The following is a 288,358-nucleotide window of genomic DNA, read 5'->3' as shown; positions in this document are numbered from 1 at the left end:
TGTGGTGATTACACAGATTTCAAACTGCCACCAGTGTCCGGCGCCAAAGGTAGATATCATTCAAACTTCTTCTCAATACCAAACATATGCTGTTATCATCAATGACAACATTGCCATGATCCTGATCAGTGTGATCAGTATGTATGATATTATAATTTACTACATATGGATTCAGATCAGTCTTATATTTTTGGTATAAGACTGATCATCTGGACACTGTCCTTTGCTGGTCAGTTTACTTACCACAGAAAAGAGATACTATCTATTTAAATACCAAAGGTCTGTACAATAGTTTTTAGTTCTAAGCCAAATGCAAGAAAAGTAACTATCTTTTATATATTAGGGATCTCCTAGAAGCAGTAAAAGGGTTGTCCAGCGATTAGTATGACACCTCCCACCATTTGTTTCAATCGTTATTCCTAGGTAATCAGATTTATCCGTAACCCGTATTTTTGTATCACCCACGGATCAAGTATTCTTTTCTCCAATTTAACTTTGTTACACTTTGTTACAAGTAGAACTCGTAGTAGTTTTTTTTCAGGGGAATCGGCAATTAGAACTAAGTCTTTGGCAAACAACAAATGACAATTGTTGAAACCATTGATTGTTATATTATTACCATCAGATTTGATACAATGTTTTCAAGATCATTGAGCAATATATTAAATAATGTGGGAGTGAAATTGCATCCTTGTCTTACCCCGATGTTGGATTAAGAGAATTGTGAAATGCCAGTTTTCACTTTATAAGAGATATCATTATATGTGACCCATCATGAGAAAAGGGTACTTATGGGTGCTAAGACTGTAAACAACTATCGTATTTTCTCTCTCGTTAGTTCGCAATGTAATAAACACTATATTCTTTTATGTAATGCGGTGATCACTATTTAAGACATCATTACACAGTTTAACCAGCTAGTCAAGGTCTAGCAATGTACAAGAAATTGATTTCCCAAGTAGCTGCTTGGTGCAATACCTCTGTAGTTGTTAGGGTCAGTCTTATCACCCTTCTCATGTAATGCGGTGATAACCGAACTTGTTCAGCTCCGTAGGAACTGATCACTCTTTGAGACTTCATTTAACAGTTTAACCAACTGGCCAAGGTCTATCAATGTACAAGATATTGATTTTAAAAGGTCATTACAGATGCTTTCTTCGCCTGGACTTTTTTCTCTTTTATATTGTGCATGTAAACACCGCCTCACAAGCAGCTTAGGCTGTGTACGAACCACGGAGATGAGACTGCGATTTGAATTCACACTGGCGATAGCGCCATGTACTTCAAACATACACCTTGTATATCATATTTATTTTTTGTCACGTCCATACATACAGTATCATGATATGATAGTGGCCTTACATCAAGGGAAGTGTAGGACCTTCCAGTGCTCACGCAGACTATACCATGGTTGAAATAACAATATTTCTTTTGATGAATACTATCAAACGTTTGAAATAACAATAAATCTTGCACACTATCAGATGGTTTGAAAAACAATCTTTGTACATTACAGCTCCGCGTCTTTCACTCGACTTGTTCCTTGTGCTGTTTCTGCTCGGACAAGGTGGCAGCATGGGGTAACTGATGAAGTGACCATCACCGGCACCGTCACCTGCACCGTCACCTGCACCGTCACCGTCACCGCCACCGTCACCGTCACCGCCACCGTCACAGTCAGATGGGTACAGATTAGTTATCACTTTTTGTTAATGTCAAATGTGTTGTGTCATTATACAATGCACATAAACGATCAACATTTTACTGAAAAATGTCACATCTGAAAACGAACTAGGAGCTGTTTAGTTTTCGTTTATTTGATATTTGTACATATTTTACACATCTTTATATATTCCATTATAGTTACCTACATGAACATTGAGGTACCAAGTGTATATACTCACAAGTTATTATATCTCAACACATATTGAGGCACATTGGAGTTGGAAATAGAACTCCCCAAATCCCATACGGTAACAAACTATATACCTATCTGGAGACAAGAATAGTCCTGCTAGACAGAGGTAAAATGATCTACAACGAAGCATCGTTACAACAGTATATTCAAGAAGTTGTTATCCATACATTTTGTCGACTTATTTTGCAAATCAAGTGCATTGTTCTAAATACATGTAAATGTACATTCCAAAATGGTCCCTGAATAAGTTTTACGAGGTTCAACGGTCATGTCACGTGACGTTATTGTAATTGAACGTTCGTTATAGATTTGAAATACATGTTCCCACAGATGATAGCGATAGAAACTTATCCAGCCCAACTGGTCTTACCAGTTGTGCAGGTAGATTGTTTTCAGCAGTGCATGTATTTGCTTATATGTAGAGAAGGGATACGCTTCGCTGATTATCACGCAATGCACAGGCCTGAACAAGATTGAGGTCAACAAAAGTAAGGCTGTTTGTATTTGTGCCAGTGGCAGCAGCGTGGTGACCTGGGCCCACTTGCACAAAGAGATCTTAGCGCTAAGGCTATTGTAAGCCAATGTTAAAGTATGGGAGTTACGATCATCTTAGCACTGAGGTCTCTTTGTGCAAGTGGGCGCTGGTTAATTGTGTGCCATTGTATCCTGGTTGCGTGGGACTTCGCTCGTGGTATTAAGGAACAAACAACTGAAACACAATCAGTTTGGCGTACTTACATTTCTTTCATCACTTTTGGAATAAATACTAACAATCAGTATTATGGTTTGTTATCAGTATAGACTGAGGCAATGCTGCAGATAAGTGATGATAACGATTGTCCTTATCAAAGACTGTATTCATCAATGTATTCTACTTACACAGTGACGGGGATACTGACCTGCAAAAAAAGCCTTTCTGGGTAAAACAATAACTCGGTAAAAGTTAAAGCAGTCCATTTAACCATTAAAATTAATCCATTATATCAATATCCATAACATACGGTTAGCAGTATGTTATAATCAAATTACCTGTATCTGAGATTTTTCTATCAAGGATATGATACAAGATATGTTTTGAGACTCAAATATCCTTCCAAATATGAAACTTACGCTGACCCAAAAGGCCATTGGAGTATGTTTTTCCATATTTTTATATTTCACTTACTTTTATCGTTACCTTTTACAAATTAACACAAATATGTGATAAATCATGTGTAAAGAAGATATTGAATCGCTGAAAAGTGAAACGAAAATGTCAAAAACTAAAATGAAAATGTCAAAAACAAAATGGAAAATGTCAAAAACTAAATTGAAAATACAGAAAACTTTTTCCACCGCGGTGATAATATTAACTTACATGAATATGATCCCCGCGGTGGAAATAGTTTTCTGTGGTTTCATTTTAGTTTTTGATATTTTCGCTTTTGTTTTTGACAATTTCTTTTTGGTTTTTTACATTTCCATTTTAGTTTTTGACATTTCGGCTTCATATTTCAGCGACTCAATAGCTACTTGAAAGTACATTTTCCATGTTTTCGGTTGTTTTTATACATGATTTATCACATATGTGTATGACAAGTTGTGTTAATTTGCAAAAGGTTACGATAAAAGTAAGTGAAACATCAAAATATTGAAAGACAGACTCCATGTCCCTTATGGGCCACCGTAAAACTTAGTGTAAATTATAAGTTCTCCTTATCAATGAAAATGAATTCTTTAAGGCAGATGTATTGACGACATTCCCTTGTTGTATAGTTGAGCCATTGACATGCCTTTGCGTGTGTTTGTGACATGTGCAACCGCTGTGTTAGGATCGCTAACACCTCGTATCAACACTATTTGATAATGGTTCATAGCGACATGCTTCTTTTATAGTTGGAATCGTGCAATGTGCTCTTGTGGATTTCTTATGACTATGGAAAGAGTTGTGTGACCTTTATTTACACAAGGAGACACATTGACATTTACGTGTGTTGCGTCTCTTACAAAACATGATTCATGACACGCAGGGTAAATACGAGCCACAAAAAACATCCCTGATCATATTCTGCATCCAGGACGTCAGACAGGGAACCCAACACCTGCCTATACCCGACAGATAGAGAGCCCATTAATGAACGCGGGCAGTCTGACTCATCGACAGTAAGCACTGTAGAAAACAGCCTGCACTTGTTAACCAGCACGCGGGACGCTATCAGACATGGGACATAATACCCGGTACAGCCGTTTGCAACACGCCGACGTCAACTCTGGCAGTCCGACCAATCGTTAAAGTCGTTAAGACAACCAGTTAACAAAGCCATAACGGGTCAGATGCGGTACGACTGGCTTTCAGTTAATACACACAGACGTGTTACATTCTTAAGAAGCAGACCGCCTCCGTGGTCTAGTGGTATAGCGTCCGCCCGGACAGCGGAAGATTCGACATGTTCGATCCCCGGCCGCGTCATACCAAAAGACGCTAAAATGTGGTACTTGTTGTTACCCTGTCTGGCACTCGGCATTAAGGGGCTAAAACAAGGACTGGTCGGCTCGGAGTCAGTATACTGTGTCTGAGTGCGGCATGGTATCCCAGTGGGCTAGCACTATAAATCGGCATCAGTCCGGACTAGTACAAGCGGCCACACACACACACACACACACACACACACACACACACACACACACACACACACACACACACACACACACACACACACACACACACACACACACACACACACTCACTCACACACACACTCACACACACACACACACACACACGTCGCTACAAAAGTGCAATAATCTTGGACGCAACGTTTAACCAAATTTCCACCGCGCATTGCTAACGCTTAAAAAACCGGTCATGAACCACTCATTTTGAATGTTTTCTTTGATTTACGTATGTCACTATACTAATATTCAATATCTTAATAACCTCTTCATCAAAACAAACCGAGACATGTGAACCTCTTGACATACATAATAAATGCTTTTCGTACCAAGCTCTAAAAAAACTCACTCAATCAATATCTCATAACAAAACATTCTCAGGTAAACCCTCCATTTTATGAAATAAAACCTCTTTTCACGATATCTGTGAATTGATAGATAGAGGCTATCACGCGAGTGTGTTTGTGGATGGTAAATATCCTGCATTAGGAATAAACATTGTATTTAGCGAGCCTTGGCGAGCTAAATACATAGTGTTTATTCCTAATACAGGATATTTACCATCCCCAAACACACAAGCGTGATAACCTCTTTATCATATAATGTCATTCTTTAATTCTGTGCTTCAAAATTGCTTTCCCTCTCTCACAAACATTACCGAAACATTGCGAGTTTTCCTGGAATGCGTGCATTAATATATATTACGTCATAGGGTAAGTGATGTGTCAGTCGGACAGTGACAGTAGCTAATATAGTTCCAACTGAAATCTGTTTCTTATACAGTGGCGAAGGAACATATACGCAAAACAACAATTGTTTTATTTGCCTTTCGCGGCAATCCATCGGTCTGTCCGCTAGAGTAACTGCCCTTTTTCAAAGGGAAGCTACTCTAGATCTAACCCTAGTCTATGAGACGTCACGGCCAAGGTCAGACGTTGTTGACCGTCGGTCTGTCATAACGTTAAGAAGTGTAGTCAGATGTACACACAGCGACAAAACGAAACAAGGTAACAATTCAAACATATTTGGTTCCAAATCCAACTATTTTAATTTGTGGAGAAGGTTTCAAGCCGCAGAGGTCTACAAGCACAGATATGCCTACTGATCCCGCTTGGCTAGGCCTCGTGCCCTCGCAAAATTGTTTCGAAATTTATATCTCCAAAGTTGCCAAAACTTATAAAATGCCTTAGCTACGTCACAGTTAGACACTGATTTTCAGTATATAAGACTGTTCTTTTGATAATGATAGCAATTATCCCTGTAGTTTATCCAGATTCCCGATGGTTAATTCTGACTCGTACGCCAAATGACGAGGGCGACGCCATGTTTGTTTATAAACAGTGAAAGTAGTCCCTACTTGACCTTGGATATTTGCATCTCTATCCGCATATGACCCCAACGGATATCGTTTTTATCCGTTGGCTTTATCCTGCCGAGAAACCTACTCATATGATAAGGGTAATTTACCGCTACAAGAGCACTTTGCCCTGACCTGAATCTGCAAAGTTTTTAGCAAATGCTCCATAAGATCTTCGCGCCGTGTTTGATACCATCCTCCGTGTGTGCACCTATGACCTCTGGAACGCAACAGGGTTCAGTATTAGGTCCCCTTCTCTTTAACATTTACATCTAGCCTACTGGAGATAATGTATTCCGAAACATGATGTACACTTCCATCTCTATGCCGACAAAAGCCAGATCCCCTGAACCATCGAAGGATCACGCAATTATTCAGCAGATCGGGACAAGCAGCAAGGATTAAGAGACTAAGAAATAGGTGACATCTAGACTGAACTACTGCAACTCGTTCTTCTTTAACATTTCATTATCCTTACTGTCAATACTGCAACGGAATCAATTTGCAGCTGCAGCAGTAAGGGTTGTTACTCGAACCTTAAATTTCACTATTTAAACAACAGATTGGATGTGACAGGGGTGGGTGATTTAGCCTTCTCAGTCGCAGTCCATAACCCCTAGAACAATCTCCCTCTATCTCCTCGGACAGCAGTGGGCAATGGAGCCTTCTCAGTCGCAGCCCATAACTTCTCGAACAATCTCCCTCCCTGACCCATTGACAGCAGTGGGCGATGGAGCCTTCTCAGTCGCAGCCCATAACCTCTCGAACAATCTCCCTCTATCTCCTCGGACAGCAGTGGGCAATGGAGCCTTCTCAGTCGCAGTCCATAACCCCTAGAACAATCTCCCTCTATCTCCTCGGACAGCAGTGGGCAATGGAGCCTTCTCAGTCGCAGTCCATAACCTCTCGAACAATCTCCCTCTACCACCCCGTACAGCAGTGGCTGATTGAGCCTTCTCAGTCGCAGCATTTATCAACTGACTATGACTTTTATCAACGCCACTAAGCACCTCATGATGAATAGCACCATACAAATTTATTTACATGTAAATTTATTGAGTGATTTTACAGATTAAAATATAAAAATGCAGCAAAGAGGGTTAGGATGATATTTGCACAGTCAGACTGGGTAGGCTCATAATCAACTCAGGTCCCTTGCTGCCTCCACACGAAGTCTGGATAGGTCTGAGGCTGTATACGGGCATATTCCTAAGAATTTTGTATTTACCGTTTTTCCACGAGGCCCTCCACATAGTCTGTGTCGTACCATGGATCCAAACCACAAGCATGGCAAACATGGTAATAAAAGGATCCAGCCATGCCCTCATGTCACTTAAGACACTTTGTTCAATGCATAATCTACATTTCATATTTACATTTTGATGCAAAATCACATGTTGACGGTTTCGAGGATTGACTTGTCCTGAGCAGCAAACAGAAGGCCTCCTGTTTCAGTTTTAAGCTTACCAGGTTCACGGCGCATGTACAGGTACAGTCACCGGAGCCTGTCACGAATATTAGCCCTACCTGGTAGTGTACATTTTATCCATGTTGGAAATGGAACTCGTGTCTTGGAGTGACGAACAATCGCTTTCGCTACAAGGCTACCCTATCGCTTCCCATCCTGACTACAAACGCAGACTGGGGTCTCGATAAGCCATCGTCCATGATGATATGTCAGATTATTAACAAATCAACCATGTTGTCATCCAATCAGAAAACCTTTGTGGGTCTTGATAATTCATGTCACAATTGCTATTTACTGAAATCGTCTACCAGTGGTATCTTGACAATAAGGAAAGTGGAAAATCAAGATAGATTATGGGCCATAAAGACATGCAAAAGTGACAAAAGTGCAGCGGTATCAATGACTTTTATAGGTAGACTTCAAGTGGACGTCAAGGTTGAGGTTAAATCTAACAATGAAGCTACACATGTGGCAGTGTATTATTTCCCAAGTCTGTATCCAAAACCCTTGAGAATAAGTAAAGAAACGAACCCAACTCAAGTCTGGAATGATTTGGTAAGTCTAGAATGCCTCACCTCTAAGCATTGTTCTGTGATCATTTGGATGGGTTTTTTTTAACATTTTGTAGATATTGTTATATGGCAGTGTATTGTATTGTTACACAATGATCGTCACATTGTTACATTGTAGTTGAGATTCGGTAGAAGCTCATTGCATTGTATTTGGACAATGATTAGTTGTCAGGAACGCTGTACTGTTTAATGTAAGCAGTGGTGAGGAAGTTACTATGTTTAGATGATAGTGTGATATATAAACTTCCGGAATACCGATGACTAGTGTGGAGCCTTAGGTGAGATTCTGAAAGCTAGTTAGATTGTGTTTGAGGGGACAAGAGTGTGTCTCTTGCATCTCTCACATATCATCTCACATTTTACATCCAGACCAACTTTCAGGTGACGATCACTCATCACCCCGGATTCCCAGCCTAGGCATGTGTCGGAAGGTTGACCACTGTCGCTGCTGAGTGAATATATTATTATAACAGAATTTTGCTATCACCACTGTTTTTGTATTTGATACTGACCACTGCTATCATATGATATATTGCCACTGAATATTGCACTACCACTCTGTTGTGTACTGCCATTGTAATTGCTGTGCAGTGATTTGTATTGTTTTGTAATATTGTGAATTATGTAATACATTGGTTGATTGTACACCATTTGTTGTTTGTTGGTTGGTTTCCTACCAGGTTCTTTTACGTACAGATTTCTTGGTTAACATATTGTTTCAATTTGGGAATCGACACGTCACAATATATATTCTTAAAGGAGACAAATTTCTGTGACTAATATATATCCTTAAATGAGATTAATTTATGGGACTAAATGTTAGTCTAGGGTTACCATTTCGGACTTTTCACAAAGCATTTACAAAAGACTGCGCATGTCAAGGACAGTAAACTGGAGATGACTGACTGGGAGTGAAAGTCCAACGTTTCACCTGAGTGACTCATCTTAACATACCTTGTCAAACAATGCCTTCTGGGGTTACTGTGTCAACAATGGGTAGGCTGTTTCAACCAGGAAGGTGACTGTGAATTGATACTTTATATTACAGCTATTAGCGTTAACAACACATATACAAAGATACGTATAAATAATCCAGTCCTGTATATCTTGTGCAACGATCACACCATCGGTAATGTTGACACGCACTAACAGGTCACCGCGCCCGACCACCTTGTCTACGCCGCTCTTTCAAAACATATTGAATACTCTAGACCCTTTCTTCCTCAGAATCTGCACGGAGCTTGACTTCCACAACAATAATGAATGTCATCTCTCTCAGTGATAGCTTTAGTTTCACAAACACATGACGAACGTGTTTGTTATTGATATCGAACAACACTTGTAAACACGTTAAAATGCCGCATTAATAATTCGTTATTAAATAAATATAGTACCAAAGCACCACAATTACCTTTCCTGGGTATCATTGAAGTGGCAAATATCTACCGACTCACTCATGGTTGAGTATGTAGAAGTCAATTTTTTCCACTCATTACATTTTGATGTGCACAAATAATGAATCCTACATAAACCGCTTTCATCCTTTAAAATTGACACGCTTGCAAATGTAAGCTATCCGTATCGTTTACAATGACTAAGAGGATCAGCTTCTCACACACGACTGGCTGTGATCGCCGCTGTTAGAGAAGCTGGAATAGGGCTTACTTCGGCGTTAAACAACTTGTACTCCCTCTTCTTAAGTGGCCATTACTATGTGTGATGTCTAAACGGAACATTCACATGTAGGGCATAACGTCGCTATAAATGGGGACATGGGTTGGATACCGCCTGTTGTCAGACAGTGGAAAAGCGTAGCAAGACAATGGTTTCGCCTTAAGAATATGTCTAGTAGGTTAAACAAACACGTGTTTAACAGGGCTGATAGATACGCTGTAAATGGTTGTAAAAATTGGAATGGTAGGGTAAGAAAGAAGTTTACTAATATGGATTTAGGACATCTATTAAACGCTACAGGTTTTATTGATAACTTTTCTGTTTGTACACAGGTGGAACAGTGGTGTATGAATGAATATGTTACCCGTTGGAGTGATATGTTAAGAAAGGAAGAGGGGCGAAATGGGCTTAATAAATTGAGAATGTACCGATGTTACAAACAAGTATATGGGACAGAATACTATGTTTCAAATAAGATGCCCAGAAACTAAAGATCGGCACTAGCCAAGTTTAGATGTGGCGTGGCTCCTATTCGAGTGAAAACCGGTCGGTACGAAGGTGTACCTGTCAACAATAGAAAAGGTTTTCACTGTAATGACAGCGTAGAAGACGAGGTCCATGTTTTGTTTCACTGCGCATTATATGACGATATCAGGGCAACTCTTTTTAATGAATGTATTGCTAAATCTTATAATGTTTTAGATATACCTGATATCGACAAACTTTGTTTAATTTTCAGTGACTCCAGTGTGTGTTTTATACTTGCCAAAGTCTGCTTTTTAATTCTTAATCGTAGAAAACATCTTTTATATGGATAACTTTTTACTTTATCATCTTTATATCATTTATGTATAAATTCTGTGATAATTTGTCTCTCATAATTCTATTGAATGGTTCTGTACATTCTATTTATGTCAAGTTGTACAACGCTGTTTTATGTATGTACAGAAGTGAGACGTTAATAAACAGTTGTCTGTCTGTCTGTAGATCCCGGCATCGGGCACACATCCCTTCTCATGATAAACTTCTGAAAGTTCTCTTTGACATAAAACTTACGGGATGGGGGCGAGTGGTATAAATCCACCGAGGGACGCTTTAAGCCACATCTACCGTCATGTCTTAATATGACATTGTAAAGAATTAAAACAAATTCTAAATTAATAGAAAACATCTGTTTGATTGAGCTGAGGTTAACTTATGCAATGTCACCTGACATTCATTTCTCTGAAAAAGCGTGCGTTTTTTTCGCCTCGAAGCGAGGAATAAGGGATTTATTCTCCTTCTCAGACATCCACGTGCAGCCTGTCTTGTTAGTGGCGGGGTATAAGGGTTTTATTCTCCCTCCAAGTCGGGATACTTTGTATTTTATCAAGATGACGTGAACCAATAAGATCTCATCATTTTGACACGGAGGTATGATAAAGCCCGTTGTATTATTGTTTAATCAACAATATCAAGAGTAACAATGGAAACTAATGCAACACCCGAACACTAGGCTGTTATCAAGAATTGGTGCAGACATGTGATGGATCGTAAAACCTATACCGTGATAACATTAGAAACCCCATATCTTGCAGATAGATGTAGTGCGGCTAACGCTTACTCACTGGTAGAACGTAGAAACTAATGCTGATACAAATTTTATTTATCTGTATGTTAATACTGATGATAAACGTATTAAATTTCAGAGGCCCGTGAAGATCCGGGTAGAATAGATCTTCAGCTACCAATACTTGCCATAAAACTCGACTAACGGGATCGGGAGGTCAGGCTCGCTTGGTTGATGTTTGTCATCGTATCACAACTGTGTGGGTCGATGCTTATGGTGTCTATCACTGGATTGTCTTGTCCAGACTCGATTATTTACGGACCGCCGTCATATAGCGGTAATATTGCTGGGTGCGGCGTTACAACAAAAATCAGTAAAGATTTACACATATACGCAATTATTCGTAACATTCATCAAAATAACCTTGTTTTCATATATACATGTGGCATATAGGCTATACGTGCATCCCTCACCGATCACCCGACCTGTCTACTTTGTCATACAGACCCTTTAAAAATGATGAATGAAAACATATGTAAGTCTGTAAGGGTTTATCAAGTATATATGTCTTCAGTTTAAAAGAGATTTTCTTTATCATTTTCCTTTCAGAGATACAAGTTAAATCTACCTCCTGGCGTTTAAGCTACTATGCTTTGATAACCAGATACACGTTGCTGACCCATATGACGCAACCATCGACTAGCCTACTACTCTTTCTTACTCAAAGGAAAAAGAGTTTATAGAGGATTTGCATATGATCATTAATGTGTGTGTGTGCGTGCGCGCGCGCGCGCGTGCGTGCCTGCGTGCGTGCGTGCCTGCGTGCGTGTGTGTGTGTGTTTGTGTGTGTGAAGTTCTCGACATTAACTGGTAACATGTGTGTAGTAGTAGTAGTAGTAGTAGTAGTAGTAGCAGTGTAAGTAGTAGTAGTAGTTATAGAAGTAGTAGTAGTAGTAGTGGTAGTAGCAGTAGTAGTGGTAGTAGAAGTAGTGGTAGTAGGAGTAGTAGTGGTAGTAGTAGTTGTAGTAGTAGTAGTAGTAGAAGTAGTAGTAGTAGTAGTGGTAGTAGTAGTAGTGGTAGTAGTAGTAGTAGTAGTAGTAGTGGTAGTAGTAGTAGTATTGGTAGTAGTAGCAGTAGTAGTAGTGGTAGTAGTAGTAGTAGTAGTAGTAGTGGTAGTAGTAGTAGTAGTAGTAGTAGTATTGGTAGTAGTAGTAGTAGTAGAAGTAGTAGTAGTAGTAGTAGTAGTAGTGGTAGTAGTAGTAGGAGGAGGAGTGGTAGTAGTAGTAGTAGCGGTAGTAATAGAAGTAGTAGTAGTAGTAGTGGTAGTGGTAGTGGTAGTAGTAGTAGTAGTAGTAGTAGTAGTAGTAGTAGTAGTAGAAGTAGTGGTAGTGGTAGTAGTAGTAGTAGTAGTAGTAGTCATGGTTGTTGATTATTGTTTGTTGTGTAGAAGATGTTACCTTTGTTGTAGTATCAGTATAGTATTGTCGCTGTAGTAGTACTACTGCTAGTAGTAGTACCCATTGTGAATCAGGCGCAGTACGAATCCAGACGGTCTCTATGACAACATGACACTAATTAATATAAGTAACATTACCACTACCATCGGTCAGTAGATGGCGCTCCAGTTACATTCCCTTATAACAAGGTCAGGTAGGCGGATTAAGCATCTAAGGGTACCTCATTGGGACCTCGTGCGAAAAATTTGGGTCGACTTGTCGACGTCCTGCAAATACCCCAGCTAAATGCCAGCCATTAATGTCCCTCTATTTATCAGTACATATTACTTTTAACTGAACCAACCATCCCTAGACATAGCAATTAAAAACTGAACATTAATTTGTATAGAAATAAATTTTAAGGTACATCAAACAAACATTGTTTTGACAATCTGGCATCTTTTACATAACATGAGTTTATGTTCCCTAATCTTTCCGTGTTGACATCTGATTGAATTCTACTAACACAATCGTGACAGTGGCCAGAAGGTTAGTACAGTTTGTGTGTTTGTTTTTGTTTGTTTAACGCCGCACTCAGCAAGATTCCAGCAATATGACGGCGATCTGTAAATTATCGAGTCTGGACAAGACAATCCATTATTGACATCATGAGCATCGATCCACGCGGTTGAGATACGATGACATGCATCAACCAAGTCAGCGAGTCACCCGATCTCGTTATTAGTCGCCTCTTAGGTAGTAACGACAAGCATAGTCGCCTTTTACGGCAAGCATTGGTTGCTATTCTAACCCGGATCTTCAAGGTTAGTAACGAGCGAATGTACTATCCTGCCTGGTAGATTGCACATGGCTTTGATAAATCAGTGGAAGGGAACTGGGTTTTTTTAACGACCCAATACAATCAAGGCTGAAATTCAAATTCACATGGATAACAAAAAACACTGATTTATCAAAGCCACGCTTTTCATATTTCGGACCAACAGTCGGTCACTCGCAACGCCGGGATCCTAGCTGTGCACTCAAAATGGATCAGTTTTATTGATCTATCAGTTCAATCATAACCTGTCCGTTCCATTAGAGAATTAGAGTGCTCGCCAAAGATGTTTAAGTAAGTTCTAGGACCCTATACTGAAGAAGTGAAAATCAGCAAACTCGAGTGAGCTTGTTTGTCATTGACAGCTTAAAACAAATGAGTGACTGAGTTAAAATATGACGTCGCATCAGCATTATTTTAGCCATATAGCGACGCTTGAAACGAAGAGCATGGTCTCCCTTAGAGTACGAAAAGACAACTGTGGTCAACGCGCAGGCGTTTTTACACTAGAGATCAATATAGAGTTTTCGAATGATTTGTGTCGGGACTGATCTGATCATGTAGTCGCGTGCGTTCATTCATAAACAAACAACTTCGGAAAAAATGCCACAAAATACGCTTCGAGTTGGACACAAATTAAGCCGAGCATCAAATGTTGGTCTCGACATCTGTCCAGATAGTTTAGACTAACTTCATGTCACCACGCTTTACATTAATTCAAATTGAAAGTTGCGAAATTGTTCGGGTGTGTCACGCTCTGTCGGACATGGCAAATTGACAGTTTGATTATATAATGTATATATAGATGTATGCATACCTGAGGTAGAACGCAAAGCGAGTTTGATGTCTATTTGGTTGAATATAGGTTTTAGTCAATGAGATACCTTCTGTTCTGTGTCGGAGGAGTAAAAGGTTTCGTAATATCGAATGACGTCTCGTGATTTTGTATGAATTAAAAGAATAGTTGCCAGAGGTCACGAATAAAACGACCCACGTGTGACGTACGGATTTAGTAGCTCACCATCCCTATCTTCACCCCGTGGGAGTGAGTGAGTGAGTTTGGTTTTACGCCGCTTTTAGCAATATTCCAGCAATATCACGGCGGGGGACACCAGAAATGGGCTTCACACATTGTACCCATGTCTCACCCCGTGGGAAGTAAAGTCGGAATATCATTGTATCATTAATGTCATCATTTCTCAGTGATTTCTACGCTAATGTTTACCACTACTTTGCCATTAAAGTCTGTTTCGGAGATGGTTATTCTGGCGTTGGCTTATTACATATTATGAGTATTGAATGGTTTAGTCGCTTTTATTTAATGACCTAAAACTACAACAATCTAAATTTCTCACTAACTACCAACATATCAGGGAATATTAATGAATCAATGGTCTCATATGAAGTCTTTGTTATGGTAGCTTTCAGAACCAGCCATTGAGCAGACTTATTTTGGTGTGTGTTTAGCATAAGCATACCAGCAGCCAACATATGCCAATCACATTTATAATCATTTCGGATCAATTTAGTATCGTATTCGTGTGTTATCCTCCAGCGCATTCACTTTATGAAACTTTTAAACAAGCGGCCATCTTCTGAAAAAAATTGAAGTTGGAATGTCCTGCATCTTCATCACATCTACATTCAGTCCAGTTCACTACTAAAAACATGACTAAACACTTTGCAATACAGAGACAATTTTGAAGACATTTGGCTCAGAGTTACGCCCCATGGACGTCAGGATCCGCTAGCGCTTGGTTCGAATCTCTTGACACAACAGGTGATATGAAGAACAGTAGGTAAGATGCAATTGATAGGTTTATGAAACACCTAGAATTCTAATCTCGTGAATGTCAAAGAAATAAAAAAAAATCATTAGAAAACGAATGAATGTACAATGGAAATATATGTTATGAATGCATAATGACTTTAACCATTGTTTCCACCACAACCTCCACCGATGGATACCACAGCTGAAAAACATGAATGTCAAACATAAATTTTGTGAAAGAAATAATTTTCTTGAGCTAAAAACATAATTTCCTTGAATAAATAAATATTGTTATCGTACTCAATAATTTAGCTGCATTTATGATTCTGATTGACTTGGAATATTGCTGTTTGTCTTTCACCAATGTTTTGATGTTTACATCAATCAAATCCATCTCCTTGTCTTAATATATCGCATCCCTAGGACATTGACGTTGCTATAGGAAGATTGCGCTGATTGGAAAACAGTCTACAATACATTCTATGACAACCGTGTAGAAGCTTTGCACTATCTTTTCATGAATTAAGAGGTTCGGAACAATACTGAGTGCATAAACTATTCAAGTGACTCACATCAAGACAAAACAAAATGAATCAAGCTGCACGGGCGGATAACGAGGTCTTCCTAGAACGGACTAGAAGCAATACTGAATCAATATCCCAATCTGCGACGATTAAAATAAGAATCGGCTTCCATCTGTACTATCTGTGGTTAGTGGACACAGCAAAAATGGAGGAAGTCGGTCTCGTTCTGTTTTGGACAATTCTTGTGGCATATTCCCCAGATTCCGTACAAACAGGTGAGAACAGGTGCATGAGTTTTAAATATGTTATTGTACTTTAAGGACCATTTTTCTATTCTTAGTTGTAGAGTTGTTGAAAAGATATAAATTAATGTTCGTACCCAAGCTTTATTCGGTCTCACGCTTAACTAATGAATACTTCATATATAATTAAATGAATTTTGAATTTATGTGAAATTAACGTGTCAAAAATTAAATCCTTTATTACTTTTTCAACGGGAAATATTAAGGTGATGTAGAGTTTATTCCTTCTGCCATCTAGGACGAACCACAAGATTATATTTATTTAAAAATCCCCAAATAAGGGGATAATACAACCTTCTTTCAGGGCTCACCTAAACCTATGTCACATTGATTGTAAATTGTTGGATGAGTGATGCATAACCTGGATTATAGCTCAAACATAACAAAAGTGATATACCCATTAAAACAAGGAAAAACCGATCTGCCATCTGACAGACAGTTATAGGGGATATTCGAAATTCACAAACAATTACAGAAATACAAAGCAGTGATGGTAATGGATGAATTATAAACGAAAGGACTTGGTGTAATATGATAATCAACAGGGCATATTGGCAGTGTATTGTAAGGGTGCAGGCAATCAAGAAAGACGTCTAAAAGTTAACGTTTGAGATGACTCGTGGAATGATCCGACTCAGTTTGACAACATTTCAAAGAAGTGTCAAAATCAGGACCCCCTTTCCCACGTGCAAGGACGAATTGCATGGTCTGCGTGAGGTTTTGGTTCCGAAACCGTTCTGTCTTTAGCAGTCATTTTTCAAAGCTCATCTTTTGTCTGACGACCGGTCATACCAGTTATATTTCATAATTGAATAATTCTTTAGAGAGTTGATTTGAAAAGAAACTCAACAAATGTCACTATAACGTCACATCGCTTACTCACAGCCAAACACAGGTTAAACACGTTCGTTACGGTGATATTTGCAAATCAGCTGGGAAAGTAGCATTTTCACATTCTGACCTGTCGACCCATTTCTTTGACCATAAGCTGCAAGAAACATTAAACTAGCAATTATTGCTGTAACATCTTGTTTCGTAGCCACACACAGAGGAACCTCGTTCACCGAACCGATGCTACCCGGGGAGGAGGGACCATTTCCTGGCGAACTTCTCATCTCAATCACCAGAAAACAACAAGACGCTGGCACCATACACCATCATGCAGGAACTACATCAACGCCATTTAACGTCACCAGACAACGTGGTTACCGATGGACTGTAACTCAAGAAAATCCACTGTCTAGACATGCACGTTCGACTAACAGCCTCTCTGTTACAACAGGACAGTTTGTTACTGTCATGGCTGTCAGCTCGTCACTTGGACCAACAGACGGTTACCTGGCCATCGCTGTTAACAAATGGGGCAAGGAGTACTATGTCATCACTCACGACGAAGGTCGTAGTCAAGTGGCCATCACTGCATCTGAAGCCGTGACCAGTGTGTTGGTCACTTTACCGCCTGGATGTGTACTGGTCATGGATGAAGTCGAAGTGATGGCTCCAGAATATGTCAACGTCACCTTGGATCAATTTGAAGTCCTTCTTCTCCAAGCTGATACAGACCTCACTGGAACCTACATTCAAGCAGATAAACCTGTTGGCGTGGTCAGTGGGAATAGATTCATTGGGGAGAGAACGCATCTGGTTGAACAGCCTTTGCCAATCAAAACATGGGGGAGGAATTTTGTGTCTGCACCGAATTTCGACAGCCACTGGGGTCCGGTTGATACCTATAGGATCATCTCCAGTTTGTCTGATACAAACATACTTGTTGGAAACAGAAGTTATAATATAGAAGTATCTGGGGCATGGCTTGATGTAAACATTGGCACGCTTGTGAAAATCGTGTCAGACAAACCTGTGATGGTGATGAAATTCAGCAGTAGCAGCATCAGCGGGACTCCGACATGCATGGCAGTTCTTGTTCCCGAGGAACAGTGGCGCTCTCGATACACGTTTATTACACCTTTAAACTTCAATAAACACTGGGTCACTATCGTCGCTCACACTGATAAAGTACAATTAATAACATTGGACGCAAACCCTATACAGGTCCAATGGTCCTCTGTTCCAGGAACCAACATTTCTGTTGGCGTGAGAGAAGTATCTGAAGGAACCCACTATCTGGATGGGTCTGGCAACCACGCTGTCTATCTGTCAGGTGCTGGGAATGGTTCAGCCTCATATTGCTATCCAGCGGGTATGGGTGTGGATACCATCAATAGTGTAAGTCTTCAAAATGAGTAAGTGAGCTTGGATGTAAGTCAGACGAATGATCCCTCCTTTAATATATCCGATCAAGTAACCATATACCTCGTACATTGTGTATGTCAGTATAACTGCCATAAAGAGAACATAAATATGCCAGTTAGGAGCAACACCCATCTCAAGCATGCGTCATTTAAAATAGACAGTGAGTGAGTGAGTTGTGTTTAACGCCGCTTTTAACAGTATTCCAGTCATATCACGGCGTGTCAGCTTAATGTGGGAGGAAAGCCCGAAGTGATGCAGGTCTCCGACGTTTAATACTTCGGTGAAACCCACGAGCACGGGTATGGTGCTGACAAACCTAGAAACATAATTTGGGCGAACCGAGATTCGAACCCACAATCATAGGTTTCCGGCGTACCCAAGGGACGTAACTCTGCACAGCAAATTGCGGCGCCTTAAACGACTGGGCCACCCGTGCCCCTTCAGTTATTGGGAGTGTTTGGTGATTTCATGTAAGCGTTGTATGACATGCATGAACATCGAAACACTGTAAACTACTGTCACAATTCGTCCAAACTGAATATTTGCATTCCATCTGGTACCGCACTACGATAGCCTAATCCAAGGATGACATTGTTATCGAGCTCAAGATAAGCGGATCCTGGCACACCTAAGAGATGAATCAATACACATTGAATTGTGGCACAGTAAAGACTCCTTCTTAAATGTTACAAAATTCGTACTGTGTTATGACATTCTCATAGGGTTCACTGAATTTAGTACCGCTTAGTACCAAAGCGTCAGTGTAATACACTAAAAATTTAGTCTTTACGTGCATGTGGATGCGTGTGTGTTTGTATATGTACTTAAGCGTATGTACTAAAGAAAGCAGTTTTAAGAATATTATATATTATTCTTCAGAACTGGACATATCTGGCACCGAAGGTCAATGAAGTACCATGCAGGCTGGATAGTTCCCATTACTTACAGGAACCTACTTCAAGTACGATGTTGCCAGCAAACCCAACCATGGGCCCTGGGCTTTTGACCATCCAACCATCTTTTTCATCTGAAATTGAGATGTATGCGCCTTCAACTTCCCAACTGTCTTCAAGTCAAGACCTCTCACTTTTAATACCCCCTACCGCGTCTCACAAAACAACAGATTTAGAAATATCTAGTTTTGACAGAGCCATTGTGGAAGAAAGCCAAAGTGTTCAGCATTCCAATTTCCTCAGCGAGGATTCTATGAGTATCAAATCACTCAAACCAAATTTCACTCAAGATCAACTAAAGGACATGATTGATCACATCCGATTTAATCTGCTTCTCAACCAGAAGAATCTGTCGACCTACAAGAGAAAGCACACCAGTGCCCCTGATGCGCGCGTGTCAGCACGAGCTCTGGGGACCTTCGGTGTTGTGATTATCATCTCTGCTGTTTGTATCCTGATAGCCATAGACCTGCCAGTACTGTGCCATGACGTCATCAACCTGGCGCCGTCGAAACGGCCCAGAATGGACAGAAGGATTCGTTAGGATTTTCAGGGCTTCTGATGTCAATGACGTCAGTCTCCAGCAGCAATGGAATTTGAAATTTTTATTTAAGAACTTTCAAAACAACACTTTCCTTCTAATTGGTGCGCTTACCCTCCTATCCGACTATTTTGCTCTCTATTTAATACTTAAATTTACCCCGTGAAGATCCGGGTGCAAATTGGACTTCAACAAGAGTCTTTTGTAAGATTCCGACTATATCATGAGCATGTGTTAATTAATCCCTATCAAAAAGTGATTTATACCAGGCATTCGCGATACGTTAACTTTGGAAATGTCTGCCATAAAACCTCTTGAAAGCTTTGCTGAGTCCTTGAATGTTGTAACCGTGATGACAAAGTAACTTCTGAGCAAAAATAATGAAATTATGGTGAAAAGAACATGACCGACTGTATCTCAAAAATTGTGAAATATGAACACCAAAGACTGGCGCTTCTTAAATATTGCTCGACATAAAGGGAAAGTTGACTATTGGAAAGTTGAAGTCATCCCAATTGTCATACAGTCTTGTAGAGAATGTTTTGGCCTTCTGAATCTTTATGCACAGATCTAAATATGAAACAGATGAGGCGATCTCACTGGTCTAATTTATTTCTACTTAAGGTTGGTAAATCAGTGGAAGGGAATTGAATATTTGATGGTTATTGAACTATATCAGATCATCAATATACCTGAAGCATACGTTAAACTTCTTGGCCAAATTATTTTGTTTTGACTCAGCCAATCCGAGCAGAAATTCCGATTCATGTGAATAAATGAACAGATCCACAAGAAAGGAGCACAATTGGTGCCCATGGGGATGGCTTCTTGCCTAAATGTCTTACCCCGAAATTGTTCATAGATGTAACTATCCGTGAAGATTCGGGGTAGAATAGATCTTCAGCAACCCATGCTTGCCGTAAAAGGCGACAATGCTTGTCGTAAGAGGTGCTAACGGGTCGGCTCGTCAGGCACGCTGACTTCGTTTGATACATGTCGTCGTATCCCAATTGCGATGATCGATGCTCATTATGTCAATCACTGGATTGTCTGGTCCACACTCGAATATTTACAGACGGCAGTCATATAGCTGAAAAATTGCTGAGTGCGGCGTTAAACAACACATAAACAAACAAAAACATGTTATCATTGAGGACTTCAGTTGGATGGCATTTTATTTCATTTTTGACAAATTGTCCTGAACCTCTGAATATAGATATGTAACTGTATCTGTAGTCGCCACGTTATGTAGCTAAAGCCCCATGAATCAAGGAATGAAGTTTTTTTCTGAAGTTTGTCATCTGGGATGGTGTACTAAGTTGAAAATGTTTTGGTTATTTCTGAGACTGCAGAAAGTCAAGCAATTCCTTTGTGCTTTTGAAAAGCCACATGTTATTTATTCCACTTTACTCAAATATACAGAAAGTTATTTCCACATTGTATTAAGGATTATGGTCAGTCTTTAAGGTTCTAAGGATTTGGTGTACTTTTGCTGGAGCGAGCAATATATTTCTCGTTGTCCGGATTTTTATGGAGCTTTGGAATCCAGTAGCGGAATGGACATGTCTTCAGGTTTTAGAGTCAAATCAAAAGTTCTGATGCATGGTTTTGGCAGACTTCATCCTCAGCTAACACACGGGCCTTATAAATGGCATTATTTGATGCAACCAATGCTTGTCGTAAGAGGCGACTAATTATGTAAAGGGATTGGGGGGTCGGGTTCGCTAGATGCATGTCATTATATCCCAGGCCAGTTCCGTCGGTCGATGCTCATGATGTTAACAATGGATTGTCTGGTCCAGACTCGTTTGTTTACAAATTGCCGTCATATGTCTGGTATATTGCTAACAAAACTAAAACTGAACCTCTTCTAAAATGATAACATTTTTTTCATGCCTACATGAAGCAATTAATGACATGTAATGATTATCATGTTGTCTTAGCTTGTCCCTTGTATTGCATTATGAATAACGTAATCCTCCACCTGCTTATTGGGTAAAATCCATCTTTCCAACTTCTTTGCTCTCAATTAAATATGTTATAGTGCAAACCACTAAAATGGATAGAAGTGTCATATAAATGCCTGTATGTTATCAGAAATCTGTGGGAATCTCTAACTTGATAGGGGGGGACGGGTGGCCCAGTCGTCTAAGGCGCCGCGATTCGCTGTGCAGAGTTGCGTCCCTTGGGCACGCCAGAAACCTGTGATTGTGGGTTCGAATCCCGGTTCGCCCCAATTATGTTTCTAGGTTTGTCAGCACCATACCCGTGCTCGTGGGTTTCACCGAAGTGGAAAACGTCTTAGACCTGCACCACTTCGGGCTTTCCTCCCACATTAAGCTGACACGCCGTGATATAACTGGAATAAAGTTAAAAGCTGCGTTAAACCTAACTCACTCATTCACTCTAACTTGATAGCAGTCCGCTTTGCCTAACAACGGACTGCCATTTATTCTATTGCGATGTGGCGTCACTGGTGTCACGTTTCTTGTTTGTGACGTCATCCTATATTATGTTCTCTGACGTTGCTATTTGTACATAAGTGACCGTTGAGAGTTTTTCTTCTCCATAATTTTTATCAATAATGTCTCGATCGTAGTTTTTTTAATGTAATGTCTTTGCATATCACACTTAATTATATTAATGATAAACAAAAAACAGTGTAGAAAAACGGATTTATGTACCAGAATCTTCACATGAAATATGTGAGGTGGGTGTTGGAAAATCCACGATGGCTGTCACTGACGGTATACGGTCTCATATTGGGTTAGTAGTCCTGCTCTCTGATTGGTTAATCTCACTTTCTAGGCATAATGAATAAACATATAAATATATATATTTGACTGCTACAATAATTGCTTGTTGGTCTTAATTATTACCTGTGACGACAGAGTGTTATAACTGGCACAATGTTGACCGCGGTATATGGCACCGCAATTAGACGTGCCAGGATCTGAATATCGTTGGTTTGAATGTCAGAATCGCCTTTTGACCGTGGGTACCCTGAGTTGTTTGTAAGCGTTTGCCTTCTTCTCCCACCCGTTCCCTGATTGAAATACACAACACTTATTTCACACACAGTCTGTCATTAATCATCATTTACGTACAAGCGTGTCTCTGTTTAAACATCAAAGCTCCCGGCTGCTGCTGAGCAAATCAATGTGTTTTCAATTAACCCCATTTTCTAAACTATTATGTTTTTGAATGCTGGCTTACCCTTACAATAAGATAATTCAATCGAAGTGTGTGGTTATGAACAGTCCCAGTGATGATTTATTCAGATGTTCAGTACAAACGTTTGTGTACTGAAAACATATTTGTATTGTTTGTGGCAATGAATTCGATTGTTATTTTTCTTTTAAAATTTACAAGAACTACCTCAAATAAATATTGGTAAGCAAAATATGTTGATAACAGGGATAATGTTTTTGCAGCCAAGCGATGTTTATTTATTTATATCAGTGCGAAATGACAGATTGATGTTCTTAGGATTGCTTGTCTCAGCCGTAGACCTGGCACTTAACAGTCAGAATGGAAATGAGAGATCAGCGTGGGATATTGTTATATCTTTCTCCTGTATCAGTCTGTTTATGTACAGAAATTGACAGATTTGAAAAAGGGGTTACATTTTTCATAGCGTCTTCGAATCCAGATATGAAAAATAAATATCACAATATTTCTACAATGACAATGGCAGTGTGTTCCAAAATAGAGTAGTGCTCATGTTGTGCAGAAAACATTCTTGTTTGTTTAGAAACCTCCCATTTTCCTGACCCACTTCTTGGGCAGATCATATTATGTTATGTGTTATTCATCTCGAGTCCTAGCTTCAGCAGGAGCCACTGGGCGTGGCAAAATGACAAACAGAAACTGAAACAAGCCCTGATCAGTTGTTTTGCTGCTTGTTTTAGTTAAGTTTAAAATGAAGTGTGATGGGGGAGACCGTTCAACATAGGATCGTTATTGTGTTGTATTAAAAGTGCAGAGATAACAGTAGCGAATGTTCAGAACTCAAAAGACAAAAGAGCTGAGAGAAGGATGGCACAAAACAAAGCAATAAACAGTTACCTCCCCTCTTCGAATAAACTCACAATACCATACAGCGTAGTTGGTTTCTTTAAACGGGAAACTCGTCAATGTTTTGTTTTTTTAATGCGGGATGAGATAAAAAATCCAAGCGGGCGAGTAGCTTGATTTAAAACATTTGTTCAGGGGAATGATAATTTTGGACCAGTGTGATATGAGGAACACACAAAATGCTACAGTTACAGTTAGAGAGTCATCTCCGTGGGAACTTATGATGTCAAGGTACTCAAAAAGGTCAGTTATGGGAACCGTCCAACCTCATTCTTAGAAATCATCAAAATCGTTAATTGTCAGCCGCGTATCAGTGTTCAGATGGGTTCTAAATCCACAGGAGCATCCTACTGGTGAAACACGTTTCAGCAACTCTGTCTCCATTACAGCAAATATGTTCTTCACTGTCATGGCTGTCAGGTCGTCACTTGGATCATCCAACGAATACTTGGCTCTCCACTAATGGATTACTATGCATGGGGCAAGGAGTTCTATGTCATAACTCATAATGAAGGTCGTAGTCAGCGGGCGTTACTGCGTCTGAAACCATGACCAGTGTGATGGTTAGTCAACGGCCTGGTTGTGTATTGGTTGTGGCTCAAGTAGACGTTAGGGCTCCAGAATATGTCAATGCCACCTTGAATCAGTTTGAAGTCCTTCTTCTCCAAGCTGATACAGATCTTACTGGGACCTACATTCGAGCAGATAAGCTGTTGGCATGGTCAGTAGAAATACTGTGCAAAGCAGTTTGGAAGTTTACAAACATATTGTTGAACAGCTTCCTCTGGTAAGAGTACGGGGGACATCATTGGTGTCGATCAGTCCTGAAAGTGACACACAGAGTGATAACATGTCCGTCCAAAACAAGCCTAATAATAAACCACAACACTTACAGAATAGAAGAACAAGGCGCTTGGACAGAGGAGGACATCAGTGGAAAGCACGTCAGACAAGCATGTGATGGTTGTGAAGGTTACTGATTCTATAGGATAAGCATTTCAAACATGCACGGGGGTATGTTCCTGGAACCTGAGTGGCAGTGGTGCCAGACACATAACAGACGGCACACACAGCATGGATGGACCTGAAGACTCCGTTGTCCACCTGAGTGGCAGTGGTGCCAGACATAACAGACGGCACACACAGCATGGATGGACCTGAAGACTCCGTTGTCCACCTGAGTGGCAGTGGTGCCAGACATAACAGACGGCACACACAGCATGGGTGGACCTGAAGACTTCGTTGTCCACCTGAGTGGCAGTGGTGCCAGACATAACAGACGGCACACACAGCATGGGTGGACCTGAAGACTCCGTTGTCCACCTGAGTGGCAGTGGTGCCAGACATAACAGACGGCACACACAGCATGGATGGACCTGAAGCCTTCGTTGTCCACCTGAGTGGCAGTGGTGCCAGACATAACAGACGGCACACACAGCATGGATGGACCTGAAGACTTCGTTGTCCACCTGAGTGGCAGTGGTGCCAGACATAACAGACGGCACACACAGCATGGGTGGACCTGAAGACTTCGTTGTCCACCTGAGTGGCAGTGGTGCCAGACATAACAGACGGCACACACAGCATGGATGGACCTGAAGCCTTCGTTGTCCACCTGAGTGGCAGTGGTGCCAGACATAACAGACGGCACACACAGCATGGGTGGACCTGAAGACTCCGTTGTCCACCTGAGTGGCAGTGGTGCCAGACATAACAGACGGCACACACAGCATGGGTGGACCTGAAGACTTCGTTGTCCACCTGAGTGGCAGTGGTGCTAGACATAACAGACGGCACACACAGCATGGGTGGACCTGAAGACTCCGTTGTCCACCTGAGTGGCAGTGGTGCCAGACATAACAGACGGCACACACAGCACGGGTGGACCTGAAGACTTCGTTGTCCACCTGAGTGGCAGTGGTGCCAGACATAACAGACGGCACACACAGCATGGATGGACCTGAAGATTTCGTTGTCCACCTGAGTGGCAGTGGTGCCAGACATAACAGACGGCACACACAGCATGGGTGGACCTGAAGACTCCGTTGTCCACCAGAGTGGCAGTGGTGCCAGACATAACAGACGGCACACACAGCATGGGTGGACCTGAAGACTTCGTTGTCCACCTGAGTGGCAGTGGTGCCAGACATAACAGACGGCACACACAGCATGGATGGACCTGAAGACTTCGTTGTCCACCTGAGTGGCAGTGGTGCCAGACATAACAGACGGCACACACAGCATGGATGGACCTGAAGACTTCGTTGTCCACCTGAGTGGCAGTGGTGCCAGACACATAACAGACGGCATACACAGCATGGATGGACCTGAAGACTTCGTTGTCCACCAGAGTGGCAGTGGTGCCAGACATAACAGACGGCACACACAGCACGGGTGGACCTGAAGACTTCGTTGTCCACCTGAGGGGCAGTGGTGCCAGACACATAACAGACGGCACACACAGCATGGATGGACCTGAAGACTTCGTTGTCCACCTGAGTGGCAGTGGTGCCAGACATAACAGACGGCACACACAGCATGGGTGGACCTGAAGACTTCGTTGTCCACCTGAGTGGCAGTGGTGCCAGACATAACAGACGGCACACACAGCATGGGTGGACCTGAAGACTTCGTTGTCCACCTGAGTGGCAGTGGTGCCGACGTAGCCTCCTACTCTACCCAGCCGGAATTAAGTTGGACGACATCGACAGTGTAGTTGGTCCCAGAAATATTTCACGTACTTGTGTTATCTCTTTTGACGGTCGGTAACAAATAAACAACCTCAGGAAAATCCTGTCGTTTGGCTGAAAAGGACGGTTTATTCAAAGGTAGACTCTTCAACATCACGCTCTACATGTATCTATTTCAGTGAGGGATATGTATTATCTCGATGCTGCTTGATAGTTTGTATTGAAACGTAAACATAGGTTTTCTGGTTGCTGTAATTTCTTTGTTGTAGTCATAAATAAGGAAGTTGAAGCAGTAGGTTCAATTACTGTTACCCTTTCCCATAACGGATACTCTCGCTTATGTCACTATTGTGGTTATTAGTCCGTTGGTTCATAAATAAAATGCCACTCAGGGTCTACCTTATTAGATTCTACATCACTTTCTAAATGTATCTATTTCAGTGAGCATGTATTTTTTCTCGATGCTGCTTGATAGTTTGTATTGAAACGTAGACAGGTTTTCTGGCAGCGGGCATTTGTTTTGTCACAATAAATTAGGAATCTAAAACTTCAATACCATCATCCTTTCCCATGATGTACACCCTTGTCCCCATCCTTCTTTAGTCCGTTGGTTGAAAGACAGTGCCCTCAATGGTTGAAAGATAATGCCCTCAATGGTTGAAAGACAATGCCCTCAATGGTTGAAAGACAATCCCTCAATGGTTGAAAGACAATGCCCTCAATGGTTGAAAGATAATGCCCTCAATGGTTGAAAGGTAATGCCCTCAGTGGTTGACAGACAATGCCCTCAATAGTTGAAAGACAATGCCCTCAGTGGTTAAAAGATAATGCCCTCAATGGTTGAAAGATAATGCCCTCAATGGTTGAAAGACAATGTCCTCAGTGGTTGAAAGATAATGCCCTCAATGGTTGAAAAATAATGCCCTCAATGGTTGAAAGACAATGCCCTCAATGGTTTAAAGATAATGCCCTCAATGGTTGAAAAATGATGCCCTCAGTGGTTGAAAGATAATGCCCCCAGTGGTTGAAAGATAATGCCCTCAATTGTTGAAAAATAATGCCCTCAGTGGTTGAAAGATAATGCCCTCAATGGTTGAAAGATAATGCCCTCAATGGTTGAAAGACAATGCCCTCAATGGTTGAAAGATAATGCCCTCAATAGTTGAAAGACAATCCCTCAATGGTTGAAAGACAATCCCTCAATGGTTGAAAGACAATGCCCTCAATGGTTGAAAGATAATTCCCTCAATGGTTGAAAGACAATGCCCTCAGTGGTTGAAAGATAATGCCCTCAATGGTTGAAAAATAATGCCCTCAATGGTTGAAAGACAATGCCCTCAGTGGTTGAAAGATAATGCCCTCAATGGTTGAAAAATAATGCCCTCAGTGGTTGAAAGATAATGCCCCCAATGGTTGAAAGATAATGCCCTCAATTGTTGAAAAATAATGCCCTCAGTGGTTTAAAGATAATGCCCTCAATGGTTGAAAGATAATGCCCTCAATGGTTGAAAGATAATGCCCTCAATGGTTGAAAAATAATGCCGCTCAGTGTCTACCTCACAAGCTTGATTTCAGAATTGGAAATTTCAATTCTAACAACCAGAAATTTCAAAGAATGCATGGTAGTCCTGTTGTTGGAGCAAATTTCTTTGTAACATCTACTGACATGTATCCAAGAGCTCATGATAAAGTTGGAATTGTACAATCGACTCTGGTTTGTGAAGAGATGTATGATGAATATAAAACAGGGTTTGTCGACTTTTTATATTCCTGATGATGGTACACCTTTACTTCCTTTTATAAGAATCCACTACGCGAATCATACAGTTTGTACATGGGTTTTTCGTTTCATACCTCAATGAACCGAAAAACAAATACACAGTCAATCTTTCAGTAAAATGATAACAAAACGTTGAATGAAACAATTATGTTTTATGCATGCTTACCTGAGTTTTACTCAATCAAGCAATTTGAAATAATACATGACCCTAATTCAAACCTGGCTAATGTTGTTCTTCATAAATGTCGTTGGTATAACTGGAATATTACAGAGAGTGACGTAAAACAACTACCAAGAAACAAAATAGTTGTGGTAGCCGTGTTGAACAGTGCGAGAGTAAAAGATTAACATAATATTTGTCCTATAAATATTTTAAGCAGTCAGACTGGAACAGGATTATATACTGAACAACAAAAGTTCCTGTGACATTGCCAACATTGCCATAAACACCAAATGGTGTTTCTGTGGACGTTAAATTGTCTTGCAACATCACATTGACTCGATCCTGCTTCAAGCATACATGGCTCGCAGACGCTCATTTTCGGACAGGCGTGGCATTTCGTAATGTTGAATAATTACGTAATTTTATTGTTTCTCTGAGTGGTTGTTGTCAGCACGATGCTAAACATTGCATATGGAATCCCGTTAACGCACATGTTTTTATACCCATTCTTGGGTAGTGAAATGCATTGGGCTTGCATAAAAGTCAACTTTTGCATGGAATGCATGCTTTTCTGTAACAGTTGCGTTTTTGTGACTTGATTCCATACATGTACTACAATATTGAAAACCATACTTTACTTGTTTGAAAAATACACTAAAATATTGGCATCACAGGAACTTTTGTCGTTGAGTATATTTTTTTCAAATGTATCAAGAGCTGTTGACACACAAAATGAGAGGAGAAATATGTACTTCATAGCATGTACTATGAAAAAAACCCAGTAACTCCTGAAATGGATCATGTCATGTTATCATAAATATATAGATTAAAAAACCCACAAAAGTTGCATGACTTGCATTTTGTTATGTGTGGAAAATTCCGCCCCAGCGAGTGCTGCACACCACCTGTGCACATGCCGCGGTCTAAGGGAAATAACTCATGGGTTTCACGTTGACAAATATCCATTACATGTACATGTTGGCGATCAAGCAGTAGCTGTTTACCATAATGATCATACAATGTTTTCACTTTTCACGTGGGTGGGGTGGGGGATGGGGGTCTATAGATTAGTATTATATCTACCTATATACCACTTTATAATGTCACAGTACATCGCAATGAAAGGAAACTGATCGGTTAAAGTCAAACACTTTTACTGTATTTTCTTTAAAAAATATCTGTCAGAAGTGTTCGGTCCGACTTGGCCCCGGCTGTCAAAATCAACTTTAAACACACAGATGTATCATCAAATGTATTTACATGAAATTAGCATTATTTACTTAGATATAGTACTAACCGATAAATGTGAACGCAAAACCGACAGATTGAAATTTGTATCACAATAGCTAGAAGTATTTGATACGTTTCAAATTCTATTTCGTTTAACGATTGCTTACACAAAGCTCCACTTTCTGGTTTTCAAGCGTTTTACTCCGAATCACTTTATTATTTTTCACGTTTTTTGGTTGGGGATTGTGCATTAATGTCACGTGTGTATGTTGCATCGATAAGATACAGATACTGTAAGTCGGTCTAAATTACACCCGATTGTGTTTTTGGATTACATCGCCTCCCTTTTTGACACAATAATGCTCCTATTGCATTTCTGAAAATAATCTTTTCCGAGGCAGTAAAGAAATGAATTGGCATTACATACTAATATATGTAGATGACTTAATATTTTCTAAAACGTTTTTGGAACATTTGAGTCCCCTTGATGCTGTATTCCAAAAGATCAAAGAAGCAGGACTCTAAAACCAAGCAAATGTAAATTTGCGACAAAGCAAATCACCTAATTAGGGCATATTTTCAGCAAAGGAGGCATCCATTTCGATATACTTCAAAACTAGATTCAGTCACACAGATCCCTCCCTCTAAAAATGTCCATGATGTGTGTCATGTCTTAGATTTGGTCTCGTATTATCACAAATTTGTAGCAAACCGTTCTGGTATTGCCTCCACTCTAAACAGCCTAAAATGGTCCAACAATTGTCAAAGGGCATTCGAAAAGTAAAGCAAGCCCTTACAACAGTCCCCATCTTTGCATATCCAAACCAAAACAAAGCCTTCAACCTCACACTTGATTCATCCCAAACTGCAATAGGATACATTTTAAGCCATCATGATTCTCATGGCTTTACTTTGAATGACGTTGTTAATTCATGTCTTTTGACCATACAAGTAAATTATTTTCCTGTTCTGTTTTTAGGAACAAACAATTCATTGGTAACGTTTCATTTGCTCGTCAGTTTTCAAGTAAGGGTATATGATGCTTAATGGTCATTTGCCATCACAGTCAACAACTGCAATGGCCTCTTGAAATGGAAGATATGAAATGATTATTAAGGGTTACAGGCATACTGTATGTCTGTCAAAGATTATGGCTTTGCTCAGAAAATATTTTGTATTGATGAGGATGGCCATATTGTGGTCGAGACTTTTTATTGAGGCTGTTTTTTAAGCAGATGGAGGATGAGTTTTTTATTTCCACAAATTTGTGAGCTGTGGTTTTTTCCTCCAAAAATCCGGGTTAGAACTGATCTCTGCAACCAGTGTGTCGTGAGAGGCGACTAACTGGATCGGGTGGCCAGGCTGAAACACAATTGTAGTATTGTGGCCAATGATTGTAAAACAACAAACAAACAAACACAATTGTAGTATTGTGGCCAATGATTGTAAAACAACAAACAAACAAACACAAATGTAGTCGTGCGGGTAATGGTTGTTAAACAACAAACAAACACAATTGTAGTAGTTTTGGCTAATGGTTGTTAAACAACAAACAAACAAACACAATTGTAGTGGTCTCGCTAATGACTGTTAAACAACAAACAAACAAACAATATTGCAGTGGTGCGGCTACTGACTGTTAAACAAAAAAAACACACCATTGTAGTAGTGTGGCTAATGAATTTTAAACAACAAACAAACAAACCGAATTGTAGTTGAGCTACAAATGATTGTTAAACAACAAACAATTGTAGTTGTGTGGCTAATGATTGGTTGACAACAAACAACCAAACACAATTGTAGCAGTTTGGCAACTGGTTGTTAGACAACAAACAAACAAACAAACACAATTGTAGTGGTGCGACGAATGATTGTTAAAAAACAAACAAACACAATTGTAGCTGTAGAAGTGTGGTGAATGATTGTTAAACAACAAACAAACACAACTGTGATGATGCGGCTAATGATTTGTAACAACAAACAAACACAACTATTGTGGTGCGGCTGATAATTAAAACCTCGGCCGGTGCCATATGTTGTGTCTCACGACTGTGGTACTTAAGTTGTAATTCGATCTCGTTCTGTGATAAGACGACCTGAGTTGTGGACCGCATGTGTGTCACATTGTGTCCTGACAGCATGACCAGCACCGCGGTATGGGCGCTGATCAGCTGCATTGTGGGTGTAGCCCGGGGGCAGGTAGGTGTCCGAAATATTCTATACAGACCACCAACAACAGATATAGCCACGTCGTACATGCAGTGAGGGATAGTGTTGAAAAATTGTGAAATGCGTTACAAGCATGTCATTTGGTACAATGATTGCTCAATCTGTAAGAAGTTATTTTATATGGACCCAAGCTAAATTATCCCCCCTGGTGGCCATGTGACCTACAAAGCCAATATGGCCGCCATCGTTTACATATTCGGTAACATTCCGCTCCCAAATGACGTAGTATCTTGAGACCTGATCAGTCCTACTTCCCATTGATAGATAGGGTCTCTTATATACTCCACTACTACCAATATACATATACACCATATCTCCCCAACTGTCGGTGTCCTGGTCCTAGAGTACACACAGCATATCTCCCTAACTGTCGGTGTACTGGTCCTAGGGTACACACAACACATCTTCCCAACTGTCGGTGTACTGGTCCTAGAGTACACACAGCATATCTCCCCAACTGTCGGTGTCCTGGTCCTAGGGTACACACAACACATCTTCCCAACTATCGTTGAACTGGTCCTAGAGTACACACAACATATCTTCCCAACTGTCGGTGTACTGGTCCTAGAGTACACACAGCATATCTCCCCAACTGTCGGTGTCCTGGTCCTAGAGTACACACAACATATCTTCCCAACTGTCGGTGTACTGGTCCTAGAGTACACACAACATATCTCCCCAACTGTCGGTGTACTGGTCCAAGAGTACACACAGCATATCTTCCCAACTGACTGTGTACTAGTCCTAGAGTACACACAACATATCTTTCCAACTGTCGGTGTACTGGTCCTGAAGTACACACAACATATATCCCCAACTGTCGGTGTCCTGGCCCTTGAGTACACACAACATATCTCCCAAACTGTCGGTGTACTGGTCCTAGAGTACACACAACATATCTCCCCAACTGTCGGTGTCCTGGTCCTAGAGTACACACAGCATATCTCCCCAACTGTCGGTGTACTGGTCCTAGAGTACACACAACACATCTTCCCAACTGTCGGTGTACTGGTCCTAGAGTACACACAGCATATCTCCCCAACTGTCGGTGTACTGGTCCTAGAGAACACACAGCATATCTCCCCAACTGTCGGTGTACTGGTCCTAGAGTACACACAGCATATCTCCCCAACTGTCGGTGTACTGGTCCTAGGGTACACACAGCATATCTCCCCAACTGTCGGTGTACTGGTCCTAGGGTACACACAACACATCTTCCCAACTATCGTTGAACTGGTCCTAGAGTACACACGGCATATCTTCCCACCTGTCGGTGTCCTGGTCCTAGAGTACACACGGCATATCTTCCCACCTGTCGGTGTACTAGTCCTAGAGTACACACGGCATATCTTCCCTACTGTCGTTGTCCTGGTCCTAGAGTACACACAGCATATCTTCCCACCTGTCGGTGTACTGGTCCTAGGGTACACACAACACATCTTCCCAACTGTCGGTGTACTGGTCCTAGAGTACACACAACATATCTTCCCAACTGTCGGTGTACTGGTCCTAGGGTACACACAGCATATCTTCCCAACTGTCGGTGTACTGGTCCTAGGGTACACACAGCATATCTCCCCAACTGTCGGTGTACTGGTCCTAGAGTACACACAACACATCTTCCCAACTGTCGGTGTACTGGTCCTAGAGTACACACAGCATATCTTCCAAACTGTCGGTGTACTGGTCCTAGAGTACACACAGCATATCTCCCCAACTGTCGGTGTACTGGTCCTAGAGTACACACAGCATATCTCCCCAACTGTCGGTGTACTGGTCCTAGAGTACACACAGCACATCTTCCCAACTGTCGGTGTACTGGTCCTAGAGTACACACAGCATATCTCCCCAACTGTCGGTGTACTGGTCCTAGAGTACACACAGCATATCTTCCCAAATGTCGGTGTACTGGTCCTAGAGTACACACAGCATATCTTCCCAAATGTCGGTGTACTGGTCCTAGAGTACACACAGCATATCTTCCCAAATGTCGGTGTACTGGTCCTAGGGTACACACAACACATCTTCCCAACTATCGTTGAACTGGTCCTAGAGTACACACAGCACATCTTCCCAACTGTCGGTGTACTGGTCCTAGGGTACACACAACACATCTTCCCAACTATCGTTGAACTGGTCCTAGAGTACACACAACATATCTTCCCAACTGTCGGTGTACTGGTCCTAGGGTACACACAACACATCTTCCCAACTATCGTTGAACTGGTCCTAGAGTACACACAACATATCTTCCCAACTGTCGGTGTACTGGTCCTAGAGTACACACAACATATCTTCCCAACTGTCGGTGTACTGGTCCTAGGGTACACACAACACATCTTCCCAACTATCGTTGAACTGGTCCAAGAGTACACACAGCACATCTTCCCAACTGTCGGTGTACTGGTCCTAGGGTACACACAACACATCTTCCCAACTATCGTTGAACTGGTCCTAGAGTACACACAACATATCTTCCCAACTGTCGGTGTACTGGTCCTAGAGTACACACAACATATCTTCCCAACTGTCGGTGTACTGGTCCTAGGGTACACACAACACATCTTCCCAACTATCGTTGAACTGGTCCTAGAGTACACACAGCACATCTTTCCAACTGTCGGTGTACTGGTCCTAGGGTACACACAACACATCTTCCCAACTATCGTTGAACTGGTCCTAGAGTACACACAACATATCTTCCCAACTGTCGGTGTACTGGTCCTAGAGTACACACAACATATCTTCCCAACTGTCGGTGTACTGGTCCTAGGGTACACACAACACATCTTCCCAACTATCGTTGAACTGGTCCTAGAGTACACACAACACATCTTCCCAGCTATCGTTGAACTGGTCCTAGGGTACACACAACACATCTTCCCAACTATCGTTGAACTGGTCCTAGAGTACACACAACATATCTTCCCAACTGTCGGTGTACTGGTCCTAGAGTACACACAACATATCTTCCCAACTGTCGGTGTCCTGGTCCTAGAGTACAAACAGCATAACTTCCCAACTGTCAGTGTACTGGTCCAAGAGTACACACAGCATATCTTCCCAACTGTCGGTGTACTAGTCCTAGAGAACACACAGCATATCTTCCCAACTGTTGGTGTCCTGGTCCTAGAGTACACACAGCATATCTTCCCAACTGTCGGTGTACTGGTCCTAGTGTACACACAGCATATCTTCCCAACTATTGGTGTCCTGGTCCTAAAGTACACACAGCATATCTTCCCAACTGTCGGTGTCCTGGCCCTAGAGTACACACGGCATATCTTCCCAACTGTCGGTGTCCTGGTCCTAGAGTACACACAGCATATCTTCCCAACTGTCGGTGTCCTGGCCCTAGAGTACACACGGCATATCTTCCCAACTGTCTGTGTCATGGTCCTAGAGTACACACAACATATCTTCCCAACTGTCGGTGTACTAGTCCTAGAGTACACACAGCATATCTTCCCAACTGTCGGTGTACTGGTCCTAGTGTACACACGGCATATCTTTCCAACTATTGGTGTCCTGGTCCTAGAGTACACACAGCATATCTACCCAACTGTCGGTGTCCTGGTCCTAGAGTACACACGGCATATCTTCCCAACTGTCGGTGTCCTGGTCCTAGAGTACACACGGCATATCTTCCCAACTGTCGGTGTACTGGTCCTAGAGTACACACAACATATCTCCCCAACTGTCTGTGTCATGGTCCTAGAGTACACACAACATATCTTCCCAACTGTCGGTGTACTAGTCCTAGAGTACACACAGCATATCTTCCCAACTATCGGTGTACTGGTCCTAGAGTACACACGGCATATCTTCCCAACTGTCGGTGTACTAGTCCAAGAGTACACACAGCATATCTCCCCAACTGTCGGTGTCCTGGTTCTTAGAGTACACACAACATATCTTCCCAACTGTCGGTGTCCTGGTCCTAGAGTACACACAGCATATCTTCCCAACTGTCGGTGTCCTGGTCCTAGAGTACACACGGCATATCTTCCCAACTATTGGTGTCCTGGTCCTAGAGTACACACAGCATATCTTCCCAACTATTGGTGTCCTGGTCCTAGAGTACACACGCATATCTTCCCAACTATTGGTGTCCAGGTCCTAGAGTACACACAGCATATCTTCCCAACCGTCGGTGTCCTGGTCCTAGAGTACACACGGCATATCTTCCCAACTATTGGTGTCCTGGTCCTAGAGTACACACAACATATCTCCCCAACTGTCGATGTACTGGTCCTGGAGTACACACGGCATATCTCCTCAACTGTCGGTGTCCTGGTCCTAGAGTACACACAACATATCTTCCCAACTATTGGTGTCATGTTCCTAGAGTAAACACAGCATATCTTCCCAACTGTCGATGTACTTGTCCTAGAGTACACACAACACATCATCACAACTATAGGTGTCCTGGTCCTAGAGTACACACGGCATATCTCCTCAACTGTCAGTGTACTGGTCCTAGAGTACACACAGCATATCTCCCCAACTGTCGGTGTCCTGGTCCTAGAGTACACACAACACATCTTCCCAACTATCGGTGTCCTGGTCCTAGCGTACACACACCATATCTTCCCAACTGTCGGTGTACTGGTCCTAGAGTACACACAACATATCTTCCCAACTATCGGTGTCCTGGTCCTAGAGTACACACAACATATCTTACCCACATGTCGGTGTCCTGGTCCTAGTGTACACACAGCATATCCCCCCAACTGCCGTTGTCCTGGTCCTAGAGTACACACGGCATATCTTCCCTACTGTCGGTGTCCTGGTCCTAGAGTACACACGGCATATCTTCCAAACTGTCGGTGTCCTGGTCCTAGAGTACACACAACATATCTTACCCACATGTCGGTGTCCTGGTCCTTGTGTACACACAGCATATCCCCCCAACTGCCGTTGTCCTGGTCCTAGAGTACACACGGCATATCTTCCCTACTCTCGGTGTCCTGGTCCTAGAGTACACACGGCATATCTTCCCAACTGTCGGTGTACTGGTCCTAGAGTACACACAACATATCTCCCCAACTGTCTGTGTCATGGTCCTAGAGTACACACAACATATCTTCCCAACTGTCGGTGTACTAGTCCTAGAGTACACACAGCATATCTTCCCAACTATCGGTGTACTGGTCCTAGAGTACACACGGCATATCTTCCCAACTGTCGGTGTACTAGTCCTAGAGTACACACGGCATATCTCCCCAACTGTCGGTGTCCTGGTTCTTAGAGTACACACAACATATCTTCCCAACTGTCGGTGTCCTGGTCCTAGAGTACACACAGCATATCTTCCCAACTGTCGGTGTCCTGGTCCTAGAGTACACACAGCATATCTTCCCAACTATTGGTGTCCTGGTCCTAGAGTACACACAGCATATCTTCCCAACTATTGGTGTCCTGGTCCTAGAGTACACACGCATATCTTCCCAACTATTGGTGTCCAGGTCCTAGAGTACACACAGCATATCTTCCCAACCGTCGGTGTCCTGGTCCTAGAGTACACACGGCATATCTTCCCAACTATTGGTGTCCTGGTCCTAGAGTACACACAACATATCTCCCCAACTGTCGATGTACTGGTCCTGGGTTACACACGGCATATCTCCTCAACTGTCGGTGTCCTGGTCCTAGAGTACACACAACATATCTTCCCAACTATTGGTGTCATGTTCCTAGAGTAAACACAGCATATCTTCCCAACTGTCGATGTACTTGTCCTAGAGTACACACAACACATCATCACAACTATAGGTGTCCTGGTCCTAGAGTACACACAACATATCTCCTCAACTGTCAGTGTACTGGTCCTAGAGTACACACAGCATATCTCCCCAACTGTCGGTGTCCTGGTCCTAGAGTACACACAACACATCTTCCCAACTATCGGTGTCCTGGTCCTAGCGTACACACACCATATCTTCCCAACTGTCGGTGTACTGGTCCTAGAGTACACACAACATATCTTCCCAACTATCGGTGTCCTGGTCCTAGAGTACACACAACATATCTTACCCACATGTCGGTGTCCTGGTCCTTGTGTACACACAGCATATCCCCCCAACTGCCGTTGTCCTGGTCCTAGAGTACACACGGCATATCTTCCCTACTGTCGGTGTCCTGGTCCTAGAGTACACACGGCATATCTTCCAAACTGTCGGTGTCCTGGTCCTAGAGTACACACAACATATCTTACCCACATGTCGGTGTCCTGGTCCTTGTGTACACACAGCATATCCCCCCAACTGCCGTTGTCCTGGTCCTAGAGTACACACGGCATATCTTCCCTACTCTCGGTGTCCTGGTCCTAGAGTACACACGGCATATTTTCCAAACTGTCGGTGTACTGGTCCAAGAGTACACACAGCATATCTTCCCTACTGTCGGTGTCCTGGCCCTAGAGTACACGAGGCATATCTTCCCAACTATTGGTGTCCTGGTCCTAGAGTACACACAACATATCTCCCCAACTGTCGATGTACTGGTCCTGGAGTACACACGGCATATCTCCTCAACTGTCGGTGTCCTGGTCCTAGAGTACACACAACATATCTTCCCAACTATTGGTGTCATGGTCCTAGAGTAAACACAGCATATCTTCCCAACTGTCGATGTACTTGTCCTAGAGTACACACAACACATCATCACAACTATAGGTGTCCTGGTCCTAGAGTACACACAACATATCTCCTCAACTGTCAGTGTACTGGTCCTAGAGTACACACAGCATATCTCCCCAACTGTCGGTGTCCTGGTCCTAGAGTACACACAACATATCTTCCCAACTATCGGTGTCCTGGTCCTAGAGTACACACAAAATATCTTACCCACATGTCGGTGTCCTGGTCCTTGTGTACACACAGCATATCCCCCCAACTGCCGTTGTCCTGGTCCTAGAGTACACACGGCATATCTTCCCTACTGTCGGTGTCCTGGTCCTAGAGTACACACGGCATATCTTCCAAACTGTCGGTGTACTGGTCCAAGAGTACACACAGCATATCTTCTCTACTGTCGGTGTCCTGGCCCTAGAGTACACACGGCATATCTTCCCTACTGTCGGTGTCCTGGTCCTAGAGTACACACAGCATATCTTCCCAACTGTCGGTGTACTGGTCCAAGAGTACACACAGCATATCTTCCAAACTGTCGGTGTACTAGTCTTAGAGTACACACAACACATCTTTCCAACTGTCGGTGTCCTGCTCCTAGAGTACACACAGCATATCTTCCCCAGCTGACGGTGTGTGGGTCCTAGAGTACACACAACATATCTTCCCAACTTTCGGTGTCCTGGTCCTAGAGTACACACAGCATATCTCCCCAACTGTCGGTGTACTGGTCCTAGAGTACACACAACATATCTTCCCAACTGTCGGTGTACTAGTCCTAGAGTACACACACCATATCTTCCCAACTGTCGGTGTACTGGTCCTAGAGTACACACAGCATATCTTCCCAATTGTCGGTGTACTGGTCCAAGAGTACACACAACACATCTTCCCAACTGTCGGTGTACTGGTCCAAGAGTACACACAACACATCTTCCCAACTGTCGGTGTACTGGTCCTAGAGTACACACAGCATATCTCCCCAACTGTCGGTGTACTGGTCCTAGAGTACACACAGAGCACACGGGTTGGTTAGGACAACCCAGAAGGACCTGCTAGTGTTTTACTGTGTATTTACGCAAAAGTGAGATATATTCTATCATGTAATTTACATACCCGTCGTAAATTATCCTGAAACTACTTCCTGATACATTTGTGTGTATATGTTTCTCAGTATGCTTTTGTCTACATACTCCCTGGTACTTATTTTGTTTACAGTTACTGGTATGTTATTGTGTGTGTACTCCCTGTATATACTGGTATATATACGCACACACATAAGCACCCTGGAATATTATTATGTGTATTGTACCTTTTATGTTATTATGTATATATTCTCTGGTATGTTAATTTGTATGTATAGTCTCCTCTGTATGCTATGTATGTTTTCCTTGGTTTGTTATGTATATATTCCCTGGTGTGTAACTATATATACACCCTGGTATGTCATTGTGTACACACCCTGGTATGTTTTCTTGTATACACACGCTATTGTGTTATTATATCTGCCAGCGGGTATGCACGCCATATATGATAATCCTAGGTGCCTTCTAAGCATGTATACTGTGGCTTAACAATTATGTCGAAGACAGATCACATTGAAATTGAAAAAAACGCTGTGGCCAGGTAGGGTAGCCTAGTGTTAAAGCGCTCGCTCGTCACGCCGAAGACCCGGTTCAATTCCCCACATGGGAACAATGTGTGAAGCCAATTTGTGGTGACAAACGTCGAAACAAGATCAGGGCGAACCGGGATTCAAACATAGGTTTCTGGCGTGCCGAACGGACGCAACTCTGCACAGCGCATTGCGGCGCCTTTGATTACTTGGCCACACGTGTCCCCTATTTCCCACCAAGAACATTCATTCATTCATTCATTCATTCAAACTAGTTATCATGATATGTTATCATGTTTCCACAATGTTTACACAAGCTGGTCACTTGATTGTCTGGTTTGTTGACAGGCCGCCGTCGCATGGTAGGAGTACTGCTGTGCAGCGTCACGCAGTGCATACTTACTTTCTCATGCAAATTGTGTGAATAGCGTGTGCTACCTACCAGGACATTCTTTCTTGAACACCTGGTGCCACTGGTTTTCAGTGGTCCATTCATATAGTTTTCACAGCTATTTGTCCTTCACGCCAAGTGGAATCTGTGTCGACTGAAAATCTAGGCTGGTTATTCTCTTGCATTGACGTTATATCTTAATCGTGTTTACACAGCCTGGTATGTTTTCATGTTTACACAACCTGGTATGTAATCATGTTTACACAACCTGGTATGTTATCATGTTTACACAACCTGGTATGTTATCATGTATACACAACCTGGTATGTTATCATGTTTACACAACCTGGTATGTTATCATGTTTACACAACCTGGTATGTTATCATGTTTACACAACCTGGTATGTTATCATGTTTACACAAGCTGGTATATTATCATGTTTACACAGCCTGGTATGTTATCATGTTTACACAACCTGGTATCTTATCATGTTTACACAACCTGGTATGTTATGACGTTTACACAACTTCGTATGTTATCATATTTACACAACCTGGTATGTTATCATGTTTACATAACTTGATATGTTTTCCTGTCTACACAAACTGGTATGTTATCATATTTACACAACCTGGTATGTTATCATGTTTACACAACCTGGTACGTTATCATATTTACACAACCTGGTATGTTATCATGTTTACACAACCTGGTATGTTATCCTGTTTACACAACGTGATATGTTTTCCTGTTTACATAACCTGGTATGTTATCATATTTACACAACCTGGTATGTTACCATATTTACACAACGTGATATGTTTTCCTGTTTACACAACCTGGTATGTTACCATATTTACACAACCTGGTATGTTACCATATTTACACAACGTGATATGTTTTCCTGTTTACATAACCTGGTATGTTATCATATTTACACAACCTGGTATGTTACCATATTTACACAACTTGATATGTTTTCCTGTTTACACAACCTGGTATGTTACCATATTTACACAACCTGGTATGTTACCATATTTACACAACGTGATATGTTTTCCTGTTTACATAACCTGGGATGTTATCATATTTACACAACCTGGTATGTTACCATATTTACACAACTTGATATGTTTTCCTGTTTACACAACCTGGTATGTTACCATATTTACACAACGTGATATGTTTTCCTGTTTACATAACCTGGTATGTTATCATATTTACACAACCTGGTATGTTACCATATTTACACAACTTGATATGTTTTCCTGTTTACATAACCTGGTATGTTATCATATTTACACAACCTGGTATGTTACCATATTTACACAACTTGATATGTTTTCCTGTTTACACAACCTGGTATGTTATCATGTTTACACAACCTGGTATGTTACCATATTTACACAACTTGATATGTTTTCCTGTTTACATAACCTGGTATGTTATCATATTTACACAACCTGGTATGTTACCATATTTACACAACTTGATATGTTTTCCTGTTTACATAACCTGGTATGGTATCGTGTCTACGCAACCTGGTATGTTATCATGTTTACACAACTTGATATGTTTTCCTGTTTACACAACCTGGTATGTTATCATATTTACACAACCTGGTATGTTATCATATTTACACAACTTGAAATGTTTTCCTGTTTACACAACCTGGTATGTTATCATGTTTACACAACCTGGTATGTTATCATGTTTACACAAGCTGGTATGTTATGACGTTTACACAACTTGGTATGTTTTTATGTTTACACAACCTGATATGTTATCATGTTTACACAACTTGGTATGTTATGTTTTACACAAGCTGGTATGTTATCATGTTTACACAACCTGGTATGTTATCATGTTTACACAACCTGGTATGTTATGACGTTTACACAACTTCGTATGTTTTTTATGTTTACACAACCTGATATGTTATCATGTTTACACAACTTGGTATGTTATGTTTTACACAAGCTGGTATGTTATCATGTTTACACAGCTAGTATATTATCAAGTTTACACAACTTGGTATGTTATAATGTTTACACAAGCTGGTATGTTATCATGTTCACACAATCTGGTATGTTATCATGTTTACACAAGCTGGTATTTTATCATGTTTACACAAGATGGTATGCTATGTTTTACAAAACCTAGTATGTTATCATGTTTATACAACCTGGTATGTTATGTTTTACACAACCTGATATGTTATCATGTTTACACAAGCTGGTATGTTATGTTTTACACAAGCTGGTATGTTATCATGTTCACACAAGCTGGTATGTTATCATGTTTACACATCCTGTTGTGTTATCATGTTTACACAAGCTGGTATTTTATCATGTTTACACAAGCTGGTTTGTTATCATGTTTTACAAAACCTGATATGTTATCATGTTTACACAAGCTGGTATGCTATGTTTTACACAACCTGGTATGTTATCATGTTTACACAACCTGGTATGTTATGTTTTACACAAGCTGATATGTTATCATGTTTACACAAGCTGGTATGTTATCATGTTCACACAATCTGGTATGTTATCATGCTTACACAAGCTGGTATGTTATCATGTTTACACTACCTGTTGTGTTATCAGACAGATGGGGACGTCCGTCTCGCAGGAGAGAGCTCCAGGAACAGGGGGAGGTTAGAAGTCTTCTACAACAGCAGGTAACAGTTGTCATGACGACTCTGTATAGTTTCTAGTGCAGTGACAACTTTTATCAGCTCGAGTATAGCTTCAAGAGCAGTGACAATTTTTATCAGCTCGAGTATAGCTTCAAAAGCAGTGACAATTTTTATCAGCTCGAGCATAGCTTCAAGAGCAGTGACAACTTTTATCAGCTCGGATATAGCTTCTTGAACAGTGACAACTTTTATCAGCTCGAGTATAGCTTCTAGAGCAGTGACAACTTTTACCAGCTCGGATATAGCTTCTTGAACAGTGACAACTTTTATCAGCTCGAGTATAGCTTCTAGAGCAGTGACAACTTTTACCAGCTCGAGTATAGCTTATAGAGTAGTGGCAGCTTTTACCAGCTCGAGTATAGCTTATAGAGTAGTGACAACTTTTACCAGCTCGAGTATAGCTTATAAAGCAGTGACAACTTTTATCAGCTCGGGTATAGTTTCTAGAGCAGTGACAACTTTTATCAGCTCGAGTACAGAGCAGTGACAACTTTTACCAGCTCCTGTATAGCTTCTAGAGCAGTGACAACTTTTATCAGCTCGAGTATAGCTTATAGAGTAGTGACAACTTTTATCCGATAAAGTAAAGTCTCCAGAGAATTGCCAACATTTCCCAGCTAGAGTACAGTTTCCGTGGAGAGAACAGATCTGTAACAGTGTAAATCGTTAGTCCACTTCTGTGTCTGACACAACATGAATCAGATTATGAAGGAAGACTACAGTGACACTGGAGTCCTAACATGTCTTTATCCCCTGACAGATGGGGATCCGTCTGTGACGACAGCTTCGACGTGGACGCTGCCATCGTCGTGTGTCGTCAGCTGGGGCTGCCCACGTCACGCCCCAATATCGAAATTAAAAGACCCGGTCCAAGTTTCTATAATCTGGATGACGTCAGATGCACGGGCAACGAGGAGGCGTTGGGAGATTGTCAACACAGAACTTGGGGCACCTCAGACTGCTCAGCTGAAGAACACGTACTCGTTGCATGTGCAGGTGAAATTGGAATCCTGATTTTATTATTCAAAAAGGAAAGGGCAAAAGAAATTATGTGGATAAGGTATATGTCATGCAATACGGCGTCCATGCACAGGTCAGAAGGTCCAGCACACCACTTTTAAAAGAATCAAGTAATGTTCAAGATTCGGTAACGGGCATGCCCATTGAAGGCAAGTCGTGATATGGCTGAAATACTGCCGATGTGACTTTAAACTGTAACTCACTCACTCTCATTGAAGCAACATTAGATAGCCAGCAACGGCAACACCCAGGGAAACCAGCAACAGCAACATTTAGGAACCATCCACAACAACATTAGGCAGCCAGCAACAGTAACATTCAGGCAAAGCAGCAAAAGCAACATTTAGGAACCATCCACAACAACATTAGGCAGCCAGCAACAGTAACATTCAGGCAAAGCAGCAAAAGCAACAGTCAGGCAACCACCAACAGCATCACTCAGGGAAACCAGCAACAGCAACCTTTAGGAACCATCCACAACAACATTAGGCAGCCAGCAACAGTAACATTCAGGCAAAGCAGCAAAAGCAACAGTCAGGCAACCACCAACAGCAACACTCAGGGAAACCAGCAACAGCAACCTTTAGGAACCATCCACAACAACATTAGGCAGCCAGCAACAGTAACATTCAGGCAAAGCAGCAAAAGCTACATTCAGGCAACCATCAACAGCAACAGTCAGGCAACCATCAACAGCAACAATCAGGCAACCATCAACAGCAACATTCAGGCAAACCAGCAAGAACAACATTCAGGCAACGAGAAACAGCAACATTCGGGCAACCATCAACAGCAACATTCAAGCAACCATTAGCAGCAACATTAGATAGCCAGCAACAGCAACATTCAGGCAAAGCAGCGACAGCAACATTTAGGCAACCATCAACATTAGGCAGCCAGCAATAGTAATATACAGGCAAACCAGCAACAGCAACATTCAGGCAGCCATCAACAGCAACATTCAGGCAAAGCAGCAAAAGCAACATTCAGGCAACCATCAACAGCAATATTCAGGCAGCCATCAACAGCGACATTCAGGCAACCATCAACAGCAACATTCAGTCAGCCATCAACAGCGACATTCAGGCAACCATCAACAGCAACATAAGACAGCCAGTAACAGCAACATTCGTACAACCATCCACAGGATCATTCAGACAAAGGGTGGGCTATTACACCTTGGTGTGCTAGAGACACGATAAGAGATGATATCATCCCTCAACACCGGTCATGGCACCTCGTCTGATGACCATGAAATCGGTTCAACTGACGAAAACCAGACCCTCTCCATCAAGTTTTCACCTCCACAAGGATCATGTGGCTCAATGGTATCGCCTTGCCTTCTTCCCCTAGACACGTGTCCTGCAATGGTTGCGGACAGAATCTGTGCCTCTTCCGTTTTGCAAATGATTTGGTTTTGCCAGCGGAGGTGGTCAGTCAGTGGAGAGCCTCACCAGATCTCGGGAGGGCAAGCCCATCCGCATGAAGTCTGTCACGAACTACCGCCTCCGTGGTCTAGTGGTAGAGCGTCCGCCCGAAGAACGAAAGGTCCGGATACCAAAAGACGTTAAAAAATGTACTTGTTGTTACCCTGCCTGGCGTTCGGCATCAAGAGGCCAAAACAAGGACTGGTCGGCTCGGAGTCTGTATACAGTGTGGGGTATTCATGTTAAACTGCGGCATGGTATCTCAGTGGGCTATTCCTATAAATCGGCATCAGTCCGGACTAGTACAAGCAGCCACACACACACACGTCGCTATATAAGTGCAATAATATTGGACGCGACTTTAAACCCCATTTCACCTCGCCTGACCTGTCATGAACCAAGTAGACATCATGAACCCTGGTAAACAGTAGACCAAAAAGTGCAGACCTAAATCATCTGTATTATCGTAGCCAGCATTTGTAAACGGACAAATGAAAATAACAATACTATTTGACACGCATCACAGTGTCTTTAAGCACGAGCATTTTACCAGCTCTGCAAATTACTTTGACTGTGCAGAACGTAGTATTTGTCAACTACCATATAAACATGTTTTGCTTGATTTCTTCCCAGCTGACCCGTGTAAAGCTGACTCCTGTGCTGTGGGCGGCGTGTGTCGACATGTGATGGACAGCAACTACATATGTGACTGTATACCCGGGTACACGGGCACCCGATGTCAGACGGGTGGGTTATCTTATTTTCTTTCACATCTGATAAAAAAATTAATCTAATAATCAATAAGTAATATACGATGTCTTAATGATCACGTGTCCATCCTATGTCTGCAAAACGAGTCTTTCGGATATTAATGTTTGTGAATTTGGAAAAGAATGGGAACAAATAAGTGAGATTAAAATGTGTTGACTCTTGTTGTTAGACGTGGACGAGTGTGTGAGCGCCACCAACGGGTGCAGCCACTCCTGCGTCAATACCCCCGGGGCCTACCACTGTCAGTGCCCGGATGAGCTGCAGCTTGGAGCGGACAACCACACGTGCTATTGTAGGTGACTTCTCTTGTTTCAAAATATTTTGTTTCGGTGAATCCAAACTGACAATGTTACATTATTCTTTGTGTGCATGTCTTGTTCATCTGCAGGGCGGTCGGTTGGCCTAGTGGTTAAAGCGTTCGCTCGTCACGCCGAAGAGCCGGGTTCGAATTTAGACATGGGTACAATGTGTGAAGCCCAATTCTGGTGTCCCCCGCCGGGATATTGCTAGAATATTGCTATATTTCCATGATGGCAGTGTGAACAGAAGACGTCGTCAGTTACGATACATAACGGTTTATTCATTGTAACCAGTTAATACATTGTAACCGGTTCATACACTGTAACCAGTTAATCCATTGTAACCGGTTCATACATTGTAACCGGTTCATACATTGTAACCAGTTAATACATTGTAACCGGTTCATACATTGTAACCAGTTAATACATTGTAACCCGTTCATACAATGTAAACCGGTTCATACATTGTAACCAGTTAATACATTGTAACTGGTTCATACATTGTAACCAGTTAATACATTGTAACCCGTTCATACAATGTAACCGGTTCATACATTGTAACCAGTCAATACATTGTAACCGGTTCATACATTGTAACCGGTTCATACATTGTAACCGGTTCATAAATTGTAACCAGTTAATACATTGTAACCGGTTCATACATTGTAACCAGTGTAAGCGTGGGTTGCTGAAGACATATTCTACCCGGGTCCTCACGGTTCTTACTCTCGTATACCAGCTGTGAATACACACATGTACCTTCTGAAGATACTCTGATGTACCAGCTGTGAAGCCGTGTCTTGTGTTGTGTCCATTTGCTTGTAGTCTCTTGTGTTTGAACGTGTGCGTGTGTCTGTCCCTAGCTGAAGGTGTGCACGTGTCCTGCACGTCCCAGAATATGCAGGTGGAGTTGGACAAACGACATCTCCTTGGTCTACATGGACGGTACTTGACGTTGTGGGACAGGACATGTTCTGCCACGGACACGCCCACCCACGTGTATGTCACAGTGCCGCTGGAGGGGTGTGGCACTCGGGTCACGGTAAGGTTTTTCTTGTCTTTTTTTTGTTGTTTTTTTTACAAAAAAACCATCACCATTAGCGACGTCGTTATCATCATCATTATCGCCGTCATCTGAGTGCTCCTTTGGATTAGGCAGCAGTCATCTTTAACCTCATTATCTTACAATTAAAGTTTTCAAAGAAAATATTGACGATATCATTTCGGGGAATATTATACCGGAATTGTAGGTGTGAATTGCCAAGTTGAGGCCGTTGTAATCATTCAAGTTAGTGTAACACGGTAGTATATATCGTTTCAATGTAGTAAATAGTGTGACTACGTATTATGTTGTGTGACGAGTGAGTGAATTCGGTGTAACAACGAGGAAAGCACGAATTGATGCAGGTCTTAGACGTTTACCACTTCGGTGAAACCCACGAGCAGGGATATGGTGCTGACAAAGCTAGAAACGTAATCAGGGCGAACCTGGATTCGAACCCACAATCATAGGTTTTTGGTGTAGCCAAGGGACGCAACTCTGGACAGCGAATTGCAGTGCCTTAGACGACTGGGCCATCTTGCCTCCAGAGTGACAATGTAGTATAAAGCGTGACAATGTTATACATTTATCGTGAAAATGTAGTGCACATTATGCCAACGTCTATAGCGTGACAATATAGCATGTAGCGTGACAACGTAGTATATAGTGTGACAATGTAGTATATAGTGTGACAATGTAGCTTGTAGCGTGAAAATGTAGCATGTAGCGTAACAATTTAGTATATAGCGTGACAATGTAGCATGAAGCGTTACAATGTAGCATGAAGCGTGACAATGTAGCATGTAGCGTGACAATGTAGTATATAGCGTGACAATGTAGCATGTAGCGTGACAATGTATTATATAGTGTGACAATGTAGCTTGTAGCGTGAAAATGTAGCATGTAGCGTGACAATGTAGCATGTAGCGTGACAATGTAGCATGTAGCATGAAAATGTAGCATATAGCGTGAAAATGTAGCATGTAGCGTGACAATGTAGTATATAGCGTGACAATGTAGCATGTAGCGTGACAATGTATTATATAGTGTGACAATGTAGTATATAGTGTGACAATGTAGCATGTAGCGTGACAATGTAGTATATAGCGTGACAATGTAGCATGTAGCGTGAAAATGTAGCATGTAGCGTGACAATGTATTATATAGTGTGACAATGTAGTATATAGTGTGACAATGTAGCATGTAGCGTGACAATGTAGTATATAGCGTGACAATGTAGCATGTAGCGTGACAATGTAGTATATAGTGTGACAATGTAGTATATAGTGTGACAATGTAGCATGTAGTGTGGAAATGTAGCATGTAGCGTGACAATGTAGCATGTAGCGTGACAATATAGCATGTAGCGTGACAATGTAGCATGTAGCGTGACAATGTAGTATGTAGTGTGAAAATGTAGCATGTAGCGTGACAATGTAGTATACAGCGAAGAAGTTCTCAGGTCAGATGTTTCCATGGTTACACCCGATCTCTCTCTACTGTCTGATGCTGTAACAAAACCAAGGATTCATCATCCATCCTCCCTTGAATGTTTGCAATCTCAATATGTGTAATAATACAGAAAATAATGAGATGGTCCCTGTTTTATTTTGTCATCTCACCTCTTATTTGTCCGACAGCAAGACGGCGATGCATTTGTCTACGAGAACCAGGTGCAGTCGCACACCGTACCGGTGCAGGGATTGGTGACGAGGGTGAGGGACGTCAACATCACGGTCCGCTGCTACTACGGCAGCAACATCACAGCAGGGAACTTCTACGTTGTCGACACCGGCGAACTGCACTTCACCGACCACGAACAAGGCGTCTACCAGATCAGGTGCGGAGGTTGCATATACAGATCTAGTATAGGTTTGGACATTTTCAAACATGTCAAACAAATCAACCAATACTCAATACTCATCAATCCATTAATTAATCCATCAACAAGTCAATCCATCCATAATCATCAATCCATGCAACCATTAATAATCACCAATCCATCAATCAATCAATCCATCCATAATAATATTCAATCATCCATTCATCAATAATCATCAATCAATCCATTAATAATCAATAATCAAATCCATCATCATAATAATATTTTTATATTTTAAGGTCAATATGAACATAGTGATAGAGAAAGAATCGACTCAACAATGCTGTCAAGAAAAACAATTTATAATTGCATAACTGAAATGTGTAGATACACGCTAGTTCCTAAAATGTCAATATCGTTAGGTGGGAGCTCCCATCTCAGCTACCCCCAAAATTGTACAGTTGTTTCACTCTTTCTATAAGTAGGGGCGGCGGGGATGTGGAGCGGTTAAAGCGTTCGCTTGTCACGGTGAAGACACAGGTTCGATTCCCCAATATTTGCTTAAAGCGGCGTAAAAACATACTCACTCACACACCAGAAGTATATCAACCATCCTAATGTAATATTAAATACACTATGCCATTTAGAAAACGTTGTTGTTCGTTCACATAAGTGACTTAGCCGTGTGAATATGTCCTGTGCCCTTGTAGTGATACAGGATCTGGTAAGGCCACGTGATGTCCAGTGTGTGTGATAACGGTTCCACAGTCTTGTAATGGTGCTTGGAACTATGTGAAAAACCTGCCGAAGATTATTCTTCTGTTTGCTGGCGGCCGATGGCGTTGTTGCGTTGGACGTCCGTCATGATTCATTGTACACTTTAAAATTGATGTAAGATTGTGATGGCATGCGAATGAAATCCCAACGTTTTCAGAGCTCAACATGCTCGTGCATGTCATGTTGGTGTGTTTCGGCGCTTGGCTCTCAAGTGGTGGTTTTCTTTGCGATTTTTTCACCAAATTTAGGCTGTACCTCATTCTTTCCACATAAATGCAGAAATGACCAATTCATTTTTTATATTAATGTCTCACTTGTGTTTTTTTATATCGCTGATCAGGTAAATATGTTAGGGAGAGGGCTATCTAAGTTGTAAAAAATTGTGCCTGATCCAATTCCTTGTGAATGAAATATGCTTTAAACAAGTTGTTTATTCCAGCATGGATTTAATTCACAACGGCGTGAAGTACCGACCCAACAACACCGACCCTCTGACCGTGGAGCCTGGCGAGAAGCTGTCAATCAAACTGTCTCTCCATAGCAACGACTCGCACCTTCAGGTGTTCGCAAGGAACTGCAAGGCCACGCCCACTGATACAACACACACTACAGAACAGTACCTTGTGGTAGACAATGGGTAGGTGAATACTCCTTCTGTAGACTGTGTTAGACAATGGGTAGGTGAATACTCCTTCCGTAGACTGTGTTAGACAATGGTTAGGTGAATACTCCTTCCGTAGACAGTGGTAGAAAATGGGTAGGTGAATACTCCTTCCGTAGACAGTGGTAGACAATGGGTAGGTGAATACTCCTTCCGTTAACTGTGGTAGACAATGGGTAGGTGAATACTCCTTCCGTTAACCGTGGTAGACAATGGGTAGGTGAATACTCCTTCTGTAGACTGTGTTAGACAATAGGTGGGTGAATACTCCTTCTGTAGACTGTGGTAGACAATGGGTAGGTGAATACTCCTTCCGCAGACAGTGGTAGACAATGGGTAGGTGAATACTCCTTCTGTAGACTGTGTTAGACAATGGGTTGGTGAATACTCCTTCTGTAGACTGTGGTAGACAATGGGTAGGTGAATACTCCTTCCGTAGACAGTGGTAGAAAATGGGTAGGTGAATACTCCTTCTGTAGACTGTGTTAGACAATGGGTAGGTGAATACTCCTTCTGTAGACTGTGTTAGACAATGGGTAGGTGAATACTCCTTCTGTAGACTGTGGTAGACAATGGGTAGGTGAATACTCCTTCCGTAGACTGTGGTAGACAATGGGTAGGTGAATACTCCTTCCGTAGACAGTGGTAGAAAATGGGTAGGTGAATACTCCTTCTGTAGACTGTGTTAGACAATGGGTAGGTGAATACTCCTTCTGTAGACTGTGGTAGACAATGGGTAGGTGAATACTCCTTCCGTAGACAGTGGTAGAAAATGGGTAGGTGAATACTCCTTCTGTAGACTGTGTTAGACAATGGGTAGGTGAATACTCCTTCTGTAGACTGTGTTAGACAATGGGTAGGTGAATACTCCTTCTGTAGACTGTGTTAGACAATGGGTAGGTGAATACTCCTTCTGTAGACTGTGTTAGACAATAGTTAGGTGAATACGTCTCCTATAGACTGTGGTAGACAATGGATAGGTGAATACTCCTTCTGTAGACTGTGTTAGACAATGGGTAGGTGAATACTCCTTCCGTAGACAGTCGTAGACAATGGGTAGGGGAATATTCCTTCCGTTGACTGTGTTAGACAATGGGTAGGTGAATACTCCTTCCGCAGACAGTGGTAGACCATGGGTAGGTGAATACTCCTTCCGTTAACTGTGGTAGACAATGGGTAGGTGAATACTCCTTCCGTTAACTGTGGTAGACAATGGGTAGGTGAATACTCCTTCCGTTTACTGTGGTAGACAATGGATAGGTGAATACTCCTTCCGTTTACTGTGGTAGACAATGGGTAGGTGAATACTCCTTCCGTAGACAGTGGTAGACAATGGGTAGGTGAATACGTCTCCTGTAGACAGTGATAGACAATAGGTAGGTGAATACGTCTCCTGTAGACTGTGGTAGACAATGGATAGGTGAATACTCCTTCCGTAGACTGTGGTAGACAATGGGTAGGTAAATACTCCTTCCGTTGACTGTGTTAGACAATGGGTAGGTGAATACTCCTTCCGTAGACAGTGGTAGACAATGGGTAGGTGAATACTCCTTCCGTAGACAGTGGTAGACAATGGGTAGGTGAATACGTCTCCTATAGACAGTGGTAGACAATAGTTAGGTGATTACGTCTCCTGTAGAATGTGGTAGACAATGGATAGGTGAATACGTTTTCTGTAGACTGTCGTAAATAATGGGTAGGTACAATATACAGTTTTACCTACAAATTTCACTGACCCTTATGGGAAATATGAGGGTCCTGTAAAGTAATGAAATGGTGTCGTAAGATTTAATGATTACTTCAATTACAGAATCTGGATATTTCTTGTAAAGAATTTGGTATTATGATTATTATTCTTGTTGTGCGTCCCGTAAATGGTACTGAAGCGGGAGTCTGGCGTGTTTAACAGTTGTCTGATGCGCTCGTAAAATATATCAAGTCCCTGTAGTTTTCAAGTCACGTAGCCAACTTTTTCTATCTTCTTCTTGATAAGAATAAATACGCGGATACTTCCCAGATCGGTACTCGGTACATGTTAAACTTCATGTTTAACAAAATAGCAATAATTAACACGAATGAGGGCGTTGCGTAACTGCTGGCATTACAAGTAAACGAACCCTGTTAAGATCCGGGGTAGTACAGGTGTTCACCAACCCAAGAATGTCGTAAAGGGCGACTCTGCTTGTCGTTAGAGGCGACTAACGGGATCGGATGCACGTGGTCACGCTTGGTTGATGCATGTCATCGTATACCAATTGCGTAGATCTATGCTAACGATGCCTTTCACTTGATTGTCTGGTCCAGATTCGGGTATTTACAGACCGATGTCAATTTAGGTGGAAGGTGAAATATTGCTGAGTGCGGCGATAAACTCAAAAACTAAAACCCACAAAATACATTTAGATGTCACGTGTCCTGACTAACACACCGGTGTGGTGTGTGTCCCAGCTAAGTTGTAAAGACGGTAACTGTGCCTGTCTACCTAAACGAGTAGACAGGCGGTGGTCGATGTCTCCTAGACTGCGATTGGGTGACAGTAAATATAGAATTCATTTGTCTTCGGTATCGAATGAAAACCAACGTAGGACTACGTGATGTTTTGCAAATATTATATCTGGGATCACACTTTCTCGGTAAAGTACAAATTCTAGTACTTTTGGGGTTGAGTCCCATCCGGGATTCGAACTCACACTCTCAGATTCTGAAATCTAAACTCCAGCACACAAAGTCAGCGATTTAACCCACTCAGCTACCAAGGCTTCAACAAAATAAAAGTCAACAACTGGTAGTCTAGATCACGTACTTTGTGTACTAGATTTTTTAATTTACCAAAAGAGTGTTGTCCCAAATATAATATTTCTTACATTTGACCACTTTCTAAAAGGCGCTGTGTCTTTATAGCTGTCGGCCGTGGGAGCCGTGCCCAGATGGGGCTCAACCCCCAAAAGTTCTAAAATTTGTACTTTACCATGAAAATGTAATTCCCAATATAAGATTTGTTACATTTGACCGCTTTCTAAATGACATTGTGTTTTCATACGTGATGTAAAAGCCAAAAATAAACATCACCAGAACAGCTGGTCATAAAATATTGTTGTGTCGCAACCAATTTTCCAGGTGTAGACATGTCCCCGTGTTTGGTTTTAATTCGTATTTAAGGAGGCTACGCATGGCGTGGACTTGTACCACGTGTTTGGTCTTTGACTTGAAGCGCTGAGCTTGCTGTACAAAGTGAAAGTGGAACAATCTTAACAAAACGCGGTCTGTACATTGTCGTGTCTGGAACAGTGTACGGTGGCCCATAAGGGACATGGAGTCTATTTTTCAATATTTTGATATTTCACTTACTTTTATCGTAACCTTTTGCAAATTAACACGATTTGTCTTACAAATATGTGATAAATCATGTATAAAGAAGATACTGAATCGCTGAAAAGTGAAGCGAAAATGTCACAAACTAAAATGAAAATACAGAAAAATATTTCCACCACGGTGATAATACTCAAATATAGTTTTCTGTATTTTCATATTAGTTTTTGACATTTTCGCTTTTGTTTTTGACATTTTCGTTTTTGTTTTTGACATTTTCATTTTAGTTTTTGACTTTTTCTTTTTTGTTTTTGACATTTCCATTTTAGTTTTTGACATTTTCGCTTCACAGTTCAGCGATTCAATAGCTGCTTGAAAGTACATTTTCCATGTTTTCGGTTGCTTTTATAATGATTTATCACATATTTGTATGACAAATTGTGTTAATTTGCAAAAGGTTATGATAAAAGTAAGTGAAAAATCAAAATATTGAAAAACAGACTCCATGTCCCTTATGGGCCACCGTACCAGTGATTGACTTGAACATCGATATAAGGAACGGGAAATATGACCTTTTTAACATCACAGTGCCCATAACAATAAAAAAAATGGCTTTCACCAGGAACAATGAGTGAGTATACGTTTACCCCGCTTTTACGGCGGGGACACCAGAACTGGGCATCACACATTGTACCCATGTAGGAAATCAAACCCGAGTCTTTGGCTTACAGAGCGAACGCTTCAACCGCCAGGCTATCTCACCGTCCCTCCACCAGGAAATATCATGTGATTAACGCTATCGCGGGAACATGTCACGATACTTAATACTTGTATGACTCTAAGATGACCATTGCGATAATGGTGATAAGGTTATGCCAACTGAGATTATTATCAGATCCTGTTTAATAGTTAGGTAACTTATGATGATTCTTATTTGAAACTTTATTTAAATATTATGCGCACAGATGTTCTACTGATTCCACGTTGACCTTCAAGAACGTCAGTGACGTCACACAAGAGACCTTGACCCTGGAAACGTTCAAGTTCGACAACTCAAGCTCGATGTATTTCCACTGCGAGGTTCTGGTTTGCAATGTCACGGATCCAGACTCCAGGTGCCACCACGGTTGTCTCACCCCCGGTAGGGGGAGGAGGGATGTGGGGAGGGGGGAGGACGGCCAAGATGTGTACCTGGCGTCGCATGAGCTGGCGGTGGGGCCGGTGGAGCTGCAGAGTGGAGCTGGCAGCTCAGTGCGCATGAAGAAATCGGGTATGTCAGCGAAATGACGGGTGACGAGTTCAAATTCATTTTTAAAAGCAGCGTTGATATCGCTCCACCAAGGTCACCCAAGTTGGTACTGTGTTATCCTTTAAATCTGAATAGGTAATTAAGGTTTTATGTCGCATTAAGCGATATTCTAACAATAATACAGCGTGGGGAATCAAAAATGGTTTCGCGAACATTTGGTGTCATCACTGATTTCCAGTGATCTATTCATAGAATTTTCACCCATTTTGCCCGCAAAAATAGAATCCACGTAAAATCGAGGCTGGTTAATCTCAGGCAATGACGTTTCCGAGCACTGTAACTATATACACCTAACCCGTCTTCCTCGTCGTGACGTGGTTCCAACCATAAGGCAACTCTATGTTTGTCGTAAGATGACGGAATCGGGTGGTCAGGCTCGCTGATTTGGTTAATATGAGTCATCGTATCCAAATTGTGTGGATCGATGTTCATGATATCAATCACTGGATTGTCAGGTCCAGACTCGATTATCTACAAAGCGCCGTCATATAGCTGATATATTGCTGAGTGCGGCGTTAAAACAACAAATAAACAAACAGACAATAATAATCGATCAACGTGGAGGTATGTGAAGGAATGTTCTCAACAAGGTCTCGTTACCACTAAACAAAAGAGTTATGTACCAACTGAATTTTTCACATTACTTTAGTTAATATGACATGCCAGATTAACTCTTTCCTATGGCAAAGAGCCAGTCTTTGACCTTTTTGGGGTAGTGTACAGTGTCAGCTGGCACCTTTTCAAACGAGGTGTTTGTTTCAGACCTACCAGCAAACACCCCCTCAGACCCCGAGACGGGGAGGGCGGCGCTGACGGCAGGGCTAGCTCTCCTGGGCGTGGCACTCATCATGATCACGGTCGCTCTCTCCATCATCTTCAAGAATGACGAGGAAGGCGATGTGAAGGTCAAGGACGACGCAGAGGAAAGACTAATCAACGGAGATAAATGAAATAAAATCTTCTCTTTTTTAAAATGTTTGCAATTTCTTCCTTCTCATGTAACGGTTAAGAGCAATAATGTCAAGCTACCCTTATGAGACAGTTGAATCATGGCCCTAGTCTAGACGGTCATCCCACTCATGTGCCAAAATGCAACGGACTATGAAAATAAACAAGCAAACATACCACACAGTAGGCACGTGTCATTGTTTTAATGTTGAACTTTAGTTGATCCAGGTTGCTACGTTGAAAAACATTGTATCCCCACAGTTTCAACATGGACATTTCAATATTTGAAAATATGTTGAAATCTGAAAAGAAATCTAAAATTCAACATCTCCTAAAAACAAATTCAGGAATTCTTTAATGAAAATAAAATATATGTCATTTGAAGCAATATATTTATAGACTCTAGATTCTTTTATACCAAAAGATAATGATTTAAAGATTTAAATCCTTTTCTGAGCTACGGGAACTAATATTGACAGAAAAAATATTTTATCGAAATTGCAAGGGGACCGCGCATTTTACCTGAACATTCCAAGTGCGTATTTGGCCATTATGACCTCGGATAACGGCCGAGTGATGACGAATAAACAGACATGCGCATTGTGTGAGCGCGCTATTCTCACGCGACATGCGTGACAGGCCAATAGTGACACTGGACTCCCACGTGTGGAACGGTTCTCCAGTGTGAAGAAATGGACCTCAGTCAGCGCCCTCTAGTATCCAGCATGGTGCACCTCTGACTAGAGTTTGACCTGATTATATAGTGCTATAGAACTGTATTAATTTTGTGGGGTCTTTTGTGTGTTTGCTGATTAACGCCTCATTCAGCAATATTCAAGCTATATGACAGCGGTCTGTAAATAATCGAGTCTGGACCAGACAATCCAGTGATTGACATCATGAGCATCGATCCCCGCAATTTGGATACAATGACATGTATCAACCAAGTCAGCGAGCCTGACCACCCGACTCCGTTAGTCGCCTCTTACGACAAGCATAGTCGCCTTTTACGGCGTGTATTAATGCAATCAATATGTAACCAATATCCAACCAACAACCATCCACAATTCAACATTGTTTCAACATTGATATCTGGTGTTTATTCAACATCATTTCAACCTTGAAATCCAAACACAAATCAATGTCATTTCAACGTTTAAGCACGCCTCATTCAACGATATTCCAGCTATATGACAGCGGTCTGTAAATAATTGAGTCTGGACCAGACAATGCAGTGATTGACATCATGAGCATCGATCCACGCAATTTGGATACAATGACATGAACCAACACGTGCCTGACCACCCGATCCCGTTTAGTCGCCTCTTACGACAAGCATAGTCGCCTTTTCCGGCGTGTATTAATGCAACCAATATTCAACCAATATCCAACGAACACCTATCCACAATTCAACATTGTTTCAACATTGATATCTGGTGTTTATTCAACATCGACATTTCAACATCATTTCAACCTTGAAATCCAAACAAAAATCAATGTCATTTCAAAGTCTAAGCACGATTCAACATTGATTTAACATTAATTCAACATTGTTATGCCCGCTTGGTAAAGTCTGGAACTATAACTATAACTTATGGAACACTTAGAACAGTGTGTTCAGAAAATTATCAGACAGGTTTCATGACTGACTACAAGCCTCTCTCTGTCCGATGCAAAGCTGGACTGCTATGATGCTGTTATGCCTAATTTGAGTAACAAAAGAACTATAGACCCTCCTTACTGCGTGGGAAGGAACACGCATTTACTGCACATCTAAATACAAGATGACTGGTGGCAGTACACACGGGAACACAGCGAACACGTAACAATATGAAGACCCGGGATATTAACGGTAAAGACAAAGATCAGGGTCATGATAACTCAAGATGTTGTGTGTCCACCATTAGCTGCACCCGCTGCCTGACACTTCCTGCACATGAGGGGTGGAGAAATAGGGTATAAATGTCGCTTCCAAGATTATTGTATTTATATAGCGATGTACATGTACACGTATGTGTGTGTGGCCGCTTGTACTAGTCGATTTATAGTGCTAGCCCACTGCGATACCATGCCGCAGTTTAACATGAATATCCTACTGAATATGAATATACTGAGCCGACAAGTCCTTGTGTTAGCCCCTTTATGACGAGCGCCAGACAGGGTAACAACAAGTGCCATCTTTTAACGTCTTTTGGTATGACGCGACCGGGGATCGAACCCCGGGCCCGTCCCTTTCGCTCTCCGGGCGGATGCTGTACCACTAGACCACGGAGGCGGTCTCCTGCCCATGAAAGTACAGATCCCTCATTGTACAAAGTTCGCACACTCGACTGTGATTCAGGACGGAGCTGTTATACTCGGTGATCCAACTCCTCTAATCGGTTTCATTCTGACGATTTAGAGGCCTGCGGAAAACCTGCGACAAAAGCATTATCGCGTTGAGAGACAGCTACAGCTGCTCAGAAACCCATGTGGCGTTGCTACCCGTGAAGATCTGGGGTAGAATAGGTCTTCAGCAACCCATGTTTGCCGTAAATCTATGCTGAGTCAAGAAATATTTGAACCGTGACATTAAAACTGCCCCTACTGAGCTGCAAAACGAATATATTTCTTAAACTTTTTTTTACTGATAAACAGCAGAATCTCTGCACTTGTACACAGCTGACGTAAATCCAAATTAACATATAGTTTCAACAGAAATCAGTAAAAGCATTATCGTGTCACTGGATTGTCTGGTTCATCGATCACTTGATTGTCTGGTTTGTTTACAGGCTACCGTCGTATGACAGGAGTACTGCTCTGCAGAGTCAGGCAATAAATACTTACCTTTAGATACAAATTGTGTGAACAGCGGTGCCACCGGTAGGCCAGGACATGTTTACCCATCTTACGAATTCCTGGTGTCATCACTGATATTCAGTGGTCCATTCATATGATTTTCAAAGCTTTTTTTTGCCATTTTCGCCAAATGGAATCAGTTTCGGCGGATAATCTAGACTGGTTATTCTCTGGCATTGACAATTTATATTATATAAGAACCACTTTGACATTCTCTTCATTTATTGTCAGAACGACCTCCAACCTCTCTTTATCTAAGATCAGAAACACCTCTTCCAACTCTTTATTGATTAGAAGAACCACTTCCGCCCATTCTTTATCTAATATCAGAACTGTCTCCACCCTCACTTTATCTAATATCAGAACGACCTACACCCTCTCTTTATCTAAGGTCAGAAACACCTCTTCCAACTCTTTATTTAAAAGTAGAAACACTATCGCCAACTCTTTATCTAATATCAGAACTATCTCCACTCTCTCAAAAGAAAGGGTACAACTTCTTCCAGAATTTCCTGAAGTTTAACATATGGTTTAAACAATATATATTTTCGAAAGAAATTGGTGAACAGGCATATACCGGCCTATATAAGGACCTCTTCCCCGCACAATCAAAGACAGACAAGACAAGACAGAACAGCAATCCTAGAGATAGGGGAAATTTACATAAATAGAAATTTGTAACAACATGTTACTAACATTTATTACAATGTATTAAATTAGCCTATGAAAATCTGTTTGTGAGGGTCATAGTTATGTACAGATTAAATAATGTTTGATATTAATATCATCTTTGAGATTAATATTTCCAAAAACAACACGGTCTTGATATTAAATCCCTTGACATAAAAATAACATGTTGATCTAATAGCACAACGATTTAAACATTGGAATAAATACTAAAGACTGTCTCCGTTACGATGACCACATCTGCAAGTAGGATGCATACATCTGTAAAACCCGTGTTCGTTTAAATGGCTACAGTCCAATGTTAATATACAGTGAATAATTGGACTCAATCTATTACCAAATGATTTAAAAATGTGTGCACATTACATTCAGCAAACGTTCGTGATTTTCTAAATTTAATGAAAAATTCTGTACAAAGATATTGATGATCCAACCTATTCCAGTCAAAAAAAACAGAAGGCAAAACTGCTTTTTGGGGGATAAACATAAGGTAAAGAGGGTTCTGGAGTATGTTGGATGATCTAGTTTCATATGTGGAAGTGGTAGATAGATTCGGGGAACTAGATCTCATAGACATGATGGCGTTTACTTAACATTTTGTCCAAAAGACACATTTTGTATCTAAATTAATATTACCTGGTTTTCTGTGTGTATTAACTTACATTTTCGCGTTCCTGCTGTTACTAATATTGGAATTATAAACATATATGTATCTTACATGAGTTCAGCACATGAAAATAATAAGACTAAATATACGTCCTACCTTTATATACCGTGTCTTATCAGTCACGTGATTGTCTCTGCGAATTACACCAGAAGAAAAGAAACCAACGTTAGATAAAATTCTATCTCGTCAATATAAAGGCTGCACTGGATCAGTCCTGATAGTCACTCCTGCAGAATGAAGTCCCTTCTCCTCATCTTAGTGGCGGCCACGGTGCTCGGGGTGGTGATGTCTCTTCCCTTCCGGCGAGAAAAACTGGAGCAACTCATCCCTCTTGCCCGCAATCTGGGGGCGACGAAGTTCGCCCACTTCGTCCATGAAGCCAACCTGATAGCGAACTTCACAAGGAAGGGTACGTCAATGCATGTTTGTGAGCAGGTTATTACTACCTGACAGCTAACTTCACAAGGAAGGGTACGTCAATGCATGGTTGTGGGCAGGTTATTACAGAGTGGTTCAGTTGGGATGACCTCTCCATTCTTGCAGCTGACCATTGTAGTTACTTTTGTCAACGCGACGTAGACGATAAAATACTGACAACCATACGGTCTGAATTAGATGTAGGGGATAGGACACTGAGGCAAGAATTAGGAATCCCCATGGACACTAATTGTTAGGATGCCAACCCTCTCCCGAACATCATCTAATGTTTTACTCTGATTCTCATTGCTCACGTCGAATCCCGAATACTGCTTAACACAAATCCTTTTAGCACTTTATATGCTTTAGCAAAGTGCATGCGTCGAGATCTAACGACAAATACAACATACTTCACTTCCTAAGGCACTAACTTTCAAATACGAGTATTTTTACCTATCCAGTTGGAAACCGGACCGGAACAGACTTCTTATCCGTCATTACGCTAGGCGATGACGGCTAAAGAAATTCGTACCCTCTCGATGACTAGAATCCGATAAGTACACTGAATGTTGCATGATCGAAAATCATCTCAATGTAGCTAAAAGTTGATATCAAAGTCGTCAAAAGGGAGCAACACAGAGATGTACAGAAGCCCAATGGTGCCACTTTGGCAGGAAGATAATATTTGTTTTTTAAATCGATTTTTTTAATGAATTATTTATATACTTTGCTATTTATGTATTTCCATTATATTTTCGTTATTGAGGTTCTTTCTCGTTATCTAGATTATTCTTCCGTAATTTTCGATTATTTTCTCGTTTTATCAAGTATATTTAAAAAACTCGAAATTTTGTATTATTTACTTGCTTTTTCAATTATTAAATATTTTGCAAATATCGAGAAAAATACGAAATTTCGACTTTTTGAAATAACGAGAAAATAATCTAAATTACGAGAGAATAATTGGAGTACCCCCAACATTTCATAAGTTTGGCTTAGTTCTGAAAATAAAGTTCTAAAACTGGGCCGAATTTTTAAATAAATAGCTAAGCTTCATTCGATTGACTCAGTGGGCCCACATTTGTAATTAGTTTGCAGGAATATATTGTCATATTGATGGGAAACGTATTTATGTACTATTTAGTTTGACAGTACCTCCGCGATAGGTATACACATTCTATGAAGCTGACGTCACTAGCTGATCACTCTTAGTTTTGCAAAAATAGTTTCAAAGCAAGAAACTTACTTCAAATTATATGTCGAGATGTTTTTGCACCTCACACGTTTCCATATTATTAATATGACTATTAATGAGCCCACAATCTAGTTATGCGAGTTCTGCTGTAGTTTCTTCTGTCAATATACATATAGCCTGATTATAGGCATTGACCGTAACACATAGATTCAGAGTGATAAAAAACCTCCCACAAGACTGTAGGACGAGAGCGATGACTTCAACTACATTTCGCAACTTTAGAGGTACAATGCTCTTTCTCCTTAGATTTTAAAGAGGGTCACACAAATCTTGCTCAAAAGTTGTTTGATCATGGTCTCAGTTACTCTCTCAAAACGATTTATGCATGTGGATAACATCTGTAAGAAAATGTCTGATGCAATTCCCTATTTAGGTCATATGTTACCTGCTGTTGTAAGGTGAACAATTGACTTGTGTTTGCACGTATTTGGGACGGATGCACCGGTGGGGCAGGATTCGCTCACCTTTCTCAAACACCTGGTATCATTTTTATTTGATAGTGATTCGTAACAAATGCGTATGACATAAAGAGAATCGGACACGGGCGATTTCTGTGATTACGGAAAGCTGTATGGATGTTTATTTTCTTGGAGAACAAAAGCCAGTTTATATGGGAACCTTGGACAAGATACTCTAAGCAGTTACGTCTTGTTTCAGCCGGGAACTTCACCCTGTTCGTGCCGGACAACGCGGCCTTCGAGGGTCTGCCTGAAAACATCGCACGCAACAAGACTCTGCTGGCACAGCTCGTCCTCTTCCACTCAGTCAGCGGAACCTACAACAGATCCGAGTTGATCCGGAACAAGAACCTAACGACGCTGTCGGGGGGATTCCTCTACTTTAACGAGACTAAGAAAAAGGTAGGCATGAACTGTACTTATACCACACTAAGACCGAGGTAAACAAGAACGACAGACGCTGTCGTGTAAATGACTGTACTTTAACCACACCAAGGCCGAGGGAGACAAGAACGACAGACGCTGTCGTGTAGATTTGCTTTACTTAAACTTAGGGCAGGATAGCATCAGCCCACCACTGAGTGGACTGTTTCTTGACTGACTGCTTTTTAAGACACATGCCCATCTCGACACTTTGACCTCACTTCGGAGGTGTTGAGTTTCTGCGACCCGTTCTGGGCTCGGCTCCGGATTCTTGGGCTCAAAACGGTCGTAGGGGTCCAAGCCAATGTCTGTCCCTCTGAAGCCTTTTGACAGTTTGTCTGCAATTTACATTAGAAACACTTGCACAGAGCCCCTGATCGAGCATATATATGTGCATCCAACATATTCCTGACAGGACAGGGTGCAGGGGAAGGTATATGCTCGATAGTACATACACCTGACAGGACAGGGTGCAGGGGAAGGTATATGCTAGATAGCACATACACCTGACAAGACAGGGTGCAGGGGAAGGTATATGCTAGATAGGACATACACCTGACAGGACAGGGTGCAGGGGAAGGTATATGCTAGAAAGTACATACAACTGACAGGACAGGGTGCAGGGGAAGGTATATGCTAGATAGCACATACACCTGACAGGACAGGGTGCAGGGGAAGGTATATGCTAGATAGCACATACACCTGACAGGACAGGGTGCAGGGGAAGGTATATGCTAGATAGCACATACACCTGACAGGACAGGGTGCAGGGGAAGGTATATGCTAGATAGTACATACACCTGACAGGACAGGGTGCAGGGGAAGGTATATGCTAGATAGTAAATACAACTGACAGGACAGGGTGCAGGGGAAGGTATATGCTAGATAGGACATACACCTGACAGGACAGGGTGCAGGGGAAGGTATATGCTAGATAGGACATACACCTGACAAGACAGGGTGCAGGGGAAGGTATATGCTAGATAGTACATACACCTGACAGGACAGGGTGCAGGGGAAGGTATATGCTAGATAGTACATACACCTGACAGGACAGGGTGCAGGGGAAGGTATATGCTAGATAGTACATACACCTGACAGGACAGGGGGCAGGGGAAGGAATATGCTAGATAGTACATACACCTGACAGGACAGGGTGCAGGGGAAGGTATATGCTAGATAGAAGATACACCTGACAGGACAGGGTGCAGGGGAAGGTCAATGCTAGATAGAAGATACACCTGACAGGACAGGGTGCAGGGGAAGGTATATGCTAGATAGAAGATACACCTGACAGGACAGGGTACAGGGGAAGGTATATGCTAGATAGTACATACACCTGACAGGACAGAGTGCAGGGGGAGGTATATGCTAGATAGTACATACACCTGACAGGACAGGGTGTATACCGCCTAGCATGTATGTCCTTTTTATCTTCATGCAGGTAGTGCTTGTAAACAACGTCACTATCACTGGATTCAACAAGCGAGCCTCGAACGGGTTCATCTTCTTTGTAAGCAAGGTCATACTGGAGGGATCAGGACTGGTGAACAAAACTAACAACAAGAAGTCTGGACAAGTCCGCCGTCAAGCATATGTCTTGTGTCGTAATGGCACATGGGGTGTCAACTGTACTCTCCATGGCAACGGTACACATGGAAACGACACACATGGAAACGGCACATTATGCGACAACGGGTTCTGGGGTGTCAACTGTACTCTCCATGGTAACGGTACCCACGGCAATGGTACCCAAGGCAACGGCACATTATGCGGCAAAGGGTTCTGGGGTGTCAACTGTACTCTCCATGTAAATGGTACGAATGGCAACAGTACCCATGGAAACGGCACATTATGCGGCAACGGGTTCTGGGGTATCAACTGTACTCTCCATGGCAACGGTACCCACGGCAATGGTACCAATGGCAACGGCACATTATGCGGCAACGGGTTCTGGGGTGTCAACTGTGCCCTCCATGTAAACGGTACCCAAGGCAACGGCACATTATGCGGCAAAGGGTTCTGGGGTGTCAACTGTACTCTCCATGTAAACGGTACCAATGGCAACAGTACCAATGGAAACGGCACATTCTGCGGCAAAGGGTTCTGGGGTGTCAACTGTACTCTCCATGTAAATGGTACCAATGGCAACAGTACCAATGGAAACGGCACATTATGCGGCAACGGGTTCTCGGGTAACAACTGTACTCTCCATGGCAACGGTACCCACGGCAATGGTACCCAAGGCAACGGCACATTATGCGGCAACGGGTTCTGGGGTGTCAACTGTACTCTCCATGTAAACGGTACGCATGGTAATGGCACACATGGAAACGGCACATTATGCGGCAACGGGTTCTTTGGTGTCAACTGTACTCTCCATGTAAACGGTACGCATGGCAATGGTACCCATGGAAACGGCACATTATGCGGCAAAGGGTTCTGGGGTGTCAACTGTACTCTCAATGTAAACGGTACGCATGGCAATGGCACACATGGAAACGGCACATTATGCGGCAACGGGTTCTTGGGTATCAACTGTACTCTCCATGGCAACAGTACCCATGGCAATCGTACACAAGGCAACGGCACATTATGCGGAAACGGGTTCTGGGGTGTCAACTGTAGTCTCCACGGCAACGGTACCCATGGCAATGGTACCCAAGGCAACGGCACATTATGCGGAAACGGGTTCTTGGGTATCAACTGTACTCTCCATGGCAACGGTACCCATGGCAATCGTACACAAGGCAACGGCACATTATGCGGCAACGGGTTCTGGGGTGTCAACTGTAGTCTCCACGGCAACGGTACCCATGGCAATCGTACCCAAGGCAACGGCACATTATGCGGAAACGGGTTCTGGGGTGTCAACTGTACTTTCCATGGCAACGGTACCTATGGCTATGGTACCCATGGCAATGATACCCAAGGCAATGGCACATTATGCGGCAAAGGGTTCCGGGGTGTCAACTGTACTCTCCATGTAAACAGTACGCATGGCAATGGTACCAATGGCAACGGCACATTATGCGGCAACGGGTTCTGGGGTGTCAACTGTAGTCTCCACGGCAACGGTACACATGGCAATGATACCCAAGGCAACGGCACATTATGCGGCAACGGGTTCTGGGGTGTCAACTGTACTCTCCATGTAAACGGTACGCATGGCAATGGTACCCATGGAAACGGCACCTTATGCGGCAAATGGTTCTGGGGTGTCAACTGTAGTCTCCACGGCAACGGTACACATGGCAATGGTACCCAAGGCAACGGCACATTATGCGGCAACGGGTTCTGGGGTGTCAACTGTACTCTCAATGTAAACGGTACGCATGGCAATGGTACCCATGGAAACGGCACATTTTGCGGCAACGGGTTCTTGGGTATCAACTGTACTCTCCATGGCAACGGTACCCATGGCAATCGTACACAAGGCAACGGCACATTATGCGGCAACGGGTTCTGGGGTGTCAACTGTACTCTCCATGGCAACGGTACCCACGGCAATGGTACCCAAGGCAACGGTACATTATGCGGCAAAGGGTTCTGGGGTGTCAACTGTACTCTCCATGTAAACGGTACGCATGGCAATGGTACCCATGGAAACGGCACATTATGCGACAAAGGGTTCTGGGGTATCAACTGTACTCTCCATGTAAACGGTACCCATGGCAATGGTAAATACGGCAACGGCACATTATGTGGCAAAGGGTTCTGGGGTGTCAACTGTACCCTCCATGTAAACGGTACCCATGGCAACGGCACATTATGTGGCAAAGGGTTCTGGGGTGTCAACTGTTCTCTCCATGTAAACGGTACCCATGGCAACGGCACATTATGTGGCAAAGGGTTCTGGGGTGTCAACTGTTCTCTCCATGTAAACGGTACCCATGGCAATGGTACCAATGGCAACGGCACATTATGCGACAACGGGTTCTGGGGTGTCAATTGTACTCAACATGGAAACGGTACCCATGGCAACGGTACCCATCCGAACGGCATATTGTGCCCAAACGGGACCTTGGGTATCAACTGCAATCGCCTTGGAAACGGTACCCATGGCAACGGTACCCATGGCAACATGACGCATGGCAGCATCACTCATATTCTAAGCAAGGGCTATGATCAGTACAGTACCTTGATTGCTGACTTGATGAAATCTGGTGTCTGGAGCGAGCTCGAGAGTAAGTAACACAATTACTTCTTTCAGACATTGTGTCACTGTCTTGAATGGCTTTCTCATCAACATGTACTATAAACCTTGAGTTTTCTCCAGTCCTTGATCCTAGTGAATGAATATGTAATCATTGGCATAAGCCACGTTAATATAACACATTGTTTTTATTGATGAAACTAAAATATTAACTTGACGAAGAAGAGGTTTGTCACACAACCCTTATCCTTGTGTGGAGATGCGGCCATGTTTAGATACAGTGATGAAACACGTATTCCTGACCTTGTCTCTTCCTGTAGGGCCTCAAGTGACCCTCCTCGCGCCAACCAATGCAGCGTTCAGCAAGCTCCCGACAGCCTACAGAAACAACCTGGACAATGACGCCAAATTCCTGGAGAGTACGGGCACCTTTTTATTTGGCATTGCACATCATCCACGCATGACTTAATAATAACTGGATGTTTCTTGCAATGATATTTACCTCCAGCAAAGGTCCAGCTGTATTGAAAGACCAATGACAATATCGTACACAGTGGTGATGTGTGCAACGTTTGGTATTTTTAGGTACCATGATGTACCACGTCCTGGACGGAATCCACGCCCCCGCCTCTCTGCACCAGAACGACATGCTCACCTCCCTAGAGGGACATCGTATCCACGTCTCCATGCAGAACGGTGAGACTCATATCATGGTAGACACAGGACTGTATACATGGTAGTCACAAGGACTGTACATGTCGAAGAAACAAGTCAGTAGACATAGAAGCCACAATCAGTACACATAGAAGCCACAAGCCAGTACACATAGAAGCCACAAGTCATTAGACATAGAAGCCACAAGTCAGTACACATAGAAGCCACAAGCCAGTACACATTGAAGCCACAAGTCAGTAGACATAGAAGCCACAAGTCAGTAGACATAGAAGCCACAAGCCAGTACACATAGAAGCCACAAGTCAGTAGACATAGAAGCCACAAACCAGTACACATAGAAGCCACAAGTCAGTACACATAGAAGCCACAAGCCAGTACACATTGAAGCCACAAGTCAGTAGACATAGAAGCCACAAGCCAGTACACATAGAAGCCACAAGTCAGTAGACATAGAAGCCACAAGTCAGTACACATAGAAACCACAAGTCAGTACACATAGAAGCCACAAGCCAGTACACATTGAAGACACAAGCCAGTATGACTGCACACTTACTATGACTTACTAAACAAACTTATACCTGTCTCTTCCTGACGCTCCAACCGTTATGATTTGCTATTGTACAGACTAGAAAATCATTCCGTTGTGAATACATTGCAGGTTACGTTCAGCAGTTCAACCAGGCCAGCATCATGAACGAGATTCACGCCACCAACGGCATCATCTACGTCCTGGACGTCGTCCTTCACTTGCCAAGCAACCCTATTGTGTGATGGAGATGTAGAGGTACCCCTGTACACGTGATGCAATACTACTTGATGTAGAATATTGCAATAAAATGTTACTGCATCGGCTGTATGCTTTCTCCTTTAACTTATTACACATGCCGCAACACTTATTGTTTAACACAAACCCCGACACTAAATGTCTGCCACTTCAAATTTTTACACGTCACAACGCTACATGTCTGCTATTTCAAATTATTACACCTGCCACAACGCAACATGTGTGCTACTTCAAATTATTTCACGCCACAACGCTACATGTGTGCTACTTCAAATTATTTCACGCCACAGCGCTACATGTCTGCTACTTCAAAATATTACACCTGCCACAACGCTACATGTGTGCTACTTCAAATTATTTCACGCCACAACGCTACATGTGTGCTACTTCAAATTATTTCACGCCACAGCGCTACATGTCTGCTACTTCAAATTATTACACCTGCCACAACGCTACATGTGTGCTGCTTCAAATTATTACACGTCACAGCGCTACATGTCTGCTACTTCAAATTATTACACCTGCCACAACGCTACATGTCTGCTACTTCAAATTATTTCACGCCACAACGCTACATGTGTGCTACTTCAAATTATTTCACGCCACAGCGCTACATGTCTGCTACTTCAAATTATTACACCTGCCACAACGCTACATGTGTGCTGCTTCAAATTATTACACGTCACAGCGCTACATGTCTGCTACTTCAAATTATTACACCTGCCACAACGCTACATGTCTGCTACTTCAAATTATTTCACGCCACAACGCTACATGTATGCTACTTCAAATTATTACACGTCACAACGCTACATGTCTGCTACTTCAAATTATTACACATCACAACGCTACATGTCTGCTACTTCAAATTATTACACATCACAACGCTAGATCTGCTACTTCAAATTATTACACATGCCACAACGCTACATGTCTGCCACTTCAAATTATTACACCTGCCACAACGCTACATGTGTGCTACTTCAAATTATTACACGTCACAGCGCTACATGTCTGCTATTTCAAATTATTACACCTGCCACAACGCTACATGTGTGCTACTTCAAATTATTTCACGCCACAACGCTACATGTATGCTACTTCAAATTATTACACGTCACAACGCTACATGTGTGCTACTTCAAATTATTACACGCCACAGCGCTACATGTCTGCTACTTCAAATTATTACACATCACAACGCTACATGTCTGCTACTTCAAATTATTACACATCACAACGCTAGATCTGCTACTTCAAATTATTACACATGCCACAACGCTACATGTCTGCTACTTCACAGGGTTCACAGAAGGAATCAGAATAAACGGCAGAACAAAGGCTATCCCGTACTATCCCTCAGCAATCGTGTGGCACTCAGGCGGGAATTGCCTAAAAGTCGTGCCGGGCCGGGCCAAGACGGGCCAAAGTTGTATTGGCTAATTACTCCATTATCGACGACCATACCAACATATTATTGATGCAAAAAACACACATGACATTAATGAACAATCCCAAACCAAATCCGTCCACCATAATTACGTGATTGGGAGTAAATCGGTTGAAAATCAGAAAATCTAGCTGTGTGTGAGCGTCGCTGAGCTAGGTAACATGTAAAAGAGCAACCCCTAAACGAAATGGGATTTGGAACGTATCAAATACTTCAAGCTATCGTTTTTCCGTCTGTTGGCATAGCGTTAACATTTTTAGGATAGTACTATATCTAAGTAAATACCACTTTCTAATGCCACTGTTCACCGTATTAAAAGCAGACACGTTCGTTAAAGTTGAACTTTCTTCCCCATCTCCTCAACAGTCTAAAAAGTGTCCGGGCCGACTTGGTCCGGGCTGTCAAAATCAACTTAAACTTCGTGGTATTTAAAGAAAACACGGTGGTCAAAGTGAAGCACTTTTCCTTCTGCATTCTCGACATAGTCTCTGTCAGAAGTGTTTAGTATGTGTTGGGTCCGACTTGGCCCGGGCGGTCAAAATCAACTTTAAATTCACAGGACTGATTGTTCTGTCTGACATCAATGCGGAAAAGACCTTTGAAGATATTCAGTTATGCCCATGAACGTCATTGTAATTGTTCTTGTCATGAAATGGGCATGGAAATATAAGCAACAAAACCCTTTCCATGTTCATGAGAAATCTAATGAGTCGATTGTACGGTTCCGAGTGTATCACGAACATGTGTTTATGAGTCACTGATGAGTCATTGTCATTGTTTGTTTGTTTTTTAATCACATTTGTTTTACACTTTAATGAAACCCACTACATTGCTCATTCTTGTTTGAGTTTGCTCTTTATGCAATTGAAAATTCAAAGAGCTGTTGTTAAATATGATCACGTCTATTTCACAATCACTCATTCCTGAAACAGTTTGTAAAACGTAATCTGTGGCTTGTTAGTTTTGAGTAAATTGTAGTTGGTTCAATGAAGACTGAGGTAAGAAATAAATATGCAACCACATGGCGCCTACCATGTTTAAAATGTTGTAAACTTGTGTCGAAAAAAGCAAACATTGTACAAAAGCAAAGATAAGATGCCCAAAGTACCCATCAACTTTTGTGTTTTAGGCTAAACATTTGTTTCATTTCTTTTAAGGTTTTAAATTAAAGTATTCTTTGAGTGCTGAGTAAGCGCCAGCACAGTTCATGTTTTGGATATAGTGTCGCTAGTTTAAGATAGTTTCAATCAACCATACAGTAAACTACGGTTATAACGAACTTAAAGGGACTGCTAATTTTAGTTCGTTATAACCGTAGTTCGTTAGCATATATACAACATAACTACAGCAAAAAATCGGGACCAAAAAAGTAAGTTCGTTATATCCGTCAGTTCGTTATAAGCGTGTTCGTTATAACCGTAGTTAACTGTATGATAAAATCAACAGAGAGGTATAGTTTCTTTTGTTTCTCAGTTTACACTGTTGAAGTCTTGTTTATACTTCATTATGTTTGGATTGGCATCTTATATCACAGTGAGCAACTGTTTCAGTAATATTACTGCCGGACAAGTGCAGTTAAAAACCCTTTCCAAGGATACAACACAGTGATTTGCATGATATGCCCTCTGGAAATGGAAGATTTGAAATGATTATAAATATACAAGTGTAACAGGCATACTGTCTCCCAAGCTCATGTCTCTTTGTAAGATTATGGCTTTGGTCATGAAAAACTCTGTATTGATGAGGATGGTAATATTGAAGTAGAGATTTTTTATTGAATTCTTTTTCAAGCAGATGAAGGCTGAGCTTTTTTCACACAGAATTATGAACGTGTGGCCCCTACCCACCCCTAGAAATCAAATGGTCCACCTAATAATAGAAAAGTAGTTCTTTATCAGTCATTGTCGGTGGGTATCTTAACATAATTATATGTACATTATAGGTTACCAAATGCCGAGTTGCGGTTACCACAATATTCAAAGGAAGTGTAACAATAAATGGGAAATCGACTTAGAGTGTGTATTTCATGTTTCAACAGAGAGCTGGATTTTTTCTGAAGACTGTGACCTTAAACCTTTTGCCTCACAATGAGCTCTGTGACGTCATAATAGTGACGCGCTGTACGACTAAACCTTGCAAGGCTTGCTTCATTTTCTTTGGGGGGATGCCAACTTTAGGTTGGCTTACGAAATAACTGTGGTACACACGTTCAGTGCCTGTCATTTATGCGAGTAAAGAATAATGATGTGAAAAAGTAATGTTTGAGCACTGTCACGTGTTGATTCACAAATGGAAAGGAGAAGGCTTACCCAGAAATCAGTACTACAGAACTAAATTGTGAAATTATTAAATATCCTCACAAGATCAATGTAAGTCTACAATTGGACGACACTTGTGTCCTCTGTTGCTCAGCAGGACGTGTTGGATGCTTTCCTTGTTTGAAGCAGGCAGTGACGAATTGTAGCTGAGATGTTTTTGTGCTAGTAATGTAATTAGTTCCATTTATTACACTGCAAGAAGTGTACGATGCTAATGATAGTTTGAAAGTTACAAATCAGCAGTCAGTGACAAGCTTTTAGCGGATATGTTTTATGCGCTAGTGATGCATTAGTTACGTTTATTACACTACTCTGCTGTTTACTGTGATGTTGGATGTAACCTATATAACCGATATTGCCCCACTACATAAGAAGGGTCATGTTAAATAGCCATCTTACTGCAGAGGTATTATTTACTGAGTGTGTTAAGTAAGGTGCATATCGGAGTCTTCATAGAAGGTTACAGTTTTGCACAGAGACGATTGATGAAAGTGTGGAGTCCATAGCTGGCTTCTGCCATTGTTACTCAACTGCGGATTTTCTGTAGACTGTGATGTAAATATAGAATACTAAACGAGCTCCCGTGTAATACCAGTTTTATGAAACGAGTGAATAGTTGTGGTATCTGACGAGCGAAAGCGAGTCAGATACCACAACTATTCACGAGTTTCATAAAATTGGTTTTACACGGGAGCGAGTTTAGTATTTTATTTATTACTTGCCATTTATAACGTTTTTTAATTATACTGTTGAGTATGAATAGGTTGACACGATCCACGACATAGTCCAATTGAGTTTAACAGAATAATACTTCAAAAACGTCAAAAGTTGAAACGTATGAATTTCATACCATACAACGGTCCACCTTTAGAATTCACAAAGCTAAGCTAAGGCTATCGCATCTCACATATTTTAACTTAGACTAACGACTGTCGTTGCGCTACAATACGATAGCCTTGTGGAACGGGCCTTGCATCTCAAAGTTTTCAGTAACGTCACAATACCCGATGACGTAATTTGTGGAATTTTGTTGCAAGATCCATCGGCGAAACAATGCCATGTGACGTCAGCCTAGCAACAAGGTTGCTGGGGTCATCGCGTGTGCATAAGCTCCTCTCAGTGATCTATCAACTCCACACGCAATGTCGTTGAATACGCCAAAGGATGTTGAGAGCTTTCAATATTTGTTCGTGAAACGTGTTCCGAGAGTACATAAGCACGCGTTTTGGTATTACACAATGTGTAATAAAGCTGTATGTTTATTAAACGGGTGATCTCTTCACGGGCAAGTAATAATACCTTTTTCCTCACAATCTATGTGACGTCATAATAGTGACGCCCTGTGTAAGACTGAACCTTGCAAGGCTTGATTCATTTTCCTTTAGGGGGTTGCAATAATTAATAACATATTTATTTTGCAGTCAGTTTTAAAACGACATTTGTCTGAAAAGAGAGAATGTCTCGCCGAGGTGTAGCACAGAGTGCATATGTTGCAACCCAATACCTTTCAAATACGTTTGTGACAAAGACCATTTGTCATTTGATTCTTAAAAATAGGAGGAATTCAAGGATGTATTATCGCAGCAGATTGTAAAATATATATGATGTAATACGCAGCCTCATTACCGGCATACGTGAAACGTGATTTTGTAAACACTATCCAATATGGCGGAACGTTCATTTCGGCGTTTATGTTTGCTTATTTTCCAAAACATTCAAAACGATTCTAGGGCTATCGGTGACGTTTTGGAATAATCATTGGTGATTTGATGAAAGACAGATACCCGTGATCACTAATATGCATTTCTTGAAAGTCTATTCTCCGAGTAAATAGACGTATTTGGATGTCAAAACATACTGTAAACACCGCTGTGATTGGTGATTCAGTAATGTGTCACAGGTCATTTTCAGTAATTTTGCTTTGCCTAAAATTACAGTGGATGATATCACAGAACAGGGAATTTCCCACATTATTCAATACTGTGAAGAGTATTTGTGTGCCAATTTTGTTCGACTTCAAATTGAGGGTTGGAGAGGAGGAATATATGTGTCCCTCTTAAACTGAAGTCCATAACGTTGGGTACTTGTCAGGAACTTCTTTCTTAGCCATTCTTCGGTTGGTCCGCTCTAACTGGTAAGGCACTGGGTCCTCTTCAACTGGATACAGCACAGACAGTGTAGAAGTAGCACACACGCACTCGTAATAAGGCGAACCGGAACTACAACATGAACCGTTTTCGGTTTCGGGTTGGGGAATATGGACTCGGCAGCCTTTCAGGGTACCAGACATTCAAATTGTGGCTAGGGTACATTTCTATTAACAGAAATGTACCTGGGATCACAAGTTCCATATAGTGTGAAGTCAATATTTAAAACCTGGGCCCACTTGCACAAAGCGATCTTAGTGCTACGACTTTTGTAAGCCTATGTTAAAGTATGGTAGCGCTAAGATCCCTTTGTGCAAGTGGGCCCTGGTGAGGGGTAACTGTGATTGACAGTGCATCTAGCATCAATATTCTGCCAATCAATTTCTAAAACGGTTTCCCCTAATCATGTGTGCATAATTAATAACAAATGGTACTAGTTCTGTTTAGTAATATATCCAGTTTTAGTTTCAAGATGAAATGGATGTTCAGAACCTGGTTATACGAAATTACCTGACTGAATGTTACACTCCAGAAGAAATATTTGCATGCTGCAGTTTTAAACATTTACCTTTCATTTCTTAAAAGAAAGAAAACGACACGATATTTGTCAACTGTTTTATGTATACAATATTCAAACAGACATTATAAGACACAATATTTTTCAATTTCTTACATAAACAACGGTCCAATTTACATTAGATTAGTATTTTGTGGCCTATATCTGATATGATATTGAACAGTAGATCTACTAACTTCTTTGAGAGGTATTTAGAGGTTAGAGTTCTAAGTAAGGATAAGATATATAGATGAACAACTTCTTTATTACTTTATTACAGATGTAGTTACAATGGAATGGAGAAGCCTGTTATGTACACAAAAAGGTAGTAAACATTTTGATCGACGAAGTGAGATATACTCTACTGTATAAACATTGCCTCCTACCTGTATACATACTTGTCAACCATACTCTGTATATCACTTGCTTGATAACGGTGTTAGAACCTACACCGAAACGTAGCTCCTAATTGTAATAAAGAAGTTGTTCATCCATAAATTTTATCCTTATTTAGTAGATCTAGTAAAAGTATATTTCCAAAATTTGAAATGTAATCAGATTCTACATCATGATGAAAACAGTGAACTGAATAACTGTGTGTGAAGTTCCATTCGACCTTCACCTCTAAGAAACTGTCAAATATGTAGAACAATGTTGACCTACGTATGACATCACTATCGGTGACCTCTTTTCACGTATCTGTTATATACACATAAAGGAATCAAGTAAGTAATAAGGATGAATTGACAATCTGCTGTTGTTTTGTACGGGCTGTTACACCTTGCATCACAACCCAAAGACTTGGTGGAAAATGCAGATAAATATTGTCGACGTTGTGCGCGAGTTTGCGTCAGTCATGGCGTCACGCGAAACTTAATTTTCACTTTATTTTGTATTTACCATATTGTAATGTATGCATTTTTAATTCCCTAATTCTTCTCACAGAAGAAATCCCATGCATATTCTTAGATGACCCAATTATGCGACGAATAGAATGAATGGATATCTCACAATAGTAGAAATCTAAAGATTCTAAAATCTAAAATCTGGATTTGGCTTTGTTTACATTTTCAAACAGGGACGATTTTCAGAGCACATTAGGGCTGGGACGAGTTTAAATTTACTACCCCGGTACCCACCCCCTTATAACCAGACCCTACCGGGTACCCGCTGTGGGTCTCAAGAGACAGGTACAAAATATCCGTCCGATTGGGAATAGTATTGACCGTAGCCTTGGCAAAATGTATTTAGATACCCGTATAAAACGGTCTGGTCATACAGACACTGAGGTTGACTGAAGTTTTATCTTTACTCAAATGAATAAAGTCAGAAAAAATGCGTGTATTGTCTGAAAGCAATGCGAACATTGGTGACTTATAGTGTAACCATGGAGTTCTACATTTTTCATATTTTTTTATTTATTTATTTTTAAACAATATATCACGTGACAAACCACGGGTCCGGGTAGGCCTGTGGGTACCCGGGTCCTACTAACTACCCACCAAACCAATGTGCACGAGTTAACCGTGCGGGCCCTAGAGCACATCTTTCGTTTTCTGCACCTGCTTTATTTCGCTTGATTTCATCTAGACCATCAGTGATAGTTTGTCATTTGAGTTTAAAACGTACGAAGAATTTTGGAATGTATGTATCGCAACTAAGAGTGAAATATTTACAATCGGCCTACGCGAAACGGGATTTTGTCGACTCTCTCACTTCGGCGTTCGTGCTTTATTCTCTCGAGTATATACTTACTGCAGTAACGATTTTAATGTTGCAGGCGAAGTTTCAGAATGGTTATTGGTGTCTTGTTAAATCACAGATATCCGTGATCACTGACATGGTGCTTTTGTAACTGAATTCTCTGAGAAAGTATCAGCTATTCTGAATTTAAAAAATACATGAATTTACACCGCGAATGATGGTTTAATATTTCATGTAAACAATAGCGATATTTACTCTAGAGGCCTACTTAACTTTCAGAAGTCGTTTACAGTCATTTTGTTTTGCGTAGAATGACTGCATATCACAGAACAGAGATTGTCACGAAGAATTTACAACTGTGCACTGGATTAGAGTACGTGATGTATTTTGAAAACTTCAAAGACAGCGTTAGGGCTGAAGGGGACATATAGCTTCCACAATCCAGGGGTTTATTAATTAAAAATGCAAATAAACATAGAGACATGCGCTCACCTCAAAAAAATGTTTTGAGTGAAAATAGTTCCAACACACTGCTCTGCTAATGTTAATTTTGTCGGTGGCACTTTTACCTCGCAAACAAACTTCACGTAGCCATTTGTTTTCGATACCGAGGACCAATTAACGCTATGTTTAATGTCGTCCAATCGCAGCCTACGATAAGTCGGCCGCCGTCTGTCTAGTTGAGGTAGACAGGAACCCAGTCTAACATTGATCGGGAACCAAACCGGAAGGGACAGGTTGGACGGTCGCTTATGTCATTTCAAAAGAAGAGTTATTGCCCTTTGGAACAAAATGATCGCCCATTGTGGTTGTTGTGGTTTTGCCACACTGGTATTTCCTGTCTCTTTCAGTGCGTGTGACTGGATACAGGCGGTGGCGTAGCCTAGTGGTTAAAGACAGGGTTCGATAACCCATATTGGTACAATGTGTGAAATCAATTTTGGTGTCTCCCTCCGTTGGTAAAAGCGGCGTAAAACCATACTCACTCTCCGTGTCTTTCAATCTTTGCTATCAATATGCCAGATATTGAAAACACAAATCACATATTGGCAAAAGGCCTTCACTACATAGCTTAATAACGGACACAGTGGTAATACATTTGATGAGGAAAATGAGTTGTGACAGAGTGAGTGAGTTATTGAGGGAAGGACCAAGCTGGGTGTAACGCCCCATTAACGGTATTTCAGCTATAATCCGTGTCAGCTTTATTTGGGTGATTGGTCGTAGTTAGGGTTAATGATGCCAGCTGTCACCCTGTCCTCTTCCGTGCCCGGGGGTGAAGCTGTTGCATACTTGGGAAGTTCCGTGCCTGATGTATAGTCCTCGGGGCTCTCTACCCGATCTCGTCCGTATGTATGTTTCCGTCGAGCCCGAAGCCAGTGGCACGACCGCCGTCTCGAGTATCTGGAAAATAAGTCATTTACTAAAAGATAGTCTCAGTGAATGCATGATGTTTGACGGCGCAGTAGGCAATATTCCAGCAATATCACAGAGGCCTTTAACCTATTGAGCACACCGTCGGGGTTCGAACAATCTCGCCACAATCAGATCTGTTACCCCGACAACACACATTCTGCGTTAAGATGTGAGCACCTCCACAGTTCGCGTTTGGTGAACCCTGATCGAACTTTGACTGTCCAATTTAAATGAAGGATGCGTTGGTTCTTGAGCCAATCAGATTTCAGCTTTCTGAAACGATTTGGCTTCATTTCCTCATCGCCTCGGTTCGATACAAATGAAAACCTACGTAGAACTCAAATACTTATTTGATGGTACTTCGTTTTGGAAGCACATGCAAGGGCCCTCAGATGCGACAGGGTGCATAACAATATACTATATAATGTTATGGCTCGGTCTTATTCATCTACATTCGGAACTTGTCGTTTGTTACTACATCCTGGAGTGGACATGTCTACCTGAGGAAGATGAACGAGTGTAGCACGATGCACAGGACGAGAACACACGAGACTATAATGCCGGCCAAGGTACCTGGAACAGAATACAGGACGAGTAACACAACATGCATGTGAATATAGAGAGTAGCACATCGTGTGAATACAGGAAATTATCAAAACTTGTGAATAGAAGACCATAAACGCATACAGTGGATATAGGGAATTACATAACATGTGAATACGGTGTGGAACTGACAATCTACATTTTTCCACATTTTAAAAAAAAAACGCGTATTGCCCCCAAAATAAAATACTCGGGATTATTTTGATCGAAATACCAATGAGGAGGAGAATTTATAGATGTAAACTACTTTATTATGAGGAAACTCAACGTTTCGGAGTGTATACTTACTCCTTCATCAGGTTTGTTTGTTTGTTGTTTAAAGCCGGACTCAACAATATCCCAGCTATATGACGACGGTCTGTAAATAATCGAGTCTGGACCAGACAATCCAGTGATTGACATCATAAGCATGGTTCCACGAAATTGGGACACGATGACATGCATCAACCAAATCGCGAGCCTGACCACCTTATCGCCTCTCACGGCAAGCATGGGTTGCTGAAGACCTCTTCTACTCCGGATCTTTACGGGTTTCATGTGACAATAGATTCGCATCTTAAACACTGGAATGTATGTTTAAGTAATATTGACATTATTGCCTTGAACCCAACCTATGATATCAACTTACTTCAAGTATGACCAGGAATACTGCATGTGTTTACAGTTCCATAATGGGGAACACTTCTGGGACCAGTTTCCTTGACAGTGGCACGGAGCAGTGTACTTAGAACAGGCTTTGCGCAAGACCCATCACAGGTGAAGTGTATCAATGTAAAATGTAAAACAGATTCTGCTTGGCGTAAAGGGCAAGTAGTAGCGGCTGGGTCGCTGAAAGTCAGTGATAACACCAGGTGTTCGCTAAAATGGGTAACCATGTCCTGCTCTACTCGTACCACCCACCATTCACACAATTTGCATATAATATTACGTGTTTGTTTGTTGCCTGATGCACGGCAGTACTCCTGCCTCAGAACGGCTGCTTGTAAACAATCAGGCCTTGGCAAGACAATAAAGTGATGGACCAGACAATCAAGTGATGGACCAGACAATCAAGTGATGGACCAGACAATCAAGTGACGCGACAGCGCATTTACTGTTCTTGTTAGAACTAAAAACGATATGTTAATTTTGAATAACGTCTGCTGCGTACACAAGCAGAAATTCTGCCGCTAACAAGTAGATTATAATCTATAAATGCTGCTGAGCGTAGGATGAACCTCGGGTGCCTACAGTCGACCCAGTTCAAGGAAATTTAAAACGTCAATGACAGATTCTAGACAGCAATTCCAATTTTCCCTGAAACAGCATGTTGTGCCTGACCAAGGGTTGTGGACTTTGGTAGCCACGTATTACTGCTTGTCCTATCGACCCGTGAGAATCGGGGTAGACTAGGTCTTCAGCAACCCATGCTTGCCGTAAAAGGCGACTATGCTTGTCGTAAGAGGCGACTTACTGGATAGTCTGGTTCAGACTCGATTATTTACAGACCGCCGTCATATAGCTGGAATATTGCTACGTGGGCGTTAAACAACAAACGAAACAAATCAAATCAAAACAAACAACGTAACATGGGAAATGATGTTTTAGTGCTGGTCCAGTATCTGAATCAAATGCCATGAAACGCATCTTTGTCTTGACTGTGGCCTCTCAGATCCGGAATGTCGGACAAGATTTGATTCGTTTGTTTTGTTGTGTGTACGGTTACAGAATTGACCAAGTTTGTGCAGTCTTATACGAGTCATAGATTCCGCAGATCTGTCACATGGAAGATAGGCCTTGCTTCAAATGAATGCATTTTAGTACCAAAACTAAAACTTTGTGATAAGTATGTAGTTGAAAGTCAACGCAAAACACGCAAGACGTACTTTGGGGCGACATTAAACCCCCTCTGAGTTCCTGAAGACTTATATATTATTATGGGTACTGGTATCATAAAACACGACCCCGGGTAACTGCTGTGCAAGAGCTATAATGAATTAATCATTGGTTAACTAACCTCTGAGGATGCATTTTTTACATGTATTACGGTTCAAATTTTGTTCCTGAGTCAGTATTAAAGGTAAAACCTTATGTTTGCCTGCTACGAGACTTTTGCTCCCGGACTGTAGGTTTGCGTACCTTCTGAGAGCCCTTGAGTTGAGGGTTGGTCTGTGCCATGCTGGGTGTTGCCATGAGACGTCGTGCGATGGCCATGGGGCGTCTGGTTGTGTTGCCTCGCTTTGGTAGTATGTGGTGGTGTTGTGGGTGTTGTGGATGTAGCCGATGATGACGTTGATGATGCCGTTGTCGATGCCGTTGTCGGTGTCGGTGTCAGTGTCGGTGTCGGTCGCTTCCCTGTTGGGTGAATATGGCGGATATACTAGCGGAAAAAAATCTTGTGCACAACAACAAAAACACATCAAATGAAAATTGTCTTGAATTTTTCAGAATCACGTATGATAATCACATGTACAAACATTTTTCATAATTACCCATAACGACCCGGAAATCGCACGTGCATCCCGGCCATTGCGGGCATAAAATCCCAAGTGTAAGAAATTCGTCACACATTCACAGTACACATGGGACAGCCAATTCAAACACAGATAAAATCGTTGAAGTGTTTTAATGGTGACAAGGAACTTTTGCTGACGGCCAAGCCTCCAATCTCATTCAATTCAGAGCTAACTTCTCGCAACCACTAAACAAAGATCTGAGGACATCCCATTACAGGTCACGTCAGAACGACGGTTCGCAAACTTTGACCGACCAATGAAATGACTAACAAGAAATCGACATTAGCCAATCAGAAAGCCGCTTTCTCGAGCTATACAAGCACCAGTTTCAAACTGGCGACTATTCCAGAGTACGAAATATATTTTGACAAAGTTCTCGATTCAAAATTTGAAAAATGAACAAAACACATTCTGGAATGTCTAATAGATGGTCGAGGATGTACAGCAGTACTTCCCACGGGTCATGCGAAGTCTCTGCAGTTGGTTATCCCATTGAAGCTCATTGAAGCGAGAGATAGACAATGATTTTGACGGAATCAGTCTCACCGCCCGAAACTGCCGTTCGGAATACTCCGTGTTAACCTTTTCTAGGTTGCTTGATCAGAAAACATATTCCTACTGTCACTTTCCTGATCTGGCAACTCTTTATTGAGTGAGTGAGTATGGTTTTACGCAGCTTTTAGCAATATTCAAGCAATATCACGACGGGGGACACCAGAATCGAACCAGGGTCTTTGGCGTGACGAGTGAACGCTTTAACCACTGGGCTACCCGACCGCCCAACTCTTTATTAAATACCTTATATAAATGCTCTAACGAGAATGATATGGAAGCCCTTCGGTTCGTGATGTAAGTTCCATTTAGTTCAAAACTTGTCAAAGTTATGCTTCATGTGCTTGGGTTGAAATCACATTGTTTACAGTTCAGCGAGAAATGGCAGTTGCTTCCTGCCAACTTCCGGTTTGGCATGAACGGCGCATACCGCCTGTGAATATATTCCCTACAAGAAAATTCAACAAATAACAATATAAATAAAGACATTACACCAAGCCTCAGCACATGTTTGCGTGTTTCACTAGTTGAGCTAACAGTAGACACCAACTTGTCAGACAGTCATATCCTACACCAGACACCGACCCGTGAAGATCCGGTGTAGAATAGGTCTTCAGCAACCCATCTTGCTGCAAAAGGCGACTATGCTTGTCGTAAGAGGCGACTAACGGGATCGTGTGGTCAGGCTCGCTGACTTGGTTGATGCATGTCATCGTATTCCAATAACGTGGATCGATGCTCATGATGTCAATGACTGGATTGTCTGGTTCACACTCGATTATATACAGACTGCTGTCATATGGCTGGAATATTGCTGAGTGCGGCATTAAACAACAAACAAACAAACACCGGACACCTACTTGTCACACAGTCATATCCGGTCCACCCCGGCTCACACCCGGCGTCACATTGGCCAGTCAGAGCATCACACGTGTCGTCCACACAGTGGCCGCACGTTTCATTGCAGTGGAGGGAGTAGAAGCCTGCGGCGCAACCTGGAGCCAGACATTCGGTTTATTTACACAAGTAGAGGTTGCTGCAGAGTATCAATTGTTCCGCGCCATAAAATGCCATATGCAGAGGAAGGAAGCGTCAGCAATGGGAGGAGAGGATTGGCGTAAAGTACAAATTGGTTGTTGTTAATGTAGTTATCTTTTTGAAAGTACAATAAAAGAAACAGTGTCTTTAAATGATCAGCTAGAAACCTGGGCCTGTCAGGCAGAACTTGATATGTACCCACTATTAGTACCAGTTATATATAAAATAATTGATTACAAGTCCTATATAGATGTCATTCTTAAACATGCTTTGGCAGCAAATATCAATATTTCTGGTCAAAATGTTGGCTGGGTTAAATAAATCAGAATTTTGAAAAAGTAAATACAAATAAATGACATGAATCCACCAAAAATAAACTTCATTCTAAACGTAAAAATATGTTCCGCATTCATTAAGGGATTCCCATTTATCTAACAGCAAGTTAAGAACACACAGGTTGGTAAAGTCTTCTATAAATATTGAGAATTATCTTACATATTGTAAACGCAAAGCTCACATGTCACATTTCTCAAAACTTCGTTTAAGTAATCACAAACTAAAAACTGAAACTGGTAGATATACAAAATTACCAACCCCATTGGAACAACGTCTCTGTGATACAACCAAGAAAGAGAATCACAAATAATCCTTAACCATGATAAAGAATTTGGTACACTCTGTTAAAAGGAACAGTTCTTCAATTTTACCAATAGTTATCCAGAAACAACTTCCAAGATCCGTTATCATATCAACAATTATGGACAAATTCCTTGTATAATATTATACATTACCATAGTTTTGCTCATTTTTTATATTGTTTCCATATCATTATAATACTCTTGTTTAAGAAAAAAATTGTTATCATGTACCTACTTTGTATGTTGAATGTACCTGTCTTTTAATTGTCACTTATTGTGCTAGATCTTGTAGTTTGTGATAGTGTTATATTGCCACTGTTTCTTCATGGAATGTTACGCAATACATAATATATCTCATCAAAAAACATCTTTGTTGTATGATAGTTTCTTACAGTTGTGTACGGGAGCACGGTTGGCCCAATCGCCTAAGGCGCTGCAATTCGTTGTGTCCCTTTGGCACGCCAGAAAACCTATGTCAGTGTGTTTAAATCCCGCTTCGCCCTAATAATGTTTTCAGCACTATACCCGTGCTCATGGGTTTCACCAAAGTGGTGAACGTCTAAGACCTACATCGCATTGGGCTTTCCCCCCACATCAAGCCGTGATATAAGTCACTGTGGAATACTATTCAAAGCGGCGTTAAACCCAACTCACTCACTCACTCCTGCGTACGGTTCCGTTTGGTTAACTGGGTTTGTGTTGTGATTACTTCCGGTTTGGACTTGAATTTATTTAGAAAAATGTTATTGTGTTCAACCCAAACATATGAATATATCATGCAACCGTATTATGTTAAGTAATTGCAAACTACAGACCAACCTGTTGATTTCCTACGTATCCAGACACAAAGAACATATACGGGTGTAAAATCTCTGGCGGAAGTTAATAAAAACTGTCAAAGCAATAAACCATGCAGAACCGTAAACAGCCGCATGAAACGGTATGAATCATACATTACATACAGTGAACTTCTTGGAAGAATACTGTACTCAACTATGCACAGCAAGCACCAAGACAACTAATTACAAATTTCTCATATCAAACCCGTTGTTTTACATACGTTGTTAAACGTTGTAGAAGCCTGGTATTTAATCGAGTTGAACAATAAGTTGCAATAGCAGTGTGAAGGGAGAAAGCTTGAGTGCACGTTACAGGGTTGACCTGAATTCCTCCCTGGAACCTTTCTCACTAGCTGCCTGAATAACATATGATACATTGCGAAGGAACCAGATTGAGAACCAGCTACGTACTGTCACATAAATCTCCACCCCAGCCAGGAGCACATTCGTCCAGACAGATGCCGGTCAGCTTGTCACAGGGGGCGGGGTCCACGCAGTGTCCACACACTTGGCTGCAGTCCATGCCGAACCGGCCGTCAGCACACTCTGGGACAGGGACAGTGAGGTAGTCAGGTGCGCTAACTCTCATACCGAAACTAAAAGGCGTATTAAAGTTCTGAAGCCTCATTAACAACCTACTCCGATACCTCTTTTGATTCATCTTCCCTAATCTAGGGATTTAACTGACTGTAAAAGTCCAGTTTCCACCCTTGCGAACTAGGACGGGATATTGGAGTTATATTTTGGCTGGCCAATCGAGTCTAGTCCAATCAAAATAGCGTAACGAAATCGACATCCTGTTCGAAACTGCTGTGCAGATTTCAGTTGATTGCAGGATTTGCAAAGCATGTGTACCGTCTACTGGTCGTCGACAGATATTTTCCAAATCTTTCCATGTTGTCAATCAAGGTGCTCACATGATTTAATGCACTTCGCGAAAGTAAGACCCGTTTTATTACAATATAGATCTTTATTATCGATCAGAGGCGACGCCAATTTTTTTGAAGCAAATGCCAGAAATATGAGAGGTGGAATCTGATTGGTAAATAGTATGAACATAGAAGGGACAAAACTTGTAATAGCCACCTGTGGCGCTACGATCGAGCCCAGAAATTCGAGCCGAGTTCGGCAAGGATGGAGACTGAGCTTTTACAGTCAGTTAACTCCCTTTCCTCGGGAAGATGATTTTGATTATTTACTCTACGGTATTGTGGGGTACTTGGGTGCCTCTGAATAAACAACTAAATTAACAAGAGTGAATATCGTCAGACTTTTATTGGAATTGATGTCTCGTCAGTGTCAAACTGTTTTTGACATCCTGTTCTTTGAACTTGTTGACACAGCGCCCCCAGTGTACTACTTACCTTGTTGGCACAGCGCCCCCTGGTGTACTTCCTTCCTTGTTGACACAGCGCCCCCTGGTGAACATCCTACCTTGTTGACACAAGGCCCCCTGGTGTTCTTTTGGACTTGTTGACACAGCGCCCCCTGGTGTACCTCTTACCTTGTTGGCACAGCGCCCCCTGGTGTACTTTACGACTTGTTGACACAGCGCCCCCTGGTGTACATCTTATCTTATTGATACAGCGCCCCCTGGTGTTCTTTTTGACTTGTTGACACAGCGCCCCCTTGTGTACCTCTTAACTTGTTGTCACAGCGCCCCCTGGTGTACTTTTCGACTTATTGACACAGCGCCCCCTGGTGTACTTCCTCCCTTGTTGACACAGTGCCCCCTTGTGTACTTCTCACCTTGTTGACACAGTGCCCCCTGGTGTACTTCCTACCTCGATGACACAGCGCCCCCTGGTGTACCTCTCACAGCGCCCCCTGGTGTACTTTTCGACTTATTGACACGGCGCCCCCTGGTGTACTTCCTCCCTTGTTGACACAGTGCCCCCTGGTGTACTTCTCACCTTGTTGACACAGTGCCCCCTGGTGTACTTCCTACCTTGATGACACAGCGCCCCCTGGTGTACCTCTCACCTTGTTGACACAGCGCCCCCTGGTGTACTTCCTTGTTGACACAGCGCCCCCTGGTGTACTTCCTACCTTGTTGACACAGCGCCCCCTGGTGTACTTCCTACCTTGATGACACAGCGCCCCCTGGTGTACTTCCTACCTTGTTGACACAGCGCCCCCTGGTGAACTTCTCACCCTGTTGACACAGCGCCCCCTGGTGAAGTTCTCACCTTGTTGACACAGCGCCCCCTGGTGTACCTCTTACCTTGTTGACACAGCGCCCCCTGGTGTACCTCTAACCTTGTTGACACAGCGCCCCCTGGTGTACCTCTCACCTTGTTGACACAGCGCCCCCTGGTGTACCTCTCACCTTATTGACACAGCGCCCCCTGGTGTACCTCTTACCTTGTTGTCACAACGCCCCCTGGTGTACCTCTTACCTTGTTGACACAGCGCCCCCTGGTGTACCTCTAACTTTGATGACACAGCGCCCCCTAGTGTACCTCTCACCTTGTTGACACAGCGCCCCCTGGTGTACCTCTCACCTTATTGACACAGCGCCCCCTGGTGTACCTCTAACCTTGTTGACACAGCGCCCCCTGGTGTACCTCTCACCTTGTTGGCACAGCGCCCCCTGTTGTACTTCTCACCTTGTTGACACAGCGCCCCCTGCCACCCAGAGTCGCAGCCATTCGGGCAGCGTCCGGTCGTTTTGTTGCAGGGACCGTCGTTTCGACACTCTCCACAGTGAAACTCACACTTGGAGCCGTACCAGTCGTCATGACAACCTGACAAGTAAAGGAGCCTACGTGACACATTCACGCTTTGGTAGTGATAATATTCACATCTGCCTAACTGGTCCCATCAGCCTAACTGGCACAATCGCTCAGTTGCAGTTCGGACTCGAAACGATCAACACCTCATTGCCTGAAAGCCAGCCCGCGAGACACACCCACGGGATCATTATATTATTCTTTCACCTCACTCTAAACTCTAATCCCTCACCATCATACTAAAAACTTCTCATTCTCAATCCTTTAATTATATAGTAGTAGTAGTAGTAGTAGTAGTAGTAGTAGTAGTAGTAGTAGTAGTAGCAAAATTTTAAGTATATCGCCCAAGAGCAATAACAGTTAAATGTATTTTTGATAATTTTGTAAAAGAACTCAAGGATCTCAACTCAACTATCTTGTGAATGATAGAAAAACAGTCCCCAGCTCATTATACACACACGCACGCACGCATGCGCACAAACAAATTTAAAGTCTAAGGCATCTTCCTAATTAAACTGGCCTAGTTGGCCGTATATAATCACACACACAAAATCACCACTAATCTTAAACCCAAACCATCACAATTAAATCAAAAATAAAATCAATCACACTACCCCTACTATCTCTTCCTCCCTCCAACCCTGGTAAAATTCCAAATTCTCCAAAATCTAAATATGCATCCCTAACGCCCCTTCCTTCCACGGTTGCTCCATTTTTTCAAACCAACACAAAATTGCCTGGCGGCCAATATGCGAAATAACCATAGTGTCGGGAAGCGCACGTAAAATCTCCAAATATCATCATCATCATCATCATCATCATCGCTCTCTTAGTACAGTGTGTGCCTACATTCAGGATCGGAGGAGATTATTTTTTATAGTCCCCCGAAAGCAACTTGTGTATTTGCAGAAAGTTCGCTTTTCAGCTGGAAGACATAGCTAGGGAAAAGGTGTTTGTGGGAATAGTCCACAATGTATACGTTGTAAAGTTTTAAGGAAGAGAATTATTTTATTTATGTCAACGTCTTTATTATGTGGAACACAACATATCGGGGTATATACTTACTGCTTCATAGACCTGATTTGATTTGTTTGTTGTTTAACGCCGCACTCAGCAATATTGCAGCTATATGGACCAGACAATCCAGTGACTTGACATCATGAGCATCGATCCACGCAATTGGGATACGATGATATGCATCAAATCAAGTCAGCGATCCTTGACCACAGGATCCCATTAGACGTAGACATAATGGCAATACTGAGATAGTGAGTATTGTTTTCACGCCACTTTTAGCAATATTCCAGCAATATCACGGCGGGGGACACCAGAAATGGGCTTCACTCATTCTGCCTATGTCGGGAATCGAACGTGGGCCTTCGACTTGACGAGCGAACGCTTCAACCACTAGGCTACCAGATCGCCCCTCATGGCAATACTGATTGTCCTGTCACGAGACGCGTACGTCCACGGGGGGGGGGGGGGGGGGGCGTTCCGGCCAGTACCTGGTGTGACCAGCGTGTGATGTTATCACTGATCTACACCTCCTTGGCTTGGCACAGACTGAATAAGTCTAAGGATTCTGTCCTGTGGAATTCTTCTCCATTCTCCCTGCAACACTTTGGCCAGTCGTGAAAACGTCTGTGGCGTACACTTCTATCGAGTTCATCTCACAGATCGTCACGGACGGTGTTTTCTTTGGGTTTCAGATTAAATCAACCACATGTTGCTTCATGCGAGATTTCTGTACGGTAACCTCTTCTCATTCGACTGATTGGAAAACAACCAATGTGTGCCTTACACCATTAACATGCCTTATTTACACGCCCTAGTTAATTATCACGTGTACGCATGGCATATTTACATATACACACGTATGTATAGTCCATGTGCAATATCACGGACGTGAGTAAATGGTGTGCATGTGAGCGGGGATAGTAGATGATGTATTGGTTTACGTAGTTAGATGTTTACACTGAATTTGGAATCTAAGTACATGGTCTATGAGACTATGCTGGTATAACATATTTTCATTATTGCAGGGCTAGATTGCTGATAGATTGGGGTTACACGCAGTTAGCACCAACTGTAAGACACAGGCTAATGTGAAACACTCGAGGCATCAAATGTATGCATGTATAGGAGTTTACATTGCAACAAGGCACTGCATACACGGAGAAGACAATTGTATAGGAACTAATGCTGATGTATTTTGGTCTACTTTGATATGACAAAATATTCCCGTGTCCTGTTCTAACTTCAAAACGTCAATTAAAGCTTCGATGTCCATGTTTCCTGTCCTACCAATTTCTAAATATCAATTTAGGACTTCGAGATATCCATGTTTTCTGTTTCCAAACTTCTAAATATCAATTAAAGACTTCGAGATATCCATGTTTCCTGTTTCCCAACTTCTTAATATCAATTAAAGACTTCGAGATATCCATGTTTCTTGTTCTACCAAATTCTAGGTATCAATTTAAGATACGCATGGTCACAGTTGGTTCCAGCGTGGTGTGCGGGGTAGGGTGTAGAACAGGTGCCGTTGTTGCGGTCGCAGGAACCGTTTCCAGGGCAACTAGGACATGACTGATCACAGTTTATGCCGTACAAGCCAGTCAGACATTCTGCCAGACAAGAAAATAGCTGTTAGGTATTGGTTAAAAGTTGTCTTCACATTTACCTTGCTATTTCTGATATTGATAATATTTGATCCAAATGCACCAGGAAGTCTGGATATGCTCCGGTCACGTCTAAGACCTGCATCACTTCAGGCTTTCCTCCCACATCAAGCCGTGATATAAGTGGAATGCTATTCAAAGCGGCGTTAAACTCCCTCACTCACTCCTGTGTACGGTTCCGTTTGGTTAACTGGGTTTGTGTTGTGATTACTTCCGGTTTGGATTTGAATTTATTTAGAAAAATGTTATTGTGTTCAACCCAAACATCGTGAATATATCATGCAGCCGTATTATGTTAAGTAATTGCAAACTACAGACCAACCTGTTGATTTCCTACGTATCTAGATACAAAGAACATATACGGGTGTATAATCTCTGGCGGAAGTTAAAAAAAACTGTCAAAGCAATAAACCATGCAGAACCGTAAACAGCCGCATGAAACGGTATGAATCATGCATTACATACAGTGAACTACTTGGAAGAATACTGTACTCAACTATGTACAGCAAGCACCAAACAAGTGATTGTGAAAACAACTTATTACAAATTTCTCATATCAAACCCGTTGTTTTACATACGTTGTTTATTGAACAAAGTCATACTTAACAGAAGCCTGGTATTTAATCGAGTTGAACAACTAGTTGCAATAGCAGTGTGAAGGGAGAAAGCTTGAGTGCACGTTACAGGGTTGACCTGAATTCCTCCCTGGAACCTTTCTCACTAGCTGCCTGAATAACATATGATACATTGCGAAGGAAGTGCGCAATAGTGCTATTTGGGTAAGGGAGATAATCCCTCACGCTTTAGTGATACAGCTTGAATACATACGATGTACAGCATTGTAAGGTCATTGAGTGATAAAGCTCTGTGCTACGCCTGAATTTAAAGAAGATAATCGCTCAATGCGCAATAGTTTATTCTTACAAAATATAGACCGGTTAACTTTAGCGAAATGAGATATATATTTCCCCTAAACATTTTTATACTCTTTTAAAAACAAAATAAACAAATGGCAAGGATTATCTACATTACAAAACGTGACTTAGTCTCAGAATGTGACAGGCGTTTGGTTAAAACATGTCCAGATTAAGTCACTCTCATTTCATTTTAATCTCCAAATGTTTCAGAGAAACCAAAATGGCGCTCTCTTTCAGTCAAACCTAAAGTAATCCTAAACAGTGTCAATCTGTGTCACATGCTTCTCGACGTTCTCCCCATTCCTAAAAAGCCTGTCATCACGAGCCCTGTGTTACAGGACTGTCAGCAGTGTGTGTACACGTGCAGAAGCCAGAACCTGGTAAGCGTTGTAAAATGTCCAACGGGGTGTGGGTATAGGGTGGGTGTGGGGTGGGCGTGGGATGGGCGTGGTTGTGGGTGGTCCGTGTTGGGGTGTGGGTTTCAGCGGTGGAGTGGGGAAGGTGTGTGTGTTGGTGTGTGTGGAAAATAATGTTGATTGAGAACCAGCTTCGTACTGTCACATAAATCTCCACCCCAGCCAGGAGCACATTCGTCCAGACAGATGCCGGTCAGCTTGTCACAGGGGGCGGGGTCCACGCAGTGTCCACACACTTGGCTGCAGTCCATGCCGAACCGGCCGTCAGCACACTCTGGGACAGGGACAGTGAGGTAGTCAGGTGCGCTAACTCTCATACCGAAACTAAAAGGCGTATTAAAGTTCTGAAGCCTTATTAACAACCTACTCCGATGCCTCTTTTGATTCATCTTCCCGAATCAAGGGAACTGACTGTAAAAGTCTAGTTTCCACCCTTGCGAACTAGGGCGGAATTATGGAGTTGTATTTTGGCTGGCTAATCGGGTCTAGTCAAATCAAACTCGCGTAACGAAATCGACATCCGGTTCGTAAACTGCCGTGCAGATTTCAGTTGATTGCAGGATTTGCAAAACATGTGTACCGTCTACTTGGCGTCGACAGATATTTTCCAAATCTTTCCATGTTTTCAATCAAGGTGCTCATGTCATTTGATGCACTTCGCGAAGTGAGACCCGTTTGATTACAATATAGATCTTTATTATCGATCAGATCGTCTTCACTTGGCGCCGCCTTTTTATTTGAAGCAAATGCCAGAAATATGAGAGGTGGAATCTGATTGGTAAAGTATGGACATAATAGGGACAAAACTTGTAATAGCCACCGGTGGCGCCATACGATCGAGCCCAGAAAGTCCAGTCGAGTTCGGCAAGGATGGAAACTGGGCTTTTGCAGTTAGTTAACTCCCTTGCCTCGAGAATATTCTTCTGATTATTTACTCTGCGGTATTGCGTGGTACTTGGGTGCCTCTGAATAAACAACTAAATTAACAAGAGTGAATATCGTCAGACTTTTATTGGAAGTGATGTCTCGTCAGTGTCAAACTGTTTTTGACATCCTGTTCTTTGAACTTGTTGACACAGCGCCCCCAGTGTACTACTTACCTTGTTGGCACAGCGCCCCCTGGTGTACTTCCTACCTTGTTGACACAGCGCCCCCTGGTGTACTTCATACCTTGTTGACACAGCGCCTCCTGGTGTACTTCATACTTTGTTGACACAGCGCCCCCTGGAGTACTTCATACCTTGTTGACACAGCGCCCCCTGGTGTACTTTTCGACTTGTTGGCACAGAGCCCCTTGGAGTACTTCCTACCTTATTGACACAGCGCCCCCTGGTGTACTTCCTACCTTGTTGACACAGCGCCCCCTGGTGTACTTCTCATCTTGTTGACACAGCGCCCCCTGGTGTACTTCTCACCTTGTTGACACAGCGCCCCCTGGTGTACCTCTTACCTTATTGACACAGCGCCCCCTGGTGTACCTCTCACCTTGTTGACACAGCGCCCCCTGCCACCCAGAGTCGCAGCCATTCGGGCAGCGTCCGGTCGTTTTGTTGCAGGGACCGTCGTTTCGACACTCTCCACAGTGAAACTCACACTTGGAGCCGTACCAGTCGTCATGACAACCTGACAAGTAAAGGAGCCTACGTGACACATTCACGCTTTGGTAGTGATGATATTCACATCTGCCTAACTGGCCCCATCAGCCCATTGGCTCAGTTGCAGTTCGGACTCGAAACGATCAACACCTCATTGCCTGAAAGCCAGCCCGCGAGACACACCCACGGGATCATTATATTATTCTTTCACCTCACTCTAAACTCTAATCTCTCACCATCATACTAAAAACTTCTCATTCTCAATCCTTTAATTATATATTATTATTAGCAAACTTTTAAGTATATCGCTCTAGAGTAATGACAGTTAAATGTATTTTTGATAATTTTGTAAAAGAACTCAAGGATCTCAAATCAACTATCTTGTGAATGATAAAAAAAAAACAGTCCACAGCCCATTATACACGCACGCACGCGCGCGCACACACATTTCAAGTCTTAGGCATCTTCCTAATTAAACTGGCTTAGTTGGACGTATATAATCACACACAAAAAATCACCACTAATCTAAAACCCAAACCATCACAATTAAATAAAAAATAAAATCAATCTCACTACATCTACTATCTCTTCCTCCCTCCACCTCTGGCAAAATTCAAAATTCTTCAAAATCTAAATATGCAACACTAACGTCCCTTCTTCCACGGATGCTCCATTTTTTCAAACCAACACAAAATTGCCTGGCGGGCCAGTATGCGAAATAACCATCGTGTCGGAAAGCGCACGTAAAATCTCCAAATAACATCAACATCATCATCATCCTCATCGTCATCATCATCGCTCTCTTAGTACAGTGTGTGCCTACATTCAGGATCGGAGGAGATTATTTTTTATAGTCCCACGAAAGCAACTTGTGTATTTGCAGAAAGTTCGCTTTTCAGCTGGAAGACATAGATAGGGAAAAGGTGTCTGTGGGAATAGTCCACAATGTATACGTTGTAAAGTTTTAAGGAAGAGACTTATTTTATTTATGTCAACGTCTTTATTATATGGAACACAACATTTCGGGGTATATACTTAATGCTTCATAGACCAGATTTGATTTGATTTGTTTGTTGTTTAACGCCGCACTCAGCAACATTGCAGCTTTATGACGGCGGTCTGTAAATAATCCAGTCTGGACCAGACAATCCAGTGACTTGACATCATGAGCATCGATCCACGCAATTGGGATAAGATGACATACATCAGCCAAGTCAGCGAGCCTGACCACCCGATCCCGTTAGACGTAGACATAATGGCAATACTGAGTTAGTGAGTATTGTTTTCACGCCACTTTTAGCAATATTCCAGCAATTTCACGGCGAGGGACACGAGAAATGGGTTTCACTCATTGTACCCATGTCGGGAATCGAACCCGGGTCTTCGGCGTGACGAGGGAACACTTTAACCACTAGGCTACCAGATCGCCCCTCATGGCAATACTGATTGTCCTGTCACAAGACGCGTACGTCCACGAGGGGGCGTTCCGGCCAGTACCTGGTGTGACCAGCGTGTGCTGTTATCACTTCTCTACACCTCCTTGGCTTGGCACGGACTGAATAAGTCGACGGATTGTGTCCTGTAGAATTCTTCTCCATTCTCCCTGCAACACTTTGGCCAGTCGTGAAAGTGTCTGCGGCGTAAGCTGACGTTGACGTACACGTCTATCGAGTTCATCTCACAGATCGTCACGGACGGTGTTTTCTTTGGGTTTCAGATTAAATCAACCACATGTTGCTTCATGCGAGATTTCTGTACGGTAACCTCTTCTCATTCGACTGATTGGAAAACAACCAGCGTGTGCCTTACACTATTTACATGCCTTATTTACACACCTTAGTTAATTATCACGTGTACGCATGGTATATTTACATATACACACGTATGTATAGTCCATGTGCAATATCACGGACGTGAGTAAATGGTGTGCATGTGAGCGGGGATAGTAGATGATGTATTGGTTTACGTAGTTAGATGTTTACACTGAATTTGGTATCTGAGTACATGGTCTATGAGACTATGCTGGTATTACATATTTTCATTATTGCAGGGCTAAATTGCTGATAGATTGGGGTTACACGCAGTTTGCATCCAACTGTGAGAAACAGGCTAATGTGAAACACTCAAATGTATGCATGTATAGGAGTTTACATTGACACAATGAGCTGCATACACGGAGAAGACAATTGTGTAGGAACTAATGCTGATGTATTTTGGTCTACTTTGATATGACAAAATATTCCCGTGTCCTGTTCTCCTAACTTCAAAACGTCAATTTAAGTCTTCGATGTCAATGTTTTCTGTCCTACCAATTTCTAAATATCAATTTAGGACTTCGAGATATCCATGTTTCCTGTTTTCCCAACTTCTAAATATCAATTATAGACTTAAAGATATCCACGCTTCCTGTTCTACCAACTCTTGAATATCAATTAAAGACTTCGAGATTCATGTACTGTCCTACCAACTTGTAAATGTCGATTAAAGACTTCGAGATATCCATGTTTCCTTTTCTACCAAATTCTAGGTATCAATTTAAGATACGCACGGTCACAGTTGGTTCCAGTGTGGTGTGCGGGACAGGGCGAAGAACAGGTGCCGTTCTGGCGGTCGCAGGAACCGTTTCCAGGGCAACTAGGACATGACTGATCACAGTTTATGCCATACAAGCCAGTGAGACATTCTGCCAGACAAGAAAATAGCTGTTAGGTATTGGTTAAAACATGTCTTCACATTTACCTTGCTATTTCGGATATTGATAATATTTGATCCAAATGCACCGGAAAGTCTGCAGGCGTCTCTGGCAACCTACCACTGCAGTCCTTGGCGACAAAGCCAGCCGCACAGGATCCTGGACATGCTCCGGTCACGTGATCACAGACGGCGTTGTTCGCACACTTGCCGCAGCTGTAGGAACAGTTGAGTCCATGAGTGGAGCGGGGACACGCTGGGGAGAGAGGAGTGTCGAGATGAGACTAGAGCTTCTCTAATATTGAACCATATACGAGGGTAGCTCCCTTAACAGTTTGCTTGTATTTGGTACAATATACTCCCTGCTTAGGGAGCAACCATTTGATATTCTGAGGATGGGTGGGACTTTATCGAAAAAAAGTAATTCGTCAGCAAATAATCAAGAAAAGACTGTTTGAGAAAATGGAAATGCCTGCTACAAAAATAATGTTTTTGCAAGGCGTTTTTCCTAAAAGCAAATTCAAATTCATAGTTAAAACTACAAAAAATGTCTGGTTTTGCCGCGGTAGCTGAAAACATATCTAATCTCCTAACCAATCTTTCGCAGAATCATCAACGCATTAAATCACAGTTACGCTTAGGATTGACCAGCCTTCCCTCGTATCCTGTCACTCTGCCCCGCCACATTGTCGCTCTCACCCGCCACCTTGTTGCTCTCTCCCCGTCACCTTGTCACTCCCCCCCCCCCCCCCCCCCCCCCCCACCCCACATTGTTGCTCTCCCCCGTTACCTTGTCCCTCTCACCCATCACCTTGTCCCTCTCACCCATCACCTTGTCACTCTCCCCCGTCACCTTGTCACTCTCCCCCGTCACCTTGTCACTCTCTCTCGTCACCTTGTCACTCTCTCTCGTCACCTTGTCACTCTCCCCCGTCAACTTGTCACTCTCACCCGTCACCTTGTCACTCTCACCCGTCACCTTGTCACTCTCACCCGTCACCTTGTCACTCTCACCCGTCACCTTGTCACTCTCCCTCGTCACCTTGTCACTCTCTCTCGTCACCTTGTCACTCTCCCCCGTCAACTTGTCACTCTCCCCCGCCACCTTGTCACTCTCCCTCGCCACCTTGTCACTCTCCCTCGTCACCTTGTCACTCTCCCCGTCACCTTGTCACTCTCCCTCGTCACCTTGTCACTCTCCCTCGTCACCTTGTCACTCTCCCTCGTCACCTTCCCTCGTCACCCGACACCTTGTCCCTCTCACCCAACACCTTGTCCCTCTCACCCAACACCTTGTCCCTCTCACCCAACACCTTGTCACTCTCCCCCGTCACCTTGTCACTCTCCCCGTCACCTTGTCACTCTCCCTCGCCACCTTGTCACTCTCCCTCGTCACCTTGTCACTCTCCCCCGTCACCTTGTCACTCTCCCCCGCCACCTTGTCACTCTCCATCGTCACCTTGTCACTCTCCCTCGTCACCTTTTCACTCTCCCTCGTCACCTTGTCACCCTCCCTCGTCACCTTGTCACTCTCCCTCGTCACCTTGTCCCTCTCACCCATCACCTTGTCACTCTCCCCCGCCACCTTGTCGCTTTCCCCCGACCCCTTGTCGCTCTCCCCCGCCACCCCAATCACCCGGCGCTACAGCCACTTCGAGGACACTCCCTCGTCATCTTGTCACACTCACCTGACAGCCTGGCCCCATCCACCCGGCGCTACAGCCACTTCGAGGACACTCCCCCGTCATCTTGTCACACTCACCTGACTGACAGCCTGACCCCATCCACCCGGCGCTACAGCCACTTCGAGGACACTCCCCTGTCATCTTGTCACAGATCTCCGACGTGTTTTGACATCTGCACAGCCGGCTACAGTTACTGCCGAACCAGAAGTCATCACACTCTGCAACGATTCAACCATGCATAGGTTGTAGCCAGTACCTGTGTTCTGTAAGCCTTACAGCCTTCACTGCCTCTCTTCCGATCTTTCATTTTTAATCCACAACACAGACCCTCCAGCAAGTCCAGTGATCAAGTTTATTTGAAAATATGATCTACGGACAATTTCTTTTTCAACAATTTTTTTAATAAATCCCGCAAACCATTTCCAAGTCCATTTCCATGCACGCGCGTATTGGATATATAGACGATGACGTCAAACTTTGTAAGGAACTTAGAAACCTATTATGTGGGTATCGCCATTATGAAAAGATGTGTTTTCTGCCAATGGTAAAACCTGGGAAGAGGTTTTACATTTTTACCAAAACCCCGGGATGAGGTTTTTGTAAATTTAGTAAAACCTCATCCCAGGGTCTTTGTAAAAAGGTAAGACCTCCATACCAGGTCTCGCCACTGAAAAAAATACATTCCCGATACACACTGATTTTTCATCACAGGGTCTTACTTAAAGGCACATACCCGGACTTCTGCTCAAAGACAACAGAAAACAACAGCCAGTAACATCCTTTAATGAAAGTTAAATGTAAAGTAGAGAGACCCTTTTGGGGATAGACCTTCCAGACGTGCCTCAGTCGTTGAGTCTACAGAGGTACCTGACGAAGTACCTGCAGAAGTAGCTGTCTCAGTTGCGGAAGTAGTTGTCTCAGTCACTGAAGTTGGTGTCGCACAAGACACTGTCTCCGCCTTTTTAGGAATCTTCCTTCCGATAATGTCTGAAGCCTTGGACTTTAGATCGTCGCTTGTGCGTTTGTAGATGCGGACAGCACTACTCCGGTGCCCTAAAAAATATTTGTTATAGTTAATTACAACAAAGTATACAACCGTATGTTCTAAACATCTATAAAGCATTAAGCCACTTTAGAAAATATGGCTACATCAAAATACATTTTTATAGTAAAAATTAACCATTTCTATACGCTTGTTAAGGGTGTTTCATTTTATTCACAGATAATATTCGAAACAGTGATAATCATAAAATATTGGTAAAGGACTGTCCTATACATTGAACTAAACTTACCAGTTTGTTCGCAAATCTGCTGCTCGCTTACTTCCGCCACCTTCTAAATACGCCAACGGCCCAGTCGTTCTTGTATTCGGTCTTTTGGGGAACACATACGTCCAGTTTCTTCTGAAGTTCTTCTTCAGACAATGGAGATGCAAAACGAAAGTGAAAATCATCTGCGTCTTCACTGACATCCTTAGTTTCCACAAACTTACTTTGAGTTAGAAATAGGTCCCCGCCTTCCTCCTCGCTCGACATCTCAAACTCAACTGAGAAAGACAACCACGTGTTCTAACCGCATGTATCGCACGTGCACGGCTCGGGTTCTTTCTATATGCTTTTCCTGGCAATAGCGAGGTAGTAAATCCCCGTTATAGTGCCCTAAATGGGATACAATTAAATTTGCAGTAATTCTAAACGTTTAACGGTTTCTAAGCCGGATAAAACACTCCTCCTCCGAGGGTTTACATTCTCTACCAAAACCTCTGAGCCGTGTTTTCTCCATAACATAATCTCCCTATAAACCTCATCACCACCAGCACGTGGGTAACGGTAACCAGTGCTCTTTGGTACGTCAGCTTATATTGACATTTACTCATACACTACCGGATTGTTTTTACGTATGGAACAATTTGACCAGTCACCGCTGAGATTTCCCTCGCTACACGCACTCGATTGTGAAAACGTTATGTTGACATATGATAGTCAGACTGCAACATATAGGACTTTTAACGAGTCACAGTATGGCATTTATGATAAATGTATCCATTCTCTGGCAACTAAGGTTCGTTTCAAGGCGTCGATAGCAGTAATCTGACCGTGGTTGCTGGAAATAACGGCGAGTCGGTGCAGGATTTCTCCGACATTAATTTAAACAATATTGATTTGAATTTTTAATAAAATAAAAATATTTTACAATCATCAGTCCAGATTTAATTACAATGAATAGTTTTTATAACCAAATAATGAAATGGTGGGATTAAATTGTGTAATTCAGTTCAGATTTTTTTACTGGTACTTCCGGTCTCAGGAACTCTCGGCAACCAACCGGTAATGTCTTTGCGTTGAGGGAACGTCAATATACAACTTAGAAATTATTAAAAATGTACGTAAATGTCATGTAATTGCTTAGGTTGAAACATTTCAGTGATATTTTTGTGAAGCAAACAAGCATTACATCGATATATCGTGACAATGCCGCTAAAAGCCTAATGTCAGGTTGACAGTACCATTATGGGTCTTTGGGAAAAAAGACACAAGTAACGCTACAGCATGGCTTGTATTACATATTCCATTTTGCATATCTCGCTGTGATAAAGAACCGACGAGTTCAAGCGAAAAACACTCTATTTAATTTATTTTTTCGGAAATATAGTGACCGCGAATAACGAATTCATTCATTGGGTCCTTGGTTGGTTAGAATCTTTTTAGTGCAATATGCTCTCAGCTTATCGGCGGGATAAAAAAATAGAGGCAAATTCTGGAGAGAAAAAAATCCATTTCAACCAAATTTACTTTCGGTGGATATGTAAAGAAAGTAAAAAGAGTCTGGCCTAACTAATTTTGATTGATTAAACGCGATACACTCTTCCAAGAGTGAGTGAGTGAGTATGGTTTTACGCCTCTGTTAGCAATATTCCAGCAATATCACGGCGGGGACACCAGAAAAGGGCTTCACACATTGTACCCATGTTGGGAATCGAACCCGGGCTTTTGCCTTGACGAGCGAACGCTTTAACCACTCAGGTACGCTACGTCCACTCCAAGAAAGGGAGAGTGATGTTTAGTTCCGTGACAAAGTATCTCAAATGATTTGTTATCTGCAAGGTCGGCCTTGACATTTAATTAACTGTAGGCGTATGATATACTTCATTGCAGTTGTTTTCTCGGTGTCTTCACCGCGTCACGTTTTGATTTATTGCGGTCGAAAGGAAATTGTTATCGTTGACGTAGTTAATAATTGTATAGTGTAAGATTTCTCCTCACCATAAATCTCGACTTCGCAGAGAGCGAGGGTTCTGTCTGTCGGGGAGCCAGTCACCCCCGGGCTTGTCGGGAGAGGGGGCAAATTGATGGACACGAACACGCCCATCAGAGGCTGGCGGCAATTGATGTTGGCGACGTCGGTGAGAGAGGTGTTGGTGACGTAGCACACGGCGCCGTCCACTGTCACTTGTAACCCCGTGGTGGGGTATATATCTGCAAGCGCATGAGAAACCCCAGAACGACGTTTTATCAAGCTCGCCGTACATTTGTAAGACACATAGTAATATCGGTATAGAGGCTCTGTGTTCCACCGTCTCGAGACAATGACAGTTTGTAGTGTGGGTGAAAGTGATTTTCCGCGTCCTTAAGATAATCGTTATTTGCTAGAGTGAGTGAGTATGGTTTTACGCCGCTTTTAGCAATTTTCCAGCAATATCACGGCGGGGGACACCAAAAATGGTCTTCACACATTGTACCCATGTGGGAAATCGAACCCGTGTCTTCGGCGTAAAGAGCGAACGCTTTAACCACTAGGCGACCCAGCCGCCCCTAATACAATTTGCGTTTGCAGACAAGTGAAATGTGTTTCAACAACTTGCGTTAGGTTACTTAGACGTGTCAGTTTGGCCGGTTGAGATACTGGTACCCCTTCAGATCGCTCGAATATAGGCAGTCCAAGAGGTATTGAGAGCTGAATAATATCATTGGGATCTCTTAAAGCATACTATTGTATTCACGTGTCTGAAATAGACGGACCGGCAAAAGAAAGCATACCGAGTTTTTTATATATTAAAGAGAGAATTTTGAAAGAACTCTGAATTTAACCATCACTCTTTCCTGCTACAGTTTGTAAAATGTATTCGGTGGCTTGGTAATTTTGTGTATTGGTTCAATGAAGACTGAGGTTAGAAATGAATCTGCAACCATGTTGGAAATGTTGGAAATGTTGGAAATGTTTGCCGAAAAAGCAAATTTATTAATTTTCAGAGATAAGATGTCTCATCAGTTATATAAAATAATTTTTCCTAATTTCCAAGAAAATGAAACCAAATCAATTTTTTTTTAAAATAAAAACGTGCAGAAGTATTCTTTGAGTGCTGATTAAGCCCAGTAGTTTTAGCAACATTCCAACAATATCACGACGGGGGACACCAGAAATGGACTTCACACATTGTACCCATGTGGGGAATCGAACCCGTGTCTTCGACGTGACGAGCCAATGCTTTAACCACAAGGCTACCCCTCGCCCATTTTACTTACTTGAAGCCACTTCGGGAATGATCACAAAAGGTGAATTATGTCGAAGTTATCACTAATACTTCACACTTAATTCCATTATTATATAATGTGAAGGAACCTTTTTGAGGAAAATATATCTTCATCCTGTAGATCTGATGCAGACTCCCCAAATTAAGGCTCCAGGAAGTGATGGTTCGCCCAAGTGCAGTCTGGGAACAGGATCCGTGCCGGAAGTTTTGATCAGTGCTGCCATCTACCGCCAGTGTCGCCGGCCTGGGGCCGCAGTAGACGGTTGAGGACGTCGAGCAGTTGTCGGCGTCGCTCCATGTGCCGTCCTGGTAGGCGGACTGATGCAAGGCCATGTTGTCTAGACAGGGTAGACACAAGCACACGTTTTGTCATACCATGTTCAGAGAGCGGAAGGTCCGGGGTTCGAACCCCGGCCGCGTCATACCAAAAGACGTTAAAATATGGTACTTGTTGTTACCCTGTCTGGCGCTCGGCATTAAGGGGTTAAAGCAAGTACTGGTCGGCTCGGAGTCAGTATACTGTGTCTGAGTGGGGTATTCATGTTAAACTGCGGCATGGTATCTCAGTGGGCTAGCACTATAAATCGGCATCAGTCCGGACAAGTACAAGCAGCCACACACACACACACGTGCATGCACGTCGCTATATAAGTGCAATAATCTTGGACGCGACGTTAAACCCAATTTCACCTCACCTCACCTCATACCATGTTCACGAGTGAGTGTGTGAGTTCTACTCGCCGCTTCTACCAATATTCAAACCGTATCTCGGTCCAACAAAATCATGTAAACGCCTTTGGTTCAACTCCTTTAACATTAAAGCGACAAAAATAGTTGACTAAATGCAGAGTTCATTGTACGATTCCAACTGTATCATAAGCATGTGTTTATGTTTGTTTGTTTGTTTGTTTGTTTGTTTGTTTGTTGCTATACTAACGGACTCGCTCAGCGGACCCCAAGCAATCAAGAAAAAAATACCAAAAAAACCCCGACAATTACACTATTAAACTAAATATTGAAAAGCACACAACAATTAAATAAACTGGCAAACAAGTAGAGTTTCATCGGATCCCTGTTGGTTTGTTTGTTTGCTTGTTGTTTAACGCCGCACTTAGCAATATTCAAGCTATGTGATGGCGGTCTGTAAAAATAAACGAGTTTGGGCCAGACAATCCAGTTATTGATATCATGAGCATCGACCCACGCAATTGGGATAAGATGATATGCATCAGCCAAGTCAGCGAGTCGAACTAACTGATCCCGTAAGTCGTCTCTTACAACAAGCATAGTCACCTTTTACGGCAAGCATGGGTTGCTGAAGACCTATTCTAACAAGCTCTTCACGGGTGAGCATGACATTGTGTTTATAAATCACTATCGAAATTCATAGTGCCAGGTATCCTCACCGAACGGTATCCTGGAACGCATGTTGGTGCCCCTATTGTTAAACAGTTAATCGCGTTGCTAGGCCTCTACATACCAATTCTAAAGCTGTCGTTGTCTGATGGAACATTTAGCTACTTACGGTCCTGGCAGCTCGCGCCGGTCCAGGCTGCGGCACACTGACTTGCGCATGCGCCCGAGGTTTTATCGCATGCCTCGAGGGTATGATTACAGTGACATTTGTACTGACACTTGCTGCCGAACCAGAAATCACTGCACCCTGAAATACAACGGAAGAAGCCAATGACTACTTCAGTTTGTAAATCAATATATAAGATAGCTATGAGATGAATCGCAAAGAACAATGAAGAACGAAGCGTGGTTTATTTCACGATAAAACTGTGTCCCATCATGACGTCATTTCTGGAGATTCGAGCATGCGCTCGCAACTTGATGACGTCGTAAATTGGTCGACGTTAGTTTTGAGAGGGAAGTGTCTTGTGAGTTGTTCCCCATAGGTCTAGCTGGGGAATGCAGATAAACGCAGTGGCCGAACGATCGCATTCAAAAGTGGGGGAGATATGACAATCGGTATTAGGAGAAAGGATACAAGTAATCGACGTCAGGATGGTGAGAGTATGCGGGAAACACCCACCTGTGCATAAAATAGACTTGTCTGACATTGCCGAGGTTGGATTCCATTGGGGGAGTCATCATTATTTAAATACGGGAAAATATTTTAAACGTTTGTACATTTTATCATCATCCTTAAAGCGGCTGTTCAAAATAGTTAATTCTCCCTGCAGTGTTTTATTGTACGATAAACAACTCCCACTCGTCGTTTATTTCTTATATATGCTACTCAAAGGAATTAAAAGAACTCCGGATTTTTTCACATGACTGGTGGGTATTGAAACACACAGTCTGTTCTTTACTTATTTTGAGTGGTATACATCCTTAAAGCGGCTGTTCAAAATAGTTAATTCTCCCTGCAGTGTTTTATTGTACGATAAACAACTCCCACTCGTCGTTTATTTCTTATATATGCTACTCAAAGGAATTAAAAGAACTCCGGATTTTTTCACATGACTGGTGGGTATTGAAACACACAGTCTGTTCTTTACTTATTTTGAGTGGTATACATTTATTAATGGCGACCAGCGCGTCGCAAGTGGTTTCATGTCGGGTACGGATATTCTATATATCGTCTAATACTCACGGAATATTTTGACTTCGCACAACGTCAGGGACGGAGCAGTGTCGACAGGAGACGTTCGCAACGTCAGCGTGGAGCCCGACAACGTCTGATGACACATGACATTAATGATCGTGCTGCTGATGTCGCTCCCAGTGACGTTGTAACATTCCTGTCCGTCCACAAACACCTCGATATAAGGCGGCACCAGAGGAGCTGGAAGAGATGAAGTAGTGAGTGAGTGGGTGAGTGAGTTGGGTTTAATGTCGCTTTTAACAGTATTCCAGTTACATCAAGGCGTGTCAGCTTGATGTGGGAGGAAAGCCGTTTACCCTTTCAATGAAACCCACATGCACAGGTATGGGGCTGAACCTAGAAACATAATCAGGGCGAACCGGGATTCGAACCCACAATCATAGGTTTCTGGCGTGCCCAAGGGACGCAACTCTGGATAGTTAGACGACTGCCCCCAGAAATGAAGTATGACAGTGGATCAGCAACATGTGCGCCCTCCACAACACAGCCATCTACAGTATCCATCTGATAGTTAGGTCTGACTACAAGCTAGCCGCGTGAAGATCCGGGTTAGAATAGTTATTCAGCAACCCACGCTTGTCGCAGGTGGCGACTAACGGGATCGGATGGTCAGGCTCGCTCACGTGGTTGATGCATGTCATCGTGTCCCTGTTGCGAGGATCGATGACCATGATATCAATCACTGGATTGTTTGGTCCAGATTATTTACAGACCGTCATCATATAGCTGGATAGCTGAGTGCGGCGTTGAACAACAAACAAACATACAAACAAACAAGCTAGCCAACAGAGACGGTCGGCGTCGTTGAAAATATTGAAAATTAGATATAGCATGCAGACACCATCGGTATTCTTCCTGGCGGTAACAGATGGACCTTGAGGTCATGGACATGACCACCGTCGTCGTTAGGGACGTGACCACCGTCGTCGTTAGGGACATGACCTCAGTCGTGGTTAGGGACATGACCACCATCGTCGTTAGGGACATGACCTCAGTCGTTGTTAGGGACATGACCTCAGTCGTTGTTAGGGACATGACCTCAGTCGTTATAAAGGACATGACAACAGTCGTTGTTAGGGACATGACCTCAGTCGTTGTTAGCTACATGACCTCAGCCGTTGTTAGGGACATGATGGCAGTAGTTAGTGACACGACCTCAGTCGTTAGGGACATGACCTCAGTCGTTGTTAGGGACATGACCTCAGCCGTTGTTAGGGACATGACCTTAGTCGTGGTTAGGGACATGACCTCAGTCGTGGTTAGGGACATGGCCACAGTGATCTATCTGCAGATCACTGTGTCATACATACCATGGTTAGCTTAATATATCTACATCCAGCTGGCGTCATACATACCATGGTTAGCTTGATATATCTACATCCAGCTTGCGTCATACATACCATGGTTAGCTTGATATATCTACATCCAGCTGGCGTCATACATACCATGGTTAGCTTGATATATCTACATCCAGCTTGCGTCATACATACCATGGTTAGCTTGATATATCTACATCCAGCTGGCGTCATACATACCATGGTTAGCTTGATATATCTACATCCAGCTGGCGTCATACATACCATGGTTAGCTTGATATATCTACATCCAGCTTGCGTCATACATACCATGGTTAGCTTGATATATCTACATCCAGCTGGCGTCATACATACCATGGTTAGCTTGATATATCTACATCCAGCTGGCGTCATACATACCATGGTTAGCTTGATATATCTACTTCCAGCTGGCGTCATACATACCATGGTTAGCTTGATATATCTACATCCAGCTGGCGTCATACATACCATGGTTAGCTTGATATATCTACATCCAGCTGGCGCCATACATACCATGGTTAGCTTGATATATCTACATCCAGCTGGCGTCATACATACCATGGTTAGCTTGATATATCTACATCCAGCTTGCGTCATACATACCATGGTTAGCTTGATATATCTGCAGGTCGCTGTGTCATACACACCATGGTAACCTTGATATATATACATCCAGCTGGCGTCTTAATACCATGGTCAGCTTGATATATCTGCAGTTGGCTGTGTCCTACATACCATGGTTAGCTTGATATATCTGCAGTTGGCTGTGTCCTACATACCATGTTTAGCTTGATATATCTACATCCAGCTTGCGCCATACATACCATGGTTAGCTTGATATATCTACATCCAGCTGGCGTCATACATACCATGGTTAGCTTGATATATCTGCAGGTAGCTGTGCTATACATACCATGGTTAGCTTGATATATCTGCTACCATGGTTAGCTTGATATATCTGCAGTTGGCTTTGTCGGACATACCATGGTTAGCTTGATATATCTGCAGGTCGCTGTGTCTTACATACCATGGTTAGATTGATATATCTGCAGGCTGCTGATGTTATATGTGGCGCCGAGATCCAGTCTCCACCAAGCTGACTGATTACTTGTGTCCGTGACTGCGCATGATCCATGCCAGTAGTCTGTGTCGTCATTTCCGTCCACGGCGAGCTGCGCCCCATGCGCGCCGCAGAACGTCTGTACATCCGGGGTATCAGGGACACAGTCCGAGGTGTCGACGTACACCCCGCTCTGACTCGCCGACTTGTTGTAGGCTACGTTCTCTTTAAACACGGAGAAATAGTCAATTTAATTCCTGGAGCAAAATCACATTTCCATAGTCACCAATATCATACCTGTATCACATCGTAGTCATCAATATAACAGCTATATATCACACCTTAGTCATCAATATGACAGCTGTATATCACACCTTAGTCATCAATATGACAGCTTTATATCACACCTTAGTCATCAATATGACAGCTGTATATCACACCTTAGCCATCAATATAACAGCTGTATATCACACCTTAGTCATCAATATAACAGCTGTATATCACACCTTAGTCATCAATATGACAGCTATATATCACACCTTAGTCATCAGTATAACAGCTGTATATCACACCTTAGTCATCAATATAACAGCTGTGAATACCACAACGTATTCGCCTGAATTGTAGTTGTGTGTATTGAATATGTACATCACAACGAATGTGTTACAGATATGTATCACAGCTTGTGTATTGAAGGTAAATACCACAGCTTGTGTATTGCAGGTAAATATCACAGCTTGTGTATTGCAGGTTTATATCAAAGCTTGTGTATTGCAGGCATATATCACAGCTTGTGTATTGCAGGTATGTATCACAGCTTGTGTATTGCAGGTATATATCACAGCTTGTGTATTGCAGGTATATATTACAGCTTGTGTATTGCAGGTATATATCACAGCTTGTGTATTGCAGGTATATATCACAGCTTGTGTATTGCAGGTATATATTACAGCTTGTATATTGCAGGTATATATCACAGCTCGTGTATTGCAGGTATATATCACAGCTTGTATATTGCAGGTATATATCACAGCTGGTATATTGGAGGCATATATCACAGCTTGTGTATTGCAGGTTTATATCACAGCTTGTGTATTGCAGGTTTATATCACAGCTTGTGTATTACAGATATATATCATAGCGTGTGTATTGCAGGCATATATCACAGCTTGTGTATTGCAGGTATGTATCACAGCTTGTGTATTACAGGTATATATCACAGCTTGTGTATTGCAGGTATATATTACAGCTTGTGTATTGCAGGTATATATCACAGCTTGTGTATTGCAGGTATATATCACAGCTTGTGTATTGCAGGTATATATTACAGCTTGTGTATTGCAGGTATATATCACAGCTCGTGTATTGCAGGTATATATCACGGCTTGTGTATTGCAGGTATATATCACAGCTGGTATATTGGAGGCATATATCACAGCTTGTGTATTGCAGGTTTATATCACAGCTTGTGTATTGCAGGTTTATATCACAGCTTGTGTATTACAGATATATATCATAGCGTGTGTATTGCAGGCATATATCACAGCTCGTGTATTGCAGGTTTATATTACAGCTTATGTATTGCAGGTTTATATCACAGCTCGTGTATTGCAGGCATATATCGAAGCTTGTTATTGCAGGTATATATCACAGCTTGTGTGTTGCAGGTATATATCACAGGTTGTGTATTGCAGGTATATATCACAGCTTGTGTGTTGCAGGTATATATCACAGGTTGTGTATTGTAGGTAAATATCACAGCTTGTGTATTGCAGGTTTATACCACAGCTTGTGTATTGCAGGTAAATATCACAGCTTGTGTATTGCAGATATATATCACAGCTTGTGTATTGCAGGTATATATCACAGCTTGTGTATTGCAGGTATATATCACAGCTTGTGTATTGCAGGTATATATCACTGCTTGTGTATTGCAGGTATATATCACAGCTTGTTATTGCAGGTATATATCACAGCTTGTGTGTTGCAGGTAAATATCACAACGCATGTATTACAGATATATATCACAGCTTGTGTATTGCAGGTATATCGCTATATGTCTCCACCATTAGAGGTAGAAGGAGTGTTGGTACTCACGGCGCTGACAGAAGGGACCGTCCCACCCCGACTGACACCCGGATGAACACGGCGTCGGGGACGGGAAACACTCCTCATCAACGGCAGCACAGTGGCAGTCAAAGGTTCCTGGAACATGTGGGAGACTTCAGGGGGTCCTCGCTTATCTCAATTCATGTTGTTTAAGAATGATTTCAATATGTTTTTGGCGTTTATGGAGTTATAAACGTTTACTCCGGAGTGCACACTGTGTAAATCTGCTACTCGGTTTAAGCGAGTTTTACGTGTGGACACCGGCCGCGGCCAATTCCTATATATAAATACGTCAACAATAATAACTTCAGAGACAGATTTTTAGAAAACGTGGATAGCAATACGAAAATCAGTGACATCGTCCAGCGCAATAATGTAACACAAGCCCCGTCCATACCATAATTATTGAACCAGGAAACCGTAGTCTGTTAGGGGGCGTGGTCTACGACTTTTAGGTTTATGGAAACATGAACTAAAATCTGGGACCAAATAAAATCGATTTTGGGACGCAGATTAAACATTTTTTTAAATTAATTGTGCACGTAAATGTTTCCTAGATGTATCCTGTTTCTTCAGTAATTTAACTTGAGATTTGTGTAAAGTACTTTTTGGGATGCAGGGGTTTGCAAGTGAGACTCGCAGTGAAAGTGAGATAGTATTCGGGATGCTCCAGGGAATCCCACTGCTGCAGCACAGTTGGAGAGTTGCGTCCCTTGAATCTATCCCGGGTGAGTCGTGTGCAGACGTGTCCAAAGATCACAGATGCTATGTCTTGACTCTACCCGGGGTGGGAAGTGTACAGACGAGCCTAGAGACCTCAGATGGCTTGTCGTGACTCTACCCGGGGTGAGATGTGAACAGTAGTGTCTGGAGCACCCATATTGCTTGTCTTGACTCTACCCGGGTAGGGATGTGTACAGTGATGTCTAGAGCACCCGGGTGGCTTGTCTTGACTCTACCCGGGCTGAGTCGTGTACAGACGAGCCTAGATACCTCAGATGGCTTGTCGTGACTCTACCCGGGGTGGGAAGTGTATAGAAGTGTCTAGAGCACCAAGATGGCTTGTCTTGACTCTACCCGGGTAGGGATGTGTACAGTGATGTCTAGAGCACCCAGATGGCTTGTCTTGACTCTACCCGGGGTGGGATATGTACAGTGATGTCTAGAGCACCCAGATGGCTTGTCTTGACTCTACCCGGGGTGGGATGTGTACAGTGATGTCTAGTGCACCAAGATGGCTTGTCTTGACCCTACCCGGGGTGGGATGTGTACAGTGATGTCTGGTGCACCAAGATGGCTTGCCTTGACTCTACCTGGGGTGGGATATGTACAGTGATGACTAGAGCACCCACATGGCTTGTCTTGACCCTACCCGGGATGGGATGTGTACAGTGATGTCTAGTGCACCCAGATGGCTTCTCTTGACCCTACACGGGGTGGGATGTGTACAGTGATGTCTAATGCACCCAGATGGCTTCTCTTGACCCTACCTGGGGTGGGATGTGTACAGTGATGTCTAGTGCACCCATACTGCTTGTCTCGACTCTACCCGGGGTGGGATGTGTACAGTGATGTCTAGTGCACCCATACTGCTTGTCTCGACTCTACCCGGGGTGGGATGTGTACAGTGATGTCTAGTGCACCCATACTGCTTGTTTCGACTCTACCCGGGATGGGATGTGTACAGTGATGTCTAGCGCACCCATACTGCTTGTCTCGACTCTACCCGGGTGGGATGTGTACAGTGATGTCTAGTGCACCCATGCTGCTTGTTTCGACTCTACCCGGGGTGGGATGTGTACAGTGATGTCTAGTGCACCCATACTGCTTGTCTCGACTCTACCCGGGATGGGATGTGTACAGTGATGTCTAGCGCACCCATATTGCTTGTCTTGACTCTACCCGGGTAGGGATGTGTACAGTGATGTCTAGAGCACCCGGGTGGCTTGTCTTGACTCTACCCGGGCTGAGTCGTGTACAGACGAGCCTAGAGACCTCAGATGGCTTGTCGTGACTCTACCCGGGGTGGGAAGTGTATAGAAGTGTCTAGAGCACCAAGATGGCTTGTCTTGACTCTACCCGGGTAGGGATGTGTACAGTGATGTCTATAGCACCCAGATGGCTTGTCTTGACTCTACCCGGGGTGGGATATGTACAGTGATGTCTAGAGCACACAGATGGCTTATCTTGACTCTACCCGGGGTGGGATGTGTACAGTGATGTCTAGTGCACCAAGATGGCTTGTCTTGACCCTACCCGGGGTGGGATGTGTACAGTGATGTCTAGTGCACCCAGATGGCTTGTCTTGACTCTACCTGGGGTGGGATATGTACAGTGATGACTAGAGCACCCACATGGCTTGTCTTGACCCTACCCGGGATGGGATGTGTACAGTGATGTCTAGTGCACCCAGATGGCCTGTCTTGACCCTACACGGGGTGGGATGTGTACAGTGATGTCTAATGCACCCAGATGGCTTCTCTTGACCCTACCTGGGGTGGGATGTGTACAGTGATGTCTAGTGCACCCATACTGCTTGTCTCGACTCTACCCGGGGTGGGATGTGTACAGTGATGTCTAGTGCACCCATACTGCTTGTCTCGACTCTACCCGGGGTGGGATGTGTACAGTGATGTCTAGTGCACCCATACTGCTTGTTTCGACTCTACCCGGGATGGGATGTGTACAGTGATGTCTAGCGCACCCATACTGCTTGTCTCGACTCTACCCGGGTGGGATGTGTACAGTGATGTCTAGTGCACCCATGCTGCTTGTTTCGACTCTACCCGGGGTGGGATGTGTACAGTGATGTCTAGTGCACCCATACTGCTTGTCTCGACTCTACCCGGGATGGGATGTGTACAGTGATGTCTAGTGCACCCATACTGCTTGTCTCGACTCTATGCGGGTTGATTCGTGTACAGGCGTCTCTAGAGACCCCAGATGGCTTGTCTTGAATCTACCCGGACACTCTACCCGGTAGTGTCTAGAGCACCCATATTGCTTGTCTTGACTCTATCCGGGTGGGATATGTACAGTGATGTCTAGTGCACCCAGATGGCTTGTCTTGACCCTACCCGGGATGGGATGTGTACAGTGATGTCTAGTGCACCCAGATGGCTTCTCTTGACCCTACCCGGGCTGGGATGTGTACAGTGATGTCTCGACACCCCTGTGGCTTGTCTTGGCCCTACCCGGGTTTGGATGTGTACAGTGATGTCTCGAACACGCCTGTGGCCTGTCTTGGTCCTACCCGGGGTGGAATGTGTACAGTGTTGTCTCGAACACCCCCGTGGCCTGTCTTGGCCCTACCCGGGTTTGGATGTGTACAGTGATGTCTCGACACCCCTGTGGCTTGTCTTGGCCCTACCCGGGTTTGGATGTGTACAGTGATGTCTCGAACACGCCTGTGGCCTGTCTTGGTCCTACCCGGGTTTGGATGTGTACAGTGATGTCTCGAACACCCCTGTGGCCTGTCTTGGCCCTACCCGGGGTGGGATGTGTACAGTGATGTCTCGAACACCCCTGTGGCCTGTCTTGGCCCTACCCGGGGTGGGATGTGTACAGTGATGTCTAGAACACGCCTGTGGCCTGTCTTGGCCCTACCCGGGGTGGAATGTGTACAGTGTTGTCTCGAACACCCCCGTGGCCTGTCTTGGCCCTACCCGGGTTTGGATGTGTACAGTGATGTCTAGAACACGCCTGTGGCCTGTCTTGGTCCTACCCGGGGTGGAATGTGTACAGTGTTGTCTCGAACACCCCTGTGGCCTGTCTTGGCCCTACCCGGGTTTGGATGTGTACAGTGATGTCTCGAACACCCCTGTGGCCTGTCTTGGCCCTACCCGGGGTGGGACGTGTACAGTGATGTCTCGAACACCCCTGTGGCCTGTCTTGGCCCTACCCGGGGTGGGATGTGTACAGTGATGTCTCGAACACCCCCGTGGCCTGTCTTCGCCCTACCCGGGGTGGAATGTGTACAGTGTTGTCTCGAACACCCCTGTGGCCTGTCTTGGCCCTACCCGGGGTGGGACGTGTACAGTGATGTCTCGAACACCCCTGTGGCCTGTCTTCGCCCTACCCGGGGTGGGATGTGTACAGTGATGTCTCGAACACGGCTGTGGCCTGTCTTGGTCCTACCCGGGGTGGAATGTGTACAGTTTTGTCTAGAACACCCCTGTGGCCTGTCTTGGCCCTACCCGGGTTTGGATGTGTACAGTGATGTCTCGACAACCCTTTGGCCTGTCTTGGCCCTACCCGGGTTTGGATGTGTACAGTGATGTCTCGACACCACTGTGGCTTGTCTTGGCCCTACCCGGGTTTGGATGTGTACAGTGATGTCTCGAACACCCCTGTGGCTTGTCTTGGTCCTACCCGGGCTGGGACGTGTACAGTGATGTCTAGAACACCCCTGTGGCCTGTCTTGGCCCTACCCGGGGTGGCCATGGGACGTACACAGTGATACGAAGACTTACCCTGACTTTGTCCGAGGCTGGGTGTGAAGGCGATGACAACTAATAGGTAGAGAGTATGTGACTTCATTCCCTGGACTTGGCCACTGTGGCGTAGCTGCGTGTATGTGTGATAACAGATGTTTACAACAGGGAGATAACACGGATATACCCCAACAGCTGATAACGCCCTGACACTGCACTGATGTGTCCTGATATGCCCTGATAATGCCTTGTGTGCAGTAGAAATAGGCTCAACGTTCGTAAACGTGCTGAGTTGTAACTGTGTGCAAACAACCACCTCTGTGAAAGAGTAATCATCAGTTATTAAGATGTTCACGTGTAATTTAAGTTAAGTTAAGTTAAGTGTCCCTCTAGATGTCACATGATACACCAACAGGTACATCCCTAGGAATACCATGCTTGGATACACGCCTAGTGGTGGTGGTAGAATAGTACTATTGGTAGTAGTAGTAGTGGTGGTATTTGTAGTGGTAGTAGTGGTAGTGGTAGTGGTAGGGGTATTGGCGGTGGTAGTGGTAGTAGGAGTATTAGTGGTGGTAGAAGTAGTAGTAGTAGTAGTAGTAGTAGTAGTAGTAGTAGTAGAAGTAGTAGTAGTAGTAGTAGTAGTAGTAGTAGTAGTAGTAGTAGTAGCAGTAGTAATAGTAGTAGTGTTTCTCTCATCTCGTGACGGGGAAAATCACGTGTGAATCCCTCATAAAAAAAATCAGTAAAACTACGAAGTTGGCCTTTTGTTCATGTTATAAAGTAAAAGCGAAGTTACGGTCTCGCTAATTCTATTATAGGCATGGAAATTTAATATATATTAAGATAACTAAAGGGAACTTAAATTATTAAGTCATGAATTGTAATATGTATTTAGATAATTAAAGGGAAGTAAAATTATTAAGTCATGAATTGTAATATGTATTTAGAATATTAAAGGGAAGTAAAATTATTAAGTCATGAATTGTAATATGTATTTAGATAATTAAGGGAACTTAAATCATTAAGTCATGCATTGTAATATGTATTTAGATAATTAAAGGGAACTTACATTATTAAGTCATGAATTGTAATATGTATTTAGATAATTAAAGGGAACTTAAATTATTAAGTCATGCATTGTAAAATGTATTTAGATAATTAAAGGGAAGTTAAATTATTAAGTCATGAATTGTAATATGTATTTAGATAATTAAAGGGAAGTTAAATTATCAAGTCATGAATTGTAAAATGTATTTATATAATTTAAGGGAAGTTATATCAGTAGGTCAAAGAAATAAGAGGGAATATATATCAGATATTATGTCAAGAATTGGCAACATTCTTGAGTATGTATAATCCTTGAGGTGAGAGCAGCATTAGGCCACGAGGGCAAAGGGGTCTATCAGGTATCATGGTAAGGGTCATAAGGTTAGGTATAACATCAAAGCTACCTGAAACAGAGCAATAATAATAAGAGACCGACTAACAGATAAAGGATATATGGTATTAGGGAAGAGCGTTCATTATCCTGGAAATCGGGGAGTTCGTCTTACGAAAGACCTGATAAGGATTTTGGTAAAGAACTACGGGTAGGTTGGAATTGTCTATTAAAGGGGGAAGAGGTTGCCGACCAATGATAAACGAAAAAAAATGAGAACTGTTGTGACGTAAGAATCGGGTTTTAGGAGAAAGTCAGACCCCAAGTCGCAGGCTGGTGGGCGCCCGAACTTGCCTTACAGTGAGTGAGTTGGGTTAAACGCCGCTTTTAACAGTATTACAGTTATATCACGGCGTGTCAGCTTAATGTGGGAGGAAAGCCCGAAGTGATGCAGGCCTCAGACGTTTACCACTTCGGTGAAACCCACGAGCACGGTTATGGTGCTGACAAACCTAGAAACATAATCGGGGCGAACCGGGATTCGAACCCAAAATTTTAGGTTTCTGACGTGCGAAGGGGCGCAACGCGCCTTAGACGACTGGACCACCAGTGCTCCCTTGCCTTACTGTCACTAAACTCGTACTCGGAAACAATCTTTAGACACCAGCATTTTGACCGAGACTGACGTAATGCGGCCGAAGTCTCTTAATTGAGTGGGTTGACCGGCAACACAACGTTTGAATAAATGCTGTTAAAAGAAGAACTCCTTTTGTGATCGCTGGGTGAACTACGGTAATAAAGGTCCAAGGTCCCTCGGGTACTGACATTGTACCTCTCGCTAATCCCCAAGTTGTCAGGACCAGGTACGAGGGCTTACCGTAGTTCAGGTAAAGGTACTCAAAGTCGCCTTCCAATTACGATTAATTAACACACAAAAACACCTTGGACAATTGACCCCAAATTGCCATCGACCAGATCCCGCATCACACTTCGCAGTAACTTGCAACGTTGTGACACCGGAAAACTCTGATTCATCACTTCAGATGGCCCTTTTAATCAGTCAGATCAAACAATATCCCAATAATTTGATTAAGCATGGAACTTGTACTGAATGGGTTGGATGGGATGGGGGCACCAGGCGTTAACAGATCAGTGGATGTGGGGCGACCGCCATCACGGCTCGGGATCAATCAGCGTAATGGTCTGTGCCGACTTAATTAACCGATGTTAACGTTGAAACGTGTGTACGTTACATTGTCAAACAGACTTGATTGATGGGACAACATTTAGTTTAGCAAGGTGGCAAAGCGTTACGAAAACAGCAGTTCCAGAAGCAGCCACTCCCCCCCCAGCTGATGAAACGCACCATGTATTGTTACCTTGTGGCCGCCATTGCAGGACTGGTGACAGGTAAGTACATGCACGCTTCATGTCATAGAGGACCGCCAACCTGGTCTTATGGTAGAGCGGCCGCCCGGAGGTTCGATCCCCGGCCGCGTCATGACGACGTTAAAAGATGGTACTTGTTGCTTACCCTGTCGGGGTAAAACAATGACTTGTCGGCTCGGAGTAATTATACTGTGTCTGAGTTGGGTATTCGTGTTAAACAGCGGCATGGTATCTCAGTGGGCTGGCACTTTAAATTCGGCATTAGTCCGGACCAGTACGGCACACACACACACACACACACACACACACACACACACACACACGCACGCACGCACGCACGCACGCACGCACGCACGCACACACACGCACGCACACACACGCACGCACACACACACACACACACACGTCGCTATATAAGTGCAACAATCTTGGACGCGACGTTAAACACCATTTCATCTAACCTCATGTCATAGTTAAACCTCATCTATGTTAAACTGTTCACTGCTAAATTCCCAACCAAGTCGCCTATATGATCTCGTGTGCTACAAGGGGGGGCCATAAATCGCATTGCTGTCGAAGGTGAGGTGAGGTGAGGTGAGGTGAGGTGAGGTGAGGTGAGGTGAGGTAAAATGGGGTCTAAGTCACGTTCAAGATTATTTAGGTTAGTGAGTCATGTTTAACGCCGCTTTAACAGTATTCCAGTTCTATCACGGCGTTCAAGATTATTCATGCGACGTGCAGGAACGTGTGTGTGTGCGTCTGCTTGTATTTGACGGGCCTTTAGCCGGTGTTAAAGTGGTAGCCCACTGAGATACCAGTTAAACATAAATATCCCACTGAGACACAGTATAATGACGCCATGCTGGCCAGTCTCTTTATGCAGAGCATAATCAAGTATAACCTTATAACGTATTTTGGTGTGACGCGGCAAGGTGATCGAACACCGACCTTCCGCTCTCCGAGTAGACGCTATGTCCACTCGAATCGTACTCTATTTATTAATGTATGTACTTTCAGAATGAAATATGGAAACGCTACGATCCCTTACTATTTCCCTATTGTGCGTCTGTGCATGAAATATGTAAACGCTACGATCCCTTACTATTTCCCTAATGTGCGTCTATGTATGAAATATGGAAACGCTACGATCCCTTACTATTTCCCTATTGTCCGTCTATGTATGAAATATGGAAACGCTACGATCCCTTACTATTTCCCTATTGTGCGTCTGTGCATGAAATATGGAAACACTACGATCCCTTACTATTTCCCTAATGTGCGTCTGTGCATGATCACACATCACTGTCCACAGCCAAGCACTGTTTGCTCGAGAGTTAAACTATATTAGACTAACACATGCCTTGTCAGTTGCCAATGTTTACCAATCATTATGGGAGGACGTGGTTTGATTAACGTTGGGGCTCTTCATGATTGAATTGTTTTGTGCACTTTTGCACATATTAATTTGTCTGATGATCCTCTTGTGAAGCCTGGCAAGACTCGTGATGAAAACAAGGCATTCCACAGTTAACTTAAACGATCCAAGGGTGTGGGACATAATCTCAATACCAGTGTTGATTTTGTTGATGGTTCTGAACTGCTGGACGGTACAGAAATGAGTGTCAACCAAGCGAAGTGCCGCATTTTCCAAAGAGAGGCTATCTGAACGACCACTGCATCGAGTTTATGTGCTGTGTGTAAGGACAGGTCGGCTGGCTTGAAAGGTGAAACCGACGGCTTTCTGTTTGCTGCTCAGGACCAGTCACTTCGCACTCGAAACCGTCAATGTGTGATCTTGCATCAAAATGTAAATATGAAATGTAGATTATGTAATGAATTTAATGAGACTGTCCAACACATTGTCAGTGGATGCCCTGCTTTGGCACAAACACAGTATGTTAAGCGATATGGAGTGGCTCGATCATTTTATTACCGTCTTCGCCATGCTTATGGTTTTGACACAGAGGTCCATGCATGGTACGACCCAAGATATGTAGAGGGCGTCATGGAAAATGATAAATACAAAGATTCTGTGGAATAGGCCCGTATACAGCCTCAGACGTATCCAGGCCAACAAACCTGATCGTGTCCTTTTTGTTAAATCCAATGATATCATTTATATTGACAAGATTGAGGAAAACATGGCAAATATGCGGACCTCGCTTTCAAAATGTCACGCTTGCATCCCAAGCAACAAGTTGTCCGCCTCCCGGGTTTTGCTACCAGGAATACAGCCCTTCTGACAATCCTGATAATGCAGAAGGCTGCAGTGTTGGGGAGTCTTCACATTATGGTAATTGGATATTTTAGTTTGTGCAACAACAACAGTACTTACACGTTCATATTTAATATACCAATTACAGGTCAATCACCTCATTACGTTTATATTCAACACGATTTCTGAACTCTGTCGCCCGAACGTGTTGTTTATGCCGTCTGGATCATGTTACAGTAATTACATCCCACAATGCACTTCTAAACAGTCTGCGCATGCCCAGTAAGACGGACATGACGTCACAGTGTTTACCTTTATTAACCCTGCAGCCCCGCACGAGGCTACTTTCTACATTGTCGCAAGCCACTCAACTGCGTTAAATTTCATCTGCTTCGGTGCTAAATCACGAGTCCAGTCAAGCCATCCGATCTCAGGTTTTGCGATACTCAGCTAACCAAGATTAATAATGGCGGAGCGGAGACATAGACGAACCAGAAGTCAAAGCAATCGGGTTAATGTTCTCGACTCCGCACAGCCTGAAGAAAATCCGGATAGCCTCGAACCCCGCGCCATTGCTGCCAGTGCCAGTCGTACTACAGGGAGAATCAGCAGTCAACCGTATCTGACCGTGGCCCAGCTACGCAAACAACTGGCAGAGCGGGGCGTGAGGGTCCCAAATAATTGGCCTAGGAAAAGCTTGTTGCAGCTGTTCCAAGAAAACCAGCAACAACGGCCAGCAGCAGCAACGGTGACCTCGTCGGACAGTTATGACCCGAGTGCCATTTCGTCTCCGGCGGCCACACTCCCGGGGGTGGTCGAAGCCAGCATACAGCACAGGAACCCAGATGCCCTCGTTAGCGGGACCACGCTACCCTACAGTGTTGTTTCGGACTTCGGGGACGATGTTACCAATTCCGTGTCACCTGTTAGTGTTGCCAGTCTACAACGCGAACTTGCAGAGCTGAAACACATGATAGCCAACATGACCAGCCATAACGCAGTGACCACCGAGTACCCAGCTACAAGCCAACCGGATCAACTCAGCCATGACGTGCCGTCGGACTCGTTGCCCCACATCCACACAGTCGCGCCGGCGCTCAAGAAGAAGATTAAAGACGGCAAGTACTGTAACCTGGCATTGCTATTGATACCTAATCAAGACACGCTAGACGCTAGAATGGCCGAGTACGATGGCAATGTGTATCATTTAAAGGAGGATGCTAGGCTAAATCGCACTCTTACACTAGCAGAATTTATACAGGCCTTTGGCATTTACAAGGACATTCTGTGTGACATCAATAACGCCAAACGGAAACAATTGGATGGACACGAGCAAACTGTCATCGAACTGGCTACGTTGTATGGGGGCTCTGCGCACTACGACTACCACAAGTTATTTGCTGCCAGAGTGGCGTCCTACGCAGAACAAGGTTGCAGCATTCGCTGGGATATGAGGGACACACGTCTGTACGGGCTGTGTTCTTCGGGGCGCCGTTCCAGATCGTGTGCGATTTGCCACAGCATCACCCATGGTACAGACTTGTGTCCTGAGCGACATACTGATACAGCTAGGCCTACCCTGTTCTCGGACCGACGTGGCAGCTCCGACAGGATGGGGGCGACGGACAACAACGACACCAGGGGACGACCTAGAGTTAGGTCAAATGGAAGGGAGGTCTGCAATAATTTCAATCACCAGGGCTGTGTGAGAGTGAACTGTGCATACCTTCATGTATGTCTCAATTGTCATGCCCCAAACCACGGACAGGCAACTTGCGCCAAGGCTCCCAAATCGAGACGGGACAACCAAGCTTGACTAACTTTCCCGGATATAACCAGAGAGGAGGACGCAGGCACCTTAACAGTCCAACTCACTCCCATCAATGTTCAGGCTATACAGGCAGAACTCGACTCTCATCCCCATCCTCCATTTGCTACATATCTCGTCAACGGCTTGCAACATGGATTCGACCCCTTAATGTCGGAGGTTCCACAGTCAACAACGGAATGTAACAACAATCGTAGCGCTACATTGGATCCAATAGTTGTGACTAAGGCAGTGCAAACAGAAGTCGATAAAGGATACGTTATCGGACCTTTCCAGCGAGCTCCATACCCTGTGTACAGAATTAACCCCTTAGGAGTTGCCACGGGCAAGTACTCGGGCAAGAAGAGGCTAATCCTTGATCTGTCAGCCCCTCATAACTTGGAACATACCGCAAGTATTAATGACCTCATTAGTAAAGAATCTGCTTCACTCTCGTATGTGACCATAGACTATGCTATTTCAGTGATTAAGCAACTGGGACATGGTGCACAAATGTGTAAGGTGGACATCACCGACGCATTCAAACAGATCCCGCTGCACCCCAGGTACTGGCCGTTCTTTGGTTTCCGATGGGACGATAGGTACTACTTCTACACTAGATTGGCGTTCGGGTGCAGATCCAGTCCAAAGATTTTCGATACCCTATCACAAGCCGTGTGCTGGATATTGCAATACAACTACGGCGTTAAAAACATTCTGCATCTGTTAGATGATTTCCTGACTATCGATCCTCCCGGTTATGAAGCTAGCACAACTATGGACGCCATCTTAACCCTGTTCGACAAACTACAAATTCCACTCGCTGTGCACAAGACTGAAGGACCTGTAACTTGTTTAGAATACCTGGGCATCATCTTGGACTCAGTCTCGATGACAGCGAGGTTACCAGAGAACAAGTTGACAAGGATAGCGGATATGTTAACATCATTTTCTACTCGGACTAAGTGTACGAAAAGAGAGTTGCTGTCTTTGTTAGGGCATTTAAACTATGCTTGTCGAGTGGTAGTACCAGGCAGATCCTTCCTATTTTACCTGATTCGACTGTCGACCACTGTGGTCAAGTTGCATCATCATATCAGAATATCTAAGCAATGTCGGATAGAGATGCACATGTGGAAAAAAATTCTGAACCAGTGGAATGGCATCTCGTTTTTCCATGACGACCATATCACATCAGCTCCGGATCTCAATCTGTATACGGATGCAGCCGGAAGTGTAGGACACGGGGGATATTTCGATGGGGCATGGTTCGCCCAGGCGTGGCCGCAGGACGTTATAAACAGTCGAGACTCAGCACAATCAATTGCTTGGTTGGAACTTTATCCTATTGTGGTGTCAGCCATTCTCTGGGGACGACATTGGACACGGAAGAGAGTACTGTTTAATGTGACAATATAGCTACTTTCAGGAAATTCCGAGCCCTGGCGCCCCACGCAGACCTCCATCCAACGCCTTGCCCACCCAGCTCACAAGTGACGTGGACCTGAATCGTCACCTCGACACCCTGTGGTCAGCGGCGATCAGTCGACAAACAAGAACAGCATATTCTACAGGATTCCAGTGCTACCTAAAGTTCATGTTAAAGTTCAGTTTGTTCACCACACTGGGTGCCAGCAGCGGCCTGCCACCAGTTAACGATGCCTACCTTCAGTACTTCCTTGCACATTGCTTCGGCATCCTCAAACTCTCACATGACACCGTGAAGACCTATCTGGCGGGAATCAGATTTACGTACCTACAAGCGGGCATCAGGACACTGTTTGACGATGTCTCCACAGGTGCCCTAAATCGGATTCAAACTCTACTCAGAGGATACAAACGGGCCCACACACCAGAGCGGAGGAAGAGACTCCCCATCACTTACCATGTGCTACGTAACATCATCAAGCGGCTCAGGGATGGCGTGTTCGGTCCTTTCAACGATTTGGTAATGGAATGTATGTGTCTTGCAGCGTTCTTCGGATTCTTGAGATGCGGTGAACTCACATGTTCAGCCAACTTTGATCCCAGTAGGAACATAACTATGAGCGACATTAGTTTTGTACATCATAAAAGAACATGTGTTATAACCTTAAAAGTGTCTAAGACTGATCCCTTCCGACTAGGCGTTCGCATTGCCTTATTCGCTACTGACACTATGACATGTCCCTACTCGGCCTTGTCAAAACTGTATTCCATTAGAACGCAGTGCAGGGCTGCATACCAGGATCCGCTGTTCGTCAGTCGGGACTATCTACCAATATCCAGGACTGTGTTTTTGTCATGGTTAGATAGGGTCCTCACGTTGACTGGCTACAACTCTGCCGACTACTCCGGGCACTCATTCCGGATAGGAGCAGCTACCACGGCGGCCACCGTGCACATCGAGGATCACCTAATTAAGACTATGGGCAGGTGGACGTCGGACTGTTACGCCAAGTATATCAAGACGTCCGACTCCACCTTAGGGCAAGCCCACAAGGCTATGTGTCACCATCACTAAGTACCATATTCATGTTATTTACCTATATTAATTCTTTGGGGGCTCTCGGTTGCTAACCTCGTTTGGGCGTCATAAGCCACTCCATACTCAGAGCATGGAAGGCTTGTGGCCCCCAAAGAACTTACGCTATTTCGGTACTGTCCGGTCAGCACGACCAGTACTAGCTTACTCTAGGGATCGTCCGGGTCATCGGACCCCAGGACCGGCATATCCCTCTCACAGCTACACAGTCCGGGTCCATAAGACCCCAGGACGTTGTTATCTTACCCGGGTCTCCACGACCCCAGGGTGTCAACCCGGGTCACTTCGACCCCAGGGTCTCTTAGGCAACCGAGGCAGCCCCCATGTTGTGCCAAATGTTTATGTAAATGTTTATATAAATATCTGTATATAATAAAACTTCCTGCTATGTAATACATTTCATGTTGTTTGTGGCACAAAATGGTAATTGGATATTTTAGTTTGTGCAACAACAACAGTACTTACACGTTCATATTTAATATACCAATTACAGGTCAATCACCTCATTACGTTTATATTCAACACGATTTCTGAACTCTGTCGCCCGAACGTGTTGTTTATGCCGTCTGGATCATGTTACAGTAATTACATCCCACAATGCACTTCTAAACAGTCTGCGCATGCCCAGTAAGACGGACATGACGTCACAGTGTTTACCTTTATTAACCCTGCAGCCCCGCACGAGGCTACTTTCTACATTGTCGCAAGCCACTCAACTGCGTTACCCTCCAGCCACCCCTTAGCTCCTCCTGTCGTTCATGGCCTAATGTATTCACGAGCATCACGAACGTGGTTCTTTGTACATTCGCTAGTACTCATGTATTGGCGTCCATTCCACGGCTGTTTATCAGGCTACCTATATATATATATATATATATTGCGTAGATACCTTATCTCCTGGGGCTGCCTCGGGCGTCATAAGCCACTCCATACTCAGAGCATGGAAGGCTTGTGGCCCCCAAAGAACTTACGCTATTTCGGTACTGTCCGGTCAACACGACCAGTACTAGCTTACGTCATATCCCTCTCACAGCTACACAGTCCGGGTCCATAAGACCCCAGGACGTTGTTATCTTACCCGGGTCTCCACGACCCCAGGGTGTCAACCCGGGTCACTTCGACCCCAGGGTCTCTTAGGCAACCGAGGCAGCCCCCATGTTGTGCCAAATGTTTATGTAAATGTTTATATAAATATCTGTATATAATAAAACTTCCTGCTATGTAATACATTTCATGTTGTTTGTGGCACAAACTCTGAAAAGTCGGGTTTGACGAGGCAGCGCTTTCTGGGAGAAGTCCCATTCGCTGTCTGGGCTGTGTGTAGAGGGGGCAAGGGCCTTGAGCTGATGATGAGCCTAACCAGCCTGACTGTGACAGGATCACCCAAACCCTCTTTGCTGCATATTTTAACAACAACAACAATAATAACAACAATAAACGAACGAACGAACGAACGAACGAACAAGCAAATAAATAAATAAATAAAGCAACAAAACCCTGTCAATGTTCATAAGAAATCACTGCCAAGAACAGTATCCTGTCCAACCGGCGGCACCCGTGACAAACACACGCAAAGGCATGTCAACTGTTTACCTGAAACAAAACCACGGGAACATTTGGTACAGATGAATATGGTATTGCATCGGACATAGGTTTTATCACTGATGCGTCATATTAGATATTATCTTCCACATGTTTTCCAGAAAAGAAAATTAAAATCTCTTGAATGTAGAGGTCTAAGCTATGGTGAATATATTAACTTTTGGCTATATGTTCTCTATTTTGGTGTTTTGTGCGCAATCAGGGTATATTCACTGTCATTTTGAGCATATTCACTATCAGGGTTGGTATGGTCGTTATCATTTCCAAATTCATGGTAGAATAGTCGTTATCACGTCGGAATGTTCACTGTCAGGGTTGATATATTCATTATCACAGTGGGAATATTCAATGACGAGGTTGGTATAGTCGTTATCACAGGGGGAATATTCAATGACGAGGTTGGTATAGTCGTTATCACGTGTTGCGAGGGGTCATGTTTATTTTTCATTTTTAGGGGATGAGCTTTTTCACTTCTTCATAAAAGAGAGCTCAGATTTGTTTTCATTTCAGATTCAACCTATGGAAAGAATGTTATATATGTATTACTATTCACTCAAACATAATGGCTGTTTATGAATATATTTTATATTATATCTGTGTCAGAGTCAATTTATAAAGGAAATATCACTGTATAGCGTTACATTGACCAAGATCTCCGCCCTGTTTTGCTTCCGTTCTTGCAACAGAATCCCCGGAAGTTATTTCACCAACACAAGGCTTCATTCAACGTCTTCCCTTGGTCAGCACGATCACCAGATTTATCTCCTGCAGAACACTTGTAGGATCACCTTAACCGTCATATTATTGATAGAATAGCGTTACAAGCATACTGTATGTGATACTCATGTCCATTGTCAAAGATAATGATTTAGTCTCAAAATACCAAATGTTTCTTTTTTGATGAGCATGGCCATAGTGAAGTCGAGATTTTATATTTAGGCTGGGATAAAAAAAAGGGAGATGAAGGCTGTGTTTTAAAAAACAAAAGATAGGAGCTTCTTTTTTTCAAAGGTCCCCGCCCCTCATTAAAACTCAAATGGGTCGCCGCTTATTATTATTTAAGATCGGTACATTCTCAGTAGGGACCGGTATATTCTCTAACAATGTCCATCAATTGGATTTCAGGAACTACGTTCATATCATCCGTGGAAGAAGGTATCCTCAAGGCTGTCCCTTCGGTCACGTCTCAGCTGCTGAAAGACCCCACCCCCCTCCTTGACATCGCCCCCGCCAGTGACATCGTGACCTTCTTCTCAGGACCCTGCGTCTACGGCTACAAGCCGTCCCCGCCATGGTGGGTCTTCGACCTTGGGGAGGAAATGAAGGTCATGAGCATCAGCGTCAAGAACACCGGGAGCTGCTGCGGTCAGTGCACGTCTACTGGTGTCCCCCATCTTCACGAGGCTAGAGCGTTAACTGACCACAAAAGTCCATTTCCCACCCTTGCCGAACTAGGCTGGAATTATGTAGTTTTGTATTTTGGCTGGACTAACGAGTCTGTGCATACAGCAATCAAAATCGCGTAACGCAATCAACATGTTGTGCAGATTTCGGTCGATTGCAGGATTCCCAAAGGATGTCTCCCGTCAACTTAGAGTCAAAAGATATTTTCCAAATCTTTTCCAGTTTTTTAATCAAGGTGCTAACGTAATTTGCTACACTTATTTGATGCACAATTTATTACAATATCGATACTGATTGTCTCCACTGGACGCCGCCATTTTGTTGGAAGCAAATGCAAGTGACATTAGAGGTGGAATCTTATTGGTCAATAGTAGGGACATAGAAGGGACATAACTCGTAATAGCCACTGGTGGCACTACGATTGAACCCGGAAATTCCGGCATAGTTCTGCAAGGGTGGAAACGTCTCCCAACGTCTCACTCCACATAGTAAATGGTTCTTATTCTCGTGTTTATCAAGGGGGCGGTGGGGTAGCCCATTTCAGGTGTCCCCTGCCGTGATAGCTGGAATATTGCGAAAAGCGTCGTAAAACCATACTCATTCAGGTCAACGTAGTAGTATAGCCCAAGTTACCTCCCCTACTGTTGTATTTAATTAATGGTATTTTTTATGATTATAAAATCATATTCGGGACTTGTAAGACCTGGAAAGAAATTGTTTGCTTTTCAGATCCTTGGCTTGGCAACTTCACTGTGGAGGTTGGGAACCGGCTGTCAGCCGACAACGAGATGTACGGAAGCGAGGTCTGTGTGAAGCAGAGCGGCAAGGTGCCCCCTAACGTTACAGTCTCACATCCGTGCGTCACGCCTGTCCGGGGCCAATATGTCAAGCTGACCTCCAAGTGCGTAGACCTCTTCGGGAGCGTCCTGTCCTGTGACCTTCACGTCCACGCCGTGCCCTCGCTGACCCCTGGGCGCAAGTCTGCGGGTAAGATCTTATAATCGTGGGTTCGAATTTGAGACTAACCCAGATTATGGTTTTAGGTTTGTCAGCACCATACCCATTGTAAAATCACTTCGGGCATTCGCCTCACATTAAGTTGACATACCAGAATACAACTTAAATATTTTTAAAAGCGGCGTTAAACCAAACTCACTAACTTTAATTCCACAGCAATGTGGCAGGTGCCTCTATGTGAACAACATCCTTCAGTTTGTTTGTTTCTGTTGTTGTGTTTTGTTTTTTTGTTGTTTAACGCGGCACTCAGCAATATTCCAGCTATATGACTGCGGTCTGTAAATAATCGAATCTGGAGCAGACAATCCAGTGAGTGACATCATGAGCATCGATCTACGCAATTCGGATACGATGACATGCATCAGACCACACGACCCCCTTAGTTGCCTCTTTCAACAAGCATGGGTTGCTGATGAAGGCACACAAGAAACCTATGATTGTGGGTTCGTATCCCGGATCGCCACGATTATGTTTCAAGGTTTGTCAGCACCATACCCGTGTTCGTGGGTTTCACCGAAGTAGTAAACGTCGACCAGCATCATTTCGGGCTTTCCTCCAACGCCATGATATAACTGGAATATTGTTAAAAGCGGTGTCAAGCCCAACTCACTCACTCACTCAAGTGATTACCAGATTTTCTTCTAAATGCAGTGTTTACACAGTACCAGAAGTCCGCACCAGAAGGAGGCTATGACCTTGGCTGTGCCCGCCAGTGTATGGGTGAAGATACGTGTGTCAGGTTCAGCGTGAGCAGCTCAGGGCAATGTGTGCTGTATGACCGCCAGCAGAACGCAGCCGATGAAGGCTACTCCTTGTCTCACATCAGCCTGTGACACGATCATATCGGTCTGAGACGTTGATCATATCTGTTTGAGACATGGATCATATCGGTCTGAAACGTGGATCATATCGGTCTGAAACGTTGATCATATCGGTTTGAGACATGGATCATATCGGTCTGAAACGTGTATCATATCGGTCTGAGACGTTGATCATATCGGTTTGAAACGTGGATCATATCGGTTTGAAACGTGGATCGTATCGACCTTAGACGTTGATCATATCGGTTTGAGACACTGATCGTATAGATCTCATATACTGAACAACAAAAGTTCCTGTGACATTGAATGCAAAGTTATGTTTTTTACCAAATCTGAAAAAAATTCGGTTTGCAACAGATAAAAAGACTCAAATGGTTCCATTTGCCATACTGACTTCAGAAAATGCGTGATTTCATTTTAAAAAAACATGAACATGCCAAAATGTCAATTTAAAAATCAATAGCGTGTGTGTCTACTTGAGCATGTTTCGAAGTTCCTTGAGTGTCTTTGGAACACGTGGTTGACGTCGAAGGCGCCGATCCATCTCATCCCACATCTACCACTATCAAACGGGTCCTCTGTCTTGCTGTAATCTCACCCCATACCATAACGCTGCCGCCCGCAAACCGATCTTCTTCCATGACACAATGATTGACGTAACGTTCACCTCGACGTGGGTACACTCGAATCCGTTTATCGCTCTGGCTGAGGTGAAAACGAGACTCGTCAGTGAATAGAACTTGTTCCCCACTGCATGGCCGTCCAGCATAGACGCTGTCTGCACCACTGTAGACGTGTTTGACGGTGGTTTCCTGTCAAAATGGGACGTCTGGCGGGTCTTCTGGCGACAATCCCTGCACATCTGAGGCGACGACGTACGGTTTGTGAAGATATTCGTCGAAGGCCAGGGATGCTTCTTGCAGTCACTGTTGCTGGCTGGAATCGATTTCGTAGGTGTGTTGTTCGAATCCACTTGTCTTGTCGATTATTGGTTACGCGTGGCCTGCCACTCCGAGGATGGTCTCTGACTGCATTCGTCTGTTGCCAACGTTGCCATAAACACCAAATGGTGTACGTTAAATTGTCTTGCAACATCACGTTGAGTCGATCCTGCTTCAAGCATACAAGACGCGCATTTCGTAATGTTTAATAATTGCGTAATTTTGTTGTTTTTCTGAGTGGTTGTTGTCAAGCACAATGCTAAACAATGCATATGGAATCCCGTTAACGCACGTGTTTTATACCCATTCTTTGGTAGTGAAATGCATGGGGCTTGCATAAAAGTCATCTTTTGCATGGAATGCATGCTTTTCTGTAGCAGTTGCGTTTTTGTGACTTGATTCCATACATGTACTACAATATTGAAAACCAAACTTTGACCGTTTGAAGAATACAATAAAATATTGGTGTCGCAGGAACTTTTGTTGTTGAGTATATTAACAAAACTTTGACCGATTTTTTTCATTGTTACATTATTATTACAATTGAACAGTTTTTGCACATTAAACGTGTTTTGAGCTTAAGTAGTAATTAACATATCGTTTTTTGTTTCAACAAAATCAGTAAACGGGCTATCGTGTCACTGGATTATCTGGTCCAGACTCGATTGTTCACACGCCGCCGTCGGATGTCAGTACTGTTGTGCGGTGTTAGGCAACATACATATTTTATTTTCCTGCAAATTCTGTGAGTGACGCGTGCTGTCGGTAGAGGACAAGCATACATGGTGTCATCACTGATTTTCAAGACCCATCGCATTTTGGGTCGCCTTTTGGTCCACTGGAAAGTGTCTCGGCGGATAATCGAGATTGATTTTACTCTGGCGTTGATGTTTTAAGTTTAATTTTCCAACAGTCACAACTATTTCATCTTCAACTTATCGTGATTAATAGTCACAACAAAGTTGATATCCTTGCACGTTTGTTATTGTGTTTGTTTAACGCCGCACTCAGCAATATTCCAGCTATATAACATATAATCACTGCATAGTCTGGTCCAGACCGCCGAGTGCGGCGTGAAACAAACAATCAAATTCGTGAATATCTTGTCAAACGACCGAACTGTTATGCTCAGGCCGACGCGCCTTGTGGGTGGACTTCATCGATCTGACGATGAAGCTTAATGCAAGAGGAAATGGCAACATAAATAACTATAATCAATATGAATAACTATCTGCTATAACTGACACCACTTTTATGCCAAATAAAAATATGTATAATTACTGACACTCTCAGAATAGCAGTAAACCGGTAGTTTAGACACGCGGAGGCAGCAGTAGTTAGCCACCTGTAGACAGCAGTAGTTAGCCACGTGTAGACATCGGTAGTAAGCCACGTGTAGACATCAGTAGTTAGACACATGTGCCGAAATAGGCGTCAAGTCCCGACTTGCCATTTGGTTGGCAGGTGAGGCCTGGGTGGCAGTCGCACCACTCCCCGGGGTTCCGCACAAGACATTTGCCCCCGGACGTCGGGACCGTCTTGCACATGGTCGTTATTGCGGGGTGGGTGTTCTGCAGCAGGGAGGAGTCAATGGGCTGCAGCACCTGTCGGCGCCCGTGGACGGGGGTGTAGAAGTGGACACAGCACTGACCGGCGCCACATGTCGGGGTGCACGTGAACGTCTGAGGCTGACCGAGAAGCTGCTTCAGACTGGACAGGTCAGTCACAGAGGCGCTCTGCAGGGATGAGTGATTGAATGGTTGAACGTGTAACACATATATAAATGCTTCGTTTAAATTTGTATGGAACAAGAGAGATGCGAAGACTTCATAGGAAATTATCATTAGATGATGTAGTAGAATTATTATTAAAAACAGTAGATGCAGCACTTTCTAGTGTTAATGATAGTGTGCAACACGTTGCTGAAGCTTTATGTATAGCTGCTGAGAATATGAAGAAAAGGTCCAGCAGCACTAACTACAACACAGCAAATCCAAATACATTGTAATAATGGCATCCAGCTTCACCCCGAAAGTAGTAAAGATATTTCTCCTTTATTTGCCGATGATATAGTAATGTTTTCAAGCACAATACCTGGTCCACAAAAACAAATTAATGAATTGGAAAATTATTGTCAAAACTGGGGTTTGTCGGTAAACCACAATAAAACAAAATATATAGTTTTCAAGAAAGGTGGCACTTTATCTAAGAGAGAAAGATGGTATTACCAAGGAAATGAACTAGAATGTGTATCTAGGTGTGTATTTTACAGGCTGTCATGGACTTTGTATGCACATACTTCTCCAGCACAAGCAGAACAGATTTTAATTGGAATTCTTCAAAATATTAAAATACTTGCGGATATTTCGTACACCACATTTTTTAAATACTCGTTTCACAAATAAGTACAATTTTACGAGATGGAGCCGAGATTTGGCGTATGGAATTATACGATTCAGTGGAGAAACTACATCTCTGCGCGTGCACGCGATTCCTTCGTGTTAAACCTAGCACCCCAAGTTTAATGGTGCATGGTGAAAGAGGACGATATCCCTTACATATGTTTGCAAAGATTAAAGTATTTAAGTATTAATACATATGTCATTTGAAAGGTACCCGAAGAAATGTAATAATATGATGCTACATTTTGACGCACAGGGTTTTAATTGCGTAACTAACGTTTGAAACCTCTTTTGGCTACGGAAACATAGGGTTAAATCACCATAATGGCATATCACCAAACTTTATTAATAATTTCGCAAACCTTGAAGGACATGTACGTTCAGAATTGGCATGCGTCTGTTTCATTTTCGAGTAAAATAACGTGCTGTTCTTTGTTTAAGAAACGTTTTGTTACTGAGCAATATTTATTGATTGTAAACGTTAGTAAATTTAGAGTACAACTGGCAAGATTGCGTTGTAGCTCACATCAGTTAATTATTGACACTGGAAGATAAGCAGGTAAAAACGTGAAAACAGGGATTTGTCAGTGTTCCAACTTGGAAAAAGTAGAAGACGAATACCATTTTGTTTTTGTTTGCCCTACATACTGGGAGCTACGACGTAAGTATATTAATGTTTAGAAATTCTCCTACTCTATTAAACTTAAGTATACTCCTGTCAACTGAAAATGTTATACATTTGCGGAACTTATCAATGTACGTATTCACGCTATGAACTTTAGACAATCTGTTGGATACAATTTTGTTCGTAATGCAAGACACTCACTACTGAAAAAAATGTGATGTTCTATAGGCCTGTGAAATAAAAATTGATAAAGAATGGTTGAATGTTGAATGGTTGAGTGACGAGTTGATTATTTTCTCATTTTGGCTAAATCCATGAGTGAGTGAGTGAGTTAGTGAGTGAGCGAGTGTCTGTCATCACGGCGTATCAGATTACTGTGGAAGAAACATTCAGACGCAGCTTAGCGCCGGCTCCACTCAAACCCAAGAACACGTGAAGGGATCATAGTTAGATTCGAACCAAAGATCAGTGGATCCTGTCACGCCTAAGAGACGCAACCCCGGAACCACAGGCGATTGCGCCACCCGTGCTGCCCTTTCCTAATAAAGTCAATTTACAAATACCTGAACGCCGACGACAAGCAGACACAGACAGACGACAGACGTGTAGATGGTCCCAGCTGCCTCCAACTCAATGGGAGCGAGCACACCGTGGAACGTCGCGAGATAAGAGAGCGGCATTCGTGACCCACTCGTGTTATTCCAGGACAAGCCGCATTCGTGACCAACTCGTGTTATTCTGGGACAAGCCGGGTGGCGACCATCATGGCTATTTTTGCGACCTGGTTCCGTCTTAGCGCAAGCGGGCATACCTAAAACAATTGTCAACTCGTTGCGTAATGGTTCACATATATATCCCCATAAATTATATAAATTTCAGATGCAATTTAAAGCATATCTAGACAAGCGGAATTATACAGCATGATTGAACACATTTTACTGTGTCTTGGGTATATTTTTAGATGCAAGACATCAAAAATCAAAAAAATATTTCCGAGGGATTCCTTGACGAAGAACTTGAGATCATGCGCGCATTCTGACTGGTTTGTCGTATTTTCGCACATAACATTCATCGATAGGGGGACGAGTCTTCTTGCAGGTTACGGAAAGGGGCGAGTGGTGGCGAATGAAGAGATCGGGAATCAGCAGGTGCTCCAAGTTTTTTATTTAGACGAAGGTGCAGGTGGTCGATTGGAATATCATAAGGACAGTGCTAAACGCCAGTCAGGACAAACGTATGGTTGTGTCTGGTGACGCAAATCAGTTATGTATATTGTATGAATAGATCACTAGAAATCTGATGATATTAGGTGTCCCACCAACTAACACAGTAAACAGCCCCGTACAAAACTAAAGGTATCTGAATGCCCTACCTGTGTCCGCACTCTACACACAGTAAACAGCAACACAGATACTGTGAGGTATCTGAATGCCCTACCTGTGTCCGCACTCTACACACAGTAAACAGCCACACAGATACTGTGGGGTATCTGAATGCCCTACCTGTGTCCGCACTCTACACACAGTTAGCAGCCACACAGATAACTGTGAGGTATCTGAATGTCCAACCTGTGTCCACACTCTACACACAGTAAACAGCAACACAGATACTGTGAGGTATCTGAATGTCCTACCTGTGTCCACACTCTACACACAGTAAACAGCCACACAGACAACTGTGAGGTATCTGAATGTCCTACCTGTGTCCACACTCTACACACAGTAAACAGCCACACAGATACTGTGAGGTATCTGAATGTCCTACCTGTGTCCACACTCTACACACAGTAAACAGCCACACAGATACTGTGAGGTATCTGAATGCCCTACCTGTGTCCGCACTCTACACACAGTAAACAGCAACACAGATACTGTGAGGTATCTGAATGTCCAACCTGTGTCCACACTCTGCACACAGTAAACAGCCACACAGATACTGTGAGGTATCTGAATGTCCAACCTGTTTCCAGACCCTGCACACAGTAAACAGCAACACAGATACTGTGAGGTATCTGAATGTCCTACCTGTGTCCGCACTCTACACACAGTAAACAGCCACACAGATAACTTTTGGGTATCTGAATGTCCAACCTGTGTCCAGACTCTGCACACAGTAAACAGCCACACAGACAACTGTGAGGTATCTGAATGTCCTACCTGTCTCCGCACTCTGCACACAGTAAACAGCCACACAGATACTGTGGGGTATCTGAATGCCCTACCTGTGTCCACACTCTACACACAGTAAACAGCAGCACAGATACTGTGAGGTATCTGAATGTCCTACCTGTGTCCGCACTCTACACACAGTAAACAGCCACACAGATACTGTGAGGTATCTGAATGCCCTACCTGTGTCCGCACTCTACACACAGTAAACAGCAACACAGATACTGTGAGGTATCTGAATGTCCTACCTGTGTCCACACTCTACACACAGTAAACAGCCACACAGACAACTGTGAGGTATCTGAATGTCCTACCTGTGTCCACACTCTACACACAGTAAACAGCAACACAGACAACTGTGAGGTATCTGAATGTCCTACCTGTGTCCACACTCTACACACAGTAAACAGCCACACAGACAACTGTGAGGTATCTGAATGCCCTACCTGTGTCCGCACTCTACACACAGTAAACAGCAACACAGATACTGTGAGGTATCTGAATGTCCTACCTGTGTCCACACTCTACACACAGTAAACAGCAACACAGATACTGTGAGGTATCTGAATGTCCAACCTGTTTCCAGACCCTGCACACAGTAAACAGCCACACAGACAACTGTGAGGTATCTGAATGTCCTACCTGTGTCCGCACTCTACACACAGTAAACAGCCACACAGATACTGTGAGGTATCTGAATGTCCTACCTGTGTCCACACTCTACACACAGTAAACAGCCACACAGACAACTGTGAGGTATCTGAATGTCCTACCTGTCTCCGCACTCTGCACACAGTAAACAGCCACACAGATACTGTGGGGTATCTGAATGTCCTACCTGTGTCCGCACTCTACACACAGTAAACAGCCACACAGACAACTGTGAGGTATCTGAATGTCCTACCTGTCTCCGCACTCTGCACACAGTAAACAGCCACACAGATACTGTGGGGTATCTGAATGTCCTACCTGTGTCCGCACTCTACACACAGTAAACAGCCACACAGATAACTTTTGGGTATCTGAACGTCCAACCTGTGTCCAGACTCTGCACACAGTAAACAGCCACACAGATACTGTGGGGTATCTGAATGTCCTACCTGTGTCCACACTCTACACACAGTAAACAGCAGCACAGATACTGTGAGGTATCTGAATGCCCTACCTGTGTCCGCACTCTACACACAGTAAACAGCAACACAGATACTGTGAGGTATCTGAATGTCCTACCTGTGTCCACACTCTACACACAGTAAACAGCCACACATATACTGTGAGGTATCTGAATGCCCTACCTGTGTCCGCACTCTACACACAGTAAACAGCAACACAGATACTGTGAGGTATCTAAATGTCCTACCTGTGTCCACACTCTACACACAGTAAACAGCCACACAGATACTGTGAGGTATCTGAATGTCCTACCTGTGTCCACACTCTACACCCAGTTAGCAGCCACACAGATAACTGTGGGGTATCTGAATGTCCTACCTGTGTCCACACTCTACACACAGTAAACAGCCACACAGACAACTGTGAGGTATCTGAATGTACTACCTGTGTCCACACTCTACACCCAGTTAGCAGCCACACAGATAACTGTGGGGTATCTGAATGTGCTACCTGTCTCCGCACTCTACACACAGTAAACACCCACACAGACAACTGTGAGGTATCTGAATGTCCTACCTGTGTCCACACTCTGCACACAGTAATATAGACGATATACTGCATCTGTAAAGCCATGGCTAGTTGACATAGAACAACGTACAATCCATGGCCGGGTGTATACTGCATCTGTAAAGTCATGGCTAGATGGCATACAACAAAGTACAATCCATGGCCAGATGTATACTGCATCTGTAAAGTCATGGCTAGATGACATAGAACAACGTACAATCCATGGCCGGGTGTATCCTACATCTGTAAAGTCATGGCTAGATGGCATACAACAACGTACAATCCATGGCCAGATGTATACTGCATCTGTAAAGTCATGGCTAGATGGCATAAAACAACGTACAATCCATGGCCAGATGTATACTGCATCTGTAAAGTCATGGCTAGATGGCATACAACAACGTACAATCCATGGCCAGATGTATACTGCATCTGTAAAGTCATGGCTAGATGGCATAAAACAACGTACAATCCATGGCCGGGTGTATCCTACATCTGTAAAGTCATGGCTAGATGGCATACAACAACGTACAACCAATGGCCGGGTGAATACTGCATCTGTAAAGCCATGGCTAGATGACATAGAACAACGTACAATCCATGGCCGGATGTATACTGCATCTGTAAATTCATGGCTAGATGACATAGAACAACGTACAATCCATGGCCGGGTGTATACTGCATCTGTAGAGTCATGGCTAGATGGCATACAACAACGTACAATCCATGGCCAGATGTATACTGCATCTGTAAAGTCATGGCTAGATGGCATAAAACAACGTACAATCCATGGCCGGGTGTATCCTACATCTGTAAAGTCATGGCTAGATGGCATACAACAACGTACAACCAATGGCCGGGTGTATACTGGTTCTGTAAAGCCATGGCTAGATGACATAGAACAACGTACAATCCATGGCCGGGTGTATCCTACATCTGTAAAGTCATGGCTAGATAGCATAGAACAACGTACAATCCATGGCCGGGTGTATACTGCATCTGTAAAGTCATGGCTAGATGGCATAGAACAACGTACAATCCATGGCCGGGTGTATACTGCATCTGTAAAGTCATGGCTAGATGGCATACAACAACGTACAATCCATGGCCAGATGTATACTGCATCTGTAAAGTCATGGCTAGATGGCATAAAACAACGTACAATCCATGGCCGGGTGTATCCTACATCTGTAAAGTCATGGCTAGATGGCATACAACAACGTACAACCAATGGCCGGGTGTATACTGCATCTGTAAAGCCATGGCTAGATGGCATGCAACAACGTACAATCCATGGCCAGATGTATACTGCATCTGTAAAGTCATGGCTAGATGGCATAAAAACAACGTACAATCCATGGCCAGATGTATACTGCATCTGTAAAGTCATGGCTAGATGGCATACAACAACGTACAATCCATGGCCAGATGTATACTGCATCTGTAAAGTCATGGCTAGATGGCATAAAACAACGTACAATCCATGGCCGGGTGTATCCTACATCTGTAAAGTCATGGCTAGATGGCATACAACAACGTACAACCAATGGCCGGGTGTATACTGCATCTGTAAAGCCATGGCTAGATGACATAGAACAACGTACATCCCATGGCCAGATGTATACTGAATCTGTAAAGTCATGGCTAGATGACATAGAACAACGTACAATCCATGGCCGGGTGTATACTGCATCTGTAGAGTCATGGCTAGATGGCATACAACAACGTACAATCCATGGCCAGATGTATACTGCATCTGTAAAGTCATGGCTAGATGGCATAAAACAACGTACAATCCATGGCCGGGTGTATCCTACATCTGTAAAGTCATGGCTAGATGGCATACAACAACGTACAACCAATGGCCGGGTGTATACTGCATCTGTAAAGCCATGGCTAGATGTCATAGAACAACGTACAATCCATGGCCGGGTGTATCCTACATCTGTAAAGTCATGGCTAGATGGCATAGAACAACGTACAATCCATGGCCGGGTGTATACTGCATCTGTAAAGTCATGGCTAGATGGCATAGAACAACGTACAATCCATGGCCGGGTGTATACTGCATCTGTAAAGTCATGGCTAGATGGCATACAACAACGTACAATCCATGGCCAGATGTATACTGCATCTGTAAAGTCATGGCTAGATGGCATAAAACAACGTACAATCCATGGCCGGGTGTATCCTACATCTGTAAAGTCATGGCTAGATGGCATACAACAACGTACAACCAATGGCCGGGTGTATACTGCATCTGTAAAGCCATGGCTAGATGACATAGAACAACGTACAATCCATGGCCGGGTGTATCCAACATCTGTAAAGTCATGGCTAGATGGCATAGAACAACGTACAATCCATGGCCGGGTGTATACTGCATCAGTAAAGTCATGGCTAGATGGCATAGAACAACGTACAATCCATGGCCGGGTGTATACTGCATCTGTAAAGTCATGGCTAGATGGCATACAACAACGTACAACCAATGGCCGGGTGTATACTGCATCTGTAAAGCCATGGCTTGATGGCATACAACAACGTACAACCCATGGCCGGGTGTATACTGCATCTGTAAAGTCATGGCTACATGACATAGAACAACGTACAATCCATGGCCGGGTGTATACAGCATCTGTAAAGTCATGGCTAGATGGCATAGAACAACGTACAATCCATGGCTGGGTGTATACAGCATCTGTAAAGTCATGGCTTGATGGCATACAACAACGTACAATCCATGGCCGGGTGTATACTGCATCTGTAAAGTCATGGCTAGATGACATAGAACAACGTACAATCAATGGCCGGGTGTATACAGCATCTGTAAAGTCATAGCTTGATGGCATACAACAACGTACAACCCATGGCCGGGTGTATACTGCATCTGTAAAGCCATGGCTTGATGGCATACAACAACATTCAATCCATGGCCGGGTGTATACTGCATCTGTAAAGCCATGGCTAGATGGCATACAACAACGTACAACCAATGGCCGGGTGTATACTGCATCTTTAAAGCCATGGCTTGATGGCATACAACAACGTACAACCCATGGCCGGGTGTATACTGCATCTGTAAAGTCATGGCTAGATGGTATAGAACAACGTACAATCCATGGCCGGGTGTATACAGCATCTGTAAAGTCATGGCTAGATGGCATAGAACAACGTACAATCCATGGCCGGGTGTATACAGCATCTGTAAAGTCATGGCTTGATGGCATACAACAACGTACAACCCATGGCCGGGTGTATACTGCATCTGTAAAGTCATGGCTAGATGACATAGAACAACGTACAATCAATGGCCGGGTGTATACAGCATCTGTAAAGTCATGGCTTGATGGCATACAACAACGTACAACCCATGGCCGGGTGTATACTGCATCTGTAAAGCCATGGCTTGATGGCATACAACAACGTTCAATCCATGGCCGGGTGTATACTGCATCTGTAAAGCCATGGCTAGATGGCATACAACAACGTTCAATCCATGACCGGATGTATCCTACATCTCTCAAGCCATGGCTAGATAACATAGAACAACAATCAATGACCGGATGTAATACTCAAGGTGTACAATCAACAGCTGGGGGATTTACAGCACAGGTATATAGTACATAGTACAATCCATGCCTAGATTGTATACTGCATTTGTACAATTTATAGGTAGATGGTATACTGCATTTGTACAATCCATGCCTAGATGATATACTGCATTTGTACAAACCATGCCTAGATGGTATACTGCATTTGTACAACCCATGCCTAGATGGAATACTGCATTTGTACAATCCATGCCTAGATGGTATTCTGCATTTCTACAATTCTTGCCTAGATGGTATACTGCATTTATACAATCCATGCCTAGTTGATATACTGCATTTGTACAATCCATGCCTAGATGGTATTCTGCATTTGTACAATTTATAGGTAGATGGTATACTGCATTTATACAACCCATGGATTAGATACACTGCATTTGTACAATCCACGGCTATCAGATACACTGCATTTGTACAATCCACGGCGATCAGATAAACTGCATTTGTACAATCCACGGCTATCAGATACACTGCATTTGTAAAACCCATGGCCATTAGATACACAGCATTTGTACAATCCACGGCTATCAGATACACTGCATTTGTAAAATCCATGGCTATCAGATACACTGCATTTGTACAATCCATGGCCATTAGATACACTGCATTTGTACAATCCACGGCTATCAGATACACTGCATTTGTACAATCAATGGCTACCAGATACACTGCCTTTGTAAAACCATGGCCATTAGAAACACTGCATTTGTACAATCCACAGCTTTAAGATACACTGCATTTGTACAATCCATGGATTTCAGATACATGTACACTGCATTTCTACAATCCATGGCGATCAGATACACTGCATTTGTACAACCCATGGCTATCAGATACACAGCATTTGTACAATCAATGGCTATTAGATACACTGCATTTGTACAATCCACGGCTATCAGATACACTGCATTTGTACAATCCAAAGTTATCAGGTACACTGCATTTGTACAATCAATGGCTATTAGATACACTGCATTTGTACAATCCACGGCAATCAGATACACTGCATTATTACAATCCATGGCTATCAGAAACACTGCATTTGTACAATCAATAGCTATCAGATACACTGCATTTGTACAATCCATGGCTATCAGATACACTGCATTTGTACAATCCATGGATATCAGATACACTGCATTATTACAATCCATGGCTATCAGAAACACTGCATTTGTACAATCAATAGCTATCAGATACACTGCATTTGTACAATCCATGGCTATCAGATACACTGCATTTGTACAATCCATGGCTATCAGAAACACTGCATTTGTACATTCAATGGCTATCAGAAACACTGCATTTGTACAATCAATGGCTATCAGATAAACTGCATTTGTACAATCCATGGCTATAAGATACACTGCCTTTGTAAAACCATGGCCATTAGAAAAACTGCATTTGTACAATCCACAGCTTTAAGATACACTGCATGTGTACAATCCATGGATTTCAGATACACTGCATTTGTACAATCCATGGCTATCAGATACACTGCATTTGTAAAATCCATGGCTATCAGATACACTGCATTAGTACAATCCATGGCTATCAGAAACACTGCATTTGTACAATCAATGGCTATCAGGAACTCTGCATTTGTACAATCAATGGCTATCAGATACACTCCATTTGTACAATCCATGGCTATCAGATACACTGCATTTGTACAATCCACAGCTATAAGATACACTGCATTTGTACAATCCATTGATTTCAGATACACTGCATTTGTACAATCCATGGCTATCAGATACACAGCATTTGTACAATCCACGGCTATCAGATACACTGCATTTGTACAATCCATGGCTATCAGAAACACTGCATTTGTACAATCCATGTCTATCAGATACACTGCATTTGTATAATCCACGGATATCAGATACACAGCATTTGTACAATCCATGGCTATTAGACACACTGCATTTGTACAATCCATGTCTATCAGATACACTGCATGAGTACAATCCATGGCTATCAGAAAAACTGCATTTGTACAATCCACGGCTATCAGAAACACTGCATTTGTACAATCCACAGCTTTCAGATACAGTGCATTTGTACAATCCATGGCTATCAGATACACATCATTTGTACAATCAATGGCTATCAGATACACTACATTCGTACAATCCATAGTTATCAGGTACACTGCATTTGTACAATCAATGGCTATTAGATACACTGCATTTGTAGAATCCATGGCTATCAGATACACAGCATTTGTACAATCAATGGCTATTAGATACACTGCATTTGTACAATCCACGGCTATCAGATACACAGCATTTGTACAATCAATGGCTGTCAGATACACTGCATTTCTATAATCCATGGCTATCAGATACACAGCATTTGTACAATCAATGGCTATAAGATACACTGCATTTGTACAATCCACGGCGATCAGATACACTGCATTTGTACAATCCATGGCTATTAGATACACTGCATTTGTACAATCCATGGCTATCAGAAACACTGCATTTGTACAATCCATGGATTTCAGATACACTGCATTTGTACAATCAATGGTTATTAGATACACTGCATTTGTACAATCCACGGCTATCAGATACACTACATTTGTACAATCCATAGTTATCAGGTACACAGCATTTGTAAAATCAATGGCTATTAGATACACTGCATTTGTACAATCCACGGCGATCAGATACACCGCATTAGTACAATCCATGGCTATCAGATACACTGCATTTGTACAATCCATGGCTACCAGATACACTGCCTTTGTAAATCCATGACCGTTAGATACACTGCATTTGTACAATCCAAAGATATAAGATACACTGCATTTGTACAATCCATGGATTTCAGATACACTGCATTTGTACAATCCATGGCTATCAAAAACACTGTATTTGTACAATCCATGTCTATCAGATACACTGCATTTGTTTAATCCATGGCTATCAGATACACAGCATTTGTACAATCCACGGCTATCAGATACACTGCATTTGTACAATCAATGCCTACCAGATACACTGCATTTGTACAATCCATGGCTATCAGAAACACTGCACTTGTACAATCCATGGCTACCAGATACACTGTATTTGTACAATCAATGGCTATCAGAAACACTGCATTTGTACAATCCACGGCTATCAAATAACCAGCATTTGTATAATCCATGGCTATCAGATACAGAGCATTTGTACAATCAATGGGTATAAGATACACTGCATTTGTACAATCCACGGCTATCAGATACACTGCATTTGTACAATCCATGGCTATCAGAAACACTGCATTTGTACAATCCATGTCTATCAGATACACTGCATTTGTATAATCCACGGATATCAGATACACAGTATTTGTACAATCCATGGCTATTAGATACACTGCATTTGTACAATCCATGTCTATCAGATACACTGCATGAGTACAATCCATGGCTATCAGAAACACTGCATTTGTACAATCCACGGCTATCAGAAACACTGCATTTGTACAATCCATGGATTTCAGATACACTGCATTTGTACAATCAATGGTTATTAGATACACTGCATTTGTACAATCCACGGCTATCAGATACACTACATTCGTACAATCCATAGTTATCAGGTACACAGCATTTGTAAAATCAATGGCTATTAGATACACTGCATTTGTACAATCCATAGTTATCAGATACACTGCATTTGTACAATCCACGGCGATCAGATACACCGCATTAGTACAATCCATGGCTATCAGATACACTGCATTTGTACAATCCATGGCTACCAGATACACTGCCTTTGTAAATCCATGGCCGTTAGATACACTGCATTTGTACAATCCACAGCTATAAGATACACTGCATTTGTACAATCCATGGATTTCAGATACACTGCATTTGTACAATCCATGGCTATCAAAAACACTGTATTTGTACAATCCATGTCTATCAGATACACTGCATTTGTTTAATCCATGGCTATCAGATACACAGCATTTGTACAATCCACGGCTATCAGATACACTGCATTTGTACAATCAATGGCTATCAGATACACTGCATTTTTACAATCCATGGCTATCAGAAACACTGCATTTGTACAATCCATGGCTACCAGATACACTGTATTTGTACAATCCATGGCTATCAGATACACTGCATTTGTATAATCCATGGCTATCAGATACACAGCATTTGTACAATCAATGGCTATCAGAAACACTGCATTTGTACAATCCACGGCTATCAGATACACAGCATTTGTATAATCCATGGCTATCAGATACAGAGCATTTGTACAATCAATGGGTATAAGATACACTGCATTTGTACAATCCACGGCTATCAGATACACTGCATTTGTACAATCCATGGCTATCAGAAACACTGCATTTGTACAATCCATGTCTATCAGATACACTGCATTTGTATAATCCACGGATATCAGATACACAGCATTTGTACAATCCATGGCTATTAGATACACTGCATTTGTACAATCCATGTCTATCAGATACACTGCATGAGTACAATCCATGGCTATCAGAAACACTGCATTTGTACAATCCACGGCTATCAGAAACACTGCATTTGTACAATCCACGGCTATCAGATACACTGCATTTGTGCAATCCATGGCTATCAGATACACATCATTTGTACAATCAATGGCTATCAGATACACTAAATTCGTACAATCCATAGTTATCAGGTACACTGCATTTGTACAATCAATGGCTATTAGATACACTGCATTTGTACAATCCACGGCGATCAGATACAGTGCATTTGTACAATCCATGGCTATCAGATACACAGCATTTGTACAATCAATGGCTATCAGATACACTGCATTTCTATAATCCATGGATATCAGATACACAGCATTTGTACAATCAATGGCTATCAGATACACTACATTCGTACAATCCATAGTTATCAGGTACACTGCATTTGTACAATCAATGGCTATTAGATACACTGCATTTGTAGAATCCATGGCTATCAGATACACAGCATTTGTACAATCAATGGCTGTCAGATACACTGCATTTCTATAATCCATGGCTATCAGATACACAGCATTTGTACAATCAATGGCTATAAGATACACTGCATTTCTACAATCCACGGCGAACAGATACACTGCATTTATACAATCCATGGCTATTAGATACACTGCATTTGTACAATCCATGGCTATCAGAAACACTGCATTTGTACAATCCATGGATTTCAGATACACTGCATTTGTACAATCAATGGTTATTAGATACACTGCATTTGTACAATCCACGGCTATCAGATACACTACATTTGTACAATCCATAGTTATCAGGTACACAGCATTTGTAAAATCAATGGCTATTAGATACACTGCATTTGTACAATCCATAGTTATCAGATACACTGCATTTGTACAATCCACGGCGATCAGATACACCGCATTAGTACAATCCATGGCTATCAGATACACTGCATTTGTACAATCCATGGCTACCAGATACACTGCCTTTGTAAATCCATGGCCGTTAGATACACTGCATTTGTACAATCCAAAGATATAAGATACACTGCATTTGTACAATCCATGGATTTCAGATACACTGCATTTGTACAATCCATGGCTATCAAAAACACTGTATTTGTACAATCCATGTCTATCAGATACAATGCATTTGTTTAATCCATGGCTATCAGATACACAGCATTTGTACAATCCACGGATATCAGATACACTGCATTTGTACAATCAATGGCTACCAGATACACTGCATTTGTACAATCCATGGCTATCAGAAACACTGCATTTGTACAATCCATGGCTACCAGATACACTGTATTTGTACAATCAATGGCTATCAGAAACACTGCATTTGTACAATCCACGGCTATCAAATACACAGCATTTGTATAATCCATGGCTATCAGATACAGAGCATTTGTACAATCAATGGGTATAAGATACACTACATTTGTACAATCCACGGCTATCAGATACACTGCATTTGTACAATCCATGGCTATCAGAAACACTGCATTTATACAATCCATGGCTATTAGATACACTGCATTTGTACAATCCATGGCTATCAGAAACACTGCATTTGTACAATCCATGGATTTCAGATACACTGCATTTGTACAATCAATGGTTATTAGATACACTGCATTTGTACAATCCACGGCTATCAGATACACTACATTTGTACAATCCATAGTTATCAGGTACACAGCATTTGTAAAATCAATGGCTATTAGATACACTGCATTTGTACAATCCATAGTTATCAGATACACTGCATTTGTACAATCCACGGCGATCAGATACACCGCATTAGTACAATCCATGGTTATCAGATACACTGCATTTGTACAATCCATGGCTACCAGATACACTGCCTTTGTAAATCCATGGCCGTTAGATACACTGCATTTGTACAATCCAAAGATATAAGATACACTGCATTTGTACAATCCATGGATTTCAGATACACTGCATTTGTACAATCCATGGCTATCAAAAACACTGTATTTGTACAATCCATGTCTATCAGATACAATGCATTTGTTTAATCCATGGCTATCAGATACACAGCATTTGTACAATCCACGGATATCAGATACACTGCATTTGTACAATCAATGGCTACCAGATACACTGCATTTGTACAATCCATGGCTATCAGAAACACTGCATTTGTACAATCCATGGCTACCAGATACACTGTATTTGTACAATCAATGGCTATCAGAAACACTGCATTTGTACAATCCACGGCTATCAAATACACAGCATTTGTATAATCCATGGCTATCAGATACAGAGCATTTGTACAATCAATGGGTATAAGATACACTACATTTGTACAATCCACGGCTATCAGATACACTGCATTTGTACAATCCATGGCTATCAGAAACACTGCATTTGTACAATCCATGTCTATCAGATACACTGCATTTGTATAATCCACGGATATCAGATACACAGTATTTGTACAACCCATGGCTATTAGATACACTGCATTTGTACAATCCATGTCTATCAGATACACTGCATGAGTACAATCCATGGCTATCAGAAACACTGCATTTGTACAATCCACGGCTATCAGAAACACTGCATTTGTACAATCCATGGATTTCAGATACACTGCATTTGTACAATCAATGGTTATTAGATACACTGCATTTGTACAATCCACGGCTATCAGATACACTACATTTGTACAATCCATAGTTATCAGGTACACAGCATTTGTAAAATCCATGGCTATTAGATACACTGCATTTGTTTAATCCATGGCTATCAGATACACAGCATTTGTACAATCCACGGCTATCAGATACACTGCATTTGTACAATCAATGGCTACCAGATACACTGCATTTTTACAATCCATGGCTATCAGAAACACTGCATTTGTACAATCCATGGCTACCAGATACACTGTATTTGTACAATCCATGGCTATCAGATACACTGCATTTGTATAATCCATGGCTATCAGATACACAGCATTTGTACAATCAATGGCTATCAGAAACACTGCATTTGTACAATCCACGGCTATCAGATACACAGCATTTGTATAATCCATGGCTATCAGATACAGAGCATTTGTACAATCAATGGGTATAAGATACACTGCATTTGTACAATCCACGGCTATCAGATACACTGCATTTGTACAATCCATGGCTATCAGAAACACTGCATTTGTACAATCCATGTCTATCAGATACACTGCATGAGTACAATCCATGGCTATCAGAAACACTGCATTTGTACAATCCACGGCTATCAGAAACACTGCATTTGTACAATCCACGGCTATCAGATACACTGCATTTGTACAATCCATGGCTATCAGATACACATCATTTGTACAATCAATGGCTATCAGATACACTACATTCGTACAATCCATAGTTATCAGGTACACTGCATTTGTACAATCAATGGCTATTAGATACACTGCATTTGTACAATCCACGGCGATCAGATACAGTGCATTTGTACAATCCATGGCTATCAGATACACAGCATTTGTACAATCAATGGCTATCAGATACACTGCATTTCTATAATCCATGGCTATCAGATACACAGCATTTGTACAATCAATGGCTATAAGATACACTGCATTTCTACAATCCACGGCGATCAGATACACTGCATTTGTACAATCCATGGCTATCAGAAACACTGCATTTGTACAATCCATGGCTACCAGAGACACTGTATTTGTACAATCCATGGCTATCAGATACACTGCATTTGTATAATCCATGGCTATCAGATACACAGCATTTGTACAATCAATGGCTATCAGAAACACTGCATTTGTACAATCCACGGCTATCAGATACACAGCATTTGTATAATCCATGGCTATCAGAAACACTGCATTTGTACAATCCATGTCTATCAGATACACTGCATTTGTATAATCCACGGATATCAGATACACAGTATTTGTACAATCCATGGCTATTAGATACACTGCATTTGTACAATCCATGTCTATCAGATACACTGCATGAGTACAATCCATGGCTATCAGAAACACTGCATTTGTACAATCCACGGCTATCAGAAACACTGCATTTGTACAATCCATGGATTTCAGATACACTGCATTTGTACAATCAATGGTTATTAGATACACTGCATTTGTACAATCCACGGCTATCAGATACACTACATTCGTACAATCCATAGTTATCAGGTACACAGCATTTGTAAAATCAATGGCTATTAGATACACTGCATTTGTACAATCCATAGTTATCAGATACACTGCATTTGTACAATCCACGGCGATCAGATACACCGCATTAGTACAATCAATGGCTATCAGATACACTGCATTTGTACAATCCATGGCTACCAGATACACTGCCTTTGTAAATCCATGGCCGTTAGATACACTGCATTTGTACAATCCACAGCTATAAGATACACTGCATTTGTACAATCAATGGATTTCAGATACACTGCATTTGTACAATCCATGGTTATCAAAAACACTGTATTTGTACAATCCATGTCTATCAGATACACTGCATTTGTTTAATCCATGGCTATCAGATACACAGCATTTGTACAATCCACGGCTATCAGATACACTGCATTTGTACAATCAATGGCTACCAGATACACTGCATTTTTACAATCCATGGCTATCAGAAACACTGCATTTGTACAATCCATGGCTACCAGATACACTGTATTTGTACAATCCCTGGCTATCAGATACACTGCATTTGTATAATCCATGGCTATCAGATACACAGCATTTGTACAATCAATGGCTATCAGAAACACTGCATTTGTACAATCCACGGCTATCAGATACACAGCATTTGTATAATCCATGGCTATCAGATACAGAGCATTTGTACAATCAATGGGTATAAGATACACTGCATTTGTACAATCCACGGCTATCAGATACACAGCATTTGTACAATCCATGGCTATCAGAAACACTGCATTTGTACAATCCATGTCTATCAGATACACTGCATTTGTATAATCCACGGATATCAGATACACAGCATTTGTACAATCCATGGCTATTAGATACACTGCATTTGTACAATCCATGTCTATCAGATACACTGCATGAGTACAATCCATGGCTATCAGAAACACTGCATTTGTACAATCCACGGCTATCAGAAACACTGCATTTGTACAATCCACGGCTATCAGATACACTGCATTTGTGCAATCCATGGCTATCAGATACACATCATTTGTACAATCAATGGCTATCAGATACACTAAATTCGTACAATCCATAGTTATCAGGTACACTGCATTTGTACAATCAATGGCTATTAGATACACTGCATTTGTACAATCCACGGCGATCAGATACAGTGCATTTGTACAATCCATGGCTATCAGATACACAGCATTTGTACAATCAATGGCTATCAGATACACTGCATTTCTATAATCCATGGATATCAGATACACAGCATTTGTACAATCAATGGCTATCAGATACACTACATTCGTACAATCCATAGTTATCAGGTACACTGCATTTGTACAATCAATGGCTATTAGATACACTGCATTTGTAGAATCCACGGCGATCAGATACAGTGCATTTGTACAATTCATGGCTATCAGATACACAGCATTTGTACAATCAATGGCTGTCAGATACACTGCATTTCTATAATCCATGGCTATCAGATACACAGCATTTGTACAATCAATGGCTATAAGATACACTGCATTTCTACAATCCACGGCGATCAGATACACTGCATTTATACAATCCATGGCTATTAGATACACTGCATTTGTACAATCCATGGCTATCAGAAACACTGCATTTGTACAATCCATGGATTTCAGATACACTGCATTTGTACAATCAATGGTTATTAGATACACTGCATTTGTACAATCCACGGCTATCAGATACACTACATTTGTACAATCCATAGTTATCAGGTACACAGCATTTGTAAAATCAATGGCTATTAGATACACTGCATTTGTACAATCCATAGTTATCAGATACACTGCATTTGTACAATCCACGGCGATCAGATACACCGCATTAGTACAATCCATGGCTATCAGATACACTGCATTTGTACAATCCATGGCTACCAGATACACTGCCTTTGTAAATCCATGGCCGTTAGATACACTGCATTTGTACAATCCAAAGATATAAGATACACTGCATTTGTACAATCCATGGATTTCAGATACACTGCATTTGTACAATCCATGGCTATCAAAAACACTGTATTTGTACAATCCATGTCTATCAGATACACTGCATTTGTTTAATCCATGGCTATCAGATACACAGCATTTGTACAATCCACGGATATCAGATACACTGCATTTGTACAATCAATGGCTACCAGATACACTGCATTTTTACAATCCATGGCTATCAGAAACACTGCATTTGTACAATCCATGGCTACCAGATACACTGTATTTGTACAATCAATGGCTATCAGATACACTGCATTTGTATAATCCATGGCTATCAAATACACAGCATTTGTATAATCCATGGCTATCAGATACACAGCATTTGTACAATCAATGGGTATAAGATACACTGCATTTGTACAATCCACGGCTATCAGATACACTGCATTTGTACAATCCATGGCTATCAGAAACACTGCATTTGTACAATCCATGTCTATCAGATACACTGCATTTGTATAATCCACGGATATCAGATACACAGTATTTGTACAATCCATGGCTATTAGATACACTGCATTTGTACAATCCATGTCTATCAGATACACTGCATGAGTACAATCCATGGCTATCAGAAACACTGCATTTGTACAATCCACGGCTATCAGAAACACTGCATTTGTACAATCCATGGATTTCAGATACACTGCATTTGTACAATCAATGGTTATTAGATACACTGCATTTGTACAATCCACGGCTATCAGATACACTACATTTGTACAATCCATAGTTATCAGGTACACAGCATTTGTAAAATCAATGGCTATTAGATACACTGCATTTGTACAATCCATAGTTATCAGATACACTGCATTTGTACAATCCACGGCGATCAGATACACCGCATTAGTACAATCCATGGCTATCAGATACACTGCATTTGTACAATCCATGGCTACCAGATACACTGCCTTTGTAAATCCATGGCCGTTAGATACACTGCATTTGTACAATCCACAGCTATAAGATACACTGCATTTGTACAATCCATGGATTTCAGATACACTGCATTTGTACAATCCATGGCTATCAAAAACACTGTATTTGTACAATCCATGTCTATCAGATACACTGCATTTGTTTAATCCATGGCTATCAGATACACAGCATTTGTACAATCCACGGCTATCAGATACACTGCATTTGTACAATCAATGGCTACCAGATACACTGCATTTTTACAATCCATGGCTATCAGAAACACTGCATTTGTACAATCCATGGCTACCAGATACACTGTATTTGTACAATCCATGGCTATCAGATACACTGCATTTGTATAATCCATGGCTATCAGATACACAGCATTTGTACAATCAATGGCTATCAGAAACACTGCATTTGTACAATCCACGGCTATCAGATACACAGCATTTGTATAATCCATGGCTATCAGATACAGAGCATTTGTACAATCAATGGGTATAAGATACACTGCATTTGTACAATCCACGGCTATCAGATACACTGCATTTGTACAATCCATGGCTATCAGAAACACTGCATTTGTACAATCCATGTCTATCAGATACACTGCATTTGTATAATCCACGGATATCAGATACACAGCATTTGTACAATCCATGGCTATTAGATACACTGCATTTGTACAATCCATGTCTATCAGATACACTGCATGAGTACAATCCATGGCTATCAGAAACACTGCATTTGTACAATCCACGGCTATCAGAAACACTGCATTTGTACAATCCACGGCTATCAGATACACTGCATTTGTACAATCCATGGCTATCAGATACACATAATTTGTACAATCAATGGCTATCAGATACACTAAATTCGTACAATCCATAGTTATCAGGTACACTGCATTTGTACAATCAATGGCTATTAGATACACTGCATTTGTACAATCCACGGCGATCAGATACAGTGCATTTGTACAATCCATGGCTATCAGATACACTGCATTTCTATAATCCATGGCTATCAGATACACAGCATTTGTACAATCAATGGCTATAAGATACACTGCATTTCTACAATCCACGGCGATCAGATACACTGCATTTGTACAATCCATGGCTATCAGAAACACTGCATTTGTACAATCCATGGCTACCAGAGACACTGTATTTGTACAATCCATGGCTATCAGATACACTGCATTTGTATAATCCATGGCTATCAGATACACAGCATTTGTACAATCAATGGCTATCAGAAACACTGCATTTGTACAATCCACGGCTATCAGATACACAGCATTTGTATAATCCATGGCTATCAGATACACAGCATTTGTACAATCAATGGGTATCAGATACACTGCATTTGTACAATCCACGGCTATCAGATACACTGCATTTGTACAATCCATGGCTATCAGAAACACTGCATTTGTACAATCCATGTCTATCAGATACACTGCATTTGTATAATCCACGGATATCAGATACACAGCATTTGTACAATCCATGGCTATTAGATACACTGCATTTGTACAATCCATGTCTATCAGATACACTGCATGAGTACAATCCATGGCTATCAGAAAAACTGCATTTGTACAATCCACGGCTATCAGAAACACTGCATTTGTACAATCCACGGCTATCAGATACACTGCATTTGTACAATCCATGGCTATCAGATACACATCATTTGTACAATCAATGGCTATCAGATACACTACATTCGTACAATCCATAGTTATCAGGTACACTGCATTTGTACAATCAATGGCTATTAGATACACTGCATTTGTACAATCCACGGCGATCAGATACAGTGCATTTGTACAATCCATGGCTATCAGATACACAGCATTTGTACAATCAATGGCTATCAGATACACTGCATTTGTACAATCCATGGCTATCAGAAACTCTGCATTTGTACAATCCATGGCTATCAGATACATCGCATTAGTACAATCCATGGCTATCAGAAACTCTGCATTTGTACAATCAATGGCTACCAGATATACTGCCTTTGTAAATCCATAGCCATTAGATACACTGCATTTGTACAATCAACAGCTATAAGATACACTGCATTTGTACAATCCACAGCTATAAGATACACTGCATTTGTACAATCAATGGCTATTAGATATACTGCATTTGTACAATCCACGGCTATCAGATATACTGCATTGGTACAATCCATGGCTATCAGATACACTGCATTTGTACAATCAATGGCTATCAGATACACTGCATTTGTAAAATCCACGGCTATCAGATACACTGCATTTGTACAATCCACGGCTATCAGATACACTGCATTTGTAAAATCCATGGCTACAAGATACACTGCATTTGTATAATCTTTGGCTATTAGATACACTGCATTTGTACAATCAATGGCTATTAGATACACTGCATTTGTACAATCCACGGCGATCAGATACACTGCATTTGTACAATCCATGGCTATCAGATACACTGCATTTGTATAATCCATGGCTATCAGATACACAGCATTTGTACAATCAATGGCTATTAGATACACTGCATTTCTACAATCCACGGCGATCAGATACACTGCATTTGTACAATCCACGGCTATTAGATACACTGCCTTTGTACAATCCATGGCTATCAGATACACAGCATTTGTACAATCAATGGCTATTAGATACACTGCAATAGTACAATCCATGGCTATCAGAAACACTGCATTCGTACAATCCACGGCTATCAGATACACTACATTTGTACAATCCATAGTTATCAGGAACACAGCATTTGTACAATCAATACCCATTAGATACACTGCATTTGTACAATCCACGGCTATCAGATACACAGCATTTGTACAATCCATGGCTATCAGATACACTGCGTTTGTACAATCAATGGCTATCAGATACACTGCATTTGTAGAATCCACGGCTATCAGATACACTGCAGTTGTACAATCCACGGCTATCAGATATACTGCATTTGTACAATCAATGGCTATTAGATACACTACATTTGTACAATCCATAGTTATCAGGTACACAGCATTTGTACAATCCATGGCTATTAGATACACTGCATTTGTACAATCCACGGCTATCAGATACACTGCATTTGTACAATCCATGGCTATCAGATACACTGCATTTGTACAATCAATGGCTGTCAGATACATTGCATTTGTACAATCCACGGCTATCAGATACACTGCATTTGTACAATCCATGGCTATCAGATACACTGCATTTGTAAAATCCATGGCTACAAGATACACTGCCTTTGTAAATCCATGGCCATTAGATACACTGCATTTGTACAATCCACAGCTATAAGATACACTGTATTTGTACAATCCATGGCTATCAGAAACACTGCATTTGTACAATCAATGGCTATTAGATACACTGCATTTGTACAATCCACGGCTATCAGATACACTACATTTGTACAATCCATAGTTATCAGGTACACTGCATTTGTACAATCAATGGTTATTAGATACACTGCATTTGTACAATCCACGGCTATCAGATACACTGCATTTGTACAATCCACGGCTATCAGATACACTGCCTTTGTAAATCCATGGCCATTAGATACACTGCATTTGTACAATCCACAGCTATAAGATACACTGCATTTGTACTATCCATCGATTTCAGATACACATCATTTGTACAATCCATGGCTATCAGAAACACTGCATTTGTACAATCCATGGCTATCAGATACACTGCATTTATAGATTCCACGGCTATCAGATACAGTGCATGTGTACAATCCATGGCTATTAGATACACTGCATTTGTACAATCCATTGCTTTCAGATACACTGCATTTGTACAATCCATGGCTATCAGATACACTGCATTTGTAAAATCCATGTCTATCAGATACACTGCATTTGTAAAATCCACGGCTACCAGATACACTGCCTTTGTACAATCCATGGCTATCAGATACACTGCATTTGTACAATCCATGGGTATTAAATACACTGCATTTGTACAATCCATGGCTATTAGATACACTGCTTTTGTGCAATCCATGGCAAAATAATACACTACAGTTGTCCAATTCATGGATAGATATTCTACTGCTGCTGTACAATCGATGACTGGATGATACGCTGCATTTTTGCAATACATGGCTTGATGCTATACTGTATTTGTACAATCCATGCCCAGATGATATACCACAGTTGTAAATCCATGGCGAGATGATATTCTACAAGTGCACAATCCACGGCTTTCTGATATAATATTGTTTGACAGTCAATGACGTCACGTTATTCAGCCGAACCTACCTAATGTTGGTCGTCGCCAAAATAATTGAAGATCACATAACTAACGCGAAAACAATCTTTTATTGATCTTATAACGTACACTAAGCGGAAATAAGGAGAATATACAGTTTACAAAAGCTAGTGGGTGAGTTTGGTTTAACGCCGCTTTATTCATCATTTTAACGCCGCTTGATGTGGGTGGAAAGCCTGAGGTGATGAAGGCCTTGGACGTTTTCCACCCTGGGGAACCCTTGAACATAGAAACACAATCAGGCCTAACCCACGATCGTACGTTTAGCTTACAAAACTATGTTTAGCAATTCAGCACAGTAAAAGTCCTACACACTATCTGGTTCACACAGGCGTTCCAACCTTAAAACGTCCATCAAAATTAATCTTTCACAAAAAAAGACACTTAAATAAACATTAAGTTCCCAATGTGTCACATTCGGGCTCCACTAAAACGAGAATCGACAAAGACTCTCAAGCCTCTTGGCGGTATTCCAAATGTCTCAGTGCCAATGCGTCACACACGCATTAGAGGTCAAGGTCACATTACACCTGCTCTGAAACGAGAATCGACATTCCCTGGGCTCGCAAGAATCTAGCTGGTATTCCAAATGTCTAAACGCCGATGCACCACAGATTATCGGCCGATGTCACATTCGAGCTCCTCTGAAATGTCTTCGGCGTCACCGCGACACATCGCGGCTTGAACATACAGAAGAATGTGCTTCTATACATCTCACTGAGCAGCATGTGAGAGATAAAGTCCACGGACAATCCAAACAGGACACACGTCGAGCCTACCTGCTGTATCATCAAGTAGACATTCTGGTAGTAGGGGGAGAAGTAGCCGTATGCGGGGATGAGGTCAAACGCCATGGAGTTGCTGACTATTGGCACAGACAGAACAAAGGACAAGAAGTTAGTGACGAGGATGGTGACTGTCGTCTGCTTCTCCCTGGCATCCAATTTGCCTGCCACTCTGTTGTTGGTGATGCTTTGTCTGAACTGACGCTGACGACGAAGAGAGATGACAACTAAGACATTGAAGACGAGCGACGCCGTGACGGCCAAATATACAGACAGCACCCGCGTTGTCGTCGACCACGCATTCAACACGTACATATTATTCATGTAAAAACTTGTCTGACAGGCGCTGTAGGTTGTGACCCCATCTTTGTAGTTGGTGTTGACGGTGTTGCGAAGGAAGCTGTAGACGTGGGCGAGCAACGAGAACAGCGCCACGCCCGTGATGAACTGACCTGGCGAGTGAACCAAGCGGTATTGCTTAGCTTTCAGTGGTATGGCTGTCACTAGATACCTCTCCATGGAAACGACGCAGGCGATGAGGAAGGTGAATCGCCTGAGAACCACCGCTACGTAGTTAGAGATGTAGATACCGAACACTGTGGAAAAAAGGTTGGTGGCGTTGCCGTACGTGATGAATCCGACGACGTCGCAGAGCATGATGATGCCGTAGAGTAGCTGTGAGACGCTGCTGGCCAGGAGGTAGGCGTTGGTGCTGGATCGCATCGTCTTTCGACAGAACACGCAGATGTTAATGGTGTTCAGGACAGTCGCGGTCAGCGTAACGGGCATGTTGAGTTTCATGACGACCCCAACTACCATGTTATACGTGCTGTCGGAGATTAGTGGCGCCCCGTCTGTACCATTGCCTTCTGGGGTGGGCGGTGTCGTGATTGTAATATTCCCTTCTGAGAGACGAGGTAAGAGACAATGTATCCCGCCTGTATCTTTCCTTTCTGAGAGACGAGGTAACCCGTCTGTACCATTTCCTTCTGAGAGACGAGGTATCCCGTCTGTACCATTTCCTTCTGAGAGACGAGGTATCCCGTCTGTACCATTTGTTACTACGAGGCGATGTATCCCGTCTGTACCATTTCCTTCTGAGAGACGATGTATCCTGTCTGTACCATTTCCTTCTGAGAGACGATGTATCCCGCCTGTTCTATTCCTTTCTGAGAGACGATGTATCCCGTCTGTACCATTCCTTTCTGAGAGACGATGTATCCCGTCTGTACCATTTCCTTCTGAGCGACGATGTATCCCGTCTGTATCATTTCCTTCTGAGAGACGATGTATCCCGTCTGTATCATTTCCTTCTGAGAGACGATGTATCCCGTCTGTACCATTTCCTTCTGACAGACGATGTCTCCCGTCTGTACCATTTCCTTCTGAGAGACGATGTATCCCGTCTGTATCATTTCCTTCTGAGAGACGATGTATCCCGCCTATGTCATTTCTTTCCGAGAGACGATGTATCCCGTCTGTACCATCCGCTTCTGAGAGACGATGTATCCCGCCTGTGTCATTTCTTTCCGAGAGACGATGTATCCCACCTGTACTGTTCCTTTCTGAGAGACGATGTATCCTGCCTGTACCATTTCTTTCTGAGAGACGATGTATCCTGCCTGTACCTTTCGCTTCGTTGAGACGATGTATCCAGTCTGTACCATTTCCTTTCGAGTGCAGCGGTGTCCCGTCTGTACCATTCGCTTCGAAGGGGAGCGGTGTCGTGATTGTAATATTCCCTTGTGAGAGAAACGTTGTTCTGTCTCTACCATTCTCGACTGAGCGTTCTTGTAGCGTAGCTTTACCCGAAAGGTTTCCACATTTCCGGTTGACTGGAGGTAAAGATTTTCCAACCGGGCTTTTCTTCGAGCAATTTGATAGAACAGATTCCCCAGTGACATTACAGAGCCGGAACGCGGTGTCCCCAATATAACTGCCATCCCCCGGGGAGAGAGGCGCCGCCTGGACCCCCCTTGTGTCTGGGTAGGCCACAGTCACACCCTGCCCAGCATCACCGTCACCGTTCACCACCGTTGACATCATATTCCAATTTTCAACGCTAGTGTCTTTGTCGCCGTCTCCAAATGTCGGCCATGTTGTGTTCACCTCAAAGCCACGCGGTGAATTGCTGTCTTCCCGGCAGTGTCCTCGTTCACTAGCGGCTAGAACAGTGACCAGTATTACACAGACGGGAGCCCCCAATATGGAGCTGGGTAGCACCTCACTGACAGTTATAATGGTGGCTAATATGACACAGACATACATTCCTGCCATGACGCGATGAAGCACTTTACCAACAGCAGGCTGGCACTACACAATGCCGTCGACAGTTGCAATGACAAATGACAAATGTATCCTTGTGGCTGTGTGCAAGGTCTGACAAGATAATGAGACGCGGTAAATTACTTACTTTCTTAGGTTTCGTAAAGCCACATTTCTGACCTATGACGCTCTGGCCCATTATTCAAGGTGAAAAGGGTTATTAATGTGTTTGTTACCCATAGGGTTGAAAATAAACGAATTCATAAAAATCGTATGTGCACAAGTGCAAATGTCACTTCTTAAGCACCAGCGCATTGTTTCATCCCGACGGCACCGTTGATTCTTTTTGTGAAGCTCTTCAGACCATGGCTTGTCTACAGTTAGGGAACTGTGTGATAAAACATGGCATGGCGCAGTCGAAAGCTACTCAAATAATTACTACATAAATGTCATATCTGCATAGAGGTCAAGACAGTTGGTTGTTGGTTGGTTGAGGTCAAGACAGACTTTAATACATCCGTCAAGACAGACGTGTACACAGACGTCAAGACAGAGGTCAACAAGGTCAACACAGAGGTCACCAAAAAGGTCAACACAGACGTCAACGCTGACATCAACACAGAGGTCAACACAAACGTTACCAGAGACGTCAAAACAGAAGTCAAGACAGACAACGCAGACGTCAACACATACGTCAACATAGACGTCAGCGCAGACTTCATGTCCATAACAGTTGTACATGACCTCCCAGGTCTTTATTCAACAAAACACTGCCCACCCAGAACATCTCCTTAATATAGAACATCAACGCCAGAGAACAATCATCTCCATTATCGGTTGAAACAGTGGTACACATTACACAAATAGATGTATGATAATCAGTGATAGTGTTCGCGAAAAGACAAGGCGTGTCCTGCTGAACCGGTAGCATCCGCTGTTCTCACTGGTTCCAGTACTTGAGTGTTCAGGGAAAATATTTGTTTAGATAATTTGTAAACGTTTAAACAATTGGGCAGATCAAGATAGTCTTTTAGTACCTTGGCAGGCTGGGTTTAGAAAAGGATTTAGAACATCTCAGTCCTTCCACCAAACACTTCCCTTTCAGGTCATTTCTCCAAACGCTGCCCTCTCAGGTCATTTCTCCAAACACTTCCCTCTCAGGTCATTTCAACAAACGCTGACCTCCCAGGTCATTTCTCCAAACACTGACCTCCCAGGTCATTTCTCCAAACGCTGCCCTCCCAGATCATTTCAACAAATACTGCCCTCTCAGTTCTTCCACCAAACACTTCCTTTTCCCAGGTCATTTCAACAAATACTTCCCTCTCAGTTCTTCCACCAAATACTTCCCTCTCAGTTCTTCCACCAAACACTTCCCTCTCAGTTCTTCCACCAAACACTTCCCTTTCAGTTCTTCCACCAAACACTTCCCTTTCAGTTCTTCCACCAAACACTTCCCTCTCAGTTCTTCCACCAAACACTTCCCTCTCAGTTCTTCCACCAAACACTTCCCTCTCAGTTCTTCCACCAACACTTCCCTCTCAGTTCTTCCACCAAACACTTCCCTTTCAGTTCTTCCACCAAACACTTCCCTTTCAGTTCTTCCACCAAACACTTCCCTTTCAGTTCTTCCACCAAACACTTCCCTTTCAGTTCTTCCACCAAACACTTCCCTCTCAGTTCTTCCACCAAACACTTCCCTCTCAGTTCTTCCACCAAATACTTCCCTCTCAGTTCTTCCACCAACACTTCCCTTTCAGTTCTTCCACCAAACACTTCCCTTTCAGTTCTTCCACCAAACACTTCCCTCTCAGTTCTTCCACCAAACACTCTATTAAAAAAGGCAGTTGAAACAACCCTTCTGATTAATGACGCATCTCTTTACTTGAGTGTTCAGGGAAAATATTTGTTTAGATAATGTGTAAACGTTTAAACAATTGGGCAGATCAAGATAGTCTTTCAGTACCTGGGCAGGCTGGGTTTAGAAAAGGATTTAGAACATCTGATAATGTGTATGTTATCAATGTTTTGATTGAAAGATACTTTTTGTTACATAAATTCTATTGTGCATTCATGGATCTTAAGTCAGCGTTCGATTCAGTGTGAAGGACAAATTTATTTTACAAACACTGGATAGGTAATGTTAATGGTAAAATATTTAGAATACTTAAAAATATGTATGAACATGTTAAATCTTGTATATTTAACAGAAGTGATGGCGAAACAGACTTTTCCACTGCCAGCCAGGTGTACGACAGGGATGCGAGTTATCTCCCTTTCTGATTTCATTCTTTGTAAATGATATTGTTGATTTTCTTAATTCAGACGGGCAAAGTAATATCCAATTCCTTCTTATTGTAGTGTTTGCAGATGGTATGGTCTTATTCCACAGTACAGTCATGGGGACGCCTCGACAAAATGTAGATTTATTGTCATAAATGGAAATTGTCTATTCATATAAGCAAAAGTAAAGTTATTTTCTTTAGACGTAGTGGTCATCTTCGAAGATATGAAAAGTTTTGGTTTGGCACCGACATTATAGAAATTGTTCCTACTTATAAATAGTTAGGTGTTCATCTTTCATCATCCGGTAGTTGGTACTTTACACAGAAAACACTAGCACTACAAGCCACGAAGTATCTTCTCGCTTTAAAATCAGGCTCAAAGGATTTTATGAAACGTCCATATAATGTACTTTTAGAGATATTTGATGTCAAATTACTACCTGTTCTTCTCTATTGCTCAGAGATATGGGGCTTTCACCCGTCTCAAGATGTTATTAATATACATGATAGATTCTGTAAGAATATTTTACAACATGGGAGATTTGTCCCCAATATAGTTGCTCGTGGCTTGGACGTTACTCACTTAAAGTCAATCAACATGTTCATATTGTCAAATATTGGTTCTGACTTGTATCTAAAAAAACTAATATAATCGTCAGTCATGTTTATTCATATCAATACAATCTGGCAGAAAAAGGAATAAATTGCTGGTCACTAAAAGTAAAACAACTTCTTTATTCATATGGTTTTGGTCATGTTTGGGATAGTCAAGGAGTTAATCATATTGGTTTTATTGATAACTTTAAAATAAAATGTATTGATATAAATAGCCAACAATGGTCTAGTAGTTTAAGAACTTACTCAAAACTGTCTTTTTATTCTTGTCTTAAGCAATATAATGTATTTGAAAATTATCTAGATTGTATTTCAGTAAGTGCCTATTGTATTGCTTTGAGTAAATTTAGATATTCTGGTCATACTTTGCTAATTATTGAAAATGGAAGGAAGTACAATATACCTAGAGCTAAGAGACTATGTCCATTTTGTGTAAGACCTGAAGAGGAATCTGAATATCATTTAACAATATCAATGTAACTTTTGATGAATTTGTAACACTCTGTACATCTAAAACCCCATGCATAATTAATGCTTTAGCTAAATTTATATTTCTAGCTTTTAAAAAGCGTAATAACTTTCTCACTGGCGCTGAAATTGTCTAATTCTGATATCATGTATTGTATAATGGGCCCGTGGCCCCTTTACTGAAATAAAGCTCTCTCTCTCGAAATAAAGCTCTCTCTCTCGAAATAAAGCTCTCTCTCGAAATAAAGCTTGCTCTCAAAAATAAAGCTCTCTCTCGAAATAAAGCTCGCTCTCTCATCTGCCCCCAAATAAAACATCAATGCCAGAGAATAATCAGGCTCTATTATTGGATGAAACAGGTTCCATTGGGCATAGAAAAGCAAAACAGTGGTGAACATTATATGAACATGATGAATAGATCACTGAAAATCAGTGATGACACCAGCTGATAATGGAAAGTGTAAGCATGTCCTGCTCTACCAGTAGCGTCCGCTGTTCTCACTGCTTCCAGCCTTGGCATTTTGAAATTTCACATTATCATTGGCACCTGAACAAACACGTTATTCTCAGAATAGCATCATTTTATTACAAACTTACATATTATTATTACATGTCATTGACTTCATTTTCATAAAGGCAAAAAGAAGTTGTAAGGTGTTTTGGGTATGTGTGACAAGCAGCTTCTGGACACAACTACGGTGTACGCTGACAAGCATTGTAACATTACTACTATTGATTCTTGTATTACTGACAGTTATTGTCCATGCACCAAACACCGACATCAACGTAGTCTTAACATGAAGAGGTACATATCAATCAGTGAATACAAATAATGACGGGGAATGAGCGCTATGATTCTTGTATTACTGACAGTTATTGTTCATGCACCAAACACCGACATCAACGTAGTCTTAACATGAAGAGACATATCAATCGGTGAATACAAATAATGACGGGGAATGAGCGCTATGATTCTTGTATTACTGACAGTTATTGTCCATGCACCAAACACCGACATCAACATAGTCTTAACATGAAGAGGTACATATCAATCGGTGAATACAACTAATGACGGGGAATGAGCGCTATGATTCTTGTATTACTGACAGTTATTGCCCATGCACCAAACACCGACATCAACAGTCTTAACATGAAGAGGTACATGTACATATCAATTGGTGAATACAACTAATGACGGGGAATGAGCGCTATGATTCTTGTATTACTGACAGTTATTGTCCAAGCACCAAACACCGACATCAACATAGTCTTAACATGAAGAGTGAGTTAGTGAGTATGGTTTTACGCCGCTTTTAGCAATATTCCAGCAATATCACGGCGGGGGACACCAGAAATGGGCTTCACACATTGTACCCATGTCGGGAATCGAACCCGGGTCTTCGGCGTGACGAACGAACGCTTTAACCACCAGGCTACCCGACCGCCCTTAACATGAAGAGGTACATATCAATCGGTGAATACAACTAATGACGGGGAATGAGCTATATCATCTTTCAGTTGATTCACTCCTCTATATATAGTGGGAGGACTCCAAGGCAATCCATACGGTAACATCAGGATAGACCAGGGCCCCGTTCTACAAAAATATCTTAGTGCTAAGGTGATTGCAATGCCCATACTTAACATAGACTTACGACAGTTGTAGTGCCATGATCACTTTGAGGAACAGGCCGATGTTAATCTGGTAGATTCTGGGATTCAAATCAATAAACAGCAGATTCGAGATGTAACCCTACACACTGGGCATCTCCCCTGATGTATCGCCACGTGTTCAGGAGTGTGAGAGACTCAACAACAACCATCCCTCAAACCAATAACAGATACAATATAAACTGCTGTATTTTATAAATAAATATATATCATACCAGCAAACTAAATGTTTGACAATGAAAATTTAATTTGATAACCAGTTAAAATGACTTGAAGGCATAATTCACGTGATTAGAAAAATGCCACAATTCAATGTGCTAAAACAAATGTTGCTTCAAGCAACCGGATACATTTTGCAGTTGAATCATAACAAGACAATGCCAACAACATGCCCATGTAACCATGACAACACTGAACATTTCATCGGGAGTAATTGTCAGTGTGTACCTGGCCACATGGCGCCGTTCTAACAATCAAACATAGGAATAACAAGCAGTAGTGAAATCAACAGGCATGACAAACAAAATGGTTGCCTACATTCTTTGTAGGTCCTAACAGAAGAAAAGTGACAATCATTCTCAAGTATCTTTAGAATGAATTGACCCATATAGAAACAAACTGACTGCAACACCACTATAACATGCCCAGCACTGAACACACACTCTCTCCAACATGGTACAAATGTGGGAGTTTTCTGACTAGGAATACTTGATTGGACAGTCAAAGAGGTTACCATTGATGCAAGAGAAGGCAGGTTCTGGTGAATTGTACATAAAGGGTTTTACAGGATTTGGTCAGTGGATACATTGCACATTATTTACAGGCTCTTAAATTGGAAAAATATATTCTGATATTGCAACTGTGCCTGCATGACACAGACTAATGTGTACTGCATGTCCAGAGACTGATGGTCAATGGATACATTGCACGTCATTAACTGGCTCTAGAATTGGAAAAATATATTCTGATATTGCAACTGTGCCTGCATGACACAGACTTATGTGTACTGTACTTCCAGAGACTAATGTGTACTGTACGTCCAGAGACTAATGTGTTCTGTATGTCCAGAGACTAAAGTGTACTGTACGTCCAGAGACTAATGTGTACTGTACGTCCAGAGACTAATGTGTACTGTACGTCCAGAGACTAATGTGTTCTGTATGTCCAGAGACTGTGTACTGTACGTCCAGAGACTAATGTGTACTGTACGTCCAGAGACTGTGTACTGTACGTCCAGAGACTAATGTGTACTGTACGTCCAGAGACTAATGTGTACTGTACGTCCAGAGACTGTGTACTGTACGTCCAGAGACTAATGTGTACTGTACGTCCAGAGACTAATGTGTACTGTACGTCCAGAGACTAATGTGTTCTGCATGTCCAGAGACTAATGTGTACTGTACATCCAGAGACTAATGTGTACTGTATGTCCAGAGACTAATGTGTACTGTACGTCCAGAGACTAATGTGTACTGTATGTCCAGAGACTAATGTGTACTGTACGTCCAGAGACTAATGTGTACTGTATGTCCAGCGACTAATGTGTACTGTACGTCCAGAGACTAATGTGTACTGTACGTCCAGACTAATGAGAACTGTATGTCCAGAGACTGTGTACTGTACGTCCAGAGACTAAAGTATACTGTATGTCCAGAGACTAAAGTGTACTGTACATGCAAAGACTAATGTGTACTGTACATCCAGAGACTAATGTGTACTTGTGTCAAAAGACTAATGTGTACTGTATGTCCAGAGACTATTGTGTACTGTAGGTCCAGAGACTGTGTACTGTATGTCCAGAGACTAATGTGTTCTGTATGTCCAGAGACTAAAGTGCACTGTACATCCAGAGACTAATGTGTACTTGTGTCAAAAGACTAATGTGTACTGTACATCCAGAGACTAATGTGTTCTGTATTTCCAGAGACTGATGTGTACTGTATGTCCAGAAATTAATGTGTACTGTATGCCCAGAGACTAAAGTGTACGGTATGTCCAGAGACTAATTTGTACTGTATGTCCAGAGACTGATGTGTACTGTATGTCTAGGGACTAAATTGTACTGTATGTCCAGAGACTGATGTGTACAGTATGCCCAGAGACTAATTTGTACTGTATGTCCAGAGACTGATGTGTACTGTATGTCTAGGGACTAAATTGTACTGTATGTCCAGAGACTGATGTGTACAGTATGCCCAGAGACTAATTTGTACTGTATGTCCAGAGACTGATGTGTACTGTATGTCTAGGGACTAAATTGTACTGTATGTCCAGAGACTGATGTGTACAGTATGCCTATACCACTGGAACCAACTGCTGGTTCCAATCTACAGTATTGGGTAACTACAACATCTAACAGATCACCGTTCATACAAAAGAGATTGCATGAGGACTTGAAAGCACAGTGGGCAAATCTTCATCATGACAATAGAGTTAATCATATATACAAAGTGAACAGTCAATTCTGTGACAGTGAACTTCCTGAAGGCCTGGCTGTGTTGACACTGTGCTTCAGTCAGTGTCGAGATGTCAAGGTGGTGTCAAGGTTGAGCTGGACACGGTCAAAGGGAGCTGGACACATACCCATCAACAGAGAGAGTATCTTTGTCTTCAGAAACATTGTATTGTCTTCAGTAACTATATCAATCCACAAATATGGGTACATTGTATCATCCAATGACCAATGATGCCCCTGTGATACGGCTACTGTCATATCAGGATACTTTGAGGACTACAAGTTCACTCTGGATTCCTCAATTCAGCAGCTTCATTACACTGCTCTGCATGTTGCATGTCCATGTCCTGAGCTAGATGTCCATGTCCTGAGCTAGATGTCCATGTCCTGTGCCAGATGTCCATGTCCTGTGCCAGATGTCCATGACCTGTGTCAGATGTCCATGACCTGCACCAGATGTCCATGACCTGCACCAGATGTCCATGACCTGCACCAGATGTCCATGACCTGTGTCAGGTGTCCATGTCCTGTGTAAGATGTCGATGATTTGTGCTAGATGTCCATGACCTGTGCCAGATGTCCATGACCTGTGCCAGATGTCCACGACCTGTGTCAGATGTCCATGACCTGCACCAGATGTCCATGACCTGCACCAGATGTCAATGACCTGTGTCAGGTGTCCACGACCTGTGTCAGATGTCCATGACCTGCACCAGATGTCCATGTCCTGTGCCAGATGTCCATGTCCCGTGTCAGATGTCCATGTCCCGTGTCAGATGTCCATGTCCTGTGTCACATGTCCATGTCCTGTGTCAAATGTCCATGACCTGTGTCAGATGTCCATGTCCTGTGCCAGATGTCCATGTCCCGTGTCAGATGTCCATGACCTGTGTCAGATGTCCATGTCCCGTGTCAGATGTCCATGTCCTGTGTCAAATGTCCATGACCTGTGTCAGATGTCCATGTCCTGTGCCAGATGTCCATGTCCTGTGCCAGATGTCCATGAGTAGTGTTCAAACTCGTGGTGTGCTCCTGTCATTAGTGATGGTCTTCTTGAGTCTTTGGCCCTGTCTGATGGATCCCAGGAGAGCACCCCTACTGGGACTAGAGGTTGAGGTGGATGGCTGGGGTGGGGGTGTGGGTGGCGGTGGGGGGCCCTGGGGTGGTGGGGGACCGGGAGGGGGAGGAGGTGGGGGTGGAGTTGTATTGGTCACTGAGGACACAGAAGCAGATCTTGACACTCTCTTGGACTCAGACTTCCTGTGGAAAAAGAAGAACTAAGTGAGTCGCAAGGAAGGCAGAAATAATTTAATATACTGAAACCCATCTTCCGAGGGAAAGGGAGTTACCTAACTATAAAAGTCCACTTTCCACCCTTGCTGAACTAGGCTGGAATTCGAGAGTTACAGTTTGGCTGGACCAACTAGTCTATGCATAGTCCAAACAAAATCTCGTAACGAACTCGATATCTGAATGATGGAATATTACTGGTCAATAGGATGGACAAAGAAGGGACATAACTTGAAATAGCCACTGGTGGCGCTACGATAGAGCCTGGAAATTCCAGCCTAGTCCGGCAAGGGTGGAAACTGGACCTTTATAGTCAATTAACACCCTTAACTCGGGAAGATGACTGAAACTTATTGATGACTTCTGTGGAGCATGAGTTTGATTCAATTACTATCAACACAAGTGCTGACACATGTTGCCCAGCAACATCTGGAGTGAGTGACAGATGAAACTTGACAAGGAGCAAGAATACCAGTGGTCAATACAGGAAGAACTCACACACTGAAAAAGATCCTATTAGACATGTAAGTGTACTGAGAGACTCCAATACGCTTAGACATCAGTCCTTCCATCCATCCACAATCAATGTCATTTGCGTTTTACAAGACTAATGGAGGCAGATTCTGCCAGGTGACAATGAGGGTATTTTTCTGGAATTCAGCAACAAAAGAATAGATGAATTATGTTACTCACATCTTATCTGTACCAGATTTTGACTTTGATCTGCAAGAAATAAAGACAGCTGTTAGCCAGTGTGCCACCCACTGTGATGTGAGTCTCCTACAGTGGTGTGAGTCACTGCAATGTGGGTCACGGTGATGTGTGCCACCTACTATGATGTGAGTCACCTACTGTGATGTGAGTCTCCTACAGTGGTGTGAGTCACTGCAATGTGGGTCACGGTGATGTGTGCCACCTATTATGATGTGGGTCTCCTACTGTGATGTGAGTCTCCTACAGTGATGTGAGTCACTGCAATGTGGGTCATGGTGATGTGTGTCACATACTATGATGTGAGTCACCTACTGTGATGTAAGTCACCTACAGTGATGTGAGTCACCTACTGTGATGTGAGTCAACTATTGTGATGTGAGTCACTTACTGTGATGTGAGTCACCCACTGTGATATGAGTCACCTACAGTGATGTGAGTCACCTATTGTGATGTGAGTCACCCACTGTGATGTGAGTCAACTATTGTGATGTGAGTCACCTACAGTGATGTGAGTCACCTATTGTGATGTGAGCCAACTATTGTGATGTGAGTCACCTAGTGATGTGAGTCACCCACTGTGATGTGAGTCACCCACTGTGACATCAGTCACCTACAGTGATGTGAATCACCTACTATGATGTGAGTCACTTACTGTGATGTGAGTCAACTATTGTGATGTGAGTCACCTACAGTGATGTGAGTCACCTACTTTGACTTCCCCTTCCTGACTGTCTTCAGAAGACTCTTCATCGTGCCACTCAGATGTATCTGATAGAGAAATAAATGAGTGTTATCTGCATTTCCTGTAACATACATTCAGACAGGTAAGGTTACAGTTAGCATGGTGTTTTTTAATGCAGCCAGTCTGCTGTTGCTGGTCCAGACATTTTCATGTTGTGACTGAGCAATGATTCTATCCACTCTTTTGAAAATATTCAGCAAGAAGGCATTAATGACAGTGGGGACAACTCACGGGTGCTGGGTTGTACATCATCATCTCCTGGAGCCGGATGCTGCTGAAGAACATGTGCTGGGACACCTGAAGAATACACCAACACTCATCATGTCACACAGCTAGCTATACTATTACTTGTCACCCTGTCGAATACACCAACACTACACTATAACTTGTCAACCTGTTGAATACACCAACACTACACTATAAGTTGTCAACCTGTCGAATACACCAACACTACACTATAAGTTGTCAACCTGTCGAATACACCAACACTACACTATAACTTGTCACCCTGTCGAATACACCAACACTACACTATAAGTTGTCAACCTGTTGAATACACCAACACTACACTATAAGTTGTCAACCTGTCGAATACACCAACACTCATGTCATGCAGCTAGCTACACTATAAGTTGTCAACCTGTCGAATACACAAACACTACACTGTAACTTGTCAACCTGTCGAATACACCAACACTACACTATAAGTTGTCAACCTGTCGAATACACCAACACTACACTATAAGTTGTCAACCTGTCGAATACACCAACACTACACTATAACTTGTCACCCTGTCGAATACACCAACACTACACTATAAGTTGTCAACCTGTTGAATACACCAACACTACACTATAAGTTGTCAACCTGTCGAATACACCAACACTCATGTCATGCAGCTAGCTACACTGTAAGTTGTCAACCTGTCGAATACACCAACACTACACTATAACTTGTCAACCTGTCGAATACACCAACACTCATCAAGGCATGCAGCTAGCTACACTGTAACTTGTCAACCTGTCGAATACACCAACACTCATGTCATGCAGCTAGCTACACTATAAGTTGTCAACCTGTCGAATACACCAACACTACACTGTAACTTGTCAACCTGTCGAATACACCAACACTACACTATAAGTTGTCAACCTGTCGAATACACCAACACTCATCAAGGCATGCAGCTAGCTACACTGTAACTAGTCAACCTGTCGAATACACCAACACTCATGTCATGCTGCTAGCTACACTATAACTTGTCAACCTGTCAAATACACCAACACTACACTATAAGTTGTCAACCTGTCGAATACACCAACACTCATCAAGGCATGCAGCTAGCTACACTGTAACTTGTCAACCTGTCGAATACACCAACACTCATGTCATGCTGCTAGCTACACTATAACTTGTCAACCTGTCGAATACACTAACGCTACTCTATAACTTGTCAACCTGTTGAATACACCAACACTACACTATAAGTTGTCAACCTGTCGAATACACCAACACTCATAATGTCACGCAGCTAGCTACACTATAAGTTGTCAACTTGTCGAATACACCAACACTACACTATAACTTGTCAACCTGTCGAATACACCAACGCTACTCTATAACTTGTCAACCTGTCGAATACACCAACACTACACTATAAGTTGTCAACCTGTCGAATACACCAACACTCATAATGTCACGCAGCTAGCTACACTATAAGTTGTCAACTTGTCGAATACACCAACACTACACTATAAGTTGTCAACCTGTCGAATACACCAACACTCATCATGTCATGCAGCTAGCTACGCTATAAGTTGTCAACTTGTCGAATACACCAACACTACACTATAAGTTGTCAACCTGTCGAATACACCAACACTCATGTCATGCAGCTAGCTACACTATTACTTGTCAACCTGTCGAATACACCAACACTACACTATAACTTGTCAACCTGTCGAATACACCAACACTCATGTCATGCAGCTAGCTACACTATAAGTTGTAAACCTGTCGAATACACCAACACTCATGTCATGCAGCTAGCTACACTATAAGTTGTCAACCTGTTGAATACACCAACACTCATGTCATGCAGCTAGCTACACTATTACTTGTCAACCTGTTGAATACACCAACACTACACTATAAGTTGTCAACCTGTCGAATACACCAACACTCATCATGTCATGCAGCTAGCTACACTATAAGTTGTCAACTTGTCGAATACACCCACACTACACTATAAGTTGTCAACCTGTCGAATACACCAACATGGTGCTCAGTGCACTTGTTGAAAGAATCCGAGTGAGTGAGTGAGTTGGGTTTAACACCACTTTTAACATTATTCCAGTTATATCACGGCGTGTCAGCTTAATGTGGGAGGAAAGCCCGAAGTGATGCAGGTCTAAGACGTTTCCCACTTCGGTGAAACCCACGAGCACGGGTATGGTGCTGACAAAGATAGAAACATAATTAGGGCGAACCGGGATTCGAACCCACAATCATAGGTTTCTGGTGTGCCCAAGGGACGCAACTCTGCACAGCGAATCGCGGCGCCTTACACGACTGGGCCACCCGTGCCCCCTGAAAGAGTCCGAGTCAAGAGAAAGCCTGTACTGAAGCCTTTAAGGGCCATTTGCTGTTTTACTTTTATCTTGAAATTTGAAGATTAAAAGTTGAAATTTCAAGATAATGCGTTGACATTTTGTCACAACTACTACTTGTTCACAACTTGCTAGCACCAGTGTTATGAACTGACAAAACATGTACACTGTATATATGTATTTCAAGTTAGCCCATTATCTTGAAATTTCAACTTAGTATCTTGAAATTTCAAGAAAAAAGCAGGTGTCCCTAAAGGGCTTTCATAAGTTTGCATAAAATGGAATTTTATTATCTGTCACTAAAAGATGATAAGCTAGGGGATAAGTTTTGATCGCGTTGGTTGGTAAGAAGGTAATAACTCTGAGAGAGATGTTGGAGCTTCATTGTTATGGTCATTTTAGAACTGGAGTGATGTGGTCAAACTTTCTGGTTTCTGTAATTATTCTTGCTGAAGTATTCTGCATCTGCTGAAAATGTTGAATCTGATCTTGCTGATGACAGAGTGAGGAGGGGAGTGGGGCAGGGAAGGTGGGTAGGTAGGATCTAGGAGGGTAGTATAGGGTAGGACATTTGTTATTTCCTCAAAAATAAAGTTCCCCTGTAAACAAGCTCTGTAAGTCCTCTCAACATGGAATCAAAATAACAAACATCGTACCTCTCGTAAAGTGGGATACTTTCCAGACTCGGGTTCAAATATGAAGTTCATCACCTGTAACAACACAATACCACAAGCATCAGTTTGGCAGTGATGAGATGTGCAATGTTCACCTGGAGTATGATGGGAGTATTGTGGATTTACCTGGAGTATGATGGGAGTACTGTGGGTTTACCTTGACTATGATGGGTGTGTTGTGTGTTTCCCTTGACTATAATGGGAGTACTGTGTGTTTACCTTGACTATGATGTGAGAACTGTGTGTTTACCTTGACTATGATGGGAGTACTGTGTGTTTACCTTGACTATGATGGGAGTACTGTGTGTTTACCTTGACTATGATGGGAGTACTGTGTGTTTACCTTGACTATAATGGGAGTACTGTGTGTTTACCTTGACTATGATGTGAGAACTGTGTGTTTACCTTGACTATGATGGGAGTACTGTGTGTTTACCTTGACTATGATGGGAGTACTGTGTGTTTACCTTGACTATGATGGAAGTAATGTGTGTTTACCTCGACTATGATGGGTGTGTTGTGTGTTTACCTTGACTATGATGGGAGTACTGTGTGTTTACCTTGACTATGATGGGTGTGTTGTGTGTTTACCTCGACTATGATGGGTGTACTGTGTGTTTACCTCGACTATGATGGGTGTGTTGTGTGTTTACCTTGACTATGATGGGAGTACTGTGTGTTTACCTTGACTATGATGGGTGTGTTGTGTGTTTACCTCGACTATGATGGGTGTACTGTGTGTTTACCTCGACTATGATGGGAGTACTGTGTGTTTACCTTGACTATGATGGGAGTACTGTGTGTTTACCTTGACAATGATGGGAGTACTGTGTGTTTACCTCAAATATGATGGGTGTGTTGTGTTTACCTCGACTATGATGGGTGTGTTGTGTGTTTACCTTGACTATGATGGGTGTACTGTGTGTTTACCTTGACTATGATGGGTGTGTTGTGTGTTTACCTTGACTATGATGGGTGTACTGTGTGTTTACCTTGACTATGATGGGTGTGTTGTGTGTTTACCTCGACTATGATGGGAGTACTGTGTGTTTACCTCGACTATGATGGGAGTAGTGTGTGTTTACCTCGACTATGATGGGAGTATTGTGTGTTTACCTCTACTATGATGGGAGTACTGTGTGTTTACCTCTACTATGATGGGAGTACTGTGTGTTTACCTCGACTATGATGGGAGAACTGTGTGTTTACCTTGACTATGATGGGAGTACTGTGTGTTTACCTCAACTATGATGGGCGTGTTGTGTATTTACCTCGACTATGATGGGAGTACTGTGTGTTTACCTTGACTATGATGGGAGTACTGTGTGTTTACCTTGACTATGATGGGAGTACTGTGTGTTTACCTCGACTATGATGGGAGTACTGTGTGTTTACCTCGACTATGATGGGAGTACTGTGTGTTTACCTCGACTATGATGGGAGTGTTGTGTGTTTACCTCGACTATGATGGGAGTACTGTGTGTTTACCTCGACTATGATGGGAGTACTGTGTGTTTACCTCGACTATGATGGGAGTGTTGTGTTGTTTACCTCGACTATGATGGGAGTACTGTGTGTTTACCTCGACTATGATGGGAGTAGTGTGTGTTTACCTCGACTATGATGGGAGTACTGTGTGTTTACCTCGACTATGATGGGAGTGTTGTGTTGTTTACCTCGACTATGATGGGAGTACTGTGTGTTTACCTCGACTATGATGGGAGTAGTGTGTGTTTACCTCGACTATGATGGGAGTATTGTGTGTTTACCTCTACTATGATGGGAGTACTGTGTGTTTACCTCGACTATGATGGGAGTAGTGTGTGTTTACCTCGACTATGATGGGAGTATTGTGTGTTTACCTTGACTATGATGGGAGTACTGTGTGTTTACCTCTACTATGATGGGAGTACTGTGTGTTTACCTCGACTATGATGGGAGAACTGTGTGTTTACCTTGACTATGATGGGAGTACTGTGTGTTTACCTCAACTATGATGGGTGTGTTGTGTATTTACCTCGACTATGATGGGAGTACTGTGTGTTTACCTCGACTATGATGGGAGTACTGTGTGTTTACCTTGACTATGATGGGAGTACTGTGTGTTTACCTCGACTATGATGGGAGTACTGTGTGTTTACCTCGACTATGATGGGAGTACTGTGTGTTTACCTCGACTATGATGGGAGTGTTGTGTGTTTACCTCGACTATGATGGGAGTACTGTGTGTTTACCTCGACTATGATGGGAGTACTGTGTGATTACCTTGACAATGATGGGAGTACTGAGTGTTTACCTCGACTATGATGGACGTGTTGTGTGTTTACCTCGAATATGATGGGTGTGTTGTGTGTTTACCTTGACTATGATGGGTGTACTGTGTGTTTACCTCGACTATGATGGGTGTACTGTGTGTTTACCTTGACTATGATGGGTGTACTGTGTGTTTACCTCGACTATGATGGGTGTACTGTGTGTTTACCTCAACTATGATGGGAGTACTGTGTGTTTACCTTGACTATGATGGGAGTATTGTGTGTTAACCTCGACTATGATGGGAGTACTGTGTGTTTACCTCGACTATGATGGGTGTGTTGTGTGTTTACCTCGACTATGATGGGAGTATTGTGTGTTTACCTCGACTATGATGGGAGTACTGTGTGTTTACCTCGACTATGATGGGCGTGTTGTGTGTTTACCTCGACTATGATGGGAGTGTTGTGTGTTTACCTCGACTATGATGGGAGTACTGTGTGTTTACCTCGACTATGATGGGCGACTGGTGGCCCGTTAGGTTCTGGGGTTCGGGATGGGGAGCATCCAGCTCAAAACCAAAACACATCTCAAACAGCAGGTGACCTGACAACAAAAAACATGATGTGTCATCATATACCGACATAACTATAGACATGGTTTCAGCCAGAGACAGATATACTTGAGGACATCCATTTAATTGATGAAGGACATCACATTAATCAGAGATATTTGAAGGACACTTTAATCGATGATGCACATACCAAAGGACAGAGTGTCAATGGCCTCTTTGTTCTCTCCTTTCAGTTTCTTCCTTATGAGAGAATACACTCTGGATGTGTTGCCCAAAAAGATGTTTTCATACCCCGTTACTCTGAAACAAACAACAACACCATACCCTGTCACTCCGAAGCAACCAACCGTCTCAGTGGTCTAGTGGTAGAGCATCCGCTTGGGATTCGATCCCCGGCCGCATCATACCAAAAGACGGTAAAAAATGGTACCTGTCTGGTGCTCATCACTAAGGTGCTAAAACAAGGACAGGTCGGTTCAGAGACAGAGTAGTGTCTGAGAGGGGTATTCATGTTAAACTGTGGCATGATATCTCAGTGTGCTAGCACTATAAATCGGCATCATTCCGGACAAGTACAAGCAGCCACACACACAAGCTATATAAGTGCAATAATCTTGGACGCGACGTTAAACCCCTTTTTACCTCACCTCTGAAACAACCACACCATTTACTCTGCAAAAAACATGCCATACCCTGTGACTATGAAACAACCACACCATACCTTGTTATTCTGAAACAAACACACCATAACTAGACACAATGTTATGGATAACAACTTCTTTAATACTGTAAAAAGCGACTTTTCGGTTTAGATCCTTATACAGTTGTCAAGCAAGACTGAATGAGGGACATTGTACAGAATATTTATAGTAGGTGGAGGATTAACAGTAACAACAATTGCATACATGAGTGGGATAACATGAGTATATATAAGTAATGACAACAGAAGGATAATACTGTCACAACACGATGGACAGAGAACACATAGGTGGAAGCCAATGGGACAAGAAGCCAATTAAACAGGATAAGTGATTATTGCTTAATGAGTTCATAGTAGGCCGATGGGATGAAATAGCCTTGATCTCTGTTGATTGATGGCTTGTGGCGAATGTGGACTGCTTCTGTTAGTTTTCTTTTAGTGAAATCATGGAGGTTATTGGATGCTGATATGGTCCGAGATGGCTGATTTACTGTCTGATTTGATGGTTGAGGTTTTGTGCTCTTTGATTCTTGTGTCAACGTCATGATTAGTATTAGGGTTAGTACGGCAACTAAACTGTGAAGATGCGTGGTAGAAAAGGTCTTCAACAATCCATGCTTGCCAGTAGAGGCGATTATGCTTGTTGTAGAGCCGGCTAACGGGATCAGGTGGTCAGGCTCACTGACTTGGTTGATGCAGTCATCGTATCATGATTGCGTGGATCAATGCTCGTGATGTCAATCACTGGATATTCTGGTACAGGCTCGATTATTTACAGACCGCCATCATATGGCTGGAATATTGCCGAGTGCGACATTAAACAACAAACAAACAAGTATGGCAACTTACTTGCACACTCCATCTTCAAACAGGATGTTGCCCGAGTGAATGTTGCTGTGTGGTGGAAATCCCTTTTCTTCTAAATACAACAGCCCCTGCAACATGACATCACCAACATGACAACATCACCTTATTATAGGCCAAAATGAACATCACCATATCTTACACCAACATGATATCACCTTATCTTAGGCCAACGTGACATCATCTTATCATAGGCCAACATGACAACATCACCTTATCATAGGCCAACATGACATCACCTTATCTTAGGCCAACATGACATCACCTTATCATAGGCCAACATGACATCACCTTATCTTAGGCCAACATGACAACATCACCTTATCATAGGCCAACATGACATCACCTTATCTTAGGCCCACATGACATCACCTTATCATAGGCCAACATGACAACATCACCTTATCTAAGGCCAACATGACATCACCTTATCATAGGCCAACATAACAACATCACCTTATCTAAGGCCAACATGACATCACCTTATCATAGGCCAACATGATATCACCTTATCTTAGGCCAACATGACATCATCTTATCATAGGCCAACATGACAATATCACCTTATCTTAGGCAAACATGACATCACCTTATCATAGGCCAACATGACAACATCACCTTATCTTAGGCCAATATGACATCACCTTATCATAGGCCAACATGACAACATCTCCTTATCTTAGGCCAACATGACATCACCTTGTCTTAGGCCAACATGCCAACATCTCCTTATCTTAGGCCAACATGACAATATCACCTTGTCTTAGGCCAACATGACAACATCACCTTGTCTTGGGCCAACATGACAACATCACCTTGTCTTGGGCCATCATGACAATATCACCTTATCTTAGGCCAACATGACAACATCACCTTATCTTAGGCCAACGTGACAACATCACCTTATCTTAGACCAACGTGACAACATCACCTTATCTTAGACCAACATGACAACATCACCTTGTCTTGGGCCATCATGACTACATAACCTTATCATAGGCCAACATGACAACATCTCCTTATCCTAGGCCAACATTACATCACCTCATCATAGGCCAACATGACAACATCACCTTATCTTAGACCAACATGACATCACCTTATCTTAGGCCAACATGACAACATCACCTTATCTAAGGCCAACATGACATCATCTTATCTAAGGCCAACATGACAACATCACCTTATCTTAGGCCAACGTGACAACATCACCTTATCTTAGGCCAACATGACAACATCACCTTATCTTAGGCCAACATGACATCACCTTATCTTAGGCCAACATGACAACATCACCTTATCTTAGACCAACATGACAACATCACCTTATCTTAGGCCAAGCCAACATGACATCACCTTTTCTTAGGCCAACATGACATTATCACATCCCCTCAAACTTTCAATATTTTGGATAAGATTTTGAAAAATAGATTTTACTGCACTTCAAAAAATCAATATGGAGTTATGTATCCTAAGAGCATGGTATCTGCAAACACTTTGTAGTAGGACCAGACAATAAAAAAGGGTTAAAAGTCTGTAGTCTGTCTGAAGACAATCACTCACTCACTCACTCACTCACTGTCTGAAGTTGTCTGAAAGAACATTGTGTGCGTTCTGTTTATGCAGGGCTGTTTCAATAACATTGTGAATCCGTGTTCACACGTGATTACCACTTTTGTTATGATGTTTGTTTGTTTGCTTGGTTGTTTCTTAATTTAATGCCGCACTCAGCAGTATTCAAGCTGTTTGACAGTGGTCTGTAAATGATGGAGTCTGGACCAGGCAATCCAGTGACTGACATCATGAGCATACGATGGCATACATCAACCAAGTCAACGAGCCAGACCATCCGATCCCGTTAGTCGCCTCTAATGACAAGCACGGGTTGCTGAAGACCAATTCTAACCCGGATCTTCACACGTCACATTTGCTATCGATCAAGATTTTTGTAAATATCGGTCTTGAATACACAGCGATGAAGTGCCGACGACTTGCTGTTTGTAGGCATGAATGGAGGAATCTCCTATGATTCTACGATGGCCTCAGCCGAGTTCTGTTGTCCAGGTGACTATGGGAAGCAGATTATGAGTGTGGTGCACCTACCTCCAGGATCTGTCGGCCATACAGCTGGATCTGCTGAAGACTCAGTCCGCGATTTCTCTGACTGTATTTTTCATACCAGCTTTCCGTAAACTTACGCTGAAATGTAAAATATAATAACTAAGAAAAGTCTCAAAACAGGAGGACCTACTTACAGTCCTATTCCTATAGATCTTTCACTCTCTGACTTGTTTGGAATAAAACTTCAGCTAATGTTACTATTCATATGTATAAGATTGCTACGGGAGAACAAAGAGCGGTTTATTCCACTTTATAGCTAAAAAGATAGAATTATCATTAAACCATGCATGTTATCAGAAACGAACGTGCCACTGTAACTTAATAATCTCCTCATATTGCTTGACGATGGTTAATGGTGACGATGGTGGCGTCTTATTGATGTTCAATAGTGATGTCATCTGGTTTGTTCTATGACGTTTCCATATTTGTAAAAGTGGGTCAGTGACATTTGTTGTGTGTTGATTGTAGTAAAACTTTCAAAACTGGTATTGTTGTTTATTTGTCTTTGTAACAAAACATATCCATTTTATCTATAATAACGGTAAAGCTATTTTTTAGGGTATTATCATTTGCAGAAGCCCTCTGTCTTTTCAACTACCCTTATTAACAAAACATGGTTCTATCATGACGTCATTTCTGGTGATTCGAAAATGCTGTCGCAACTTCATATATTGGGTGATATTATATTTTTACAGGGGAGTCTCTAGTGAGTTGTTCCCCATAGATGCAACAGGGCAGGGCAGATAAAAGAAATGGCTGAAAGATTGCATCCAAAAGCGGGAAAGATATGACAATCATTGGGAGAAAAGGTACAGGTAATCGATGTTAGGAGCATGAGAATATGCAGGAAATACCCACATGTGCATAAAATTGACTGTCCGACATTGCCAAGGTCGGATTCTATTCAGGGAGTCATCATCATTAAAATTTGGGTAACTATTCTAAAAAGATGTACATTTTATCAACATCCTTAAAGAGGCTGTACATAATGTTGATATCTCATATAAGAAATAACCGACTCGTGGTCGTTGTTTATCATAAAATAAAACACTGCAGGGAGAATAAACCACTCGGGGTTGCGCCCCTCGTGGCATATTCTTCCTGCAGTGTTTTATTGTATGATAAACAACTCCCACTCGTCATTCATTTTTTAAATCATAGTTTTGAGAATTATTCACTGTTGGTGAATATAGTCAGTCATCAGGGAGCACTATCTGCATGTATTCTATGCGCAGCGTGCGAGTGTGGTGTACCTGGTAGATGACATCCTTCAGAGATCCCCGCATGCTGATTGGCTGGACAGTAATGATGCACATCTGCTCCACCGAAAAGTTTAACTCGGAGATGGCGAACACATACGGGTGCTGCAGAAACAATACATCATCATGTTACCATGGCCACATCATCAGCTGCTGAAAAGTGTATCCAACCTAACTTCTTATTTCATTCTATAATGGAGTGAGTGAGTGAGTGAGTGAGTGAGTGAGTGAGTGAGTGAGTGAGTGAGTGTGGTTTTACACCGCTTTTAGCAATATTCCAGCAATATCACGGTGGAGGACACAAGAAATGAGCTTCACACAATGTACCAATGTCAGAAATTCAACCCGGGTCTTCAGTGTGACAAGCAAACGCTTTAATCACTAGGCTACCCGACTGCCCCGGAGTGAGTGAGAGAGTATGGTTTTATGCCGCTTTTAGCAATATTCCAGCAATATCATAGCGGGGGACACCAGAAATGGGCTTCACACATTGTACCCACGTCGGGAATCGAACACGGGTCTTCGGCGTGACGAGCGAACGCTTTAACCTCTAGGCTACCTGACCACCTCCGACTGCCCCGGAAGATCCATAATGTCAATAACTTGTTTTCATGTTGACTCACTCACACATCTCTACCCTATTAATGTACATCTATTGCAAAATCTTTGAAAAATGTAACCATCAACTTGCTGCAGCTGTCTTTGAGACATGCCAGGGTATAGGAGATAACGTGTGGGTAAACTGGGCTTCTATATCCCCTAGATGATGGACGCAATACATAATCTCTCTGAATAGGATACCCACCCTATCGGCTTATAATAGGCCAGTTAGACTGTTGTATTTGAGACTCTACCCCGAGTAGACAGCTGTATTTGTGAGACAGCCCCCATGTAGACAGCTGTATTTGTGAGACAGCCCCCAAGTAGACAGCTGTATTTGTGAGACAGCCCCCATGTAGACAGCTGTATTTGTGAGACAGCCCCCAGTTAGACAGCTGTATTTGTGACAGCCCCCAAGTAGACAGCTGTATTTGTGAGACAGCCCCCATGTAAACAGCTGTATTTGTGAGACAGCCCCAATGTAGATAGCTGTATTTGTGAGACAACCCCCATGTAAACAGCTGTATTTGTGAGACAGCCCCCATATAGACAGCTGTATTTGTGACACAGCCCCCAAGTAGACAGCTGTATTTGTGAGACAGCCCCCAAGTAGACAGCTGTATTTGTGACACAGCCCCCATGTAGACAGCTGTATTCGTTAGACAGCCCCAATGTAAACAGCTGTATTTGTGACACAGCCCCCAAGTAGACAGCTGCATTTGTGAGACAGCCCCCATGTAGACAGCTGTATTTGTGAGACAGCCCCCAAGTAGACAGCTGTATTTGTGAGACAGCCCCCATGTAAACAGCTGTATTTGTGAGACAGCCTCCATATAGGCAGCTGTATTTGTGAGACAGCCCCCAAGTAGACAGCTGTATTTGTGAGACAACCCCTTGTTGGACATCTGTAACCCTCAGTTTTGAGGGGTTACCTGGAGGAGGCTGAAGAGATCCTTGAGGACCTTGCTGGTGGCTGGAGTGAAGGGAAGCACCATCTTCAGGTTGCTGGGGATGGTGGTGAGAACACGGTCCACCTTCAGCCGACTGTCACGCACACGGAACCAGTGCTTGTCGATCCTGCTCCCTGCAAGTTGAAACATCAATGTCCACTCAGCATATCACACATTTATAATTCAGAATATCCGTAGCCATTGAGGCTAACACAACACAATTGAAGTGGACAATGATATAATACAAACAGACTTTTAATTTGCCTCCAACATAATTACGATAACTACAGAGAATAAAGCAAAATAATTATTCATCAATCTTGTTGAGGGTTGGACTTGAGCTATTAAGATATTATCAGCATAATATTGTTGATGAGCCTTAAATCTGATCTGTGGGTTGGGCATCTAGACATTTGTTTTGATGCTGAAACACAGACTATGACGAGGTTCAGTGATGGGTTTATCCTGAAGGAGTCAGTGATGGCTGCTCTTACCTAGGTCCTTCAGCTGCTGGACGTTGTCATACTGGGGGTGAGATCGCAGGTAGAACTGGCAGCTCATGAATGCAGAATCTGACAAAGAAACAGAATGTTCATTCAACATCCACATGTAGCCTGATGACAGAAACCTGACAACATCCTTACAAGTGTTACCCGACAACAACAGCATTCACATCAACATCATTGGGGAAAACTGGACCAGAATCTAAAGAAACTGGACCAGAAACTAGAGAAACTGGACCAGAAAAGAAAGCCCTAGAACTTACCTCTCACTGCTATTATTTTCTGCTGCTTTTCTCTCTCCATTTTCTCTGAGAGGGCAACATCATACTCTCCGATCCGTTGATACGGAAACTTGTACCTGTTCCTGGAGGAAGAAAGCAGTATCCATGGTAACATAAAACCGAGAAAACAGTGAAGCTTTGTCACACTATCATTTGTGTGCAAGGTGCAGTGAGTGTGACACAATCAGGATAGATCTACCTAGTGTGCATGGGGCAGTGGCAGTGACACAATCAGGATAGATCTACCTAGTGTGCGAGGTGCAGTGGCAGTGACACAATCAGGATAGATCTACCCAGTGTGCATGGGGCAGTGGCGGTGACACAATCAGGATAGATCTACCTAGTGTGCATGGTGCAGTGGCAGTGACACAATCAGGATAGATCTACCCAGTGTGCATGGGGCAGTGGCAGTGACACAATCAGGATAGATCTACCCAGTGTGCATGGTGCAGTGGCAGTGACACAATCAGGATAGATCTACCTAGTGTGCGAGGTGCAGTGGCAGTGACACAATCAGGATAGATCTACCTAGTGTGCGAGGTGCAGTGGCAGTGACACAATCAGGATAGATCTACCCAGTGTGCATGGGGCAGTGGCAGTGACACAATCAGGATAGATCTACCTAGTGTGCGAGGTGCAGTGGCAGTGACACAATCAGGATAGATCTACTCAGTGTGCATGGGGCAGTGGCAGTGACACAATCAGGATAGATCTACCCAGTGTGCATAGTGCAGTGACACAATCAGGATAGATCTACCCAGTGTGCATAGTGCAGTGGCTGTGACACAATCAGGATAGATCTACCCAGAGTGCATGGTGCAGTGGCAGTGGCGGTGACACAATCAGGATAGATCTACCTAGTGTGCACGGTGCAGTGGCCGTGACACAATCAGGATAGATCTACCCAGTGTGCAAGGTGTAGTGGCAGTGACACAATCAGGATAGACCTACCTAGTGTGCACGGTGCAGTGGCCTTGACACAATCAGGATAGATCTACCTAGTGTGCACGGTGCAGTGGCCTTGACACAATCAGGATAGATCTACCCAATGTGCATGGTGCAGTGGCCATGACACAATCAGGATAGATCTACCTAGTGTGCAAGGTGAAGTGGCAGTGGCCATGACACAATCAGGATAGACCTACCCAGTGTGCACGGTGCAGTGGCAGTGACACAATCAGGATAGATCTACCCAGTGTGCAAGGTGTAGTGGCCGTGACACAATCAGGATAGATCTACCCAGTGTGCAAGGTGTAGTGGCAGTGACACAATCAGGATAGACCTACCTAGTGTGCACGGTGCAGTGGCCTTGACACAATCAGGATAGATCTACCTAGTGTGCACGGTGCAGTGGCCTTGACACAATCAGGATAGACCTACCTAGTGTGCAAGGTGCAGTGGCCATGACACAATCAGGATAGATCTACCTAGTGTGCAAGGTGAAGTGGCAGTGGCCATGACACAATCAGGATAGACCTACCCAGTGTGCAGGGGGCAGTGGCAGTGACACAATCAGGTTAGATCTACCCAGTGTGCAGGGGGCAGTGGCCGTGACACAATCAGGATAGATCTACCAAATGTGCAGGGTGCCGTGGCCATGACACAATCAGGATAGATCTACCTAGTGTGCATGGTGCAGTGGCCGTGACACAATCAGGATAGATCTACCTAGTGTGCATGGTGCAGTGGCAGTGGCACAATCAGGATAGATCTACTCAGTGTGCATGGTGCAGTGACACAATCAGGATAGATCTACCCAGTGTGCATGGGGCAGTGGCGGTGACACAATCAGGATAGATCTACCCAGTGTGCATGGTGCAGTGGCCTTGACACAATCAGGATAGATCTACCCTGTGTGCATGGTGCAGTGGCAGTGGCACAATCAGGATAGATCTACTCAGTGTGCATGGGGCAGTGGCAGTGACACAATCAGGATAGATCTACCTTGTGTGCACGGTGCAGTGACACAATCAGGATAGATCTACCCAGTGTGCATGGTGCAGTGGCCATGACATAATCAGGATAGATCTACCCAGTGTGCATGGTGCAGTGGCGGTGACACAATCAGGATAGATCTACCCAGTGTGCATGGTGCAGTGGCCATGACATAATCAGGATAGATCTTCTCAGTGTGCATGGTGCAGTGGCGGTGACACAATCAGGATAGATCTACCCAGTGTGCATGGTGCAGTGGCAGTGACACAATCAGGATAGATCTACTCAGTGTGCATGGTGCAGTGACACAATCAGGATAGATCTACCTTGTGTGCATGGGGCAGTGACACAATCAGGATAGATCTACCCAGTGTGCATGGTGCAGTGACACAATCAGGATAGATCTACCCAGTGTGCATGGGGCAGTGGCAGTGACACAATCAGGAACACTAATGATTTACAGTTGGCAGTGTCAAGTATGGCAGAATGGATGAAAAAATTTACGTTTTCACTGCTCATTTTCACTAGTAATTTGTTTGGTGTAACATTTATTAAAGAATACATCTAAAGTAAGAATCGATACTGTTTTCTTAGTGTGTGATTGTGAGCTATACTATCCATCAGTGTATCGTCCCACTACTAAGATCATCCCAGGGCAGTATCAGTGATATGATCGGGTTAGATCTACCAAGGGTAGTGGCAGTGACATGATCAGGTAAGATCTACCAAGGGTAGTGGCAGTGACATGATCAGGGTAGATCTACCAAGGGTAGTGGCAGTGACATGATCAGGGTAGATCTACCAAGGGTAGTGGCAGTGACATGATCAGGGTAGATCTACCAAGGGTAGTGGCAGTGACATGATCAGGGTAGATCTACCAAGGGTAGTGGCAGTGACATGATCAGGGTAGATCTACCAAGGGTAGTGGCAGTGACATGATCTGGGAAGATCTACCAAGGGTAGTGGCAGTGACATGATCAGGGTAGATCTACCAAGGGTAGTGGCAGTGACATGATCGGGGAAGATCTACCAAGGGTAGTGGAAGGTGACATGATCAGGGTAGATCTACCCAGGGTAGTGGCAGTGATATGATCAGGGTAGATCTACCCAGGGTAGTGGCAGTGACATGATCGGGGAAGATCTACCCAGGGTAGTGGCAGTGATATGATCGGGGAAGATCTACCCAGGGTAGTGGAAGGTGACATGATCGGGGTAGATCTACCCAGGGTAGTGGCAGTGATATGATCAGGGTAGATCTACCAAGGGTAGTGGAAGGTGACATGATCAGGGTAGATCTACCAAGGGTAGTGGCAGTGATATGATCGGGGAAGATCTACCCAGGGTTGTGGCAGTGACACGATCGGGGTAGATCTACCCAGGGTAGTGGCAGTGATATGATCGGGGTAGATCTACCCAGGGTAGTGGCAGTGACATGATTGGGGTAGATCTACCCAGGGTAGTGGCAGTGACATGATCGGGGTAGATCTACCCAGGGTAGTGGAAGGTGACATGATCGGGGTAGATCAACCCAGGGTAGTGGCAGTGACATGATCGGGGTAGATCTACCCAGGGTAGTGGCAGTGACATGATCAGGGTAGATCTACCCAGGGTAGTGGCAGTGACATGATCGGGGTAGATCTACCCAGGGTAGTGGCAGTGACATGATCTGGGTAGATCTTACCAGGGCAGTTGCAGTGACACGATCAGGATAGATCTACCCAGGGTAGTGGCAGTGGCATGATTGGGGTGGCTCTACCCAGGGCAGTATCAGTGACATGATCGGGGTGGCTCTACCCAGGGTAGAATAAGGGACATGATGGGGACTCACCTACATTTGTGGACACAGCACATCAGTGACATGATCGGGGTAGATCTACCCAGGGCAGTATCAGTGACATGATCGGGGTGGCTCTACGCAGGGTAGAATCAGTGACATGATGGGGACTCACCTACACTTGCGGACACAGCACCAGACAATGACAGCAATGATGGCCACCAACGCCAGTCCACCGAGGATCGGCACCTGCAACAGATGACACAATGTACTCCCCTCCTCTTTATAGGTTGGGTAATATTACTCTTAAACACATATTCATAACATTCTTAGTTCACATGTTAGGCTTTGGGGGCTGTGGGGTAGCCTAGTGGTTAAAGTGTTGCTCATCACTCCGAAGTCCCGAGTTTGATTCCCCACATGGGTACAATGTGTGAAGCCCATTTCTGGTGTTCCCCGCTGTAACATTGCTGAAATATATTGCTAAAAGTGGCGTAAAACCATTCTCACTCACTCACTCACGTTAGGGACCCGTGAAGATCCGGGGTAGAATAGGTCTTCAAGCAACCCATGCTTGCAGTAAAAAGCGACTATGCTTGTCGTAAGAGGCGACTAATGGCATAGGGTGGTCAGATTCCCTGTCTTGGTTGATGCATGTCATCGATCCAAATTGCGTGGATCAATGCACAATCACTGGATTGTCTGGTCCAAACTCGATTACCTTACAGACCGCCATCACATAGCTGTAATATTGCTGAGTGCGGCGTTAAACAACAAACCAACCACGTTAGGATTTGGCTGACGCGTACAAATTTCACACAAAATGGTCTAGGGCTGGCCTGGGATATAACATGTGATGGACTTCCTCCATTGCAAAATCGTCTTATTGTTTTTGAAACAAAGAACCGCCATTATCCTGCTTATCCTCCAGTCCTATCCAGTGTTCAGGCTGACCACACAGACTAGGGAGGCTTCAAGGAACTAAGGTAACCTAGGAATCATCTAAGATTAATACTGGATAGACTATGAGCACAGATCATGATAGATATACAAGATATTGACATAGGTATTACATGGTATAACCTTAATCACTGTTGATATATAAGAATTGACTTTCACTTTATGTGAGTTAACTGGAGTATGAACCTTAGAATGAGAGCCAAACTGTATATGAATGTCAGTTCTGCAGTCATGTGGCCAGTCTCTCTTCCAAAGGAAAAGCCATATATTGTGTCAAACTTCAAATCAAAAAATTATATTCAGAAACATATTACATAAAGAAATGAAATCATCATGTTACCAGTGTTCCTGCTGGTTTTTGAAACCACCAGTCCCAGAGGACTGCAACTCTGAAAGTTACCAGTGCAACTCAATTTTGTCAGTCCCAGAACAAATGAAAATCATATGAAAAATACCTGATTTTAATTCTTTCAACATCAATTTCAATGCAGTGTACTTTCATGGCTGACAAACTCAGTGACGTCATTTCTGAAGTAACTTATTTACATCCATACGTCATTCAATTGCAATCTTCTCTTTTTTATTCTGAATATTTCACTTTAGTTCAAGACTAATTCGCTACAAATACATATTAAACCTCAAAACAAAGCGACATATTATCTCTTTGCATTATTTCCGTTCGAAAATATAATTTAAAGACAATCGTCAATGTTTTGTTTAACAACAAAGATTAACAAGATACCTGATTTGCCGGTCCATAGGGATACAAGAATTAATTATCCAAGTCTAATTTTACTGGTAAAAAACTGGTAATTATCGGTAAATGGGAACACTGGTTACATGTGTCTGTACTGTATAAGCAATGCATCGTCTATGTATACCAGAACCATGATAACAAAATAATTCTTGGAAGGAGCCAGAAAGAGGTGGTGAACACAACCTGCCTTTATTCGTTGTTGTCTAGCTTATTAAATCATGATAAACAAGGACCACTGGACCACCCAGCATGGAGGTTGAATAATTGGTATTTCCAAAAAGAATTTTGGCTTATGTAACCCTAGGTTTCTGTGGTGTTGTTGCCTTCTATCTTGCCACTTACTGGGGTCGATTTAACTGCCGGCCCGTTGGCCTGTGGCCAGTTAAAATGGCTTGCTGACATATAAAGCAAGTCAAACTTTCACCCAATGTCACTCAATAAACATCTTGGCACAATGACACAACCGGCGGCCATTTTGTAATGTTGTATACAACAGCATCTTTATTTGCTCATAAATCGCCCCATTATGAGGCAAATGAAAGCCAACATTTAATCTCTGAATGCAGGAAAATATGTCTTAGGGATGAGGAGTTCTAAATGTTTCAGAGCCCCCTGGGTATCTCTGTCGTGGCCTCCAACATTCAGTTGTCGGCCAGTTAGTTTGGTGAAGGGCCAGTAACTTTTGAAAGGAGCAAGCCCCGCTGGCTACACACGAATTTGTTGTTAAATCTACCCATGCACTTAGTCTCACAACTCCTTGGGATAATGTAACTATTCAAATCATAAGCCAGGTTTGCTTGTTCCAGTCCATTTATTTAGATATAAGGAGCTCTTTTTAAAATAAGATCCTCCAACGTGTTTCTGGGCAGCCTGTCAGACATGTGCACAATACTTTGCTGGATGATGAATGGAGGAGTCTGGCTGCAATTTTACAACAATCTTTGTCTTTGTGATCCGATTTTCAGAGCTACAATGAGGGATTTATCTAGGGTTCTTAACTAAGTGCCCTTGGCAAGCAAATTAGGAAAAACACACTATTTTATTTAAAATTGGGATTGGTAAAGTTCTTATTTTCCTAAATTCTATGATATTTAAACATTGCATTCCCTACAATATTGCATTACTAAGCATTCTACCATGAATTTGGAATTGACTCCATTCTGATTGGTCAATCAGAGGCTATTAAATCACAATAAACCCCCTCTGATTGAAACAGCTGGTTTGACGGCCACATCACCGCGGAAGCTAATATTCATAGAATAGTACTATTTTCAGTCATTGTCGGTAGGCATATTTAAATAATTATATCTACAATTACAGGTTACAAAATGCACAGATTACCTGGAGATTTAACCGTGCTAAATTTAACATTTGAAACCTCACGCTGCGCGTTCGGTTCCAAATTCAATTTAGTGGGGTTAAATCTCCAGGTAACCTAGCTCTACATTGAAAACACAATATGTTTATCTCCTAATTAAACCTCTTCCTTTTTATTGGTTCTGTTGTCTGTGAAACGCAAGTCAGTTCTTCAAAGCCATAACATTAGTTAGAACTATTTCAACATGAATTAGGACATTTTTTATTCCAATTTGAGATTACCGACATTTGCTGCAGACTAGAGGCCAAACATCGACCTCTGTGCAGGCTGAGATAAATACCTGGAGAGCCTTCTTGGTCAGTGATGAGTGTCAGACCCTGCACCACTCTCTAACAACCAACCATATATCAGTCATTGGGCATTGTGCCAAGTTCGTTTAAGAGTCCCAAATTCTTATCATGTTTATGTCACACTAACAAATCTCCTTTCCGTCAATCTCCAAACTCAATATCAACGTTATAAAACTCATCCTTCCCAAAACCGCACCTCAACTTCACCCTAAGGTCATCTATTACCCAACCCTTCCTTCCTAATGTGATCCTCAATCTAACATTAAGTTTATCTGTTAAGCATTAAACATTTATTGCCTATTTTGATACTCCAACATTGTTCAATGTACAAGTGATGTGGTGCTATCACACAGAGACTTGTTACCTGTGCATGTTAATGATTTGTTTGTTTGTTTGCTTGCTGTTTAACGGCGCACCCAGCAATAATTCAGTTATATGATGGCGGTCTGTAAATAATTGAGTCTGGACAAGACAACCCAGTGACTGATATGAGCATCGATCCATGCAATCGGGATACGATGACATGCGCCAACCAAGTCAGCGTGCCTGACCACCCGATCCCGTTAGTCGCCTTTTACGACAAGCATATAGTCACCTTTTACGACATGCCTGGCTTGCTGAAGACCTATTCTAACCCAGATATCAAGCGAGGTGTTGGTGAGCTGATCAATAAACCATTACATGTGTTATGCTAGATATCACACTTCACATGGCAATCAAAATACATTGATTAGATTGTTGAAACCTACTAGAGATAAGAACACTTGCACCAGAAGGCATGGCTAGAATGTAACACTAGCCTGGGACTAGTTCATATTTTCCAATTTCCCCATTGTTTTCACATTACAAGGGCATTTTATCTTTACCTGGGGTATTAAAGTTTTTGAGATTAGTTCTAATCCAGGAGGGGGTAGGTATCTTAGAGGAAGTTGATATTTACAATGTGTATGGGGAGTTAGAAGATAGGATACATTTCCTAAAGTGCTTGGCCATGTTCACTTTGACAGTAGTGTAGCGTTCATAAAATTTCCGAGTCCCGTGATGGGATTCGAACTTCAGACCTTCTGATCAGAGGTCGGACGCCTTGTCCACATGACCAAAGAGGTTAACCCCATCAGCAAGCTGACAAGGTAAGGATGTCATCTGTGGGATGACTCCACACCCTGCTACATACTTCCCCATAAACAGAAGTCACGTCCCCATGGTCCCGGGCGGCATAATAGGGTACTGAGACTTATTTTGCTCAAGTTGAATAATAACGTGCTCAGGCCCCACCTTGGGCGCCAATATAGCGGCCATAAAATTTCAGAGTCCTGTGGTGGGATTAAAACCTCAGACCTTCTGATCAGAGGTCGGACGCCTTGTCTACATGACCAAAGAGGTTAACCCCGTCAGCAAGCTGAGAAGGTAAGGATGTCATTTGTAGGATGACTCATCATGCTCATTCCCACCTACACACTGGTACATACATAGAGATGTTGAAAGACCATGGGTGATGCCCCAAGTCCAACTACTGGTGGCACCTGTTTTGTGTCTTGATGTGACCATATATGAGAAAGTATGTGCATGGGTGGCTTCCTGTGTTGATTGTCAGTCAGCAAAGAGGCAAATCCATGCCAGTGCCGTAGCCAGCCGGGGGGGCAGTTGCCCCCCTAGATTTTTTATAGAAAACAGTTCTATTTGAATCAAGTTGGGGACAAGTGATACTTGTACAAATATTTGTTCCCCCTGTCAAAAAAAGTTAACTACGGCCTTGCATGCAAAGCTGGCATTGCTGCAGCCTCTACCAGTGGTAGATGTGGTAGATGTGTCACAAGCAGCCTTATTTCTACTTTTATCCATCTTAAGGCTGCGCCTCCACTGTCTACATATAAGGTGCTGTATGTGCTACCCATACCTGCCTTAACACCTAATTCACTAGCTTCTACCTGTGACGTCATGACAATTTGGATGTAAGTCGATTGTCACCTGTCAGCCTGGTAGGATGGTTGACAGCAATCAACACCTTTCTGATGTTATGTTTCTTGTTACAGGTAAGCACTCCCCTTATATAGGAATAATACTAATACCACCACATGTATATATACTGAACCACAAAAGAAACGTCACTATGGATAGATATATGAGAAACCTTATTTGTCCAAACACTCTAAACATACTTTGAGACATATTAAAAAGATGAAACTTGGCAAAACTGATCATCAAGGTTGAAATTAAAGTGTCAAATGTTCTTAAAGTGAAACACAACACTAGTCTCTGAGTAAATGGCATTACAAGTCAGTATCTCTTGTGTCCACCATGTGCATTGATGACTGCCATGCAACGTCGATATATGGAATGGATGAGGTGGTTGATGAAGACCATAGGCACTTCAGCCCACACTCTGAGGAACGCCTGACGCAGTTCAGCTGCAATTGTCGGCCTTGATCGGACGTCACTCTGCCGTCTTTAAATCTCGCCCCACAGGTGCTCAATGGGATTTAAATTGGGACTGAGGACAGGCCTCTCATGGTTCTGATGCCATTCTGCTGGAGGAAGTCTCTCGTTGCTCTCACAGTGTGGGCACGGACGTTATCATGCTGAAACTCGTGGTTGCGGCGACATGCCAAATGAGGTAAGGCGTAAGGTCTCAAGACTTGATCAATGTTCAGAGCTGCTGTGACACCATTGCCTCTCCCTGGACTGATGTTCTGGAAGACCACAGGGCCGACCCCCTGTGCAAGACCAATTCCACCCCACACCATGATGCTCGGACCACCCCACGAGTCTCTCTCAACAACACAAGCATCCGAATAACGTTCCCCACGGCATCACCAGACTATCTCTCTGCCATCTGCTGTTGAGATACAGTAACAGCTCTCATCTGAGAAGAGGACTCTTCCTCCACTGCTGGTGGCGCCAATGCTGGTGATGTGTTGCCCACTGAAGACAGTCCTGGCGATGACGTCACAATAGGCCCTCAGTGTGGCCTGTAACAGTGGAGGTGTCTGCTCGTCAGTCATCGACGCACAGTGACGCAATGTGTCGCTGATGTGTCCCCATGGTCTGTCGAGCAGTTTCTGCAGCAGTAACAAAGCGACCTTGAAGATACTGTCGCACAATCTGATGATCCTGATGTCGGGTGGTGACCCTGGGTCTTCCACTACGTGGTCGGTCATCTGTAGTGTTGGTGGTCTGGTACAGTTGCTGGAGCCTGTATATGGTACTAACGGGGACTTGCAATGCATGTTGTCCAGCTTGCAATCGTCCAAGGGCTTGGTGTTGCTGATTTCTTGTCAATCTTGGCATGTGGTAGCAATTTAATAACGAATGAATGTTATCCAATCCGGGTGGATTTTTATGGGGCAAGAAATGGGGGAACGCATGTGCATTTCAATTTGCATGGAACTCGCGTGCATTGGGTTACCATGGCCGTTGCTGTGATGCGTTTGGGCGATGGGTTTTATTGTCACCTGCTTTGTTTTTTTATCATCAAATTTCATTTTCCAGACAAGGTAATGTTAAATGTTAAAAACTTTGACAAGCATTACCCAGATATTCAAATGACAACTTTTCATGCAATGTTACTTGGGGTGATGTTTCTTTTGTGGTTCAGTATATGTTTCATATTTTAATACCATATTCAATCTCATTAAAATCTGATCTAAATTCTCGCTACCGTTAAACAGAGATTTGAGGACATCCCATTATGGGTCACGTCAGAACGACCTTTTTGCGAACTTTGACCGACGACTGAAACAACTAACAAGAAGTCGACATCAGCCAATTAGAAAGCAGCTTTCTCATGTTTTACGGCATTTGTTTCAACCTGGCGACTTCCATTTCACGCTTGAAAAATATGTTGACACGAACATTCCAGAATATCTAATATATGGTTGCGATTGTATGGCAGGGCTTCCCATGTACTGTGCAATGCAGTTCAAATGTTTATCCCACAGAAGCGAGAGACAGACAATAATTTTGACGGAATCAGTCGTACGGGCCATAACTGTCGTTCGGAATACCCCGTGTTAACATTTTTGAGGTTGCGTGATCAGAAAACGCATTCCGACTGTCACTTTCATGATCTGGTAAACAATGCTTTGATTGATCAGATGAAAGGTTGTTCTGACATGACCCGTAATGGGATGTCCTCAGATCTTTGTTTAGCGATAGCGAGATCTGATCTTTATGAGATTGATACCATAATATACCAAAAACACTATTTTATGAATCACTGACTTCGTGCCGTAAATGTGACATCAGTATATTATCGCATTAGAAAACGCACTAGCATGCATAGCCAATCAGTGCTTATATATATTTTGCCTATTTTACATCTATCATAATTTCATATATCATATATAATATGGACATTCAATTGTCACCTGTGAGCCTGGTAGGATGGCCAACAGTAATTAAAACCTTTCTGCATGAAGTTTTTTGTTACAGGCAAATAAATACATTTTAATGAACTCCGTTTTCAAATACTTGTCTGGGACAACTCGAAGCCTGACCCTGCGTAAGATGTTTCACAGAGGTGGCATGTTGACCTCATACGGCCACGGAAAGAATCACCAAAGGATTCAAGTAAATCATTCAAAGTGGCCAGGCTGCATTCCATTAAAAAACAAGGAGTCATTTGAAGTCAAAACTTGAAGTTCAAGAACATGTTGGATCGTAGAGGTAAATGGTATAAAGTCTGACATGCAGATATCTCAAACAGAGAACAGGTTCAAGTTAATTACTCCCATCACAAATTGTGGAGGACTTCCACATCACAAGGCCAATGACCGGGAAGGTGAAGAAAAGAACCAAAAAAGAACGATCAGACAACGTATTGGGAAATATATCAACCAGGTACTTGGACAAGTGATATGTAATTGTAGTCCCAAGTTGATATGACACGTGTCAAATCATGTGGGTACCCAGTGCGGAAATAGAATATGATAACAAAGTCAGGGAGGTAACATGCCTATGCAGTTATGAATTGATGATAAAGCTGTAGAGATAACATGCCTACACAGTTATGCAATGTCGACAAAGATGTAAAGGGAACATGCCTACGATTATTTGAAGATGTTAAACACATGACAAGATGCCTATGCTGTTTCAAGGAATGAGAGCTCAAGTCTAGAGATGCCTTGCAGTCTCCAGTAGTGAGATAGATATGTCTCTACCTCAAGTTGCTGAGTATATTGAGGACAGTCAAAAGACTAATGATGAATTTACCCATGACAGAGGACAGAGGGTCAATTTCTCACGTAGCCAGGTTGAAGACCTCCAAATTGGTCATGGATTGCAGATGATTGGCCAATTATATTTTATATCCTGTACATGAATGTTCTTTTCGCGCAGTCACATAGTGAATGATATTTACCTAATGTTGAAAGGAATCTATCCAGAAGGATTCTGGAATATTATGGTGGAATCTGATGACTGAACATATTTTGTTTGATGTTTTGGAGATCCCAACTGAGCATTACATAATGTTTCAAATAAAGAGCCGCCCAATGACTCATCATTACAGGAAGACTACTAGAAATCACATGTCACCAAGATACAGCAGAGATAACAAGAGCCTGTGTTAGGAGTTCCACTGTTATTATGAACTATTGCTTGATGACAACCATGAACTTGATAACCATGATTAAGAAGTTCAGGTACATTTACTAAACACTGCTAAAAACATTTTTCAGAAAACATTTTCCGTTTTCTGAAACTTATTAAAGCCTAGGGTTATTTAGGTTCCTTGCACTCCATTGCCTGTTGTGAGATAAGGGGTCAGGGTCAGTGAGTGTCTTGAGTGATTGGTGATTGTGTTGCATTGTGCCCTGAGGGCTGGGATCTTTGCTCATGCTTTCAGTCACTAGTTTGCCTGGACCAGATTTGGTTACTTACAGACCGCCGTGATGTAGCTGGAATATTGCGACGTTGAACAACCTTAAAAGCCATGGCATATTTCTTGGAAGCTGTAATCAGCTGAAAATGATTGTTCAGTTCAATGTCTTCTCTTGTAAACATTTAAAGATCAAAAAGTATTTGGGCAACAATATTTTCACAAAAATAAAGAAACTTAACGGTGACAAACATTGCATTTTCACCTGTCAAAAATGAGCTTCCCGTTATTCTTCGCATGATTGACAGTTTGTTGCTCACTCGCAAAGATTTCCAAGACAATAAATACATGATATTAACTTTTGAGTGGAATGACAGCTAACAAAGGATTTTCATGCAAAAATTCGATGAATCTGATGAAAGTCAAAAGACTTGCACGACAAATGGCTACTAGATCAAAATGTGATTCCTTTCTACCAGAACAACGCCACTAACGGAGCAGCATATAGCGTTTCGCATTTTACGTGATGTCATGTGTCATTACATAACCCAACTTCGTGGGCCATTGATCACCGTGAATGGCAGGACAGCCAAAGATTGCGACCTGTTATGCGTTACGTAATATCCTGGTGCTTGTCGCGACCGCGGGGTTCCTACTCACATATAGGTGTTCGTCGAGCCACGGCAGAATGTCTACCATCTTGACTGGTTATCCTCGTCCACAGAAGTTGTAAAAACTATGTCCTTCACCCGCATGACAGGCTCCGCGACCTCAAAACGCCATCACGTGTGTCGCCATCTTGTTTGTTTTCCTCGTGACCTGTCACGTGATTGACAATTAAGGTAACGAGTGATCACGTGAAGCACTCATATAATATACCTTCGAGGTTTGTCCTTGCATGTAGCCTCGTTGTTGTATAACCCCTTTGTGCTTCTATTTAAAATATTTATCGTTATATAATTAAACGGATACTATAACAAAAAAGGAATTTATTTTCATTTCGGAATTGAAGTATAGGCTCGAGACCAGGCGGACATAAATCGTCCTAATTTCGTGTCAGTAACGTCAGGGTTATTTGCATAAGACATTAGTAAGTGAGTCTGGTTTTACGCCGCTTTTAGCAACATTCCAGTAATAACACGGCGGGGGGCACAGAGATTGGCTTGTGGGGAATAGAACCCGAGCGAACGGTTTAACCACTATATATACTACCCGACCGCCCCATAAAACACTAAGTTCGATATGAGGTAGTGATTAGAGATCTCTGTGGAAGTTAGACACTCCAAAAGAAAAATCTCAATAAATGATCGATCCATGAAGTGAATGAAACATCTGTATTTGTATGTATCTTATTACGTTATGGACAACGTCTGCTCGTGGGTTTCACCGAAGTGGTAAACGTCTGAGACCTGCATCACTTCGGGCTTTCCTCCCACATTAAGCTGACACGCCGCGATATAACTGGAATACTGTTAAAAGCGGCGTTAAACCCAACTCACTCACTCACTTAATGGACAATTTCACACACACACACACACACACACACACACACACACACACACACACACACACACAGACGATGTGTATAATATTCATTGCATTTCAAGTGCATGACCTTTCAATGTTCTGTGGGTCAAATTACCAATACGGCCGATATATATATATATATATAGATATATAGTGCTCAATGCATGACGCACCCTGAATGATAGGCGCTATTGACAACCGGCGATATCGTGACAAGGCAAGTTGGTGATGCGGTGATGACATCCATGTGATGTTCAGTTCCCACACATCATGTGCCATGACTGGCGTTCATTTAAAGCTAGTAACAAGATACCTGGTTTGTAGAACTGCTACAGATTGAAATAATATAATGAGTAAAAATGAGATAGATTCCTTCATTTATGAGGATGGAGTGTGATCTTTTATTTCATCGCCATAATCACCTATTATTCTAGCTATTTCACGGCGACTGTTAATCAAACCACGACTTCATCAAAAGATAATGTTTTATCATTATTGTAACCGGGTTTTCTTGGCTTTATCCATTTTATATCTATATCTATATCTATATCTATATCTATATATATACAGACGACACCAAGACGGCTACGGGTGTGAGGCTTATGTTTATTTGTGAATAATCACGATGGACACCCTGTAATTAAGAAACAACAGATAATATAACATAAGCATATTAAAACGTAATATATATCATATAATCATCAAAGCAATCATTTCGGTTACAGTACTTACAACTAAGTATTATTAGATGATATGATAGAAATGGCTTACAGTACATATTAAGTAAAATGGTTACACATACCCTATGTGTGGCACAAGGGTGTGAAGCGTGATACCATTCAAATGTCACCGTTCATGACATGTCCTGCAGCAGAAAGAGCAGGAATAAATACTTCGAGTGACTAAATACAATGAAATGAATAACAAAACGCATACTTTGTGCACTTCCATTATTGTAGAAATAACGTAGCATGTATACAAGATAATATTAAAATACACTATTGCTTAGGTTAAAGTTCAGCCTCTAAAACATTCATTCAAAACATCAACATTAATAGAAATATATGATTCAATGTAAATATGATAATTACTTATAAATACTTATTTATAATGCATAATCTTTGATCACCATTTAATCCTATTTGGAAGTCAAGACAAATTATAAACTAACTTTTGTGGTGATCTACGAATACTCCCAATGCAGTGCATAGTGAAGGTGGCAATATGGAGTTTGTCAGAGCAAGAAGGTAAAGTTTGAATTTGGCCAATCACAGGATAGCTTGGGATGTGATTGATCAATAGAGAGCTGGACTTAGAATGATGTGATAAAAACACACCTCTGTTGAATATAGTTCAACAGAAAAAAAACTTGAAATAAATTTATTTACCAAAAAAAATATACAAATATATACACCTGCGACATTATGCAAATTTAGTCTGGTGACTACAAACAAACTGCACCACTCAAAGGTATTATGAGAACTCCACATGTGAACTTGAACCGTTTGACTTTGTGGTCAGTTACAGGGAAAACGCTTCAGGAAAGTTATTAAACAGTTGAAACTGTCCGTATATCTGATCTGATCAAGGTAAAATGTCGTTCAGACTTCTGTTAACCTGATGCTATAATCATTAGGTATAATAGCCGTCCAGTCTGCAGGAACATATACTTGACCACTGGGGCGCAATACCCAAAAGCCGTATAGCCCACTCGCTGTCTCCATTGTAGACGTGAACGATGAAGTCGTCGTCTCAACAATATTAACAACGTCTGTTGTGCCCTAAATAAACGTCCAACGCCGTCGGAGTACGAAAACGTGTTTCATCCTCGTCACCCTACCAGCAGCAACCAGCCCCGTTCCACAAAGCGATCGACCCGTGAAGATCTGGGGATGAATAGGTCTTCATCAACCCATACTTGCTGCAAAAGGCGATTATGCTTGTCTTAAGTAGTGACTAACGGGATCGGGTGGTCAGGCTCGCTGACTTTGTTAATGCATGTCATCGTATCCCAATCGCGAGGATCGATGCTCATGATGTCAATCTCACTGGATTGCCTAATCCAGCATTGATTATTTACAGACCGCCGTCATATAGCTGGAATATTGCTGAGTACGGCGTTAAACAACAAACAAACAAACACAAAGCGACCGCAAAGCTACGACTGTCGTAAGCATATATGCAAAAACATAGGAGTTACGATAACCTTGGCGATACGATAGCCTAGTGGGACGGGGCCCTGAACCCTGATTCATCAGACGCCATGTTGGAATACTTCTTCCCCGTAATCCCCTCGGGTCAGATATAAGACTTTATTTAATTAATTATAGAGGGCTGTAAACACAGCGTCACAAAGCGTCACATTGTACACAGCCACCTTTCACCCCTGCCGGGGATTTCTGAGGCACATTACATAAGACTGACGTATCACCCACGGTATAGTGAGTTTATATAACGTGAACAGTCTTCTTTGTGTGCACTGGTTTGGCGTTATGAAACATATAGTGAAGGCAAATGCGCGACACGGATAAACAAGGAAAACCTTCAAATACTATCTGACGGACCAGCTTTTCACTGTTCAGGAGGATTCAACTGCACTGGATGCGGTTTTAATTAGAGGGATATAATGTCTTTATTACATACTCGCTTCATATTATTCATATCTCGGTTCATATATATATTGTACATACACGCAAGCATGCACGCACTCACGCACGCACACACGAATGCTCGCACATACAAATCAGGTCTTTTATTTGATTTGAACATTTGCAGTCACGTACATCAAGACTTTCGGGCATCTCCTTGGACCAGCACGGGCATTCGTCGCCACTCGCCCCTTTCCGTAACCTGCTATTCGGCTTGTCCCGCGGAATAACACGAGTTGGTCACGAATGCAGCACGGGCTGCCAGTCAAGATCCCGGTTAGAATAGGTCTGCACCAACCCATGCTTGCCGTAAGGGGCGACTATGCGTGTCGTAAGATGCGACTAATGGGATTGGGTGGTCAGGCTCGCTGACATGGTTGATGCATGTCATCGTATCCCAATTGCGACAATCGATGCTCATAATGTCAATCACTGGATTGTCTGGTCCAGAATCGATTATTTACAGACCGCCGTCATATAGCTGAAACAATTACTGAGTGCGGCGATAAAAAACAAACACACAGATTATGAAGTGACATATACAGATTCTTTCAGATTAGAATGTTAAAAAGACATATGATACTAATTCAGGACAAAAATAAAATAAAATATCGTTCGAAAGAGTATCACCAACTACATATTTAAAGCAATATTAGGGCAACCTTAAAATCTGAATTGCCGAAAATACAACCAATGATCTCAATTTGATATTCAAAGGAAATAGGGATTCACCAGAACAAGATAACATACAAATGTTCAATTATGTACATATTTATATACGCAATACACAGAGATTTATGTGAACTATTTTTTCTCACTGTTCACTTATCTTTCCTTCTGTTCCGTGCATGTTTAGTACCATCTGTAAATCAGTTGTGTAAATATCTGGGAGAAGGTGTCCTAAGTTGGAGAACTTATACCCAATCCCATTCACTTTTTGTGAATAAAATACTGTCACGTGAATAAAACTGTCACTTATCTATCAACTGCTAAAGCAGAGAAGTTTAGCGTCACAGGATACGTTTTATAACATACTTAAGTTTGAAAGAGAAAGAGTGTGAAGTTGAGCAAAGTGATACACGGATGGTGTAATTTACGTTTCCGATCTCGTCACAAAACTCGAGTAGCCATTTCCGCCACTTCCTAGGCTCTCTGCTGCAACTTGAAGAACGCCCATCACTTGTCAGCAGGCAGCAATTGTTCTCTCTTGCAAACTGAGTCAATCTTATCTATCCACACCCAATCCATCTTCCCGAGGCAAGGGAGTTAACTGACTATAAAAGTCCAGTTTCCTCGTGGAAACTGGTAGTATGGTATGGCATGGTATTTGGGTTTTAGAGCAACCTGGACCATTGCACCCAACACATCAAATGACTTTAAACAAGAGCAAAGAGAGTAAAGGAAATGAGATGATTAACCAATCTGCTTCATGTTTGTTTGTTTGTTGTTTAACGCCGCACTCCAGCTATATGACGGCGGTCTGTAAATAATCGAGTCTGGACCAGACAATCCAGTGATTGACATCACGAGCTTCGATCCACGCAATTGGGCTAGCCCAATTCCGTTAGTCGCCCCTTTCAAAAAGCATAGTCGCCTTTTACGGCAAGCATGGGTTACTGAAGACCTATTTGGACCCGGATCTTCACGGGTAGTCTGCTTCATGATATAGCTGATATTTTAAAACCCCAAATAATCACGATTTCATTTCTGAAATGTAAGAGCTCATTCTATAAAAAAAAGGTCCGACAAACAGTGAAAAACCGTTGAAATGGTTTAAAAGTCAATACAAATCTATGTATATATTAGATTTTTATATATCAAATTTTCCCGATGTAGTCACGAAGTCTAATATTGCCCGCTGAATTGAACCATGAAATATGTTTGGGCCGAAAAGTGTAATTAGAGAAATGAGCTTTCTCTCTCAAGTACTGCACTCCTTAGATTAAGTCTCATATGATTGTGGCCTGGGCATTCAGTCATGGAAACTGGTCTTGTACAGTCAGTTAATTTGAACTCCCTTGCCTCGGAAAGATCAAGCCAGTTCCAGTAACGTATGTATCGGTAAAGTGTGTTTTTACTGGAAATAATGTCCCAGAATGGCGTTACAATAAACAAAAACTTCACAATTAATAAATGATTAATTAATACCAGCTGATAAAGGCAAATTCACCACCAACTTCAACTTTGGGTAAACAAGAGATTCATACCAGTCGAATAGATGATAGATGCACAACATATTCAACGCGACATAAATCGTTCAGCTGAATTCATCACATAACACGAGACTTGGGTCACTGACTGGGCTATTTCGGCACATTCAACCCGCCCGTCAGTGGTAGTGTTTTATCTAAATGTATGACATTGGTGATTTTGATTTTGAAATTGGTCTTTCTTGGTGAAGCTGCATCAATGCTTTAAATCTTAGAAGACATATTTTTGAAGTAGTGCAGTATTGTTTTAAACTTTATTAAACATGTTTTCTTTCGAACCTTTATCAAGAATTGTCTTGACTGTTTAAGTGTATCAAGTGCGACAGGTTTGTTTGTTAGTTTGCACTCCAGCTATATGACAGTGGTCATTAAATAATCGAGTATGGGCCACACAATCCAGTGATTGGGCATCAATCTACGCAAATGAGATACGATGACATACATTAACCTAGTAAGGCAAGGAGGGGGGTAATTTTACTTGTTTTAGGGGTCTTTAACAGACAAGTATGATGTATTGACCTCTGTAGCTGTGTGTGCAGAGTTTGTCTTTATCTTAACAATTTATTAGAAACATGTAAGTATCTTAATATGTGTCATGTGTTTCCTTTGCTGGTGTGTACGTGACATCAAGTGTACCTCATTAGTTAGAATGAGTGAAAAACAAATGTCACGGTTTGAAGCGTTGTTCATTTCACGCAAGATAGATATTCCTTATTTCCTCCAGATATTGAAGATACATATCATATATGATATTATGTATAATTACAGAGCTGTACAGTAGTACAATTTAACAATATTATGAGAAATGATAACTACACAATGCATGACAATCAAGCAATATTTTAATTGTTTTGTAACAGATACAGCCATTTCCTACAGTATCTTGACACAATAACCATAAGGTCACCCCATAGACTTTGAGATAAAGAGCTAACACACTCAGGCATACCGCCAAGTAGTACAGACAGGATTATATCATCGTCCTCACTACATAGTCTTGCAAATGTAGAGACATCTATCACATCACAAATGATCTCAAATAGTTCATTTCTGTCATTCATATTAAATGTACAATACAAAAAGACATGCTTAATAATATCATGAGCTACAATTCTACATCGACATTCCCTTGATTCTATATTTAGGCATCCCAACCGTACAAGATGAGACAGGTTTGGGAACTGTTCAGGACGTTCAAGTGCAAGTAGCCAGCGTCTGTGTTCTTTATCATTACGTAGCGAAACATATCTATTCAAGATAAGTCTAGATAGCAGCTTAGAGCATACAGCTTCCTGGTCTGCAAAAATAATCCTTTCCTTAACAATATCAGACCATGTCTTTTTACTTGGGAAGCTACATTTAATTAAATAATCTTCTATTTCTGCATATAGATTGTATTTTTTGACAAGTCTAAGCATGTTATATACAGGTGACAAAGCACATCGTTTTCTGAAGTTAGCCAACGCTATTTCGTATCTAAACTGCCCAAGGCGAGTAATCAATACCTTTTTAAAAACATAGCTGTAACTGGACCGGCATAGTTTTCCAAGTAGTAACAGTGACTGTTTGACAATAAAGGATTGGAGAGATATCAAGCCCATGTTGTCCACAGCAACAGTACCTGATGTACACTTTGGAAGGCCCTGTATTTTTCTACTGAAATAACGTTGAATAACTTCCAGCATATCGTATTCTTTGAGGGTTAATATACTATAGTCCCCAGACATTACATCCATAGAGCCCGCATGGGAGTATCACTCATTCCCAGATCCTTTTTACTGGGATTGGATTCATGCCTCCAAACTTTAGTCCAATATTTTTATTACTATTGATTAACATTTTCAACTTTTCACAAACTAATTGTGTTCGTTCTAAGGAAGACTTATCAGAGCTAATCCTTACACCTGCATATATTATAGATTGCTGAAGTGGAACACACATACTGCCCAAGTACAGTGATTGAGAGCAAGTAAATTTACGTTGCACATCAAACATTAGAACAGCGCTTTTCGTGATATTGTACTTAAGCTGCCATTTATATGCATACTGATTTACAACATTGAGAAGATCTTGAAGGCCTGTTGGTGAGCTACTAAACAGTGTTGTATCATCTGCCAAGAGCTGGCCTTGAGTATGTGCCCACGGCAGATTTAGCCCTTGCTTAGGGCGTTCCAGCTCACATAACAGATCATTGATTTATAATGTAATATATAACTCTGCCTTGACCAACTCCTTGTTACCTGTGCATGTTAATGATTTGTTTGTTTGTTTGTTTGTTTTTTAACGCCGCTCTCAGCAATAATTCAGCTGTATGACGACAGTCTGTAAATAATCGGGTCTGGGCCAGACAATCCAGTGATTGTGCATCGATCTACGCAAATGTACGGAAGCCTTTTAGGGCCATTTGTTTTTTTGTTTTTTTCGATACTATCTTGAAATTTCAAGAAACTAAGTTTAAATTTCAAGATACTAAGTTGAAATTTCAAGATAATATTTTGAAATTTCAACTAAGTATCTTGAAATTTCAAGATAGTATCGAAAACAATATAAAAACCACATGGCCCTAAAAGTTTTCCGTACAAATGGGATACGATGACATACGTTAACCTAGTAAGGCAAGGGTAGGGGTTGGGGTTGGGGGTGGGGGTGGGGTGTAATGGGTGGGGGTGGGGGTGTAATTTTACTTGTTTTAGAGGTACTCAACAGACAGGTATGATGTATTGACCTCTGTACCAGTGTGTGCAGAGTTTGTCTGTATCTTAACAGTTTATATTAGAAACATGTAAGTATCTTAATATGTGTCATGTGTTTCCTTTGCTGGTGTGTACGTGACATCAAGTGTACCTCATTAGTTAGAATGAGTGAAAAACAAATGTCACGGTTTGAAGCGCTGTCCATTTCACGCAAGTGTTCGCCAGCCTTGTCACGTGGTGTCATGGTTACGGGTTCATTATTTGGGCTGATTACACGAGTTTTTAGTGCGCGTTACCTTCAGATTGAGTAAATGGAAACAAGTGGCGTGTATTCAACAACAACGATGTATGTCAAATCAATGCAAACAAGCTTTTAAGAATTAATTTAATAACATTATCGTAAAATTTAAGGACAGACATGTACATTGCTATACATACCTATTTAGGCGCTATAAAACCAACGTTCTTTTGGAAATTAAGGTTTGTAATGTGCAATATTAAATACAAGGCTACCCATGATATAACGCTTTTCTTGTCCTGTTGTGACTTTAAGGAACTCAAAATAACGATATTGTAAATACAGAAATATAAACTAAAGAAACTACATACACATGTTTGATTGATGAAACAAATGAAACAAACGAAATGGTTATTCGATGGTGATGTACAGTAAACTACGGTTATAACGAACTCAAAGGGACTACTAATTTTAGTTCGTTATAACCGTAGTTCGTTATAAGCATATATACAGCATAACTACAGCAAATAGTCGGGACCAAAAAGTAAGTTCGTTATATCCGTCAGTTCGTTATAAGCGTGTTCGTTTTAACCGTAGTCTGCTGTATTTGATACAGGATTAGATGTAAAAGTCTTGAACAATTCGGATGCCATCAGCAGTGGAAACAAGCCTGTTACGTTTCAACATTGGTCTTGAAGTTTCTGAGGAAATGATGTTTACAGCGTGAGGAAATTACTTTGAGAGAAATTAGGAAGAAATGGTAAAATAATTAAGATATAAATAATTAACCCTGAAAATATGTGTTTAACCACACTACCAACCACACAAATGCACCAAATTTATTTCACTTTAAAAGAAAATGACCTGGAGCTTACAGTAGTATCCAAATGCAAAAGGTCCAAATATCTAAAACATCGGAACGTATGTGTTGAACTAACTACACTTGTACCAGTTTGAGTTACATACATTTTCAGCAAAATGACCAAATGATGGTCACAAAGACCTTCACAAGTCTTGCCTCGGCCGCATTGATCCTCTTGAACAAATTCAGGTGCAGTCATTGTTGGAAACACCCCTAGCGTATTAGATTGGGGATACAGTCGAGTGCTTCACTGGGTCCAGAACTCATGATCCGTGATGTTAATATAATTACAACTACATAATACAAGGTCACTAGGCGGCAGCCAGTCTGCCAACTCGCTGTCCAAATATCAAGTACCTGGCTCCTACAAAGCATGAGTTACAATGACCCCTATGGGGAATCACTGTTTCGCGTTCAATACCTGTATGGCTAGTTGAAGTAACCCGCATCTCATCCACGTCAAACTTCAGTGGTCATCCAGGCATTCTCCATCTTTAATGATAGGCTAGTGACCCGCATATGACAAGGCGCGGCATCCTCTTAAAAACCTCTGCATGCCAAATCTTCATTTAGCTGCCCCATTCACAACCACTGCTTCTTACCCGTTTACTTTAAAGTGGATCGGCCTGATTATGTCCCGAAGCTTCTATTCTTCTACACAAGTAATAATAGGGCTTATATGAAGACAACCCATGCTTGCCGTAAAAGGCGACTAACGGGATCGGGTGGTCAGTCTCGCTGACTTGGTTGGTACATGTCATATCGTATCCTATAATCGCGTGGGTAGATGTTCATGATGTAAATCACTGGATTGTCTGGCCCAGGCACTATTTACGGACTGCGGCGTTAAACAACAAACAAACATCATTGATTCAGTGGTTTCTGAGATCATGTTTACAGTGAGAGGATATGCATTTTCAGAGAATTTAAGAGCTTGGTCCAAACTGCAAATGTCAAATGAAGGGCAAAATTTCAAATATCTAAAAAAGACGGGACGTATGTGTTAACCTTACCACTGCTCACTCTTTATTCCTCTTAATGGAGGCTTACGGCACATTTTGACATTTGTTAACAAGACGTGAAAAATACCTACTAAATATTTATAAAATGGATTGAAGAGAGAGGATTTATGACAGTTTACTCTTAACATTGTTTTAGTGGGGCATAGCATGATAACGGTACATTTTGTAGATTTTGAGCACACGTACCGCTTTTTGAAAGAAATTAAAGTTCAGATGTATTCTTTTTGTTTGTGATACATTATGGCTATACGTCTCATATACATATTTTGTAGGCAACTGTTTAGATACAGGTCAACTAGTCTTGAGAGATATTCATCCTCCATACGTATACCGTATTCGACGTAATAAGCGTCCAGGGCGCTCTCAAAATTAGGAATAGGGGGCTCTTATTCGAATATTATTTTGGTGTAAAAAACAGAGTTGAAAGATAAATTTTGTGGTTTAAGCTGACACACTGAAATGTTTATGTACGACAGATATATTTTTCCAGAATTTATTTGCCCATTATTAAGAATGCATATAACACATGAGTGTGTATCATACGCGAATAAATAAGTCTTGTGTACATTGATCAGTTGGAAGGGGTGCTAATTGGGATTGTTCACTTGCCAATATATTAACAAATATCGCCCTGGGCGCTTATTGGAGCGGGGCGCTTATTACGTCGAATACGGTAACCCTAGTTACAACTTTCACATAATCTATCACTTTGTGGTATATCAACACATTCTTCCAGTTTCAACCTACACTTGATGTGAAAAAGTCGAAATTGTTCAAAGGACACTAAAAATATTGACATACAGTTGAGGTATATCTGTTCCAAATGTAACCTTTAAACATTGGAAATGATACTGTTTTAGTACCGTTTTAAAGCATAGTATGCCAATTCTGTTCCTATATGTACATTTCTGATAAAAAAAATTTGAAATGCAAATGTCTTGCATTCTCTGATTCCCCCGGGCTCGCATTTCGGTAACCTACACGGAAAACATATTTTTAACCCCGGGATCTTTTCCCATGGTGTTATATTTCGCGGGAACAATCATGTGAAGTTTCTGCTTTATCAGTTCGGTGGTTTCTGAGACGTTTACGCAGGACAAACAGACCACGGCATAATGCATTCCGGGTTACAATTTGCTTGTCGTGAGAGGCAGTTCGGTGGATCCGTTGGTCCGGCTAAATGATTGCCGCACTCCGACCACGTTGATCGTTGCTTACAATATCATTCACTGGTTTGTCTGGTCCAGACTCGATTATTACAGGCCGCTGTCATAAAGCTTGAATATTGGAGATAACAATAATAATACTCTCGAGGCAGCTCTCTCCACTTGACCACGGAGGGAAAAAATTTGACTAGTTTCTGTTTTGATGAGAAATGAGCTGCTGAGAACCTGAGGCATCTCTGTGGTAAATATTCTATCACCAAACTCCATAAGTATGGTAGAGCTGACACTTTAATATACTCAGCATCATTATTGAGAGGTCACCAGATTATAAAAGTTGAAGTATTAAAAAAAACGTGGCATGTTTAACTTCTAAGACTGCACTTCAGTCACATCTGGAATGAACCATGTTATACCCATTTTGACTGTTACTTGTCATTCATTGCACATTCGTGGGCTAAACCATTGGTTGCGTTCAGGCGTCATCTTCCCAAGGCAAGGGAGTTAACTGACCTTAATAGTCTAGTTACCACCCTTGCCGAACTTGGCTGGAATTTCTGGGCTCAGGTGTAGCGCCCACCCCTTCCCATCACTTTCTATCTTTCACTTTTCCTTGTTTTAAACAATCGTCCATCTTTCCGTGAATAAACAATGCCTTTTAGAAAGTGTTCAAATGTAACAAATGTTATCATTAGTGATAATACTTTTCTTAGTCAAGTACCAAATTTAGTACTTTTGGGGGTTGAGTCCAATCGGGGATTTCAATCCACCCTCTCAGAATGAGGTACCTTATCACCAAGCACACAGTCAGTGACTTTAACCCACTCAGTCACCGATCAAGGCATCCACAAAATGGAAGTCTGAAAAATCCTGAATCCTGGATTGGACTCAACCAAACAAAGTACTAGAATTTGTACTTTACTAAGAAAGTGTTATCCGTAATATCACATTTGTCCATTTTTCTGGTTTCATGACAGCATCCAGTCCGTGTGACATAGGCAGGAACAACATCTTATAACTGTTTATCCCATTGTCAACATACTCACACCTGTTGACCTTGTTGGGATATGTTCTCGTTTGACACCCTACATACCAAGGTGACTCTTCAATAACGATGCTAAATCTACACTGATAAAAGATAGTCAGGATCTTCAAGGCCGTAGATAACTTTTTTTGACAGGGGGGGCAAATATTTGAACAAGTATCACTTGTCCCCAACTTGTATTTTCATGATTCAAATAAAACTGTTTTCTATAAAAAATCCAGGGGGGCAACCGCCGTTACACCGGGTTACAACAAGTACCATCTTTTAACATCTTTTGGTATGACGCAGCCGTGGATTGAACCCCGGACCTTTCTTTCTCCGGGCAGACGCTCTACCAACAGACCATGGAGGCTCAGTTGGAACAACACCATTGATCTTACTAAGTGATGTGTTGCATTAGAAGTCAAGATGTGGTGCAATAATGATAACATTTACAGAACATTACCTCGACCAGCCAACAACATGTCAGTCTTATTGTCATTCAGCTCTAATTTGCTTGTGGTCATCGAAGGCATCACGTTTGAGACGCATGGTTGACGCCATGGGAGCCGTGTCAATTTACACTTGTCAGAGCGGTACTCAAAGTACGTGATCTAGACTACCAGTTTTCGGACTTTCATTTTTGTGGAAGCCTCGGTGGCTGAGTGGGTTAGATTGTTGACTTTGTGTGATGGCGATTAGGTGCCTCACTCTGGCAGTGTAGGTTCGAATCCCGGACGCCAAAAAGTACAAGAATCTGTACTTTACAAAGAAAGTGTTATCCCAAATATAACATTTGTTACATGGTTGAACTTGTGTGACCTCAGGTTTTGGATGTTGAGTACTATATCAATATATAAGGGCAATCTACAGAATGATGGCTGCTTAGCTCAGAGATCTCCTGTGAATAAGGTAAACAGCACAGGTCCAAGGACAGATCCTTGTAGGACTCCACCAATACCTTCATGCATACCTGATGTGACATCAGTGATAAGCACAAGCTGGGTTCTGTTGTTGAAGCATGATGAGGACCAATTTTGTTTGGTACCGAAAAACCAAGAAGTGACAAATTGTGCTTGCCCAAATTGAAAATTCACTTGCCCCTGGCATCAGGCAATGGTATTTTTGAATGCTGTTTACTGTCCAGACTTGATTATTTACAGACTGTCATATAGCTGGATTATTGCTGAGTGTGACGTTAAACAACAAACAAACAAACAAAACAAAAAATATCATAGGTCTAACATTCATTCATGTCAACACATGAAGAATACTTGACCTACAATGAGACCAACTCAGACAAAGCATGGAAGATTTAATGATATTTAAAATGATACACAATGATTTCCACACACAGCATGCAAGTGACGGAGGTAAATGCCAAACCTCAATATCTGGTAGGATGGCTTCAAACAACACTACAGTATACTGTATATATGATATGAACCACAGGACAGGAATGTACCTGTATATAAATATTCTGGGTAACATTAAATATTTGACATAGTCATCAAGATAAGATCTAGTTTATTACCACTTTCAAAAACTGACTACTGAAAATTTCTCAAATTTCATATAGTCTCTCCATTTCAATTTTCTTTAAAAAGATGTAAGAAACTTTTAACAATAAAATGTAACAAAAAAACTGACTAAAAGAAAGAGTTGGTGGTGAATGTGTGGAGGGCCGAGATCTGTGAAAGTGTACAACACGAGACGGCTAGACACGGCTCTGGTCTAGAGATGTGTTCAGGGAGTGGTTCCGGTACATTCCGCACACGCCCAGTTTCTGCAACACAATGACAAGAGTTCATCATTGATCCAAATGAACAGATGAAATGTACAATGATAAGTCAATGCTGTGATATCTACACTCATGGATAAACCATTACAAGAATATGGATAAATCATTACAAGAATATGGATAAATCATCACAAGAATATGGATAAACCATTACAAGAATATGGATAAATCATTACAAGAATATGGATAAATCATTACAAGAATATGGATAAATCATCACAAGAATATGGATAAATCATCACAAGAGTATGGATAAATCATCACAAGAATATGGATAAATCATTGCAAGAGTATGGATAAACCATTACAAGAATATGGACAAATCATCACAAGAATATCCAGTCTGAGGAATAAGATAAAAAATATTTGAGTTAATATTTAGATTTTATGCAAATTATATCTTACATATCAACATATATTATGATCAGGTGCAGGTAGCTTTGTCTGCATGTAGCCAAATCATACCTACTGAAAACAATCATCTAATCTCAAGAACCAACAATTTAAATGATGTTTTAACACAAAATTTGATAAGTTTATTTTAACACAGCTGGCAGTCTTCTTCATCATACCTCTGAGAACTGCTGAGACTTGGCATGAAAGCATGTCGGCATGGTGTGAACTGTCGGGGCTCGGCGGCCATATTCACACGACGTGGTCATGTACATGGGGTGCTGGGGCTTCCCGACGTAGCCTTCAAACCAGTCTGCAACACACGCATCACCATCATTAGTCACTGCATCTTCTCCGTGATCAGCACAAACTCACATTGTAGTGATTGAAGGATCAGTTTACTATGGAAATATACTCACCGCCTAGAGAAACACGAACCATTTTAACATATGGAGAAGTATGTACGTTAAGAGTGAGTGAGTGAGTTGGGTTTAACGCCGCTTTTAACAGTATTAAAGTTATATCGCGGCGTGTCAGCTTAATGTGGGAGGAAAGCCCAAAGTAATGCAGGTCTAAGACGTTTACCACTTCGGTGAAACCCACAAGCACGGGTATGGTGCTGACAAACCTAGAAACATAATCGGGGTGAACCGGGATTCGAACCCACAATCATAGATTTCTGGCGTGCCCAAGGGACGCAACTCTGCACGTGAATCGTGGCGCCTTAAAAGACTGGACCATCTGTGCCCCCATGTACGTTAAGAAGAGATAACACTACTAACAATCAAAGTCTTACCACAGCATCTTTATTCTTATCATGATGTGCTGCATGTGATTTCCAAAGTTTACATGCTAATCCTGCCTGAGACAAACAATGCATCTCGAGTCATGGGTCTATGACATCACATATGTGATGCGTTCATGAGTGTCGGTTCACACAACATACCAGTATGTTCGTCTGTGAGTGAACAAATCTAATATCTCTTGAATATGAGTAATTCTATATATATCAACCAACATGTATATTTGCTTTTCTTTTGGCGGTGAGTATACATAGGGCTGTAATAATTCATCGATAATCAATAATGGCAACCATACTTTAATAGGTACAGACGATGCTTGGATTGTCAGCTTGTGAGATCATGATATGCTATAACTAGAACAGGGGCCCGTTTCACAAAGAGATCGTAGCGCTAAGGTGGTCGTAAGTCTATGTTAAAGTATAGGAGTTATGATAGTCGTAGCGCTATGATCGCTTTGTGAACCGGGCTCCAGGAACTTTGTTTGTTTGTTTGTTTAACGCTGCACTCAGCAATATTCCAGCAATATGACGGCAGTCTTTAAATAATTGAGTCTGAACCAGACAATCCACTGATTGATATCGTGAGCATCGATCTACGCAATTGGAACACAATGACATGCATCAACCAAGTCAGCGAGTCTGACGGCCGATCCCGCTAGTAGCCGTTAACGACAAGCATAGTCGCCTGTTACGGCAAGCATGGATTGTTGAAGACCTATTCTACCCCGGGTCTTCACAGGTCAACAGGAACTGATGGAGATGACTCGTCACGGTGGAAGTAACATATTGTCTGTTATAAACATGGTGGAAAATTCCTCAAACAGAAGAGATGTTTTTAGCAGGTGTCGAGCAGTTACATACGAAGCAAGAGGTATTTGAGTATCATTTCAGTGATTTCATTTCTGACTATTTGCTGTGGTGTATTGTGATACCAGTACATGGTATCACGAGATCTCCGACGATACTCAAGTCTAGAACTATAATGCCCATGAGCCCATTCCACACAGCAATCTTAGCGCTCTGACTAAAGTAACTCATGGAAGTTAATGCTAAGATCACTTCGTGAATCTGGGTCAGCGCACTGAATGACCCCAAAATGTCAGGTGATGTACTCACTTGGGTTGTCGAACCTGGCTGGCATCTCCTTTGTCCGGTAGTACTCAGACGTCTTGGCATCCTTCGGAACTCCTCCCGGTCCCAGCTCAGGAGCCTGGGGCGTCTGTGTCTGCAAGCATCACACAATATACAATATGCTGATTCTCACATAAGTTTCATATAGTGCCTGTTGCTAGAGTATAAGGACCAGCACAACACAGATGAGTTCGGTTGAACACTGCTTTGAACCATCTTCCCGAGGCAAGAGAGTTAACTGAGTATAAAAGTCCAGTTTCCACCCTTGCCAAACTAGGCTAGTATTATGGAGTTACATTTTGGCTGGACTAACAAGACTATGCATAGTCCAATCAAAATCGCGCGCCGAAATCGAAATCCGGTTCGTACATTGTCGTACAGATTTCGGTCGATTGCGAATTTGCAAAGCATGTTCACCGCCAACTCGTCAGCAGATATACGTGATTTGATGCATTTTGCGATGTAAGACCCGTTTTATCAGAATATAGATCTTGATTGTCGATCAGATCTAACTGACCTGGCGCCACCATTTTGTGTGAAGCAAACGCAAGTGATAAGAGAGGTGGAATCTGATTGGTCCATAGGAGAGGCTTAGAAGGGACATAACTGGTAATAGCCACTGGTGGCACTACGATCGAGCCCAGTAATTCCAGCCTAGTTCGGCAAGGGTGGAAACTGGACTTTTAAAGTCAGTTAACACTCTTGCCTCGGGAAGATGCTTAGGAACAGAACATCACATATGTTAGGTTTATGATGGAGGAAAGCCTGAGGGGATCTTCAATGTTTCGTGAAACAAACCAGCATGGCTAAAAAATGATCAGGGTAAAGCAGGATTTGAACCAAGCTCCTTCCCAGTGCCTGACACCTTCGTTACAATCTCGTTAACATCGCTGCCACCAGTGTGGATGCGGCCATTACAAGAATCTTGAAATTTGCCTTCTAACCCCAAATGTTGTAACGTTTATACTTTTGTTTATGTCTTTGGGAATGCCATCGACTGGTGAAGATTCCGGGGTAGAATAGGTCTTCAGCAACCCATACTTGCCGTAAAAGGCGATTATATATGCTTGTCGTAAAAGGGGACTAACAGGATCGGGTGGTCAGGCTTGCTGACTTGGTTGATACATGTCATCGATCCCAATTGCGTGGATTGATGCTCATGATGTCACTCACTGGATTGTCTGGTCCAGACTCGATTATTTTACAGTCCGCAGTCATATAGCTGGAATATTCCTGAGTACGGCGTTAAACAACAAACAAACAAAATCAACATCCGTCAGCCAGTTTCTACAGAATCCATGTCATAAAAAAACAAAACATAACTGTCATTTCTGATTACATGAATCACTATTTCTTTTGAACAAGGCCACAATTTCTGTATCCTAACCAGAGAAAACTTGGATCAAGTCAGTGGCCTGATGAAGTGAACTGTTTGTTTTGTTTCCCTGGTTAAATGGCATGGTGTCAACAATCTGAGGAAGAACCTGTTTGTAAGTTGGCTGTGAACAACATGAGGAATAATACTTCAACTAAATGCTACATTCTCAATCTGCAACATTAGACAATATTGTAAACATTTCAATTTTCATGATGATATTATCATTTTTATGTGCCTAACTCGTTTGAAGATCTCTATTGATCATGATGTCAAATAAAAGAGCATTATCTGTTGACTATGTGAATAATATGTAAAAAATCTCTTTTATAATTCTTTTCGTGTGAATAAACAAATTTAAATGATAGTTTACCTCGTTGGCTTCCATTTTGTGAGTTTCCTGTCAAAATGTTTTACTTCAGACTGAAGCCTCGAGCTTGGAGATCTATAAATAGTTCGTTGTCAACTGGTTGCACAGCAACGATCAATGGCATGCGTGAAATAATACCTTCTTTCCAACTATTTGCGTTGCAACTATAACAACTATTAAACAGACGATTCATACATCAATTTTGTCAGGATTTGAATGTAACTAATTATTTTTTATATGACGAAAAAAAATATAGTATACCAGACTATATTTTATTAACGTTTCAAGAATATGGATTTCTTTCAGTCTTTTAACTAACGGAAATAGTTGTTATACTAATAGTATATACCCATTTGAGAAAATATTCAAACGAAGATATAATCATAAATATAGTTTGGTAATATACTTACTATTTATTTGTTATGGTTTCTACGTGTATTTGTAGACAGCAAAGACGATAGCAATTATTGATACCACGTGAACGAGAAATAAATAAACCTTAGCGCCATCTTTCGGTAATTTCAGACGAAGTCACGTGTGGTCATAGCCGAGTAGGTTCCTGTGTGGGAAAGCAGGAATAGTTTCCTAGTTTGCGAGATGAACTCAACAAATTATACCAGCGACGGTTTGCTCAGCGATGACAAGGTTGGTGTTAGGATATTTAATTTCGATATTGAATTAACTGACCTACCGTTAAAGTAGAATGTGTGTTACATTTGTTTAGCCATGTAGGTCAGTGCACGAATACAGAAGGGTTTTCGATGACGACCTGTCAAAAACGTATATTTCGTTCATGAACTGTACAAATATGTAGGGTTAGGAACGAGAACTTTCGAATGCTGATATAAATGTATTTAGAGTGTTATGTTAATATTCACACATTCGATCTCTGACTGAAAGAGGTGCTGACAGTAACACTATCTTTAACTGCGATGGTAGATTACCTCGTTTTCCCGAGATTTAAATAAAAAATAGTTTCCCGTGGGTTTGTGACTGAAAAGTTTATATCGCTGTACTCCGAGATAATTCCCCTACCTATATACATACTTGTCATAATTTTGCTACCACAACTTGAGGTAATAACAAACTGGTAACACGTTCACTTCATGTTTCGACGACTCCGTGGGGACGGGTTGTAGTCAAAACGGCCTAATATCAGAAAGGCCTCAAAACTGAAAAGTCAAGACGGTCACAAAAAAAGTCAAAATGGCTACAAACCCATAGTCAAAACGGCCACAACTGATAAGTCATTACGACCACAGGTAAAAAGTCAGAATGACCATGATAATAATGATAATGGTGACCTAATTGCAGTTTTGGATGATACAGTGTACTAGGATATCAATGTGCAGGCTAAAACGGCACTTCAGCAAAACGTCACCGATTTCTCAGATGAAACAACGGCACCTCATTTGGCGAAAATGGCACCTCTCTTTTTAATAATAATAATAAGAACATATTTATGTGGTAGTATATATGCTTTTTTTACATGCTTTATTATGTTATGTTGTAGTATGTATGTTTTACTTGGGCGGGAACATGTGGTCTGTTATCTGAAAAAAACATTCTTGTGGTGTTGGCTGCCGGCAGAAATGGGAGATATATATGAAATATCAATAAAATTACTATTTATTTCCTACTTACTAAATAAATATTAAATATAATGTATACCTGTAGTCCAATTTCTTGAAATTCCCCCAGAGTTAATTTGAATAAAGGTACTTAAACCTTCAAAATATGTGTTGATTTAACAATAAGTTTAGTTGCGCCTCCCAATCAGTCGGTGAGTAAATTGGAGTTGAGACTAATTTCTAATTTTAACTTGTTTTAAGGCGATTAACATTTTACAATTATTTGTGTTTGCAAGTGACCATGTGAGTTTAATTTCAGTTATTTTACTTCAAAGTATGTTACGTCTTCACAATAAGTTTAGTTGCGCCTCCAAATTAGAGTTGGCGAGTAGAGGCTAGTTTCTAATGTAAACTATTTTAACATTTCTCAATTATTTGTGTTTGCAAGTGACCATGTGAGTTTAATTTCATGTATTTCAGCACCTAGGTTTAAAAAAAATAATAAGGTGCTGTTTTGCCAGGCAATAGCAGCCGTTTTCGCTTTTGACGAGGGGACATTTTTGCCAATCGGTACCATTTTGCTGAGGTGCTTTTTAGCTATAACCTGAATATCTCTACAAAGGCATCATTTGATCAATGAGATATGTGTTTTCAATCACGTACAACTTGAAGCAATCAATATTTAATTTTAATCCACTTAATTAGGATTTGCATACAGAAGAGATATCTAGATAAACAACTATGTTGCTAGTAGGCAGATACAACAAGCCTACCTTCACCCTTAACCCTGCAGACTAAACGTTAGTAGTCATACGCCAATAACTGTACAGTGGGATAAAGTCAATCTTTCTGACAAGTCTGATCAATTCCTTATTCAAATTGGCTGTCTGATATTATAATAGTTATGTGTATGTGGCATTGGTGCAGAATTAAAAAATTGCGGTCATTCACATGAAGTTCAACATGGGAGAAAAAGGTCGAGAAGCGCGGTAACCATTTCACTAATCTCAACATATTTCGCAATCCTTAGCACTTAAAAATATGGGTTTCACGATGTTAAAGCTGAGATGATTAACATTAAGGTAATGATGGTTATAATTTTGATTTTGCGCACTCAACGTTTGACATCTTAATTTACAGTTGAAAAGGGACATTTTCATAGGACCATATATGGCACTAACAGGGTGTGAAAAGTGAGGGTTAAGCAATCTGCTATTATTTTGGAGATGAAAATGAATTGTTTAAAGAAAAGTTTAAAGTTTGAAATGTTTAACTATACCTTTCTCTAAAGCAAGAGATACGGAAATAAGTCACTAACATGTTTGTCAGGTAACCTCTTTGAGAGTTATTTAGATGTTGGAGTACTAAGTAAGGATAAGATACATGGATGAACAACTTCTTTATTACAATTAGGAGCGACGTTTCGGTGTAGGTTCTAACACTGTTATCAAGTAAGTGATGTACAGAGTATGGTTGACATATGTAGAGAGCTGATTCAGAGTAATTTTTGGAGACTGAACTTTGATATTTTTTAATTCAGGGTTTGAAGGGCCCAGATGTTTCACCAAAATGAGCTTGTCCATAATTGCACAGAATGTGGTACACTGCTCCTGATGGTTCTAGCTTGTGGTTGGATCGTGCTTTTCCTGTGGCTTTATTTGTGTTCTAAATGCTGTAACTTCTTTTGAAAACTACATCAATGTTGGCCTGTTTCTTGATACCCATGACGATCCGGGGTAGAATAGGTCTTCAGCAACCCTTGCTTGTCGTAAAAGGCGACTTTGCTTGTCATTAGAGGCGACTAACGGGATCGCGTGGTCGGGCTCGCTGACTTAGTTGAAGCATGTCATCGATCCCAATTGCATGGATCAATGCTCATGATATCAATCACTGGACTGCCTAGTCCAGACTTTATTATTAACATGATTAACAGATCGCCATCATATTGCTGGAATATTGCTTAGTGCGGCGTAAAACAACAAACCAAATCTTTAACATTGTTAAGAGTCTCTGGATTTTGTGGCTTACTGTTCCAAAGTAGGGGAGGCTTTTCCGATAAAAAGTGGTCTTGATTTTATTGGCGAAACATCTGTGTTGGCAGGGGAAGGGAGTCTGGTGGTTGAGGGCACGGGAGCGGGCAATAGTGTTCCTTAGTCCAACATACCACTTTGACCCTGACTTTGCCTAGATGGGTGGTAGAATGGGCTCAATCTTTTTCAAATCTACAAAGGTATCGCTGGCATCTGCGGAGAGGTCACAAATGTTACCAAACGTCTGTCAGGTTCTCTCCTTGTACAATGTTCAAAGAAACAGCTATCAGTAAATTTGCTCAAATTGAAAGAGTTCGTCAACATTAAGGTCAACATTAGGGTTTAACACAAGACAAAGAACTCATGTAAGTCTGACATGAACGAAGATCAAATCGTAAATTAATGAAATGGTGTCATATACTGTACTTTAAGATCTAGTAATTACTTTAATTTCAGGCAGTTTATGTTTCTTGTCAAGAATTTAGTACAAGGAACATTATGGTGTATCCCAAAGGATGCAAATGTATTTTTTCTGCGTCCATTCTATACATTTGTGCATACTGGATGCACAGGTCTGTGTCGCGTAAAACCCTGCTTCAAGAACTTGTCCATCGCAGCTGTGAGGCGATTTACTGTCAGAAAGGATGGTGTGGTTGAAACCGACTATCACCAAATCTTTCACTTTTGTCCGTTCAAAGATTCCATCCAGCTACTGTACAATATCATTAACTAGCTGTGTTTGTAAAACCATTGAACGCACGGTCAACAATTATTTAGTCTGGAATTGGAGACGAATAACCCCTAAGTGACATCCAGAATCATTCCAAAATTCCATTGTCAACAAACAACATACTGTTTCAATCTTTTTGACCTGGAGAAGGCATATGATACAACATGGAACCATGGTATTTAATGAAAGATTTGGATTGTGGGATAGATTACTTCACTTCATATCTCAGTTATTATAGAACATACAATTTCAACGAGTGGGCGCTACTCTGTCTGATCAACAACATTTCTTGTGGTAAGAATATGCATACGACAGCTCAGAGCTCCAGACAAGCTGCGTATCTGCTTGAAATACGCATCAGAAATGCAGAAATACACAGTAAAATATAATCCAAGCGTATCAAATACGCAACGAACATTACAGATACGCTACAAAAATAAAACTTGTGCGTATCATCAAAATATTGTGAAGTAACCCTGCGTATTCGATTAGCAAACCAGCAACATATTTTTAAATTATAAATGGGCATTCAGTCAACCTTGCCAAACTCCACGATGACAGTTACATCATGATCATTTGCCATCACACTTTCTTGTGGAAGTATCGTGGTATTTTTGAGTCCTATAAAGCTCTCGAACCCACACGACACCAGTTTGCAGGGACTAGAGGAAAAGTGTTTTTAAATATTTAACTTAAATACCCACATGTGTAAAAACTAGTGGGTAACAGAAATTTGAATACGCAGATAGAATTACTGATACCCAATGATTTTAAAATGCATGGGTAAAATACCCACAACACCAAAAGTTTATCTGGAGCTCTGCAGCTACAACTATGTCGTAACAAAATTCAAAAATGGGCCAACAAATGGCTTCTAGTTTTCTAACTCCAAAACAAACCATTCACTCTCGTCGTAAATTGAAACCGCACAAGGATCCAGATTTATGTTAAGATGGTACTCCTATCAAGGTGGTAGAAGTGGCCGAATTCTCGGCCTCCTTTTTGACCGTCATCTCACATTCTTACAACACATTAAATATATGAAGGGAAAGTGCCAGAAGGCGTGGCCCTTGACTTGTGAAAAGTTTCAAATTCCGAATGGGAGGTGGTTTTGACACAAAAAAGGCTGTATATAGGTTGATGACTTGGACCCAAGAAATGTCATTTGTTAATGGCAAATGTCAGTAAGTAAAATAAACAAAAATGGCGAATTAACCGAAGCAGCAAATCAGTGCCATACCGTTGGTGATTGGATGAATATATATCTGGCCATAAACGTTTCAATAAGAAAAGTGCTTGACTAAGTCATTATACTTACAGCACCTGACAACGTTTACCTAGGATGCAGAAAGTATGATACAAAGACAGGCACAGCTCAGAATTTCAATAATGATTTTTGATGGCTGTGCATTGTTCATGTTGTTGTTGTTTTAATCCAGCAGAGCTCGAGATAATTTTTTTGAGTAATTGAGTTTTTACTCAATGGTTTCTATTTTAATTGGTTCATTACATTTTTCATTGGGTAATCAATATTTTTTCACTCATCTATCCATCACTCTATACATTTGAGTTTTTCATTTAATACATGCGTTTCTGTACACAAGTTAATTGAAAGTAATTTGGTTTTGAGTGTTTTGGGGTATTTTTTTCGGATGTAGACGCAAATACGCAGCTTATCTGAAGCTCTGATCCCGTGATAAACCTAGGATTGTTTTAAGGAGGGCCCAAGGGCACATAGACCTTGAAGAGTGTGGTCCGTTTCATGAATAATGGGGTGCATGTAGTGAGTGTGACGCCTGTAAACATTTAAAAAACATAAAAATGCTGCAAAATGTATTTGTTCAAACAGCATGTTTAAAAATTAAGGCAGCTTCTGTACATCTGTCAGTGTGGGTTACTGCATTAAAGTTGGAAAGTTATATCTGCACTTTCGAAATATTGGGCATAGGTTCCGTGCACCTGGATACTGTATATTTGTAATGTACATTCTCAGAATGACTCAAAACTTTATGACAGCATTTCATTGGTTATTAAAATTGATATCCGAAGTAGAAATAATCTATATTATTTACTTTTAATCATGAAATTATGAAACATGATGCATTGCTTAGCATTTCTATCGGTCAAATGATATCTGAAACAGGCGTTGGGAGGGGATCAGACAACCCTCCTTCACTTGTACAGGTCATTTATACTGTCTATATTAGATTATGGTGCTATTGTCTAGGTGAAGCCTGCAAAAACAATTTGGAAAAATTATACACTATACAGTGTAACACCACCAATGCCTCAGGCTCTGTCTAGGAACTTGTCCCTTGACCAGTTTGTATGTGGAGGCTGATGAAGCTTCACTCAAACAACACATTAAACTGCCACGTCAATACATCACTAAACTGCATTCCGATCTGTCAAACCCAGCATGCAATTGTGTTTTCAACCCTCAAAATGAAAGCCTGTTTCGAAAGTTGTCAAACCTGGTTCTACCTCTTAAAATCAGAATTCAACCACACATCACTGCAGCTAACATGGCTAAAATAGATTTAAATACAGTGTTCCCTCGTTATTGCTCGCTTCAATATAGGGCTAACTCAGTTATAGCGCGCGGTAAAGCATGGCTCCCAAAATTTTCAATAAACTCAAGTTTTCCAATGACACGATGTTTTCCCCCATCTCAGAAAACATTATCAGCTGATCACCGCGATCACGTAACACCGGAAATATCAGTCAACAAATCCTAACTGAAGTACGCAATTTAATCCTATTATTATAATATCTGGTAATATAAAAAAATGTTCATTGTTTATCTGGACTAATGTTTGCAATATATTTTTTTTAATTATATTCAAAATTTCATTCAATAATGTTTACAATAATTTCGGCGAAATCGTATGTGAAGTGATCGGTAGATCGCACAACTCACCGTTATTAACAGCAACCACGTTCAGATTATCGCTATTGGCGCCTTGAAACGAACTTTAGTTGCAAGAGAATGGATACACATATCATAAATGCCGTATCATGACCCGTTAAAGTCATATTTGAGGCAGATAAACTAGACTTTCATAATGATATAGGTTAGAGGACACTCTTGCCCTGGGAAGATGTCCGTTAGACAAGTTGGATTGAATAATGAGGCTGTTGAGGTAACTCAGTTGTGTCACCGTTCCTCAGTGAGGGGGGGCGGTCGGGTACCCTAGTGGTTAAAGCGTTCGCTCGTCATGCCGAAGATCCGGGTTCGAATCCCGACATGGGTACAATGTGTGAAGCCCATTTCTGGTGTCCCCCGCCGTGATATTGCTGGAATATTGCTAAAGGCGGCGTAAAACCAAACTCACTCACTCACTCACCTCGGTGGGGGTCAAGGATGTTGCTCATAAGATCACAACTGGTTTGATGATTATTTACAAGTTGCTGTGAATATTGCTGACTCAACAACAAATTGACGACAACACGTGATAAATCTGTTCTCTTTGTGAGCTCCTGTCTCAACATGACAGTGGGATTTTTGACTGAAAAATAAATGTTATAATGTATGAACCTTTGTGTAGTCCTATTGTATTGTTGGTGTCTCTTATATTGATATTGTTGTTTGAAGTAAAACTGTTTGTGTGACAGCTGTCAGGATGATAAATTCCCGCAGTTAACATAATGTGCATCAGTGTAGAGGGATATGCTGGCCTGGACATTTTGATCAGTGTGATGTATGTGCCACGTGTAATTGTGTACATGGTTTAGACTTGATGTACTCCGGACATAGTGTTGAAACAATAGTCAGTGTCAAAATACACTCACTGGTGTTGAATGACAGTAAGCATTGCAATATATATATATGATATACAAGATTAACTATAGCATGTATACTGTTGATATAGCACACATGATGTAATCATGTCTAGTGTTGAAAGAACAAAATCACAATAAATCTACTAGTGTTGAAATGACAAAATCCTCACAATATACCTGATATTCCCTTTGACCTTTATTGACAAAGTACGGTTGTAAGTGTCACGTTTTCATTTTGACATGACATGATATGGGTACCAGAGAGTGTAAACTTTTCGGCATAATAAACTCGCCTCGCCCAATATTTTTCTGCTAACCTAATATGACACCGTATACGGCAACTAAAGACACCTTAACTAATATTATCTGCTTGTAGAATATCTTGTTACTGGATACTGCAAGCCTCACTAGTAGTAGTGTACTCACTGTCTCTTGCATAAATGCTGGCCATACTTTGTTCATGTTGTTTATTGAGCTACACATCCCCTAAAACAGGCCCCATTTCTTTTTTAAACAAAAACCTCAATAGCCAGTAATGTACATTCAGGAAGTAAGAGTATCAGGGATGGAAATTTTATAACGTGTGCTGTGCGTACACCCAAAGAGACATCAACCCTTATGTGAACTTTCATTGTCATTGTAACTTTTACCATCATCCCGAGGCCAGAGTGTTAACTGACTATAAAAGTCCAGTTTCCATTCTTGCGATAAGGCTTGAATTTCCAGGCTTGATTGTAGGGCAGCCAGTGACTATTACGAGTTATGTCCTTGCATTTGCTTGAAATAGAATGACGGCGCCCAGTCAAGTTGATCTGATTGATAATCAAGATATATATATTGTGATAAAATGGGTCTTGCCATGCACAGTGAATCAAATCACTTGAGCACCTTGATTAAAAACATGAAAAGATTTCTATCTGTCGACGCCAAGTTGGCAGTACACATGCTTTGCAGATCCTGCTGTCGTTGAAATCCATGTTGTTTAAGCATGTTAAGTACCAGATGTCTAGTTCGTTAAACGATTTTGATTGGACTGTGCATAGACTCGTTAGACCAGCCAAAATGTAACTCCATAATTCCAGCAAGTGTGAAAATTGGACTTTTATAGTCAGTGAATGCCCTTGCCTCAGGAAGATGAACTTTTACTAGAGGGGACCCACCATGTCCTGTATGTGGGTTGATCTGAGGGAATCATGACTGAGTCATCCCCTACTAGCAATCTGCATTTTACTGAAGTTGTGGATGCCCACCACACTGTCACTGGTCCACTGCCTGGACGTCCTACAAACACACATTGATTGTGTCACCACCCATGAAGATCCAGGGTAGAATAGGTCTTCAGCAACCCATGCTTGCTGTTAAAGGCAACTATGCTTGTTGTAAGAGGCCACTAACGTGATCGGGTGGTCAGGCTTGCTGACTTGGTTGATGCATGTCATCGTATCCCACTTGTGTGGATTGATGCTCATGATATCAATCACCGGATTGTTTGGTCCAGACTCGATTATTTACAGAACGCCATATAGCTTGAATATTGCTGAGTGCAGCGCTAAACAACAAACAAACAAAACTTGCATAAGTATGTCATCATGATCTCACTTGACTTTCAGTGTAACACCATGAAAATTGCTGACATAATACATTTAGAAGGCATTACGAGTTCAGATATCTACTAACTGTTCCCATGCCAATTTTGTTTTATTGTCTAAATGATGTAGACTGTGACAGGGGGATGAGACGGCCGGATGAAGTCAGAAACTGGGACTTGTGTCTGGCGAGGGAGGGAGGGTTGACACATCTATGTCACTCTGTTGCATCATGGTCCTTGACATTGCTCAAGTTGAAATCAAAAAAGGAAAAGCATGCATTGGATACAATTGTTTTCCAAGCGTGACACGAGGCCAGATGACAAAACTGGGTTTTTTTCAGCTTTTGAAACTGTCAGTCTAAAAATTACCAGTCCCCCCTAATTTTTGTCAGTCCCAACTTTCAACAAATAGTAAAACGTATGAAAATTACCTGGTTTTAATTCCATCTACATCATGTTCAATTTAATGACGTCATCTCTGAAGTAACTTTGTTAGATCTACACATCATTCACAAAAGTTCAGTCACAATTTTCTCTTTTTTTAAAAATATTTCGAGACAAACTGTCTACAAATATATATATAACCTCAAAGAAAATGTTATTTCCTTGCACTAGAATTGACAAGGTGAAACCCTGATGGTGACAAACAAGCTGATTTTGTTGAAAAAACTTATATGAATATCACTGATGTTATGTTCAACAACAAAAATTTACCAGGTACCCTATTTACTGGCAGTCACATGAATTACCGTTCCAAGCCTCATTTTACCAGTAAAAAGTTGGTCATTACCGGTAAACAGGAACACTGGTTGCTTGTGTCATGAACAATGTTCGTTCTTGATGCATCTGCAGCATTGTTTGCTCATGCAGAGAGTTGGGGATCTGTAAGGTTGAATGACTGAGGCTAGGTAGTGTAAGGCTTGCAATGTCAAGTCTGATGTACCTATTGTATGTGATGATGTCAGTCACTGTATTACTCTATATTACCATGGTAACAGCATCCATTAGGCGAAGCCCAGGTACAATGTATACCAGGAATGTGCAGATTCAGCAATTTGTGAACACGAAGGACCCCTTGCTGTCTGATGACAAGCTGCTGATAAACAATAAAGCAGTCTGTTCCAAATTAAAATGAGAGGTACCCCCCGGTATCTAGTTTACAGTTAGACCATTGTAGACTACCTCAATTTTCAAAATACAGTTGGTTTATCGCCCAATTATATGGCATTGTATAGAATCGTATATCAGTACAGTCATAGTACAACTCATGTACCATATTGCAACACGCCATAGTATACTAGTTCATGTAGTTATACTACTCAAAATAAGTAAAGGGCCACCCTTTTCTTTTATATTTGCTATAGCTTGTCTGTCGTGCCAAAAAGAATCAGGTGGCCCATAACTTCTTTTAAATAGTATATACTCACTGACAAAAGAAACGCAAATACTATATATGTTGATTAATATATGAAGAATTACTCATATTCAAGAGATGTTAGATTGGTTTGATGCACAAATGAACATACTGTTATGTTGTGTGAACCGACACTCATGAACGCATCACATGTGATGTCATAGATCCATGAATTGAGAAGCACCATTTGATAAACTTTGAAAATCGTGTGCAGCGACACCAGAAATGGGCTTCACACATTGTACCCATGTCAGAAATAGAACCAAGGTCTTCGCCGTGACGAGTGAACGCTTTAACCACTTGCCTACCTTCGGCGTGACGAGTGAACACTTTAACCACTAGCCTACCTTCTGAGTGACGAGTGAACGCTTTAACCACTTGCCTACCTTCTGTGTGACGAGTGAATGCTTTAACCACTAGCCTACCTTCGGCGTGACGAGTGAATGCTTTAACCACTAGCCTACCCAACTGCCCCTTGATGTTATCATGGTTATTGTAATAACATGTAATTCCTTATATTGTTTCAGATGAATGTAATTGCCACGATCAATGTGATCACATCATCACTGAGGTGAGTACTGCAACCTGTTCAACAGGTCTCTAACATGAAATCACATGTTACTCAATGTACAAATTTCTTTTACTTTGGCCCATTTCCGTGGTCTAGTGGTATAGTGTCTGCCTTGAGATTGGTAGTTCTGGGGTTTGATCCTCGGCTGCGTCATACCAAAAGACGTTAAAAGATGATACTTGTTGTTACCCTGCCTGGCGCTCGGCATTAGGGGCTAAAACAAGGACTGGTCGGCTCGGGGTCGGTGTACTGTGGGGTATCCATGTCAAACTGCAGCATGGTATCTCAGTGGTTTAGCACTATATAATCGGACTAGTAGAAGCAGCCTCGCAAACATGCAAGCACGTCGCTATATAACTGCAATAATCTTGGACCTGCATTAAACACCATATCACGTTACCTTTACCAGTTTTTTACCGGTAAAATTAGACCGGTTATTCATGGTACTGCCAGTATATATAAATCTTTGTTGTTGAACAAAACATTGGCGATATTCATATTTTATAAGCAGATAAGTATATTTTTCGAACGAGGTCAGCTTTTCAGTTGCCATCTGGGATTCCCCTTGTCTATTTTTAGTGCTATTAAATAACATTTCACTTTGCTTCAAGGTTAAATATATATTTGTAGAGATTTAGTCTTGAAAGAATTAAAACCAGGTAATTTTCATGCGTTTTTTCATTTGTTGAAAATTGGGACTGACAAAAATTAGGGGGGGCTGGCAATTTTACAGGACTGGTAGTTTCAATAGCCAGCGAGAACACTGCTTTATGCTTTGAACTGAAATGCATTTTTACCAACACATGGTTACTCTTTAAAAAAACTGATATTTGAAGTTCATATTTGATATGGGAAAAAGACCAAATCCAAATTATTAAATTCTTTTTAAATCTTTATATTTCATTGTACTGGCAGATTTGCAATTAAGTAAATGGATTGATTAATATTAACTGCAAATATATTTATCATATGTACAGATTTGGCATGTATTACTGTAAATCTTGATATTAACGCGAGCATGAATGAAATGCGAAAAATGTCAGTGGTCCTTGCTCGCATTATTAAACATCGCTTTTATATCAACAATAAGACATTTTGGAAAGCAGAAACACCAACTTAGACATACGCTGAAAACAAACAACTATGTATTCCACATCACTGTTTATTGAGCAGCACTTGTAACAAGTTTATAAACAATGTCATTCAAACGCTAATTACAACATCCTGTGAATTGTCACTACTGGGATCAAGACTCTACTCACTGCGTCAAAGGCCGACACGAGCCAACACGCATGTATTGTTTTAACGGAAGTACACTACTCAGTGCTAATAAGCGGTGCTATTTGGTGTGTGATTGGATTAATGTAAGGTTGGCGTAAGGCATGTAAGGTGAGGATTTAAACCTGACAGAGGGCATTTCCTTTTGATACAATATCCACTGATGCTTGAGACGAGGGGGGTGTCGCATTCATATTTAGTCACATTTTTGGCTAGGGGCCAGCGGTCTATTTCTTTTGGAGACAGATTAATTTTACGATTTACAGTATTCCTTTGTTACATTAGCACATTGATGTATTAATGTATCATGTATTATGCAGAGCTCCAGATAAGCATGATAAGCTTTTGGTGTTGTGGATATTTTACCCATGCATTTTAAAATCATTGGGTATCAGTAATTCTATCTGGGTATTCAAATTTCTGTTACCCACTAGTTTTTACACATGAGGGTATTTAAGTTAAACATTTAAAAACACTATTCATCTAGTCCCTGCAAACTGGTGTCGTGTGGGTTCGAGAGCTTTATAGGTCTAAAAAATACCACGATACTTCCACAAGAAAGTGTGATGGCAAATGATCATGATGTAACTGTAATCTTGGAGTTTGGCAAGGTTGACGGAATGCCTGTTTATAATTTCAAAATAAGTTGCTGATTTGCTCATCGAATACGCAGGGTGACTTCACAATATTTTGATGATATGCACAAGTTTTATTTTTGTAGCGTATCTGTAATGTTCGTTGCGTATTTGATACGCTTGGATTTTATTTTACTGCATATTTCTGCATTTCTGATGCGTATTTCACGCAGATACGCAGCTTATCTGGAGCTCTGATTATGTGTCTTGGAGCAGTAATAACACAAGCAATTCACTTGTTTACCTGCATCCAGTTACATATTTTGTTAAATTAAATATGTTTAAATCATGGCACTGCGTCGACTAATGTGTCTGCACTCAGTGTTTGAAATAGGAGATAACTTACTGCAGGCCATGAGGACCCATACAAATGTGAAACTACTGGCCGGGGGTTAACTCTACCTGCCAGGTTATGCTGTGGTTACCATGGCTACAGACTAACATTTAGACCGCTTGTGCTTCTGTACAGACAGTAATGTCCCTGGTGGTGATGTCAGCAATGGTAACCATGGTTACTGCTGCAGGAACATTTGCAGATTAGGGTGAACTGTTTTTATTTCGGTAATGTACAGAATTTACCTACACCGAGGTGTCGATGGGTGTAGGTCTCCGTGATGATCCTGGGTAGGACAGGTCTTCAGCAACCCATGCTTGCGGTAAGAGGCAAGTATGCTTGTCGTGGCAGCTAACAGGATCGGGTGGTCACTCTCACTGATTTGAGAGATGCATCGACTGGTTGATGCATCGATGTTCAGAACATCAATCACTGGTTTCTCTGGCCAAGACTTGATTATTTACAGACTGCCATCATAAAGCTGGAATATTGCTGAGTGTGGTGTTAAACAACAAACAAACTTCCAAACTTCCAAACAGAAAATGTGTGTAGACCTATGAAGTAACCCACCGCAGTTATCATTATTCTCAATCTCGTCTTCTGTTGCAGTGCCCTTGGTGCGGGATCAATTATTCTATGCTCAGTCTTTCACAGGAAGATATGTTTCTCTGAGGTGAGTGTTTTTCTCGTCTTCCACCTGTCTATCGCAGATCAGGTGCGATTTCCATTGCCAAGTTACATTTGGCTTATGCAGCCTAAATTTCTAATCAGACTTAAAACTGTAGTTGATAAAATATTCCACAAACAGGCGAATGAATACTTGCTTCAAATACATACCATGTATAAAAAATGTTATGTACACTTCAGATCACCAATCTTCGCCATAAACACATTAGCTAATCAAATCCCTCTTTGTCAATTATTTACATTCACCTTAATTCCCGTAAGATAAATGGAAGATGACGACCAATCAAATCACTCCATTTACTCTTGAGACTAAAAAAATATAGTTTCAGGTAGTCCTGCTCGCTGACTTTGTTGATGCATGTCACCGTATCCCAATTGCGATGCTCATGATGTCAATCACTGGATTGTCTGGTCCATACTTGATTAATTACAGAACACCGTCATATAGCTGGAATGCTACTGAGTGCGGTAACAAACAAACAAACAAAAACTCAGTCACTCACTCACTCACCCACTCACCTATCTGTAGCAGGGTCACAATCCGCAAAGGGATCTTATCGCGAAGATGACCTTAACTCCCATACTTTAATATAGACTTACAATAGGAGGGGGCCTAGTCGTCTAAGGCGCCGCGATTCGCTGTGCAGAGTTGCGTCCCTTGGGCACGCCAGAAAGCTATGATTGTGGGTTCGAATCCCGGTTCGCCCCGATGATGTTTCGAGGTTTGTCAGCACCATAACCGTGCTCGTGGGTTTCACCCAAATGGTAAACGTCTGAGACCTGCATCACTTCGGGCTTTCCTCCCACATTAAGCTGACACGCCGCAATTTGACTGGAATACTGTTAAAAGCGGTGTTTAACCCAACTCACTCATCTGTAGCAGGGTCACAATCCGCAAAGGGATCTTATCGCTAAGATGACGTTAACTCCCACACTTTAATATAGACTTACAATAGGCGTAGTGCTACGATCGCTTTATGGAACGAGGCCCAGATCGGCTACATGTCTGTTTGTTTTCTTCAGGTGTATCCAATCTTCCAGCTGTCTATAGCGGATTTGCTGGCGTCACTGTTCTTCCTCTCCAGCACCATCATGTTCCTGAACAACGTCCAAAACTACCCTGGCGGCTGTGGCCCCTGTGATTACATCACGGCGGTCATGACGGTGAGCAGCAATAGTCAGACATTTTGAATGTCAGCTCTGTCTCGGCCTATACTGGCCCAGTCTATGTTGCCCTGAGATCAGTGTCTGAAATAACTGCCTGCCTGCCCGCCCGTGGCTGGTAACTTTTCTTTTGGGCTGCATAAAAATTTCCTCCACCTGCCCGACTATCTGGCAGATAATTTTAAGACGAGTTATGTATACAGGTTTATTATAAATTCTCGTAGATTCTCAAGTTATAGTTTGCAATATTTCAACTGAATCAAGACATGATTTGTCTTAGTTTTTGTGGTTTTTCAATATTTAACTTTGAAGATGGACAGGCAGCACTTATGGGTCTCCTGCCCGGGTCTTGTTGTCCTGAAACACAGGACCAGTCTATGTTGTCTTGAGCTTCAGGCCCAGTTTGTAAGTCCACCCAGCCTGCCATTTCACAACCATGTTATAGTACAGGAGAATGTTAAAATCAGTTTGTGCACAGGCATAACTTACCAATTGAAATTCAAGTCAGAGCCGTGACCCTAAATATTGGTGCAAATGATACGTCCCTTTCAGTAATAGGATATGACTAGCAATACTAGATGTGGTGTAGATATTATTATCCCCTGCCACGAAGTGGAAGGGGGATATAGGAATGGGTGCTGTCCGTCCTTCAGTCCTCCCGTCTGTCATCTTTCTTTGTTCCTGAAGCAGAACACAAAACCCATGAGAGCTATCTAAACCAAACTTGGCACATAGATAGGTCTAGTGGTGAACTGATGCCTTTTGATAGTTTGAGATTAAAAAAAATAAATATTATGACATTGACTTTGACTGAAAATGGCGGTAGTGCTCGTTTCCGCAGGGCTAATGCCTTGCACACAACTGGACATGTCATATTGGCGGGGATATGAGTATTTCATGCTTGTTATCCCCCGCCCCAATGAAGTTGGCGGGGGATATAGAAATGGGTTCCGTCCGTGCGTGTGTGCGTCCCGAAATCGTTTCCGGAGCATAACTCAGAAACCATTAAATATTTCTCTACAAAACTTTGCATGTCTATTAGACTTATGCTGAACTGGTGCCTTTTTCTATTTAGGAGTTTTATAAATTTTTATTTTTTACGTTTCCATGGCAACAAGTTGGACTTAGGTTCTATAAGGGTGCTGTTCGTTTCCGGAACTGAACTGGTGCCTTTTGCTATTTAGAAGTTTTATTAATTTTTATTTAATACATTTCCATGGCAACAAGATGGACTTAGGTTCTGTGAGGGTAGGGTTCGTTTCCGGAGCATAACTCATAAACCGTTCAATATTTTTTCATCAAACTTTGCAGGTTTGTCAGGTACATGCTGAACTGGTGCCTTTTGCTATTTAAATTTTTTAGAAATTTTAATTTTTACGTTTCCATGGCAACAGGATGGACTTAGGTTCCAAACTCTTCTTTTTTTTACAATTTCCATGACAAGTTCCACCTCGGTTAAAAAAGGTAAGGGTTTGTTTAGATTTAATTATGTCATAAATTCTGCAACAGGGGCGGGGGATATAAACTCTTGTTTATTGGAGTAATGCTTTCTGTCAATGGCACTACATGTGTCTGTCATCTGTCTACAGAGTTTCTACATCAGCACACTGTTCTTGACTCTCTCGTATGCTCTGGAGGCTTTTCTGAGGGTCAGGAAACGCCTCCACAATGGATTCATCAGTTCCTCCAGAGAACAGCAGGTACGTTTCCATCCCTCCTCACATCTCCCTGTCTCCTCCACTGTCATAACTCCTCTCAACATATATGGCCCCATTATTAAACATTTCTTGTAAGAGATGATTGATAGCTAAACACTGGGAATTGGTTGATTCCATGCCATGGATGGTTGTTCAAGCTGTCTACTACTGGTTTGGTTGATCCAGATTATTGACCGGTTACAGCTGAAATATTAAACAACGCTCACCCTCTCACTCTTTCCAGTTTCTCGCCCTACTAGATGCACATGGCTGACGCAACATTCAATAGTAATCACTAACACCAAATTTGTATGTAGCCAGCAGGACTTGCTCCTTTTAAAGTTACAAACCCTTCTCCAAACTCACTGGCCCACAACTAAATGGTGGAGGCCGTGAAGTGGACGAAGCTGAGATCGTGACGCCACCTTGCAGTCCCCGGAAAACATTAGAACTTCTCACCCCTAAAATGTTTTTTTCCTGCACTCCGAGATTAAATCACGGCTTCCATGTACCTCATTTTTTAGTGATTTAAGAGTAAACAAAGAAGTTGTTGTACACATTACAACGTAACAGTCGGTTGTCATTCTACCGAGATGATTCAATTATAAAAATTAAACATGCACGGAGAAGGGGTGAAATTTTGACTAGTCAGACGGGCCATCTACTTCATTTTTCAGCAAGCCCTTTGTAACTTTAACTGGCCACAGACCGATGGGCCAGCAATGAAATCGACCCCAGTTATGATATTGTGTTTTTCTTTGCAGAGAACAGTTGTGAGCTATAGTTTCATGCATCTCATCTATGCTGTGGCTTGGTGAGTCTCATACCCCAGGAATCTTCCGATTACAATAGGTCCGTCCCCAGTAGGGCTGGGACGGGTAACTCAGGTACCGTATTCGACGTAATAAGCGCCCCGCTCTAATAAGCACCCACGGCGATATTTGCTGATATATTGGCAAGTGAACAATCCCAATTAGCACCCTTCCGATTGATCACTGTAGACAAGACTTATTTATTCGTGTATAATACGCACTCGTGTGTCATATGCACCCTTCATTATAGGGAATTAAATTCTCGATAAATGTATCTGTCGCATATAAACATTTCAGTGTGTCAGCATAAACCACGAAATTTATCTTTCAACTCTCTTTTTTCCACCAAAATAATATTCTAATAAGTGCCCCCTATTTCTAATTTTGAGAGCGCCCTAGGCGCTTATTACGTCGAATACGGACCCAGGTACCCGCATGACTATCCAGACCCGTTGTTAGTCACATGATGTATTGACAAAATTCACTGTAGCTCAATGGTTACACAAGTCACTCATATTCACATTTCTCCATGACTGTGAACGCATTCCTTCTGACTTATCCATGTTTGAATAAAGATAAAACTTCAGTCAACTTCGAGTGTATATGCATGACCTGACCGTTTTATACAAGTAGCTAAATACATTTTGCTCGGCTAAAGTCAAACCATTCCCAATCGGACATTTTGAAACCTCTCTTTAACTCTTCATACCAACAGCGGGGACCCGGGTTGGGTTGGGTTATAGGGGTGTGGGTACCTGGGTAGTAAATTTTGAATCGTACCAGCCCTAGTCCCCAGCACCCTGTTACATTCCCCTGAGGATACATTGGTTACAATATGTCCCTACACTCTGTTACAGTCCCCTGAGGTCACACTGATTACAATAGGTCCCAGCACCCTGTTACATTCCCCTGAGGTCACACTGGTTACAAGAGGTCCCAGCACTCTGTTACAGTCCCCTGAGGTCACACTGATTACAATAGGTCCCAGCACCATGTTACATTCCCCTGAGGTCACACTGGTTACAATAGGTCCCAGCACCCTGTTACATTCCTCTGAGGTCACTCTGGTTACAATAGGTCCCAGCACTCTGTTACATTCCCCTGAGGTCACACTGGTTACAATAGGTCCCAGCACTATGTTACAGTCCCCTGAGGTCACGCTGATTACAATAGGTCCCAGCACCCTGTTACATTCCCCTGATGTTACATTGGTTACAATAGGTCCCAGCACTCTGTTACAGTCCCCTGATGTAACATTGGTTACAATAGGTCCCAGCACCCTATTACAGTCCCCTGATGTTACATTGGTTACAATAGGTCCCAGCACCCTGTTACATTCCCCTGATGTTACATTGGTTACAACAGGTCCAAGCACTCTGTTACATTCCCCTGAGGTTACATTGGTTACAATAGGTCCCAGCACCCTGTTACATTCCCATGAGGTCACTCTGGTTACAATAGGCCCCAGCACTCTGTTACATTCCCCTGGCGTCACACTGGTTACAATAGGTCCCAGCACCCTGTTACATTCCTCTGAGGTCACTCTGGTTACAATAGGTCCCAGCACTCTGTTACATTCCCCTGAGGTCACACTGGTTACAATAGGTCCCAGCACTATGTTACAGTCCCCTGAGGTCACTCTGGTTACAATAGGTCCCAGCACTCTGTTCCTTCCCCTGAGGTCACACTGGTTACAATAGGTCCCTACACTCTGTTACAGTCCCCTGAGGTCACACTGATTACAATCGGTCCCAGCACCCTGTTACATTCCCCTGAGGTCACTCTGGTTACAATAGGTCCCAGCACTCTGTTACAGTCCCCTGAGGTCACACTGGTTACAATAGGTCCCAGCACCTTGTTACATTCCCCTGAGGTCACTCTGGTTACAATAGGTCCCAGCACTCTGTTACATTCCCCTGAGGTCACACTGGTTACAATAGGTCCCAGCACTCTGTTACAGTCCCCTGAGGCCACACTGATTACAATAGGTCCCAGCACCCTGTTACATTCCCCTGAGGTCACACTGATTACAATAGGTCCCAGCACCCTGTTACATTCCCCTGATGTTACATTGGTTACAATATGTCCCAGCACTCTGTTACAGTCCCCTGATGTAACATTGGTTACAATAGGTCCCAGCACCCTGTTACATTCCCCTGAGGTCACATTGGTTACAATAGGTCCCAGCACCCTATTACAGTCCCCTGATGTTACATTGGTTACAATAGGTCCCAGCACCCTGTTACATTCCCCTGATGTTACATTGGTTACAACAGGTCCAAGCACTCTGTTACATTCCCCTGAAGTTACATTGGTTACAATAGGTCCCAGCACCCTGTTACATTCCCATGAGGTCACTCTGGTTACAATAGGCCCCAGCACTCTGTTACATTCCCCTGGCGTCACACTGATTACAATAGGTCCCAGCACATTGTTACATTCCCCTGAGGTTACACTGGTTACAATAGGTCCCAGCACATTGTTTCATTCCCCTGAGGTCACACTGATTACAATAGGTCCCAGCACAGTGTTACATTCCCCTGAGGTTACACTGGTTAGAATAGGTCCCAGCACATTGTTACATTCCTCTGATGTCACACTGATTACAATAGGTCCCAGCACATTGTTACATTCCCCTGAGGTTACACTGGTTAGAATAGGTCCCAGCACATTGTTACATTCCCCTGAGGTCACACTGATTAGAATAGGTCCCAGCACATTGTTACATTCCCCTGAGGTTACACTGGTTAGAATAGGTCCCAGCACATTGTTACATTCCCCTGAGGTCACACTGGTTAGAATAGGTCCCAGCACATTGTTACATTCCCCTGAGGTCACACTGGTTAGAATAGGTCCCAGAACATTGTTACATTCCCCTGAGGTTACACTGGTTAGAATAGTCCCAGCACATTGTTACATTCCCCTGAGGTCACACTGGTTAGAATAGGTCCCAGCACATTGTTACATTCCCCTGAGGTCACACTGGTTAGAATAGGTCCCAGAACATTGTTACATTCCCCTGAGGTTACACTGGTTAGAATAGACACAAAGCAAGCTATTACTGGTCCCCTGAGGTGGCCTGGGTTGAAAGGGCGAAAGGAATGTCAGCTTTCAAATGTCTTCCCGAGGCAAGGGAGTCAGCTAACTGACTATTAAAGGCAAGAATAAAGGATTTATATTTTGGCTGGACTTGCATTGTACCATGTTGTACAATCAAAATTGCGTTCGACATCTGGTTCGAAAACTGCCATACAGATTTCAGTTGATTGCAGGATTTGCAAGGTTTGTGTACCATCCATTTAGCATATGTATTCCAAGTCTTTTCATATTTTTAATCAAAGTGCTCATGTGATTTAATGCACTTTGAGAAGTAAGACCTGTTTTATGACAATAAAGATCTTGATTATCGATCAGATTGTCTTAATTGGGCACCACCATTTTGTTTGAAGAAAATGCAAGTGATAAGAGAGGTGGAATCTGATTGGTCAATAGGAGGGACATAGAAGGGATTTAACTCGTAATAGTCACTGGTGGCACTACAATCGAGACCAGAAATTCTTATCTAGTTCGTCAAGGGCGAAAACTGGACTTTTACAGACATCTTGCTTCGGGAAGATTGTTTTCAATCTGATCAGACTTTTGAGATGACCCCTACCAATGTGATGGACATTGTACGGAAGAATTTTAGGGACATTCGTTTTAATTATTTTTTACCGGCCCTGTGTTGTGCAGGTTGGTGCCGCTAGCAGGTGGGATTGTTCTGCTGACACCTACCACCTCCTCTGGAAACACCCAACCTAAGGATGCTGAGTGTTCCACGTGAGTTCTGGTATTCTATTTCCAATCTTGCTGTTGTACTGGAATGCCTATTAATGGCCTATTCCACTGCTTTTTTCAAAATGTATTGAACATTATTTCATATGTATTAAGCATGGTTAGAAGTGGGCTCTAACATGTATATATCCCCTTTCTTGCCATCTTATGAATTTGATCAACCATGTCCACTGTTTACACTTTTACCATGTGCCATTAATTTCTCTCAGAAGTCATTGTCAGCTCTGTGAAACTGGTTTACTGATGAACTTTGGCATGTATTTTCCTTCAAATGATTACGTCTTACTTTGTTCAAGTCAGTAAGACTTTGTTGTTAGTTTTCCGTTAAAAATGATTTAAGAGTGATGCAGGTCTCAGATGTTTACCACTTTGGTGAAACCCACGAGCACGGGTATTGTGCTGACAAACCTAGAAACATAATCGGGGCGAAGCGGGATTCGAACCCACAATCATAGGTTTCTGGCGTGTCCACGGGATGCAACTCTTCACAGCGAATCGCGGCTCCTTAGACGACTGGGCTACCCGTGTCCCCCCATGTAAGATGAAGTTTTCACAGTAAACACAGAGGGACTATGTAATCTCCAAGTATATCATCCGCATGTTGTATGTACAGTGTCTAGTGTTTGCGTCTTCCAGATGTTTGCCGGTCTTCCACTACACTCAAGATAATCCTTGCTGGGTGAGTCTTTTTATTCCTTTTGGTGGGTTGGAACAGATCCCCAGACACTGGGTTGGATGATCAGTCAGAGTAACTGGATTGATTGTGTGTTATTCTGGTCAGTGAAGCTTGTAGCTGGAATATTCACTCACTCATTGACTCAGTCCATCATATTGTTGTTCTTGTGACACTTCAGTTTGAGCTGCCTGAATCCTCACAATACCATGTCCTTGTGTTTCAGTCGCATGTGGTGAACGGCACATCTTGGCATCTTGCATACAAGCTGGTGTTCCTCATCCCTCTAATTGCAGTCTTCTTCTCCAACATTGTAAGTACAGAGTTGTGTCCCCTGTCTTCCTTCCTCTCCAACATTGTAAGTACTGAGTTGTGTCCCCTGCCTTACTTCCTCTCCAACATTGTAGGTACAGAGTTGTGTCCCCTGTCTTCCTTCCTCTCCAACATTGTAAGTACAGAGTTGTGTCCCCTGTCTTACTTTCTCTCTAACATTGTAAGTACAGAGTTGTCTCCCATGTCTTACTTCCTCTCCAACATTGTAAGTACTGAGTTGTGTCCCCTGTCTTCCTTCCTCTCCAACATTGTAAGTACTGAGTTGTGTCCCCTGCTTGCTTCCTCTCCAACATTGTAAGTACTGAGTTGTCTCCCATGTCTTACTTCCTCTCCAACATTGTAAGTACTGAGTTGTGTCCCCTGTCTTACTTCCTCTCAAACATTGTAAGTACAGAGTTGTGTCCCCTGCCTTACTTCCTCTCCAACATTGTAAGTACAGAGTTGTCTCCCATGTCTAACTTCCTCTCCAACATTGTAAGTACAGAGTTGTGTCCCCTGTCTTACTTTCTCTCTAACATTGTAAGTACAGAGTTGTCTCCCATGTCTTACTTCCTCTCCAACATTGTAAGTACTGAGTTGTGTCCCCTGTCTTCCTTCCTCTCCAACATTGTAAGTACTGAGTTGTGTCCCCTGCTTGCTTCCTCTCCAACATTGTAAGTACTGAGTTGTCTCCCATGTCTTACTTCCTCTCCAACATTGTAAGTACTGAGTTGTGTCCCCTGTCTTACTTCCTCTCAAACATTGTAAGTACAGAGTTGTGTCCCCTGCCTTACTTCCTCTCCAACATTGTAAGTACAGAGTTGTCTCCCATGTCTAACTTCCTCTCCAACATTGTAAGTACAGAGTTGTGCCCCCTGCCTTACTTCCTCTCCAACATTGTAAGTACAGAGTTGTCTCCCATGTCTTACTTCCTCTCCAAAATTGTATGTACAGTTGTGTCCCCTGCCTTACTTCCTCTCCAACATTGTAAGTACAGAGTTGTGTCCCCTGCATGTTCCTCCATGTGTTGGCAAGAGGCAAGGTACTTTAATCTGGTTTGATGTGTGGTTTGATCTGGTTTGATTTGTTTGATGGGTGTTACTGCAAATGTGTGGTGGTATATAATGGTTCATGGGGCATCTAGAAAAGGCAGTGACTGTCTACTTGTTTAAAGTACTTGCGACCACATTTCAGGTTATTTAGATGATAAAGGTGATGTTACTAATATGAGGATGTGTTCTGTCTCCAGTTCCTGTACCTGTGCATCGCCCGAGCCTTCAAGCAGGTGTCCATGCGGAGAGGTCAGTTGTCTGTGATGCATGTGTAGAGGGGAGTGTGTGAGAGTGAGGGTATTGTACAGTTTGTTTGTAGTTTGTTTGTTTGTTGTTTAACACCACACGCAACAATATTTCAGCTATATGACAGTGGTCTGTAATTAATAGTCTGGACCAGACAATCCAGTGAATCCTCGATCTTCAACGCTCTGTTGAGTGAGTGTTATAGAGTGAGTGAGTGAGTGAGTAAGTGAATGAATGCCTGTTGTAGAGTGAGCGAGGGAATGATTGTTGTGGGTGAGTGAGTGAATGAACACAGCTAAGTCACATCTGAGAGATGTTCTGCCTTCCCCAGTAACAATCCTACTCAGCGCCCATTTTAACCACGCATATTTTAATGGGGTATGATGGGTGGCAGTCTTCAAAGGCACCACTAATAGCTTTGCAGAGTTACCTCCCTTGGGCGTGCCAGAATTCTATGATATAAATAGAAGATTTCTCTGATTGTGGTTTGATTTGTCTGTACCATACAATTGCTCACTGGAGTCGTAGGGGTTCAGTGTCACTTCAGTCCTTACTTCCACATTATGCCGCCATGCCATGTTATATCGAAAGTACAACTGACGCACTCACTCACTCTGACCCGCAGGTCTGTACACCTTCCACCAGCGTCAGGAGGAGTCCACTGTGAGGAGGAAAGCAGTGCTGTACCAGTCAGCTTTCCTGTGTTGCTGGCTACCCAGTGAGTACCCACCTAATTACATCTACTTGAAGAAAACTGAGATATTCCTCAAATCATTCCCAAACTTCCCTGTTCAGTTGCATGTGTCTAATGTATGTGACTCGGTTTGACGTTTCCATGATCAGGCAGTGGTTAGACTGCTTCAGGTTGACATGTAATGGTAAAGGTGAGCTTCTGTACCTGTGGCTCTGTGGTTGATTGCATCCGTTTGTGTTTCAGCTCTCATCCTAGGAATCATATCCTTCCAGTCAGACTTCGCCATGAGACGCTACTTCTGGCTGTACGTGCTGCAGGTGAGATTTGTACAAGAGTTCTGTGATTGCCAGTCTTTGTAAAGTGATGCGGCAGGGCCCTGTTCCACAAAGCAATCATGATGATCTTAACTCCCATACTTTAACATAGGCTTACGATAGTCATAGCTCTACGACGATCGTAAATCCCATACTTTAACATAGGCTTATGATAGTCGTAGCACTAGGATGATCGTAACTCCCATACTTTAACATATCACTAACACGATCGTAACTCCCATACTTTAACATAGGCCTACGATAGTCTGAGCACTATCACGATCGTAACTCCCATACTTTAACATAGGCTTATGATAGTCATAGCTCTACGACGATCGTAACTCCCATACTGTAACATAAGCTTATGATAGTCGTAGCACTAGGATGATCGTAACTCCCATACTTTAACATATCACTAACACGATCGTAACTCCCATACTTTAACATAGGCCTACGATAGTCTTAGCACTAACACGATCGTAACTCCCATACTTAAACATAGGCTTATGATAGTCGTACCACTAAGATGATTGTAACTCCCATACTAAAACATAGGCTTGTGATAGTCGTAGCACTAAGATGATTGTAACTCCCATACTTTAACATAGGCCTACGATAGTCGTAGCGCTAACACGATCGTAACTCCCATACTTTAACATAGGCTTATGATAGTCGTAGTACTAACACGATCGTAATTCCCATACTTTTAACATTGGCCTACGGTAGTCGTAGCGCCGATATCACATTGTTGAACTTCGCAGAGGTGTCAAACACTCTTCTGCTTCCTCTAAACAACCCCTTCCCCTCACTCCATCCTGCAACTTGCACCCTTCTCCTTTGTTGGTATTGTTGATTGGTTGAACAAACTTGCATGAGTCGACACAGCCATTAGTCGGCTGGTCCCAGGACATGTTGTTTGTTTGTTTGATAGTTGTTTAACGCCGCACTCTGCAATAGTCAAGCTTTATGAAGGTATTCTGTAAATAATCAAGTCTGGACCAGACAATCCAGTGATTGACATCATGAGCATTGACCCATGCATTTGGGATACGATGACATGCATCAACCAAGTCAGTGAGTCTGACCTCCTGAGCCTGTAAGTCGTCTCTTACAACAAGCATAGTCACCTTTTACGGCAAGCATGGGTTGCTGAAGACCTAATCTAACCCGGATCTTCATGGGTTTGTCCTTGGGCAACTGAAAGGACAACCTGTGTCCTCCCAGTATCCAGTAAACAAACCTTCTGATAAGCGGTGTATTTGCATAACATATACGAACTGAATCACCGAACCCAATAAATAAAACAGCATAGAAGTGGAATGATTGTAAAAATAACCTTTTTCTTGATTTAGAAAACCTGATAGACCCAAGAGAGTAAAAACGTATTGAATAGCCAAAAAACTATCAGTACCCAATGTGAATGGTGATGTGAGTTACATGAATGACGTCCTCAAAATGAACCGTAAACTAGCTGGTTGATCCGTGTCATCATATCCCAATTGCGTTGATCGATGCTCATGATGACAATCACTGGATTGTCTGGTCCAGATTTGATTATTTACAGATCACCATCATATAGCTGGAATATTGCTGAGTGCGGCGTTAAACAACAAATAAACAAACTAGCTGGATACGGCTCATAGTGAGAATTGTTGGTGTAATGTTTCTGTCAATCAATGGTTCCAGGCGTTGCTGGGACCGCTCCAGGGATTCTTGAACTGCATCATCTATGGCTGGAAGAGGGAACAGTTCCGTCGTGCGCTGTCCGAGAACTCCAGCCTGACTAGCACCAACATGCCGTCCTACCTTTCCCTCACGTTATGACAGATCCTGCTCACATGAATAAACATACCTGCATGTCGTCACCGGCTTCTTTCCCTCACGTTATGACAGATCCTGCTCACGTGAATACACATACCTGCATGTCGTCACCAGGCTTCTCTCCCTCACGTTATGACAGATCCTGCTCACATGAATAAACAAACCTGCATGTCGTCACCGGCTTCTTTCCCTCACGTTATGACAGATCCTGCTCACGTGAATACACATACCTGCATGTCGTCACCAGGCTTCTCTCCCTCACGTTATGACAGATCCTGCTCACGTGAATACACATACCTGCATGTCGTCACCAGGCTTCTCTCCCTCACGTTATGACAGATCCTGCTCACGTGAATACACATACCTGCATGTCGTCACCGGCTTCTTTCCCTCACGTTATGATGGAGCCTGTCTACGTGTTGTCAGAATAGACACAAATGCAGGATGGGATCATGAAGTGGCGGATCCAGAGGGGGGATGGGGGGACCCCTTTTTGAAGTGAAAATAAAATCCCACCAAGATAACATCCTGATTTGGTTGTTTAAGTAACATTCACAATGATTTACTTTTTGATTGGTATCTAGAAGTTGGTGAGTAATTAGGAAAACGTACAACTTTGTGGATAATAACTTTTGGTTTATTGCATACTGCAACCTTTTTTATGCAGATTCTTACACCGCATCTACATCGAAATATCACCATGTGCAATCAACCAGAAGTTATTATCCGTAAACAGAGCTCCAGATAAGCTGCGTATCTGCGTAAAATACGCATCAGAAATGCAGAAATATGCAGTAAAATAAAATCCAAGCGTATCAAATATGCAACGAACATTACAGATACGCTACAAAAATAAAACTTGTGCTTATCATCAAAATATTGTGAAGTAACCCTGCGTATTCGATTAGCAAATCAGCAACTTATTTTGAAATTATAGTCGGGCATTCCGTCAACCTTGCCAAACTCCACGATGACAGTTACATCATGATCATTTGCCATCACACTTTCTTGAGGAAGTATCGTGGTATTTTTGAGTCCTATAAAGCTCTCGAACCCACACGACACCAGTTTGCAGGGACTAGATGAATAGTGTTTTTAAATATTTAACTTAAATACCCACATGTGTAAAAACTAGTGGGTAACAGAAATTTGAATACCCAGATAGAATTACTGATACCCAATGATTTTAAAATGCATGGGTAAAATACCCACAGCACCAAAAGCTTATCTGGAGCTCTGGTAAAGTAGTACGTCTTCTTATTAATAGTGGTTTACATACCATTTTTTGTGATCTTTTGGGTAGTCATCCCCACCCCCAAACCCCCAACCCCCAACCCCACCAAGGTTACAAATGGCCCGTCCTCGCTCTTTTTTTAAATCCAGGATCCGCCCCTGGGAACATGTATTCTCTTCCACATGCTTTTACCTCAGTCGGTTACAGACATTTGGAGTTCATGTAATTTTGGTATTTTTCTTGTAAATGAGGCCCTCTGGCATTGGCATCTTCAGATGATAGTGACAGACTATCTTACCTGTTTGCTTGTTGGAGGGTCATGAGACACTGATTTCTGGTTGCCATGGTAACTTTGTACATGGTCACATTTCAGCACAGAATTTGTTTCAAACTGTTCAAAGAAAATAACAAAACTTATTTTCATCACTGCTGAAGGAAAACTTACTACTGGCTCAGCCTGTGTGGAAGTTCATCATGCGTGTTTCAGAAGCTGTTTCAAACCATGCATCCATGTGAAACGCTGTCTGAAGATGATATGCATATTTAATGTATATAGTGAAATATTTGTTTTATAGCATATATATTTATATTTGTTGTGGAGATGCTGGGGGATTGGATTATATGGGCTTGTAGTTGTATATGATTGTAGTTTTGGCTTATAAAAATAAAAGGATTGGTTCTCAGGCAATGGCTTTTGTAAATATGGTGCGAGTGGGCAGTGTTTGTTTTGTGTTTGTGTCGTTGTTCAAGCTAGTATGTAACACGATTTTGTTGACAGTTAATTCGGCAAAATCATGTTCTTAAGTATTGTAGCATTTCACTGCTGGGGTCGTGTGTTTGAGATGGGGGATATTTTAAGATTTTTTATATTTTTGAAAATGGAAATGAAAACAAAACGTGCGGCAGATTTTATGATAATGCAAGCGGCGCCTGAGAACCAAGACTATTATATTTTTTTAGCCTTACAGATTTGCTATATCTTATAGATAGAGTGTGCTAGGGATGTATGTTCTACTGCTGTGACTGTAGACACAAGCACCTGTACATTTTGCTTATTATTATGATGATTGTTCAAGTGTGAACATAGTGAGTGCTTTGTAAATGTGTTAGAAGACTGTACATGACAAATACCACACTACCTACCTCTGATGTTGTCTTGACTGAGCACTGTCTGGGCAGGGGAACAGACAGGGTGTAGGGCTTAAACAACAGACACACAACTGAAGGAACAGTGCGTGTACGTGTGTGGGGGGTGGGGGTGGGTGTGTGTATGGGGGTGGGTGTGTGTGCACTGAGCACTGTCTGGGCAGGGGAACAGCCAGGGTGTGGGGCTTAAACAATAGACACACAACTGAAGGAGCAGTGTGTGTGGGGTGGGGGTGACTGGGTGTGGGTGGGGGTGGGGGGGTGAGTGGGTGTCTGTGTGTGTAGGTGGGTGTCTGTGTGTGGGTGGGGGTGGGTGTCTGTGTGTGTGTAGGTGGGTGTGTGTGTGGGTGGGTGTCTGTGTGTGTGTAGGTGCATGTGTGTGTGCATGGAGGCTGTTGGCTATCTTCAGGGTGCATGCGTGTGTGTGTGTGTGTGCATGGAGGCTGTCCGCGAACTACAGGGTGCATGTGTGTGTGCATAGAGGCTGTCGGCTATCTTCAGGGTGCATGTGTGTGTGTGTGTGCATGGAGGCTGCCCGCGAACTACAGGGTGCATGTGTGTGTGCATAGAGGTTGTCGGCTATCTTCGTGGTGTGTGTGCATGGAGGCTGTCGGCTATCTTCAGGGTGTGTGTGCATGGAGGCTGTCGGCGAACTACAGGGTGCGTGATCCTCTCACCTCGGCTGTTACTCCTGCTTTACTTCCTGTGAAGTCAGGACTTGATTAACTATCTGTATTATTTAATATCAACCCCACTTCTTGCTCTATTCAAGGCAAACATTTCATCTCCGCTTTGTCATGTTTCTCACGTACAAACTTACTGGTGTTCATGTTTTGTTATGCTTGGAATGTTACTCTTACACACACGCACTCATGCACGCACGCACTCATGCACACACGCGCACACACACACACACACACACGCAGTTATTATTTTCATAAAATATTAACTGAATGTACAATTGTACAATTTATCCTTTTGATTCATTTATTCTATACACAAAATACATGGACATCACTTTAATTGGGTTGTTGGACAGCATCATGTTACATTTGCTGTCTTTGTCCCAGTTCCGGGTGTTTTGTATCAGAAACCTTATGGGTAGATTTAGTGACTCACATTTTGTTCCGCACCCGATCATCTGGAAGACTGGCTTCCATTTAAACTCCAGAATAGTTTCAGAGGGTGCGTGCTGGGAAAAGATTATATACTACTCAAAAGAAGTAAAAGACCGCCCATTGTTTTCAGATGAAAATAGTTAATCTGTCATGGCCATCGCAGATCAACTATGGTCATATGAAAAAATCGGGTGTTCTTTTGAGTAGTATAAGTTGATGATTAATAACATTGTTACTGAGGTTGTGGTTAAGGTGATCAATCGTGTGAATGATTTCCGTCTCAGAGAAACTTACGAAACTGAGGAAATGATTCTGTTTATGATCTAGTTAACTTGAATATATATTAAGAAGACAAATGGTAGAAAAGTACAAAATGGACATGTGTTCCCCACTGTTGTGCTTGTGTGGGTTGCCATGGTGATAAAGGTAAATGTAACTTGTTTTTGAGTCACTTCAACTGTTGTTTTTTTATTCCAATGATGTTGTTTTATTTACTTTGTTATGGTTTTTGTTCAACATGTTTTAATTACGTGTGTAATTGAGAGCAAAGCACATGAAAGGAATCGTGATTATTTTCATTTTATTTAAGAGTTATTTTATAATTTCATAAAATGTAATCATATGTTTGAATAAATATATACCACATTAACACATTTGATGCCTACTTTTGTCTGTCTTTTCATCTGTCAGTACAACTGTTCCCGAGCCTGTCAATACAAATCTGCCCCACTGGCAGTACAACTGTGACCCAATCGGTCAATATAACTCTGACCCAGACAGTCGGACAATTGTGTTTCATTCTACAGTGAATTCAGTACAGAAAGAAAACGGTAGAGAGGTTCATCAATCTTGGGTAAAGCATCTCTAAAAGTTATAGCATTAATTGTTTTCATGTCAACTCTCAGACCGTTGTCCCTTTGCATACTAAGTTAATGTTTGAAGAATGAGGGCTTTCACGTATGGTTCCACACTCGAGTATGTTCTTAAGATATTGCCTTACTACTTCAAATAATGCTGGGGATATTCTACATTATCATACTTCGATGTCAGAATGACGAGATCTGATTGGTCCACGTGATAAAATACTGTGTAACCCGTCTTAAAGGGGAATACATTTCTAAGTGGGGGAATGTATCCCTTATACTCGGCCACGAGCAAATCAGGCTGGTAAGAAAATGATACTTTTGGGATAGAAGTTGTACTTGTACAACTCGGATTAAATTCTACTCCTTACTCTATGAGTATATCACAACTGATAAAACAACGACCGCTCATGCATATCCTTAGGTTAAGTCACATTCAGTCAGTATTAGATAGCTGTGGTATCTCGGGTGTATTTTCATCGCCTTTTTATTTTGAAAGCCGCTTGCTTGTCTCAACTGTGGAAAGAGTACTGAAGGATCATTATATTAAAAAATGGCAAGGTGATACCATGTCAAGTTCAAAAGGAACATATTACCAATATCTAAAACAACTGCCTTCTTTTAGCAGCTGTTATATTAGCCGAAACTTATAGCTTATCCAATACTAAAATATAATACAACAAATCATAACCTCCCAGTTGAGACAGGTAGTTGGACTGGAATTGCCACAGAAAACAGACTGTGTATTTTATGTGACCCTTCTGCCGCTGCCGACGAGATTCATTATATTTTCCGCTGTGAAAGTACCACCAAAATATTTAAAATTTCGAAACATTTTTACATTAAAACGCCTATTTTGTACTTTCAATCTTAAAGAATTCAAAATTTATCAGCAAAATATTCAATGAGTTACAAACTCATAAATACTATTAGCGAGTCTTATGTCACTTTGTTATTTTGCTCTTGCACCACCTGTGATGCCCTTTATGGGGAAATAAAGAAAAAAAGACTATGTACTGGTTGAGCTGTGTATCCATCCTGACTGATCAAGTATATTCGATCAATACATTTCCAACTATACAGATCCATTCTGACTGATCAAGTATATTCGATCAATACATTTCCAACTGTAAAGATCCATTCTGACTGATCAAGTATACTCGATCAATACATTTCCAACTGTACAGATCCATTCTGACTGATCAAGTATACTCGATCAATACATTTCCAACAGTACAGATCCATTCTGACTGATCAAGTATACTCGATCAATACATTTCCAACTGTACAGATCCATTCTGACTGATCAAGTATACTCAATCAACACATTTCCATCTGTACAAATCCATTCTGGCCCCGATTTCTCGAAACAAACTTAAATCACGGCCTGATCATTTGGACCAATAGACCCGTGATGATCCAGGTAGAAAATAGATCTTTGGCAACCCATGCTTGTCGTAAGAGGCGACTAACGAGATCCGGTGGTCAGGCAAGCGTGGATCGATGCTCATTATGTCAATCACTGGATTGTCTGGTCCAGACTCGATTGTGTACAGACCTCCGCCTATAGCTGGAATATTGCTGAGTGCGGCGTTAAGCAACAAATAAACAAACAAAAACAAACAAACAAACAATTCGATCAATACGTTTGGGGGTTGGTGTTTAAAACCTAATTAGTTTTGCCAGCTCAAACGTTGAGGTGTCCTGATTCCTGTTACCCTCTGTACAGTAACATGGATCCTCAACAGTTCCCTGAAAAAGAAGTTTGGGTGTGGGCGTGGTCAACATCTTTCTATTCGCCGAGTTATGAACTCAACTATATACCAGCGATAAAAAGTAACTGTGTTTCATATAAAGTGGTGTACATGTTACCTTATAAAAAAAACGGCATATTTGGCCATTCGTCTGATCAATGTTCATCAATTTTGTATCTAAACACTTTTTGCATATTTCTACTTGCCGTTGCATATGCGTGACGGGTGCTACTGGTGGAGCAGGATACGTGAACACTTTATATGGTAACTTGCCATTTTATACCCCCAGCATATTTTGTCGGCGCCTCGTCCGTCCGTCCGTCCGTCCGTCCATCCGTAATCATTTCGCTTCAGGGTCGTAACTCGAAAATCGGGGTCATTTTGTATATCAAACAGATCCTGAAGTGGTGCCTTTTGCTATTTGCGGACTTTTGGCATTTTTATTTTTCTCTATTTCCAAGGACTTGACTTACCTGTAGCCTCAAAAGGGGTTATGATGTCGTTTCGGGAGCACAACTTGAAAACTGTGAAAAACCTTTCATCCAAATCTGGTATATGCATTAACCAAGGACTGAAGTGATGCCTTTTGCTATTAAAGATATTTTCAAAATTTGATTTTTCCCTGTTTCCATGGAAAGAAGTTAGACTTGACTGAAACGGAGGTAGCTGTCGTTTCCGGGGAAGAACTAAAATATCGTTCCACATTTTACATTCAACTTGGTACATGTAACAATCAAAGGTTGGGGTGGTGACTTTTGCTATTTAGGAATTTGAATTTGTTTCCCTGTTTCCACGGCAACACGTTTGACTCTGACTCTGTTCATAGTGTTGTGTTTTGTCCGAACCATATCTCTAAAACTAATAGTTTTATTCTTTCATGACACTTTGCACATAGCGTACAAGGGCCAGGTTGTCAAATGGTGCCTTCTGCTACTTAGGGGTGTTTTGAATATATATTTTTTTCCGTTTCCATGGCAACAAGTTAGACGTTGACTCTGTTCATTGTGGTGTGTACCTGACCCCGAAATCCAAAGTTCCGAATCCCAATTCCATGGTATAGTTTTGATAGCTCAATAACTACTCATGTGCATGGACAGACAGCTTACATAGAAATTCTCTCATCAAGTTGGACTTAAAGTAGGTCAGATGATTTGTTCTCTCGAATTTGTCGGGGGCCAGTGGTATTGTCATCTTCTGATGACTCTTGTTGTTTATAATTTTGACAACCAGATATAAGACATTTGCAGATGGGTGCACAGCTGATTAGACACCAGGGTCCACTTGCACAAAGCGATCTTAGCGCTAAGACTATCGTAAGCCTATGTTAAAGTATGTGAGTTACGATCATCTTAGGGCTAAGATCGCTTTGTGCATGTGGGCCCTGGTATCTCAGATATGTAATGGAACAACCCAGGTAGAGAATAACATACCACTGTATTAGTATGTATCTTATTTATTGTGGTCTTATTTCTATACCGTGAGAGTAAAGAGAGACATTGAGAATAAATAACAATACCATTGATTCAGTTGTATGTGTTGTAGTGACATATTAGAGCGACGATGTGGTCTCAATCTTCTTCCGTCAAGTGAGTAGTGTATGGTATGGATCTGAGTAGTCTCATCTCTTGCATGCTTCCGCACACCACTGAGAAACATCACCTTACTGGTGTCTACTGCAGGATGATTATTCTCAGATTGGTCTCCAACAACAGAACATCTACAAGTACAGGTCTTGACAACACGCCGCCAGAGAGTGCTGGTTTGTTTTGACGCTATTCCTCCTAACAACTGCCATCTAGATGAATTCATGGCGTTCCTTTCCGGGACGTAATATATTCTATCACCATGCCTGGGTTATGGTTGGTTGGTTTGTTTGTTGTTTAACGCCGCACTCAGCAATATTCCAACTACATATATGACGGCGGTCTGTAAATAATCTGGACCAGACAATCCAGTGATTAATATCATGAGCATCGATCCACGCAATTGGGATCGATGACATGCATCAACCAAGTCAGCGAGCCTGACCACCCGATCCCGTTAGTCGCCTTTTACAACAAGCAGAGTCACCTTTTACGGCAAGCATGGGTTGCCGAAGACCTATTCTACCCCGGAATCTTCACGGGTCCTATGCAAAGTGTAAGACGTCGACTTCCGCCTTCGCAATTTCGGCTGACCTGCCCCTCTTTGGGCTTATGTCTGTGAGAAGGGCACACACATCTATTGTTGTTGCTTTACATTTTAAGACGTCTGTGCGTAGGGTATTGTGAGTTTTAGTTGTTATATTGTAGTATAGTGTACAATGATTGCAACTGTACTAAAATATATACACATCAAAGGATTAACGTTTGTTATATGTGTACTCTAAGGTCAGCATCAGTTTCGGGAAAGCTCTCCTCTCACTAGAGCAATCCAATAAGGACTATCCCACTATATCAACTGTATATTCTGAATATATGCAAGTCGGATTCTGATGAGCAGTGCTATAATACATGATATACATGATATATAAAATGAAACCAGTGAATCAAGATGACAGTGAGTGTACATTTATATATACATAACTATGGATACACACAATTAGTCAGTGCGACTTCAGATTGTATTCTGCATATATGAATACTTACCTAATTCTGTATTAAGAGCTGTTAGGAACCTACCAAGTTGTTTTAAATCGCTACATTTAGGAATGAGTGAGTGAGTGAGTATGGTGTTTCGCGGCTTGTAGCAATAGTCCAGCAATTTTATATTTAGGAGTAGATAAGAGGCGTTTTAGATTCGAGATGTTTTGGCAGTTGAGGTATTTACTATAGATATAAATTAATCTTTATTTTCTAAAAGCCTCACAATGAAATAAATAGTAAAATCATCTGCAATGCCAGGTGAGTTACATAATTTACATACGCGATGTTCTCTAGGAGTATTGCTCCATCTTCCCGTATCAAGGTTATAGTTCGATGTTCGAAATCTCTGTAGTGGGTTTGATCCTGGCTCACGTAGCAAAAGGTAGTATATGCTTAAAATATTTGTAGTAAAATCGTTTAGAACTTGTTGCAACTCTACTGCGCCAAGTTTGATCAAATTGGATCTTTCATTGGTCTCTGAATGTTGTGGTGAATGAAATACAGCATTTGGTCCACAAGAGTTTTGTATATTTTCAACGCAGCCAAGCCATTGGTATTTTCCAAAACAGCTTTAAACAGTAAATGACCTATAAGAGTATGGGTCTTATAAATCACCCTTTTTATATATATTTTGCTAATAATGCCTGTTTACCATGCATTGAGTATGCTGTCTGTAGAAAAGACAAGATGGATCGAGGCCACCTATAATGGTGCTAAAATAGCAAAGGAATCTATAAGATAATCGTATTTTGTGACATCTATACCTACTGATTTATCATGCTACAGTGATTTAAGTGCTCTGAGTTCATCTGGTGTAAAATCTTTATTTAGAGCGGAGACATAATATTTGTAGTGATGATTAACATCATCCAGGAGTTCTGCATCACTGTGGTTTAATCCACTCTGTTCTTTAAAAAATGGGTAAACTGTTTTCACACCAGGGCCTTGGTTGGAATACCAGCCCGCACCTCTTCCACGCCCTCCTTTACGACATTTCTTGTGTGCTTTAGCTTGATGATGATACAAAATCCTATGTTGTTAATGAACCTGTGGCGGTTACATGTGTTAGTCATCATTGATCAACTGGCCGATCATTGAAAGGTGAATAAAGATGCGTTAAACAGACACTAAGGTAAATTCGTACATTGCTGTAGACGGTCAGTGTCAGCCTAGATACGGATCGAGTCGATACTGACGATAGTTTGGATGTGCATTTCTTCGTTTGTTAGGATAGGCCGCAGCGAGGAAATTCGTGAACAATCATGCAGTCAAGCAGTCAGTCTCTCTTACGTTTCTCAATGTATACTGAAACGCTGAGACCAAGATTAAAGGTTTTAAATGGTCAGAACGAACGCTTATGTGTGTTTTCGTGCTAGGGAATTCCCAGGGGTTTCCCCAGGAATGTGGAAGTAGTCCGTCAGTGTTTACGTCATTTCAAGAACACGGTCTCGTGAAAAAACGCATGAACGTCAAATTGTGTCGTTCATACAAACGTCCACACTCCGTCGCAGTGGTGACTCAGCATAACACCACTCCCACAGGCTAATTTGCATATCACGTGACCGGACTTTTCTCTTGTTTGTAAACAAACGCGCTTTTTCAGAAATCAGTATAGAACGGACTAATGCAAGTATTTGGGGGCGCTTTACATATTGTTTTGCATAACTATATAGATATGCTACTACAACTGCGACAGTGAGTAACATGACAATATATATTTATGCATCAAAGTGACCGTGTCGCTAGCTCTCCGTTGGGCTTCGATGACAGCACGTGGAGCCGTACAACCAATGTAAACATAGGACAACTACGCAAAAACAAGTAGATTTTTACGTATTTGCATACTTTCTCAATGAAAGTCAACCATTCTTTGACATTTGTTTATGAAAATGTGTAGACTTGTCAAACATGAAACGGATGAAAAGCATATGCAATATCTTGAATGGACTGTGAAAGATGTGACGAATCGTCACATGGCGCTGGCCTGTGGCAGAGGTACTATATGCTAGCTGGCTGCCGGCCGCATGGAACTCTGGGTAGGAGAGTGACAAACGTCAATTTCGCGGTCATGTGACCGACCGCTCGTCCAATGGAAAAGCCGCACATCTTGTAAACGTCAAATTAGAAAATCATTGAAACGTGTTCCTGTTTCGTGTATTGTTTTCTCGCATGTCGACTCTTCATTCCAAACCACGGTTTGATTATATTATTTACCAAGTTAGTTACGTTACTCGTTTAACACCCAAAGTTTTAACAGTGGCCTCGCTGAGCATGTGCGCAATTTCATTGGCTGAACTATTTATAGTTGCAAGTTGGTCACGTCCGTCGCGGGCCGACACCATAAGGTTTGATAGAGCATTAATGCGAGTTATATCGATATTTTGACAAAATACTTGTGACTTTTCTCTGTCATAAGTTTGAGGCTTAACATCTTTAGGCTTTGGCTGTGTATATTTAATACTAGAAAGTAGAAACGTTATCACTTACGCTAGCACATTTGTGAGTTACACTCGTGAGAGGGAATAGCACTGGGCTGTGTACATATTATGACAAGTAGTCTCACTACTAGCAGCATTTGTTTATGACGTCATTTGTATAACGTCATGTGTATGACGTCACAACTTCGGGATCGCCCTCTTGCCTAGGAAGTAAAGTAGGCCTATGTCCACCAAACACTCACTGTTTGTGGTATCTTAATAGAACCCCCAGATTCACGTCTTCGTCTCAGACAGACATGAAACCTTAACACATATCAGACCCGGCAAACATCCTTCTCCACTGTCTAACAACACACTGTCTAACAACGCACAGTCTAACAACACACAGTCTAACAACACACTGTCTAACAACACACAGTCTAACAACACAGTCTAACAATACACTGTCTAACAACACACTGTCTAACAACACACAGTCTAACAACACATTGTCTAACAACACACTGTCTAACAACACACAGTCTAACAACATATTGTCTTACAACACATTGTCTAACAACAGACTGTCTTACAACACACTGTCTAACAACACACTGTCTAACAACACACAGTCTAACAACACATTGTCTAACAGCACACTGTCTAACAACACAGTCTAACAACACATTGTCTAACAACACACTGTTTAACAACACACAGTCTAACAACATATTGTCTAACAACACATTGTCTAACAACAGACTGTCTTACAACACACTGTCTAACAACACACTGTCTAACAACACACAGTCTAACAACACATTGTCTAACAACACACTGTCTAACAACACACAGTCTAACAACACATTGTCTAACAACACACAGTCTAACAACATATTGTCTAACAAGACATTGTCTAACAACACACAGTCTAACAACACACTGTCTAACAACACACAGTCTAACAACACATTGTCTAACAACACACAGTCTAACAACATATTGTCTAACAAGACATTGTCTAACAACAGACTGTCTTACAACACACTGTCTAACAACACACTGTCTAACAACACACAGTCTAACAACACATTGTCTAAGAACACACTGTCTAACAACACACAGTCTAACAACACATTGTCTAACAACACACAGTCTAACAACACACAGTCTAACAACAAACTGTGTAACAACACATTGTCTAACAACACACTGTCTAACAACACACAGTCTAACAACACATTGTCTAACAACACACAGTCTAACAACATATTGTCTAACAAGACATTGTCTAACAACAGACTGTCTTACAACACACTGTCTAACAACACACTGTCTAACAACACACAGTCTAACAACACATTGTCTAACAACACACTGTCTAACAACACACAGTCTAACAACACAAGTCTAACAACACATTGTCTAACAACACACAGTCTAACAACACATTGTCTAACAACAAGTCACTATATGGCTGAGATACTGCCGATGTGACGTAAAACTTTAACTCACACTAACAACGAACTGTCTAACAACACACAGTCTAACAACACACAGTCTAACAACACACAGTCTAACACACAGTCTAACAACACACAGTCTAACAACACACAGTCTAACAACACATTGTCTAACAACACACAGTCTAACAACACATTGTCTAACCAATGGCGGATAACCATGAGCATTAACCTAGAAATCTCTATGCAAAAGTATTCAATGTGAAACCAGAAGAAACAACTAAGAAATGTCATATTATCAATCATTTTATTAACAAAAAACACAGGTTTACAAATACAAGTAACAGCAAAGCAATTACAATGGTAATACAACATAGAGCGGCAGTACAATATTCATTATGAGTGCAGTTACAATGACATTACAAAATACAAATGTAACGGTTACAGCAACACGTAAATGATAATAAAATTCACCTCACAGCAACAGTTTCCAATATAGGCCTAAGCTGGATATCCAGAGTGAAAACAATGGTTTTCAAACAACCGCTGGTCTTGATGTAATGTGAGATCGGAGAAGCACGCTCTTGCCCAGTTGTATAGTCTACATACCTTTTAGAAAGCTCCGTAGCCTGCTGGATAATAGCTGTTCTTGAAGATTCCTGTAACACATGACTGCAAAAGCATCAACATATAGTAACTTCCACACAACTGCTTACATTACAATGTATTACATTCTTGACAACTAACAAATGTAAAAACACATTGCTATGATCTTCAACGGAATCTCACAGAAACAATGTAGTACAATTACAACATTGATTACCAATATACATTACAATGTCATATAACAACACGGCTTTATTGACAAGTTGTCGTAATTATAAATATATATTCAGCTGCAACTTTTGATGAGGGTTTCGCCAAAGTGATAAACATGAGATACATGTATGTATGTATGTATGTACGTACGTACGTACGTACGTACGTACGTACGTACGTACGTATGTATGTATGTATGTATGTATGTGTGTGTGTGTGTGTGTGTGTGTGTGTGTGTGTGTGTGTGTCTGTGCGTGCGTGCCTGCGTGCGTGCGTGCGTATGTGTGTGTGTGTGATGGTGCGTGCGTGCGTGAGTGCGTATGCATGCATGCATTTATGTATGTATGTCTGTGCTTGCGTTTGTGCGTTTGTGCGTCCGTATGTATGTATGTATGTATGTATGTATGTATGTATGTATGTATGTATGTATGTATGTATGTGTGTGTGTGTGTGTGTGTATGTATGTATGTATGTATGTATGTATGTATGTATGTATGTATGTATGTATGTATGTATGTGTGTGTGTGTGTTTGTGCGTGCGTGCGTATGCATGCATGCATGCATGTATGTATGTATGTCTGTGCTTGCGTTTGTGCGTTTGTTCGTGCGTATGTATGTATGTATGTATGTCTGTGCGTGCGTGCGTGCGTGCGTGCGTGCGTGCGTGCGTGCGTGCGTGCGTGCGTGCGTATGTATGTATGTATGTATGTATGTATGTATGAATGCATGCATGCATGTATGTCTGTGCGTGCGTGGGTGCGTATGCATGCATGAATGTATGTATGTATGTATGTATGTATGTATGTATGCATGCATGCATGCATGCATGCATGCATGCATGCATGCATGCATGTATGTATGTATGTATGTATGTATGTATGTATGTATGTCTGTCTGTGCGTGCGTGCGTGCGTGCGTGCGTGCGTGCTTGCGTGCGCACGTACGTACGTACGTACGTGCCTGTGTGTGTGTTGGTGCGTGCGTGCGTATGCATGCATGCATGCATGCATACATGTCTGTCTGTGCGTGCGTGCGTGCGTTCGTACGTATGTACGTATGTATGTATGTATGTATGTATGTATGTATGTATGTATGTATGTATGTATGTATGTATGTATGTGTGTGTGTGTGTGTTGGTGCGTGCGTGCGTATGCATGCATGTATATATGTATGTCTGTGCGTGCGTGCGTGCGTGCGTGCGTGCGTGCGTGCGTGCGTATGTATGTGTGTGTGTTTGTGTGTGTGTGTTGGTGCGTATGTATGTATGTATGTATGTATGTATGTATGTATGTCATGATGTTTACGCAACACAAGATGGGATTAATGTACAAAGATTACAATCCAATGACGAAGCCGATTGGATAGGATTAAGATTAATACGCTCGCAGTTCAGGTATGGGGAGATGACACTTTGTTAGGCACATATCGTTTGCTGTCGGGGGGCACGGGTGGCCCAGTCGTCTAAGGCGCCGCGATTCGCTGTGCAGAGTTGCCAGAAACCTATGATTATGGGTTCGAATCCCGGTTCGCCCCGATTATGTTTCTAGGTTTGTCAGCACCATACCCGTGCTCGTGGGTTTCACCGAAGTGGTAAACGTCTGAGACCTGCATCACTTCGGGCTTTCCTCCCACATTAAGCTGATACGCCGCGATATAACTGGAATACTGTTAAAAGCGGCGTTAAACCCCATCTCACTCACTCACTCGTTTGCCGTCAGGGTCCACACTTGGACACACACAGGTAACATATATGTGTGACTTGCACCTCGTACCTGAACGTCATCGCACCACCACGTGGTTGGTTATCTCTGCATGGACTTTCACTCCACTGTGACATCATATGATAAAGACCTTAAGAAGCATGCGCCAGTATACAAGGCTTTGATTGAATCACGTGTATTTCAACATCAGCTGACTACCCAGCACGGCCATATTACACTCTCAGGGGCGTTTCTCCACAGGCTTGGTCTTTGAATCCATGAGATAATCGGTATGTATATACACTTTTAAACTGCAGGATAATTCTATACAAACTTGATATCTTCAGGTGACTGTGTTGGTGTAGGGAATATCCACTCCTTACCTCGGTTAAGTTTGTCTTGGGATATACTGTACATATTCTTAAGTCTTGAAATCTGGCCATGGTTTAAACGTTACAAAAACACGATGTCGATACATAGCATTAATACAATCGTGTTCATTTCGTGTTTACTTCCATGGGTACTGTGTCATGGCTCATAGAAAACCAATTTCCTCACAGTTCCTTGTTGTAAAACCCTATAGCTCTACCTCGATGTCTACTACAGTACACTACGTTTATAACGAACACCCTTACAACGAACGGACGGATATAACGAACTGTTTTTGGGTCCCGTCCATTTGCTGTATACATGCTGTTATCATTCAAAACTGGCTCCCACATGATATATTGCTGGGTGGGATTAAGCGATACCTATATTGTAGATAGCGCGGCAATGAAATTGCATCACAATGCTTTGCAGACCATTGTGACCTCATTGATTTCCATGGCGTCACAATCAAATGACATCACTAATGGCTCTGCTACTAAAGCTGTTAGCAACACTTTTTTCACTTTAGACACTGCTTATTACTGTCTACAAACTGAAGAAGTTGGAAGAATAATTATGGATGATAAAAAAAGAATCTCACCCAAGTGTCTTTTGATATCAAATATATCAACACTCGTTGAGTCTCGGAGTCGTGTTGATATATTTGATATCAAAAGACACTTGGGTGAGATTCTCTAATTATCATCCAAAACTGGCTCTCGCTTGAGATATCGCTTCCGTGAGATTAAGCGATACCTACATTGTATATATCGCTGCAAATTACATCACAATGCTTTGCAGACCATTCTGACGTCATTGGTTGCTATTACGTCACAATCAAATGACATCACTTATGGCACAACCCCAATATCATCATAAGAGAAATTCATACATCAATTCCTGGCGTTGCCTTACTCGCCGCAGTCACATATGTGCAGAAATACTGTCGTGCCGCGTCAGGCAACAGACACTTGCTTGTTTATGCAAATTGTGTGTGCGGCGGGTGATACAGTCAGGGCAGGGCATGCTCACCCTTTTCACGGACACCTGGTGTCATCACTGACTTCCAGTCATCCATTGATATAAGTTTCACCACTATTTCGCCTTTTACCCAAAATGGAATCTGTTTTGGCGGATAATTGAGGTTGGTTGTTTTCTAGTGTTGACGTATCATATTAACTTTATAGGTTTTACTTTACAGAAGAGGTACCGTTGCGCATACCAAAACACGCCAATATTAGACACACTGGGTCGTCACTCGCTTTCTTTACCTGCAGAGGTCACGTGACAAAGTTGTGGGGTGACAGGCAACTGGGAATTAGAGGTATTGAATGACATACGGTACTCGGGATGGGTGCCATGTGTGTTTTAAACCGAGGTGAGGTGAAATGGGGTTTAATGTCGCGTCCAAGATTATTTGGGAATGATGCATTCATGTAGATGTTGTATGATTTTGTCTACAACATGTGCATATACACTTCATTAAACTATCGGTTTGGCTTCAGATGGCGACCGCTCAGAAGCTGACAGAGAACCACCTCACCTGTGTCATCTGTACAGAGGTGTTCACAGACCCTGCCACACTTCACTGTCATCATACATTCTGTAAGTCCTGTCTGCTGAAATACACCAACACACAGCCGGAAGCAGTACAAGCCAAGTCCATCCGATGTCCCTCCTGTAGACAACAGACGAGTGTGACCAACCCTGACAGTCCAGTAGAGGAGTGGGTCAGTCAGCTGAAACCAAGCCACGTCATACAGGGGCTTATGGACGTCTTTGGACCCGGCACAAAGGGTAATCAGCTTAGTATTGTACTGTCTGACTAATATACCCTTTAAAAAGATATGTAAACAACCACACACGTGTGCATAGACGAGCATTCACTCATAGGATTGCTCATTTTTTGACTTCATATTAACAGATTTTGATGCAGGATACACATTTCTTTCTTGCAAAGGCCAATAAATTCCTTTCCGTTTGCGACAAAGAGCTCCTGAAAAACAGAATTGTGTGTAACAAGGTAGCACATAAATGTCACAATCTTTCTCTGCTTATCCTGATTGGGCGTTACAATATATGTCACAGCTAGGACAGAGTTGTGGTGGCTGAACTGTGGGGGTGATCTATAGTTGCAGGTGCATCTACCTGGCTGGCCCTACCTTGTTACAAAACACGTTAAATGAAAACATTTATATACATCTTATTGTTAAGTCTTCTGTAAATTGAGGCTCCCATCAATAAAGACGCTGTAACGCCCGCAGGTTTTAATATACATCTGTTATTGCATATCTAGTCAGCAAATAATAATCTTGTGGTTATGATAACCTGTAGGTCATGATTGACTAGGGAGTGCTACATTGTGAGACAGCATCATTGTTTCATTACAACCTGTGTCATATGATAGGTTTAACTCCAGAAAGGGCGTGGCCGTTTGTGACAAAACTAATGTGTTACGTGTTATTATTTCTTTAGATGGTGTGCGATTGTTTTCATGTTTTTTGACAAATGAAATTAAGCACACTTGTCTTTTTAGGTGGGGAGGAACACTTGTGCAGCGTTTGTACGAAACAAGGAAAGACAACTCCCGCCACTTCTTGGTGCTCTGTCTGCGATGTTGTGTACTGTGAAGGATGTCTCCAGCTGCACAACATGATGCCATTGTTGTGTGACCATGAAGTAGCTCACTTGTCTGATCACACCAAGACAAAGGTCAAGCGTCGCTTCATGTGTCAAGTCCACAGAGACAAACCGATAGAGTTGTTCTGTAAGGACTGCAAGCGGGCAATATGCACGATGTGTTGCAGCATTAAACACAGGGCATGTAAGGATGTTGATACAATTGGGAGCACCACTCCTCTTGTGAAGGAACAACTGACAAGCAAAATAGAGCAACTCAGAATCAACATGGCGGCAACTAATAATAACATAACCCGCAGAAAATCTAGAATTCAAGATGTGAAGAGTAATTCACAGGACGTTAAAGATCAAGTCATAAAGACACGTGAAACAGTGATGCGTGCTATTTTTAGAAAAGAGAAGCTACTCCTAGATGCCATCGACAAAGCTACTGATGAACAATTACATGAATTACAAGCAGATATAAAATCCCAGGAGATCGAGCTACAGATGTACCAGCAGCAGTATGAGTTCACAGCCAATGCTGTGACGTCCAACTGTGAGATGGACATGTATGCCGTCTATGAGTCGATGGGTGAGACGTCTACAGACAACAGAGACACGGACAACAGACCAGCAGCAGGAAGCGTTGTATTGACACACGACCTGGACAAGCTGAGTAAAGCAGTTGATGAGCTACAACTGGGGGAGGTTCAAGTCGTCCATGGAGTGAGTGACCCCGGGTCTTCTCCTGTTCTACATCACACAATTGACTGCGAGGAAGATGGGGACGGGAAGGATCCTAGCTTGTGTGACGTCACAGTGTTGACTGTTGATGACATCAAAGTGACAGTAGTGATAGATTTCAATAACAAGAGACTCAAAACATATTACACATCAAACTTCAAATCCTTTCATAATCAGCTCCTGCTTTCTAGTCGTCCTTGGCAAATAGCCAAGTTATGTGAGAGTCAGATAGCGGTCAGTGTTCCAGGCAGTAAGGAAATAGTTACAGTGAATGTTACCCCAGGTCCTGTATTTCTGTCAACTATCAAGACAAGAAAGAAGTACCAAGCTCTGGCCTGTCTGAGTCCTTCACAGCTGGCGGCAGGTACATGGGGACAGTCTCACTCTGTGGACATACTGGACATGACAGGGAGGATACTGAGGTCTACCAACACGGGAGTGATAGGGAATCCAGAATATATCCATGTCACCAGAAACAACAACTTGATAGTCAGTGAAGAAGCAGTAAAATCCCTTGTATGTGTGACCAGTGAAGGGGACGTTGTTTTCACCTACACTCCCACAGGAGTCAGAGCTCTGACACGACCTTGGGGTGTCACAACAAGCAGCTCAGGAGATATCCTGCTTGTGGACCAATACTCCAACAAGGTGATTCAGCTGACAGAGTCGGGGCAGTTTGTCAGAGATGTCCTCACACAACAGGATGGTCTGAATTGTCCTCTTGGTGCCTGTCTTGATGGTGACGGCCTGCTGTATGTTACGTCTGACAGATACGTGAAAGTATTCAATTTCTACAGACGCTAATGTGAAAATAGAGATAATTTTTATCTCCATACACATATATACAAAAGATATACAAAACTGACAACTAACAACAAGTCCAGATCGGCTCTTGTTCATTCTTTACAAACGTAATTCACCATGTCAGTGGTTAAACAGAGGACGATATTTCGTGTGCAGAAATGTGACCTGATTTGTAAAGCACATTTGGTAAAGGAACGCATAGTGACAGGGTTCGTCCCGATTATGTTTCTAGGTTTGCCAGCACCATACCCGTGCTTCTGGGTTTCACCATTAAGGGGTAAACGTCTGAGACTTACAACATATCTGACGTGTGTTGAGAAACCAGTTCACGTAGTTAGGTATGGTTCAAGCCTTAAGATTATCAGTTAAACAATCGAGCTCGTAATTGCTCCAACGTGTGCTCAAGAGTTATATAACACAACGAGCGTTCAGCTATTGATGGAGGCTATAGCAGTGTGTGGATGCTTTGAGAATTTGTTTACATTTGTCCCCATTGGTATCAGTTATTTGTACTGATGTAATAATATTTCTTCAAACTGTAGTATTGATTGAAGTAACCCTTAATATCACTTAAACATAACACAATTCTATCAATACACTAGCTACCACTCATATCCAAGATACAAATGAGGATACTATAAATGTTTGACGTTTGAAAACTGCTTTAGCTCTACACCTGTCCTCGATGGCATCAGTTGTTTCTACTGACAGTACTAGTATTTCTAAAAGCTGTAGTATGGGTTAAAATTTATCTTCTTTTATGAAAAGAATGGGGATATTACTGAGAACAAAACTGGGTTTTAAATACCCTCATAATGCATAGGTGGAAGTTTATGTGTCTCGGTATATTTTTTTAGCAGTTATTTGTTTATTCTCAACATATTATATTAGTAATACAAATAAATCAAGGAACACGTTCAATACGCGTGGTTCTTGGTCGTATTATGAAAGATTACTTGAATACAAAAATAAGCCCATTACTCAATGTTCAGGGTCGTGATGGTTCCTTACGCTTGTGTAACTTGTGGCAATTCGCGGGGAAGAGTTGTGTGAGTCCCTTGCTTGTTACTTCTTGTTCTCGTATTCGAAGATTTACAAAAGCTCAGATCTTTTCCACACTCTACGTGCCTTTGTAGCGGAATGAATGCTCTTTATATCAAAGCGCCTTGAGAACATACCAAATCTGTGTGTGGTTATTGATAGTCGGTCTGCTCCGTGAAGGCTTTGCGTACTGCTTGTCGTAACAACTTTAACGATTGGTCGGACCGCCGGAGATGACGCGGCTGTATTTCAAACGGCTGTACTGGTTATCGTCGGATGTGGGGTCCTATTTCTGAGAGAGTCTCGCTGGTGGCTTGCTTTCTGCAGTTCTGCGGTTCTCCTGTTGAAGTGGATGGGCGCATTATCTGTCGGATATCGGTCAAAATAGGAATTGCAGCAAGTGATTATAAAGTATATAATAAATTTGAACTATTAATTCCTTAAATGGTGTTGATATTGTTTTTTATGAGGATGATGGCTTATCAGTTTCAATATGTTGCATATTTAAGAAGATATTTGAGTTTTTAAACATATTGAAAAATTCCATCAATAGTCAAAGGTTCGGGTTAACGTCATCTGATTATAACAAACTACTCACCGTTCGACAGGGATATGTGTTATATCAGAAAATTGCTTGAAAATCATTGCAAGTTATATTGTATTGACCAGGAAGGCTTGTCTCTCAGTATTCCCACCACGATATAAGTAGTATATATTGGTGAATACCGTCCTTGATCAGGACAATCGTCATCATCGATTACCTGTAGCATTCAATCAGTCTAAGTTAATAACAAACTGATACTGATTGATAGTATTTATTCTAGAAGTGATGGCGGACATGTAAATACGCCAACATGATTTTGTTTCATTTGTTTATTGCTTAAAATTATGAGCAAAGTCCGAAACCGCCGGGATGCAATCACAGACAATCAACCAGGTCACAACGCACGACAACCCGATCCATACAGTCGCCCTTTGTGACAAGCATAGGTTGCTGAGGACCAAATCTAACTAGGAATTCTCACATAGTAGTAACTAACAATGAATGTACTATTCTGAATCGTTGTTAGAGTGTATCGTCATCTCGTGAAGGTGTGAAAGTAATGATTTATTTCAGAATATCTTATCAGGTTAAAATACAAAAACATCACTTGTGTGTGTGTGTGTGTGATAGTGCGTGCGTGAGTGCGTATACATGCATGCATTTATGTATGTATGTCTGTGCGTGCGTGCGTACTTACGTTTGTATGTATGTATGTATGTATGTATGTGTGTGTGTGTGTGTGTGTGTGTGTGTGTGTGTGTGTGTTGGTGCGTGCGTGTGTGCGTATGCATGCATGTATGTATGTCTGTGCGTACGTGCGTGCGTGCGTGCGTGCGTGCGTGCGTGCGTGCGTGTGTGTGTGTGTGTGTGTATGTATGTATGTATGTATGTATGTATGTATGTATGTATGTATGCATGCATGCATGTATGTCTGTGGGTGCGTATGCATGCATGTATGTATGTATGTATGTATGTATGTATGTATGTATGTATGTATGTATGTATGTATGTGCGTGCGTGCGTGCGTGCGTGCGTGCGTACGTGTGTGTGTGTGTGTTGGTGCGTGCGTGCGTGCGTGCGTGCGTATGCATGCATGCATACATGTCTGTCTGTGCTCGCGTATGTATGTATGTATGTATGTATGTATGTATGTATGTATGTATGTCATGATGTTTACGCAACACAAGGTGGGATTAATGTACAAAGATTACAATCCAATGACGAAGTCGATTGGATAGGATTAAGATTAATACGCTCGCAGTTCAGGTATGGGGAGATGACATTTTGTTAGGCACATATCGTTTGCCGTCGGGGGGCACGGGGGGCCCCGTCGTCTAAGGCGCCGCGATTCGCTGTGCAGAGTTGCCAGAAACCTATGATTGTGGGTTCGAGTCCCGGTACGCCCCGATTATGTTTCTAGGTTTGTCAGCACCATACCCGTGCTCGTGGGTTTCACCGAAGTGGTAAACGTCTGAGACCTGCATCACTTCGAGCTTTCCTCCCACATTAAGCTGACACGCCGCGATATAACTGGAATACTGTTAAAAGCGTCGTTAAACCCCAACTCACTCACTCACTCGTTTGCCGTCAGGGTCCACACTTGGACACACGCAGGTAACATATATGTGTGACTTGCACCTCGTACCTGAACGTCATCGCACCACCACCACGTGGTTGGTTATCTCTGCATGGACTTTCACTCCACTGTGACATCATATGATAAAGATCTAACAGGCATGCACCAGTATACAAGGCATTGAATGAATCACGTGCATTTCAACATCAGCTGACTACCCAGCACGGCCATATTACACTCTCAGGGGCGTTTCTCCACAGGCTTGGTCTTTGAATCCATGAGATAATCGGTATGTATATACACTTTTAAACTGCAGGATAATTCTATACAAACTTGATATCTTCAGGTGACTGTGTTGGTGTAGGGAATATCCACTCCTTACCTCGGTTAAGTTTGTCTTGGGATATACTGTACATATTCTTAAGTCTTGAAATCTGGCCATGGTTTAAACGTTACAAAAACACGATGTCGATACATAGCATTAATAGAATCGTGTTCATTTCGTGTTTACTTCCATGGGTACTGTGTCATGGCTCATAGAAAACCAATTTCCTCACAGTTCCTTGTTGTAAAACCCTATAGCTCTACCTCGATGTCTACTACAGTACACTACGTTTATAACGAACACCCTTACAACGAACGGACGGATATAACGAACTGTTTTTGGGTCCCGTCCATTTGCTGTATACATGCTTTTATCATTCAAAACTGGCTCCCACATGAGAAATCGCTGGGTGGGATTAAGCGATACCTACCTATATTGTATATATCGCTGCAATGAAATTGCATCACAATCTTTGCAGACCATTGTGACCTCATTGGTTACCATGGCGTCAGAATCAAACGACATCACTGATGGCTAATGTTAGCAACACTTTTTACTGCTTATTACTGTGTACAAACTGAAGAAGTTGGAAGAGGTGAGGTGAAATGTGGTTTAACGTCACGTCAAAGATTATTGTACTTATGTAGCGACGTGCATGTACGTGTGTGTGTTTGTATGGCTGCTTGTACTAGTCCGGACTGATGCCGATTTATAGTTCTAGCTCACTGAGATACCATGCCGCAGTTTAACATGAATATCCACTCAGACACAGTATACTGACTCCGAGCCGACCAGTCCTTGTTTTAACCCCTTAATGCCGAGCCAGGGTAACAACAAGTACATTCTTTTAACGTCTTTTTGTATGACGCGGCCGGGGATCGAACCCCGGACCTTCCGCTCTCCGGGCGGACGCTCTACCACAAGACCACGGAGGCGGTCTGAAGTTGGAAGAATAATGTTGGATGATATGATCCCAAACTGGCTCCCACATGAGATATCGCTTCCGTCAGATTAAGCGATACCTACATTGTATATATCGCTGCAATGAAATTGCATCACAATGCTTTGCAGACCATTCTGACGTCATTGGTTGCTATTACGTCACAATCAAATGACATCACTAATGGCACAACCCCAATATCATCAGAAGAGAAATACATACATCAATTACTGGCGTTGCCTTACTCGCCACAGTCACATATGTGCAGAAATACTGTCGTGCCGCGTCAGGCAACAGACACTTGCTTGTTTATGCAAATTGTGTGAGTGGCGGGTGATACCGACAGGGCAGGGCATGCTCCCCCTTTTCACGGACACCTGGTGTCATCACGGACTTCCAGTCATCCATTGAGATTGGTTGTTTTCTAGCGTTGACGTATTATATTAACTTTATAGGTTTTACTTTACAGAAGAGGTACCGGTGCGAATACCAAAACACGCCAATATTTGACACACTGGGTGGCAATTCGCTTTCTTTACCTGCAGAGGTCACGTGACAAAGTTGGGGGGTGACAGGCAACTGGAAATTAGAGGTATTGAATGACATACGGTACTCGGGATGGGTGCCATGTGTGTTTTAAACGGAGGTGAGGTGAAATGGGGTTTAATGTCGCGTCCAAGATTATTTGGGGACGATGCATTCATGTAGATGTTGTATGATTTTGTCTACAACATGTGCATATACACTTCATTAAACTATCGGTTTTGCTTCAGATGGCGACCGCTCAGAAGCTGACCGAAAACCACCTCACCTGCGTCATCTGTACAGAGGTGTTCACAGACCCAGCCACACTTCAGTGTCATCATACATTCTGTAAGTCCTGTCTGCTGAAATACACCAAGACACAGCCGGAAGCAGTACAAGCCAAGTCCATACCATGTCCCTCCTGTAGACAACAGACGAAGGTGACCAACCCTGACAGTCCAGTAGAGGAGTGGGTCAGTCAGCTGAAACCAAGCCACGTCATACAGGGGCTGATGGACGACTTTGGACCAGGCACAAAGGGTAATCAGCTTAGTATTGTACTGCCTGACTAATATACCCTTTTAAAAGATATGTAAACAACCACACATGTGTGCATAGACGAGCATTTACTCATAGGATTGCTCATTTTGACTTCATATTAACAGATTTTGATGCAGGATACACATTTCTTTCTTGCAAAGGCCAATAAATTCCATTCCATTTGCGACAAAGAGCTCCTGAAAAACAGAATTGTGTGTAACAAGGTAGCACATAAATGTCACAATCTTTCTCTGCTTATCCTGATTGGGCGTTACAATATATGTCACAGCTAGGACAGAGTTGTGGTGGCTGAACTGTGGGGGTGATCTATAGTTGCAGGTGCATCTACCTGGCTGGCCCTACCTTGTTACAAAACACGTTAAATGAAAACATTTATATACATCTTATTGTTAAGTCTTCTGTAAATTGAGGCTCCGATCAATAAAGACGCTGTAACGCCCGCAGGTTTTAATATACATCTGTTATTGCATATCTAGTCAGCAAATAATAATCTTGTGGTTATGATAACCTGTAGGTCATGATTGACTAGGGAGTGCTACATTGTGAGACAGCATCATTGTTTCATTACAACCTGTGTCATATGATATGTTTAACTCCAGAAAGGGCGTGGCCGTTTGTGACAAAACTAATGTGTTACGTGTTATTATTTCTTTAGATGGTGTGCGATTCTTATCATGTTTTTGACAAATGAAATTAAGCACACTTGTCTTTTTAGGTGTGGAGGAACACTTGTGCAGCGTTTGTACAAAACAAGGAAAGACAACTCCCGCCACTTCTTGGTGCTCTGTCTGCGATGTTGTGTACTGTGAAGGATGTCTCGAGCTGCACAACATGATGCCATTGTTGTCTGACCATGAAGTAGCTCACTTGTCTGATCACACCAAAACAAAGGTCAAGCGTCGCTTCATGTGTCAAGTCCACAGAGACAAACCGATAGAGTTGTTCTGTAAGGACTGCAAGCGGGCAATATGCACGATGTGTTGCAGCATTAAACACAGGGCATGTAAGGATGTTGATACAATTGGGAGCACCACTCCTCTTGTGAAGGAACAACTGACAAGCAAAATAGAGCAACTCAGAATCAACATGGCGGCAACTAATAATAACATAACCCGCAGAAAATCTAGAATTCAAGATGTGAAGAGTAATTCACAGGACGTTAAAGATCAAGTCATAAAGACACGTGAAACAGTGATGCGTGCTATTTTTAGAAAAGAGAAGCTACTCCTAGATGCCATCGACAAAGCTACTGATGAACAATTACATGAATTACAAGCAGATATAAAATCCCAGGAGATCGAGCTACAGATGTACCAGCAGCAGTATGAGTTCACAGCCAATGCTGTGACGTCCAACTGTGAGATGGACATGTATGCCGTCTATGAGTCGATGGGTGAGACGTCTACAGACAACAGAGACACGGACAACAGACCAGCAGCAGGAAGCGTTGTATTGACACACGACCTGGACAAGCTGAGTAAAGCAGTTGATGAGCTACAACTGGGGGAGGTTCAAGTCGTCCATGGAGTGAGTGACCCCGGGTCTTCTCCTGTTCTACATCACACAATTGACTGCGGGGAAGATGGGGACGGGAAGGATCCTAGCTTGTGTGACGTCACAGTGTTGACTGTTGATGACATCAAAGTGACAGTAGTGATAGATTTCAATAACAAGAGACTCAAAACATATTACACATCAAACTTCAAATCCTTTCATAATCAGCTCCTGCTTTCTAGTCGTCCTTGGCAAATAGCCAAGTTATGTGAGAGTCAGATAGCGGTCAGTGTTCCAGGCAGTAAGGAAATAGTTACAGTGAATGTTACCCCAGGTCCTGTATTTCTGTCAACTATCAAGACAAGAAAGAAGTACCAAGCTCTGGCCTGTCTGAGTCCTTCACAGCTGGCGGCAGGTACATGGGGACAGTCTCACTCTGTGGACATACTGGACATGACAGGGAGGATACTGAGGTCTATCAACACGGGAGTGATAGGGAATCCAGAATATATCCATGTCACCAGAAACAACAACTTGATAGTCAGTGAAGAAGCAGTAAAATCCCTTGTATGTGTGACCAGTGAAGGGGACGTTGTTTTCACCTACACTCCCACAGGAGTCAGAGCTCTGACACGACCTTGGGGTGTCACAACAAGCAGCTCAGGAGATATCCTGCTTGTGGACCAATACTCCAACAAGGTGATTCAGCTGACAGAGTCGGGGCAGTTTGTCAGAGATGTCCTCACACAACAGGATGGTCTGAATTGTCCTCTTGGTGCCTGTCTTGATGGTGACGGCCTGCTGTATGTTACGTCTGACAGATACGTGAAAGTATTCAATTTCTACAGACGCTAATGTGAAAATAGAGATAATTTTTATCTCCATACACATATATACAAAAGATATACAAAACTGACAACTAACAACAAGTCCAGATCGGCTCTTGTTCATTCTTTACAAACGTAATTCACCATGTCAGTGGTTAAACAGAGGACGATATTTCGTGTGCAGAAATGTGACCTGATTTGTAAAGCACATTTGGTAAAGGAACGCATAGTGACAGGGTTCGTCCCGATTATGTTTCTAGGTTTGCCAGCACCATACCCGTGCTTCTGGGTTTCACCATTAAGGGGTAAACGTCTGAGACTTACAACATATCTGACGTGTGTTGAGAAACCAGTTCACGTAGTTAGGTATGGTTCAAGCCTTAAGATTATCAGTTAAACAATCGAGCTCGTAATTGCTCCAACGTGTGCTCAAGAGATATATAACACAACGAGCGTTCAGCTATTGATGGAGGCTATAGCAGTGTGTGGATGCTTTGAGAATTTGTTTACATTTGTCCCCATTGGTATCAGTTATTTGTACTGATGTAATAATATTTCTTCAAACTGTAGTATTGATTGAAGTAACCCTTAATATCACTTAAACATAACACAATTCTATCAATACACTAGCTACCACTCATATCCAAGATACAAATGAGGATACTATAAATGTTTGACGTTTGAAAACTGCTTTAGCTCTACACCTGTCCTCGATGGCATCAGTTGTTTCTACTGACAGTACTAGTATTTCTAAAAGCTGTAGTATGGGTTAAAAATTATCTTCTTTTATGAAAAGAATGGGGATATTACTGAGAACAAAACTGGGTTTTAAATACCCTCATAATGCATAGGTGGAAGTTTATGTGTCTCGGTATATTTTTTTAGCAGTTATTTGTTTATTCTCAACATATTATATTAGTAATACAAATAAATCAAGGAACACGTTCAATACGCGTGGTTCTTGGTCGTATTATGAAAGATTACTTGAATACAAAAATAAGCCCATTACTCAATGTTCAGGGTCGTGATGGTTCCTTACGCTTGTGTAACTTGTGGCAATTCGCGGGGAAGAGTTGTGTGAGTCCCTTGCTTGTTACTTCTTGTTCTCGTATTCGAAGATTTACAAAAGCTCAGATCTTTTCCACACTCTACGTGCCTTTGTAGCGGAATGAATGCTCTTTATATCAAAGCGCCTTGAGAACATACCAAATCTGTGTGTGGTTATTGATAGTCGGTCTGCTCCGTGAAGGCTTTGCGTACTGCTTGTCGTAACAACTTTAACGATTGGTCGGACTGCCGGAGGTGACGCGGCTGTATTTCAAACGGCTGTACTGGTTATCGTCGGATGTGGGGTCCTATGTCGGAGAGAGACCTGCTGGTGGCTTGCTTTCTGCAGTTCTGAGGTTCTGCTGTTGAAGTGGATGGGCGCATTATCTGTCGGATATCGGTCAAAATAGGAATTGCAGCAAGTGGTTATAAAATATATAATAAATTCGAACTATTAATTCCTTAAATGGTGTTGATATTGTTTTTTATGAGGATGATGGCTTATCAGTTTCAATATGTTGCATATTTAAGAGGATATTTGAGTTTTTAAACATATTGAAAAATTCCATCAATAGTCAAAGGTTCGGGTTAACGTCATCTGATTATAACAAACTACTCACCGTTCGACAGGGATATGTGTTATATCAGAAAATTGCTTGAAAATCATTGCAGGTTATATTGTATTGACGAGGAAGGCTTGTCTCTCAGTATTCCCACCACGATATAAGTAGTATATATTGGTGAATACCGTCTTTGATCAGGACAGTCGTCATCATCGATTACCTGTAGCATTCAATCAGTCTAAGTTAATAACAAACTGATACTGATTGATAGTATTTATTCTAGAAGTGATGGCGGACATGTATATACGCCAACATGATTTTGTTTCATTTGTTTATTGCTTAAAATTATGAGCAAAGTCCGAAACCGCCGGGATGCAATCACAGACAATCAACCAGGTCACAACGCACGACAACCCGATACATACAGTCGCCCTTTGTGACAAGCATAGGTTGCTGAGGACCAATTCTAACTAGGAATTCTCACATAGTAGTAACTAACAATGAATGTACTATTCTGAATCGTTGTTAGAGTGTATCGTCATCTCGTGAAGGTGTGAAAGTAATGATTTATTTCAGAATATCTTATCAGGTTAAAATACAAAAACATCACTTGTGTGTGTGTGTGTGTGATAGTGCGTGCGTGAGTGCGTATACATGCATGCATTTATGTATGTATGTCTGTGCGTGCGTGCGTGCGTACTTACGTTTGTATGTATGTATGTATGTGTGTGTGTGTGTGTGTGTGTGTGTGTGTGTGTGTGTGTGTGTGTGTGTGTGTGTGTGTGTGTATGTGTGTGTGTGTGTGTGTTGGTGCGTGCGTGTGTGCGTATGCATGCATGTATGTATGTCTGTGCGTACGTGCGTGCGTGCGTGCGTGCGTGCGTGCGTGCGTGCGTGCGTGCGTGTGTGTGTGTGTGTATGTATGTATGTATGTATGTATGTATGTATGTATGCATGCATGCATGTATGTCTGTGGGTGCGTATGCATCCATGTATGTATGTATGTATGTATGTATGTATGTATGTATGTATGTATGTGCGTGCGTGCGTGCGTGCGTGCGTGCGTGCGTGCGTGCGTGCGTACGTGTGTGTGTGTGTTGGTGCGTGCGTGCGTGCGTGCGTATGCATGCATGCATACATGTCTGTCTGTGCTCGCGTATGTATGTATGTATGTATGTATGTATGTATGTATGTATGTATGTATGTATATATGTATGTATGTATGTATGTATGTCATGATGTTTACGCAACACAAGGTGGGATTAATGTACAAAGATTACAATCCAATGACGAAGTCGATTGGATAGGATTAAGATTAATACGCTCGCAGTTCAGGTATGGGGAGATGACATTTTGTTAGGCACATATCGTTTGCCGTCGGGGGGCACGGGGGGCCCCGTCGTCTAAGGCGCCGCGATTCGCTGTGCAGAGTTGCCAGAAACCTATGATTGTGGGTTCGAGTCCCGGTACGCCCCGATTATGTTTCTAGGTTTGTCAGCACCATACCCGTGCTCGTGGGTTTCACCGAAGTGGTAAACGTCTGAGACCTGCATCACTTCGAGCTTTCCTCCCACATTAAGCTGACACGCCGCGATATAACTGGAATACTGTTAAAAGCGGCGTTAAACCCCAACTCACTCACTAACTCGTTTGCCGTCAGGGTCCACACTTGGACACACGCAGGTAACATATATGTGTGACTTGCACCTCGTACCTGAACGTCATCGCACCACCACCACGTGGTTGGTTATCTCTGCATGGACTTTCACTCCACTGTGACATCATATGATAAAGATCTAACAGGCATGCACCAGTATACAAGGCATTGAATGAATCACGTGCATTTCAACATCAGCTGACTACCCAGCACGGCCATATTACACTCTCAGGGGCGTTTCTCCACAGGCTTGGTCTTTGAATCCATGAGATAATCGGTATGTATATACACTTTTAAACTGCAGGATAATTCTATACAAACTTGATATCTTCAGGTGACTGTGTTGGTGTAGGGAATATCCACTCCTTACCTCGGTTAAGTTTGTCTTGGGATATACTGTACATATTCTTAAGTCTTGAAATCTGGCCATGGTTTAAACGTTACAAAAACACGATGTCGATACATAGCATTAATAGAATCGTGTTCATTTCGTGTTTACTTCCATGGGTACTGTGTCATGGCTCATAGAAAACCAATTTCCTCACAGTTCCTTGTTGTAAAACCCTATAGCTCTACCTCGATGTCTACTACAGTACACTACGTTTATAACGAACACCCTTACAACGAACGGACGGATATAACGAACTGTTTTTGGGTCCCGTCCATTTGCTGTATACATGCTTTTATCATTCAAAACTGGCTCCCACATGAGAAATCGCTGGGTGGGATTAAGCGATACCTACCTATATTGTATATATCGCTGCAATGAAATTGCATCACAATCTTTGCAGACCATTGTGACCTCATTGGTTACCATGGCGTCAGAATCAAACGACATCACTGATGGCTAATGTTAGCAACACTTTTTACTGCTTATTACTGTGTACAAACTGAAGAAGTTGGAAGAGGTGAGGTGAAATGTGGTTTAACGTCACGTCAAAGATTATTGTACTTATGTAGCGACGTGCATGTACGTGTGTGTGTTTGTATGGCTGCTTGTACTAGTCCGGACTGATGCCGATTTATAGTTCTAGCTCACTGAGATACCATGCCGCAGTTTAACATGAATATCCACTCAGACACAGTATACTGACTCCGAGCCGACCAGTCCTTGTTTTAGCCCCTTAATGCCGAGCCAGGGTAACAACAAGTACATTCTTTTAACGTCTTTTTGTATGACGCGGCCGGGGATCGAACGCCGGACCTTCCGCTCTCCGGGCGGACGCTCTACCACAAGACCACGGAGGCGGTCTGAAGTTGGAAGAATAATGTTGGATGATATGATCCCAAACTGGCTCCCACATGAGATATCGCTTCCGTCAGATTAAGCGATACCTACATTGTATATATCGCTTCAATGAAATTGCATCACAATGCTTTGCAGACCATTCTGACGTCATTGGTTGCAATTACGTCACAATCAAATGACATCACTAATGGCACAACCCCAATATCATCAGAAGAGAAATACATACATCAATTACTGGCGTTGCCTTACTCGCCGCAGTCACATATGGCAGAAATACTGTCGTGCCGCGTCAGGCAACAGACACTTGCTTGTTTATGCAAATTGTGTGTGCGGCGGGTGATACAGTCAGGGCAGGGCATGCTCACCCTTTTCACGGACACCTGGTGTCATCACCGACTTCCAGTCATCCATTCATATAAGTTTCACCACTATTTTGCCTTTTTCGCTAAATGGAATCTGTTTTGGAGGATAATCGAGATTGGTTGTTTTCGTATTATATTATTTTTATAGGTTTTACTTTACAGAAGAGGTACCGGTGCGCATACCAAAACACGCCAATATTTGACACACTGGGTGGCCACTCGCTTTCTTTACCTGCAGAGGTCACGTGACAAAGTTGTGGGGTGACAGGCAACTGGGAATTAGAGGTATTGAATTATATACCGTTCTCGGGATGGGAGCCACGTGTTATAAACCCAAGGTGAGGTGAAATGGGGTTTAATGTCGCGTCCAAGATTGTTTTGGGGATGATGCATTCAAGTAGATGTTGTATGATTTTGTCTACAACATGTGCATATACACTTCATTAAACTATCGGTTTGGCTTCAGATGGCGACCGCTAAGAAGCTGACAGAGAACCACCTCACCTGCGTCATCTGTACAGAGGTGTTCACAGACCCAGCCACACTTCAGTGTAATCATACATTCTGCAAGTCCTGTCTGCTGAAATACACCTACACACAGGCGGAAGCAGTACAAGCCAGGTCCATCCCATGTCCCTCCTGTAGACAACTGACGAGTGTGACCAACCCTGACAGTCCAGTAGAGGAGTGGGTCAGTCAGCTGAAACCAAGCCACGTAATACAGGGGCTAATGGACGACTTTGGTCCCGGCACAAAGGGTAATCAGCTTATTATTGTACTGCCTGACTAATATACCTTTTTAAAAGGTATGTAAACAACCACACACGTGTGTATATACGAGCATTCACTCATAGAATTGCTCATGTTCACTTCAAGTTAATAGATCTTGATGCAGGATAAACATTTCTTTCTTGCAAAGGCCAATAAATTCCATTCTGTTTGCGACAAAGAGCCCCTGAAAAACAGAATTTTGTGTAACAAGTTAGCAGACAAATGTCACAATCTTTCTCTGCTTATCCTGATTAGGGGTTACAATATATGTCAGCTAGGACAGATTTGTGTTGACAGAACTGTGGGGATATCTATAGTTGCATGGCCCTACCTTGTTACAAAACACGTTAAATGAAAACATTTATATACATCTCATTGTTAAGTCTTCTGTAAACTGAGGCTCCCATCTATAAAGACGCTGTAACGCCCGCAGGTTTTAATATACATCTGTCATTGCATATCTAGTCAACAAAAAATAATCTTGTGGTTATGATTACCTGTAGGTCATGATTGACTAGGGAGTGCTACATTGTGAGACAGTATCATTGTTCACCTGCAGAAAGGGCGTGGCCGTTTATGAAAAAACTAATGTGTTACCTGTTATTATTTCTTTAGATGATGTGCGATTCTTATCATGTTTCTGACAAATGAAATAAAACACACTTGTTTGTTTTAGCTGTGGAGGAAAACTTGTGCAGTGTTTGTACGAAACGAGGAAAGACAACTCCCGCCACTTCTTGGTGCTCTGTCTGCGATGTTGTGCACTGTGAAGGATGTCTCCAGATGCACAACATGATGCCATTGTTGTGTGACCATGAAGTAGCTCACTTGTCTGATCACACCAAAACAAAGGTCAAGCGTCGCTTCATGTGTCAAGTCCACAGAGACAAACCGATAGAGTTGTTCTGTAAAGACTGCAAGCGGGCAATATGCACGATATGCTGCAGTATAAAACACAGGACATGTAAGGATGTTGATACAATAGAGAGCACCACCCCTCTTGTGAAGGAACAACTGACAAACAAAATAGAGCATCTCAGAATCAACATGGCGGCAACTAATAATAACATAACCCGCAGAAAATCTAGAATTCAAGATGTGAAGAGTAATTCACAGGTGGTTAAAGATCAAGTCATAAAGACACGTGAAACAGTGATGCGTGCTATTTTTAGAAAAGAAAAGCTACTCCTAGATGCCATCGACAAAGCTACTGATGAACAATTACATGAATTACAAGCAGATATAAAATCCCAGGAGATCGAGCTACAGATGTACCAGCAGCAGTATGAGTTCACAGCCAATGCTGTGACGTCCAACTGTGAGGTGGACATGTATGCCGTCTATGAGTCAGTGGGTGAGACGTCTACAGACAACAGATACACGGACAACAGACCAGCAGCAGGAAGCGTTGTATTGACACACGACCTGGACAAGCTGAGTAAAGCAGTTGATGAGCTACAACTGGGGGAGGTTCAAGTCGTCCATGGAGTGAGTGACCCCGGGTCTTCTCCTGTTCTACATCACACCATTGACTGCGAGGAAGATGGGGACGGGAAGGATCCTAGCTTGTGTGACGTCACAGTGTTGACTGTTGATGACATCAAAGTGACAGTAGTGATAGATTTCAATAACAAGAGACTCAAAACATATTACACATCAAACTTCAAATCCTTTCATAATCAGCTCCTGCTTTCTAGTCGTCCTTGGCAAATAGCCAAGTTATGTGAGAGTCAGATAGCTGTCAGTGTTCCAGGCAGTAAGGAAATAGTTACAGTGAATGTTACCCCAGGTCCTGTATTTCTGTCAACTATCAAGACAAGAAAGAAGTACCAAGCTCTAGCCTGTCTGAGTCCTTCACAGCTGGCGGCAGGAACATGGGGACAGTCTCACTCTGTGGACATACTGGACATGACAGGGAGGATACTGAGGTCTATCAACACGGGAGTGATAGGGAATCCAGAATATATCAATGTCACCAGAAACAACAACTTGATAGTCAGTGAAGAAGCAGTAAAATCCCTTGTATGTGTGACCAGTGAAGGGGACGTTGTTTTCACCTACACTCCCACAGGAGTCAGAGCTCTGACACGACCTTGGGGTGTCACAACAAGCAGCTCAGGAGATATCCTGCTTGTGGACCAATACTCCAACAAGGTGATTCAACTGACAGAGTCGGGGCAGTTTGTCAGAGATGTCCTCACACAACAGGATGGTCTGAATTGTCCTCGTGGTGTCTGTCTTGATGCTGACGGCCTGCTGTATGTTACGTCTGACAGATACGTGAAAGTATTCAATTTCTACAGACGCTAAATGTGAAAATAGAGATATTTTTTTCATTCTTTGCAAACGTAATTCACCAAGTCAGTGGTTAAACAGACGACGATCTTTCGAGTGCAGAAATGTGACCTGATTTGTAAAGGACATTTGTTAAAGGAACGCATAGTGACAGGGTTCGTCCCGATTATGTTTCTAGGTTTGCCAGCACCATACCCGTGGTTCTGGGTTTCACCATTAAGGGGTAAACGTCTGAGACTTACAACATATCTGACGTGTGTTGATAAACCAGTTCACGTAGTTAGGTATGGTTCAAGCCTTAAGATTATCAGTTAAACAATCGAGCTCGTAATTGCTCCAACGTGTGCTCAAGAGATATATAACACAACGCGCGTTCAGCTATTGATGGAGGCTATAGCAGTGTGTGGATGCTTTGAGAATTTGTATACATGTGTCCCCATTGGTATCAGTTATTTGTACTGATGTAATAATATTTCTTCAAAATGTAGTATTGATTGAAGTTACCCTAAATATCACTTAAACATAACACAACTCTATCAATACACTCGCTACCACTCATATCCAAGATACAAATGAGGATATAATAATTGTTTGACGTTTGAAAACTGCTTTAGTTCTACACCTGTCCTCGATGGCATCAGTTGTTTCTACTGACAGTACTAGTATTTCTAAAAGCTGTAGTATGGGTTAAAAATTATCTTCTTTTAGGAAAAGAATGGGGATATTACTGAGAACAAAACTGGGTTTTAAATACCCTCATAATGCATAGGGGGAAGTTTACGTGTCTCGGTATATTTTTTAGCAGTTATTTGTTTAATAACTCAACATATTATATTTGTAATACAAATAAATCAAGGAACACGTTCAATACGCGTGGTTCTTGGTCGTATTACGAAAGATTACTTGAATACAAAAATAAGCCCATAACTAAATGTTCAGGGTCGTGATGGTTCCTTACGCTTGTGTAACTTGTGGCAATTCGCGGCTAAGAGTTGTGTGAATCCCTTGCTTGTTACTTGTTGTTCTCGTATTCGAAGATTTACAAAAGCTCAGATCTTTTCCACTATACTTGCCTTTGTAGCGGAATGAATGCCCTTTATATCAAAGCGTCTTGAGAACATACCAAGTCTGTGTGTGGTTATTGATAGTCAGTCTGATCCGTGAAGGCTTTGCGTACTGCTTGTCGTAACAACTTTAACGATTGGTCGGACTGCCGGAGGTGACGCGGCTGTATTTCAAATGGCTGTACCGGTTATCGTCGGATGTGGGGTCCTATTTCTGAGAGAGTCCCGCTGGTTGCTAGCTTTCTGCATTTCTAAGGTTCTGCTGTTGAAGTGGATGTTCGCATTATCTGTCGGATATCGGTCAAAATAGGAATTGCAGCAAGTGATTATAAAATATATAATAAATATGAACTATTAATTCCTTAAATGGTGTTGATATTGTTTTTTATGAGGATGATGGCTTATCAGTTTCAATATGTTGCATATTTAAGAAGATATTTGAGTTTTTAAACATATTGAAAAATTCCATCAATAGTCGAAGGTTCGGGTTAACGTCATCTGATTATAACAAACTACTCACCGTTCGACAGGGATATGTGTTATATCAGAAAATTGCTTGAAAATCATTGCAAGTTATATTGTATTGACGAGGAAGGCTTGTCTCTCAGTATTCCCACCACGATATAAGTAGTATATATTGATGAATACCGTCTTTGATCAGGACAATCGACATCATCGCTTACCTGTAGCATTCAATCAGTCTAAGTTAATAACAAAGTGACACTGATTGATAGTATTTATTCTAGAAGTGATGGCGGACATGTAAATACGCCAACATGATTTTGTTTCATTTGTTTATTGCTTAAAATTGTGAGCAAAGTCCGAAACCGCCGGGATGCAATCACAGACAATCAACCAGGTCACCACGCACGACAACCCGATCCATACAGTCGCCCTTTGTGACAAGCATAGGTTGCTGAGGACCAATTCTAACTAGGAATTCTCACATAGTATAGTAGTAACTAACAATGAATGTACTATTCTGAATCGTTGTTAGAGTGTATCGTCATCTCGTGAAGGTGTGAAAGTAATGATTTATTTCAGAATATCTTATCAGGTTAAAATACAAAAACATCACTTTGACTATGCTCATACTATTAATATTGGGTCCGTTTTGGAATGTGTATCAAACGTATTTCGTACAATCTTCTTCATTGCCCATCTTAGAATTATTCAGTAAAAGGGGTTTAGAAAACAAATCAATGTGATTTCCTTTGTATGTGTATCAATCAGGCAATATGTATACAAAATGTCATTCCCCACCCCGACCACCCTCACCCCCGCCCCACACTCGCTCCCTCTGGATCCGCCATCGGGTTTGTCGTATATAGTTGCTGTGGAATATGTATACTGAACCGCAAAAGAAACGTCATGCCAAGTAAAATTGCATGAAAAGGTGTCATTTAATTATCTGGGTATTTTTTGTCAAAATTTCGAATATTTAACATTACCTTGTCCGGAAAAATTAAATTTGATGATAAAAACACAAAGCAGATGACAAAAAACCGATCGCCCAAACGCTACCACATGCCAAGATTGACAAGAAAACAGCGACACCAAGCCCTTTGACGATTGCAAGCTGGACAAACCGCCCGGCAAGTAGCCAATGCATTTCAAGTCAACGTAAAGACCATATACAGGCTCCAGCAACGGTACCAGACCACCACCACTACAGATGACCGACCACGTAGTGGAAGACCAAGGGTCACCGTCCGACGTCAGGATCGTCAGATTGTGCGACAGCATCTTCAAGATCGCTCTGTTACTGCTGCGGAAACTGCTCGACAGACCATGGGGATACACCAGAGACACATTAGTGCGGGCACCGTGCGTCTTGCACAGAGGATCGGCACTGTGGTCTTCCAAAACATCGGTCCAGGGAGAGGCAATGGTGTCACGGCAGTTCGGTACATTGATCAAGTCTTGAGACCACACGCCATACCTCATTTAGCACATCGCCGCAACCACGAGTTTCAGCATGATAACGCCCTTGCCCACACTGCGAGAGCAACACGAGACTTCCTCCAGCAGAATGGCATCAGATCATTACAGTAGCCTGCCCTCAGTCCCGATTTAAATCCCATTGAGCACCTGTGGGACGAGATTCAAAGACGGCTAAATGACGTCCGACCAAGGCTTACAACTGCAGCTGAACAGCGTCAGGCGTTCCTCAGAGTGTGGGCTCAAGTGCCTATGGCCTTCATCAACCGCCTCATCCATAACATGTATCGACGTTGCACGGCAGTCATCAATGCACATGGCGGACACACGAGATGCTGACTTGTGATGCCATTTTCTCAGAGACTAGTGTTGTGTTTCACTTTAAAAACATTTGACACTTTAAATTCAACCTTGATGATCAGTTTTGTCAAGTTTCATCTTTTTAATATGTCTCAAAGTATGTTTACAGTGTTTGGACAAATTAGGTTTCTCATATATCTAGCCACGGTGACGTTTCTTTTTCGGTTCAGTATATATACCTGCCGTCAACAGATCACGTGGACTAAGTTGTGTCACGTGACACAAGCCAGCCACCAGGAAGTGGGACGCCTTCGGAGAGCAGAAGCCACCATTGTAATATCGGTATGTCACCTAGTTAGATAACATTTCACACACAAATATAGATGTTACTTTAGCCAACAGTACATATCTGCGTTACCTGGGTTATACTGTATACCTGCAAGGACCACGGTTTCACTTGAACACAGAAAGCTTGATATCGATGTATCATTCGTGACCAACTCGTGTTATTCCGGGACAAGCAGGTTACGGAAAGGGGCGAGTGGTGAAGAATGATCGATGTATACTACAGGAGTCAACAATGATTACATCCATATATTTCTGTATCATGTCAGTTAGCAGCTGAATCTGCATCGTTGATTAGGGATCAAATCCTAGAATATTACTGTTATCGACATAACCAAATACCAGCTAGGTAGACAAGGTTTTGGTTACATTTATCTGAGGTCATAGTAACCTGTTAAAACGAAAGTAGAAATGAGGTCGACAGTAAACTTCTGCTGGTGTCCCCGACCTAGATACCCACCTCAACCTCCACCCCTCCCCACTGCACACATTAAAGGGGCACTGATCTAACGCAATTCCCCGGGACTGGTTGTTGCCTTTGTTATTGTTTTTTCCCAGTGAGTACCCGGATGTATAGCAGAAATCTAGACTAGTTCGCGACCTCTGCTGCGCCATTCGTAAGCGCATTAGTCACTTTTATGGATTCCGGTAGTAATAAGGGCGTATGGTCACATTGATCAACCAAATGAAATACAGCTTTCGAGATAATAAGGAAATGTAGGTATCTTTGTGGGTAGCATCGGTAATGGTGGCGAAGTTTTGATAAGTCACTTGCTTGGTAATTTTGCGATTTTCGTTTACACTATTTTGACTTGCAACACAAAGTAAATATTTCACCTGAGCATTGCTTTTTTATAGTGTGTATACTCTTTTACTGTCAAAATGTGTAACATATTTATTAAACGTCTGAATATTCAGTTATGTTACAAAGAGACTGAAAAACATTTCCATCTGTATTATTATGATAACGAATTTCAAACATTTTGATGTTTAAAATCACCATGAGACTGAAAATGTTACGTTAAAAAGTACATTTCTATGTTGTTTGGCTTTTAATCCTACATAATAATCTATTGTGATGTTTGTAGGCCCTTTTGATCGTCTTAATCAATCTGGACAGATTTTTTAGTCAAAATGACTGAAATATTTACACATTTTATAAATTGCCTGAGAGAATCACATTTTACAAATTGACGGTAATATATACACGCTTACAAAGGAAAAGACCCGTGAAAACAACGTCTATCGCGCATTGAAGAATTTCCCAATCAAGACGTAGAGAAACAAGAACGAATCGGTTCAAATGAAGGAAAACAAAATGCAAATACCATAATTACAACCTACCAAATTTATGTGTATAGATTTTAGGCAGCTTCCTTGTTCGAGGTATGTATCCGTGAATATCCACACAAAGGAACAATATCCCACTCGTCTGCAGCTGTACAAAGAAACTTATTCGATGTCACGTGTCTCTGTAACAATCAAATATTTTAAAAGATATATATCGTTTCGGGATATTATAACCCGTGTTCGTTTCTCAACTGATCACTTGGATTGTTTCAGGTGTTTCACATAGGTGTCAAGTCTCAAGGGTCGGCTGAGAAAGCCCACGTGACAACTATTTTCATAACGTCTACGGTTCCTAAAAATCCATTGAGTGATAGATAACAATGAGCAATCAATCCACGAAATATCAGTTAACCCTTTGAACAAAGTATGTTGTTTTTACATCGGCACTTCACGCCATGATATGAGTGTATTCCCTTTGTTTTAGTAAAAGTGAGTGTTTACATGTCTAATGTAAACACTCACTTTTGACATATCCACTGTGCAAGATAACAGTGATTAATCAGTCAACTTTTTTTCTGTTAATCCTTTGATGACTAGGAACGATCTGTTGATTTACCAAAAAAGTAAATCAACTGATCATTCATCTCTTACTTGGCTGCCACGTGCATATTACATAACACACATTTCACCTCACTTCAAACCTGGATTTAGATTGAATAATTACCCCAGACACAATAAATGCCAAATGGGAACCTTTGTCAGGTAATCTAAGTGGTTCTACCACTAATTGTACCTGTAATAAATTCATTAACTGAGCATCAAGAGAATGACGACAAATACACAATTGAAGGGTTATACGAGAAAACGTGGATGACAACAAGGGAGTAGTAATCGTATTATCGACGCATTCCGAAATCCGAAAATGATTTCACTATATGGATACTTTGTTTAGTATTAAACTATAACCATTTGGGGTATTTCCAAATGACGACATCCGATGAGCTCCGCCGTTCTTTTTGTCTGTTTGTTTAGGCTGAAGAAATTAATTAACATGCGCCCTTTGTCGAAATCTTTATAGATCACAGTTAACCAATCAGTGTATATGCAAAAATGCGTGAAACAAATATTGCCTCCAGCCTCCAAGTTTATCTAGCTGTCCTTGCAGACAGTAGCCCAGTCTCTGGTCACGCTCAGTTGCGTTGCGTATCATCCGGGTACTCACGGGGGAAAAAACAATAACAAAGGCAACAACCAGTCCGGAGAATTGCGTTAGATCAGTGCCCCTTTAACATACACGTGTCATTTAAGTTGCTAATGTAAGGAGACATGTATATGAGGAAGTGTGCTGGAAACATGTTATTGACGACAGGTGAGCTTCTTGGGTCAAGCGAGACGTTGTCGGGATGTTCAAGTTTAGATCAGAGTTACGTTTCTTTGAACAACATCCATATCTTATGTCTATCTGTGTGTATATAGGAGTGCGGTGGATCAATAGCGAGTGAGTGAATGAGTGGGTGGGTAGGTGGGTGACTGAGTGAGTGAGTACTCAGACTATTTTGAAATAGTAGAAAATAAATACATACAATACTTACCATGCAGAGTTAACTGCGGAAGTGAACAGTGTTTATGACACATGTCAAGATTTTTGATGTTTGATGTTTATGTTTTCACGTCGATTTGAGAAAATAAAAACATTCCATACTAAATAATCCAAACACTGCCAGAGTGGAATGGGACACTGAAAGACAAAGATCCATGCAACTCACATTTTGATGGGAAACCTGCATTCCTTAACTTAACCTTTGATGTTTTTGTCAATGTCAGAATATATATAAGCCACATTCAGCAATGTTTAAGCCTGGCGATCTGTAAATAGTCATGTCTCGGTCCGGAATTAGCAATAATTCCGACACAAAGCTGACCAGGTCAAAGGTTGTGTGTTCACACCATCCAATCCTCGACTGAGCTGCTTCTTACGAAGCACAGAATAATAGTGGTTAATTCTGTTGTAGAACCTCCATGGACAGAATACAAAATGAGAGATATATTAAATCGTTATGGAAGTTCATGTGAAAATGTATCTTATTACATACTATAGTGTAATAAACACCCACTCTGCGACAACGAAATATTGGACTTATCCTCAAGTGACCATTCTATTGACCTGCTGTCAATAGGTCATCTGCACTCTGTGTGATGTGACGAATATAAGATGGTTGTGGATCACCGGCTTGGTTAAATACATGCGACGAAACTTTTCCATAATAAAAGAAATCAAAGTCCATTGTACGGTCATGACTATATCATGGGCACGCGTTTATGAATCACTATCAACTAGTGATGACACCAGGTGTTCACGAAAAGGTGTTCGTATCCTGCTCCACCGGTGGCACCCGTCACAAACAGATGCACTATTGGAGAGTCATCCCTCTTGTTGTACAGTCTTTGTGTCACTGAAAACAACTGCAATATTGTCATAGAAGAAGTAAATACATATATTCTTGGCATTTCTTAAATCCAAATGTTTTACTTTACAGAGGACGGTGCGCATCCAAACAAAGCCAGTTTTTGACAACTGGATATACCACGTGTTCACTCGCATTCTTGAGCTACTAAGGTCACGTGACAAAGTTGTGGAGTGACAGGCAACAAGGAAGTCAAGGTATTGAAGTACGTGTGGTGTTCGAGGTTGGTGCGATGGGTCTCTCAAACTTGATTTACCTTTCACTTCAACACGATGAAACATTACCGTGTGTTAGTGGAAATTGCCCCATAACGGAAACGACAGTTGATCATGTTTTCAAAACATGGTATTCATTCCTCATATTCATTGCTCAGGGTAGAGTATGAGAACAAGAGCTACCCCCCTTTACCCACAGCAGAACCACAGATATACAATGCAGTGGGGCGTCTTCTTATCTCTCCCGTCTCACTGCTTGTAAAGATGTCACATCTTTGGACGTCTGGGTTGATGCGACCGTGTACATGCTTTATGATTATATCTACAACACATCCATCTATACTTCATTTAGCTGTTCGATTTGCTTCAGATGGCGACGCTCAGAAGCTGACCGAAAACCACCTCACGTGTGTCATCTGTACAGAGGTGTTCACAGACCCAGCCACACTTCAGTGTCATCATACATTCTGTAAATCCTGTCTGCTAAAATACACCAACACACAGCCGGAAGCAGTACAAGCCAAGTCCATCCGATGTCCCTCCTGTAGACAACAGACGAGTGTGACCAACCCTGACAGTCCAGTAGAGGAGTGGGTCAGTCAGCTGAAACCAAGCCACGTCATACAGGGGCTGATGGACGACTTTGGACCCGGCACAAAGGGTAATCAGCTTATAATTCTACTGACTGGCTAATATACCTTTTTAAAAGGTATGTACCACACACGTGTGTATGTACGAACATTCACTCATAGAATTGCTCATGTTTACTTCATGTTAATAGATCTTGATGCAGGATACACATTTCTTTCTTGCAAAGGCCAATACATTCCATTCTGTTTGCGACAAAGAGCCCCTGAAAAACAGAATTTTGTGTAACAAGTTAGCATACAAATGTCACAATCTTTCTCTGCTTATCCTGATTGGGCGTTACAATATATGTCACAGCTAGGACAGAGTTGTGGTGGCTGAACTGTGGGGGTGATCTATAGTTGCAGGTGCATCTACCTGGCTGGCCCTACCTTGTTACAAAACACGTTAAATGAAAACATTTATATACATCTTATTGTTAAGTCTTCTGTAGATTAAGGCTCCCATCTATAAAGACGCTGTAATGCCCGCAGTTTCTAATATGCATCTGTTATTGTATATCTAGTCAGCAAATAATGATCTTGTGGTTATGATTACCTGTAGGTCATGGTTGACTAGGGAGTGCTACATTGTGAGACAGCATCGTTGTTTCATTACAACCTGTGTCATATGATATGTTCATCTCCAAAAAGGGCGTGGCCGTTTATGAAAAAACTAATGTGTTACCTGTTATTATTTCTTTAGATGATGTGCGATTCTTATCATGTTTCTGACAAATGAAATAAAACACACTTGTTTGTTTTAGCTGTGGAGGAAAACTTGTGCAGTGTTTGTACGAAACAAGGAAAGACAACTCCTGCCACTTCTTGGTGCTCTGTCTGTGATGTTGTGTTCTGTGAAGGATGTCTCCAGATGCACAACATGATGCCAGGGTTGTGTGACCATGAAGTAGCTCACTTGTCTGATCACACCAAGACAAAGGTCAAGCGTCGCTTCATGTGTCAAGTCCACAGAGACAAACCGATAGAGTTGTTCTGTAAAGACTGCAAGCAGGCAATATGCACGATATGCTGCAGTATAAAACACAGGACATGTAAGGATGTTGATACAATAGAGAGCACCACCCCTCTTGTGAAGGAACAACTGACAAACAAAATAGAGCATCTCAGAATCAACATGGTAGCTACTAATAATAACATAACCTGGAGAAAATCTAGAATTCAAGATGTGAAGAGTAATTCACAGGACGTTAAAGATCAAGTTATAAAGACACGGGAGACAGTGATGAGTGCTATTTTAAGAAAAGAGAAGCTACTCCTAGATGCCATCGACAAAGCTACTGATGAACAATTACATGAATTACAAGCAGATATAAAATCCCAGGAGATCGAGCTACAGATGTACCAGCAGCAGTATGAGTTCACAGCCAATGCTGTGACGTCCAACTGTGAGATGGACATGTATGCCGTCTATGAGTCGGTGGGTGAGACGTCTACAGACAACAGAGACACGGACAACAGACCAGCAGCAGGAAGGGTTGTATTCACACACGACCTGGACAAGCTGAGTAAAGCAGTTGATGAGCTACAGCTGGGGAAGGTTGAAGTCGTCCATGGAGTGAGTGACCCCGAGTCTTCTCCTGTTCTACATCACACCATTGACTGCAAGGAAGCTAGGGACGGGAAGGAGCCTGATTTGTTTGACGTCACAGTGTTGACTGTTGATGGCATCAAAGTAACGGTAGTTGCAGATTACAATAACAAGAGACTCAAAACATATTACACATCAAACTTCAAATCCTTTCATAATCAGCTTCTGCTTTCTGGTGAGCCTTGCCAAATAGCCAAGTTAAGTGAGAGTCAGATAGCTGTCAGTGTTCCAGACAGTCAGGAAATAGTCCTAGTGAATGTTACCCCAGATCCTGTATTACTGTCAACTATCAAAACAAGCAAGCAGTACTACGCTCTCGCTGCTCTGAGTCCTTCACAGCTGGCGGCAGGTACAGATGGACAGTCTCACTCTGTGGACATACTGGACATGACAGGGAGGAGACTGAGGTCTATCAACACGGGGGTGATAGGGAATCCAGACCACATCCACGTCACCAGAAACAAAAACCTTATAGTTAGTGAAGAGGAAGTAAAATCCCTTGTATGTGTGACCAGTGAAGGAGACGATGTTTTCACCTACACTCCCACGGGAGACAGAGCTCTGACATGGCCTATGGGCATCACAACAACCAGCACAGGAGATATCCTGCTTGTAGACAGACACTCCCACAGGGTGATTCAGCTAACAGAGTCGGGACAGTTTGTCAGAGATGTCCTCACACAACAGGTTGGTCTGAAATATCCTGATGGTGTCTGTCTTGATGGTGACGGCCTGCTGTATGTTACTTCCAGAAGATATGTGAAGGTATTCGAATTGTACAGACGCTGAATGTGAAAACAGAGATAACACAGTGGAATCATTCAAAAGTTGACTGCTGCCTCAGGTCCAGATCGAAACCACTTCTTTCATTACACGCATAGTTCACCCTGTCATTTTCAAGATATATGGGACCTAGCACCAGCAGAAGTCTGACCTGATAAAAGTAAAAAAACACTATTCACGGACCCAGAGCCCTCAAGCACCAGACTCCCCTCCTCCACCAACACAAGGGCAGAACCCACGGCAAATGGGTTGCCCAATCTAGACGCCTTTTACGACAAGCAATGGGGTGCTTAAGACGCAGTCTATCTCCGGCCCCACAGGGGACAAATCTACTGAAACAATACATATACATGTATATGAATTATTTCCAGGATCACTTTGGGGATACAAACAAGCACTGTCACATATTTTGTCCAGTCAACCAAATCTGCATGTTGTTTCTATACCAGAACTATAACATCAGCTAAACGTCAACAAAAGTCATATTTTTCTCTGATGCATCCCTCCATGAACCTACAAAATTGTAATATTGCATAAATATATAAATTTCTTTTTAATGTCACTGTCACTCACGTTATATCAAATATATTCCAATAAGATTATATTGAGACTAATTCCAGACACATGTCAGCATAATTGACACTGTTATAATGAGATAGCGCATGAGTTACATACATGTGAATGTTAATACTGTAAACTATGTCTTGTTAATTTTCGTACTTGTAAGTTTCATTAGAATGTGTCAGCGCGAACATATTCTGTTACGAATATTCTAAAGAAAAACCCCAAACTTTAGGAAAAACCTTATTTAAAAATACATCTGTCGGCTATTTTGAATTGTGTCTCATTGATCAGGTATATCCAGGCATGCAAGTCCTAGACATTAAACATGTTGATGAAACTCACGTGCACGTTATGGTGATGATGAACCAAGAATCGTCATCAGGGGATACCTGGAATGTGAACCAACGATC

The 288,358-nt window shown here is 42.1% G+C and overlaps 14 protein-coding genes, 2 long non-coding RNA genes and 1 pseudogene across 21 annotated transcripts; 12 read left to right on the top strand and 5 right to left on the bottom strand.

Moving 5' to 3' along the window:
- LOC124136051 overlaps positions 1-2,694 on the top strand; it is a 5,573-nt pseudogene extending 2,879 nt beyond the window's left edge.
- A 14,407-nt stretch (positions 2,695-17,101) lies between these two features.
- On the top strand, positions 17,102-19,808 carry LOC124136103 (IgGFc-binding protein-like). Its single transcript, XM_046501896.2, has 3 exons — positions 17,102-17,805; positions 18,133-18,284; positions 19,608-19,808. The coding sequence occupies exons 1-3, from the start codon at positions 17,130-17,132 to the stop codon at positions 19,806-19,808; spliced, it is 1,029 nt and encodes a 342-aa protein (XP_046357852.2). The 5' UTR covers positions 17,102-17,129.
- Positions 19,809-31,795: 11,987 nt separating this feature from the next.
- On the top strand, positions 31,796-56,885 carry LOC124136050 (deleted in malignant brain tumors 1 protein-like). Its single transcript, XM_046501816.2, has 10 exons — positions 31,796-31,944; positions 43,223-43,296; positions 44,075-44,310; positions 46,395-46,508; positions 46,702-46,824; positions 47,695-47,873; positions 49,514-49,713; positions 50,912-51,109; positions 55,408-55,712; positions 56,514-56,885. The coding sequence occupies exons 1-10, from the start codon at positions 31,858-31,860 to the stop codon at positions 56,699-56,701; spliced, it is 1,704 nt and encodes a 567-aa protein (XP_046357772.2). The 5' UTR covers positions 31,796-31,857; the 3' UTR covers positions 56,702-56,885.
- Positions 56,886-61,102: 4,217 nt separating this feature from the next.
- LOC124129773 (uncharacterized PE-PGRS family protein PE_PGRS54-like) lies at positions 61,103-69,127 on the top strand. Of its 2 annotated transcripts, XM_048383121.1 has the most exons (7): positions 61,103-61,300; positions 63,221-63,423; positions 64,889-65,868; positions 66,205-67,631; positions 67,921-68,019; positions 68,186-68,296; positions 68,934-69,127. In XM_048383121.1, the coding sequence occupies exons 1-7, from the start codon at positions 61,126-61,128 to the stop codon at positions 69,044-69,046; spliced, it is 3,108 nt and encodes a 1,035-aa protein (XP_048239078.1). In that variant the 5' UTR covers positions 61,103-61,125; the 3' UTR covers positions 69,047-69,127. The 2 variants fall into 2 exon arrangements, with proteins under 2 accessions (XP_048239078.1, XP_048239077.1); XM_048383120.1 differs by having other exon boundaries at positions 64,889-67,631.
- Positions 69,128-75,575: 6,448 nt separating this feature from the next.
- LOC124136049 (multiple epidermal growth factor-like domains protein 6) lies at positions 75,576-113,782 on the bottom strand. The gene is made up of 19 exons (XM_048383107.1): positions 113,656-113,782; positions 109,172-109,279; positions 107,042-107,299; positions 104,666-104,857; positions 103,589-103,726; positions 102,153-102,401; positions 100,796-101,008; positions 97,610-97,750; positions 95,969-96,103; positions 95,705-95,839; positions 93,047-93,184; positions 91,701-91,835; positions 90,040-90,174; positions 87,425-87,562; positions 85,227-85,361; positions 83,161-83,295; positions 81,372-81,587; positions 79,151-79,223; positions 75,576-78,638 (listed from the first exon to the last, which is right to left on the bottom strand). The coding sequence occupies exons 1-19, from the start codon at positions 113,720-113,722 to the stop codon at positions 78,440-78,442; spliced, it is 2,940 nt and encodes a 979-aa protein (XP_048239064.1). The 5' UTR covers positions 113,723-113,782; the 3' UTR covers positions 75,576-78,439.
- A 2,562-nt stretch (positions 113,783-116,344) lies between these two features.
- On the top strand, positions 116,345-128,067 carry LOC124136114 (fucolectin-4-like). Its single transcript, XM_046501908.2, has 4 exons — positions 116,345-116,407; positions 125,660-125,899; positions 126,668-126,925; positions 127,607-128,067. The coding sequence occupies exons 1-4, from the start codon at positions 116,353-116,355 to the stop codon at positions 127,786-127,788; spliced, it is 735 nt and encodes a 244-aa protein (XP_046357864.1). The 5' UTR covers positions 116,345-116,352; the 3' UTR covers positions 127,789-128,067.
- Positions 128,068-129,952: 1,885 nt separating this feature from the next.
- Positions 129,953-132,459, bottom strand: LOC124136113. The gene is made up of 2 exons (XM_046501907.2): positions 132,308-132,459; positions 129,953-130,453 (listed from the first exon to the last, which is right to left on the bottom strand). Exons 1-2 carry the CDS (start codon positions 132,422-132,424, stop codon positions 130,127-130,129), a joined length of 444 nt encoding a protein of 147 aa, XP_046357863.2. The 5' UTR covers positions 132,425-132,459; the 3' UTR covers positions 129,953-130,126.
- Positions 132,460-155,792: 23,333 nt separating this feature from the next.
- On the bottom strand, positions 155,793-156,803 carry LOC124136099. Its single transcript, XM_046501891.1, has one exon. It carries the CDS (start codon positions 156,801-156,803, stop codon positions 155,793-155,795), a length of 1,011 nt encoding a protein of 336 aa, XP_046357847.1.
- A 5,656-nt stretch (positions 156,804-162,459) lies between these two features.
- LOC125372627 lies at positions 162,460-163,207 on the top strand. The gene is made up of 2 exons (XR_007218204.1): positions 162,460-162,658; positions 163,078-163,207. It is a non-coding gene; the product is annotated as an uncharacterized LOC125372627 (long non-coding RNA).
- A 790-nt stretch (positions 163,208-163,997) lies between these two features.
- On the bottom strand, positions 163,998-195,613 carry LOC124136047 (slowpoke-binding protein-like). Of its 4 annotated transcripts, none has more exons than XR_007218203.1 (16): positions 195,451-195,613; positions 185,763-185,836; positions 181,861-181,961; positions 181,589-181,666; positions 181,077-181,228; positions 179,539-179,649; positions 178,268-178,363; positions 176,150-176,235; positions 174,791-174,900; positions 174,535-174,632; positions 171,756-171,809; positions 168,721-168,786; positions 168,457-168,515; positions 167,727-167,756; positions 166,311-167,003; positions 163,998-166,130 (listed from the first exon to the last, which is right to left on the bottom strand). XR_007218203.1 is itself a non-coding variant. In XM_048383071.1 (16 exons), exons 1-15 carry the CDS (start codon positions 195,487-195,489, stop codon positions 166,757-166,759), a joined length of 1,401 nt encoding a protein of 466 aa, XP_048239028.1. In that variant the 5' UTR covers positions 195,490-195,613; the 3' UTR covers positions 163,998-166,607; positions 166,728-166,756. The 4 variants fall into 4 exon arrangements, 2 of the variants coding, with proteins under 2 accessions (XP_048239028.1, XP_048239027.1); XR_007218202.1 differs by having other exon boundaries at positions 163,998-166,330; positions 166,631-167,003; XM_048383071.1 differs by having other exon boundaries at positions 163,998-166,607; positions 166,728-167,003.
- A 13,866-nt stretch (positions 195,614-209,479) lies between these two features.
- Positions 209,480-214,167, bottom strand: LOC124136046 (UPF0691 protein C9orf116 homolog). Its single transcript, XM_046501810.2, has 4 exons — positions 214,053-214,167; positions 212,290-212,398; positions 210,551-210,684; positions 209,480-209,963 (listed from the first exon to the last, which is right to left on the bottom strand). Exons 1-4 carry the CDS (start codon positions 214,065-214,067, stop codon positions 209,895-209,897), a joined length of 327 nt encoding a protein of 108 aa, XP_046357766.1. The 5' UTR covers positions 214,068-214,167; the 3' UTR covers positions 209,480-209,894.
- Positions 214,168-214,551: 384 nt separating this feature from the next.
- LOC124136045 (transmembrane protein 116-like) lies at positions 214,552-242,147 on the top strand. Of its 2 annotated transcripts, XM_048383105.1 has the most exons (14): positions 214,552-214,694; positions 225,693-225,736; positions 228,593-228,656; positions 229,694-229,834; positions 231,424-231,534; positions 232,296-232,345; positions 236,076-236,162; positions 236,814-236,856; positions 237,077-237,163; positions 238,412-238,463; positions 239,086-239,178; positions 239,398-239,471; positions 241,155-241,295; positions 241,362-242,147. In XM_048383105.1, exons 1-13 carry the CDS (start codon positions 214,647-214,649, stop codon positions 241,290-241,292), a joined length of 1,032 nt encoding a protein of 343 aa, XP_048239062.1. In that variant the 5' UTR covers positions 214,552-214,646; the 3' UTR covers positions 241,293-241,295; positions 241,362-242,147. The 2 variants fall into 2 exon arrangements, with proteins under 2 accessions (XP_048239062.1, XP_048239061.1); XM_048383104.1 differs by having other exon boundaries at positions 241,155-242,147.
- A 1,885-nt stretch (positions 242,148-244,032) lies between these two features.
- Positions 244,033-245,440, top strand: LOC124136043. Its single transcript, XR_006861295.2, has 2 exons — positions 244,033-244,240; positions 244,276-245,440. It is a non-coding gene; the product is annotated as an uncharacterized LOC124136043 (long non-coding RNA).
- An 11,171-nt stretch (positions 245,441-256,611) lies between these two features.
- LOC124136042 (RING finger protein 207-like) lies at positions 256,612-261,702 on the top strand. Its single transcript, XM_048383103.1, has 3 exons — positions 256,612-256,717; positions 258,302-258,593; positions 259,333-261,702. The coding sequence occupies exons 2-3, from the start codon at positions 258,302-258,304 to the stop codon at positions 260,964-260,966; spliced, it is 1,926 nt and encodes a 641-aa protein (XP_048239060.1). The 5' UTR covers positions 256,612-256,717; the 3' UTR covers positions 260,967-261,702.
- Positions 261,703-264,315: 2,613 nt separating this feature from the next.
- On the top strand, positions 264,316-270,004 carry LOC125372637 (RING finger protein 207-like). The gene is made up of 3 exons (XM_048383102.1): positions 264,316-264,416; positions 266,166-266,457; positions 267,194-270,004. The coding sequence occupies exons 2-3, from the start codon at positions 266,166-266,168 to the stop codon at positions 268,825-268,827; spliced, it is 1,926 nt and encodes a 641-aa protein (XP_048239059.1). The 5' UTR covers positions 264,316-264,416; the 3' UTR covers positions 268,828-270,004.
- A 2,199-nt stretch (positions 270,005-272,203) lies between these two features.
- On the top strand, positions 272,204-276,758 carry LOC125372631. Its single transcript, XM_048383086.1, has 3 exons — positions 272,204-272,343; positions 274,144-274,435; positions 275,125-276,758. The coding sequence occupies exons 2-3, from the start codon at positions 274,144-274,146 to the stop codon at positions 276,756-276,758; spliced, it is 1,926 nt and encodes a 641-aa protein (XP_048239043.1). The 5' UTR covers positions 272,204-272,343.
- Positions 276,759-283,009: 6,251 nt separating this feature from the next.
- On the top strand, positions 283,010-287,541 carry LOC124136109 (tripartite motif-containing protein 3-like). The gene is made up of 3 exons (XM_048383085.1): positions 283,010-283,052; positions 284,734-285,024; positions 285,757-287,541. Exons 1-3 carry the CDS (start codon positions 283,010-283,012, stop codon positions 287,388-287,390), a joined length of 1,968 nt encoding a protein of 655 aa, XP_048239042.1. The 3' UTR covers positions 287,391-287,541.
- Positions 287,542-288,358: the final 817 nt, after the last annotated feature.

The sequence above is a fragment of the Haliotis rufescens genome, unplaced genomic scaffold (genome assembly GCF_023055435.1).
Source record: "Haliotis rufescens isolate VD_foot unplaced genomic scaffold, xgHalRufe1.0.p SCAF_44, whole genome shotgun sequence".
In the NCBI taxonomy this organism is placed as follows: Eukaryota; Metazoa; Mollusca; class Gastropoda; order Lepetellida; family Haliotidae; genus Haliotis; species Haliotis rufescens.
Note: the sequence above shows the minus strand (reverse complement) of the source record. Positions and strands in the feature narration are given on the sequence as shown.

Coding starts and splice junctions, on each gene's coding strand:
- LOC124136103 (XM_046501896.2), top strand. CDS start 17,130: ATGCTACCCGGGGAGGAGGGACCATTTCCTGGCGAACTTCTCATCTCA. Junction 17,806..18,132: donor TACCTATAGGATCATCTCCA/GTTTGTCTGATA, acceptor CCTCTGTTCCAG/GAACCAACATTTCTGTTGGC. Junction 18,285..19,607: donor GTGTGGATACCATCAATAGT/GTAAGTCTTCAA, acceptor CTTCTCAACCAG/AAGAATCTGTCGACCTACAA.
- LOC124136050 (XM_046501816.2), top strand. CDS start 31,858: ATGTGTGTCACATTGTGTCCTGACAGCATGACCAGCACCGCGGTATGG. Junction 43,297..44,074: donor GAAGTCTTCTACAACAGCAG/GTAACAGTTGTC, acceptor ATCCCCTGACAG/ATGGGGATCCGTCTGTGACG. Junction 46,509..46,701: donor GGGCACCCGATGTCAGACGG/GTGGGTTATCTT, acceptor TCTTGTTGTTAG/ACGTGGACGAGTGTGTGAGC.
- LOC124129773 (XM_048383120.1), top strand. CDS start 61,126: ATGAAGTCCCTTCTCCTCATCTTAGTGGCGGCCACGGTGCTCGGGGTG. Junction 63,424..64,888: donor TTAACGAGACTAAGAAAAAG/GTAGGCATGAAC, acceptor ATCTTCATGCAG/GTAGTGCTTGTAAACAACGT. Junction 67,632..67,920: donor TGTCTGGAGCGAGCTCGAGA/GTAAGTAACACA, acceptor CTCTTCCTGTAG/GGCCTCAAGTGACCCTCCTC.
- LOC124136049 (XM_048383107.1), bottom strand. CDS start 113,722: ATGAAGTCACATACTCTCTACCTATTAGTTGTCATCGCCTTCACACCC. Junction 87,563..90,039: donor CGCTGGAACCAACTGTGACC/ATGCGTATCTTA, acceptor TTTACTTGTCAG/GTTGTCATGACGACTGGTAC. Junction 81,588..83,160: donor CGGATATGACTGTGTGACAA/GTAGGTGTCCGG, acceptor TTCACCCAACAG/GGAAGCGACCGACACCGACA.
- LOC124136114 (XM_046501908.2), top strand. CDS start 116,353: ATGAAACGCACCATGTATTGTTACCTTGTGGCCGCCATTGCAGGACTG. Junction 116,408..125,659: donor CATTGCAGGACTGGTGACAG/GTAAGTACATGC, acceptor ATTGGATTTCAG/GAACTACGTTCATATCATCC. Junction 125,900..126,667: donor GAACACCGGGAGCTGCTGCG/GTCAGTGCACGT, acceptor TTTGCTTTTCAG/ATCCTTGGCTTGGCAACTTC.
- LOC124136113 (XM_046501907.2), bottom strand. CDS start 132,424: ATGCCGCTCTCTTATCTCGCGACGTTCCACGGTGTGCTCGCTCCCATT. Junction 130,454..132,307: donor TGCTTGTCGTCGGCGTTCAG/GTATTTGTAAAT, acceptor TCATCCCTGCAG/AGCGCCTCTGTGACTGACCT.
- LOC124136099 (XM_046501891.1), bottom strand. CDS start 156,803: ATGGTAGTTGGGGTCGTCATGAAACTCAACATGCCCGTTACGCTGACC.
- LOC124136047 (XM_048383070.1), bottom strand. CDS start 195,489: ATGGTAGACATTCTGCCGTGGCTCGACGAACACCTATAT. Junction 181,229..181,588: donor CCAGCAGCTGAAGGACCTAG/GTAAGAGCAGCC, acceptor TTCAACTTGCAG/GGAGCAGGATCGACAAGCAC. Junction 174,901..176,149: donor TTTGAAGATGGAGTGTGCAA/GTAAGTTGCCAT, acceptor TGTTTGTTTCAG/AGTAACGGGGTATGAAAACA.
- LOC124136046 (XM_046501810.2), bottom strand. Junction 210,685..212,289: donor AGCCAGGTTCGACAACCCAA/GTGAGTACATCA, acceptor CGTGTGTTGCAG/ACTGGTTTGAAGGCTACGTC. Junction 209,964..210,550: donor AGTCTCAGCAGTTCTCAGAG/GTATGATGAAGA, acceptor ATTGTGTTGCAG/AAACTGGGCGTGTGCGGAAT.
- LOC124136045 (XM_048383105.1), top strand. CDS start 214,647: ATGAACTCAACAAATTATACCAGCGACGGTTTGCTCAGCGATGACAAG. Junction 229,835..231,423: donor ACATCACGGCGGTCATGACG/GTGAGCAGCAAT, acceptor ATCTGTCTACAG/AGTTTCTACATCAGCACACT. Junction 239,472..241,154: donor TCTGGCTGTACGTGCTGCAG/GTGAGATTTGTA, acceptor CAATGGTTCCAG/GCGTTGCTGGGACCGCTCCA.
- LOC124136042 (XM_048383103.1), top strand. CDS start 258,302: ATGGCGACCGCTCAGAAGCTGACAGAGAACCACCTCACCTGTGTCATC. Junction 258,594..259,332: donor CTTTGGACCCGGCACAAAGG/GTAATCAGCTTA, acceptor TTGTCTTTTTAG/GTGGGGAGGAACACTTGTGC.
- LOC125372637 (XM_048383102.1), top strand. CDS start 266,166: ATGGCGACCGCTCAGAAGCTGACCGAAAACCACCTCACCTGCGTCATC. Junction 266,458..267,193: donor CTTTGGACCAGGCACAAAGG/GTAATCAGCTTA, acceptor TTGTCTTTTTAG/GTGTGGAGGAACACTTGTGC.
- LOC125372631 (XM_048383086.1), top strand. CDS start 274,144: ATGGCGACCGCTAAGAAGCTGACAGAGAACCACCTCACCTGCGTCATC. Junction 274,436..275,124: donor CTTTGGTCCCGGCACAAAGG/GTAATCAGCTTA, acceptor TGTTTGTTTTAG/CTGTGGAGGAAAACTTGTGC.
- LOC124136109 (XM_048383085.1), top strand. CDS start 283,010: ATGTATATGAGGAAGTGTGCTGGAAACATGTTATTGACGACAG. Junction 283,053..284,733: donor AAACATGTTATTGACGACAG/GTGAGCTTCTTG, acceptor GATTTGCTTCAG/ATGGCGACGCTCAGAAGCTG. Junction 285,025..285,756: donor CTTTGGACCCGGCACAAAGG/GTAATCAGCTTA, acceptor TGTTTGTTTTAG/CTGTGGAGGAAAACTTGTGC.